This window comes from Tiliqua scincoides, chromosome 8 (genome assembly GCF_035046505.1).
Source record: "Tiliqua scincoides isolate rTilSci1 chromosome 8, rTilSci1.hap2, whole genome shotgun sequence".
NCBI classification, from domain to species: Eukaryota; Metazoa; Chordata; class Lepidosauria; order Squamata; family Scincidae; genus Tiliqua; species Tiliqua scincoides.
Genome location: NC_089828.1, coordinates 16,422,476 through 16,683,198, shown reverse-complemented (window position 1 = coordinate 16,683,198; position 260,723 = coordinate 16,422,476). Strand labels below are relative to the sequence as shown.

General features: G+C 46.0%; 8 protein-coding genes and 1 non-coding gene across 12 annotated transcripts; 5 read left to right on the top strand and 4 right to left on the bottom strand.

The window, feature by feature from the left end:
• Positions 1 to 2,066: 2,066 nt before the first annotated feature.
• Positions 2,067 to 14,443, bottom strand: SHF (Src homology 2 domain containing F). 3 transcript variants are annotated; one of them, XM_066635488.1, is made up of 7 exons: positions 14,050 to 14,443; positions 11,030 to 11,159; positions 9,086 to 9,310; positions 6,979 to 7,185; positions 5,784 to 5,913; positions 4,514 to 4,633; positions 2,067 to 3,523 (listed from the first exon to the last, which is right to left on the bottom strand). In XM_066635488.1, exons 1-7 carry the CDS (start codon positions 14,326 to 14,328, stop codon positions 3,316 to 3,318), a joined length of 1,299 nt encoding a protein of 432 aa, XP_066491585.1. In that variant the 5' UTR covers positions 14,329 to 14,443; the 3' UTR covers positions 2,067 to 3,315. The 3 variants fall into 3 exon arrangements, with proteins under 3 accessions (XP_066491585.1, XP_066491586.1, XP_066491587.1); XM_066635489.1 differs by lacking the exon at positions 14,050 to 14,443 and adding an exon at positions 13,816 to 13,952; XM_066635490.1 differs by lacking the exons at positions 2,067 to 3,523; positions 5,784 to 5,913 and having other exon boundaries at positions 4,520 to 4,633.
• A 9,215-nt stretch (positions 14,444 to 23,658) lies between these two features.
• TRNAH-GUG (transfer RNA histidin (anticodon GUG)) lies at positions 23,659 to 23,730 on the bottom strand. The gene has a single exon. It is a non-coding gene; the product is annotated as a tRNA-His (tRNA).
• A 10,255-nt stretch (positions 23,731 to 33,985) lies between these two features.
• LOC136658657 (sodium/nucleoside cotransporter 2-like) lies at positions 33,986 to 48,967 on the top strand. Its single transcript, XM_066635453.1, has 17 exons — positions 33,986 to 34,054; positions 34,133 to 34,221; positions 34,994 to 35,091; positions 35,263 to 35,452; positions 37,361 to 37,502; positions 38,831 to 38,944; positions 39,655 to 39,732; positions 40,308 to 40,388; positions 40,552 to 40,632; positions 40,966 to 41,091; positions 41,320 to 41,450; positions 41,959 to 42,127; positions 42,471 to 42,668; positions 45,529 to 45,610; positions 46,085 to 46,183; positions 46,512 to 46,626; positions 48,844 to 48,967. Exons 1-17 carry the CDS (start codon positions 33,986 to 33,988, stop codon positions 48,965 to 48,967), a joined length of 1,986 nt encoding a protein of 661 aa, XP_066491550.1.
• ALPK3 (alpha kinase 3) lies at positions 44,569 to 96,095 on the bottom strand. 2 transcript variants are annotated; one of them, XM_066636180.1, is made up of 14 exons: positions 95,838 to 96,095; positions 85,858 to 85,896; positions 82,937 to 83,058; positions 69,539 to 69,656; positions 67,601 to 69,074; positions 60,313 to 62,170; positions 59,601 to 59,748; positions 57,064 to 57,191; positions 55,954 to 55,989; positions 54,919 to 55,193; positions 54,719 to 54,807; positions 54,264 to 54,481; positions 53,001 to 53,049; positions 44,569 to 52,009 (listed from the first exon to the last, which is right to left on the bottom strand). In XM_066636180.1, the coding sequence occupies exons 1-14, from the start codon at positions 95,996 to 95,998 to the stop codon at positions 51,670 to 51,672; spliced, it is 5,055 nt and encodes a 1,684-aa protein (XP_066492277.1). In that variant the 5' UTR covers positions 95,999 to 96,095; the 3' UTR covers positions 44,569 to 51,669. The 2 variants fall into 2 exon arrangements, with proteins under 2 accessions (XP_066492277.1, XP_066492278.1); XM_066636181.1 differs by lacking the exon at positions 85,858 to 85,896.
• A 22,444-nt stretch (positions 96,096 to 118,539) lies between these two features.
• On the top strand, positions 118,540 to 158,832 carry ZNF592 (zinc finger protein 592). Its single transcript, XM_066635284.1, has 9 exons — positions 118,540 to 118,606; positions 133,239 to 135,610; positions 141,851 to 142,029; positions 144,473 to 144,649; positions 146,394 to 146,553; positions 149,027 to 149,290; positions 149,933 to 150,045; positions 153,715 to 153,850; positions 155,561 to 158,832. The coding sequence occupies exons 2-9, from the start codon at positions 133,247 to 133,249 to the stop codon at positions 156,038 to 156,040; spliced, it is 3,873 nt and encodes a 1,290-aa protein (XP_066491381.1). The 5' UTR covers positions 118,540 to 118,606; positions 133,239 to 133,246; the 3' UTR covers positions 156,041 to 158,832.
• A 7,524-nt stretch (positions 158,833 to 166,356) lies between these two features.
• SEC11A (SEC11 homolog A, signal peptidase complex subunit) lies at positions 166,357 to 176,042 on the top strand. The gene is made up of 6 exons (XM_066635202.1): positions 166,357 to 166,453; positions 168,790 to 168,899; positions 170,309 to 170,458; positions 171,891 to 172,010; positions 172,662 to 172,719; positions 175,766 to 176,042. The coding sequence occupies exons 1-6, from the start codon at positions 166,403 to 166,405 to the stop codon at positions 175,814 to 175,816; spliced, it is 540 nt and encodes a 179-aa protein (XP_066491299.1). The 5' UTR covers positions 166,357 to 166,402; the 3' UTR covers positions 175,817 to 176,042.
• A 5,241-nt stretch (positions 176,043 to 181,283) lies between these two features.
• On the top strand, positions 181,284 to 186,831 carry NMB (neuromedin B). Its single transcript, XM_066634755.1, has 3 exons — positions 181,284 to 181,483; positions 185,592 to 185,809; positions 186,750 to 186,831. The coding sequence occupies exons 1-3, from the start codon at positions 181,339 to 181,341 to the stop codon at positions 186,789 to 186,791; spliced, it is 405 nt and encodes a 134-aa protein (XP_066490852.1). The 5' UTR covers positions 181,284 to 181,338; the 3' UTR covers positions 186,792 to 186,831.
• Positions 186,832 to 190,494: 3,663 nt separating this feature from the next.
• Positions 190,495 to 225,328, bottom strand: DUOXA2 (dual oxidase maturation factor 2). Its single transcript, XM_066634820.1, has 8 exons — positions 225,245 to 225,328; positions 224,101 to 224,230; positions 195,933 to 196,094; positions 194,492 to 194,549; positions 193,390 to 193,524; positions 192,276 to 192,489; positions 191,510 to 191,724; positions 190,495 to 190,736 (listed from the first exon to the last, which is right to left on the bottom strand). Exons 3-8 carry the CDS (start codon positions 196,077 to 196,079, stop codon positions 190,534 to 190,536), a joined length of 972 nt encoding a protein of 323 aa, XP_066490917.1. The 5' UTR covers positions 196,080 to 196,094; positions 224,101 to 224,230; positions 225,245 to 225,328; the 3' UTR covers positions 190,495 to 190,533.
• DUOX2 (dual oxidase 2) lies at positions 199,874 to 259,639 on the top strand. The gene is made up of 33 exons (XM_066635448.1): positions 199,874 to 200,015; positions 214,579 to 214,662; positions 217,422 to 217,586; positions 219,137 to 219,324; positions 220,962 to 221,163; positions 223,534 to 223,700; positions 223,810 to 223,870; positions 224,143 to 224,239; positions 224,632 to 224,722; positions 226,313 to 226,415; positions 228,295 to 228,464; positions 230,086 to 230,243; positions 232,048 to 232,166; positions 234,448 to 234,585; positions 236,229 to 236,342; positions 238,040 to 238,242; positions 239,205 to 239,390; positions 241,913 to 242,138; positions 243,330 to 243,423; positions 244,379 to 244,575; positions 245,012 to 245,075; positions 245,318 to 245,413; positions 250,967 to 251,145; positions 252,123 to 252,353; positions 252,554 to 252,653; positions 253,850 to 253,899; positions 254,024 to 254,151; positions 254,819 to 254,972; positions 255,524 to 255,756; positions 256,620 to 256,778; positions 257,113 to 257,268; positions 257,650 to 257,778; positions 259,517 to 259,639. The coding sequence occupies exons 1-33, from the start codon at positions 199,874 to 199,876 to the stop codon at positions 259,637 to 259,639; spliced, it is 4,707 nt and encodes a 1,568-aa protein (XP_066491545.1).
• Positions 259,640 to 260,723: the final 1,084 nt, after the last annotated feature.

The following is a 260,723-nucleotide window of genomic DNA, read 5'->3' as shown; positions in this document are numbered from 1 at the left end:
AAAGGAAGGGGGGAATGGAATGGGAGAGGAAGTGTGAAGGAAAGTAGTGGACTAGAGCATCTCTGACATTACATTTTAAACCCTCTTCCCTCCAAGGATCCCAGGGTGAAGTACCAGGTTATCCCTCTCTAATTTTATTCTCAAAGCAACCCTGCAAAGTTGGTTAGACTGGGAGAGAGTGACTAGCCAAAGGTCATCTTGTCTTCATGGTTTAAGGGAGATCTGAACAGGAGCTTGACATTCTAACCATTACACTATACTAGTTCTCAATTATTATTACTCATGTTGACTCCTTCCAAAATTGGATGCTATGTAACTCCACAACCATCCAACCTAGTATTGTCCCATTTGCTTCTTGTACCAGGGGAAGGAACTTCTTCCTTAATTGGTCACATACAAAACAATTGAGTAAAAACATCTTGGCAGATTTTTGAAACATTCTTCCACCTCCAATTAACAGGGCAACAGATTTTATTGTTGAATCATTTTTAACCACTGCCAATGGAGAGCACCACCTTAAAAGAGGCATTCCTTCCTGGCTGAGAATGGGAAAAACCTCTTCTAAGATGTTACCTGCTGTGACACAAAGAGAAGTATGGCATGCATTGCTCTTCTTTTTTCTTTAAAATTGTTTTCCCCACGTGTAAGCATATGCAGATTAATTAATTAATCATCTAAAGCTCAAGCTCAAGGTGACTGTGGTGGCAATTATCCTAGGCATATATACAAAGAGCCCAAATCTATGCATGTCTACTCAGAAGTAAGTCCCACTATAGTCAATGGGGTTTACTCCCAGGAAAGTGTGGATAGGATTCTATCCTAGGTCCAACTAAAAAAGTGACACTTACTTCTGAGAAAAAATGCATAGGATTGCATTGCACAATTGGGCAACATCCCCCAGTCACACTGAGCCATACTGCTCAGAGCAAGATCCTTCTTCAATCAAATGCTCAGGAACCTGTTCTTACAGAACTGAAGAAAGAGTCTGTGCTGTCAGTTTCTCTGCCAATCCACAAAACGATTCATTGCAAAAATGTCCCCACCGTTTTGTAAGAGGCAATGACAGGCTTCCAAACACTTGCAGCCTTTCCTCAGCCCCCACATACCAATGGGGTAGGCTGTTGATTCGTGACAGATCCTGGAGGCTTGCCTAGAATGCTGTGTTGGTGGGAGTCTCCTTCCAGGACTGTAACCCCCAGTGTGCCTGCAACAGCAAAGTGTCAAGCATTTGATCCTGCTATCTCTCCCAGCCATGAAGTGGGCAAGTAGAAGACCAGTGCAGACTGCAGGGGCCGGATCCCTTGGATGGTGGAGAGCACACACCTTCAATGCACATCTGACCTCTTTCTTGAAAATAAACATATCAGAGATTTCCTAGTGACCATATTGTCATGTCTGCAGATGTCCTGGAATGGCAAAGCAGTCACCTGCCAGGTTTCAGGTACTTTCCAAGGCACAGAGTAGGATTCAGTGAAACACAGGGAGATATCACCAGCTGCAACTCTCCAAAGGGGGATATCTCCAACTCCAACAATATCTTCAGTCCATTTTACTTGGTATTGTCTACACTGATTAGTGACAGGCAGGTTGACAGCAGGGGTTCTTAACTTGCCCTGCCTGGAGATGCTGTGGATTGAATCTGGAACCTTCTGCGTGCATGTGCTCCACGGATGGGGATGCTGGGACCCTGCTGTGTAAGTAACTCAGGAAAAGTCCCACAACCCACACATCTAGCATTTATATCCCAGCAGATGCCTATCTTTTGCAGCAATGCAAACTTTTGTACAAATCTAAAAATGACAAGCTTGCCCATTACACCAGGAAAAAAAAGTTTGGATGTCTATAGAAACTCCCTTGGAAAAAGCAAAAGCAAACTGTCTTTCAACCCTTTTAAAAAAAAAAAGTTGCCCTTCTGCTGAAATGCAAGAAAGATTATTTTGACTCTGTTAAAAGGAAAGGAATAAATACAATCGAGCATGGTCAGAAATAGGATGCAAGGAGGAAAGCTCTATGCAAACATAAACCACAGATTGGTATTAATCAAGAATATAGGCACAATCAGGGTATTCCATTGTAATTTAGCTTTTTATTCATTTGAAGAAGCCAGGAGAAAATACCACCTGACTAGTACCAAATAAGGGTTTCACAATGCATCCTGGGTAAATCCATAATAATGAGGATATTGACACATGCAAACATCCACTTTCTTATAACTGTTTCTTTTCTAAATCCTTTTATTTCCTTTAGTCTTCTTGGTTCATCACATCACTGCCTGGAGGGTAACTGATGGGATTCGCCATGGGCCTCTCTGAAGCTCTTGCTTTCCCATCAGGGGCAGCGAGATTATGATGAGCGGTGATGAGATGAGCAGCTGTTAAGTGTGCAGGCTGCTACACTGGCTCCAGCAGAAGTCTGCCTGAATTTGACACATGCAACAGAGTCATCAGAGGCAGTATAGTCAATTTCATTCCCTCTGGTGAGGAAAGAGTGGATTTGGCAGTGCAGAGGCCAGTCAACACACCTGTCCATATGAAGTCTATGGGGCCATCAGCCAGGACAAAATCCTGTGGAAATTTAAGGCTGCTTAAAGGAGACTGTCAGGATCCCTTGGCCAGAGATGAAACTGCAGCAAATGGAGGTCAAGACAGGCAGTGACAAGAAAACTATAAGCGTAGCTGGATGAGGAAAAGAAAACAAATGTCCAAGACAAGTTGTAAAAATCAAGAGGAGATTGAGAGTCATTTGCACACGTGTTCCCTCTCTTGAAGACACTCAATCGGATACCTCTCTGTTGAAAAGCACTGTGTCCAACTTAACATCAGATGATATGAATTTCAATGCCTTATTCACACATGCTACAGTGAGCATGAGATATTTATGCCTTTTGGAACAGGGCCTGAATAAGCATCTGTCAGAGGACTCAAAATCATACTGTTGCAGAAGGTCAGGAGTCATAACCCTCAAAAGGTGTCAGCCAATTCTGTAACTCCAAACTCCCCAAACTAAGGATTGAGCCTCTCCTACTTTGGGGGCCTCATGTAAATATACCATAGGTTTATGGTACATTATTTGGATGCCCTGGGGTCCAACATGCAAGGTATAGTTGCTCTGCAAAAATACAGAGCAGAAGATAGACATCTCCTAAATCTGAGGTTCTGGATTCTGCTTTGATGGCCCTAGTCATGGGAGGCCCTCCTCCCCTGGTCTATGCAAACAAGCTGCAGTCCAGAGAACCCCAAAGCATTTAATTTCTTGCCTGGTGCTTCAGTGCACTTCCCAGTCCAACTATGCCCATTCCAAGTTTTCCCCTGGAGGTCACTGTTCTGCTGCAAGACAATTGGAGGGCTGTGTGGTGACCGGGTAAAGCAGAGACATGTGCTCTGCACCTTTGATGGGCAGTTTGTGACTGGCGTAGTGGTGGATGATCTCGGGGATATTGTCAAATGGTGGACTGTGCTGGCCCAGAACAAACTTCTTGTCTTCTGTCTGCAAGAGCTTCATGTGTAGGAAGCCTTGACTGCTCCTAGATTGAAGGGACAGAAAGATGATGATCAGTTTATGCAGTGGCTCCTACCCTACCTCTCCCCAAATATGGAAGCTGCCTTCTGCTGCATCACTGGTCCATCTGGATCATTATCTCAAGTGACTAGCAGTGGCTCTTCAAGCTTTCAGATAGGGGTATTTCTCAGCTCTACCTAGATGCCAGGGACTGAACCTGAAACTTCTGCATGTAAAGCAGGTGCTCTCTCACTACATTATTCTGTGATCACTGGTTAAGGTCACTGTGTTTATCTTATATGTCTTTAAGCTTCACAGAATGTACTTTGTACATTTCATGGCCATTTGATCCCACTATTAGCCATTTCTTTTGTCATCTCTACCCAGGTATACACCTGCTAATCGAGGATAACTGTGCTTCTCAAGAAGTGGAGTCCAGTCCTTGAAAGCTTATGTTACAACAAACGTACAGGCGTGCGCTGCTTAACAATGGACCGCATAACGACGGACTGCATATATGAAGATGGTCAAAGCACAGCAAAGAGGTTCTTAATGCGGCAATCAGGTTTCCCACAGCCTGCTGCAGAGTGACTGTTTACACAACAGAGAGGCTCTTAATGCAAAGAAGAGGCAGTCTATCTCCAGTAGCCTGTGCAGCCAGCAAGTGTCTGGCAGGGAGTGTCTGTTTACTCATCAAAGGCACTAGATAGGGTGTGATGTTCGTTTAACAATCTAATCACATAACAATGGGGATCAGAGAATGTATCCCCATCGTTAAGTGACACATACCTGCATTGGTCCTCAAGGTGCCCCAAGACTCTTTGTTGTTTTTACAAGCTCTACATGCCTATCCTAAAGGTTAATAAAATTATTATTCCTGGCATAGTCAATACAATTAAACAGATGCAGGAGGCAAGGCTGCTCTACGATTCTCCTTGCTCAGCATTGATTCACCCAACCTGCTGCCCCAGTGCACCCTTATGCCCCCCAACCTCAGGATGCATGCGGCACTCACTTGAGGGAGAGGGAGAAGCCATCGTGGCTGCTTTCACTGTTCCGCACCAAGTAACTGGCTTCCCTGCAAAGTCGCAGCAGCCCCTCAGCAGCCACCCGGCTCAATGCCCCATGATACCACCTGTAGAGTGGGAAAGGCAATCATTTAGTTGTACACCTATAAGGCCCCCAGCTCAGCCCAATTAGATGACACACCTGAGGCGATGGGGACCTCTGTGTTCAAAATAGCAGCTACACAGGGCCAAATCCAAATCAGGGCCACCCACACAGAGAGAGGCCTCAGTCCTTTGACCTGATCTGGACTTGGGACCCCCACAGCTGCTATGCGGCACAGAAAACAATTCCCATGGGTACCAATGGATCTTTTTGTCCTTGCCAAATAGCAACCACAGGATCCAATCCTGATTGGAAACATGTGTGACCCTATGCATGTTTGCTCAGAAGTAAGTCTTATTTTGTTCAGTACAGCTTACTCCCAGGTAAGCATGTTTAGGATCACAGCCTAAATGTCTTTAGAGTTGCAACCTTGAATTGACCAGAATTTGAGCTAGCATTTATTTTAGGTCATGTTCATCAACTCTAAGACGCTCAGAGCAGCCAAAGTTGTCCCTTTTCTATTTTATCCCCACAGCAGCCCTGCAAAGTAGATAAGACTAAGAGAAAGTACTGGTCATTTCTCCCAGCTTCTTCAAATGAATAAAAAACCACTCTTCGAGCTTCACAGCTGATGATATGGACCTAGTCATCCTGATAAGCTCTAACTACTATACCATACTGCCCCTCAAGCATGGAGAAGCCCTACATGCTTATAACACAACCTGTACACACAGAGTCCCTTTCTCATTTATATCAAATGTGTGAATACAGTAGCATTGGGAGACATGGCCAGCAAGCACAGCGGTGCCTCCCACATTAACGGATCATGTGATCAAGTAAGAATAGAGCTTTAGTGTGGACTATACTTTTGTATTGTTTTTTACCATTCTGATCCAGATAGCGATTCTCAGTTCCTGACACTTTCACTTTCTGGCTACTGCTCTGGAGACCCAACTGCGTCTGAGGTGTTCTAGGGCTAGATGCCACTACCAGCATCCCTACTACCCAGACATGGCGAAAAGAAGACATGGACTCTGGGGAATGTATTCCTGTGATGCGGGACTGGCATCAATGGCATCAATGTATTGAGGGTGCTCTGGGAACCACATGGCCAGGCATGCAGTGGAGGCAGCCAACCATCCCCACCTCCCCGTGCCCACTTCCAAGCTACTCACGCCTGACTCTCCAGTGGCAAACTGGGATTCACACGTTCACCGAAAACTAACTCAGGCTCCAAGCTCAGCCAGCATGTGCTACTCCTCTTCTCCATGCAAGATGGAAGCTGGCTCTTTACTCCTCCCTTGCCTTGGGGGTGAAAGACAACAACATACAGCTGGGTATTAAGGTAGGGATAAGTGACAGTGAGCTCTGGCATGCAGAATGACAGTGTCTTCTTAGAAAGGACAGGCAAGTGGGGGAAGGAGCACAAGACCCTTGGAGCTCTGAATTCAGGTGGGGTGAAGAGACAGTGAAGCAGGGTCAAGAAAGAAGCACCAAACCATGCATTTCAGATGGAACTTGAAGAATTCAGAGCATTAATCAGCACTGTGCTTCAGTGGGAAAGCACCTGTTTTGCATGCAGAAGGTCCTGTGTTCAATCCATAGCATCTCCAAATAGGGCTGGGGAAGACCCCTGCCTAAAGCCCAGGAGAGACAATGCCAGTCAGTGTTGACAATACAGCAGTGGCGTCACTCGGGTAAAGAGGGGCTGTTCTAACCCTTCCCTTGACAACCATTTGTCAAGTCCAAATCGTGCTGCCCCAAGCTCTTTTTCAACCAAAGTGAGAAAAGATACAGAGACCCACACACGATTTTGCCCATGGGACAGAAACCAGCTGGAGGGGGAAATATTTAAACAGACAAGTGGCTGCCAAAGAAAGGGTTAAACAGTCCCTTCTCCCCTTGCCCATTTCTCTGATCATCCTAAAGCCACTTGGAGCTGCTTGGATAAAAAAACCAAACATTGTGGGAGTGGGGACCACACATGAAATGAAAAGTAACATGTAATCTTTAAGCAAGAGATGTAAAACTTCACTGGAGGCTGTCAAGCAGAAGCTGCATAGCCATCTATCAGGGGTGCAAGTGAACAGGGGAGCTGGGCTAGATGACCTCCAAGGTGCCTTCCAACTCTAGTATTCTCTGATTTGGTTCCCAGGTTCTCCTCTACAACTCTACGGACTAGAAGCTTGGTTTAAAATAAATACATTAAACCAGAGGGATTTCTCAGGATCTTGTTTTCTGACAGGACATGGCAAAGTTGCCCCAACTCTAGGCCCTCTGACTATATCATCTCGTACTCCCATCCATACACCATACATACAAAATATTCATACTCCTATCCAAAAGTCTGTGTGGTTTGGGGATACCCACCACTGACATCCAAAGGACTCAACAGAGCTCTGGCATCTGGAGGGCTGGTACTGATGTTTGGGAGACTTGATGGGGTGTCTGCAGACAGGCATCTGGCACTGATACTTTGGAGAGTAGGTGGGCCCTCAGCATCCAAGTGGTGAGCAGTGCTATCAAGCTGTCCAACAGGTGGTGGCCACGGTAACTCCTGGATCCCTTCAATCTCAACTGAACAAGACATCAGAGAGAAAAAGAGAGCACTGGTGGCGGGTTGTCAAGATGCTACCCTGGCTGAACCCACACTCGCAGCAGAATGAGGCCCTCCCTCCCTCGGTGTGGGATGAGAGCAGCCTTGAGGAAAGAAGGGTGTTTTACACAGATGGTGTTTATCTGCCTGCCACATGCAGCCAAGACAACTGGGCAGATTTTAGCTGAACAGGGGAAGCCTACGGGCTAACTTGTTTTGCAGGCAGTGGGAAGGGATAAGTAAGACACAACAGTTGTGTGCTGAGGGCGGGAAGGGGAGGAGAACAGGAATGTCCCCTTGGCGCCTACACTTCTATTTTCTGATTGCAGCCTGCTGGGGGCAGAGACCCTCCAGGGGCTTTATTCCAGGCCATCCCCTTACCAGCACCTCTACAATCAGATGGTCACCAGAGATGCACATTGCCCTCGCTTTGGAGAAGGCAGCACTAGGGAAATGCTGGAAGCATTTGATAAAGAAGTGGGAAGGAAAGCAGATGGATGGATGGACTGCTTCAGCATGTCTCCATGCTGTATTCAGCACCATTCCATGCCCACAGTTTGGAGCATTAGAGCCACTCCAGTGGGGGAAGCAGAATAAGTAGAAAATAGCAAGCTTTAGCCTGGTTCATCAGTTAGACTAATTGATTAAAAATACAGTCCACTTTAAAAGTGCACCCTGATCAATCAGGTGGAAGATTAAAGGACAAAATTATCTATTTTTCAAACAAGTACTTATAGAAACATCAGAATGCAAATGCTGTTTTAGGACCCAATCCTATCTAATTTTCCAGTGCCGATGTAGCTGTGCCAATGAGGTGTGCACTACATCCTGTGGTGGGGAGGCAGTCACAGAGGACTCCTCAAGGTATGGGAACATTTCTTTCCTTATCTCGGGACTGCATTCTGGCTGCACCAGTACTGGAAAGTTGGATAGGATTGGGCCCTTAGAAGAAGCATTCCCTCCTACAAGTGAGAAAGAAGTGGGAATGCCTCTATGATGATGCTTGCTGTGCCACCTGCATGCGTCACCCAAAAACAAAGCAAGTGGCACATATTCCCCATGAGACTGGAGATTAGCACAGTCAAAGCACAGATTGTTTATTGAATGGCAGTTGATACAGACTAACAGTGCAATCTTATGCACGTCTGCGCAAAAGAAAGCTCCATTTATTTCAGTGAGATTTACTCCCAGGTAAGTAGGTACGGGACTGCAGACAAAACCCAGTATGTTAACTGTAAAGAGACTACACAGACGATGAGATAGTTAAAATCAGCAGCACATCTTCAGCATTCAACTCACATTTACTCTGTATTATAATATTATAACTCTAAACATATTGAATTATAAAACAACATACCAGGTAAGGCATCTGGAATTGAGAAGCTAGAAGTTAGGGCAAGCAGCACATTAAGCAGAAGATCCATGATGGAATCGCTCAACACTTTCTTTTTTCCCTCCCAATGTGGGAGGGCTGCCAATTTAATTTAAGCAGTGGTGGGGAGGGGGATTTCACCTTTCCTACCCATGCCTTGTTTCCAATCAAACTCACATCCTTACAAGCCTCCTGTTTGCTCCTAAGGAGGGGAAAAAGACCATTTTGGCTGAGGATATGATGAAAGAGGAAAGGGCTAAACTTCCCCTTCTCCAGTGCTACTGTTCAAATAAATCGGCAGCATCCCCCCCAACTTGCGGCATTTCATTAAAAAATGGAAGGTCTGAGAGATCCAATCATGGTTCTCCTGTGTAATGTGCAAATGGGTCAAGAGTCCTTGGATGAAAAAAATAAAGGAGATATTGTCCTTCTCTCCTACTAGTCTAATTCTCACCTATCCCCTCCCTCCCATAACACCTTTTATGCACTGACGCCTTTCCCCTGCTTACCTGCAAAAACCCTGGAGATCCGCTCCTTTTTCCACTCCCAAGGCTGGTCATATTCCTCCGGTGGCCGCTCATCGTCTTCTGGCAGCCATGAGTAGCGGCACTGGATACAAGGGAGGTGAGAAATGTCTGCATCTGTGCCGTCATCCACTGCATCATAAGGAATATCGTACAAGTGCAGAGGCTTTTGAATGGTGAGCCCTTCCTTAGAACACTTCCCCTGAATCTCTGGTAGCAAAGAAGTAAAAAGTCTGCTTTATCAAATGCTATCAAATGCATTCAAATGACTAACAAATGCAGGTAAAATCCGGCCTGGATTTTAGCCTCGCATTTCTCAGGTTTCAACCAGAAGCTACCCCAAATTCCAAATCCAACTTCTTACAGCACACTAAATACCCTGCTCTGGATTGTTGAAGAGTACTGCGAGAGGCACAGACAGCAACGGCAACAATTAAGACTTATATTTGTAGAATATTTAATCATTTTCTACATTTATATCCCACTTTTCTCCCCAAGGGGCACACAAGGTGGCTGGGAATTTGTGGCCAGGACAATACAAAGAGGAAGAAACTGGGCTAAGCATATTCCTAGGTCTTATTTTTAGGCCTTCAGTGGAAGCCCTGCTTTGCGTTCCCAACCAACGCATCTCATGGTGGATGGGAAATACATTTTCCAGGGACCAGATCACATTCTTTCAGCTCCATCACACTGCATAAACCATAGCTCTTCAACAAGTGGAAGTGGGTTGTGTCTTGACCTCAGGTGGGTCATCAAAGTGTTGCTACCAACATTCTGTTTTGAACCTCAGGCCTACACAATTTGAACAGGGGCAAGGCCAAAGGTCCTAAATTAGATATATCCAACCAGAGGCTTTGGCAAGATTGCTTTTCTTAGGTTCCAATGCTTAGTTCAGTGGGTCCTGTTCAGTCTCCTACCATACCACCCATGCTCCCCTGCTGCAGTACTCCCACTGCTGTCTCCCTTGCCTAACCTCACTTCCTTTTTCTCTCCCTCCAACTTTTAAAACTGAGTGCACACTATCACTATTATACCCTTTGTCCTTCCTCTCCTTCTAATTGGCCTAGAACAGGTCGGCTCAAACCCTGGCCTGGGGGCTGGATCTGGGGTTCAAGTGGATCCATCTGCCTGGTGAGCAGACCTTTCAGTTTCACCTGGGCACTGTGCAAAGTCCTCCTCGTTTGGGGGACAGGAATGCTCAGAGCAGTTGCATCTGCCTGGACATCCTGTTGTGTGGGCTACTACCTGGTGGGAAAATGTCAACTATGATTGCTCAATCGCCCACCCCTCTTGCTCACTGGCTAGCCTACGGGGCTCTGAAGATTCAATACTGCAGGTTATGGTTCAAGGTGGTTCCCAGCTCTTTACTGGTTGAAATTCACTGCTATTAACCACACAGTGCTACTATTTTGGCCTAGAACAGTGCTTCCCAAATGTTTTCAACTCGTGGCTCTCTTGACCTACTGGGCTATTGGCCATGGCTCCCTATTAGGACTACAATACTATACATTATATAAGGCAGTGGGCTTTTTTACGTGGATTCCCCGGTCCCCTGGCTGGTTTCTGCAGCTCCCTGGAGAGCCACAGCTCACAGTTTGGAAACAACTGGCCTACGCTGATGCCCCACACATCTGCACAGCAGAAAAAGAGGACTGCAGGGTCACTGGATGGTACAGTCCACACCATCTTACACCAGAACACTGCCTAAGCTTCTAATTTAACACTGAAGTATCAAATGAGGAGCACAGGAAACCACCGGATAATGAAAGAAAAGTATTTCTGACATGTACTGTGTTAGCAGGAGACCATCAAATGGAAAATGCCTGCATGCTTCATTATGCTCTGATTTCAAAGTCTTAAGTACATTCCAGAGTCTTGTATCAGAGAGCTCTGGAATAGAGAGCATTTCAGACAAAACTGATACCTTACCCTCCAACAACTTCTGAGCCTCGTATGGTTCCATGTAGCCTTCGCTTTTCACCCTTTCCTGCTCGCTTGTTTGACCACTGGCTTCTTGCCTGGTATCAAATGGATTTGCATAGTCCTCCAGAATCATCATCTGACAGTGAGAAGAGAAACCAGTTAGTCAGAGCCATAGGATTTCAGGATGGAGAAATGTACCACTGCTCAGATAAAGGTGATGGAGCGCCTGCACTGAAGCTAAGCCCTTCAGCACCTGCATAGGGACTGCTTGAGGAACCTGTGTACCCTGCCTAGAGTATCATGGAAGAAAAGTGAGACATAGAGGACAGGGGAGACCCAGTTCAAATCAACTTGGCTACAAAGGTCACTGAGTGATTTGGGGCCAGTCACAATCTCTCAGCCTAATCTACCACACAGGGATGAGGTGAATAGGAAATGGAGGGGGGTCTGGTACACTGCCCTGAGCACCTTGCAGAGCTAAGCAGAGCTAGGTTTGGACAACACTTGGATGGATGACCACCTACAAGCTTTATGAACACCACCGATACACACCAGGGGAGAGCCACTAAAATTGACTGGTGGGAAAGTCAGAAGAGTCTGCCTGAATGCCAGATGCAAGGGAGTGGCAACAAGATACAGCTCTCTTGGTGTCTTGTGTGCTCCCTGAGTTATTTGGTGAGCCATTGTGAGAATCAGGAAACTGGAGTAGACGGGCCTTTGGCCTAATCCAGCAGGGCTCTTCTTATGTTCATCTTGAGTTCCACCATGAAGAGAGGCAAGATTAACACATGTTTAAGGAATATGTATATTTCTCCTAAGACTGCCGTCTTTGGCACACCTGCTTACAAGCATATTTCATTGAAACAAAACAAAATAGACAAAAAAGACATTTATGGCACCTTACAGCTAACAAACCCATTGTGGGACAAATGTTCATTGGCTAAGGCTCACCCACAGAGACATGAAGGTTTATTTTGAGCTGGTTGATCTATATGCTCATGGCATTTCTATGCTAAGCCCAAACATAGACCATAGACAAGATGAATACATTGACCATTCACAGCAGCCGTAATTGGTTTTAATAAACTCTTCCTAGCTTTACCATGCTAATTTAAACACTGTAGTAGTGGGTCACAGCACCCTATTGGGTCCTAAACAACTGCCCACCTACTTACTCAACATCTGTGGCCTTGTTCCATGTCTCATTACCAGCTGGGATGCAGGGCTGGGCCTTTTTAATGGCCATGCTCAGATTTTGGAACTCTCTTCCCAATGGAGCTCAGATGGTCCCCTAACTGCTGGCCTTTAGGCAGGTGGTTAGGTCCCACCAGTACAACCTTGCTTTTAATTAATTAATTGTGCTGCCTCTGGATATTTTTGCTAATTACTGTCTCTATGCTTTTCATTTTTTCACTGTTGGTTACTGATAGCTTTAAAATCTTTAAAATCAAGCCACCTTGACAGTCCCTAAGTGGGATCAAAAGGTGAGACAGAAATATTTTAAAATACATTTATTATTTAAATAAACCAATAAATATATAGATGTTTTTAAAACAATGTCTTTCATGTTCCTCTGACCCCCCACTGTTTACAGCGTTTTTGGTATACTACTGTACTTTGCTCTGTGAGGTATCTGGACCTGCCAACTGAAAACCCTTCATGCATCTGGTGAATGAATGAATGGGATTTAGAGCAGTGTTTTTCAACCTTGGGGTCAGGACCCCAATGGGGTCACGAAGCCTCAGTAGTGGGGACATGGCAACTTACAGGAATAAAACGGTTGAAGACCACTGAACTAGAGCACCACCAGGTAAAGGGGGAAGCATCTGGTGTATCCCTTCAGTTACCAGGAGATAAGTGTCCCAGTCCGGCTCAGGTTCTTAGCAATTGTGCTAAAATAGCTTTCACTAGTGCTAGGCTTCATGGCCACTTTTTATGCCCTCTCTAATAAGAATATTTGGTTGCAAATACATGCTGGGAAGGCATTATGGGGGTGGGGAGTGGACAGGGATGGGGTGGTGGATTGGGTCTTGGGAGGGGCATGGGATAAATAGTGGGGTCCCCAGTCTCATACTGCATTTATTTGGGTCATGGCACGAAAAGACTTGAAGACCACTGATCTAGAGGAAAAGTGCGGTATAGATTAGATTAGAATGATACCCTCTGCCATGATCAGCCTAACGCCTTCAAATATAGGAGAAAAGTCACACTGAACAAACTGAGATTTACTCCTGAGTAAACATGCCTAGTGTGGGTCAATCTGTTCCTTCATTGTTAATGTTGTTACTGAAAATCACTAGTGTAACAGCCCAACCCAGCTATATACCCCCGTCCTGTGGGTAAGGAAACAATGGGACTTCTTTCTGAGTCTTCAGGGATAGGGATATATCCCCAATTCAGCTGTATCCAATTGAATGGAAACAATGGGACTTCTTTCTGAGTCTGCTGGGATAGGGGCTGGGGATAGGGGCCAAAATCCAGATGTATGGGGGGGATGGAAACAATGGGACTTCTTCCTGAGACTGCAGTCCTATCCACACTTACCTGGGAGCAAGCCCCATTGACTAGCATGAGTCTTACTTCTAAGTAGACATGCCTAGGCTTGGGCTGTGAGTCTGCTGGGATAGGGGCTGGGGATAGGGGCCAACCCAGCTATATCCCATTGAAAGGAAACAATGGGACTTCTTTCCGGGTCTGCTGCAATAGGGGCCAATATCCAGCTATATGGGGGGAGGGGAGAGAATGGAAACAATGGGACTTCTTCCTGAGGCTGCAGACCTATCCACACTTACCTGGGAGCAAGCCCCATTGACTAGCATGTGTCATACTTCTGAGTAGACACGCCTAGCCTGTGAGCCTGCTGGGATCGGGGCCGGGGATGTCGCCAGAGGTCTGTGCGATGCCCCCAATGGAAAAGACAGTATCTTTCGCAGAGGAAGCCCACCTGCGGCTCTGGCTACAGTACCCCGCAGCCCAGCCCAGCCCACAGCCCAGCCCTACCCAGCGAGGGGAGGGGGCGATCCCACCTTCTCCGGCTGGCCGTGGGGGTCGTCGGCGCGGGGGGCGGCCTCCGGAGCCACCTCCACCCGGATGAGGCGGCGCCTGGGCGAGCGGCAGCGGCGGCCCTGGGCGCCGGGGGGCTCGGCGGGGGCGCCCCCCGCGTAGGGGTCCTCGAAGTCCAGCTCCCTCTGCAGCCGGTAGGCGGCCAGCAGGTCGGGCTGCTCCGGGCCCGGCGTGTAGTCGGGCTGCGGCGGGGCGGGCTTGGCGCTGCGGAAGAGCAGGCGGTCGCGGAGCCAGCGCGCCATGCTGCGCCTCCGGCGTCCGGCCGGGCTGCTGCGGCGGGGAGGCGGCCTCGGCCCCGGGAAGGAGCGGGGGGCGCTGCCCGGCTGCCGGAGCTCCTGCTTGCCGGCTGGCGCCGAGTCCCTGTGCCCGCCCATCTCCCCCGATCCCCCGCCTTCGCCTTCTGGTGGCACCCCGTGCAGGGCTCCGCTCTCCTTGCCAGTGGCGTAGCGGGGGGGGGAAGCACCGCGTTTTGCAGGGAGCCTCCGTTTTGCTCCCCCCAGCCGGAATGTCTCCGAAGTGGAAGGGCCACTTGCACGGCGCGGGGAGGCTCCCTGCAAAACTTAGCACTTTGCCCCCCTCTAGCTACGCCACTGGCAAGGAGACAGCCTGAGCCCCAGGGCCACTTGCAGAGCACAGTGAGACTCCCTGCAAAACTTAGTGCTTTGCCCCCCTCTAGCTACGCCACTGGCAAGGAGACAGCCTGAGCCCCAGGGCCACTTGCAGAGCACAGTGAGGCTCCCTGCAAAACTTAGTGCTTTGCCCCCTCTAGCTATGCCACTGGCAAGGAGACAGCCTGAGCCCCAGGGCCACTTGCAGAGCACAGTGAGACTCCCTGCAAAACTTAGTGCTTTGCCCAGGACCTAGGAGAGGGGGGTAAAGGGGGTAGTTTGGCTCAGAGTCAGAAAGGGGGCCCAGGAGCCAAAGGAGGAGGCCCAGAAATTTCCTGGAGTCTTACATTTTCCAGTCTCGCCCAGACTCACTGCCCACACCAGATGCCAAGGGCGTTACTGTGGGCACATGGCAGCAACTACTGCCACATGCCATGCACACCAGGTGTAGGAATGCATACATTCCTTAACAGTGTAATGTCTAGGAGAAAACTGACCTGCTCCAGTAGCTCTGTAGCTTTGGATTAGTTTACTATGAAGGAGCATAGAGGAGCTCAGCCGAGCAGCTGCTGCAGAAGTCATCCTTAGTGTACACAGGACACTTTCCATTCTAGCGTGAGGCTAAATACAGTGATACTGATTTCGTGCAATGATTTTCTAGATTTGAAAGTTTTTAGGTTTTCCGTATTACTGTAACCCAGGGGTGTCCAAAGTTTTTGGCAGGAGGGCCACATCGTCTCTCTGACACTGTGTCGGGGGCTGGGGGGGGGAAGAATCAATTTACATTTAAAAATTTGAATAAATTTACATAAGTTTACTTAAATGAATACATTAAAGAATGAATGAAGGTCTTGCAATAGCTCAAGGCCTATAAAAGGCCTTGCACAAAGCAAGGCTGGCCTTTCCTTTGCTGCTGCTACTGCATCACAGATGTGAAACAACAAGCAGTGGAGGGAGCCCTCATCCCACAGCTCACGCGAGAGGTCAGACAGTCGCCCTCATGCTGAGAGCAGTTGCATCGGGCCTGTGTGGGCTCCAACAAATCTCTGGAGGGCCAGAGGCTCATTGGAGACTGGGGGCTCCCTGAGGGCCACATTGAGAGGCCTCAAGGGCTGCAAGTGGCCCCAGGGCTGGGGTTTGGGCACCCCTGCTGTAACCAGCTGCAAGCACTGGGCAGGCAGGTGGACCTGAGCTCTGCAGTGGGAAGACTGGTAGACCTGGTTTCCAAGGACTATTTCAGCTGTTGCCACTTCCCCCTGCCTGTTTTCCTCCCAATCCGCCCACCCCCACTGCCACCCCCCACTCTGTTTCACCTCCTACCTCTTTGGGAAGGGCACAAAAGAAATTTTGTACCCCCTGATAAAATTCCTCTCAGAGGCCCTGGCTTCCCCCCCCCCCCAGCACCTTGTACTTGGCTCTCTGTACCAGTCCTCATTGCTGCTGTGCCCACCAGCTTCTTCCCCAGCAGGTGCCACTTGTGCCCTCCTAGAAGCCCCACATCCTCACTCCGTACTCCCCTTCTGCACCGGATGCTGCAAACTGTCACCCATCATGTCCTTCCACCCTTTTTTCCACATCACAAGCAAAGGATCAACTCACAGTCAAAAACAAAATATAAAAATAAATTCATTTTGCATCACTGTATTAAAATTGGTGTACATGGAGAATAAATATTCTCTCTCTAGCCCCATTTTCTGGAGTCTTTCTAAAACCCAATCCTAGGCATGTCTACTCAGAAGTAAGTCCTATTATAATCAATAGGGACTTACTCCCAGGTCAGTGTGTGGATAGGACTGCAGCCTGAGATGGTGTGAGCTGGTTTGGGATGAGGAATCATCTTCAGTTTGTTTCTGACACTGTGCAAACTGCTTTTGTGAACATTTGGTTGAAGAGAGAGAGAGAGAAATATTCTCCCAGCACCATCCTATGCATGCTTACTCAGAGGTAAATCCCATTCGGTTCAGTACAGCCTACTCCTAGGTAAAGTGTGCTTAAGGTCGCACCTTAAGGTTGCTATAATAAAACAGTGCCTCCCTGTGATGGTAGTAGTAGTAGTAGTAACTTTATTGTCATTGTGCTACAGCACAACGAAATTTATGCACCTTTGAGATACAAGCATAAATATATACTACAATTCCAACAATCACACTCTACACACTCACCTGCACATTCTATACAACATGCATCATAATATAAAAACAGTATAACAGACCATAATGCCCAGGAGCATGGCAACAACTATATCGACTTATTCAATGTAATTATGGCTGTGGGATAAAAACTGTTCAGGAATCGTGTGGTGCTGCTCTAATGGTTCTGTATTGTCTACCCAAAGGCAACAGTTCAAAGAACTTATGAGCCGGATGGAAGGGGTCTCTCAGAATACTATGTGACTTCTGCAGACAGAGAGATGTATAGATGTACTCCAAAGCTGGTAGATGAAGGTTGATAAGAACATAAGAGCAGCCCCACTGGATCAGGCCATGGCCCATCTAGTCCAGCTTCCTGTATCTCACAGTGGCCCACCAAATGCCCCAGGGAGCACACCATATAACAAGAGACCTCATCCTGGTGCCCTCCCCTGCATCTGGCATTCTGACATAGCCCATTTCTAAAATCAGACCCGTAATGGATTTTTCCTCCAGAAACTTGTCCAATCCCCTTTTAAAGGCATCCAGGCCAGATGCCATCACCACATCCTGTGGCAAGGAGTTCCACAGACCAACCACACACTGAGCAAAGCAATATTTTCTTTTGTCTATTCTAACTCTCCCAACACTCAATTTTAGTGGATGTCCCCTGGTTCTGGTGTTATGTGAGAGTGTAAAGAGCATCTCTCTATCCACTCTGTCCATCCCCTGCATAATTTTGTATGTCTCAATCATGTCCCCCCCAGGCGCCTCTTTTCTAGGCTGAAGAGGCCCAAATGCCGTAGCCTTTCCTCATAAGGAAGGTGCCCCAGCCCAGTAATCATCTTAGTCGCTCTCTTTTGCACCTTTTCCATTTCCACTATGTCTTTTTTGAGATGCAGTGACCAGAACTGGACACAATATTCCAGGTGTGGCCTTACCATTGATTTGTACCATTGATTTGATGATGTGCTGCATGATCTTAATAATTCTCTGCAGAGCTTTTTTGTCCTCTGCAGAGCAATTTCCGTACCACACCAAGATATCATAGGTTAGGACACTTTCAATGGTGCAATGATAGTAAGACACAAGCAGCTGCTGTGACAAATTTAACCTCCCAAGCTTCCTCAGAAAATATAACCACTTTTGTGCCTTTTTTTAATCAACATGCTGGTGTTAATAGTCCATGAGAGGTCCTCTGTGATGTAAATACCTTGGAATTTGAAACTAGCAACCCTCTCCACCTCCTCACCATTTATGTATAATGGTGTGTGTACATCCCTCTTTTTCTGGAAGTCAGTTATAAGTTCTTTAGTTTTTTTTATGCTAAGTGAGAAATTATTTTCTTTGCACCACAATAACAACTCCTGTACCTCCTTCCTATAAGCAGACTCATCATTCCCGCTCCCACCACTGTAGTATCATCTGCAAATTTTATAATTTCATTGGTGTTATGTGATGGGGTACAATCGTGTATACAGGGAATAGACGAAGGGGCTCAGTACACAGCCTTGAGGAGCTCCTGTATTTAATATTAGAGTGGAAGAATAAGAGCCCATCCTAACTGACTGTGGCCTATTTGTCAAAAAGTCCTTTATCCACAGACAAATGTCTTGCCGTATGCCCAAACTAGTCATTTTAAAAAACAGCCTGCTAGGTAGAATGGTGTTAAAAGCAGAACAAATAACAGCTGTACATATGTACCCCATTGCTCTAAATGACGCAGGACTGTATGTAAAACAATAGAGATGGCATCATCAGTTGACCTATTACTCCTGTATGCAAATTGACAAGGATCCATGCTGGGTGGAAGACCAGACTTAATACATTTCAACACCAGCCTCTCAAAACACTTCATAATTACCTAAGTTAGAGCCACAGGTTGATATTCATTGAGAGAAGCAACTACTGTCTGCTTAGGAACTGGCACTATAATAGACGTCTTCAAGCAAGTAGGGACAGAGCACTGTGACAGAGATAAATTGAAAATATTTGTAAAAACCACAAGCCTATCCAGGTTTACTCAGAAGTACTCGTAAGTCCCATTTGGTTCAGTACAGCTTACTCCTGCGAAACTGTGCTTAAGGTTGCACCTTAAGGTTGTTTTAATAAAATACAACAGTGACTCCCTGTGGTAGAATACCACATTGCACTCACTCTGCCTGTGGGTCTGTGTCTGTCTTGCCTTTAGTCTATGTAAGTGTTTCTCAACCAGTAGTATGGGTACCACCAGTGATACTTGAGGTGGTGTATGGTGGTATTCACGGGACCCCTGAACCCCTACCACCCAACAGCGAGGTCAGGAATGAGACACAACAAACAGTGGAAGGAGACTTGGCTCAGCGGGCAGAGCTCCAAAGCATGCTCTTCCATGCTTGAAAAAGCCCTGCCACCCACCATGAGCCTCTTACTGGTGTTTGCCGCCCACCATGAGCCTCTTACTGGTGTTTGTCACAGCACATCTAGCCCCCCAACTCCAGTGGTAGTTCGAACAGGTGGACCATGTGAAGTGGTGTGGCGGAGAAACACTGGGCCATGTGCATAGCACTTTACCACATGCAGGGGAGAGCAGGACTGCACTCGTCCACTTTACATGCATTCAACTTCCCACATGAATATGGACCATAAGCCAATACAACTGGACACACATAGGACTCTCCGTGTGAACAGGAATCCTGAAAAAGCAGGCACAGAAAGAGCCCCACACATGTCTGCACATAGGATATATATGCACACATTAAGATGCACGCATGGAGGCTTAAACTAGGAATGGCTCACATAATCCTGCAGTCTTTCCATGCATTCAGTGTAACAGCTGAAGCACTGCATGAAAATGCATAAACATAAAACACATGTCATGCTTCCATTCTGTCTCCATATAACTGCCTGTCCTGAGCATAAATGTCACTGGGTTTGAGGAATTTTCTTGGTAAGCTGGCTGGGTTAGTTTTCCTATCTGCAGAGAGTCTGTACATGGGGGGGGGGGGGTAATAAAAATTGTATCCTCACCTGCAGTCTGCAGTGGTACAGTTCATTCTACCACCTCTTCTTACATCTAGTATTGGCAACCTTCAGTCTCGAAAGACTATGGTATCGCGCTCTGAAAGGTGGTTCTGGCACAGCGTCTAGTGTGGCTGAAAAGGCTAATCCGGGAGTGACAATCCCTTCCACACCGGGAGCAAGTGCAGTCTGTCCCTGGTCTGTCTCCCTGGCTATGGGCCTTCCTTCTTTGCCTCTTAGCCTCAGACTGTTGGCAAAGTGTCTCTTCAAACTGAGAAAGGCCATGCTGCACAGCCTGCCTCCAAGCGGGCCGCTCAGAGGCCAGGGTTTCCCACTTGTTGAGGTCCATCCCTAAGGCCTTCAGATCCCTCTTGCAGATGTCCTTGTATCGCAGCTGTGGTCTACCTGTAGGGCGCTTTCCTTGCACGAGTTCTCCATAGAGGAGATCCTTTGGGATCCGGCCATCATCCATTCTCATGACATGACCGAGCCAACGCAGGCGTCTCTGTTTCAGCAGTGAATACATGCTAGGGATTCCAGCACATTCCAGGACTGTGTTGTTTGGAACTTTGTCCTGCCAGGTGATGCCGAGGATGCGTCGGAGGCAGCGCATGTGGAAAGCGCTCAGTTTCCTCTCCTGTTGTGAGCGAAGAGTCCATGACTCGCTGCAGTACAGAAGTGTACTCAGGATGCAAGCTCTGTAGACCTGGATCTTGGTATGTTCCGTCAGCTTCTTGTTGGACCAGACTCTCTTTGTGAGTCTGGAAAACGTGGTAGCTGCTTTACCGATGCACTTGTTTAGCTCGGTATCGAGAGAAAGAGTGTCGGAGATTGTTGAGCCAAGGTACACAAAGTCATGGACAACCTCCAGTTCATGCTCAGAGATTGTAATGCAGGGAGGTGAGTCCACATCCTGAACCATGACCTGTGTTTTCTTCAGGCTGATTGTCAGTCCAAAATCTTAGCAGGCCTTGCTAAAACGATCCATGAGCTGCTGGAGATCTTTGGCAGAGTGGGTAGTGACAGCTGCATCGTCGGCAAAGAGGAAGTCATGCAGACATTTCAGCTGGACTTTGGATTTTGCTCTCAGTCTGGAGAGGCTGAAGAGCTTTCCGTCTGATCTGGTCTGGAGATAGATGCCTTCTGTTGCAGTTCCAAAGGCCTGCTTCAGCAGGACAGCGAAGAAAATCCCAAACAAGGTTGGTGCAAGAACACAGCCCTGCTTCACTCCGCTTCGGATGTCAAAGGGGTCTCATGTGGAGCCATCGAAGACAACAGTGCCCTTCATGTCCTTGTGGAAAGATCTGATGATGCTGAGGAGCCTGGGTGGACATCCGATCTTGGGGAGAATCTTGAAGAGGCCGTCTCTGCTGACCAGGTCGAAAGCCTTTGTGAGATCTATGAAGGCTATAAAGAGTGGCTGTCGTTGTTCCCTGCATTTCTCCTGCAGTTGTCTAAGGGAGAATACCATATCAGTGGTGGACCTGTTGGCTCGGAATCCACACTGCGATTCTGGATAGACGCTCTCTGCAAGTACCTGGAGCCTCTTCAGTGCAACATGGGCAAACAGCTTTCCTACAACGCTAAGGAGAGAGATGCCGCGGTAGTTGTTGCAGTCACCCCTGTCACCTTTGTTCTTGTACAGCGTGATGATGTTTGCATCCCTCATGTCTTGAGGTACTCCACCTTCTCTCCAGCAGAGACAGAGGATTTCATGCAGCTCAGTGACGATGATCTCTTTTCAGCATTTTAGGGCTTCAGCAGGGATGCTGTCTTTTCCAGGTGCCTTGCCAAAGGCAAGGGAGACCAGGGTCACGTGAAGTTCTTCTAGGGTTGGTTCACTGTCAAGCTCTTCCAGCACAGGCAGGCACTCAATGTTGTTCTGCGCTTCTTCGGTGACTACATTTTCTCTGGAATATAGCTCAGAGTAGTGCTGCACCCAGCGTTCCATCTGCTGCGCCCGTTCCATCTGCTGCTCCATCTGCTGCTATATTTCTCTGGAATATAGCTCAGAGTAGTGCTGCACCCAGTGTTCCATCTGCTGCGCATCTTCTTACATCACTCTGAATCTATCATCCATAGACTCAATGGGTGGGGAGGGTTAAGCCTTTCCCATTTGTTGATTCTCCCCTCTCTTGATTCTCCTTGCAAGTATCTGTCCCTGGATAACATGATGCAGAAAAGGACCCCATGTTCCCCTTGCAATGCCTGGTGCTTTCTCTTTTGTGTCCTGCTTTGATCTCCAAGATCCACAGTACTAGCCACCCTCTTGATGATACCATTTAAGCATCAGATCAGTCAAAGTGCTGAGAGAGACATTCTCATGGCTGCCCCCTAATTATAGAAACTTCCTTCCACTGGAGACTCATCAAAGTCTCAGCTTGTGTACTGTTGCAACATTGCACTGTTCAGGCTGGCTTTCAAAGGTTCAGAGTTCAGTAAATAAAAACAAACAAACAAAAACACTGGGAAACTGAAATGAATGTAATTCAGGCTGCAATTCTATTCACACTTACCTGGGAATAAGACTCATTGACTTACTTCTGAGTAGACATGGCTAGGTTTGGGCTCTAAATTACTTTTGTAGCTGTACTGGGCATCCAAGATGGCATAGACCAGCATTTCTCAAACTTTGGGTCTGGACCCACTAGGTGAGTTGCAAGCCAATTTCAGGTGGGTCATTTAGCATCTTGCTCAGCCACCATTGAAAATACAGAGCTGAAAATGCAGGGTACAGAGCTGCTGGGAGAGGCGGATTCCTGGAGGAAGAGAGGCATGGTGCTTTGCCCTGACTAGGTGGGAAGGTGGGATGCTGGAAAGGGGGAGGACTGTGTGGTTGGAGAAGGATCCAAGTCTATGTTCTGCTTTGACTTCCAAGCTGAAATGCTTGAATCCCAAGCTATACATAATAACAGCATGAGCGCACTGTGTGATGGGACCTTTGGTTGATTGCATCTTAGGTTTGAAGCCTAAATTGATGGTATCACTTCCAGCCATGACATCACTTCCATGTTAATGATATCACATCCAGTGGGTCCTGACAGATTGTCATTCTAAAACGTGGGTCTTGGTGCTAAAAAGTTTGAGAACCACTGGCATAGACTATAAACCTGCGATTTTCAACCAGTGTGCCGCAAATGGTCTGCAGGTGTGCTGCAGAAAATTGGGGGAGGGTTATTTATTATTAGGGTCATTGGGGGATGCTAGCCCCACCACCACCAGCAACAGCAGCACAGTGTGTCTTGTCAATTATCAAAAAGCTGTTGGTGTGCCTGGACAATTTTAGCACTTTGTCAGCGTGCCCGAGATGAAAAAGGTTGAAAATCGATGCTATAAACTGAAATTTTAAAAAGTCTTAAAATAGCATAAATGCAGCATGCCAAATAATTTTTTTAAAAAGTAACAACTGGGGGGAGGGAATCATGATTGAGATGCTAGAATTACAAGGGCCCAGAGAGGGGTCACCCCCCCCCTTAAAGTGCAATGGCCCCAGTTATTCTTTTCTATGGTTACAGGGTAGGGAGGCATGATTTAGCTAAATTGTATTGGGTCAGGAGGTGTGGGCTGCATTTAATCAAGGCCCCCCCCTCCCTGCCCTACCATAATTTGAAGACAGGGAAGGGATTAAGGGATTAACCCTTGACCCATGTGGTTCACCAGCACCCAAGCATGTAGATTAGAAATTACAGTGTGCGTACAGTATTTCTTTATTACAGAGAAATAAAGACTCTCAACCTCCCCAGAAACAATAGCACTTCTTGCGCTTAATACAACACTGCACACATTCCTGTGCTTCCTGGAGCCATTCCCAATTAAAAAGTAATCAGTCCTTTTCTGCCGTGACTCGGATTCGAACCGAGGTTGCTGCGGCCACAACGCAGAGTACTAACCACTATACGATCACGGCGAGCTACCGAGGACCTGAGAAACAAGCTTGGCAGTTGGCCTCTTCACTCTCACATTCGATGATGTCATCGGCCCTAAAGCAATGATTGGCTACTCTCTGCTCATGATTTGTTCCCTCCCTCTCCTCCCGAAGCTTCGCCTTCTTCTGCACACGTGACCATCCTCGATGCGGGTTCGCATTGCGCCTGCGCAGTTAGGGGAGCCTGCGCTTTAGGGAGATCAGAGCATCTGCGGGGAAGCTCAATAGCATCCTTGAAGGTGGCAGCAGTGCGCACGCGCAAGAACACTGAGCCCCTCCTTTCGCTTGCCTACTTATTTCATTCATTCATTTGTTCGTTTGAAAGGCTTTCAGCCTAAACTAGTTTATCTTTCACCTACTCAGAATTAAGTCTCATTATAGTCAATGGGGCTTACTCCCAGGTCAGTGTAGATAGGATTTTGCACCCTCAGAGCCCAATCCTAGGCATTACTCAGAAGTAACTTTCATTACAGTCAATGGGCTTACTCCCAGGTAAGTGTGGATAGGAGTCCTCAGAGCCCAGTCCTAGGCATGTCTACTCAGAAGAAAGTCTCATGATAGTTAATGAGCTTACTCCCAGGTATAGGTGTGCAGCCTCACAGCCCAGTCCTAGACATGTCTACTCAGAAGTAAATCTCATTCTAGTCAATGGGGCTTACTCCCAGGTATAGATGTATAGCCTCAGAGCCCAGTCCTAGGCATGTCTACTCAGAAGTAAGTCAAGTAGCAGTCCCTTGCCTGCCACCACTCCAGCTGGACCAGCCTTGCTGTCCCCATTCTCAGGGTGGAACAATAGTGCTTTCAGCATGGAGTGACCCAAGAGCAGCTCTCACTGGAAGTTCAAGCGGTGAACTCCAGGCTTTCCCTTGCGCTGCACTCACTCGTCTCCCATGGGCGGGGCCAGAGCTCGCTCGCTGGGAGGAGGGCGGAGGTGTGTCGAAGCTTCGACTCCTCCCCAGCCCGGAGAGCTTGCGCATGCGTGGTTGAGTTTCGAACGCCGCGTTGCGCCAGGGGGGCAAATGACTGGCGTCAGTCGGTAGCGCGCGCTGCAGACCTTGCTGTGCAGGTGTTGCTACACCTTCGGCACAGAGGCTGGGGTGTGCCCCGCACCCCTTTCAGAGGCACAAGGGTGGGACCCTCAAGCTGTCTTTGCTTGGGGTGGCACAGTCCTCTCTGACACCAGCTTTCATCTCCCATAGCAGTGCTTCCCAAACTTTTTAGCACCAGGACCCACTTTTTAAAATGACACTCCATTGCGACCCACCTGGCTTTACCAGACTCTTTAAGAAAGGAGAAGTAGAAAGAAATATTTATAAATAAATAATAACTGGAAAAAAAACCCTCAGACATTTGTCTCCCTATATTTACACATGCTTGCAAACTGCGGGAGCTGAGCTCTGTGCAGGACAGTCAGCAACTATCTTGCAAACTGCAGGAGCTGAGCTCTGTCCATGGTCATTAGGAGCATCTGATTTTTGAACAGCCTCAGGGCTTGAAGCAATTAGTTATCTGATCTATCCATCATGCTTTGGCAACCCACCAAAAATCAGGTCGTGACCCACCAGTGGGTCCCAACCCACAGACTGTTCACAGAATCCTGTTGTTGATGAGACAGACTCCATCTTGACCCCTAGACAAATTCAGTATGGCAACATTCTCAATTCTGCCTGGAACAAGCTCTGTTTGTGTGAAAATATGCAAGCTAGGTAAAATCAAGGACTACAGAAAGCAGTCAGAACTGGCTAAGATGGGACAAGTGCCAGTTCGAGGGTACTCTCTGAAATTAAGTTGCAAATAGGGTACAACGCTAATTGAACTATATAATGGAACTGCTTATGCTCTCTTATGAGTTCCTCACCCTGTGGGGAGGGGGAACTACCTTTGATCAAAGAATACAGCTTTCCTTGCCAAAGCCACCTTTCAACTCAGCCTTCTTTATTTCCACACATCACTTGTGAATGTAGGCTCAGAAGGGGGGTGGGGAGGAGGGGGCTTCCCTCTTTCTGCTACACTGTGATGGCCAAGCTTTCTTGTTGTTACACTTTGATGTTTGTTTTCCCACACCCTTCCCATGCTGGAACAGATGCCCAAGGCTGCTTAAAGTTTTAGACTTTAAACAAAAACAAATAAACACAAGACCCATAATATAAACAACAATGAAGCAGTAAATAAAAACAAAATAAGGGCATATAGAAACACAGGGGGCAGAGAGATGACACATCACACCAGGGACGTGTGGTGGTAGGGAGGCAGGTGAGGCAAACCCTCCCCATCAGAGTCCTTCGAGAAGCACCACGCGTTCCTGCAACACCTAAGGCTGGCCCTGCTTAGACTGCTACCTCTCAAGGTTGTTGTGAAGAGGTAGGGGGAAATGTGGCAAGCAGGGCAGAGGGTGGGCAGCAATGGGGTAGATCAGGTCCCCGGTGGGGGGAAGGATTGGCAGTGGATTCCCAGTCTTGTACATCAGCTATTTTTTTTTTTTTTGGGGTTGCAGCACGAAAATGGTTGAAGATCACTGCTATAATGTGTAAAGGTACCCAGAGTGATTCCCCAGATGTGGCTTTGTGAGATTGTGTCAACCAACATTGGGTATGTTTTGGGATAGACAGTTGACACCCAGATAACACAGGCCAACACACATTTTGCTTCCTTAAATGTTACACCAATTCCTGGGTATATTTGGGGTGCGGATTCCAAAAATAGCATCCGTTTTGCCCTATCATGTCTAGTTTTGGAGACATGGCATAGCCTCTTTAGTGAATGGTTCAAGCAGCTTCCTCATGAGGAAGCCTACACCATGGCTTCGTCATGAGGAAGCTGCTTGAACCATTCACTAATGAGGCTACACTAAATCTCCAAAACTAGATAGGGCAAAATGGATGCCATTTTTGGAATTGGCACCCCAAACCACCATAAAGTTTGGGTAAAACCTTTCTGACTCTCAATTTTGTAGGCCTGTGTAATCAGCCATAGGGGCTAATTGTCACCACTTTCTACAGTGGGATATTTATTTCCAAGTACAAAATGCACACCTAGTTAAGTGTGAGGGATGCAGGTTTGTAGGATTAGGTGCTGGGGGTAGGAGGAAGGCAGATTTACGGTACTGTATTGTAGTTACCATTACAAGTGTGTTGAAAAAACAAAAAGTCTTGGAATGCAGTGATTTGACAACATCTGTTGGATGTTCCTTTCCAGAATCTGAGCACTGCATGCCTTGATTTGTAGCATAACTTGTGGCCATTAAGATTTCTATACACGTCTAGTACAGTGATCTCTAAACTGTGGATCAGGACCCACCAGTGGGTTGCGAAACCGATAGGGAAAATGTAAAAAGCCCTATGGAAACCAAAATGGAGAGCCATCAGAATGGTCCCAATCCGATGAACATGGAGCTCAACAAATGCTCCAGAAGATGGCTCCTCACTATAGTAACAATTAAAAACAGAGGCTTGAGCATGAAACTGGTGTTGTTTTTTTTAAGTCTCATAAAGCTAGGTGGGTCCCAAAAGAGTATCATTTTAAAAAGTGGGTCCCGGTGTTTCAGAACTGGGAAGTTTAGGAACCAGTATCTAGTAGTTTGGGACCCACTACTAGACAGTTTGGGAACCACTGGTCTAGTAAGTCTAGTCATCAATTACAGGCATGACCCCATATCCATGGAGTTTGCATTCTGGAACCCCCCACAATTAAGTGAAACCACAGATATGGGTGAACGCCTCCCTCCACCCTCCAAAGCCAAGGGGAGCCCTCACCTCCGGAAGATCCTCTGAGCCCAGCAGAGACCACGGAAGGACATCTGCAGCCTCCAGACTCAGATTGAGCCCAAGAGGTAAAAAAACAAACAAACCTCACTTCCATTTTCTCTGTTAAACTGGAAGCAGCATTTTTAATGCCTTGGTTGGTTGGTTGGCAACCTTCAGTCTCGAAGGACTATGGTATAAGCCTACAGCACCCAGTATTCCCAGGCGATCTCCCATCCAAGTACTAACCAGGTCTGACCCTGCTTAGCTTCCAAGATCAGACAAGATTGGGCATGTGCAGGGTAACAGTTAATGCCTTTTAAGACATTAAAAAGTCACTTCTAGTTTCACAGAGAAACCGGAAGTGACTTTTTTAATCCCTAGGGCCAGGGATTTTCTGAGCCCAGCAGAGGCTGCAGACATCCATCCATGGTCTATGCTGGCCTCAGTGGATCCTCCGGAGGTGAGGGGAGCTCTGCTCACGCAGAGGGGGCACGCAGAGGGGGCATGCAGGAGGGGGCACGCAGGGGCATGCAGAGGGCCTGTGGACCCGAACCACGAATAACTGAATAGATGGATACAGAATCTGCATATACCCTGTACTCTGAAGTAGTTGTGTGGACACGATAGTGACCAGCAGATGGCACCCATTCTTTTTAAAATTTTTGATGAGGGACTTAAACCTTTTTAACAATTAAAGATTCAGCAAGCCTATATTTGTGACTTGATGTGGATAGATTGGCTAGGAATGCAAAGCAACCATGATATCGTCAGGTATCTTGTCAGGATAAAAGCACTGCCTAGCAAAATTAGAGAGGGCCTTTCTAATGCTACAAGGAGACAACAGTATTGCTGCTGGGACAGCCTGTCTTTCACAGCACTTTAACTGGAGCCAAGGGGTTGGTTTTTCCTCGAGCACTTGGCAAAGCATGGGTTGAAGCACTTCCAGGGTTTATCTCCAGCAGTGGTGCAGGCACGACCGCAAAGGAATGGGTCAGGGTAACATGCAATGGCATCTCATCGTGACCTCCGCCAAACTCCAAGAGGAGCAGTAAAGCAATAAAGTTGTTTGTATACTAAAACATTGTATACTAAAAACAAAAGTTGTATACTAAAAGACAAAAAGTTGTCTACTAAAAAGTTGTATACTAAAAAAACAACTATAAAGTTGTTTGTATACTAACAGACTGTATTCATAACTCCACACATGTGTAAAATTGCACATGGTTAGTAGGGACAAAATATCTCTTTCAAACACAAAGAGCCAAAGGAGAGGATACCAGCCCTTCTTTAAGGATGCAGAGGTGCGTATAAAACTCCTGATGTGTTTTCCGGTTGCCTGTCCCAGGAAAGCTTGCTCAGTTTCAGGAAGAAACTGGTGGTGGAAACAAGGAATTCACTTATGTTTTGTAATTCATTTGGTACAATTTAACTCAGTTTTAGGAAATTCAATGTAGCAAATATGAAAACGCTGACAACAGCAGCTGATGCTGTGAAGCTTTTTAATAAATATGTTAGATGCCATGGGGAAACATGGGTAAATGAATAATGTTCTGGCATCGTAATTAATATGACTAATGACCTTATCTTCTTAGTGTTTGCACTAAGATAAGATTGGCACAAGGATCACCAGCACGTAGCACAATGGCACCAACAATTCCTGTGTTAGGAATCTGACCCAGTGTGGACATAGTGGCTGGAACTGGCTCTGGTCCTTTACAGCAGTGTTTCTTACACTGTGGGTCAGGACCCACTAGGAGGGTCACGAGCCAATTTCAGGTGGGTCCCCATTCATTTCAATATTTTATTTTTAAGATCGTAGATTTGATGATACCATAGTATATGACTGCATTTGGGGAAATGTTATAGAGCTATACTTTTATCAGGCTATTGTGTTTATGCTTTTAACAATGATGGTAAATGGGACTTATTCCAGGTTAACTGTGGGTAGGATTGCAGCCTAGGAGTGCAAAAAAATTTTCCTGCTTGATGATGTCACTTCCAGTCATGACATCACTTCTGGTGGGTCCTGACAGATTTCCATTCTAAAAAGTGGGTCCCAGTGCTAAACATTTGAGAACCTCTGCTTTACAGCATGACTTTGTAAATGGTCAGCAAAGGTCCATGGTTACATCCCTTTTTGGCAGCCCTGCAGCCATGAGGGCTAGAATGCCAGGCAATGTGATTTACCATTGTTTGGTTAAAGCACAGAGTAGGTAGACAGAGGTCTTCTATGTAGCCCATTTGCTGAAAAAAATACCAGAACCATCCAGCACAGAAAAGCTTCCACTGGTGTAAGGCTATATAACATCATTCATCTCCGAGTGAGGTTTGACTGGTCAATCAACTGGCTCTCCCAAATGTATATTTGGCTCCTTATAATGAAACTGTTCCTTTGGCCAGTTCTTTCCAGACTGAGTGCCATTTTCTTGCCTCCAAGCTCTATTTCTATGCATCATTGTAAAAATGAGTTCCAAATCAGAGTAGTGGTGTTTAAACTTTTTGCTTCAGATTCAAAAATGCCTTCGGTTTGCTCTGCTCCCAAGTCTGTTCCGACTGCTTTTGGGGTGTTCCATGGCTCATGGACCATCCGGTTAGGGAGCTGCTTGAGCAACTGGGATGCAAATTTCTGTTTTTAAGTGGTTTCCTATGGCTTTTGCCTTCTCCTTTGTTCTAAAGTCTCTTTTCTAGAGATAACATTGAAACAGTTGAGAATGAACATGATTGAAATAACTGCACAGTTCAGTATGAACAAGGAAGCTGCTAACTTATCTGTCCCTTCCAAGGTTGTTAAAGCAATTGACTCCACCAGCATGAGAGTAAAATGCGCCAAAAGGACTTTAGCACATTGCTTTTTTCCCTAGGTGACTGTCAAAAGGATTAAAGGTTATTTTCTACTTCTGATGTTGTTAATGTTGTAATTCACAGACCAATGCAAAACATGTCACAAATCACTTGGAAAATCTTGCTGCCTAGGCCTTATTTCAGATTTTTGTTTTGGTGTACATTGATCTTGAGTTCACTCAGGCTATGACACAGTATATGGCCCAACACACATTTCGGTGCCTTCAAAGTTAGGCCTATTGCTATGTATATGTGGGGCACTGATTCAAAAAATGGCATCGGTTTTGCCCTATTAGCTCTATTTTTGGAGATATGGCATAGCCTTGTAAGTGAATGGTTCAGGCAGCTTCCTCAGGAGAAAGTCTATGCCATGGCTTCCTCATGAGGAAGCTGCTTGATCCATTTGCTAACGAGGCTATGCCGTATCTCTGAAACTGAAGCTCCTAGGGTGAAACCGACACCATTTTTTGAATCAACACCCCCTGTATTCTCTGGAATATGTCTAACTTCCAAAGCCCCAGAACCAAACTTTGTTGTTGTTGAACTGTGTTGTGACTGAGAGTGTGCTTCTTTTGCTGGGCTGCTATAAAGGAGGGTGTCCTGATGGCATCATCATCCTGATGCTTAGGAGGAAACAAGCAGGCACCATCCAAAAGAGGCAACACTAAGCAGCATCCATCTGGAAGGGTCTAAGGAAATGAAATATGTTGTCAGGAGAACCTCACCAGCACATAACAAAGAGCTGATGACAAAGGAGGCTGAAGGGCTGAATGTATGCTACAATGATGAGATCACAGCACTCATTTAATAAGGTGGCTAGAGATTAATCAGTCCCCATATCTTTCTTATGGCCTCTTAGCTACTGGTTTTAGATGGTTTTGGGGAGCCATGATTTGATGAAAAATGGGAGGGGGAGTCAAGAGGTGAGGTGTGTGGATTTTGTTAATGGAGCAGAGTTATGGTTATGCGCAGTCCTGGCTAAGAATATGTAGAACCAAAAGGCTGACCAAGTACCAATCTCTGTTCTGTTTCCTGCTCTCTGTCATCTGCTGTTTTGCCTGTTATTTGGTTTAAGCAAGTTTTTACACAGGCATTTCTGAATCCACCCCACCAAACTCCTATAGTGGTTATTCTTGCACGTGTTGAGCAGCTCTATGGCACAATCATGGCAGAGGCAATCAGATACTTCAGCAAAGTGGGGCATCAGTCAAATCATTTGCTGTTTAAACTGAGTTTTTTAAAGAATGCACCCGAAGGCTGCCATTCTGGGCACATTTACAGGTGTTCTCCAGACAGCAGAATAGAACATGCTGAGTAAATATTCAAAGGTTCAGCCCGCAAAGCATCTCACAGGTTTCATTCCCAGAAACGAGTCGATTGTGTGCAATCAGAAACCACCTGCATACAATTTGTGGTGCATTTGTAGAGTACAACGTAATATTACTATGTTACGGTCTGTGACCGTATATAAAGAATGATGATGATGAGTAATATTACTTGGAGAATTTCTTAGGAAAGCATTTATGCCGCAGAGGGCAGGGGTCTGCCACGCCCCTGCACATGGCCCCAAAGCGTACCACAACCGGCCATGCTACTCATGCAGTTTCCCTTCGCCTCTTTACCTTTGCTGACTGAAGTTGCCCATTCAAAGATTGTTTTTAAAGATCCACACTGTACTTACACCACATTACATTAATGGGCTTTGTTAAGTAAAAATGCTTTACATCTCTTTATATAATAAAGCATGTTAAATTCCTAATATTCTTGTGCTGTTGTTGCTGTTCATATTCTTGCCTGCAGGTGCTTACAATCTAAAATAGTGATTGCAAATTCTGAAAGGGAGACAGCAGAGGAAGGGGGGCAGAGATTGGAGATAGAGTAAGTGGAAAGAATATGTTCTTATTTCAGATATACACCTGAGCTCAGTTACAGTAGGATCTACAGACTGACAGCCCAATCCTAGGCATGTCTACTCAGAAGTAAGTCCCATTAGAGTCAATGGGGCTTACTCCCAGGAAAGTGTGCATAGGATTGGGCTGTAATTCATGGAGAAGATGGGTTCTGATGGTTTTAAATCCACTGAAAATCTTCTAACCTCAGTCTTCTCTCTACACCAGTGTGACTGCATCCTTGACATTCAATCTTGTCCGTCTCACCTTTTCTCGCCTTGGGGGAGCAAACCGCTGCATGCACTCTCTGGCTTGAACTTTTGCGCATTTGTAAACATGAAACAACAAGAACGTGCTGCCAGAAGGCACTAGCTCTCCATCACACACACCTTAAGATACTTTATGGTGTCCTTTTTTTAAAAGCTGTGATAATCACTCATTTTGCGGCTAGATAAAGAAGGATTCTAACCCCAGAAGGAATTCAAGTGGGTGCTGCTCTCCCTCCACCCCCATTTGGAGGAATTTGTTACACATCAGGGGAGAAGGTGAACAGCAGATGGTGAAAGGGACTGGAAAAGGAATGTCTCCTGCAGGTGTGTGCAGGGAGGAGCAGGACTTTGCTGGGATGGGAGTTCTGTCTCCAGTTCTTTGGAATGTGTTGTTAATTGATAACTGATCCATTGCCTAGACTGGGGCATGAGCAGATTATGAGGAGGAAGTCTCTGTGACGCTGACGGAGCCAGACAGAACTGCCGAAGATACAGTACACTGATTCCGCTGTGAGTTATTTGCTTGAAAGTTTGAGAAATGGTTGGGCAGCGCTTGGGAAAAAGACCAGGACTGTGCATGGAGCCACTGAGGAGGATTTGAGGGATTGGGAGCAGGGATCTCTACTAATGGACCAGAGGCGAGGGACTGGAGGCGACCAGGTATATTGAGATTATTTCCCTGCTTTGAAAGCATTTTTTTGGAGGAAATAGCATGAACCCAGGCATAGATGGTCAAAATGGAGAGTCTCTTTTCTTTGCAGGAGGTATACTGACAGTGTCAAGGGCCCCAGAAGGCTGCATCCTGCTTGTCCACATGTGCCTAGTCCTTCATACACATAACAACCTCCAAATTAAGGTGTTAACTCCCAGTTTCTTTCTCTGGCTTTGGGAAAAGGCTTCAGCTCTGTGGCTGAGCCTGTGCTTTGCATTTAGAAATTCCCAGGTTCAATCCCTGGCAGCCTCAGGTAGAAAAGCCCATCTGAAACCATGGAGAGATGCTCCGTGCGGGGAATATTGAGCTAGTTGGACCAATGGTCTGACTCTGTAGATGGCAGCTTCCGATATACTTTGTTACTCCATAACATCTGCACTCAAGTGGAAAACAAAGAAGATGAAAGCACAGTACAAGAGATGAGAAATCATGAAACTGGTTTGGAGATAGGGAGGTGATCAAGCTTCTTCTTCCTCTTCCTCTTTTTCTTCTTCTTCTTCTAACTATAATATTTTTGCACAATCAGGTAGGTGTTATTGACTTATTTTTTAAATAATCCAGACATCGAGTCCTTCCCAATGATCTAGGATGCCTGTTTCTTATCCTATTAATAATAATAATAATAATAATAATAATAATAATAATAATATACTGCTTTTCAGCCAGAAAAAAGTTCACAAAGCGGCTTATACAGCAAAATAAATAGCCATTCCTTCCCAGACTAACTGTATGCTGTGTCTTCCAATTCATCCCAAGGTTTGGTAGCTGCACTGCACCCGGGAGATGGGAGACGTCCGGATTCCCCTTGAGAAACATGACTGTGGCTTGGAGAACCCAGCATTAGAGCTTGCGGTAAATCTCTCTTGCTCTCATTAGTTATGCCCCTTGCATTTTCTCAAAAGGCAACAACTATATCTGTTCCTTTGGCAGGAGTCAGAGGGAACTCCTGAAACAGCAGAGAAAGGTCAGACGTCCACATTCAGGGAAGAAGAAAATGTACCACGTGCTCCTTTGTCAAGGTACAGAAAAGTATGCCTGTAAATAAAAGTATATCATAGAGGGAAAGTCTGCACTATTCTAGACCAAATTGTTGCAATGGGAAGGGGGGGGAGTGTAGATTGGTGGGAAGGGAAAGTGCAGATTATAGGTGTGGCTCAACCAAACAGATGACATCACCCTAGCAAAAACTGTCAAGTGTCAGAGAATTAGGGCCATCTCCATCTCTGCTGCCAGTGTTGGGTCCTCATGTGGCTAAGATGTCCTAAGCAGTATTATTGAACAACCGAGGAGCTGTCCACAAAGTAGCTAAGTATGCAAGAAAAAGTGGGCAGGACAGAGGTGCCAGCATCTCCCAGGAGGCAACTGGTGGTTCTATAAATTGACCTTGCAACCACATCCTTTCTTGTTCATTAGTGGAGAAGGCTCCAGGAAGCATGGCTCCTCAGGAGCAGAGCTTAGTGAAGGGATATCCCTTGCTGCTGGAAGAGTGTGCCATCTTCTCATGGTTGCCAGGGTTCATCAAGATCTTGGTTGTTGGGGTTCAGAACTTAATCACAGAGATTCCTGTAGAATCGGCCCAGGAATGTGACAAAGAGGATATGTCCAAATTCTTGGTTTTGGTGAGATTTAAGGGTGGAGTGCCCATAGTGGCTGCTATGGAATCCCCATAAGGGAGAGCCAGCTCCTCCTGGTCCTAACAGGCTGTGGGGGACTCCCCATCATCTTCCCAGGAGCGCCTATCCAACTTGTGCTCTAGAAGCTGGCAAGTCCTGACTTTATAATTCTCCCCAGGATGCAAAGAGTGACTCAGCCCTTCTCCAAAGCAACAGCGTTTTGCAAGGCTCATGTCAAGACATTCCACAAGATCTTCTTGGTCATCTTGTGTGCAGGTAGGACTCTGAGTGCTTTTGCAGGAGCTGAAGAAGGAGGGAGGGAGGCTGAGATTCCTAAGAACTTGGCTTTCTTCTCCTTCTCCAAAGGATGAGAAATGGCTAAACTTGGAAATGGAATCCTTTTACTCTATAGAGATAATGAATGGCCTTTGTGTCTTCTCTCTCTAGCCTACCTGGCATACTTCATTGCAGCCTGTTGGCTGGACTTCCAGCGTGCCTTGGCTCTGGTCATTTTAACTTGCTTGGGGGTCGCTCTTGTGGCCTATAGCATGATAAAGAAATGGTGGGGGTCAAAGATTGTCCAGTTGCTGAGTCCTGTTGGGAAGTGCTGTCAAAGTTCTTGGCGCTGGTTGAAATGGTGAGTCAGGGATCTGTTTGCTGCTTCATGGCTCTCACTGATGGACCTGAACTTTGTTTGCTCGTAGCTACTATGATCTATCTCTACTCTGCCACAACGATTCGATTCAGCCATCTTGACAAATCATGTTTTATACTAACCACAAGAGAATTATTAGCATTGACAATGCTCATGCATTGTATACTCTCATTTCAGTTCCCTTTGATATATTTATAACATCCCCTCCCAAACCTGCACTCCATTCACTAACAATGTATACAATTAACAAATCAGGTGACAGGTATGGTCTATGTATGGTCTATAACTCTGGGAAGGAACAGACATAAAAAGCAGATGTCAACTCAGTCACCATACCTGGACGATGCCTGTTTTATCCTTGTTCCTTGCTCACCTTTATTTCTTCATAGTCTTCAAATATATCCACAAACATTACTCAGCTGGCCTTCTGTTTCCCCTCTTCCTGTTCCCAAACACCACTATTTCACTTGCAGAATTGGACTATAGAATTGGCTAAAGGTATAGGTCTCTGTATCCAATCTCTTTGCTCTAGCATTAAATCTAGATCCTGGGGCACATAAGCAAATACCTGATGGATCAAGCTAAATGCCTATCTAGACCAGCATCCTATTTCCCACAATGGTTAACCTTTGGGTAGCCCACAAGCTGGAGACAAAGATAACTGCCCTTTTCCACCATTGCTCTGCTGCAGCTGGTGTTTAGCTACGCACTGCATCTGAACTTGGAGGTAGCACATGACCATCATGACTGGTAGCCATTGATAGCCTTGTCCTCTGTGACTTTGTCTAGTCCCCTTTGAAGGCTCTAAGCTAATGGCCATCATCAGATCTTATAGTAACAAATTCCATAAAGTGGAGTATCTTCTTTTGTCCTTCCTAAATCTCCCACCAGTCAGTCAGGGGTACCACTGGCTGGAATTCTCAACGCAGAACCAATCTGTAGAACTGCATTCAAACTCTTATCTACTTCTTCCAGAAGCATCTAAGCACATTAAAATCCCAGCACAGTCCAGTGAGGACCAGTACGTCCTGCACTGAAATGCTTTGAATTAGTCTGAATACAAGATCAATGGATGACTGTACTTTTTCCCTTAAGGCTGCTTTTCATTAATGTGGGAATATTCTCAGTGACGCACCTTTGAGCTTTTGTGATTCATCTTCTTCAGCATGCCAGTGATGTACTTTTCAGCATTTCCTTAATGCTTGCTTGTTGCCAACGGAAAGGGTAGAAACCTAATGCTGATTGACTGGCACCCATCTCTTTACTCTCTGCTTAATTCTTTTAACTCAGTAAACTGGGAATAAATAGGGAAATGGTAGCATTCACTGTCACCACCCAAAGCTAGAGAGCCCAGACAAAATGAGGCAATCCTGGTTAAGAGGGAGCCCCAGTAGTGGAGCATGGGCATTTTAGGAGATCTAGCAGAGACTTCCAGCACACCAACATCATCCTGAGTGTTCTCATATATACTGGTAGGATTCCAGCAGTGCATTCTGGATAAGTCCCTGAAATTACAGGCTCTGCAGCATCCTGCAGCAATGTCCCCTAGATGGTAGTGAAGTTCTTGGGTTGTCTTGCGGTGACATTTTCTTAGTGCTATCTTCCTTCCCACAGTATTTCTATGGCTTTGATCTTTATGATCCTGCCAAGGTCATGTGCTTCTAGCTCCCTAATCTTCAGTGCTCATTTGGAAGCAATACTCATTGATTTGCAGGATGATGATGATGATGGTGGACTTAATTTCTAGCTAAATGTGTTTAGGATGGTATTCTACATGTGTCTCCATTGTGTTCCTCTGCAATCATAGCTTCTGTAGGGTATCCTTATGAGTCTGATGGTCACCTCTGTCTAGCTGTTTCTGTACTGATTGATGTATTGCTTTCTTTGTAGGGTGCTGTGTGTGATCATCCTGATTGCTTTGATTGCATGGCTTGTTCTTGACATGTCCCAGAGGCAGGAGCAGTTGGTGTCTTTGGGTGGCTTCTGTGTGTTGGTGCTGATACTCTTTGCTTGCTCCAAACACCACAGAGCTGTAAGTAGCTGCATTTCTTTGGACTTGGACCCTTTGGTGCATACAGAACTGAAAGTAACAAACCATATGGACTTTTCCTATCACCTCCCCCCATCAAAAAAATACCTCTGCATTCTGTTGGAACTCAATAATTGGGTTCTAAATAAAGACTATGCAATGGATATGACGTTTGTCTAGCAGCAGTCCAATACTATTCAGGATTGGGCTGTTGTGTGGAAGGGGTTAAGTCAGCAGAACAGAGTTCCACTGTCATAAAATGGCTGCCTATGGAGCATGCAGCACCCACTGGACCAGGTCAGGCAGTTGTAAGGGTGGGGTGAGTGGGGAGGGGGCGAATTGGGCAGGGAGGGAAAGGAATGGGGGCAGGATGGCAGTGGGAGAGGTGGATCCAGTGGCAGTGGCTCATGCTGGATCCTCTTCTCTCTCAGTTTGCAGGGTCACTGCCTCTTTCTTCTTCTTGTACTAGTGCCAGCTAAGGACCAGGAAGGGTAAGGGGAAATAGTCCTCTTTCCCCTTCCAAGCCTCCCACCCCCACTGGATACAGTGCACTCCTTTTTGTCATGGCTACATCAGCATGGGGGGGAAGTATAGGGTTGGGCTCTAAATTCAGTCGAGGGAGGGGCACCCCAAAGACATTTTATTTACTGAGTAAATTAACAGACCATTTCCCATAAAACACTCAAAGCAATATGGCATAATATTAAAAACAGTGGACCATATGGGGCTGCTTTTACTGAGGACTGTGGCCAGATCTGCCTTTGAGTTCCCCTATTGTTTTTTGTTTTTTTTTTACTCTGAGATCAACAGCCTGATCTACCTAGTTGACCATTGCTGCATCCTTTGCCAGTAGTTGTTCAGGGCCAACTGAAGCCCTGTCATAGGCCGAGCCAATGTGCCACATACCACCCTTTCTTACCTGATGACTTTGACACCTCTTCTCCTCCTCCCACTCTCTGGATTTATAAAGGAAGAGGGGAAGGGAGCAGAAGAGGAAGTCTGGAGGAGAGGAGAGTGCTGGACTAGAGCATCCCAATGTTCTAGCTCACCACTCTCCTCTCTTCCAGTTCTGCCCCCCTTCTCTTCTTCCTTTAAGAACCTAGGAAAAATGGGGTGGTGGAAGCAGACAGATGATGGCAGGCATACTCTTCCCCCTGCCTCCTCTGCCTGAGGCATCCACCTTATCCTCATGAGCCCTGACTATGTTAACCCTGAACTGGCCAGATCTTTGATCCTGGGCTACTTCTTCCTCTAACAGAAGAAGTATTCCTCTTCTTCCTCTGGTTTCTTGTACTCACAGAGCTTTCTCTTATGTGTGTGTTGGATTGCAGGTGTCCTGGAGAGCTGTGTTCTGGGGGCTTGGCCTGCAGTTTATCCTTGGTATTTTTATCATTCGGACAGACCCTGGATTTCAGGCTTTCCAGTGGCTTGGTGCACAGGTCCAGGTAGGGAGCATAATTGGAAGAGCCCATGTCTCAATGGTAGAGCACAGGCTTTGCAGGTTCAATTCTTGCTGTCTTGAAGGGATTTCAGGTAGCAGGTAGGGGAAGGCACCTGTTTACAGAGTTGGTGCCAGTACTGAGCTAGAGAGACTAGCAGTGATTTTCAACCTTTTTCGTCTCATGGCACACTGACAAGGTACTAAAATTGTCAAGGCACGCCATCGGTTTTTTGACAATTGACAAGGCACGCCATGCTGTTCGTTGGGGGTTCACATCCCCCAATGGCCCTACTCCCCCAAACTCCCCCAATGATCCTCCCCCAAACTCCCATGGCACACCTGCAGACCATTCACAGCACACCAGTGTGCCATGGCACAGTGGTTGAAAATGGCTGGACTCAAGGTTTAAGGCCACATCGTATGTGCACATCATCACCTGTCAGGCATCCTGGTTCAAAGGGATGTCAAAATCTCTTATTGGGACAGGAAGGAGTTCCAGAGGTGAGAAATAGAGACACATTCACGAGGACAAATGGGGTGGCATTCTCAATGTTTCACTAATGTTTCCTTGTAGTCTTGTAAAGAGTCAATTGGGTTTGATCTGGAATATATTCAAAATATATTTGAATCTATTTGATCTTCAAAATATTCTGTTCTTAGTGAATCAGGACAAGACCCATGCAAACTTCTTCAACAACCTACTTTCCCTTGCAGACATTCCTGAACTACACCATCGCTGGCTCCAGCTTTGTCTTTGGGGACAGACTGATCCAAGAAGCCTTTGCTTTTCAGGTAACTTCTGGAGACATTTGACAGAAACTTCTCTTTGGTCCCATCTTTACCTTCAGTGCAACTAAGTTCTTGAAATAAGTGATTGCTTTTCATGCTATGCTTGAGACTTGCTTGAGCCTGTGAAATGCAGTCTGAACATCTCAAGGTGGCCTGGATCCCTCTCAAAGTGTTTCAGAACAGGCCGAGTCGTGGGTGTTTGGCTATTGTCCACCTGCATGGAGATTTGGCATTCTGTCTTGTGCCAGTTCAGGCTACTGGTTCTCTGCTTATTGTACTCACTACTTCCATCTGAATTTGCCCTGACATCCTTGCCACACTACATGGCAGAAGTAGCAATTTATTTTATTTATATCCCACCTTTCTTCCTTGCGAAACACAAGATGGCATACAAGGGGTTCCCAGGTGGTCCCAATGCCTCCCCATAGGAAAATGGCCAGGTCTAGACCTGCTTTGCTCTACCAAGGTGGTTGTATCATGTGCCCTAAGACTACATCCTAGGAATTGTATGTTTTGTTGTGCTACCAGACTTGGCTAACACTAAAAAACTGACACGGGCTGTTCCATTCTGTCTCCAGGCTTTACCCATCATTGTCTTCTTCAGCTGTGTGATGTCAGTTCTCTACTACCTGGGAGTTATGCAGTGGGTGATCCTGAAGGTATTGTTAGGCTCTGGGTACTGGGGGAGATACTTTTGAGCCTTCTGTGAGTGTGCAAGGTTAAAAGAATAATATGCATTTAAGGACCTCTTTACTGGGTCCTACAGGCTGGGTGATGGGGAAACAGTACCCCTGCCTGACAATCTCTGGCTCCTTCCTGCAGCTATCCTGGATCCTACAAATCACCATGGGCACTGCAGCCACAGAATCTCTCAGTGTTGTTGGAAATATATTTGTGGGAATGGTAAGCAGTATTTCTTTTTAATTGAGTGCCCTTGGGACCCCAAGCCTCCCTGATGTGAGCAATCTGCAAAATATTCACAAGGTATCTGCAAAAACAGATGAGAAGGAGGTCCACCTAGACCAGCATCCTATTTCCCATAATGACCAACCAGATGCCTCTAATACATTCCCATTTGGGACCTGAAAACCCTCCCTCAGATTTGCTCTCCAGCTATGTAATATGGAGCTTCTATAATCATGACTCATAGCCATTGATGGATCTCCGTGATGAGGGCAGATTCTGCTCTTCCAGAGCATCCTATTTCTTGTGCACAAAAGTTCTTCTGTCCTGCAGACAGAGGCACCACTGCTCATCCGACCCTACCTGCCGGATATGACGAGGTCAGAAGTCCATGCTGTGATGACTGGTGGCTTTGCCACCATTGCTGGCAGTGTGATGGGAGCCTACATTTCATTTGGGGTGAGTACACCATGCAGGAACTATCAAGAACTGGCGCAGAGTGTCTCAGGGAAAACCTTCTACTGCATGTGTTTATCTGTTGCATGGTTGCCCCCCAAAGCTTTGGTTGGAGCCAGAGTGTGTCTGCTTTCCCAGCATTACACAGAGCTCTGGCACAATGAAGAGCCCTGCTGTGAGACACAGAACAAAACTGCCCTCCAATTCATTCTTCTCTGCATCCTAATTCAGATTGACGCCTCATCCTTGATTGCAGCTTCAGTGATGGCAGCACCTTGTGCTTTGGCTATGGCCAAACTTGTTTACCCAGAAGTGGAGGAGTCCAAGTTCCGGAGCAGGGAGGGTGTGAAGATTGCCTGTGGGTGAGTGCAATGCAGGAGTATCTGCAAATCATGAACTGCTTAGAGGATCCTAGAAGGGATGCAGGCTTAGATGAGGAGAAAAGTATAGGAGCTGCTGGAGCAGGGAGCAAAGCCTGGTTGGGACACAGAACTGGGGAAGCCAACATTTGGCAGCATGAGATGGTCTACTCAACTTCCCCATCAGAATAAGCTATGGAAATTTTAAAAATGTGAAGAACATCTGTATGATGTTCAAATTTGTAAATACAGTATTATGAATTTTTTCCCACTTGAAAGGTGAGACTTGAAAGGATTCAGGTGCTGGCATGATGAGTGTGTAAGGGACAGTCTAGGCAAAGTACAAAATCATGTCCATGTACAAGATTTCAGGTGGATCTTAGATAGTGAAGTGCAGAATTGCTCTATCAAAAATGAAAATTCTAGTGGGACACTTGGGGAATCAGTGATGCTACTGCCTTGCTGAAGCCTGGGCCTCTTGATTTTCTTCTTACTTGGTATATTCTCACAGGGAAGAGCAGAATGTTCTGGAAGCTGCTGGCAATGGTGCTGCAGTCTCTGTGGGGCTGGTGGCCAACATTGCAGCCAACCTCATAGCCTTCCTGGCAGTGCTAGCGTTCATCAACGCCATCCTTGCCTGGCTGGGGGGCATGGTCAACGTGCCAGAACTCTCTTTCCAGGTACCACTTGCAAGAAAACCTACCTGATTATGTGTGTACCAGGCTAATTAAAGGATGCTAAAGGGCAGTCTAGGGCCTTCTACAGAGTCCATTTCTCCCTGTCCTCTTTTTCCCTCTATGCTATAATTACGATGGGTTTACTCTATATTGCTGGCAGACTTGGGAAGGGAAACATGGGAGGAGCACAGATGGCACGCGAGTTTGCATAGAACAGCTAATGATGGTCATGGGTGATAGGAAGCCAGAGGGAGCGGATGGGAAGGGTGACTGAGATGGCAAGAGTGGGCAGGTGGCTAGTTAGTTGGCCACTGACTGTATTACAAACCCTATTTCTGGCTTCCAGATGATCTGCTCCTATGTATTGGTGCCTGTGGCATTCTTGTTAGGGGCCAGCTGGGAAGATGCACCCCTTGTAGCTGAGATGCTGGGAATCAAGATCTTCTTAAATGAGTTTGTGGCATATCAACAGTTGTCAACCTACAAAGAGCGAAGACTGGCAGGCCTACCTGAGTGGGATGGGACACACAAGCAATGGATTTCGGTAGGTGAACCAGTACTGTAATGGCACTCTGGGGCTGAGAAGTGAACGCGGAGGAGGAAAAAATTTACCCTGCTGACATACACATATATCTGTCACATAGAAGTGTCCTAAGCCAATAATTGCAATAGCATCTTTAGGCTGCTGCACAGAGGACACAGGAGCATGGAACAACTCAGGCTGCAATCCTATCCATACTTTCCTGGAAGTCCCATTGACTATAATGGAATTTACTTCTGAGTAGACATGCATAGGATGCATGCATCAGCATGCATCCTCTGTGCAACAGGCCAATGCAATTTCCTGAATAAAGGCACAAGCTTGGCAGGCTGTGGTATAGGAAACAAGTACAGGAATACTCAACACCTCCGCAAGCTCACTGCAACATTTTATATGGGTAATATGCAGCTGCCTTATACAAAGTCAGACCAATGGCCAATCTAGCCCAGTACCACTGTCTAATCCAGGGGTGTCAAACATAAGGCCGCGGGCCAGATGCAGCTCGCGGAAGCTTTTTATCTGGCCCTCAGGCTCTCAGCTACTGAGCAGCGCTGAGATGTTACTGCTAAAACAGCAGCCCACATGAAAATTGGGCTCTCCCATATCTTGAAGTATTATCAAGATTTGCATATTTTCTCTTCTGTCATTTGCAGTTAATGAGAACAAAGTGCTAACTTCTGGTCATCAGTTGCTTAATGATGTCACTTTCTGGTTAACGACATCACTTCCTCAGCAGGCATCCTGAATGCTAACTTCGGCCCTCTGTATGAAACAGGTTTGACACCCCTGGTCTAATCTGACTGGTAGCAACAGCTTTCAGAGTTCTCTGGTGGGGGACTTTTCTCCACTGTCCTTTTCACTAGGGAGAATGAAAGTGAGACCTTCTACATGAAAAGAACCATGCTTTGCCCCTTATAGTGCAATTGTAATCATATCCACTCAAAATTCAGTGGGAACTTGCTCCAAGGTAAGTCCCAGGTAATTTCCCAGCTAGGGATCTCCCAGGTAATTTCTTTGGGTATCATAGATTAACATTGAAATGATACCCAAAGAAATTACCTGAGTGCCAGGATTTCCTAGCTGGGAGCTGGGAAATTACCTGGGACTTACCACGGAGCAAGTTCCCACTGAATTTTGAGTGGATATGATTACAATTGCACTATAAGGGGCAAAGCATGGTTCTTATAGATTAAGGAGACTTTGAGGGGGAAGGATCATAGTTCATCAATACAGCCACCTCTTTTCTACCCAGAGGGTCTCAAGTTCAATCCCTGGCATCTACAGGTAGGACTGGGAACACCCACCTGGAGCCCTGGAGAGCTGGTGCCCATCAGTGTTGTCAATACTGAGCTAGACAGATCAACGGTTTCTGTATACAGCAGCTGCATTAATTCATCATCTAATTATATACAGCTGGGAAACTGGGTCTCTGTTATCTTTCCCTCCCCTTCCAAGGGCTGATCGTCAAAGTTCAGCTCCCATCTCCAGAAGGTTCCCTTGTGATATTGCAACATGGTCTCTGAAATCAGAAGGCATTGCTTGGTCAGTCCTCAATGGAGTTTCTACATTAGAAAAGACATCTAGACATCCACTAAACATCCATATTCCTCCACTGGTTGTTCCTAGGTCTCAGCTTGTCCAGGTCCTGGTTCTCCCCCTGGCTCCCAGAATAATGTGCACCAGTCATCCCAATTACTGTTGCCCAACATTAGCACAAAAGCCTCACTAGAACTCTCTTGGGCATTGCCCACACCCCAACACCATTGTCATCTTTGTGATCTACCTTTGTGATCTCCAGACTGTATACATTCCTAGATCCAACGGCTCCATCAAGTCAATATACCTGCAGTTAGTTATTCTCCATTCTGAAACTGCGGTTCTTGATAAATAGCCCTGAGTCCAATTTATAGTAAAACAAGCATGACATTTTATTCAGAAAAGAAATGTAGGTTGGGTGAGGTTTGAGAGAAACTCAAATGGCTGTACAGAAACAAAAACAAAATTAAAAAGCAGCTTCCATGGTAGCGCTTAGATTTCTATCTTCAACTCTTGCATGAAGAAACAGCAGTCAATTTGAAGAACGTGAAAATTCTTCCTTTGCCAGTTTTGTATGGATTCCTTGCCAGTAGTCCCTCCTAGGGCAGGGGATGTTTTTATGACCCACCTGCTGCACGTTTGCTTGGGTTCCAGTCCAGTTATCAAGGACCCTTCCTTGAAGCAGGTCCAAAGCTCATCCATCTATGCTATTTCATCAGTAACAAACAGGCCTCCATACTTCCTGTATTTTTGTATTTCCTGTGCAATTATAGGCCTCCCTGCCACACAAAATACATCTGAGATTCAGAGCAGTGATATCTCCCCTGTTTCAGGAAGGGACCCATTTGTGCTGAGCAATCTGTTAGGAGGTAGACTGAGTGAGTGAGACAATGAAGGGGTGATGTTGATTAAAGCTGTAAAATACTTATTTTCTACAAATGAAATATGCTGCTAGCCAGACTGAGATGAGATGGCCCACTTACACCTAGACATAGATGGAAGAGTTCCACTTCCCTCAATGAACTGGGCTGATACCCAGGATCACTGGGCATCTGATGTCACATCTCAGAGAAAAAGCCAAGTTCAACAGTATGAGCTAGTGATGAGTCATGCTAGCAAACAAACCACCAGAACCCAGCCCACTGGTACAGTGAATGAAAATGGAACAAAAAGCTGCAAGGGGATGCTTAGAGCTCAGATCATTTCAACTCTGTACACCGTAGCCTGGAAGAAAGCAGCTGTTGACTTTGAGTGGAACAGGTGGGTGATGGGGCCATTCATCCTGTTGTCACTGCACTGACCACATTACCTTCTTTTTTCCCCCCAGGTGAGAGCTGAAATCATCACAACCTATGCTCTCTGTGGATTTGCCAACCTGAGCTCTGTTGGGATCATGCTGGGTGGTCTGAGTGAGTTGGCAGCTTACTGTGCAATGTAGAGGTACTGAGGCTGGGAGGAGGAAATTAACATAGGAAGCTGCAGTCTGGCAAGGCAGACCTTCTTTCCAACTAGTTCAGTATCATCGGCACTGACTGGTGGTGACAGGGTTCTTTCCCAGCCCTTCCTGGAGATATAAAGGGTGAACCTGAGACCTCCTGCATGTAAGACATGTGTACTACCACTGAGCTATAGCCCTTGAGTTCAGGGGAGCTCTCCAAGCCTTAAGGTCTTAAGCTAACCTTGCAAAAACACCCAGGCCCATAGCTACGACACCTGCTGCCGTAGTTTCCTGGTACTGCCTGCCATGGCCACAACTATCCTGGACATTGCAGATTCTTGGGACTGTGACCTAACAGGTACATACAAGAAAAAAAAAAAAACAGGGTGTGCCTTTGACACAGTCCACCCCACTCATCCAGCTCTGTTCTTCTTTTTGTGTCAAGCATCCATGGCACCACAACGCAAAGGTGAATTTTCCAGCATTGTAGTGCGGGCTTTGTTCACTGGTGCTTGTGTCTCCATGCTCAACGCATGCCTTGCAGGTATTGTCTGGATGTTTGGAGGGCAGCAACAGCCTTGGGGATTAGGGAAGGGGGCATTTGGGGGGGGGTGTTAGGTTCAAGACCAGGAGCAATGTAAAAGAAACACTTGGGACAAAGGATAGAGGAAAAGTAACTGGTACTGCTCATGGATAACAGACTGGATTTGCCAATAGAAGGGAGAGATCAAGCTGTATGTAAGAGATGGAAGCCTACTGGTCAGGTGTCCCTGGCGGGGGGGGGGGGTCCCTGAGCCTGCACTGCAGCCATCCATCTCCATGCCTTCAAAAGAGGGTGTGAGGCCCTCTCATGGTCCCTGCATCCCTCACAGGTATCCTACATGTGCCCAGAGGAGAAGTGACTGATTGCCCAGGCTTTTTCAACACAAGCAACCTCAGCTCTCCCAGCTACTCAGTCTATGTTTGCTGCACTGACTTGTTTGCCGGGTGAGAAAATTCATTATTGCCTCTTGCAACTCAGATGCACAATGCCATTCATGGCTAGTAGGGGTGGTGGTGGTGGAGTTCAAGGGGATAGGATAGAAGAAAGCCACAGAGCAGAGCTGGCACAGAGTATTAATATGTGAAGAGACAACCACATAGGGTGACATTGTGCATGTTTGCAACTTGACCAGCATTAGCCCATCCTGACTGGATGCAGCACTACTGGACCAATTTATTTTTCTGTTTAAAAGTCAAAGCAGACCTTTAAAATGAACGTATCTTTATGGAGCCTTTAAAACATACATCTATTTAAATGAATTCACTCCTGTAAATGCATTTTTTTCCTGCCACTGTTGGAGTATGCCAGCATGGCACCTACCTATTCTTTTGCTTAAACCCTGTGGCACTCAACCTCAACACAAGACATTTCCCTAGAAAAAGCCAACGCTTTAGGAGGCCATCATCAGCTGTGGAGTTACACGGGTCTCTCAGCCAATAAAGATAAAGAACTGGCCCCTGGTACTGAAAGCAAGCCCCAGACCTCAATCATGATAATGCCTCTTCTCATAGCAGAAGAGGTGGGCGCAATCATAACTATGGGTGCAATCCTAACCAACTTTCCAGCACAAAGGTAAGGCCAATGCAGCTCCGAGGTAAGGGAACAAACATTGCCTTACCTTGAGGGGGCCTCCACGACTGCCCCTCAACTGCAAGATGCAGCACGTGCCCCACTGGCACAGCTATGCCAGTGCCGGAAAGTTGGTTAGGAATTGTGCCCTATGTTACCCAGCCTAAACTAAGCCCTGCACACTTATGGATAATGGGATTAGGTGTGCTGCATAAAAGTGCTCGTCACTGAAGTGCTGATTAAGTCCTCTAAAAGAGGGAGCAACCCTAGCATGAATGCTGGTGTGTGATTGGAGAGATACACAATGTTAATCTTTCTGAATGTGTCGACTTATATATTTGAGACAGCCAGACTTGCTGCCACTGAATAATGGGAATCCAGTGGACCTCATGGCTTTTACAGACTTTTGGCAAACTGCAGGCAATAATGCTGAAACTGTTATGGTCGCCAAATTCTCTGGTCAACCTATTTGAACTGAATTAACATCCATTGCAAAAGTAACTACTAAAACTATGGGGGTGCAGGAGTTACTTGCTTGTATCCATCCATTCAAGTAGGGATGGCTCATCTATGAGGGATGGCTCATCTATGAGGCCAACTGAGGTGGCTGCCTCAGGCAGCAAACTGGTATGGGGGGGTGTTCCCATCACTGTCTTATCTACTTGCTTGCATTGCTCTTCCTTTTACTTCCATTCCCTGGATTGAAAAAGGAAGAGGGTGATAGACAGAAAATACAAAAGCGAGGAGTGTGCTGAGCTAGAACACTGGAGAGTGGGAGAAGCAGGGGCTGGCACATCATTGGGTAAAGGGGGGTAGCATTTGGCATGCCACCTCAGACACTGGGAGATTTTGGGTTGGCCCTAGCTTCATGTGCTGCAGAACTGGCCCCTGGTACTGAAAGCAAGCCCCAGGCCTCAATCATGATGCCTCTTCTCATAGCAGAAGAGGTCTCATGGTCCAATTACTGGAAGTATCTGCCTTTGTCTGCAACTATGAGCAGAGCTCTACAAGGCAATGACCAGCAGATGGCACTCTTTATCCTCTAAAAATATTTAATGGGAGTCCTAAACCTGCCAATTGCTTTAAAAGAATTGGCCAGCTAACAGTAGGTTGTTCATTTTCCAAAAAGAAACTCTGCACTGTGATCTGCCTGGAACTGCACAAGGATGCCACCAATACGGCTTTCTGGACAATGCATCACAGAATCCTCTCCTTTGGAAATGTTCCTTTTTTCTTTTTCTTTTTCCTTTCCAGCATGATTTAATTATTCCCCACAAATTGGGAAGTGGCAACAAGTGTTTCCAAGTTACATTATTTGAACAATTCCAGCAGGTAGAGGAATTTGCAACTTAAAAAAAAAAGTGATATTCCTATTTAAAACTTCCCCATAAACAGCAACCAATTGATCCATGCAAGCACTGGGCACATGTAAGAAAGTCCATGATCCTCTGGTGACTTGGTGTGGATGGATGGGCCAGGGAAGCAATGTCACTTTCCTGCTGCCAAGATGAATGCCCTGCCCAGGAACATTAGAGGGCCATCCTGAAAGCAACTCTCTGCTGGCACCTTCTGACCTTTTCTCTCTTTCACAGCACCTCAACTGGAGCCAACGGGTCGTTTTCTTTCTCCGGCACTTGGCAAGGTGTGGGTGTCAACACTTCCACAATGTATCTCCAGCAGTGCTGTGGCCACTATAATGCCACAGTCTGTCCCTAGTCATAACTGTCAGGGCAGCATAAGAGGGCATCTCATAGTGACCCCCACCCCAAATGAAACAAAAGGAGCAGGTCTCGCATCCCAAGCAATAAAGCTATTTTTATACAGAAAACCTGTATCTGTATGTATGACTACATGCATGTGAAAAAGTCCAGGGCAGTCCTTTCGCTACTGGGCACAAAATACCTCTTCCAAAGGGGGAGGGTGGCAGCCCTTCTGTAAGGATGCAGAAGTGCAGGTAACATTCCTGACATCTTTCAGGCTGCACAGTGCAAGACTAGTTCCAATGTGGGAAAAGCTATGGGGACGACGACGCAGAGATAATTGGCATAACAACTTTACACAGACAGCTCAGCCAAAAATCTTCTCTCCTCTTAGGTCAGTCAGAAAGGCACATGTATATTTTTGTGGCTTTGGTCTTCATGCTTTCAAGCTTGCTCTTTCATTAGCAACTTCTGCTGCAATCCTTTACACACTTACTAAGGAGTATGTCCCACCAGGAGTATGTCCCACATCAATCAGACGTGTGTAAACATTCATTGGATAGCACAGTAAGACTACCCAGAAGTTAAAAAATTCAGCTGAAAAAATTCAGTTTCCACAGGGGAATCAACTTCTCGCTCTCCATCTTGGGCTAACATTGCTTGGGCCACAAAACTAGGCTACCTGCTCTTTGTGGTCCCAGAAGATGCATCTCATTCAGCTCTTCTCCCTACAAAGAATCCACCAGTCCTCCAAGCCAATGACAAGCAAGTGGATGCACAGGGTGGGAAGCTCTCACAAGAAAGAGCATTGTGCTCAGCATTTGGCCCATCACTGCCAAGATGTCATGGCCTCAGCAGCAGTTCTGATGGGTGTTGTGAAATTGTGAAGTTCTACCCTATTGATCCATGACCTGATGGGCCAGAGTCTTCTTTTCATCTTGAACTAGCCCTATTCTTTTGCTTCTGCAACCACTAAGACTTAAAAAACACTTATACTCACAATCTCAGGCTGGGCAGGAAAATTTGTTCCAAACCGTTAGCAAAAAATAAAGTAAAATGCAGCAAAGAAAGAGGAGGTGGTGACACAGAAGAGCTGTGGATCAATGGTAGACACAGAAGATCAGATTCTATCCCTGGTATCTCCAGGTAGAGCTGGAGAAGACCCTTGTCCAATACTCTGGAGAGCCACTGTCAATCAGCATAGACAAGACTGAACTAATGGACCAATTACCTGATCCAGCCTAAGACAGCTCTGTATGTTGATAATTGCCTCTGCTAAGTTTCATCATGTTGTCCTGGGGCTTCTGACTAATTTCAAAACAAGAGTCTAGGATTATCATTACAATGGGAAGGCAAAGGGTTTGTGTTTACTGGTGTGGCCATCAAAATAAAAAAGAATTGAAGCCTATTGCACTGCCTGACTCCATTAATTGATTCCAGGTTATGGCAAAAGGTAAGCTTGTGGCACCTGGATTCAAATTAGTGGTGACTGTTTTGTGGTTGCTGCTTCAATGTGTCCTTCCTGAATTACCCCCCCCCCCGCCCCGCTTGCTGCACTGGATTCAGAAGCAGCTGCACGGCACACACGAAAAAGGGGTGATTATAGGGGAGTGCTACTTGACATACTGGTCAACTGGTACAAGACTGTGCTACAAGAGAGCCCCAGTTGTGGGTAGAGTGCTGCAAGAGTGACAGTCTGTCATGGGCATGCAAGGTAAGGGGAATTCTGGTAGCAGACACGCAATCGTGTGGGGAGGAGATCAACAGAATGCAGGGAACAGACATTTCTATCTAATAGGCAGATTAACAGCACACAGGGTGTCAATGATGGGGTGGAGAGTAGCTTGGATCATTAACAGACAGAGGTGCTTTGGGAGGGGAGAAAGAGTGCAGAGAGTAAGAAGGACCTCAGGTACATCATACAATGTATACCCAGCTCTGCACCCTGCCCTCTTTCTAACATGTCTTCTAAATGCATCCGTCATGAAACTGCTTGACATTTTAATTGCCCTGAGTGCTGAGGCCAGCAGACACCACCACATCCAACTCAGGTCTAGCCTTGTCCAGAAAGCATATTATCCTCTCTTTTCTCCCCCGTTCTCTGAAGTGACAGCAGGATGGGCAGAGTGGATGAGGTGAGGAAGGCTCAAAGGCCATTGCAGTCAGGGTCCACACAATAATGGGGAAAAACAGTGATGGGGGGGGAAGAGTGCTCATTGCTGGAGCCAACGGAATGCTGCCCTGCCTGCCATCCCTATCAGAGATCCAGGTACAAAGTATCTAGCACCTGTGGTTGCTTTCATCCTACGAGGGTGAAAAAGCAACAGCCCTTGTGCTGCCAGTAAAATTCTTTACATCTACCACACACACATACACACAGAGGAGGTGCGGCAAAGCCACACAGGACACAGCAGGGCTCTGGGATCCTGCCCTATGTGTGGGCATTGTGGCCATGAGGATTCCCCTCTGCATAAGGCTGGCAGGGACCAAACTGCTGCATTCACACTCCTCCTGTTCTTCCCTGAGCTCTTCCAAAGCCACCCAGAGAGGTACACAGACAGGGCCTCTCCCAGGCACAGAGTGGCTCCCTCTCTCAAACACCGCACACAGGCCTCACTCACTATAGAGAAGGAACCATGGGTGGGCATGGCAGTGGCGGCAGTGCCCCCTCCCCCAGGCACATGCAATGCACATTGTTGAAGGCCCTCTTGCCCGCTGTCACTTCAGCTGGCCAGCCTTACCATTGTCCCCTGCTCTGGGCCTCGCTGATGGCTGTGTCTCAGTCACTTCAGGGCATTTTCGGGCACTCTTAGGGCTCACAGAACCTTTCCTTGGAGCCTGGGGGCTAGCCAGACCTTTCTTCTGGAGTTGAGGGCTAGACTGGGCAGAGGAGGCCTTCCTGCCTGTTACAGGGCTCCGAGAGCCCTTGGTTTTGGTTGGAGGCTGAGGAACTTCAAGGGTCTTCAAAGCCAGGAGTTTGCAGTAGTCGTTACACTGGTGAGAGGCCACAAAGTGTTCCAGCAGGCCAGGATAGCAGCTTTCCTTCAGGCCTTGGTACCTGGCAGCAGAGATTGAATTACTCACCAGGATAATCTTTCCCCTTTCTTGTATCCCCATAACCCACCTGAGCTCATGGATACCCTCTGTCCTCCCATTCTACGGACAACTGGACACTCCTATGAGCACACACACTCCTATGAGCAATTAAGTCACTCTGCCATCATGGCTCCTGCACTGTGCCCAAAATACAGACCCACATGCACCATTGAGAGCCTGTGTAAGTCAGGTCTACCCTCTGCAACCAGTCTCTAGCATCTCATGTCCTGTGCCACCCACATCTTGACCCTTCAGCAAGATACTCTGGAGAACAAATGCTCTCTAGGAGATAATGCCAGGGTACATGTAGTAAACAGAAACTAATTGGTTAGAAGCACTTTGCTCTGGCAGCTGTACAGTTGCCATTTTCCCCATTGTTTATCTCCCATATGTTTGTGACAGAAAGTTTGTGTTGTGTTCCTTTCACTATTGGCTGCCACAGAACACCAGGAACTGGAGTAGCAGACTGGAATGGGACAGGGCACTCCCAGCTGACTGTGGTGGAGGCCCTGTCTTGTGCATCTTTCATCTTCTCCCAGGACCCTCAAACTCCTTCAAAAGGGACTGTAGTACCTTCCACCCACAGCCCATGATCCAAAGTGACCATGAAAACAGTCTACTACACCAAGGAGCAAAACGAAAGTGTCTTAGAACCCTTGAAGAAGGTCTTTTCTCCCCCCCCCAAAAAACCTATAAGAAAATTGTATTTTGTTGCCAGTTACGAAATGAGCTCCACCTTGAGCTTCCAGCCAACATGCACAGAATGGGAACAGTACCTGAGCAAAAAACGTGGCATAACTGGGGTGTGCATGAAGCACCAACATCCAACATCCCCGCCTGCTGTGCCATCTTTAAATGAATTTAGAGTACTCCAGTAGCCTGGATGTCCACGTGAAGGACCTGGACCCAGACATAAGTACCGAACCACTGATTGTTGATGGCTGATCACTTACCCCTTTGTTTTGGTAGCGATCCTCACATTGGTGATCTTCCATCCAACACCTGAAAAAAGACAACCAGCCCAGGGTTATGGAACAAATCAGCAGAGGGGTGGGCTGTCCCTTTCCTTTGCTGAGCAAATACAGCCAAAGGCTCCATCCTCTATAACATGACAATTCCAGACATGCCATCCCAGCTCATCCCAGAGGTGAATGCAACCCATTCACCTCTAACACACAAGCCCCAGATCCCTGAACGACTGAGAGTTCTGCCATAAGACACGTTCAAATGAAGCCCACTGTCAACAGAAGAGTTTCTCTGAGGTCCTTCTCCTGGGGACCCTGCCTGTGGACATGAGGTGGGTGACTGCTGGAGACAGGGTCTTTTCCTGTGGCACAATTCCTTCCTTTATTGTCTTTCAGACACTAGGCTAAGACTTTCCAGCTTGCCAGAGCTCTTCAATAGCAATTAACATTGATCTCCTGTAATTGCTATTATCTACACTTGCTTTGCTGCTTGTCTGTTGAGTTGTAATTTCTTTTAAGAGGCTATTTTAATTATTCAGTCATTGATATTTTCTAGTGTGTTAATTGAGTTTGCAAGCAGCCTTAAAGGCCATGCACTGGAGAAGCAAGATACCGAAAAGGAAAATTATTCAGGCTTGGCTGTCTCCCTCTCAGGGGTGGCTGGTCAGAAGGGTGGCTGTACATAAGAAGAGCCCCGCTGGATTAGGCCAAAGGTCCATCTAGTCCAGCAACCATTGCCCATATTCAGCAACCAGATTGGAGGGAGCACAATGACTCCCATCATGACTAGCAGCCATTGATAGGCCTGTCCTTCATGAATTTGTCTAATCCCTTTTTAAAGCCACCAAAATGTCTCACAAGGGCAATTTTCACAGATTAGTGATGCATGAGGTTAGTGCATTAGTGCTAGAGCTACAGTGTGCTGGAGCCAGGACAGACCAGGCCAGATCTATCTAGGCCAGGATAGACCTTTTTGTCTATCCTGAATCTCCCACCAATCACTTTCATTAGATGACCCCTGATTTTAGTTTTGTGAGAGATGGAGAAAACTGTTTCTATGCCATACATAATTACACAAGTTTCAATCATGTTCCCTCTTAGTTGCCTTTTTTCACCACCAAAACTCGTGGTGGTGGCAAATTTCTAGATTAAACTTTCAATGGGATCAACACGGCGAGTCCCTCCTTGGGGCATTTCCTAGAAAGCTAGGGGATGAGGGCACCTCTCTTATCTATTGACAGAGATCCTCACCTTCCAAGTCCGTCACCAGGAAGTTGCCATTTGTCCACTGGTACAACCAGTGCTGGAAAGTGCAACACTTGTGCCCAACTTCAGAGGTGCTGGCTGGAGCCAGGCCACCATCTCGCACTCGCCCACAGTAATGCTCAAACTGGCCAGGCAGATCCTCTTCCATGGTTGCATATGGAATATTGTTAGCCGGACGGTAGATCAAGTAAAGAGGGATTATTCTGTGCAAAAGAAGATTCCCACCTCTGTTACAGCAGTGTCTCCCATTCTGACATTCCCATATGACATTTTTTCCTCTACTCGGGCATTAAGGCAGAACTTGTATCAAACAGTGGATGAAACTGAGAACACAAAGGGACAGTCTACCACCATCACCACGGATCAAGCTCTGCATGTGTCTCTCTGCTCTCTTACTACAAATGCACTGCATCCTCCACTGGACAAGAAGCACAACTTACTCAGGTACCAGCCCAAAAGCAGGGATGGCACGGGCCTCCGCAGCAAAGATCTTGCAGTACTCCCGGCTGGAATTCTGGATTTTGCACTCCTGTAGGGAGTAAAGAAAGAAGAATGACTCTCCTCCTTGAACATGGAAGTATACTTTGTGTACACTGCCTTATGTTCCAGCATGGAAGATACATAAAACAAAATAGCCCACCTGGATAGTGATGTCATAGTTCCGCTCGATCAATGTGCTCTCACTGCGTCCACCAAAGGCGATGAGGTTGCGAACCTTGATAATGCCTGTGTGCCCAGACTCAAAGACTGGCTCGAGGCCATAGATGGCACGGGCACGGCACGCCTTGTGTAGGAAACCAGGGCCCACCTCCAGCTCCTCCATCATGATCCGGCCAAAGAGTTTATCTCCCCAGAAGCCAGAATCAGCCAGGCCTTTGGCAAACACCATGGGTGTCATCTCAATCTCTTCACCAGCTACAAGACAGGGAAAAGACATGGGCAAGAAGGGCAAGATGAAGTGTTACCAAGAGGGATGCTGGGGAAAGGGATCTTAACTTCATGGGGTTCAATTGTCTTTATTGGGAAAGGGGAGGAAGAGCTATTCTGTGATACAGGGAGACTTTTGATGTAGCAGTGAAGAAAATGACTCTCTTTCCAGAGCTCCACTGGTGCATTTGCAGAGGAAAGAGACGGGAGGACCAATGGTATGGGGAGACCAGGAAGAGCTAGACTGAGGACCAATCAGAGATGGCAGGGATTAAGATTAGGGACCCAAGAATAGACCAATGGGTAAATCAGCAGCATGCAGTTCAGGATTCTGGGACAGCACAGGGAAAAAGGCTGAGAGGGCACGATGGAAGCCCAAGCAAAGAATGTGGTGTGGGTATGGGATACATCAGAAATGGGAATTCTGTTGGGACCGGGTAGATTGGATGAACAAAGGCTGCCTGGAGTCGGAGAGGGAAATAAAAACAGAGGGCAGGAGGTTTGGCTCCAAACAGATTATAAGAACCCAGAGTGTCATCCTCTTCCCTAATCTCTGGCTCAGCATGACAGAGAAATCCACCTCACTGGTCTCTCTAACCCACTTCTTGATAGGCCAGAGGTATCAGCCACACAGGATAAACAAGGTATCAGCCACACACGAGGAACAGGTGGGGTCCATATGTGGGATGGGCACCATGTTACCTGGAGGGCCACAGACTCACCACGCCATCTCCTGGGCACACTTTACCTTCTATTTCTTCTTTGGAGATAAATCCTGACATCACTGAGGAGAGAGACACAGAGAGATCATGGCTGCAGACCCTCCATGAAAAAGAGGAGGTCTTCACCCATTTTGCCCCCAAACTCAGGAACACGTTCTCTTCTCTGGCTGGAATGTCCCAACACAAGCCCAGCTTGAACATAGGAAGCTGCTCACACTAAGTAAGGTCATCCATCTACCTCAATATTATCTGCATCTCTCCAAGGTTTCAGATGGGGCTTTTGCCCAGCCCTACCTGGAGAAGCCAGAGTTTGAGCCTGAGACTTCCATATGCGAAGCTGGTGCTCTACCATTAAGCTCCAGACTTTTGCCATAGAGAATGGGACAAAGAGAAGCTAACAAGCTTCTCTGCCACCAGCCTCTGAAGCACAAGTGCCATGGCACACCCAGACAGTTCCACCTTTGCAACTAGAGACTTCATGCATTGCATTCCTTTGCTACTTACAGGTGTAATCTATGTTGCACCTCCTTGCCATGCAGGGACTTACTACCCAATTGCACACATTCATGTGTGAAAGCACAGCATGCACCCCACTTCATTTTTCTAACACAGTGTTTCTCAACCAGTGGTACAGGTACCACCAGTGACACTTGAGGTGGCACCTGGTAGTACTCGTGACCCCCCTGGACACCTGTCACCCAGCAGCAAAACCAAGAACACAACACCACAAACAGCAGTAGGAGATGCCAAAGCATGCTTTTCCATGCTCAGAAAAGTCTTCCCACCCAGCCTGAACCTCTTACTGTTGTTTGTTGTGTAGCATCTGGCCTCCCAACCCAGAAGTAACTGGCAATGATGTCATCACCAGTTACTTCCACTGGTACTCTGAATAGGTGGACCACGTGAAGTGGAACGGCAGAGGACAAACACGGAGAAGCAATGGTCTAACAAGCTCCCTACAGAACCGTTAGCTGTTGCGAGCAAGCATAAAATGAACACATTTCAAAGGAGGTTGCTTGACAGACTTGTGCTAGTGGGGTAAATCCAGGCTTCTAGTATCCTCTCCATGCAAGGTATTCCACCTTTCCATTTTGCTGGATAAGCATATTTTCAAGGAGCACCAGGGCCAGGCTCACCTTCAGAACTCAGCAGAAAGTCAGTGGAATCAGTGCCATATTCGTTCTGGATGGTGCACTGGTAGACACCACAGTCCTTAAGGGATGCCTGCACAATAGCCAAGGCTGCCTGTCCTTCGTCTCCACAGCTGGAAGAGAATTCATGAAGAGACGCTCAGTGAGAGAGAAAGAGAAACACACACACACACACACACACACACACACACACACACACACACACACACACAGAGCCCACACACATAGCGCCCAGCAAAGGCAAGTGTTCATGCTGTCATGAAGGGTCTGCTCCCTTGGCAAGATACTACCTGGTGGAACTTCCTCAGGTGGTCTCCCTGGCCAACAGCTAGCCATGTTAGCACTCTAATAACCACATCACACTAGTCTGTTTCTATATGGCTACAGTTCCTGGGTAGCCCACTGATACCCTATGAGTAGAGGTGGGAGAAAACTTGTTTTCAGTGTTTTCCAAAAGTAAGAAGTGCAGAAAGTGGTGTCATATTTGTTTTTATTCAAAATTGACATTATTATAATAAATTATAATCATATTAACAGTGTACTAGATAGGTAATATAGGTGGTACAGTGTCACCAGATGCAGCCACAGTCATCACCCATGCAGCTCCCCCCCCCCCAAATAAATGATAAATAAAAACCAAATAAAGCACTTCTTTTGCAGATTTTGGGTGTGTGTGTTTTAAAAAAATGAGAAGTGCAAAATGCAATGTTATGTGCTTTTATTTCATTATCACAATTTTCCCCCACCTCTACCTATGGGGGGGTCTCCAGTGGAGGATGATTATCTGCTTTAGTGGATAGGATTCTTTTTTGTTTTTAAAAAGAATTTTAGAAAAAGAATCCAGTTGTTCACTCAGGGGGGAGGGGCTCCCCATCCAGGTGCTGACCTGACTTAGACCTACTTAGCTTCTATCAGGTGTGTGTATCATGTGGCTTCAGGTCCTAGCTTGGCTCCAGAATCACTGCCTGTCCTGCAAACCTTTCAGTGTTTCATCTGTATATATAACATACACCATTTTTCAGAGAGTCTGTAATAACATCCTCCTCTTTCCATTGCCTTTACCCAAATCTTTTAATATCTCCGTTGCCTCTTATGGCCACTGTTGCTTTGCAACCCACCCAGCCCAGAAAGAGCTTCCATACATAATTTTGGTTACAATGCTATGTGTGTGCAGATATGGAGATGAATACAGAGACATGAAATAGCATAGATGGCATTCTTTGAATGAAAAAGTGTACCAAATGAACATTCCCACTGTACCCCTCCCTTTAGCCAAGAAGTGAAGAGCAGCATGCCCTTCTTGAAGGTCACCATGTCACCAGCCAAAACAGCCCTGAGCCAGCAACAGTTGTACTTCCTTGGCTTCCACTCCAGCCTTAGGGTTCGGTGACCTCAAGCAGACATAGGCTACTTGATTCACTGGATTTCTCATGCTCTCTCAGAGCTTTTGACATGATCACAGAGTCCTATTACAAATACACAGAATGCTGTGCTTGGATATGTGGTGGAAAATTAATTCTCACTGCCATATTGCATATCGGTTTACCTTTCAAGAACAGATTGTTATCAGTGCTGGGAAATCAAGTGCTTTGCTGCAGCACAAGCTGCCTTCCCACATATGCCGGCAGATCTTGGAAGGCCCACCAGAACAGGTAAGCCCTGCACAGGGAATTGAACGGGGCAGGGGAAGGAACAATGCGGGGGGGGGGAGGGTGGAACAGGAAGGAGATGTGAGGGAAGTGGGCAGACTGGGCCCAGGAGGGGGGCAGGATCAGTGGCAGCAGACACCGAATCCAAACCCCCTTCCCGGGCCTGATCCACCTTTACGGAGCAATGCGGGCTCCAGCCGGCAATTAAACTGGCACAGATCCAAACTTCTCCATAGCTTCTGCTGGATCGTATCCCAGGGCAAGGGGACAAATGTCCCTTTACCCTGAGGAGACCTCCAGCAGCCAAAAATCCCCCTATGAGAATCAGCAGAAGCCATGCTAGCGCCACTGTATCACCACAAGGGGATTAAGGTAGGATTGGACTGGAAATGTCATAAAAACCATCAGCAATACCTAAAAATATAAAACATATTACTGTACTCTGTATTGTTTATTTATACTAGAATTTCTGTTCCTTGTTTAAATTCAATTTCTTACTATTTAAATAAAGTATTTCCCTTTGTGAGCCCATAAAATGATTTCATTTCTTCTGGCTTTAGCGGCACCTTATGTAGAATTTGTCAACTATGATATCAATTGTGCTGGAGATACTCTTAACACGGTCTGGTTTCAAACAAGTAATCAGCTGGTGCGCAGTCAACACTTAGCGCTGTGTAGTTATGACCAATGGCGGAACAATAACACTGAACTGCTCTGAATTTTTGCTGCCTAAAGTGAAGAAAGGCAAGAAAAGAGTCATGGGCTCACCAGTAAAGGCACAAGGGAACAAGGAACTCCACTGAGCAAAGAAACCCTTTCCTGATAACCAAAAACCCCACCACCAGCCCCAGGGACATTTGGGACCCTACTAACCTCCTTCCAACAGTCGTCACAGGAATCTCATCCTTATACCAGGTCAGCTTTGAGTCACTCAAAATATTGAAGAACTGGCACCAGAGTTTCAAGTTCCCAGAAGCATCCGAGAACTGCTCCGCTCGGATCTTGCGAATTACCTGTGGAGCTACAAAATGATGGTGGTTGATCATTCAGACTGGGAACTGTCTGCACAGAGCTTTGAGCTCTGCTAGATCTCTGGAGCTATGAGACTTGGGACTGCACAGGTGTGCATCTGACAGATACAACATTCCCAAACATGTCTCTATGCAGCTCGGCCACCACCATATTCACCCAGTCCAAAGTTCATCACTTCTGCCACAAACTCAGCAGGTAGCCTTAGGTGGGCTGCTCCCTCTTAGCTTCAGTGCAATATGGTGATGATAATACTTCCCTTACAGGGTTGTTGCAAGAGTTTACATCAGGATAATATGTGTGAAGTACTTCACCACCTGAAAGCACCCTGTGTTCTGGGAATGAGGAGATGTTGTAACTCTGTGAAAAAGCACCCGCCTTACATGCTGAGGATGCTAGCTCCAATCCCTGGGAACTCCAGGTAGGCCAGGGAATGACTCCCATCTGAAATGCTGCAGAGCCCCTGCCAGACAGTGGACAATACTGAGCTAAACAGACCAATGGTCAGACTCAGTAGAAGGCAGCCTCATAGGGTAAGAGCAACCATCTTTCTCACCTTTAAATGGGTCGTTTGCTTTCCGGGGCTCTCCTACTTGCTCTACTGGCCCACTTCCTTGCACTCCCTGGGAACCATCAGCCACAGTCTTGCTTTCTTCTACAGGTTCCTCATATAACTTGGGCACCTCCAATGTTGCCATCCTCCTGGCAGTGGCTGGGGAGCGCCTCTCCACAGGTGGGGATGGAGCTGGGGAAGGTGTCTGCAGGAGAGTCGCATTCTTGCGGCTCTGCTGTGGAGAGACAGAGGGACTGTCCCTTTTGGGGCGTGCCTGGCTCTCTGGGGCAACTTCTTCCATCTCATCCGCCTGCTTGGCTTTGGGCAGGTATATTTTCCGCCGTGCTCCAGATGCTAACTCCTGAGGGGTAGCGCTAGGCAGCGCTGCTGGTGCCTCGCTACTAACCTCTGAAGGTAGATCTGGCAGCCCTACTGGCTCCCCAGAGACACTCCCTACCACAATTGAGGGCACACAAGGCAGAGGGGGCAGCTCTGGTTCCATCGCCAGGTTCTCTTTGCAGGTGCGCAGCTCTTGGTTGATCATTCCAGTGATCCTCCGGGAAGTTTTGGGAGTCAGTAGCAGACTTTCTGCACTTTGGAAGAGCTGGTTGGTTTCCACTCGCTCAAAGATCTTTCTTGAAGTCCTGGGGGTTAACCCAGCAATACCCATGTCTGATACATGCTTTGGAACAGCAGACAGCGAACTCCTTTCCTCCACAGCCTTCAATTCCTGCTCTGTTCTGCCCTTGCTTTTATCTGTCTCTGTGGTCATCTTTAACAGCAGAAGCAAATAATTTTTCAGAGAACTCACTAAATTTTTGTGCTGTTCCTTATCTGGGACTTGATCTTCCTCCATTGCAGTCTCTGTCTGGGGCAAGTCCTGTACTGAGGGTACAGCTGAGATTGTTCTTTCCCTACCTTGAGCCTCAAGTTTCTTGCCAATTGTCAACACCCCCTGCTCATTTTCTTCATCCCTCAAAGGAGCTGAAGGCTCTTCCCTGACAAGCGACTCCTCCACAGCCATTCTGTGGACCTGCTGCTTAGGTTCTGAAGCTGCAGGCTCAGCAGATTGCCACGTGCCAATTTCCTTCCTCACATCCATCAACAACTGCCCTACAGGTTCCTTCTCTTCAGCAAGGTCTTCACTGACTGCAGAAAGTGGAGGTGGCCCTTGGGATTCATGGAGAACTTGAGGCAAACCCATTGTGGGAATTTGACGCCGCTTTCTTGGGTAAGGAATTGGAGCTTCTACAGCAACTTCTGGCAGCAGCAATGGTCTTGCAGTTACAGCAGGTGTTCTCTCAGTTTCCAACCCCAAATCTACCTTCTGGCTAGGTCTACTGTCTCTCAACTGCTCTTCAAGTGTTTCTTCTGGCTTTTCTTCTATCTCTGCTTCTGTCTGAGGGGCATTTTGGTCTGAATGTCTAGTCTCATAATTGATTATCTGGGATGGTAAGCCAGGAGTGACCATCTCTACACTCCCTGGACTTAGAGCTTGTCCATGATGGATTTCATCACCACCAAACCTTGTGGAAATCTTCCCAGCATCATCTGTCAAAAGAAGACGCTCTTCCCCAACTGGCTGTGTGATGCCTAAGGAGACAGTTGGAGAACTCTCAGAAGTTGATGGGGTATACTGATTATCTCCATGGCTCACCACCATGCTTGACTCCTGAGTCTCTGGACTCGGAGATCTCTCCTTGGACCACTTGGTCTCTATCTCTTCGGAGGCATCTTCCCAAATTGTGTGGTAGTCAGCATCCTGGTTAGTCTCTTCTCTAAATTCCCAATCTGGAGGTTTCAGGATATTGTGGCCAGTGGACAAACTTTCAGGATGTTGCAGCTTCACCTTTTCTGGGGCCTAGGAACAAAGAACATAGGGTTACTGTAGCACTGGGTAAACACTCCTTAGCTTGATGCAGAATTGGCTCAGTATTTACAAGCTTTCTCTGCCTGCCTGTTTTCCTAGAGCTTCTCTCCTTGCTGGTATTACTGGGGCAGTCTTTTTAATTTTGTTATCACTTGTGCTATTGTTCAATATTATTGAACCTAGCTTTCCAGTGAGTTTTTAATTGTATTGCAAAACTTCACCTATTTTTCATTCAAATCTGGGTCACTAATCACAGTTCAAACAAAGTTGTGATCAAACCTTATTATGTTCTGCATACAGAAAAAGGTTTTCCAAGCATGCCATATTTCACAAGAAGGAAATTTCACAAGAAGCACCAGACCTCCTGGTGCCTTTGCAGCATGCCAAGTTCTGTCACCCTTACCTGGTGAAGCACAGGCTCTCCTCCTCCCACTCCCTGGACTGGAAAAGAAAGTGGGACAAAACAGAAGAGGAAGTGCGGGGGACAGCATCTAGAACACCATTCTCCTCTACTTCACACTTCCGTTTTGTACCCTTCCCTTCCTCAGTAGTGTAGCTAAGGAGGGAGCAGGGGGTACAATGCCCTGGGTACCACACCTTGAGGTGCTGCCAACTAATGGCAGATTTAAGGTATCTGGCAAAAAAGTAGCCTTTTGAGGCTTGGGAAGGCCACGCACTGCCTCCTCAAGTCTCAGAAGGCCTCCTGGAGGCCTTAGAAAGGCATTTCCAGTTTCCTGCAAAAACCAGAAGTACCTTTCTAAGGCCTTCTGAGGCCTGGGGGGGGGGCAGTAAAGAAATTTTAAATAAATAAAGAGTAAGAAATTTTGTGCCCCCAGATGCCAGGTGGCTTAGCTACACCACTCTCTTCTTTTTCTAATTGAGGGAGAGGGGGAAGGAGGAAGAGGAGTGGTGAAGGTGAGTTGGTAGGTAGAAGTGGGTATCTCCCCAAAATCTATTGCCTCAGCCTCAGCCAGCCACATGGATGGACCAGCCACAGTGTGATGGACACAAAATAGGTACTTTACTACCAAGCTGTGGCCCAACTCCCTTATTTAAAGAGAAAAAAAAGTTGTAGACCTCATATTTGCACACAGATGTCTCAACATGAACTATGTATACCCAAAGCCCAGAAACCCCAAGAAAAAAAAACAACCCTAAAAAAAACCAGGGAACTTTCTGTGGCCAAGAGGCAATTTCCTGCCTCTTTTCATAACTCTTAATCTCTGTATTCTACTCAATTCCCAGCTCCTTCAACAGTTCAGCAATTAATCCCTCTCTCCAAACAAAAAAATGTTCAAAACTGTAAACAGAATAAATTATGCAAATGAGGCTCATTATTAAGTATAAGTTGCAGAATATTGACTTAAAAAAACAGAATAGCATTTGGACGACTTCCAACACGGCAAATAATACTGAGGTCCCTTACAAAGTGCAAGGAGCAGACAATCCCTCTGTTCCAGGGCTGGTGCAATCACACCAGGAATAGCAATTTCGAGCATGGGCATCATCAGAACAACACTGACAGACTGAAGGGAGCAACAAGATCAGGTGGCTGGAAGGGGTGACGTCTGAAGAAGATTAAAAGAGCTATATCAGTCTAGCTTGGCTAAGCAATGGCGGGGGGTGGGGGGAGAAGAGGGATCCAGCCTTCTGGATGTGTTGCAAAGAGTAAAGAAATAAAAAGTCAGAAAGATGTGTGCGAAGCGTCAGGATGTTCCAGTTAACACAATGGAACTTACTCCCTGGAAAGTACGCTCAGCATTACAGCTTTCTTGGGACAACATTAGTGGTGAAGCTGGTGACCCCAAGCACAGGACAGAAGAGAGTGCGCTATGGAGAGGACATGTTTGTGGCCCCAGTAACAAAGGGGCACTTGACCTTGTTCAGCTTCTCTGTCCCCAGAAGTAAAAAAGGAAATGCAGGAGTCCCCCTGCATGCTGATGCTCCAGCCAGAGATTTCTTGATTAGAGTACACAAAGATGTGAAGAAAGTCTCAGTGGCCCAAGGGCTGCTGGCAGTTGTCACAGAACTGGAGGGGGGATGGAGGGACACACAGAGCATTCCTGTGGAACCCAGACCTTTCACTGCCTCCACCAACCACAGACAGCAGGGGCTGGTGCAACTCTTGTAGCTTGCACAGCACAGAGATCAAGTGCTGCAGGAACCACTTCCCTTCCTTTATCTTTTGTCAAAGCAGCTGAAGCTGTGGGTATGAATGTTCTTTGAAAATAGGAGGGAAAGGGAACCTATTGGAAGTCTAAGGGGCCACCCACAAGCACCCTAACCTCACAGACCACACATCCCAACAGGCACATCAATTTGGGTACATTGCATGTTGATGCCCCCAGTTTCAAGCCTTGGCATCTCCAGAGAGGCTGGGAAAGAGCCATCTCTGAAATTCTGTAAAGACACTATCTTGCCATTGATCAGGTCTGCAGCTGGTACCTGGGAACTGGCCTTGGGGATTCATGCATCGCTGTCCAAGGGACTTCCAACAAATGAAAGGACATAAGATATTGCATTGCTTCTTTTCCTGTCTATATTATAACATCTAACAAACCACCAGCAATTGAACACTTTTGTCTCGGTGCATTGCTGCTCCACCTGAATCCAGAAAGAACCCTTGCCCAAGGCAAGACAGACGCTCCATAAAAAGCAAGTGGCACCATTCAGGGGACAGGAGAGGTATAGAAGAAATGCTGGTGTAAGTTCAGTAAAGTGTGAATAGACTGTGGATTCTACTCAATGGAGAAGGATTGGTCTTAGACAGCCTTCTGTTTCTTCAAACTGGATGGTTCCCCGAAGACTTGAGGAAAGTTGTCTCTTTCTCTGTTGCTCTCTCACCACACAACATTTGTGTTGGAAAAGGACTGTGCATGGAAAGGGTTGCAAGAAAGCACCTGCAGAACTTTGCAAGTGAACAGCTGCTTCCAAGCCCCCAGGTAAATGTTCAGCTCCAGCTGCCCCATGCTAGATGTTGGAAGTGTCAAAACATCCCTGAGACATATCAAATGTGGCCTGGGAGGAGTGAGTCACAACTCTGACACATCTCTAAGAGGTTACTACCATCCACACAAGGCTTTGGGGAGGGGCGACAGTTCAGTGACAGAGCACCTATTTTACATGTAGTTCTCCGATTCCAACTCCGGTATCTCCAGGTAAGTTTGGAGAGGAAAATCCAAAGAGTAACTAAAAACTTTCCTAAAAACCAAGAGTTCTGTCTACATACAGTAACTGAAGTACATGGACCAATGGCCTGACTCATGTATCATATTCAGGTCCCTTATTATTAACAGTATTTATATACCGCTTTTCAACTGAAAGTTCACAAAGCGGTTTACAGAGAAAAATCAAATAACTAAATGGCTCCCTGTCCCAAAAGGGCTCACAATCTAAAAAGATGCAAAAGAATACCAGCAGACAGCCACTAGAACAGACACTGCTGGGGTGAGGTGGGCCAGTTACTCTCCCCCTGCTAAAAATAAGGAGCACCCACTTGAAAAAGTGCCTCTTACCCAATTAGCAGGGGTTATGTCACACCACACTATCTTCAGTGCATGAACACAGACTGGGCAATGCTATACTCCAAGATGAATGCTGCCACTTTCAACAGGAATCTCTGCATGTGCTGCATGGCACAACTACATCAGAGTTACTGGCACGTCATGCTGCAATTTTCCATGCGCAACTCCCCGCCACCCTTTCACCTTTTGGCTTGCGGGCAGAACAAGAGACTTTGAAGATCCATCCTAACTATTGGGAAACATGTGAACTACGAGTGAGAAGCAGCTCAAGGGCTGCAACTGCAAAACACCACAATCAATCATGTGGCTGCATTTGGAAAATGGTGTATATTTTTAATTGTCTCATCTCAAAAAGGATGAGAAAGTGCAGAAAAGAGCTGCTTACATAATGTGGTTGGAGCCCTGTCCCTAGATGGAGAGATTTGGAAATTTTTAAGTGGACAGATTTAAGAGGACAATGATTCTCAACCACTGTGCTGCAGCACATTAGTGTTCCACAAATGGTCTGCAGGTGTACCACAAAATTTTGGAGCAGTTCAAAACTGCTAAAAAACTCTTCCAGGTTCTACAGCTATGTTCCTAGGGCAACTATATAGCAATTATAATGAATCATGATAACAAATCCCTCTTCCTCCACCAGACGCTAAACCAGTGGCGCCCAAACTTATGACCACTGTCTGACAAAAATGTGGTCCCCAGCCGGACCGCAGCTTTTTGTTCCGCATCCGCCTGGCTTATCCTTTTGGTAGGCCTGGGCACCAGGATGCTCTCAGTAGTCACGTCTGTTGCCTGGAGTTCCAGAAGGCTGCGCAACAGGATGTCTGGACAGACACAACTGTCCAGAGCATTCTGGTGCCCAGGTCTACCAAAAGGATGAGCCGTGCAGAGGCGGAATAGTAAGGTCCACTCACTGGGCAGATGGGTTCATCCGAACCCCAGATCCGGCCCCTGGGCCAGGATTTGAGCAGCCCTGCTCTAAACAAAACAGAGGTCTTCACAGTTGAGCTACTCTCTCAACGCAGGCCATATTTTGCAGTAGTATGCATCAAGGCAGTCATAGATATGACTAGAATCCCAGGCTGTATCCCATGTATGCTAGCCTAATTGGTACAATCAGAACAGACCAAGTTTGAGCTACTGGCCAATGGACCAATTCATTATAAAACAGTCCGCATTCTCAAATGCTGCCACAACCCCCTCCATCCCCAGGGAAGGGAGTCCTGCATCCACTGGAAAGATGAACCAGAATCCACTTGCAGCTGCTTGTGCTAGGAGGCCAGCTTCACGTCTTTGGTCCACAAAAATCTTGTGCTGTGATATCCACCCATGCACACCCACGCACCCTCTCCTTAGGCAGATTGCTCAGATGCCAATCCCGTTAAGAGCACAAATGAATCTTCAAGCACAAGTACCCCGAATTAGGAAACCTGCTAATGAAGTGCATGGTCTCCTTCCTCACGCCAAATTACATGGAAAACACTTCAGAATCAGTGACAAAAATAGACACCAACTGAATCGGACCAGTGAGTGTCAGAGACAGCTGGGCCATCAGCTTCAGGCAACACAATGATGTCTCCTGAAAGGCAGTGGCAGAATTAGTGTGTGAGTTGAGGAACCAACTACACTGTCCCACTGCAAACAAACTCACAAGCTTGCCTGCTGCAGTTGACCCATCTCACTCATTTGTTTCCTGGATGCAAAAACACCAAACCAGCTAATGCAATTTGTTAAAGCCAGGGGTCAGTGCTAGCCTGAAGCCACCCTATTTATTGCTGGTCATGCACATCTCGCATTCCCGGCTATAAATAGCAAGCAGAGTTTCAGCAGTTGCTGCTTAACTGATTTGGAAACATTTTGCATGAGGTCAGCCTAACCAAAAAAATAGAACTTACAGTACCTCACCAGGCCCTTCAGGGTGCAGCTGCTCTCCCAAGGAGGCTGGTAGCAACTCTTCCGTTGCCTCCTGCGAACGTAAAGATGCATTGACACATGGTCTCCCAAGGTTCTGGGAAGGGCTCTGGGGCTGCTCTGGGGCTGGCTCGACATCAGTGGGGAGAGAGTCCAGCAAGGCTGTTTCTCGAATGTTTGTGTGATACGGCTCCCTTTCGTTTTCCTTTGAAAAGGAAGGTTGCATCCCAACACCCGCTTCTGAGGCCCAGCTGGGAGGCTGAAAATCTGTCTCTAAGGTGCTTTTGTTGGGAATCTCTGTTGTATTTCCCATCTGAAGACTATGCTGAACCTCTTTCGTAGGTTCTGCGTCCCTGTTAGGAGACTGGAATAATGGTGTGCTAAAATCCCCAGCTGTTTCAGTGCTCTTTGTCCCCATGGCATCATTTCCCTCTACTTCTTGTTCGGTGTAAGGTTCATTTTGCACTTCCTCTGGCTGAACCACCCCAGTTGCCCGAGGAGTCTTTTCCAGTCTGGGAGCAGCCACCCCTGGACAACCCAGATCAGCTCCTTCTGTACTTTCTTCAGGGGATTTCACTTCAGTTTCAGGTTTTGCTCCAATATCAAAATACATGTCTTTTAGAGAAAAGTACACATCTGCTTTGGAAGGCGTGAAATGAGATGGGGATGCAGGCTTTTCTACAACCTGGCTTGTAAGTTCTCTGAACTCTGCTTCCATCAGCTCCCCATTTGTTGCAGGCAACTGCATCCTTTCAGCTGAGATGACAGGCACAGCATCTTTCTGCACTACAGTTTTTGTCCTCTGCTTCGTCCCATCCTCTTGTTGGGAAATGTCTTGGTTTGCATTTGGCAGGGCAGTAATATTCTCCTCTTTCTTCTTCTTTTTTGCAGAAAACTCCTTGGTGGCAGGTTTATTTTTCATAATCTCCACGGTCTCATAGATATACGTAAGAAAGCCATTACCATTTTCTTCCCCGTTTTCCTCCGCACTCTCCAGAGAAGAGTCCCCGTTGGTGGTGACTTCAGCCTCCAGGCGTCCATTGATGAAGTTATTTGAGAAGAGGGCTGCTGCGTTTCGCGGTGGCTCCTTGCTCTTGGCATGATCAACATCCTCGTTAAATCTCGGTTTCCCATCTGGAATATGTACCTTGGCCACCTCCTCCTTGTCCCAGAGGGAGGTACCAGAGTGCATGCCAATCTCCCCCGTCAGCCGGCGCTTCCTCTGGAACCGGTCTGGGCTCACTCTCCTCAGCTGTTCCAGTTCCACATTCTCCTTCCCTCGCTTCCTGCTCTGCTCAATCTCACGCAGTTTGGCTTCGGCCTTTCGCTTCAGCTTGGCAAACCACCTCTGGTGAATTTTATACTCCGTCATGGTTCCAACCTCCAAGACACCCGAACAGGACACGATGCCCTTGCTGTTACAAGCTGAGGCCTGATAAATGGCTGCATCTTCCTCGCTGCACCTGAGGACAAAGAACATCCATGCTATAAGAAATTGTGGGGGAGAATGGCTACTCTGAACTTCAGCAAGTTCATTCTGCTTCCCCAGCAGAAAATGAAGCCATATTTCCATGAACAGATTCCATAAACAAACACATCACATGAGCAAGAGCTACACTCACTGTTACATTGGTCTGACCCAGTAGGGCTCTTCTTAGGTTCTTTTCCAGTATGAAACTCATAGATTTTAATTGACTGCAAAGTCATCAGTGCATCCAGAAAAGGTGATTACATATCACAATATTATTAATACTGCACATGAACACAAGTACTCTGGGCACAGGACAAAGTACCCCTTGTCGAGCTTTGCTGGCTGTGGATTTCAGAAAGGTGGAATTCCAGGCTTCGATGAACAACATCTGGAGCTCTTCCTCATCCAGTCCAATACAAGTAACCCTGAGACACAGACATTCCCCTCTTTCCTTACTTGTACAACTGCAGAGTGTGTCGGTTTCCATGACGGAAGATCTGGTACTTCGGCAAGCCACAGTATCTGTCCATTTCTTCATCATCTTTATACCAGGTCACTTCTGGTTGCGGGTAACCTGATAAGGACATTACACATCAACAGTCATTGGGGTTGCTAGTGTCAAAGCATGTGCATTTCCAAGATGAAAACAATTCTAGACCACAAGCCAAAATCTCAACGTTCTCCTACTGGCTTTATTTATGCAAGTTTGCCTGCATAAATTCTTTCAGCTACAAAACTGAAGTCGATTCAGGTTGCAGGATTTAGAACTTATTGCTCTGTTTTTACAGGGTCTGGGAAAGAGTGACCAGGGCATAAGCACAAACAAATGGGACCACAGGCTGGGCCATGCACAGATGCTCCCATCCTATGCCCCAACCCCTGAAAGCTGGGACCAGTCCAAGCAAGAGACCCCAGAACCACGTGGAGCTCACACATGCAACTATCCTCTATGTGTTTATGGGCAGGCCCAGATGCTCTTCAGACAGCTTGTAATAACACAATCATAATAAAGTGGTTAGGTCTGTCCTCTCTCACAAAGAAATATCACTGCCTTGCGCAGAAAAGAGGATGAAAATAAGGAAAAGCAAACATCCTGAATAGTCACCATTGTCACATCCACTGACTCTTCAAGCTGAATTGTGTTTCTCCCCACACCGAGAAACACCAACTGCCCTGTGAGGAGGAGAAGTCAGAGAAGCCTTTACTTTTGTATTCTACCCTCAGCCGCCTGCAAGCTGCATCAGTAGCAGATTGCAAAGGATCCAGGGTCATGGCAGATTTGGGGTGCTCTTCACCCCAAGTCTGCTGCCATCACCACCTCCATTCAACCAGCCATTGATGGATGCAGCAATGATCTGCTTCCCACTTGCTCAAACAAGAAGCAGATCATTTACCTTACTGCAGATCTTACTGGATTCCACATGCACCGTTGTCAAACCCTGAAGTGAGGGAGTTCCAGTTTTATTTACAGGGACAGTGTGTCCATGCATGGACAAGGAACACAGTAAGGATTTGGGAGTAGGGTTGTAGTGCAGAGGTAATGGACCCAAGATAGTATCAGGCAGTGTTCTTGGTCATGCCACACCTGTTTCTAACATAAAGCAGAATACCATAATTCACTATGGGCACCTGCTGTTGGGGAAGGGAAAGGCAGGAAAAATATGTTAAATAAAATGCACAGAAACTGCAGTAATGGAATCAGTAGTTGGCAACCTTCAGTCTCGAAAGACTATGGTATCATGCTCTGAATGGTGGTTCTGGAACAGCGTCTAGTGTGGCTGAAAAGGCCAATTCGGGAGTGACAATCCCTTCCACACTGGGAGCAAGTGCAGTCTGTCCCTGGTCTGTCTCCCTGGCTATAGGCCTTCCTTCTTTGCCTCTTTGCCTCCGTCTGTTGGCCAAGCGTCTCTTCAAACTGAAAGAGGCCATGCTGCACAGCCTGTCTCCAAGCAGGCCGCTCAGAGGCCAGGTTTCCCACCTGTTGAGGTCCATTAGTAAGACCTTCAGATCCCTCTTGCAGATGTCCTTGTATCGCAGCTGTGGTCTATCTGTAGGGCGCTTTCCCTGCACGAGTTCTCCATAGAGGAGATCCTTTATGAGTTCTCCATAGAGAAGATAAAATGCACAGAAACTGCAGTAATGGAATCAATGCATAGCACTTGCCAATGCTCAAGATGTTTTGCTTGTACCAGCTTCTAAAGGTGAATGTTGCTATCTCCTACGTTGCAGCGGGAGACTGAAGTTCAGGGAGAACAGCTGGTCAAGAGTCACTGACTGAGTTTATGGCAGAAGTGGGATTCAAACTGGGGACTTCCCCGATCTGCAGCTCAGTCTCTGATCCACCAGGCTACACCAGCTGTCACCAGCTTGTTACAACAAGGGCTAAAGTCATGCTAGCTTACACCAGAAACACTATACCACCATAGCCATCACCATGTAATGGAAGAAGCCAGGGACATTTTGCTGGGGGAGGGAAGCTGTGGGGGTGCATTTTGGGATAAGGGCTCCAGCACCAAAGAATTTGAGGACACGGCGTATGGGGAGGAAGGTAAAACAAAGTTACTGAAGTAGAAAAGTATTTTTTAATATTTCCAAAGAGCACAGATAGAGAAAGGATTGACAGGATGAGAAGAAACTTCCAGTAATGTCACAGTCTGGGAGGGGATTTATCCATTCCATGGAGCATCTCTGGAGGGCGCTGCAACCCCCTACCCCAGCCCATACCGGAGGCCTCCCAAGCTCACAGGGCAGGCACATCCTCAGCTTCAGCCAAAGCCGCCAGTCCATCAGACAACAGTCAACATAATTGAGCCCTGAGAGCAACGGGCCCCAGGACTCATGAGGGTGCATAAAACATCATCCAATAATTGCTCCATGACCAGAACTACAATACAGACAACAGCCATTACTGCAATAGTAATGGCAGCAAGGGAGAAATTCACTTTTTTTCTTAATAGCAAAACATGGTGTTTTCAGTACAGAGAAAAGGCAATTTCCCAGAAACTGATGTGCTGGCTAAAGGGTTATCATCTGCATTTCATCCTATGCCCAACTTACTGGTGCAAAGGTGGGTTCCAATGCAATTCCTGGGACGGTCCAAAGCCAAACACAAGCTGAGTGCCTCGAGTATTTTGGAAAGTTGTTATTGACAGGTGTCTTGCCCACAGAGCTTACAATCCAAAATTTACCACAGAACAGACAATAGAAGAGGGGTAAATGGTAAGAATAAGCATTTATTTCAACTACATATAACTGAGCTATAGCTTGTCTTGTAAGCTTCATCAAGAATCCAGATGGCAAATTACCCACATTCTAAAATATCTTCCAAAAGTTGGTAAAGCAGGAAATGGCAAACTGATGTAGACGACCATCCAACAACTCAGAAACCTGATTCATCAAAACACCAGCAAGCCTTGGAAAAGTGAAGTTGTGCTTGACTTCAATGTATTTTAAGGAAACTGTACCATGTACCTGGCTGATGAGCGAAGGAGAATTGTATCTGTTAACTGAGGACACAATCCTAACCTATGCTGGAACAGGCAGGCCAACTGGCCTGTGCTGTATCCAGCACAGGGTAGGAGCAGGCTAGGGTGCAACTCAGAGTAAGGGAATTTAAGTCCCCTTACCCGAATAATGCAACAGGCAGCCCTATGGGGCTACTCAGATCTGTGTCTGTGATTATGCTGGTGCAAATCTGAGTGGCCTGATTAATACTGCTTGGCCAGGGGACAGGGGTTGCACCTGCATCACTATGGCTGTCCCCACCCCTCTACTGGGCCCAATCCGCCCCCCCCCCGGGCCACTCTCCCTTGCCCTGAAATGCCCCTTCCCTGCCGCTGGCCCCACCCCTCTACTGGGCCCAATCCGCCCCCCCGGGCCACCCTCCCTTGCCCTGAAATGCCCCTTCCCTGCCTCTGTTCTTTGCTCCCTCCACCCTCTCCCACCCTTTGTGCCAGCCTGCCCAAGCAGGCCAGCACAAACTCATCCTTTCCCGGGGACGCTCTAGCTTCAGGGGCCAGCGCATGTCCATGTGCTGGCCCAGCCTGCTCCCAAGTAGCCACAAACATGCTTTACAGAACATTCACAACACTCAAGAGGTGAGGGTAAGACTGCACTGCCTGTAGCACATCTCTTTACTGTTTTGCACCAGCAGGAAAAGCAGATGTTTGTAAAGCATAATTTTGGTAGAGTAGGGCACATCAGGGCAGATCTTTTCTAGGTACATTTTGACATAGGTAGGAGATGAGAACATCCTCACTGTTCCAGGAAGTAGGTCTGCTTTGGTGCTCTGAAGCCTAAGGTTAAAAAACAGACACTTAAAAGAGGGCCAGAGGCTCCATGGAGAACCAAGCATCACACTCTGTAAACTGAACCCAAAGTTTCCATTGGACACTGGACAGAAGCAACAGCAGTTGCATCACAGCCCACTTGTGTCCTCCAAATGCCTCTGGACAACAGATGCCTCCTGCCGTTTCAGGACAATTACATCATGACATGTGTGACTGGTTGCTCCTGAGCCAAACAGGGTATATTCTTATGAAGATCAGCATGCTTAATGGGGAGAGGGGAAAACCTGGGCTGGGGGTGGTATTGCCAGTGTTCAAAGCTGCCTCCAAGGACAACAAAGTTTCTGGCTGGCCTTCCAAAGCACCTTCTGCCAGTCTTAAATCATTCTTGCCACCCTGAAATGTAGAGTCAGTGTCTCCAGATGCTGCGTTTGCCCACAAGGCCTCTTTCAAACGTAAAAGGCAAATTCCAAAGGTTTTCAGTATGTTATGTACAAAGTTAGACACGCCTTTGAACCAAATGGTATTGATTAGAGATGTCACTGACACTTGTATTTCCATGCTTGGAAATACAAGTCTCAAGGGCTCATAATGCTCACTAAGATGATTTGCAATTCCTGAATTCTTCTTTGGCTCAGAACTTAATCTGAGCCACAGAAGAATTCCAATCTTTCCCTGCATCCGCAAAGCCATCCCCCTCCCACCATTGCTCATACTTCAGTAAGAAAAAGGAATGTTTCATCTACCCCCTGGAGTGTGCTGCTATGCAATAAGCTAGTCTCAAGTAGCCCATGGGAAATGGAGATCTCCCAAGGGCTAATGTGATAGGAACAAGTGAAGCTGCCTTCTACTGAGAAAGACCATTGGTCCATCTACCTCAGGACTGTCTATACCAAATGGCAGCAGCTCTCCAAGTGGGGGGATCTTTCCCAGCTATTCCTGGATATGCTAGGGACTGAATCAGAGACCTTCTGCAAGCAAAGCATGTTATAGTGCCTACCACTGGGTTACAACACCTCCCTATCAAATATGATGGGGGTTAGCTGGCAGACTTGGTTTGGGTGGTGGGTGGGAGTGGGCTCAGAAGTGAATCTGGATAGGCTCAGATGAGCCAATAAGAAATTGGGGGAGGGAAGGTCTCTTGGTTTATTCTGGGCATATCTCAATTCAGAAGTAAGGGCAGATTCAAGAAAAATTAGTGAAGTTTCCCATATTTGCACTATGCAGGCCTTGCTTTCAAAACTCTTTCCAGTGATTAAAAGATAGAAACATTCTCTGTCACTGAATTTCTGGAAAGTTGCTGGGGCTTCTTTTATCTTTCATCCAAAAATACTTCATCTCCAGACAGTGTGGTCACTAAATGGCCCTTGAACAGCACAATTCTGGCAACTCTACAAAGGCTCAAATCGTATTCTTGTGTCTCTTTACAGCTTTAGGGGTGTTTGCATAGTGACTGTTACAGCTTTGGGGGACAATCCTAACCAGGTCTACTTAGAAGTAAGCCCTATTTTGTTCAAGGGGCTTACTCTCAGGAAACTGTGGTTAGGATTGCAGCCTTAAGCTAAGTGACTCATCTCCTAAAGCCACTCCTATTGATTTCCACTCTATCATGCTCCACAAGCAAAGTATCCGGAGAACAGCTTGTTTTTCTATTAGCTCCATACTGCCCCTTCTCTAAGCCTTCCCAAGTTACCTCTGCCAGAGAAAGGGAATAATTAATATTCAGCCAAAAACATACACCAACAACAATATCCTTTAAGAAGAGCAAAGACGTAATACATAATTGTTTGAAATTGTCACAGGAACTGGCTTTGGAACAATAGTGACTGTCAAGAGAGGTTTAAGATTTCATCTCTGGAGTAACCAAGAAGACTAGCAGATACTAGTGACACAAGGTCCAAATCATTAGATAATGACGATTATGTATCGGTGGGGTGGCCCATCTATCAGGCAGACAGAGGCAGTTGCCTTAAGCAGAAGATTGCAGGGGGTGGGATCCCACTTTTGTTTGTCCACTCACCACCATTGTTCCATCTCCTCTTCCTCCATCTCTCTGGATTGGAAAAAAAAGAGAAGGACGGAGCAGAAGTACAAGCGTGAAAGAGTAGTGGGCTAGAGTGGTCTCCTACAACTCTCTTTCCCTCCACATTTCCTCATTTGCTCTGTTCCCCCTTCCAACCCACACAGTGGGAGAAACATGCACAGAATTCCAAATTCTCTCTCTCTCTCTCTCTCTCTCTCTCTCTCACACACACACACACACACACACACACAAAACAAAATCCCTCTCAAAAGAAACTCTATTTGTTAAACAAAGTAACACATTAATAATGCACTCCAGTTTCATCGTTTATTTCATTTACATCTTCCTTTAACCACTGGATTTCAGAGCCTCTGCAGAACAGGACTGAGTCTGAACTTGAAAGCGGGGCCAGGCTCATAAAGGCTCAGTGAGGGACAATTTGGTGAACAGAATGATGGACTTGGCCCAAAAAGAGGTGGATTCAAATTCCTCCTCAGCCACGGAAGCTCAATGAATGATTTGGGGGGCAATCACTCTTCTTAGCTGACTACACCTCACTGGAACATTTAATCTTAAATGTTGAGAGAAGAGACTCATGCACCCCATCCTGAGCTCTTTGGAGGAAGGGATAGGCACAAATGTAATAAACAAATGCAAACAACATCCTAACTAAATCCTGCCCTTTATCTCTTCTCCAGAAGTGCCTTCCTCTCCTACCCATTTCTAAAACCAGCCTCTCCCGACAGTCTCCCCTCCCATCTTTCCAGTGCTGCAGCCAAGGTCACCTCCAGCTACTCTCAACCCCTCCCCTGCTTGGTTCTCTGCACTTGGGTGAAGTTCAAGTTATCTCACCTCACAGGCACCCACCACCTTGCAGCAGCCAACACCTGGCCTCACTACATCCTCCTCCTCCTGCCTGTCTAGCTCCTCTTGACAGTTCCTCTGGCTCCTTCACCCAGCTAATGTTTGCTTAACCCATGTTCCCTTACACTTGAAAGCCTTGTATGAACTGAAAGGGCAGGGGAGGGGGCCATGATTCAGTGGCAGAGAACATACCTTGCAAGTAGCAGGTTTTAAGCTCAATTCCTGGCATTTTCAACTAAGAAGGGCACAGGGAGCATCCTGGAGAGCTGCTCCCCACACCAGGAAATCCCCAAGAACAGCAGACATCTGGAAGTTGACCTCATCACAAAATATTTGGCAAATCCATTCAGATGGGGATCAGATACTGTCAGCTTCCTGGCTAAATATTGCCTTCCACCTATCAGGACTCCCCTTTCAAACTTTTTGCAAGGAAGGAAACACACAAATACAAAAAGCAAAGAAGGGACAGGGAGAGACAGGAGCCCTTGGTAAACTTTCCTTTTGTTTGTGTAATAGGATGTGGGGTTGTGGTTTTCTGTTTAACATTCAGTCCAAAGAAGTCTTCTAGCAAACTCAAAAACTCACTCCTTTGTGAGATTTCAATGGGTACCAACAGCCCTTGGTGCCAACATTCAGTTGGTATGACATCACTATTGCCTTGGACTTTTATTTTGTCTAATGGACCAGCATGGCTACTTGCAATGTCTGTCTTCCTTTGCATGATATTTTTACAATTACAAATGAGGCAGAAAATACTATTGGTGGGGATGCTGCATTCCCTACAGTGCTCTTATTTAGAAACTGTCATTTCAACTGCAACAACCTTGAGTTGGTCTTGAATAAATATTGAAAAACAAGAGAGTTTACATCTACATAGACATGCAAGAAGTACTGGACTTAAAAAAAAAATAAAATACTTGGCTTAAGCCCAATCCTAGCCAACTTTCCAGCACTTATGCAGCCACAATGTAGCCAGTGGCGGGCCGGGGGGGGGGGGAAGCCTCAGGTGCCGTGTCTGCAGGTGCCATGTCCATCGACCCTATGGGGGTAGCACCCTTGCGCCCGTCGTAGCGCTGCCTCCACCCACACACCGCTGCTGCCACCTCCACTCACCCTCCAGAGCAGTTCCAGGGGCAGGGGAAGTCCAGCGCAACCTTCTCCTCAGCACTCCAAAAGCCATCTGGGGCTTCTGGACCATTCTTAACAATACTTCAAGTTTTCCATCAGAAAATCGGAAGCCTCAGATGGCTTTGGGAGCACCGAGGGGAAGGTCACGCAAGGCTTCATGTGGCCAGGTATGTATGGGAGGAGGGTGGCAGTTCCGGGGAAGGTGGCATGTCAAAGACATGGTATTCAGGCCAGGTCTGTAACTACTAAATGCAGTCCCGAGGTAAGGGAATAATTGTTACCTTGAGTAGGCCTCTGTGACTGCCCTCCCCGGGATGCAGCACACACCCAGTTGGCATGGCTGCATCAGCATTGGAAAGTTGGATAGGATTGGCCCAGATTTTCTCAACCTTTGGCATTTGATAGTTCTCCTTCCCTTTAACCTTAGCGGACATTTTCTAATTTGGATGAAAGCCAGAAGACTTGGCTATCAGAGCAGGTGTAACACAACTTCATGTATATTACCTCTCATCTGTCTAAGAGACTGCCCTGATTTCAGGGTCACTGAGAGGTCTATACTTAGAAAAACCAATTCTCAGGATGTGCTACATAAGAAAGCTGTAGGAAAGCTTATACTGAATCAGACCACCTGTACCTCTAAGTCAACACTGATTGGCAGCAGCTCTCCAGCTCTACCTGGAAACACTTGACCAAACTTGGGACCATTCTACACGCAAAGCAGGGGTTCTACCACTGAGCTACGCTACAAGGTCTCTTCTGCAACCCCCAAAACCAGCTTCTATGACTGATGCTCTTTATTCAAAACATTTCCGAAATCTAATAAATGGTAAAGTCGTGTGTGTGTCCCCAAAATATACCTTGCTTCTTCTCCCCACAACACATTTTTCCACTGCCATGACTCTGACAGGGTCCAGTTCCATTTCAGATCCTACATTAAAACATTCTCAAAGATATAATGAATAGCTTGACTTGCCCCACAAGGATCACATGGCAGCTTGCAAAGACACTGTAGCTATAGCAGGGAGGGCTGCAGCTCCATGACAGAGCACTTGCTTTGTATGCAGAAAGCCCCCAGTTCAATCCCTGGCCTCTTCAGTTATGCCTGGGATAGCTCCATCTGAAACCCTGAAGAGTTGCTATCAGTTAGTTAATGTAGCCAGTATTGCACCAGGTGGACCAAAGTTATGTACATAACACAGCAAAGAGGCCAGAGTGAAAGGAAGTGCCAGCCAGGTCACCACTTCTGCCCCTTCAGCAATTATCCTGGCCAAGGATCACAGGAGTGACGTGGATGAAGTCTGTAACAGGAGCTGCTTTTCTCTCACCCTGCCCCCAGCAGCATATGGAAGAACTGTCCAAGAACTTGGTTAGCCCCTTTCCCTCCATGGGCTCCAGTTACATCTCTCAGACACATCACCCATAGTCACAGGTGTTGCTGAGGGCAGCTGGAATTTGCTGGCATTAATGGTACCATGTGCTGCTGAAGCAAATTCACACACACACACACACACACACACACACACACACACACACACACACACACACACACCATAGAGATTCCCAGAGTCCTGTGAATCTGTGGCATTCCCAGAGGGGGACATAGCCCTAAGTTCTGCAGGGCACCTTAATGCACCATGTAAGCTACCCCTCCTCCTTGCCACTGGAGCCATTCTGGGTGGCTAGAGCAATGCAAAGGCATCTTCTCTACTTTGCTCTCGCCACCCAGAATGGCTCCGGAATGGCACCAACAACATTTCAAAAAGGGGAGATTCAAATATAATCTCAAGGTTCCTCTGAAGGAGAAACATCTGAGAATTTCAAGGGTTTTCATTCATTCATTTGCAAATGAGTTTTGGCAACACAGAGATGGTGTGGCTTTGTGTTCTTAAATTTCAGCATGGTTGTCTATTTCCCATATCAATATGGGCAGGGGACAGTGAAGATTCTAGTCATCATGTTTATCATTGCTGTCACCTTGCCTTGCCTAATGCCCCTTGAAGAGAGCAGAGCAGAACATGTTACCTTCGTTTCAGAAAATGATGCAGGCAGTAACTGAAATAGTTGGAGCAACTGCCAGCATGATAACCATTCCTCCCAAAAGGAAGGAAAGACATTAGGTGGAAGGAGTGCGGGGACTATAAATTGTTGGAATATGTAGGAAAATCCAGACATGTGTTTGGGAGCTGCTATATTTACTTGGCTGTAGAGATAATTTAGGAGCTTGAAATAACAGCCATTCGGGAACAGGGTGGACGAAGACAGAGAGGGGATCCTGCAGTGCCACCAGTCAAAAGGTAGCCCAAGCACAACAGGAGGCAAAGGAAAGGGCAGAAACACAGAGGAGAGCACTATGTGGAAGGGTGACACCAGAAACTCCCACAGTCCAGAGATGGGTTGTAATAAAATCAAATTACAGAGAAGGCTATTTGCACTCAGTGCCAAAAAGCATTTTAAAAGTGCATACAGTACACTGCAATTCAGTACCAAAGACAATCCAGTGTTGCCATCTGATCAAATGATGCAGGAGTAAGATTTTAAAAGGATTTAGCTTTATATTCTTTTTTTCTAAATAGATGTGCAGCTAATTGTGACATTAACAACAGAGGAAGTGGCCTTTCACTGCTTCCTTCTAGCTCTGATTAGTCAACACTGACTGACAGTGGCTCTCTAGGAATTCCTTCCTGTCTGACCAGGAGATGTCGAAGAAAGAAAAGGGGACCTTCTGCATGCAAAGTATGCGCCCTACCACTGAGCAATTATCTCTCCCTGAAAGTGCCTCAACTAAAAACAGACACAGGGCCCTATTCTATCCAGTTTTCCAGCACAGATGCAGTTGTGCCAATGAGGCATGCACTATAACCTGCGGTTGGGGTAGTTTACCTCTCCTTCCCTGTGCTCCGAGGTTCTGATTTGAACCTACCATCTCCTCATAGGGGGGAAAAAAACAAACAAACTGGAGGGCTGGAAAGACAATGGGGTTGGGATTTATTAGGTGGGCAGAATGAGAAAATCATAGTCCAGATGATCTGATCTTTGCTTAGCTATGAAGCTCTCTGGTTGACCTTGGACCAGTCATATTTGATCAGGTTAACCCATCTCACAGGGCTGTTGTAAAAGTAAACTGCGAGGGGGGAAGAACTATGTATACTGTCCTGAGCTCCCTGTACAATGAGTGGGATATAAATGTAGGAACAATAAGAGGGACCTGCAACAAAATGTTGCATCTCCCCAATCCTATTGCCCATGGCTCAAGCAGGACCAATTTCCTCCTCTACACCCCTTTATTCTGCTGTTTCTTTTTTTCCAATTGACATGACTTCTGAGGATCACTAAGCACACCAGATCCACATCAGATGTCTTTTGTAAATTAAAAGAAAATGGGAAAAAACTAACAATAATGAACTTATGAGCATCTGCATATCCATATATTGAGAGTCCCCCAACTGTGTAAATACCAGTACTTCATCTCTGGGTAGCCCTGTTTCATGTACCAACTGGAACACACTCAAGTACTTGAGTTCATTATTAACATAATATTACAGGTATTAATGAGGAGGAGTGGGGTATAATAAGCATATGGCATAATAGTTTAGGGCTATGCCTTGAAATCTTGCTCAAGCACTAGTTCAAGAATTCAACCCAAAGGGTTAACTTGTGGGGGGGGGGGAGAGAACCCTCTTGTGAATTCCAAGAGGGAGAGGCTGTCACCAGCACTCAGAGCCAGGTTGTTATCACAAGGAATGGCTCCAGCCTACAACCATTTATCTTGCTCTGTCAAAGGAAAAAGAAAAAACACCTCCAAGAGCTATTTTGTCAGGATGTCTGGGAGTCAAAAGTGTGAAATAGAGAGAATGGGCTATTAGCTAGTCCTGAATTAAAACTAGGAAATGGACTGTAATTAGATGTCAGCATAAACTCTGAGACAAGCCACTGGACGATTAGTAGGATAATTATCTACATAAGTGTATTTGAGTCTGTCTCACATACACACCCTTCTTCCTTTAAAGAAATCTTTGACAGCTTTTTGCCTGCAGCGAATCTCCCTTCCTATCCCCCACCTGGAAGGAAGACTTACTAACACTCTAGTCTAGACAAATGCATTTGTGGATCTGAGAAAGTAGAAAATGTTTTCCATTACATATGTACAGGTTTAGCAGAAGTAAATTGGAGGCCTTGAGGATGCACATTTTCCATCATCAGTAGCCTCTCTTTTAATATACAGTATATAAATTCTAACTTATCTGCAGTTGTCTTGGATACCTGTTGTCAAGAAGAAAGGCAGAATTAAATAAATTCATTATTAAGTTGTCCTCAATATAATCACCCAATGCATATACTTTTTGCCAGTATCTTACAGTTCTTTGTTCAATTGCCTATTCTGAAGCAATGTTTTTTTCTGCAGACTTTGAATACTACACTGAAAATTGCATGTAATCACAACTGCACAAAATCTGAGTGCAGCACATAGGTGATCTCTGATCACCTCTGATACTTAAAACTCAAAATGTCTCTAAAAATAAACATGTGTTGTTTAAAAAAATTAAGTGCCCAACCAACATTTGAGCTGATAAACACAAGGCTCCCAACACCCCCCCCACACACACCCAAGGCAAACCCTCACCATTGCTTCCCCTTATTTTCACATGTCGACTTTGCTCCACTCCGACCCTACTGCTGCATCATCCTGTTAGAGTAAGCTGTTTGAAAAGCATTACAAGGCGAGTGGAAGTGCATGGGCAAAGAGAGTGATTGCCTACATTGAGGATCTTCATCCTTTCTATCTACACACTTCCTCTTCCTGCTTTTCAAAATAGCTCACTAAGGGAAAAGGAGGAGGTGGTGACAGTGGGCAGGAAAAGAGTTGAGATAGCCAATGGTGGTGAGTACGGGATGTGTGCAGGGCACTCCATACCACCCTTTCCCAATCTGGCACCTGATGCTGCCATTTTATGCACCCTCATTAGCAGGCTGCCTGTCGATAAACATACAATATGCTTGAAAACGTGAACCAGGTGGATAGCCTGCTATAGCATGAGGAGAGGAGCAAACAAGAAAAGACACCCAGAATTTGTTCCACAGGCTGTCTGTGTGTTATTAAAGGATCAAAGGCGGTGGAGGGGGAAGCAGATCTCACTCCACAACACCTGTGCTCCTTCTTTTTCCAGACATGAATGTCTTTTTCTGTATGAGTCCCTAGATCCCTGTTATTCCAAAACTGGTAATCTGAAGCAGGAAGATTTTAATTTCTTTACAACTTTTCAGTCCTTTAAGTCCACAGACACAATGCATAAGGAATGTCAGGCTGTTTCTTCTTCTCTTTTAAAAAAAAATACCCACAATGGTTCAGTAAGGGTCAAACTATGAAGGTTGCAAAATGCATCAGCATGTAGTTATAGGCTTCAGTTTACTCTTGAGTGGTAGCTGCATCAGGCCACAATATGGATCAGGACTGCAGAGCAGAGGTAGAGGTTATTTTAATTCCTTCCCTCCACCAAAAATTGCCTCTGGAGGTATTTAACTCTAAAAAGTGCCATTTGCTACAAAGCTAATTACCTGTCACGATGCACGTGAATTTAGCATCTGCGTCCTCAGACACAGCGAATGATTTGAGCGTGGTTTCGAAAAGGGGCTGTGTTTCTTCGGTCAGCTGAGCAATGATTGCACAGAAGTTGCTCCTGGAAATAATTCAAGAAGCAATATTAGGACCTGGGCAAGGTGACTAAAGAAATGTGAAAGAAGCCCTCCACCCACACCACACTTCCTCCCTTCTTACCACTCACAAGGATCAAGCTTACCTGGCAGGCTCATTTCCCATTTGATTTCCCATTACTCGAAAGCCCTCTGATGACTTATGTTAGTGCCAGCCCAAGACCTCCTGCCACTACAGCAGAGTTTCCCAATGGCACCCTGGCCATCTTCATCACTCCTCCTCCTCCTGTCACTCCCTTAATTCGAAAAGAAAGAGGGGAACAGAAGCGGATTTGGAGGGAGAGTGTTGAGCCAGAACGACTATCCTAGCACTCTCCTCCACACTTCCTCTTCCACTCCCCTCCCTTCTTCCTTTTTGAATCCAGGGAGTGGGAATAGCAGACAACCACCTCAGGTGGCTGGCCTTGAGTTAAGAGGCAATGCTCTGCAATAACCAATCCTGAAACACATTCATGATAGCAGTTCCAGGGTTATCGAGCGATTACAAGAATACTAGAATGTGTGGAAATAATCCTCCATTGAGCACTGCCAAGAAATACGGCTAATGCAGCCTCTTGCAAATCTGACCCCAGCAGAAAGTGGCAGAATGAACCAGATGTGTATCCTTGCTACTTTCCATGGCTGCTCTCCTTCTTTCCATGGCTGCTCTCCTTCAAATTTACCCCACCAAATGTCTGATCAAATGAACGTGCTCGCTCATTCTACCACCCACACCAATTCCTCCACGATTTAAAACTCAACACATCACCTTATAGTCCCTGGACAACTGTTGTGTTTCAGAGTCCCAAGAAAACATGCAGATGTTTCTGCGCTGAAAGACCACATGAAGCATCTCATGCGAAGACACTGTCAAATTAACCTGGACTCATGATCACACAGTGGGCAAAGATCCATGGATACACTTCTAAACAGTAAAAGTTGGGTCCTGCCTATAAATTGTTACTGCCTGTCTAGTGAAAAGAGAAATAATCTGGATTGGGCCCCTGGCAGGTGCTATCATCCCAATCCAGACTGGGTGACCCTGAATATGTTGTTTTCCCAGAATAAAAGTTCCACTGGCTTCAAGTTAATGCCCCCCCCATAACCAAGGTTAGAAAAAAAAATCCTAGGATCCAAGAAACTTGATGCTAGTGCCTAGGATTTTGAAATATTTTTTCTAGTCCTGGTTTTAATATTTAAGAGGTGAAAAAGTAGAGGCTCCCAGGGATCCAAATTTCTCACCAGATACTGGACGTCTCACAATTTTTGGTATGCATAGAAATGTAGATATGAACAGTGTTGCCCACTTAAATCAAGGAGCAGCCCTGGAGTGCACCCAGACTAGCACTGTTGCTGCATTCCATTTTATTTCACGTGTGCACCTCATGCTCCTGGTTCGAATCCACGCATTTCCCATAAATACACACTTCCTCCTGACTTGCAGCCTAGTGCTTGGAACAAATCATAGGATGCAAGGGGAAGCCCAAGGTGGTGGGACCATCAAGAATCTGGGTTCTGAGACTGTAAAAATATGAGAAGTGTAGGCTTCACTTCTGTTAAAAATTAACAAGGTGCCTTGGAGCAAATCCAGGCGAACTGGTGCAAATGCATTGTGGTGAAGAAGGCTGGATAACAGAGAGGAAGTGGGATATGGAAAAGCATCTGTCCAGATCAACCGACCAAAAGCTTATACCTCTTTAATGAGGCACAGGCTTTTGTGCAAATGCACACAGACAGACAGAAGTGGAGCGCAAACAGTTACATGAAACAGATATCTAATAAGATGTTGTAAATGGACTGCAGAAATTCAATTTTTTGGTAGAAGACTGCATAAAACATTACTTGTCTGAAACACACACAGCTGCAGAGCCACATACAGTTTGACTCTTGCTTGGCCATGCTAACACATCTCTCCTGCTCCTGATAAGATTCATGACAATCTGGAGGAGACAGGTTACTCACAAAGATCCTGTGGATGAAACATTGCTCACAACCCTGAACATTAAACTCACTGCCATTCTACACCTCTCCTCAATGCCCTTGCCTTCCTCTTTCACTTCTTCTTCCATTGCTCCTGATGCGGTGGCAGCACAAGACTATTCCACCCTCCTCCCACGCTTGTGCATTTGAAAAGGAAGAGGATGGAGTGGATGTGCAAGAGAGAAGAGCAGTGGCCTAGAGTGACTCACAGAGACACTCTAGCCCACCATTCTCTCTTCTACACTTCCTGTCTCCCTCTTACTTTTGAAATGCAGAAAACACAAGAAGAGCAGGAGCGGTGTTGTACAAAGAGGAGGCAAAGATATATGACAGTGCTGTCTGCACCCTCCCATTAATACACCACCTGAGGCAACTGCCTCAGCTCTCCTTCACTCCAAAAGCTTTGTAGGACTATTCAGGAGATCTGGTCTCTGCCCCTCAACAACAGGAAACAGACTGGCAAAGTTACACAGGTCTCACAAATTTCTGTCCCATACAAGTGGTTTCTTGTCATAAGGATATCCTGTGGAAATAAATAAGTTATTCAGAAGTGACTAGATAGCGTTTTTCATCCTGAAGTGAGGACAGTTGTGTGTTCCATACACTTCAAAGTGATACTACTACTGTCTACAACAACAACTAAGATACTACTACTATCAATAAAAGCAAGCATTCACATGCAGCATCAAGATCAAAGCAGCTCTGTCAGTGCAGTTAGTATCCCTGAACAATAGGCAAGTGACACAGGAGTCTTGACACCAGAAATGTGCAGTCAGAAAAGACAAATACTGTACAATTTGTTTTACCTTCCAAAGTTGGAGGGAGATAATCGGTTGGTTGGTAAGCTAAGCAGAGACAGCAAACAAAAGAATTAGGATTTTTCTTTTTCCCCCAAAGCACCAAAGGGAGCTTAAACAACAGTTATTGGGATGTATTAAATGAGTTGTCTTGTGCAGGTCCGAGTTTCTATTAATATAATCCAGCTGCCTGAGACCGCCTGCCAGCATAAGCAAACTATGTTGTAAATTGTAACCAAAGGCTGTGAATGAAAACAGTCATTAACAGCAGGGGACAAATGTTAGGAGTGTTACATACAGATCATGGGTTACATTTCCCCCCGAACGTCACTTGAACATGTTTTTTGCAAGCGGCCGGGGGGCGCAAAGCAACAATGGCCAGTAGAGTACTTTGAGTCAGTTGGGAATGTACGAGCATGCACTCCACTGCGCTCCACCCAGCAAGGTCAAACAGAAAGGTGTGCAGCACTGGCTGACCAACTTCAGGTACGATTCCCTCCATATCCTCAAAAGAACCTGATGCACAAGAGAGCCACAAGGAGTTATATGCCCGCTGGAACATGTGACCTCTGTGCTAATCAATCCATAGGTGCCAACTTACCTCTTGGGGAAACCAGAGAACTGTTTTAATAGTATTTGGTAGAAGCTCCCCTTGGAACACTGCATTCCAGAGAACGGAGATATAAATAGCCCCCATCCAGCTCTTTCGCAACCAGCCGTTCATTTTCTCTTCCTCTAATAGCAATATCTGTGAGACTTTCCAGACAATAATCTTGTTGCAGTAAATGTTACTCGTTTGCTGGGAAAATCTTTTCTCCAGAGATGAGTGGCTGAAGTGCCAGACTGTGATCTGGGAGATCTGGGTTCAAATCCCTGCACAATCCCAATATTTACTGGGTGACCCTAAGCCAGTCTCTCTCTCAATCAACCTGACAGGGTTGTTGTGATGATAAGGGGGAAGGGAGAACTATGCATGCTGTTCCACGCTCCCTAGAGGAAGGGTGAGATAAACATGTAATATATAAATATGAAACAGCCTTATATAGAGTCAGACCATTGGTCTATCTAACCCTGGATTGTCTACTATTACTGGCAGTGGCTCTTTAAAGTGACAAGCAGATTCTTTCCTAGTACCAGCATCCTGATTGCCTTTCAATTTGACACACCTGAAGTTGAACCTGGAATCTTCTGCAAGCAAAGCATATGTTTTACCTTTCCCCAATGTTTCTGCTGCATTTTCCTGCAATTCTTCCCCTCAGTCACTTATTATTATGTATACTGTGCAGGGTGTGGTTGATGTCATGAAAAGCCCTAGCTCAAATCTCAATTTGCACAGAAGGGCATGCTCCTAGCCTGAGCCACTGGTTGATACAATCATCGCAATCTGATCATTGGAAGGCCAACAGAGATGTGAAGTGCATAAGGAAAGCACAGTGTTAATCCTGCTCATCATTGTTCTAGGATTGCGCTTGTAACATCAGCACTGAGGAGCAACGCAATGACCCACATCATTCTGTGAAATGTTTCATTTAAAGCAGGGGTTTCCAAACTTTTCAGCCAGAGGGCCTCATCAAATATCTGGCACGGTGTCAAGGGTCGGAAAAATAAAAAAAAAAATTAAATATAAAATTTAAATAAATACATTAGAGATGGAACTTAGATGAATGAATAAATGAATGGGCTCTGAGTTCCAGAATTTCTCCAAGCATCAACAGACACCACAGTAATAAACACCACATTCAAATGGAATCCCATTCCCACACCCACAGCTTACTTACATGTACAAGAGTAAATAACTCTGAACCAACACATCACAGGAAATACCCAAACCTCTCTGACCCTCAGAAAGCCTAAGGCCCAACCCTCAGAACACCTTCCAGATGTGACTGGAGCACAGCTCTGTTCACATTTGGTCAAGTGGGCCAGAGGCTTGCAGGGGACCAGAGAGGCTTGTTGTGTGCCAGGCAGAGGCTCACCACGGGCCACATCTGGCCCCAAGGCTGGGGTTTGGAGTCCCCTGATTTAAAGGATAGTTGGTGGAAGGGACAAAGAATTTTTAAGCCTGAATATTCTCCTGTGAGCCACTGATGTGGGGGAGAATTCACCTAGCTCTTTGACACATACAAAGTAGCAAACAGTAAGAGTACCACCATCTCCCTAATACAATGGCCTGCCAATTTATTTGCTTCTGTGCTCCACTTTCCTTCTCCAGCATTAGAGTATACAGGTCCCCTTTGGAAAAGTGGTGAAAGAACCTCACATCAGGGGCCAGAGCAAAATGCTAACTGTGGTCACTGAATCAGGCCTAGTGTGAGCGAAGTGTTTAAAGAATACCTCATAATTGTCTGAAAAAAAAACTCAGAAGCTAGTCTCCACCAAAGAAGTAGGAGAAGTTCACCTCCTAGAATAACCACCTACAAGATAGCAGATTTTAGATGGAAGTTTGCTGATCTCTTACTTAGAACAGTCTTGTTACTGTAGTTATTTCCATCAAAGTTAGCACAACCTGTTCTGGAAAGTGCAGAATGAGCAGCTTGTGTAGTTTACATCTAAGCCTATATCCCTGCTCCCATTTTTATTTTTTGGAAGGACACAAGTAACTCAAAACAGACTGAACACCTCACAATGAGGTATCTCAGCCCAGTATTAAAATGTAAAGCATTAAGGGACTCATATTAAGCTGGGACTCTGGGCAAGAGGATCCACAAACTTTGCTACCTTTAGCTTCCTCCTTTAGAAGAAGGAACTGCAGGCCTGGCCTCTCTTGCATCAGCACCACCATCTCAGATGGCCAGAGGATGCATTGCAGTTACTGGTTCAGTGGAAGAGGGTTCAGGTGATACAAGGAGCCAAGAGAGTTTCAACTGATCCTATAGGCAGCTGTGGCCTACCTCTGCAGTCTGAGCTGTTTGTTGCTCAGGTACAGAGCTGTTCTTAGACAGCTAGTCCTCACTTGCTCTTTTCCACAGCCAGCCAACTCACTGTGGCTGAAGCTATCATTCAAGGCTGCAAATTAGTGGAGGATATCTCACTCACTACTCCTCTTCCTGCTCCCCGATTCGAAAACGAAGAAAGGAACCAAGTTGAAGTTAAGTGTGGAGGAGAGTGGTGGGCTGGAACATCAGAGACCCTATTCTCTTGTACCCTATCCCAGGTTCCCCTTTCACATTCATGGAGGTTGAAGAGAAGAAGAAACAACAGAGTTGGCAACTGGTGCACTGCTGGGTAAGGAGGGGTGGCATTTGGTGTGCTACTCAGGGCACAATCCTACCCTGCACTGGAACAGCGCAAGCCAGGAGGCTTGTGCTGTATCCAGAGCAGGATAGGGGCCAAAAGCAGCTCAGCCAGAGGCAAGGGGAAACTTTCCCCCTTACCCCTTGGTAAAGCGCCTTGTCCCCTATGGGTCTCCTCAGAATTGTACCTCTTGAGGTGGCACAAGTCTGAGGAGAGTGGCGTCGCTTCAAGTCGCTCCAATCTCCCTAGGAAAGGGGGTTGGGATCCAGCATAACTGCCAGATTCCAGCCCCGCGCTCCCCCGATCAGGAACACCCTCCTCCCACCTCATCCCTGGCCCCTCCCCGCCTACCTCAGAGCCTTGCATCAGCCCAACCAGGCCAACACAAGCCTTGGTGCCTCGGTCAGCACAGAGGCCTCTGTGCACCAGCCTAGCCAACTCCTGAGGAGGCGTAAACAGTGCCTTATGGCATGTTTGCGACCCTCCTAGGCCAGCGCAAGGGGCTTGCACGTAGCACACACTTGCTCTGGCCCAAGTCAAGGGCCGGATTGCGCCCTCAGGCAGCAGGAGTTCTTGGATCCTGCCTTTTCCACGGATCAACTACCTGCCTGCCTCCAAAATGACAGCAGGCAGACCAGTGTTTCTCAAACTATGGATTGGGACCCACTAAGTGGGTCGCGAGCCAATTTCAGGTGGGTCCCCATTCATTTCAATATTTTATTTTTAATATATTAGACTTGGTGCTGCCACAGTATGTGACTGCATTTGGGGAAATGTTACAAACAGGCTACTATGTATATTCTTTTAACAATGATAGTCAATGGGACTTACTCCTGGGTAAGTCTGGGTAGGATTACAGCCTAGGATTGTTAAAAATTTTCCTGCTTGATGATGTCACTTCCAGTCATGACACCTCTTCCGATGGGTCCTGACAGATTCTCATTCTAAAAAGTGGGTCCCGGTACTAGAAGTGTGAGAACCATTGATGCAGACAAATGCTCAGAGCCACTGTCCTTTTTTCTCTCTTCTCTTTTATAAGAGAAGAGAGAAAGGGCATTTTATAAAATATTGTAAGTCATATGTGGGCAAATTTCAGGCTAATAGGATCTATTTGGATTTTATTTATTAGAACCCCACTAGCTGGAGCCAGGTGCTCAGGGGAGCACACATACACTTAAGGTCAGGATGCTGCCCTAAGTGCATGCTCAGCCCAGGACACTGCTTTCAGAACAAGAACTGAACTCAGACTCCTTTCCACATTAAAAAGTGCTCCTATTTCTCTCCCTCCCCCTACACTCAAGCTCTCTTTTTTCAGCAGCCTAATTTAGAGAAGGAAAAAGGTTTTCTATTGTTCCTACTGTTAACACACCTGGGAGTCAGAAAAACTTGCTAATCCTCTGCAAGTTGCCTAGAGATCTACCTATAAATAATAGAATCTGATCTACCTTTTCTTCTTTTGATCTCCCTTTTGATCTACCAGCATAGGCAATTGCACTGCTCCTCACCAGTCACAATGCAGGCAAGATCCAGTAATGTAACGCATAGTTTTTATATAGTGCTTTTCTTATACTCACTCATACTAACTTTGCAATCAGACTAGCCAAAATGGGACTCCAGGGGCAGCCTTGTCAAGGGCTGAAAGCCAGGGTGATGACGCAAAAGAAATTCTACAGGAGCCCAGAACACCATCATGCACACAAGAAGGCTTAAAGTGGTTCTCATTCAATCAGTTTGCAATGCAAATGGAAAAACAAAATCTACGTTGGCCAAGTCTGCATTACAAGTGCTCCTCCTCCAGAGTAATCTAACCTACAGCTCTCCTCTACTTCACACTTTCTTCTCTCCTCTGTTCCCCTCTTTCTTTTGAAATCCAGCACATGGGAGAAGGAGGTGTGGTAGAAGTGGATAGCACTGTGGGTTTAGCATACCTACTCAGGTGTGAGGAGGGCTTGCCCTGCATGGGTCCCTCCATTCCTCCACACAGAACCAACCCTAGGGTGGGGCAAATGTGATCGCCCTGAATGCTACACTTTGGGGAGGCCCCATGCTTCCTAGCTGCTGCTGCTACCTAAAAACACACTTAGAAAATCCCAAGTTGAAGTTTTTCTAGATTTTTCTTTCCATATATGCAACTCACACATAGATTTTCTGAACTGTACCATTAGGCTACACAGTAAGCAATAGGAATCTCCCCCCCCCCCAAGTGCTGAAAAGCTCCTGGGAAATCCCCATATTGACCATTTCCCCTTCTCTACATTCCCTAAAGCAAAGGTTCTCATTCCTTTAGCGCAGGGACCCACTTTTTAGTATGAGAATCTGTCATGACCCACCAGAAGTTATGTCATGATTGGAAGTGACATCACCAAGCAGGAAAATTTTTGACAATCCTAGGTTGAAATCCCACTCACACTTACCCAGAAGTATGTCCCATTTACTATCATTGTTAAAAGCATCTTCACAGTAACCTATTAAAAGTACAGATCAGTGACTTTTCCCCAAATGCAGTCACATAGCTTTGTAGCATTGTCAAATATATTAAAAATAAAATATTGAAATGAAGGGTGACCACCTAAAATTGGCTCGCAAACCCACCTAGTGTGTCCTGATGCACAGTTTGAGAAACCCGCCCTAAAGGATAATGGGATCAGCCTCCTAGCCAGCAGGATCTTCAGGTGGAAACATTCCAGGGCAGGAAGGGTAAGAATGCTCTGCCTCTCCAGCAGAGCTCCAGGCCCCAAAGGGAGGTAGGACAAGGCAAGGTGAGGGGGCAGAGCACGCACAAGTCGACACACACAGGAAAAAAGTGGATGCGGAACACATGGAGACCATGCAGTTTGATTCTGATCCAGACCCATAGGAACAGCCCTGCATCTACATTTCCTTCTCTGCTCCCCTCCTCCTTTTTGAGTTCAGAAAGTGACAGGAGAAGTGGCAGAGATGGGGGAGTAGAGGCAACTATCCCTCCCTACCTGAACCAACCACCAAAGTCTGCCTCATGGACAAGACAGCTCTGGAAGGAGACTTAAACCCACCACTTTTCCCCACCAAACGGTTTTGTCAGAGTGTGTTATGTTACAAAATTCACACATAAAAGGAGTTCTATAAAGGAATTATCACAAAGCACTGTGTACTTCTGTTTTATTCCACCCTTTCCACCACAGTTTTATTTTACCCTTTCACTTATAAGCTCAGAGCAACATATATGCCCCCCCCCCCCACTTTTGCCTTCTCAACAGTTCTTCAAGTTAGGATTGACCAAAATACATTTTGAGACTGGCCCAATGTCACCCAGTTAGCTTCACTGACAAGTGAAGACCTGAACCCAGATCTCTTTCCGCTCCACCACCCATAATTGGCCCATTCACACATTACACTCAACACATATTCAATTTGTATGCAGTGTACCTTATTGTTGATCTCCATGAGCATAGAATTCATCTGTTATACACAATGCATTTACAAGAGCATGCATGAACTGTATGCCGTACATTTATAAGAAGCCCAGTCCCCGTGTCACCTTTTAAAATGAACATTAAAATTCAAACAAAAATGTGTATGCATATAAATGGAACATGTGAAATAGTCTTAACCCAACATGTGAAATAGTCCTAACCCAAAATATTCATGTGGGCCACGATGGGCACAGGAATTAGGTTTGCGCAGTAACAGACAGCAGGTGAAATTTTATAACCAAGATTTTGCAACACAAAGTAGTCCTCAGTCACTTCCTGGGAGATGTCCACATGCATCTTAGTCCTTTGAATGGATCAATAAATGTTCAGGTCACATGTCAGCTCACGTTTGGAACACGGGGTGCCTGCAATCTGAACCTGAATCACAAGACTGGGATGTCCATGAATATTAGTCATGAAAGAGCTAGAAAAAAATGTCACCCAGTGGTATAAAAAATAGATATAATCTATATCAAGGAAATGTAAAGAATAAAATTCACCTTTATGACTATAATCATCGTGTGAACTAAGCTTTTGTTCCACCTCTTCCCCTCCCACCCCACTAAATCTGACAGTGATACCCAGGCCCTTATTATGAAAGGGTGTCCAAGAACCAAACCTCCTTTTCATATTATCTATCAGGGGTTCTCAAACTTTTGGCACCAGAATCCACTTTTCAGAATGAGAATCTGTCAGGACCTGCTAGGAGTGATCTCATGACTGGAAGTGATGTCATCAAGCAGGAAAATGTTTAACAATCCTAGGCTGCAATGCTACCCACATTTACCCAGGAGTAAGTCCCATTTACTATCATTGTTAATATACATAGTAGCCTGTTAAAAGTACAAATCTGTAACATTTCCCCAATGCAGTTATATACTATGGTAGCATCAAGTCTAATATATTAAAAATAAAATACTGAAATGAATGGGGACCCACCTGAAATTGGCTCGCAACCCACCCAGTGTGTCCCAACTCACAGTTTGAGAAACACTGATCTAACTAATCTACAGCATGCTGTTTCCAAGGTTATGAACCTTGTAAATGCTTAGAAATGTTGTTCCGTCAATGCCCGCCAAGCAATTGTGGCCACTGGCCAGCACCAACTTTCATAATCTTGAAGACTCAAGAAGTGCCCCCCTGTTGCTTCAAATCCACAGCTGCAACTGGCTCACTCACACATGAGGCTTACTTGCTTATGCTGGGAATGAATGGTTGGTGAGCAGGAGAACCTGATGCCCAAACCCACCCTTTCACTTCTCCCTTCACAGGAGTACATAAAGCCCCTCATGAAATCTAATAACCACAATGCTGCTGGGAAATCTCTGATTCATATCTTCTGCCCAGAGAAACATCTGTCATTGCAAGCCTCTACTTGCCCTACTGCTACACCTTCTGCTGCAGGCTCCATAAAGGATCTTTTCTCCTTTTGTAGGAATCCCTCAAGGACAGGGAGGGTGCCAAATGCATCCCATTCCACCCCTGCAAACAATCTTCTTGCCAGCAGTAGGAATGCACAGATCTTCTAGGAAATCACTCTAACGAACAACATCCTCCTCCTTTCAGGCCAATGGCCGGGGAAGCTGGCCAAGTTCACTGCCTCACACATAAGCCCATGAAAGTACCTTGTCTCACTCATCCCCCTGGCCCCTATCCAAAGAGCCGCCCAGTCAGTGAAGCCAAGCCTGCCTGAAAGTCACAGGAACTATGATCAAACCAATGCTCCCCAAAAGGTGCAGGCTTCATTGTGGCCAACTGAGCAAACAAAAGGCCAGGAGTTCTGCACATGTTCCAAGTCACTCTCTCCTTTGCAATACTTCCCTCCTGCAGGGCTGAACCAAGGGAACAAAACCTTGGTCCAGGAGCAAGATCCAGGCTCAAGTTAAGTAGTCCTGGCTTCAAAAGAACATAAGGAAAATCCTGCCACCAGATCAGGCCAGAGGTCCCTCTAATTCAACCATTTTCGACCACTGTGCCATGGCACACTGGTGTGCCTCGAATGGTCCCCAGGTGCGCTGCGGGAATTTGGGAGAGGGTCATTTATCAATGGGATCATTGGGGGATGTGAGCCCCATTGACAGCACAGTGTGCCTTTTCAATTTATCAAAAAGCTGATGGTGTGCCTTGAACATTTTAGTGCCTTGCCAGTGCGCCGTGAGATGAAAAAGGTTGGAAATCACTGCTCTAATTCACCACCCTGCAGCCCACAGTACTAGCTAACCAAAAGTCCACAGGCATGAAGGAAGAAGAAGTGCCATAAGAAGCAGAGCCCTGCCGGATCAGGCCCAGTGTCAATTTAGTGCAGCTTCCTGTACCTCACAGCAGCCCACCAGATACCTGCATCTCGCTGCGACTTCCCTGCATCTGGCATTCTATTTATCCTCATACACCCCAATGGAGACACCAGACTGGGTTTAACTTGGGCCACAATATTAAATACACTGTCCCTCCCTCACCAGTCTGGGGTAGGCGAAAAAGCTGCCATCCACAGAAAATTTGGATGGCAGAGAAAAATTCCTACCCAGTCCTCAGGATGAGTGACCAGCTAATCTCAAACTGTACATACCCATTAAGGTTGGTAACCTGTGACAGAGTTTTGTCCAGTTGGGGCCAGTGAATTCCATTCCACACTGTGTGAAGACAGAAGGCCTTTTTTAGGCCTTTTTTAGGGCTGTCCTTGAGCTCTCCTGCCAGTCAAGGAGCAACCCCACTGTAGTTAAGCAGCATGGCTTGGAGGAAAGTCACCCCAGCATGGTGCCACACCACCTGACACACTCTCTACACTGACTCCAAGGAGCTTTGGAGCAATAGCCCAATCCTAACCAACTTCCAGTGCTGGGCAGCCATGCCAATGGAGTGCACATGCAGTAGGTGGGGAGGTAGATGAGGTAGGTGAGGCAGAGCTTCCCCACCAGAGTCCTTCAAAAAGCACCACCATTGTGGCAGGTAGGGAGGCAAGTGAGGCACAGCCTCCCCACCAGAGTCCTTCAAAAAGCATGGTGGTGGCGTTTTTTGAAGGACTCCAGTGGGGAGGCTCTGCCTCCCCACCCACCACACATCCCTGGTGGGGAAGCAGTCATGGAGGCCTCCTCAAGAGAAGGGATGGTTTGTTCCCTTATCTCAGGGCTGCATTGGCTCTGAAAAGCTGGCTAGCATTGGGCTGCAAAGCACTTCCTGACCCTCGCCAGGCCAGGCAACGCGCCTCCTATCCACACTTACTTCAGAGTAAGTCCCTTTGACTCTAATGGGACTTACTTCTGAGCAGCCAGGACTGGGCTGCGCGCGCGCCCCGACGGCGCCTACCTGTACTCCGGGCGCACGCTGAGCAAGTAGCTGCGCCTCTCGGGCCGGTTCTCCACCAGCGGGCCGTTGTCCTCGCCGTCGCTGCCCTGCCCGGGGCTGTACACCGAGAAGCGGCCATTGCCCGAGTAGGAGCGGCCCATGGACCTCCGCCTGGAGCCCATCTGCCCGCAGCGCAGCCCTGGTCTCCCGACGCGCGAGTGGGGAGCTGGCGGGGCGCGGGGGTCCCGGGGCGGCTCCCAGTCCGCTTCCCCGCGGCGCAGCAGCCGTCAATCACCCCGGCCGGGCAGCCACCTCCCTATTTATAGGTGGCCGCACATGGAGCCGTCACTCAGGCCCGGCGGGCGGACCCTCGTCCGAGCGGCTGCTGCGCCCCCCACCCGGCCTCCCTTTGCGGTCGGAGAGGTCAGCTGCGCGCGCCAAGGCTGCATGCACTCCCAGCCACGCAGTGGGGACCAGGCTTACCTGGGAGTAAGCCCCACTGAACCTAATGGCACCTACTTCTGAGTAGACTTGGGAAGCCACCGGGGAAACTGAGGAGCAGGGTTCCTTCCTCCTCCAGGAGTGGCATTGAGGCTGCAATCCTATCCATACTTGCCTGAGGGTAAGCCCCATTGACTAGAATGGGACTTACTTCTGAGAAGATAGGCATAGGGTTGGGCACTAGGAGCCCAATCTATGCATGTCTACTCAGAAGTAAGTCCCAATACAGTCAATGGGGCTTACCCTCAGGTAAGTGTGGATAGGACTGAGCTCTAAGAGCCAAATCCTAGGCATGTCTACTTAGAAGTAAGTTCCAATACAGTCAATGGGGCTTACCCTCAGGTAAGTGTGGATAGGACTGAGCTCTAAGAGCCAAATCCTAGGCATGGCTACTCAAAAGTATGCTCCATTGTAGTTAATGGGGCTTGCTCCCAGGTAAGTGTGGATAGGATTGAAGCTTAAGGGCCCAGTCCTATCCAACTTTCCAGTGCTGGTGCAGCTGCAGTGCAGTCCGGAGGAAAGGGAACAAACATCCCCTTCTGGAGGAGGCCTCAACGGCTGTTCCCCTACCACAGGGTGCCCCTTTGGCATGGCTGCACCGGTGCTGGAAAGTTGGATAGGACTGGGCCCTAACACCACTGCTTTCAGCATCTGGACCAGTTCCCTGTTCCTTTCAAGGCTGCCACTCATCTACACAGTTTTAGAAACAACCTTCTCAAACTGTTCTGTCATGAAGTTTAGGAACATCTTTCCTTTGGAAAGTTGGTACATTTCAGTCCTGAACACACTTTTGTCAGGACTGGATTTTAGTAGCTAGAATTAAAACTATATGGTGCAATTTTAATCTTGACAGCATCTTTCAGAGTAACATGTATTGCTGTTGTTATACATTTCTGTACAAGTCACTTTTCAATGTAAAAGTTCACAAAAAAGGTTAACATAGAAAATAGTTGACCATGGTGTTACTGTCCTAAAAGGCTCACAACTGTATAACATCCTTCCACCAAGGAGCTCAGGGCAGCATACTTGGGTATTCTCGCCCCCCCCCCCCATTTTATTCTCCCAACAACCCTCTGAGGTAGGTTAGGCTGCAAAATACCATGATTGGCCCAAGGTCACCAGGTGATTTAAATGACAGAGTGGAAATTTCAGTCTAGGTTTTCCCAGTTTTGGTCTGACACAAGTCTGGCTCATCCATGAGGCCAATTGAAGCACTTGCCTCAGGTAGCAGATTAGTGGGGGAGGGTGCCCATCTCTGTCTGCCTACTTGCCTCCACTGTGCATGAAAGTGAGGGGTTGGGGTGCTTTGGGAGGGTCTCTGACAGATCTGCCCACATAGTGGCATGGAGTAAAAAGCTTTCTGATCATTCCTTGGTTCATGCAGCAGATACATGATGAGAGAGCCCCTTGAAACTGGAGGTCATGCTAGGAAGGAGAGAATGAAATAAGCCCTAAGCCCACCCTTCCAGAAGAACCCACCAGTTTGCAGATGATAGAACTAGCAGATGCTGACCTCAGGTGGTGGTTGTGAGCATGGCAACCTGTCTTGCAAGCAGAGGCTAGTTCTTGGTGCTAGCTTCTTGTTTTCCCTGCAAGATAGCAATGCTCCCAGGATGCTTAGAGTTGAAAATAGATCCCAAACTAGCTACACTAATAATAATAATAATAATAACTTTATTTTTATCCCGCCTTTCTCCCCAAAGGGACTCAAGGCAGCTTACAACATATAAAAACAGAATTTAAAAACAAATAAAAACATATTAACACATCATAAAAAACAGCAGTCAGAGTAAAAAATAGGTAAAAAGAGCATAGAGCAGCAGCAAGTCATAAAAGAAACAGGCCTGTAAAAATATTAAAAGATGTTAAAAAGATGTTAAAAGGCCGAGAACTCAGAAGGCCTGTTTAAACAGAAGGGTCTTCAGGCCTTGCCGAAAGGTCTCAAGAGAGGGAGCCATTCTTAAGTCAGGGGGAAGGGAGTTCCATAGTGTTGGTGCCACTACTGAGAAGGCCCTATTTCTTGCAGCCGCCCCACGTACCTCCCTAGGTGGCGGCACTTGTAAAAAGGCCTTCTCTGATGACCTAAGAGGACGAGCCGGATTGTACGGGAGCAGGCGATCTCTAAGATACCCTGGTCCAGAGCAGTATAGGGCTTTAAAGGTCAATACCAGCACCTTGAATTGGGCCCAGAAACGAATGGGCAGCCAATGCAGCCGCTGGAGAAGCGGACTGACAGAGTCGAACCGCCTACCTCCAGTAACCACACGGGCTGCCGCATTCTGCACTAGTTGCAGTTTCCGAACCGTCTTCAAGGGCAGCCCCACATAGAGCATGTTACAGTAATCTAATCTCGATGTCACAGAGGCATGGATCACCGTGGCCAGGTCTGCACGATCCAAGTACGGCCGCAGCTGGCGCACCAGCCGAAGCTGAGCGAAGGCCCCCCTAGCCACAGCCGCCACCTGGGAATCCAGGAGCAGCTGCAAGTCCAGGTGGACCCCCAAGCTGCAGACCTGCTCCTTCAGAGGGAGTGCAACCCCATTCAGCGCAAGCCGATAGTCCAGCACCTGCATCGAGGATTTCCGAACCAGGAGAGCCTCTGTCTTATCCGGATTTAATTTCAGCTTGTTAGCCCCATCCAGATCCTCACTGCCTCCAGACAGCGCTCCAGGCCCTACACTACCCTTTACTCCATGTGACAATTTATGCCAATGGGGCATGTGCAGTTAGGTGGCACTCATAGAGACCTCCCCAAAGTAAGGGAATATTTGTTCCCTTACCTTGGAGCTGCATTGTCCTTATGTCAGTGCTGGAAAGTGGGTTAGGATTGTGCCTTTACTTACAACAGTCACAGACTACTATACTGTATACATCTTGCATGTCCTACACCCTACAATGCCACTGTTTACATTTTTCTCTAAAGCCAAAATTCTATCCACCCTTTCCTGGGAGTAAGTCCCACTGAACACAAAAAGACTTAATTCTGAGTAGACAAGCATAGGATTGTGCCCTAAATCTATATACCCCAGGTGCATATATATATACACACATGCACGCACACACTTATGCCAACTGAGCTGCACCTGATCAAAGTTACGGTTAAGGCCACAACATTTAATGCTTAAAATACATTTGTTAGACTTTTAAGTTGACCCAAGATTCTTGGTTATCTTTCCTGCAACAGACTAACAGCACAAGCCTATGCATGTCTACTCAGAAGTAAGTCCCACTGTATTCAATGGGGCTTACTCTCAGCAAAACATGTAGGACTGCAGCCTAACATAGCCACCTCTCTTGAAGCAATTTATTGTAACCGTAAGTCAGCAGCAAAACTTTACAATATGCTTGTTCAACAAATAAAACATGCAAATGTCAATAACCACCATCAGACTTAACAGGTACAATATACACAGTAGATTTTTTAAAAAGCTGGATCTAGGCCAGATTGTTCTATGAGCTGCTAATTTGTATTCCTTACATGAGTCTTCCTAACTGCAGAAAATCACATTTATATTGACAAAATTCCCTGCAAACCTGTATACAACTGCAAACAAAGCTGTTTTCTAAAGTTACTTTGCTCACACTGAACAAGAATTTAATCTGATATGGATAGTTACAAGGCAATAAGTAGGGGACAGAAAATCTAAGAACATCTCTTTCTTATATTAATATGCAGATGACATAAGAGTAGGTCATGGAAAAGATCACTGAAGACAGTCCCAAAATCTAACATATACGTAATCCCAGATTGCCTCTTTGCAGAGACCATGATGGGCACTGAGTGCATACAAAGTGCAATAAATGATTTGCTAGGTTTTCCATTAATTTAATATTTATATTATTTATAGATACCATGAAATGGGGATATATTAGAATGAACCACCTGAATTAAGCCATTTGGTGTATCACTATCATTAGAGTTCAATATACTGTATTAGAATGAACCAATTAATTAAGCCATTTGGGATGTCAATATCATTGAACAAGATATGGTGTCTATATAAATAATATCCAGTATAATGAAGTGCCATAAGGCACTTCTGCGCCACTGGGTGACTTGGGAGGTCGGCCTCCGGAGGCCAAATGCAGTTACAGCAGTGCCGGCGGAGGGTGAGTTTGTGCCAGCAGGGGGCTGCCAGCACAGGGGTCTGGGGAGGGTGAGAGGAGGCATTGTGAGGGCATTCTGGGGCAGAGGGAGGTGGGTGGGCCCATGAGCAGACCTGGCTCAGGAGGGGATGTGGTGCCAGGATCCAGCACTTAGGCCGGAGTCTAACCCCCCTCACAGACCACCCAGCCTAGTGCTGGGCTATTCAGATCTGCACCGCCTCTTTAGGTGGCACAGATCCAAGTGGCCCCATTCAGGCCACTATCACATTACCCAGGGGAAGGGGAGTCAATTCCCCTTGCCCTGGATTGCACCGCTTTCAGACCCAACAGCCAGGTGGCCTGCATGTTCCAGCACAGGATAGGATTGGTCTGTCCGTCAATTAACTTTGCATAGTCAGAAAGACTGTTTTAATGATTTGCTAGGTTAATTTGCTAGGGTTTGCCAGTTAATTTAATACTTTTTCATACTGGATATTGTTTATAGACACCATAACAAGGGGATATATTAGAATGAATCAGCTGAATTAATCCATTTGGGATGTCAACATTATCTGATTTGCTTTTGAGCTAAACTTGCCAGGGCTGAGCTACATGTGAAAGCCAGAGGGGAGCCAGGAGCTGTACCAGGGGAGAGCTGAGGGACCAAATTGCAACATCCAGGGGGCAGTATTAGAGGTTACGACATCAGGCACCGGCTGATAATGGAATGATGCACATAGGAAGCCTTGCCATGGACTGCCTTGAGAGCCTAGCAGAGCTTGGTGACCTGACCCAATACCCCCCCCCCCAACATCCGCTCTTAGGAACACACAGAGACATACTACAGACAAGAAGACCATTGCTGCTTAAGCAAAGTGCCACCCCAAACAGAACACCACTTATAGCTCTCCCTGTCTAGCAAGATCCAATAGCCATCCAGGGGTGTGGCAACCAGAACCTGAGAACACTGTCTTGGAAGATGTCACGCCTGAAGTTCTGGTGGTTTACCAAACAGGTGTCAGGGCCCAGACAGACTCTGGCCCCTGAGCAAGCCTCCTTCAGTCAGGAAGAAAACGGACCCCTGCAGGGGCCAATGGCTCTGAACATGGGTTAGTAGACACTGCAGGCCTGGAGGATGAGGCATAACTAGCACCACAAGGAGAAGAGAATGCAAGCGTGCCTAGTTTTGGCCCTGATAAGTCCTGGCAGCACTTAGCCTGGGAGAACTGACTGGATTCAAGTATGATTCTGAAAAATCATTTTGAGAAATCCAGTCACTGATCTTTGGGAGCTGCAGGTAGCTCCCAAAGTAGAAAGATCCTTTCTATGGAACTGATGGAAGCTGTACTGGGCCTTGAGCATGTTGATGCAAGAATAAAGGCCTGAGATCCCTAGGGCCCTTCAGCTATTAACAAGCAAGGTAACAGTGGCCAAAAACACACTCTTCTGCATTACCTCCCTTTCCACCCTCAAGCTGATATCACTGCCGTTTAGAATTAATGTTGTTTTTCTACCGCATTAGCCGCTCTGAAACATTGAAAGCCACCCTCTTTTTGAGATCAAGGCAGCATCTGCATCATCACTGAGGCTTTCAAATATAAAGGGCCTTCCAACGTCTTCATGAGGAGTCAAGAAATTGTCTTTTAGAGGAGTCAAGTTATTGACCAGGCTTTGAGCAACACACAAGTGCAGAGCTAAGATCACAGATGGCAATTAAAAACTAGAATCCTTTTGATCATCCTGGCTTCACTGTGATTCATTCTTGTGTCTCAGTGTCAAACTGATGAAACATACAAGCTATTAAATCTTACAAGAAACAGGGATGGCGTAAGTATGCCAGAAAATTCAGCTATCACATTTTCATATCAAGCATTAAAAAAAAAAATCTAATGGCCTGCACTTCCAGCTTACAAAAGAGAAAAATAAACCTTTAGACAACTGCTGTGCTACTATGGAATGTAGCACGTACTCATGATTTTTTTCCCATTCTCAAATTATTATGAGGGCAATGAGTTCATTTTCTAGAGCAGGGGTCTCCAAACTTTTCTGTCAAAGGGCCACATCAAATATCTGGCACGGTGTTGAGGGCCGGAAAAAAAAAATGAAATATACACTTTAAATAAATACATTAGAGATGGAACTTTGATGAATGACTGAAATGAATGAATGGGCTCAAATGCCCAGGATTTCTTCAAGCACCTACACAGCCCAAGAAATAAAGCACACACACTTAAATGGACCCCAATTCCCCCACCCCACAAGCACAACTCTGGTTGTGTTTGGTCAGCTGGGCCAGAGGCTCTCAGGGGATCAGAGACTGGCCACGGGCTGGATAGAGGCTCTCTGCAGGCAGCATCTGGCCCCCGGGCCGGAGTTTGGAGACCCCTGTTCTAGAGCATCCCTTCCCAAACTGTGGGTTGTGACCCACTGGTGGGTCATGGGCTGGGCCGTCCACCCTGACCTTGGGCCCAAATGGCTCCAAATATGAGCCATTCTGGATAAATTCAGTGACTATAGAGGCTTCTTCTGTATTGCATTGGACCAACGACCCACTCTACTTGCCTCCATGGGCCTAAGAATGGTCTGCAGAAGTTTCTGAAAGCCACTTCTGATTTTCAGAGACAGCTTCCAGTTTGCCTCCGAAAACCGGAAGTGCTTTCAGAGGCTTCTACAAGTCATCCTGAGGCCCACAGAGCAAGTAGAATGGGTTGCCAGCCCAGCACAACCCAGAAGAGGCCTATCCAGCACCACCAGGAGCATCATGACCCACCGCAGAGGATGAGGTGGGTTGTGACACCGATAAGATTGGGAACTGATGCTCTATAAGGTGAAATAGGTCATGCAACTACTTAAGTACATAGTTATCTCAAACCTTGTCAGTTATTTTCCAAAGAAAACACATAGAAGACGTTGGCAGTGAATAGAAGAAAACTGGGCTGGCCCATCCATGAGGCTGACTGAGGTGCTCACCTCTGGTGACAGATTGGCAGTGGGTATATGCTTCCATGTGCCTACTTGTCTCTACTACTCATCTTCTTCCTGCTCCCTGGATCTGAAAAAGAAGAACAAAGGGGAAGAGGAAGTGTAAGGAAAGGGAATGATGGGCTAGAGCAGGGGCTTCCAGCAGGCCAGCTCAAGTGCACCAGAATATTCATTCCAGGTGTTGTGCTGTGGTGGCAAAGCATTACTGTTCCAAGTCACAGCCACCGTCCGTCGCACCTGATCTTTGCAAAGCCTCATGCCGGGCAGCCACTTTCCGCAAGGAAATTGGCGTGCAGAGCCTTCTGGGGTGACATCCAGCAGAAGCAGCTGCCCGGTGCAAGGCTCTGCAAAGATCAGGCATGATGAACAGTGACTGCAGCACAGAACAGAAAGGCTTCACCACCACCGCGACTGGAACAATAATCACAGTATATACCGGGGGCTGTTTTGGAGGTCCCAGGGGTAAAGAGTCCTCTCCACACTCCCTCTTCTTCTCAGTTCCTCTTTCTTTTCAAATCCAGGGAACAGGAGGAGGAAGAGCAACACCAGGAATGGGGACTGTGGCTCTTATTCTTCCTAGTAAGGGGACTAGCATCTGACATGCTATCTCAGGTACTGAGATGTCTTGGACCCACCCTGAAAAGTGGAGTTTACCAGGAACAGCTCCCCATTGTTTGAAACAATTTGATGATCCCAAGATGGACAAATTCTACAATCAGGAAGATGGCAGGTATCTGGATCTGGACCACCACCAACCCATGTTTTATGAACCATAAACAAACCATAATGTAAGGTTATGCACACAAAAGAAAGGCAATGGGAATATAAGTGCACATCCACCATCAAAACTTGTTCATGTAAATTCTCCATTGAGTTCTGCCATCTATGCCAGCCTGTCCGGGAGCTGGACTTGAAAGACTTTTGCACAAAAGAGGCATTTTGGGACCTTGAGATCTATGAAGGGAGGGGACATCTTGTTGGATCATGTGATGAAGCTGCCACTGATTACATCCCCCATACAGAGATTTGCACTGATGGAAATAGAGGATACCCAGGGCCTGTGTCTCTCCTATTTCCTTCTGCTGAGGTTTCCCTGTCAACATCTGAGATACTCTCAACACTCTAGGACCTTCAGATACCAATAATCCTTTCACCATCACATAAGGCCTAGAAGCAGTAGAAGATACCAGTTTTGCTAGTGCTCATATCTCCAAAATTAAGCACTGCTCCTTTAACAAGAGCTGATCTCCTCCAGAGAAGCAAGTCCCAGAACACAAATCTCCCAGCATCAGTATTTCAGCCCTGAGTAGTTACCAGCAAATGCTGAAGCAATACTCCCTCCAGTCTAGATCTTGTTGGCTAGCTTTAGCTTTGTATCTCCTCCAAGGGTTTTAGTTACAAACAGGGATGGTGCAAAACCAAACATGAACCTATTCATTACTGAAAGCAGTGGCTTTGACATCCTCATTTACTTTTGGCTTTTGGCACAACTTTTGGTCTTTGTCTCTGTCACCTATGTATGCATCTGGACTGGACTGCAGTCCACAAAAACTTAGACAGAAATAAATGGGCAAGCCTTTAAGCTGCTACAAGCCTCTTTGTTGGTTGCAACAGACTAGACAGGGTTACTCCCTCTGGAAGTTGCTGTTTATTGTATTGATCACAAAGCAAATTGGCGACTCAGACATGCTTTCTACCCTGGAGGATCATGCACCTGCCAGGCACTTATTAAGGTCCACTATACCTTCTCCAAAACTATTGATAACTTAGGCAGATGCCTGAAGTGAGATGCTTGAGGAGTAAAGACATCAAGAATGCATGCGTATGCTCTTCCTGGAGACAAAAGAAGTCATTAACAAAGGGCATCACCACTGTGTCAATGTGCCTCTCCTCTGAAATGAACAAAATAACCTTTTACATAATCCCATTAGCATTTTCAGTTAAAATGGTGGCATTTGAACAGACAATAAAGAAAACTTATTTTTTTCCCTTTCTCGGCAGAAAGGCCAAAGGTATTTATCTGATTTCATATTTTATAATTGATATTAAACAATACAGGAGAACATGCAATGCGCTGTGAGTCAACTACAGCCTATCGGACTTTTGCAAGGTGTTCCATTTGTTAGAGGTGCAGCATGCAACTACCCTGAAAAAGAGAAAAGGGGCCATTCACTTCTGAGCCCTCAAGACATATGTTGCTCCTTGTAGCTCTGGAAGAACATAAATACCTACAGCATCAGCATCTCACATTTGTCTATCTCAGGGCACAATCCTAACTAGCCCTGGAAGCAGGCAGGTCAGAGGACCTGGGCTGCATCCAGCACAAGTCTGGGGCCAAAAGCAGCACAGCACAAGGCAAGGGGAAACCTTTCCACTTACGCCATGTTGTGCTGCAGTGGCCCCAATGGGTCTGCTCGGATCTGCACCATCTGATGAGATGCCACAGATCCGAGCAGCCCAGAGCCACGCCGTGCTGCCTGGAACAGGGTCAGGATCCGGCATAACCGGTATTATTCAATGCATTATGGGAGGGAGCAGGAGCAATATAGAGGGTCCAGTGCCAGACTTTGTCCCAGGGTCACCAGCAACCAGTTGTAAACACTGGATAGGAGTGTCTAAGGCACTTAGTGAATCTATTCTTGAAAGAAAGTTTGAGTCTTGAATTTCTCAAATCACAACTCATTCTTCAGTTTCAATCTTCAACACCATTCATATGAAACTTTCCCTCTAAGATAGCAAATTCTGAACTGTGGGTTTCATTATTCTAGGAACAAGGTCATTTATGAAGCTAGCCTGTTCCTTTCCCTCTCTGCCCCCCCCCTTTTAAACAAGATTTAGGGCTCAATCGTATTCCCCCACCAGCTTGCATGATGCAGCGGTGCTGACTGAGCCGATGCTGCATTTTACTGGAGGGGAGGGGGTGACCAGACAGCTCGGGAGAGGTAACTAAAAATCTTATTTGTAAGCCACCTGATCTCCAATGGGTCTTCTTGGATCTACACCAGCTATTTAGCTAACGTAAGTCTGAGATCAGGGGGTGTTTTGGGCTATGAAAAAGGGGATAGAATCTTGGTGTGAACTGCCACAGCTGAGATCTTCCCCTTCCAGCCCCAGTTCTGCCTACTCCTTGCCCCAAACAACCCACAATCCTCCCCCTTCTAACAACCATTGACTTACTGATGGTAGTATGGGATGGAGGAAGTTCATCAGGTCACTGTTGAACATGGGCCTCCAGTCATTTGCTCTGGCAACCAGCAGGGTAGCTGGAAGGAGTGTAGCTGGAAAACACACCTTCCAGGGCCACACCCTCCGAACACAACTGGAGCATGTTCTGTCTGGCAGGAAGGCCTTGGGAAGGCATGTTCGGAAGGGTGGGAGACCTTCTGAGGCCTTCTGAGGGCCAAAAACCACCACTTCTGGTCCTCAGAACACCTACCAGAAGTGACCAGAGTACAGATCTGGTCGCACTCCAAGAGGGCACAGGGGTGAGCGAGGGGGATAGGAACCCCACAGCCGCAGCAGGATGAACTTGGGGTCCTGTGATTCCTGTAAACTCCTCCCCCATTTACACTAGTGCTGACAGCCACAACCTGCAGAACAACTTATGCTGAAAGATCATGAGATCCCTCAGTGTAAGCACTGCACTGCCCATTTCAAGTCCATCACAGTTGCAGAGATTAAATGTGAAAACAAGGAGACAAATTTCTCTCTCTCCACCTCCCATGCCTGCTGCCCATAGAAGCTACAAAGTAAAACAAGCACAGTTATAAGCAAATATCAGTACCTTGTGAGACCATACCAGTCCCCTACCTCTTCTTACACCTGTTTGCTTGAGTACAACCACCCATTCTGACTAGCAAATTGTTGCTATGCTTCCTATGCTGCTACTTCAAAACTTTGCCTAGACCAGGGGTCTTCAAAGGTTTTGGCCAAAGGGTTGCATCAAATATCTGGCATAGTGTTGAGGGCTGGAAAAAAAATTTAAATATAAAATTCAAATAAATACATTAGAGATGGAACTTAGATGAATGAATAAATTGGCTCAAATTTCCAGGATTTCTCCAAGCACCAACACCTATCACAGAAAAAAAGCACACACTTAAATAGACCCCCATTCCCCCACTCCATAAGCACAGCTCCAGTCGTGTTTGGTCATCTGGTCCAGAAGCTCTCAGGGGACCAGAGGTTGGCCACAGGCCAGATAGAGGCTCACATTCGGGCCACATTTGGCCCCTTGCCCAGGGTTTGGAGACACCTGGCCTAGACGCTGACTGGCTCTTACTTCAGATTAAGATATTGTACATGCGTGTTCGGGGGCCTTTGAGCATTTTTCCAGCATTCAGAGAACTACAATGCATTGCTGACATTTGAAGGGGGGAGCATTACTACAGCACTGAATGGAGTAAAAGTAATTATTACTAATTGTTATGCTGAAAAGTCAAGGAGAAGAAAACAGGAAAACAGGAATCTAAGTTTGGAGGGGCCCTGGCAGTGGCATAGCTAAGGGGGTGCAGGGGGTAGCAGTTGCACTGGGCATCAAGCTTTAGGGGGGGCAACAAGCTGAGTTTGACACTAGTGACCAAATGAAAACACAATCGCCTCGTAGAACAAAAAGTGGATTTCCTTAACTCAAAACTGACCTATGAGACTGATTGTTGTTCAAGAGGTGCCCCTCTTATATTTAGCAAGAGAAGAATAACCATCCCTCTTCACCCCAATATAGTGTCTTGAATCTATCAGGAGCACACTTTTTATTTATTTATTTACTTAATTTGATTTTGTCTGGGGGTGGGGGGGCTACAAATCTTCTTTGACCCCAGATAGCAGATAGATGCCTTTTCACTTTTGAAAAAGTCCAGGTGTGATGTCACTTCCAGTTGTGACATTATTTCCGGGGCAACATTTTGAGCTTGGTACCTGGCTACACAATCATTAGCTACACCACTGGGCCCTGGGCAATGATTGCCTTGTGTAACAAGCCTGGAAACAAATGGCCAGGAATAAACGCAGAGGCAAGCAACAACCAGTGAAGCCATTGCGTGGATTCACAAATAAATAACTGCAATCTAACAGGGATTTAGAAAAGTAAGAACATTTTCTCCATGATTTGACACCAAAGACACAAGCTTTGCTTGCTATGCAAAGATTCACACGTAACCAGGTGATTTTTCCATATACATTCCTACCTTTCCGTGCTAGCATCTTCCTTCTCAAAGAATAACACAGTTGGAAAGAAGCTCAAGCAACATCAAGTCCAACCCTTTGCCCACTCACTTACACTAGGAGCAGCATCCAGTACTCACCAGTGGGGTACAAAGAGAGTGGTTGCAGGGGCCAGCCCCAGTTGCCAAGCTGCATGAGAGCCTGGAGAGCTGAGAGGCCACACCAAGGTGGCAGTGGCCGGGGTGACCCTGGATACAGCACGATTTGGTTAGCACAGGCTGCAGCCGCCTGCAAGAGAAGCATGTCAATTTGTACATTTATAAGTACAAAGTTATATATGACTATACAAATATAAATATACAAACTTACAAAGTTAGTGTACACACACACACTAAAAGAAAATGTTCACTGTCTGTACTTCTTCTCTGGCCATAATTGTTATTCATGACTATTTACTGAAAATAATTTTGTTATGGGGGTGCCAAAAATTTATGGGCCCAGGGCACCAAATGACTTTGGTATGTGGCTGATCCCCACACCTTTGGGATGTGGATCTGTGGGTGCACATTGATGAATCAGACATGACTTGCAAAACCTTCAGTTTGGAAGCACCCAAAGACAGATCTAAAAACAAAAAAACCAGCAAGGAAAAACTCTCTGGTCAATCCTTAGCACTTCCACACACACCCCACCAGACATTGCTGGGGAAGGGATGTAGGTCAGCAGTGGTGCACCTGTATTATGTTCAAGAAGTTACAAACCCAATGCCTAGCATCTTCCACAAGGGCAAAAGACCCCGTCTTAAGTGAGAATTGGTGTCCACCAGAGCAAATACTGATCTTGAGGGATTCAATAAATGGAAGCTTCATATGTTCCTATAGTCACAAGTTTGCTATCCTGAATGCTGGTTAGTCATTACTTTACTAGCTAATCATTCAAGAGAACAGTTGAAGCCTCTTAGGGTCCAAGCATCTAACTGCTCAATGGGGAGGGCAGTTTTATGTACATAGCAAGTGCCAGCAAAACTTGGCAAAACCATGGTGGGAGATGGGGGGGAACAACCTTAGTACTGTGCCACCACCCTTGGTTTTGATCCTGATCAGAGCCCCCTCATGCTATTTTTAGTAGGAAAAAATTTCCATTGGCTTTCAGTTTATGGTTTTCTGCCATCTAAAAACAGCAGGTGCAGGGGCCCTCTGCTATTTGCATCTAAACAGCAGGGAGGGAGTCCTAAAGACACCCCACTTACCACATTTCACACTCCTGCATGGGAGAAGATCCATCATGGGGGTGACACACTGGTCTCCTGCACCGGGAGATGCACCGTGATGCAAACCCTACTGATGACACTGCCAAGGCTGCAATCTTATATCATACACTTTTCTAGGAGTAAGCCCCATCGAATACATTGGGACTAACTTCTAAGTAGATAGGATTGTGCTGTTAGTCTCCTCATACCCAGCAGAGATGAGGCACACAGAGTATTTATGTGCCTCAACTGTTTTCAATAGGTGAGCAATATACAGTCTTCTAATATCTACAGTCATATGATTTTTGAACCTGTTCTTGCAAATCCACATATTTATTTCTAATATTAAACCAAATGAGTTCAGACTTTTAAAAAAAAAAAAACACCCTGTTTTAAAAATACAAAACAGCTCAGAAGACAAAAGAATAATAGCATCATAAAGCCAGGGGAAAATACAAAATGGCTGCTGTGAAAACTCACTGAAAACAGCAGATTTGAAAAAGCTTTCTGGAATAGAAAAGACACTCCAACTTTCCCTGTTTACCAGGGACTGCCGCCTTCAGTTTCTGGTATCTATTCCCAGGAAAATCACTGCCCCTACATTTGCCGTTTTGAGAATGCCTTATTAAAATGTAAATAGTGTAAACTGCTAGCATTATCATTCTCCAGAGCTTCAGCTCCTTCACTAGGGTCTCTAGGAGTTACATTCCTCAGTAACTGGGATGATGCATCTCACCTATTACTGCACAGACACACAAATGAATAATTAGGTATCGTGCCGCGCACAGCCTACCTTTTAAAATCCTGCAGCTGCCAAGGTACAGTTTCGAACAGTTGAGAATATATTCAATGTATTGGAAACTAAAACTGGTACAAAACACTGCATCATGAGTTCGAACTAGAAACCCAGTCCCTATTCTGTACCATCTGCATTGGTGATCAGTTTGCTTCCAAGATTAGTTAAAGGTTATAACATTTAAAGCCCTTAGTGGTCTGGGACCAGGTTACCTGGAGGAAGCACCCGTTTCTTCCCCCTATGCCCAGCCACTGTGCTCAACATCTACTCAGCGGTCCCACTCCTGAGATTCAGGGGGGAGAACACATCAAAGATTATAGCCCCTACGCTCTGGAATTCCCTCCCACTAGAGGCTCACTGGCGTCCTCATGGGTTTGAATGAACATTCACTTAATTAGTACCCCCATGTGCCATGTTGTTTTTTGGTTGGTGGTTGGCAACCTTCAGTCTCGAAAGACTATGGTATAAGCCTACAGCACCCGGTATTCCCAGGCTTATGTTCCTCTCAAAATTATACTGACTTCTCAATTCAGTTATTCATTCAAGGGGTTGGATTTTAAGTTGGGAGTTTTATTATTGTACAGCACAGGGGAGCATGCTCCCTGAAAGTCAAGCACTACATGCTATTGGAGACCCCATTGATTTAATAAGCAGGAAACAAGTGCTAGCTGGCCCAAAATGCACTGTTCCCATTGAGTAGAAAGGGTATCAATCTTGTTGGCATCCTTCAGTCTTGGAAGACTATGGTATCGTGCTCTGAATAGTGGTCCTGGAACAGAGTGCCCTCTCCAGTGTGCGAAACCTGGGTAAAGTAGATATGGAGGATAGACTGTTACCCATGCAGCAAATCCCCCCTTTCCATGTCACTGAAATGGTCCAATGGAAAAGCCAATACAGTTGGTTCCAGTGGTGTCGCAGGAGTTGCTAGAACATGACTGTGCTTAGCCATGAACTGCCTCAGGGACTCCGACTCCTGAAGCCTTTTCCATAACTGGATGTAGCCACAAGGCAGTGGAGGTTTGGGATCAGAGTTTTCCTTCTCTCAGATGAGCTGCCTTCCCAGGCTAATGAGTCCCATCTACCCGGCTGTTTAGTCGCCTCTTAGGACAAGTACAGCTAAACTAAGGGCCTATTCTTATCCCCCAGCCCCCAGGGGTTGGGTATCAATCACACTGGGACAAAGAGTGCTGAAACAAACTGATGCTAGAGGAAGCTGTGCTATCTGAGGTGTGGTTGTATTCATACGCAGTATATTTTAATTATTGTAAGCAGCTTCGTGGGCCACTTAAGAAATGGAAAAGCAAGATAGAAATCCTGCAATAAATTTTGGGGAATACACAATATGTTTTCAGGTATAAACCAAGAGAACAATCCTCCTTTTAGTTTTTAAATCAGTGGAGGGCTGTGAATGGTAGAATAAATGAGTATGGCCTATACAAGCAAGCAGTGAATAGCCTTTAAAAGTCACTTCTACCCAACGTTGTATATATGCAACAGGGATCAAAAACGTACACCTGTGGGCTGGGCAGAAATGGGTTAACAAGATCACTATAGAATGACTGATCTTGCAAAATGATCCTTGGAATGAGAATAAGTGTGTGACCAACTTTTTCCAATTTTCATCTATGGAATGTCAGAGTATGAAATCATCATAGTCCTTGTGAATGAAAGATGTAGGGTCGTTCTATCAGTGAGGCCAACTGAGGGGATTTCCTCAGGCAGCAGATAGGCAGGCAAGGTCCACCTCTATTCTTCTGGCCGCTTCTACTGCTCTTCCTACTTCCTGGATTTGAGAAGTGGGGAGCAGAACAAAGAAGGAGGTGTTGTAGAGGAGACATTCTAGGTCCCCCACTTTAATCCCCTCTATACTTCCTCTTCTACTCCAGTCCCTTCCTTTTTTGAATCCAGGGAGAAAAGAGCAGTGGCATGCATGTCACTGGGTAAGGGGAACAGCACTCAGCACACTGCCTGAAGTGCTAGGAGGATGGCTCTAGAACAGGGGTGCCCAAACCCCAGCCAGGAGGCCACTTGCAGCCCTCGGGGACTCCTAATCAGGCCTGTGGGGAGCCCCCAGTCTCCAATGAGTCTCTGGCCCTCTGGAGTCTTGCTGGAGCTTGTGCGGGCCCAGTGCAACTGCTCTCAGCATAAGGACGACTGTTTGCTCTCTCACGTGAGCTGTGGGACAAGGGCTCCCTCCACTACTTTCTGTTTCACATCTGTGATGCAGCAGTGGCAGTGAAGGAAAGGCTGGCCTTGCTTTGTGCAAGGCCTTTTATAGGCCTTGAGCTATTGCAAGACCTTCATTCATTCATATAAGTTCCATCTCTAATATATTCATTTTTGTAAATTTATTCAAATTTTAGATGTAAATTAATTCTTCTCTCCCCCCCCCAGCTCCTGACACAGTGTCAGAGAGATGATGTGGCCCTCCAGCCAAAATGTTTGCACACCCCTGCTCTAGAATCATGCATGTGAATTAGGGCCCAATCCTATTCAACTTTCCAGTGCTGATGAAGCTGTAAATAAGCCCCAGGTAAGGGAACATTTGTTCCCTTACCTTGAGGAGGCCTCTGTGACTTCCTCTCCACTATTGGATGCAGCCACACCCTCTTGGCATAGCTACATCAGTGCTGAAAAGTTGGATAGAATTGGGCCCCAAGTCAGGAATCACATCCAATTCTGCTCAACCACAACCTGCACTTGGAGTGCGCTATGGCAACTTTGTGCTTCATCCAGTCTCTTCGAAGCCGTACATAAGAAAGAAAAACAAAGCATGCTGTCAGACTAGCCAAACAGTTGTTGCAGCCCCATGTTCCTGCCTATTTCTCTTTCCTGCTTCTTATTTTGCACTGCTTTGCCTGGACTTTGACTTTGCTCATGGACCTTGGGTTTAGATTATTGATTACTTATTTTTATGAAAGATTTTGGAGCAGCCTCCGGGCTATCTCCAGAGTGCATGGAGGCTGCTTAAAACAACAGTAATAGAGGCCCAGCAGAGGTGTATACCGCAAAGAAAGAAGGGTTCCACTAAATCCAGGAGGGTGCCCGCATGGCTAACCAGCCAAGTTAGAGAGGCTGTGAAGGGTAAGGAAGCTTCCTTCCGTAAATGGAAGTCTTGCCCTAATGAGGAGAATAAAAAGGAACATAAACTGTGGCAAAAGAAATGTAAGAAGGTGATACTGGAGGCCAAGCGAGACTATGAGGAACGCATGGCCAGCAACATTAAGGGGAATAATAAAAGCTTCTTCAAATATGTTAGAAGCAGGAAACCCGCCAGAGAAGCGGTTGGCCCTCTGGATGGTGAGGGAGGGAAAGGGGAGATAAAAGGAGACTTAGAGATGGCAGAGAAATTAAATGAGTTCTTTGCATCTGTCTTCACGGCAGAAGACCTCGGGCAGATACCGCTGCCCGAACGGCCCCTCCTGACCGAGGAGTTAAGTCAGATAGAGGTTAAAAGAGAAGATGTTTCAGACCTCATTGATAAATTAAAGATCAATAAGTCACCGGGCCCTGATGGCATCCACCCAAGAGTTATTAAGGAATTGAAGAATGAAGTTGCAGACCTCTTGACTAAGGTATGCAACTTGTCCCTCAAAACGGCCACGGTGCCAGAAGATTGGAGGATAGCAAATGTCACGCCTATTTTTAAAAAGGGAAAGAGGGGGGACCCGGGAAACTATAGGCCGGTCAGCCTAACATCCATACCGGGTAAGATGGTGGAATGCCTCATCAAAGATAGGATCTCAAAACACATAGACGAACAGGCCTTGCTGAGGGAGAGTCAGCATGGCTTCTGTAAGGGTAAATCTTGCCTCACGAACCTTATATAATTCTTTGAAAAGGTCAACAGGCATGTGGATGTGGGACAACCCGTGGACATTATATATCTGGACTTTCAGAAGGCGTTTGACACGGTCCCTCACCAAAGGCTACTGAAAAAACTCCACAGTCAGGGAATTAGAGGACAGGTCCTCTTGTGGATTGAGAACTGGTTGGAGGCCAGGAAGCAGAGAGTGGGTGTCAATGGGCAATTTTCACAATGGAGAGAGGTGAAAAGCGGTGTGCCCCAAGGATCTGTCCTGGGACCGGTGCTTTTCAACCTCTTCATAAATGACCTGGAGACAGGGTTGAGCAGTGAAGTGGCTAAGTTTGCAGACGACACCAAACTTTTCCGAGTGGTAAAGACCAGAAGTGATTGTGAGGAGCTCCAGAAGGATCTCTCCAGACTGGCAGAATGGGCAGCAAAATGGCAGATGCGCTTCAATGTCAGTAAGTGTAAAGTCATGCACATTGGGGCAAAAAATCAAAACTTTAGATACAGGCTGATGGGTTCTGAGCTGTCTGTGACAGTTCAGGAGAGAGATCTTGGGGTGGTGGTGGAGAGGTCGATGAAGGTGTCGACCCAATGTGCGGCGGCAGTGAAGAAGGCCAATTCTATGCTTGGGATCATTAGGAAGGGTATTGAGAACAAAACGGCTAGTATTATAATGCCGTTGTACAAATCTATGGTAAGGCCACACCTGGAGTATTGTGTCCAGTTCTGGTCGCCGCATCTCAAAAAAGACATAGTGGAAATGGAAAAGGTGCAAAAGAGAGCGACTAAGATGATTTCGGGGCTGGGGCACCTTCCTTATGAGGAAAGGCTACGGCGTTTAGGCCTCTTCAGCCTAGAAAAGAGACGCCTGAGGGGGGACATGATGGAGACATACAAAATTATGCAGGGGATGGACAGAGTGGATAGGGAGATGCTCTTTACACTCTCACATAATACCAGAACCAGGGGACATCCACTAAAATTGAGTGTTGGGCGGGTTAGGACAGACAAAAGAAAATTTTTCTTTACTCAGCGCGTGGTCGGTCTGTGGAACTCCTTGCCACAGGATGTGGTGCTGGCGTCTAGCCTAGACGCCTTTAAAAGGGGATTGGACAAGTTTCTGGAGGAAAAATCCATTATGGGGTACAAGCCATGATGTGTATGCGCAACCTCCTGATTTTAGAAATGGGTTATGTCAGAATGCCAGATGCAAGGGAGGGCACCAGGATGAGGTCTCTTGTTATCTGGTGTGCTCCCTGGGGCATTTGGTGGGCCGCTGTGAGATACAGGAAGCTGGACTAGATGGGCCTATGGCCTGATCCAGTGGGGCTGTTCTTATGTTCTTATCTCTTTGCATGCCTAGACCCAGCTCCTGACTGGTAACTGAGTATCCAGATTCTGCAGAGAGGTAACCCCTCTTATTAGGGCATTAATCTGACAAGGGAGTATATGAGTGATCTGGTGGTGAACAGTGAGAATACATATCTGTGAACAAAGTTATATCAGACTTGGCAAAGCAATACTGAATTGGTGAGAGATTTTGAGCCCAATCCCATGCATGCCTACTCAGAAGTAAGTCCCATTTTAGTCAATGGGGCTTACTCCCAGGAAAGTGTGCATAGGATTGCAGCCTGTGAAGCATAGTAGATAAGTTGTGAATCAAGGCTTCTCTGATTTGAATCTTGCCATGAACTGACTAGATGGCCTTTGGCAAACATTTCCCTTTCAGCCTCTAACGCAACTGTTTGCAGTAATTGTACTTCTTTGCAATATGGAGATAACAGCTCACAGGGTTGTTTTGAAGAACTTTGCACATTCAGACAGCACTGTACAAATATTAAGTATTTTGACGTGTGGATACGCTCAACAATGAAATGGCAGCTGCATCAGCTTGCAAATGTCATCATATAATGTACAACCAGTCTCCATGCTTCACTAATTTAATTGGTTATTATTATTATGAAGTATTTTTATCAGCTGGCAATTTGATCAGTTAAAAGATGTCCTAAATGTAAATAAAAGGTGTCCTTTTGACTTGGATTTATTTTGACTTGGATGAGTAGCTACTTTGTAAGCACTACTGTATTTGAGTTGTAGTTAGCATATAGTACGAAATTTATACAACTTGACCAGCTACCAACATAATTGACAAGGGATATTAGACCTGCTTTTTGGGTTTCAGCTTCCAAAGACTGACAGCCCAATCCTATTTGAGCTTTTTCCCTGCAGTACAGCAACACCGAAACAGCTGCTGCTGTATTTTGCAGGACCAAGAAAACCACCAGAGGTTTCCTTGGGGCAAGGGAACTGGTTCCCCTACCCTTTGTAGGGCCCCAGCAGCCCCTATGGGTCCACCCAGATCTGTGCCAGCTATTTAGCTGGTACAGAACTGAAAAGACCTGCGTTGGGCTCGGAGGCCCAAGAGGGGGATAGAATCCAGTGGCAGGTTCTGCCTTCCCTGCCCCCCTCCTGGGCCTAAGCCGCCCCCCCCAACCCTCTCCCTGCCCTGTTCTACCCCCTTCCCTCAGCAGCCCTCCCCTCTCCCAGGAATGCCTCCCCACAGTTTGGAGGGGAACTTACCACAGACAACCCTCTGACCAGCGCTGACATCCAGCATCGACTGGTGCTGGCCTCTCTGCCTGCTCCTTTCCCCTCCCGGCAGCTGCATTGAACCTTATGGATGTTGCTGGAGCAGCGTGCAGGCCGCTGGCACTGCCCAGCATTAGGAATGGGCTACCCCTAAAGTTAACCAATCTTTGGGCCCAATTCTATCCAACTTTCCAGCATCAATGCAGCCTTGCCAATGGGGTATATGCTGCATCTGTGGTGGGGGGCAGTCACGGAGGGGTGCCTCCTCAAGGTAAAGGAACATTTCATTCCTTACCTTGGAGCTGTATTGCAACTGCATTGGTGCTGGAAAATTGGATAGGATTGGGATTAGGTCCTGAGTCCTCTCCATTGAGCTCTGCCTCCATGTTCCAAGCAAAACCAAACATTCTCTTATTCTCCAATTTCCATATTTACAACTGGTTTGCAGGCAAATTCCTATTACATACCCATAGTTTTAATATATTTATACCTCAAATTTTTCCCCATAATGTGGTCACCCAAGGCGACCAACAAAAACTATAATACACAAGCAGCACAAACCTACCCATGTCTACTCAGAAGTAAGTCCCACTGTGTTCAGTGGCAACTATTCTAGGGCCCAATTCTATCCAACTTTCCAGCACCAATGCAGCTGTGCCAACTGGGCATGCACTGCACCTTGCTGTAGGGGAGCAGTCATGGAGGCATCCCTAAGGTAAGGGAATGTATGTTCCCTTTCCTACTGGCTGCATTGTGGCTGCTCTGGCTTTGAAAAGTTGGATAGGATTGGGCCCTTAGGCTGCAATCCTATGCACACTTTCCTGGAAGTAAGCCCCATTGAACACAATGGGACTTACCTCTTGAGTAGACATCCATAGGATTGTACTGTAACCTCCCCCAGGAAACCATCTGTACAGGATTGTAGCCAAAGTCATCCTAATAAACGTTAAGTGCCTGCTGGGTGTTTTGTTACCAAGTTTTTGATTTTAAGAAAGGTGAAGCTGTTGTGTGTGTGTGTGTTGTTTTGTTGCTGCTATGTGTTGTGTTGTCATTGTGTGTTCTTGTGCTGTGTAGTGTGTGCTGTTGCTGTGTGTACTTGTGCTGTGTTTTTGTTGCCTCGGTCTGTTTTGTGTTGTTGCTGTGCTGTGTGTTGTGTTGTGCTGTGAGTTATGCTACAAGCTCTGTTCTTGTTGCTGTGTGTTGTACTGCATGTTGTGATTCGCTGCGTGTTGTGTTCTTGTGTGTTGTTGCTGCTGTGTGTTGTTGTTGCTGCTGGACTGCGGGGGAGGGTCCCAAGGGCCCCCTGGCGACTGAATACCAGGCTGGGGGGCCTGAGGGGAAAGGGCCGCGGTGGGGGGCCAGGGCCAGTCTCCCTCCCCTTCCTGCCCCGCAGCCCTGAGGGCGCCTGCGGGCCACCCCCGCCCGTCCCTCCCTTAGTGTCGAAGGCCGCCGCCAGGCTCCCAGCCAGGCCTCGCAGTCCCCGCCCCGTCCTCGCCCCGCCCGCAGCCCGCGCCGCCATGTTGAGGCGGTCGCTGCCCGGCGCTGGGTGAGGCCTGTGCGGGCCCGGGCGGCGACGGAGCCCGTGGTGAGGGCGGCAGCAGCCTGGGTCGGTAAGTGCGGCCGCGGAGGGAGGGGCGGGTGAGGGCCCTCCCCGGGGCCGAGCCCTCCCCTCAGCGCTGGGCCCGGGGCAGGCACCGGCTTCCTTGCCTGGCACGGGCCCGGGGAAGAGCCCAGACGGGCTGGCAGAGCCCGGGGTCCCTCCCCCCTCCCCTGCCAGGGACTGTCTCACCCCCCCAGACGGTGGCCCCCTGGGCAGACCAGCCAGACAGCGCAGCCCTGCCCGCCGCCACCCCCGTGGGCCGGGGCAGAGGGAGGCGGGTCAGCCCGGCGGTGCCAGCCAGAGACCACCTCCCTGCGCTCCCCAGAGCCCTCCCCGCCCACTAGGCATGCCCGCCTCCCCTCACACACACCCTCACAGCAGGGCAGAGACGGGGGTGCCCTGCACAGGGCAAGGCGGGCAGCAGTGCCCACCCAGCTCCCTCCCTGCTGGGGCACAAGGACCCCCCCAAGGCATGCTGAAGAAGGGGGCAATGCTGCACAGGGGAGCAAGCAGACTTGTCCTTTCACTGACAGATGCCCCCCCCCCCAGAGGGGCAACTCTGGAGCAGTTGCCCAGCCAGGGCATGGATGCTGGCAACAAATGTTGCCTTGCAGAGGCATAATGTGGGTGGGAAGATTGGTGAGACAGCCTCCCCACTGGAGTCCGTGTGCGTGGGTTGAGGGTGCTGAGCACCTCACACGGCAGTGGCACTTTTCAAAGGACTTCGGTGGGGAGGCGCTGCCTCACCTGTCTTCCCACCCACCACACATCCCTGCTGCCTTGTCCTCCAGGTAGCCAGAATCCCATTCTCACAGTCCAATCCTATGCCTGTCTACTCAGAAGTAAGTCCCATTATAGTCACTGAAGCCTACTCCCAGGAAAGTGTGTTTAAGATTGCAGCCTCCTTTCTTTGTGGGCCCACTTGATGATGTGGGGGGTATCCTTGGTCACTTGGTTCCTCCCTGCTGGACAGAACTGAAGCTGCTTTCAAGATTATGTAGCAACAACACACAAATGTGATTGCTGCTGCTATATGTGTGTGCATATTTTATATGTGTGTGTATAATACGCACACACAGAGAGATGGGACTTGTGTGTGTGTATAATATGCACACCCAACCCCCCCTTCACACACACAGAGGTGGGACCTGTGTGTATATATGTGTGTGTAGGTGTGTGTGTGTGTGTATAATATGCACACCCAACCCCCCCTTCACACACACAGAGGTGGGACCTGTGTGTATGTGTGTGTATAATATGCACACCCAAAGCACGTGTGTGTGTGTGTGTGTGTGTGTGTGTGTGTGTGTGTGTGTGTACACATACAGGTGGAACTTCTGTATCCATGGATTTGGTATCCACTGATTTGACTCACCACTGATACCAAGGTCCACCTTTAAATGCTTTTTAACAAGGAAAAAAGCACCGAAATCCCATTTCCTACCTTCACACTGTTAAATTATAATTTCATTCCATTAGATTCTTCACCCCATCTAATAGCTGAATGCAGTATAGTGTCTATACCAATGCATTCTGGGGCGACAGTAGAGGAGCAAGAAACCTGGAAGTGGGTCTTTAAAGTTCTTTTCTGATTTTGTTTAATCCACTGGGGGTTCTGGAACAGAACCCCCCTCCCCCGTGGATAATGAGACATGACCTGTGTGTGTGTTGCAGTTGGCATCCTTCAGTCTTGGAAGACTATGGTGTCACGCTCTGAATGGTGGTTCTGGAACAGAGTGTCCTCTCCAGTGCGTGAAGCCTGGGTAAAGTAGGTATGGAGGATAGGCTGTTACCCATGCAGCAAATCCCCACTCTCCACGTCGCTGAAATGGTCCAATGGAAAGGCAGAGGCCAATATGGTTGGTTCCAGCGGCGTTGCAGGAGTTGCCAGAATGTGACTGCGTTCAGCCATGAACTGTCTCAGGGACTCCGGCTCCAGATTTTGCCTCGAGGTTGACTCCTGAAGCCTTTTCCATAACTGGATGTAGCATGTGTGTGTAAATAATATGCACACGCATAGTGGGGTGTCACGGTCAATCCTGGCATGCATACTTGTATACAATACATGCATTTGCAAATACACAGTTGTTCTTTGCATGCATTTTATGCACACATTAAGATAAATCACCTAATTTGTAGAGGAGAGCTGCTATAGAGCTTGCAGAGATTGGTCAGAGTTCAGCAAAGGATTCTAGTTGTGACCCTGAATTCTATATCTATAAACAGAACTGCCTGATGTAGCGATCATCTTCATTTTCTCCTTCCTCTATCTCAACTTGTTCCCTTCCATCTTTTGCTCATGTTTGAGTTTTCTAACCTTCTTCCCCCACTTGTAACATTCACAGGCACGCACCACAGGAATAGAGGTCATGTCATAGTGAGTCCTTCTGCCAGGGACATGATCAAGCAAACTCATTAAGGGATCACCCCCATTTATGTGGCCTGCACACTTGCATTAGCAGGCAGAAAATTTTCCTGAGGGATATTAACCCTTGCAGCGACTGTAGCATGTAATGCAGTGTTCATACTTCGGAAACAGACCTGTTGGCTCTTGTGAAATATTTGCAATTCAGTACTAAAGAGTCCAGTTGATTTTATTGGGAGCTCAGAATTTTTCACATACAATCTATATCATCCATATTGTAGCCCTGTAAGACAGGTCAGTAATACTTCCATACCTCAGGGTCCAGTACAGTCTGAACCATATAGTCAAACAGGCCAAGACTTACATTCCAGTATGGGCCAATGAGAATCCAAAGGATGTGGTCAATAGCAGACTGGGTTTTACAAAGATCAGAGGCATATAACATGGTTAACAACAGGCTGATAGCCTCAGAAGTTAGTCTTCTTAGCATCTCCTCTTATAAACAAGGAGTTCTAAGTAGGGAGCACAAAAGACAGTTCTTATATAGGGCCTGCACGAATCCTGTTGGCTCTCTAGGCCATGTGATTCCTCAAGAGTGATTGGCTGTGATTTCTCAGCCTTCCACTGTCAGAGGGGGTGCTGTGGAGCACCAAGGCTTGTAAGGTCCCTTGGGCCTTTTCTCTGTAACTCATGTAGGCTGTAGTCCTGCACCCACTTACTTGGGAGTAAGTCTTCTGTATAGACATTATAGGATTGCACTGTTAGTAATGCAGCAAATCGGTGGTCTGAGCCCTGTACCAAGAGTCCCTGGTTTTAGATACCTGGTGCTTTACATCATCTTACAGATGGGGGCTGAGGCTGAGAAATAATGTCTTGTTTCAAGACAACATCTGGCTGAACTGAGTATAGCACTGGTTCTCAAACTCTCCGGGAGTTCGAGAAGCAGGGTAAGTCTTTGTGGGTGGGTTGGACAGCAGTGATGTGATCCCCAGGATTGCACTGCTGTGGGGAAAAAGGGGTTGTTTTTTACAAAACTTACTTGCTGCTGGGGTGCGGGGAGTCCCATGGAGCCCACTGTAGGGCTCCCCACAGCTTGTAGAATGTTAAGAAAAGATTGCAACCCGCTACCAGGTTATGATTGCTAAACCAGAAGTGGGTTGCAATCTTTTTTGAACATTCTGCAAGCTGCAGGGGCCCTAAAGAGGGCTCCGTGGGGCTCCCCGCACTTCCCAGACCCCGGCAGCAAGTAGCTTATAAAAACAGCCCCCCTTCCTCCGCAGTGGCACAATCCTGGGGATCGCGCCACTGCTTTCCTCCTGGGAAAAGTGCAGGGGTTCTCAGGCTGGTGATCGCAACCCACCAGTTTGAGAATCACTGGAGCACAGTTTTGAACTGGGAACTTTTGATTTTGGCAACCACACTGCACTTGCTCACCTGCATTAGGCTGCAATCCTAAACACATTTACTTGAAAGTAAGCCCCACATAACTTTTTTCTTCCTTAAATGCAACTTTAATTGAAATACTAAAATACATAAACAAACATATAAATGGGAAGATATTTCACACATACAGTACAGGAATGTACCTTTGAGTACCAGAACCAGAACACCAGAACCAGGGGACAGCCACTAAAAGTGAGTGTTGGGAAGGTTAGGACAGACAAAAGAAAATATTTCTTTACTCAGCGTGTGGTCGGTCTGTGGAACTCCTTGCCGCACGATGTGGTGATGGCATCTGGCCTGGATGCCTTTAAAAGGGGATTGGACAAGTTTCTGGAAGAAAAATCCATTATGGGTTACAAGCCACGATGTGTATGTGCAACCTCCTGATTTTAGAAATAGGCTATGTCAGAATGCCAGATGCAAGGGAGGGCACCAGGATGCAGGTCTCTTGTTATCTGGTGTGCTCCCTGGGGCATTTGGTGGGCCGCTGTGAGATACAGGAAGCTGGACTAGGTGGGCCTATGGCCTGATCCAATGGGGCTGTTCTTATGTGTCAATATGCATAGGATTGTGCTGTTTATTCTTACATACCATTTTTCTTCCATCATGGAACTCAAGGCAGTGTGCATGGGGTTCTCAAGTGGTCTCCTATCCAGACATAGACGAGACCCAGTCCTGCTTAATTCAGCAAGACTGTTACATTATATTCTTTTAGACCATAGCCTGTATGTGAAAATGAACCTAGAATAACTGCCATAAAGAATAATAACTCCAACCTAAAACACAATTGCCCAGAAGTAAATCCTGGTGAAATTAGCAGGATTTATTGGCATATGAAATGTTTGGAATCAGGGTACACATTTTAAGGGCATTGCCATCTCCTGATAAAATGTTATCATATCATATTGGATATGGTGTGGCAATTTTCCTTTCTTTTTTTCCCCTATGATCAGTTCATCTTTATGGTGCAACTGAAACATTGTCTTAAAGTAGTTTATTGGTCAATCAGTTTGGTAGGAGCAGAAAAGGAATGTTTCACGTCAGTAGCAATAATGTCTGAAAATGATATTGACTGTAATCCTATACACACTTTCCTGGGAGTAATCTCCACTGAACACAGTGGGACTTACTTCTGAGTAGACATGCATAGGACTTGCCTCACTGTAAACTTTTAATTCCTTGACAGCCCAATCCTATGCATGTCTGCTCAGAAGTAAATCCCTTTATGGTCAATGAGTCCCAGGAAAGTGTGAATAGGATTGGGCTCTGAGTCAAGCATAGTTTCTCCAACAGGAGGGGTGAACAACAATACTCTAGGACTTGGTCAAGGAATGTGCATGTGCGCACTCTTTTGGACAGTGTGCATGTTTTTTTTGCAATAGGCTGAGGAAGGCTCAGCAGTTCAGAAAGTGTGTGATGTTTCTTTTCAGGAATTGCTCAAAAGGAGGAGATGAATCTGTGCACTTGGATGCCCAATTACATTTGGCTGCAGAAGATATGGTATGGAGAGGGGTCCTGTTGGAGCAGGAAAGGGGGAGAAGGTGGTGTAGGAGCTGAGCAGGTATACCCATTCAGGCTTTTAGGAAAAGGGATTCAAAGATCTTAAAACAAAGGTTGTGTGATTTTGTAAATTGAGAGATGGTGATGTCAGGAGGTCCCTGCCTCAAGGTATTTACATTCTGCAGTTGCACTTAGGATATGTGACAGGGAGGAGAGGAAAACTGAGGCAAAAGAGAAAGAATATGCCTTCTGTTCCATTACTCACTCTTGTACATACTTACCTGAGAGTATGCCCCCCCCTTTAATTCAGTGGAGCTTACTTCTAGGTTGACATAGATTGGATTGTGCTGTTAGGATAGTAATTACTTATGAGTTTAGATTTTAAAATAGATAGGAAGTACTTTAGGCGGGGGAGAGTGGATTCAAATACTTGTCCAGCCAGTATCTGTATTCTTTGGATTGTTTTAAACTTGCGCAAACTTTTGCTGGTGGAGTATGTGCATACTTAATCAGCAAAATACAGCCCTTCATTTGGTGGTTTTTTTAGCATCTTTGGCATACCCTCTAGACACATTTTGCTACTACCCTGTACTATTCTTCTGACCATCTTAGTTTCTGATGGCAAAAATTTGCAGACTGTGTGTGCAAGTGGAGATGGCTGCAGCTGGAGTAAAAGTTGTCACAGTGTCTCCACATCACCTGGAGCCCAGATACTTTTCTTCTACCTGTGCTTTGGCTGCAATCCTATACATATTTGGGGGGGGGGGGAACCCACTGAAATAAATTGAACTTCTCGGTAGACATGCATAAGGTTGTGCTGTTAAGGGTACTGTTTTTCAGTAGCATTAAGATGCCTTTAATGCAGACAGCATCATAGGCAAACAGGTGGTTAAGGGCACAATCCTAACTGGTCTACTCAGAAGTAAGTCCTATTTTGTTCAGTGGGGGTTATTCTCAGGAAAGTGTGGTTAGGATTGCAGCCTATGTCTGTAAGATAAATTATTAGATGGGTTCTTCAGAATGAACATATATGCCTAAAATTGTTTTCGTTTTGGGGGGCTTTGCGGGAGGGTGTTTACATCTGACCTTAGTGGACTTTGCAGGATATTTATGATTATATTGTTAATGTTATAAGCCGAATATCTCATTCAGCTTCATAGCAGCCTCCTGAGATTACTACCATTTTCATTTTGGAAATTGGCATGTTTGATCATGGCAAAATGCAAAAATGAACCCATTTCAGCCCTCATCCACTGATTAGATTATGTTAACTCAGGTTGTGCAACAAATCCTGAAAAGCCCAAGATATAACCAGCATTGGCAATTATCATGCCCCAGATGGCTGTATGAAATTGTCTTATTATTTATATAATTTGAACCTGCAAGGAAAATGCTGGATAATAATAGCTGGGTGTGCATCTCATCTTGACTACCATTTGTGCAGCTTTCCAAATGAAGTCTAGAAAGGGCAGTTCTTAGCAGTTTTTGGAATGTTTTCAAGTGACTGCTGGGCCACTTCAGTTTTCACATAGGTGATAAATGCTCAATGCTACTCAGAAATGAGTGCATTGTTATAAATGGTTTGCCAGAGGCAGAAGTTATCTTAAATGTGTACAGTTCTAGATTTGCATATTTTATGCACATTTGCATGAATAGCTTATTAGTTCAAAAATAAAATTCATTGTTAAATCTTTTGGAGAGGATGGGCAGTATAACTTGGCATGAAGCAGGAGATGTGAGATCAAGATCTACCACATGCTTTGGTGTTTTTTTTAAAAGTTAATAACAGGCTCCAAATCAGATTGGGATTGCACACAGAGGAGGAGGTTAGGTCTTCTCCACTACTATTCTCCGAGTTAAAATCCACACATATTACCCAGCTGCTAATTACGTCATAGGGTACAAGATATACTCATATGGTTGAACTCATATGGTTCTTTGGGGTATGTCTGTTTTTCTTCTCTCTTTTACATTCTCATTGTTTTGATGCAAACCTGCAGTAGTGAGAGTGCCATTTCGAAATACAAAGTACAGGTGCAGCCTATTTATCCACGGATTTTTTTATCTGCAGATTTGTCTCAACACGAATGGGGTGCGGGTGCTGAAAGTCACATGCCTTTGCCTCCTTTGCCCTGGCACTGGCATCTTGCTCTGTTTCCAGGCAACCCAAAACACTGCCGAAAGGCTCTGCCTCACCCAGGGAAATAGCCCTGGAAGAGGTTCCCCTTGCAAGGAACAGTAACATTCCTGGAGCACCTGAGCCAGCAAAGAGGCTGAAGAGGGGCAGAAAATTTCTGTAGCCAGAACACATGCAGCAAGGTGGAGATCTCTCTCTCTCTCTCTCTCTCTCTCTCTCTCACACACACACACACACACACACACACACACAAACAAACAAACATGGGCAGGTGTGGTAGCAACAGAGGGGATTGCTTTAAAAAACCCAGGAAGTGTTTGCCAAATTCCCCCCCCCCCATTGTGCAGGCAATCACTGACACAAGCAACCCCACACCCCACTGAGATGGTGTAGGCTATCCGAGCAAGCAAAGCATGTGATTTAGCCTACAGTCCTCTCCACACTTTCCTGGGAGTAAGCCCCATTGACTACAATGGGGCTTACTTCTGAGTAGAAACACATAAGGCTAGACTCTTAAAAGCTCAGTGGGACAGCTGGCAATGGGGAGGGCTGAGTACGGAGGGGATTGATAACAGCTGCCTTAGTTTCCTTCCACCTGGAAGTGTCTGGCTGCAGTGTATTTGCGTAACTCTATGGAATTTAGCACAACGCGTTTTTGTTAATCACACCGAGTCACGGAATGGAACTAATGCAGCTAAATAGGCTCCACCTGTAGCCAAAAAAGGCACAGGGAACATAGGAAACAGTTAATCTGCACACTCCATTTTTCTGTGGATTTAGTGCTGCAACCATGCGATACATTTCAAATAAATGGTGAATTGAGAATGATAAGGTGTGCTTTTTCCTGTTCAAAGATACCCCAAGATTTGATTCACAAATCTTGATTTGATTCACAAATCAAAAGATTCACAAATCTTTTGCTGGCAGGCATTGGTCATGTCTGTCAATCAGGCCCAGTGGAAAGGAAGCAAAGGAGCCAGCAGTGGAAGCAGATGGGATGGAGGAAGGTCACTGAACTACTTTTAGAAACTGGGGAATGGCACACATCATTTGCTGTTTTGAAAAATATGCCATTTTAAAAATACATTTGGAAATAGAAGAATAACAAGAAAAACAGGTTTAGGCTCAAGGTACTAGGTTAGAAGTCTTATTCTGGAGCCCTAGGAGGTTATTTGATTTTTCAATAAGTGTTTCATGCGCAAGGAACAATTGCTGGTGTGTTTGAAAAGACAGCAAATCTGTCACCCTGTTGTCTCCCTTGAGTACTTACAGCTCTGTTTTATGAATGTTTAAATAGACTGAAACGACTAAGTGATGTCTGAAACTTCTGATAAACCTCTGATAAATTCAGTATTTCTGTTTGGAGTGGCTGTTGTGATCCTCATACTTCAGCAAGGACCTACACAGGCCTACAAAATTGAGGGTCAGAAAAGTTTTCCCCAAACTTTATGGTGGTTTGATATGAATTTGGGGTGCTGATTCCAAAAATGGCATCCTTTTGCCCTATTATGTCTAGTTTTGGAGATATAGTATAGCCTCATTAGTGAATGGTTCAAGTAGCTTCCTTATGAGGAAGCCATGGTGTAGCTTTCCTCATGAGGAAGCTGCTTGAACCATTCACTTAAGAGGCTACGTCATGTCTCCAAAACTAGACATAATAGGGCAAAACGGATGCCATTTTTGGAATCAGCACCCCAAATATACCCAGGAATTGGTGTAATGTTTAAGGAAGCAAAATGTGTGTTGGCCTGTGATATTACTAGGGAGCCAGGGGTTAGATGCAGAACAGCCTATAAGAAAGGCTTTGTTTAAGTAATCTATATGGAAGCTTATCATATGCTGTATAAATTTCTCTTGTGGCCACATTTGGAAACCTATGTAAAGTTCTGTCTCATAGTATAGTAGCTATGGAGACAGAAGATTCAAGACGTGCAAAAAGAACTACCAGAGTATGGCCTGAGGTCCATATTATCATGGTGTTAATAAAGTTGTGTAGGTCTCAGCCAGACCAGTAACTCAATGGCTGACTTCATAGGATCCCCATATCAGTTGCTCTGATTTATTAGATTAATCAATGGGGATACAGCACAATGCAAGATGACCTTGTGGAATTTATTGTTACAAGATGGGGTGACTGTCATAAATGTCATTAAAGCGGCATTAAGCAGATTCATGGAGGATATGTCATCATTAGCCTAATCATCATAAGCCATGGATGGCAAATGGACTCACCATATTTAGGGTTCATACATTTCTCGGATGCTGGGGGAGAAACAGCAATGAGTGGTCCTCACCATAATGCCCTTGCCTCTGAAGTGTCTGTTTGTATTTCCAAGAGGTATCTGGTTATCTCTTGTCAGAAATCAAAGGCTGGCTGGAACTTGAGTCTGATTCAGAAAATGCTTAAAAAAATTACAGCAATATTCAAGTACATTAAAGGCACATTGTTACATAGACAGGCAGCCCAATCCTATCCAGGGCTTATGTTGACGAATCGTGAGATCTGTCAGCATTAGCTCCAGGACAATGGCATGAAAGATGCGCTGTCATTCTGCAGGCCACGGCCAATAGAACAAATGGTGGGAGGCCACATATGGGTGACAGCAGCCCGCTGAACCTCCTCCACTGTGTAGTACCACTAGTAAGTCAGCGAAGGAGGGGAAAGAATGGAGGGTTTGTGATCAGTTTGGGGCAAGGAACAGACTGAGCAGGGGACAGGAGGGGGGATCTTGGTGGCAGCTGTGCATACCAAGATTCTATCCCCCCTTCTTGGCCCATACCAGCCCCTAGAAGTCTCTTTGCCCTGACATAAGTCCAAGAAGACCTGTTGAAGGCAAGGTGGTTTACAGGGAGTTCAGATTGAATTTACCTCCCTTGGCTGTCTGGTCCCCATCACCACCATAGCATGCAGCTTGCACTCCATTGGCTGTAGGCAGGCGTGGGATATGGTTGGGAGTTCAGTCCTGTCCAAAATTCTCTTTTACACTCAACTTTGCTTTCACCTCTCTGCGTAGGGCTAACCATAATTTGCTGCAATGTGCAAATGATCAAATTTTGGTTTATGCTTGTTCTCAAAAGCACAATTGAATTAGGGTAGTTGTCAAGAGCAAGGGGTGCCCCTGCAGCCTCTCCTGGACCCCCAGGACCCCTCCTGGTGTAAGTTGCCACAGCTCAAAACTTGCAGCTTCTGCAGTAACCAGTTGCTTCCTGCTTTGCAGCAAGGGACTGGAGGATTAGGCCTGTTATTTTCTGGGTAGTCACACTTGAAAGCTTCAGAGAGACTGAGGTAACAGCTGGACCTGCTCCTCTCCTCCTCTATGCAATTTAGAGGCCCTGGCCTCCTTAGCCTCGTGTGCCACTGAAAAGAAGAGCCATCACCTCATGCCTTTCTATTAGTGGGACAGGATTGCTTCAGAACCTATTGGCAATGATTGTATCATTCCCACTGGCTGTAGACCATCTCTTAATAACCACTGTATACTATACTTACCAGTAGTTCTTTCCCTCTTTGGTTTGCCCCAAATTATTGCCAGGAACTGAGTAAAAAAAGAAGGGCAGCATTCAACACACACAAATCCAAGGTTGTGAGAAATAATAGGTGGCTTATTATAAATCTATCATGAAGTGTCACAGTGCATCCCCAGACCCAAACAGGATTGCTCTTCTTCAGAATACCAGCCAGGTTGGAACATCACGGGGAGGGGAGTTTTCAGGAGTGGGAAAGGAAAAAGGACACTTCTCTTTCCCACCAACCTGAAACCTTTCCCCTGCCATCCAATAAGTGTGAATAGTGCCCAGTTTGGAGCTGGCTGCCAGCCTAAACTCAGATGCTTCATTTTTATTTGTTGAGAGGGAAAGGAAGCTCCTGGACATGTGGAATGAAAAAGTCACCCATATCCTTTTCTCTTCCACCTTCATGAAACTTGCCTATGTATCCTGGGGAGGAGATTTTAACCTCATCATCTTCATCCCTCCAAACCCATGTCCTGCCCTCTAAGTTTCTTCAGTTGTGAAGGCCTCAAGCAGATCAATTTTCTCACCTTTTCTTCCCAACTCCTACCTGACACTCTTGGCATTCTGTGATTTCTGGAGACCACTCAGCATGCTTAGTCTTTGACAGGCTGTTTTGGGTTTCTCCTCCCCTCTTATTTCTCTTTGCCTTGCAAAAATATATTTCAACATCCCTGCACAGTCCATTGAGTATGCAGAAAGCACCATCTTGTCTGTGGGTGGCCCTGATTCTCTGCCAGTCTGATAGGCACAAGACCACCACATTTGCTGTTAAGTGGAATTATGATGAACAGCTTCATGTTTCCTGCATCTGAGAATTTTCATTCTTTTTGTCTCTAATTGCCAAGTTCTTGGCTTTGATTCTTATCAGCAGGTAAATTCCAAACTGAAAATCTGCAGGTTTTGTTCCTGCATTGCAGCTGTATGCATGGGATGTAGAAGATGGCAAACTATGTGTCTAGCACAGGGGTCAGCAACCTTAAACACTCAAAGAGCCATTTGGACCCATTTTCTGGAGGAAAAAAAACCTCAGGAGCCACAAAACCCTTTTGACATCTAAAATGAAGATAATACTGCATATATAGTTTTTTTTTTTCACCTTTATGCTCTTATAGGTCCCATTTTTATAATGTAGCCCCCTCTTGTAGCTTTTAGTTAGTTTTGTCATACATCCTTGTCCTGTGTTTTCAGACACCTGGTCCTCTATGGTGTTTTGCCTGATTCCAAGGCCATTCTCTGCCTGGAGAATTAGGCCCACTTTAAGCAAATTAGCTCCCCTTCTTTCCCCCAACAAATGACCCTGGTTCTGTCCTGTAGTCCTGCTGGACCCCACCTCTAGGGTAGCTCGCCTGTTCAACTTGCAGAGGTCCTCTCTCCTGCCAGCAGCCTCCCACTACAGCAGACCCTGGGTCCTCAGCAGGTCTTGGGCACAGCAGCCACACTTCAAACTCCAGTGTCTCTAGCAGTCCATTAGTCACAAAGTCAATCAGAGCATCCAGGGCAGAGTCCAAAGTCAATAAGCCAAGTCACAGCCCAAGATCAGATTCCAAAGTAAGTCAGTCAAATCAGTCAGAGTATCCAAGTCAAAGTTGGCCAGGCCAGCCTCCTCTCCTACCTCCAACCTGCACTCCTTCTACAACCCACACCCCCTTCCTCAGGTGCTCCTTATATCCTTGAGGGCCCTATTGCCTTCAAGTGGCTGCATCTGTGCAGCACACTCTGCTGGATGCCCAGGCCTTACCCTTAAAGGGGCCACTGCTGACACCACATCTACCTCCTCACCAGATCTTCCAGGATTCCAATACATATGGCAGTTATGACATCTGCTTATCTTACATGGATACTAAAGAACTGCCCCCACCTTCCAGAGGCACCCTCCTGGAAGGAAAAAAGGACACAGACTCCAGAGGTGGGGAAGAGAAGAAGCCAGAGCTGGGGGAAACCACAGGCCAGCTTCTGCCCTGCCTGCCCGCCGTCCCTCACTCAGGCTGCAACCCTCTCCACAGTATCCTGGGAGTAAGCCCCATTGGCTACAATGGGACTTATGAGCAGACAACTTGGTTGGAGCTCTCAGGCTGCAGTCCTCTCCACACCTTCCTGGGAGGAAGCCCCACTGACTACAGTGGGGCTTACTTGTGAGTAGACCTGCACAGGAGGAGGCTGAGGATACAGCCCTCCACACCTTCCTGGGAGTAGCCCAGGGACTACATTGGGGCTTACTCTGGAACAGACCTTCGCCGGCTCCCACTCACCCGTCCTTGTGCTTGGCCTTGAGCAGGCTTCAAGGCTGCCATCCCAGGCACCCTTTCCTGGGAGTAAGCTTCATCCTCTGTAATGGGGCTTACAACTGAGTAGACATGCATAGGAGCAGGTGCCAAGGCTGCAATCCCAGGCACCCTTTCCTGGGAGCAAGCTTCATCCACTGTAATGGGGCTTACTACTGAGTAGACACACAGGATGTCTCCTCTGCTGTGGAGGAAAAGCCTCTCCTTGCACTGAGTGGGGACCTGCTCAGGGAAAGGCGGGCTGCAAGGGCTTGCAATGGCTGAGGAGGAGGGCGGCTCAGGATTGGCTGGTGGTGTCAGCCAGTGAAGGGCCCTGAGCCATTCCAACAGAAAAAGCCAGGAGCCTGCTGGATGCTGATTGGCTGAGCCTGCTGGAGAGTTGGGGAAGGGAAAAACAGGGACCTTAAGCCTGCAGAGCGGGCAAAATTGAAAAAGGAAACCAATGCAGGGCAGGTGGGGGTGAACGGAGAGGAGGGCAGCGAGCTCAGGGGGCGGAGGGAAGCAGCCTGCACTCCCAACACAGGTGCCTCCTGTTAACCCCTTTGCCACTTCACCTGGAGGAGCCGCAGCAGACAGCTGAAAGAGCCACATGCGGCTCTAGAGCCACAGGTTGCCGACCCCTGGTCTAGCAGATGGGCAGTCCAATCCTAACCTTCGTTGGAATAGGCTGGCCAACTGGCCTGCATTGTATTTAGTTCAGATTAGGAAGTGGCAGCCATACAACTTGGAGTAAGGGGATGTTTATTTCCTGACTCCGTGTCATGTGCCAGCCACCCCATGGGGCTACTTGGATCTGTGCCAGCAACATCTCTGGCATAGATCCAAGCAGCTCTGTGTAACAGCAGACTGGCCAGGAGGGGAATTAGAATCTGACCTGAGTTCCAGATTCTGGTTCCCTCCCCTCCTGGAACCTCTCTGCCCACTGGCCCTCCCTTCTCCTGCTCCCAAACACCGTGCATTCTGCTACCCTCACCTGGCACAAACTTACCCTTTCCTGGTGGGGATCTGGCTTGCAGAGGCTGGCATGTGTCCTTGCGCCGGCCTCCCCAACTCCAGAGTAGTCGCAAACATGCCTCACCTCACATTTGAACAAGGCTGGCACAAGGGAATTGCGCCAGCCGAGCACATTGTTAAGATTGTGCTCTGATTCATCACCTTTGAAAGGGGTCCATTACTACCTTTGTAAAGATGATGTTTAGCTCTCCTGGTAGAAAATATTGGTGTTAATCTGACTGAAAACCATCTTAAGTCTTATAGAATAGGAATTACTTACATGGCAATATGTATTATCTCTTCTCTCCCTAGTTTCCCTGCAGTTGCTAGAACCCATGACTGTAGAAAGGGAGGTAATTAACAGTCACAAAGATGATATTTTTGACAAGTGTGTTTTCCTTTGTTGTAGTTTTCATCATGGGGGACATGAAAACTCCAGATTTTGACGACCTGCTGGCTGCTTTTGACATTCCCGATCCAACCAGCCTTGATGCCAAGGAAGCCATTCAGACAGCTGGTGAGGAGAACGAAAACCATCTAAAGCAATCAGGGATTTGCATGGATGAAAACACTTCCTTGTCTCACACGGCACCAGCTTCTGATGTACCAGTTGTGAGTGTCATTGTGAAGAACACATGTCGTCAAGAATCATTTGAGGCAGAAAAGGAAGGCAACCACCTTGGGCCTAGCTTGTTGCACAATGGATTCCGCGGGTCTGATATGCCCCTAGAGACTCACAATTATGGGAAGTTTGATTCTGCATTCATCAATGGGGATGGCTTAAGGAACTATCCAGAAAAGTTGGAGCAGTCAAAGGCAGAACCATTGCCAACGTTCAGTCAGTTCAGCCCCATCTCCAGCCCTGAGCCAGAGGATGCACTCAAAGAGAACAGTATTGTAGATAAACCTAAACATGCCCAAACTCCCTACTTCCCACCGCATCCCATGTATATTCCTTCTGGGTCATCTGTGCTAGATCTGCTTAGCAGGACCTTACCAGAAACAGAGTTCAGCAGATTTATATCAACTGGGCCGTCGCTATTAGATCTGCTTAGTAAGAAGCTACCAGAACCAGAGTTAAGTATGTTTGATCAATACTGTAAAAGAGATCCAAAAATAGAAGTTCATGGGCTACAGGAAAGTCGTCTGGATGCAAGCAGGAGAGAGCGCGACAAGAGCCCTGAGAAACGTGAAGCATCCAGCAAGGATCCTGCAGACACGAGCAGCTTCCTTGGTGAAGGGTTGCCCCTTGCCAGCTTCCATAGCAACAGTGTGGGAGAAAGTAAAGGGTCTGTTCCCGAGGTGAACTTCTCTTCATCAGTCCCACCACGCCAGCGCATCAAACCTGCTCACTCCAAACTATCATCTTGCGTCGCTGCGCTTGTAGCCCTTCAGGCCAAAAAAGTTGCAGGTATTTCTAAGGATGATCAGGCAAATGTAGTGAAAGATCCACCTGGACCCTTTAAGGATGGTGTTAAGGGAAGCCCCAAAATGCCAAAGTCACCAAAGAGTCCAAAAAGCCCTCTTGAGATGGTGAGAAAGACCAGCAAGCAGCCTGAGTCCCCTCGCAGTGTGTGCAGTGACAGCAGTAGCAAAGGCTCTCCTTCAGTAACGGCTGGCTCCCCTCCAGCAATCCCCAAAGTCAGAATCAAGACTATTAAAACCTCTTCTGGTGAAATTAAAAGAACAGTAACGAGGATCTTGCCAGACATAGATGACCTGGGCAGATCTCCCCAAGAATCACCTGCAGAGGGTTCAGCAACTGAAGAATTTGTAAAATCTCCAGAACCAAATGCACCCCTGGAAACTGAGTCATGCAAGGGTTTTACTAAAGCCACCGCTCAAGAGGGAAGCCTAGCAAGTCCCCAAGTAGACGGTATAATTGCAGACATTCCTGTCAGCAGCACCCCCGGTGCATCTCTGCTGGCCAACAGCAGCAGTGGGACAACAAAAGTTGTGGGGCAGCAGTCAAGCAAGAAGCAGCAACAGGGCCTGGCAGCTCAGCCCTGTAACTCGGCCAGCCTCCTTCCGAAAGCAGTGCACCTAGCAAACCTCAACTTAGTTCCCCACAGTGTTGCTGCATCTGTGGCAGCAAAATCTTCCGTGCAACGCCGCGGTCAGTCCCAGCTGACGCAGATGTCAGTGCCGCTCGTGCATCAAGTCAAGAAAGCTGCTCCTCTCGTCGTCGAGGCGTTTAACAAAGTGTTGCATGGTGCCAATCCTGTGCCAATATATACTCCAAACCTCAGCCCTCCCATCGACAGCAGTATTCACTTGCCCACATCTGGGTATTGTTGCCTGGAATGCGGCGACTCGTTTGCCTTAGAAAAAAGCCTCACGCAACATTACAGTCGGAGAAGCGTCCACATTGAAGTCATGTGCACTCAGTGTTCAGCCACACTGCTTTTCTTTAACAAGTGTAGCTTGCTCAAGCATGCAAGAGATCACAAGAGCAAAGGCTTTATCATGCAGTGTTCTCAGCTGTTCATGAAACCCATTTCCTTAGACCAAATGTTTTCACCTTCTCCAACGAGCTCATCAGCGTCTTCAACGCCTCAGACATCATCATCGCGCTTGCCCCCTCTTTCACACAAGTCTTGTGTGACCGTGGGAAGTGGGACTGGGAGCTCGGCAAACTCTCAGCCAGCCTTGCCTCTGTATGCAGACCCGTTGAGACTCATTCGTCACACTTTAAAGTGTTTTGAATGTAATAAGCAGGCACAGGACTATATCGCCCTAGCAGCACATTATCAGAGAACCTCTGAAGATAATGAGGGACTGGTAAGTCACTGCTGTGGAGCTGTGCTCCCTTCTTTTGGGCATACGTTGAAAGAAACAAGGCAAACAAAGAGAAGAACCTCAAAGCTATATTAAGTCAGGCACAAGAGATTAGTTGTTGAACCATCTCGTGTTCTCGTGTACCTTATGTCAAGTTTATGTAGAGCAGAGGGCAGTATTTGAAAAGAGCATGGAGATACCAATCCCCCTGCGTCATTTATGGTGACTGATTCTGAAGCATGACCACCATTCAAAGCTGTTCTGTGTCAGAAATATATGACAACATTACTGTGGGCCTATTTGGATGATACTAACTTATTTTCTTTTCACGTTTGCAGGGTGAGTGCACCATGAATGTGTGTGTGCTCCTCATGCTTTCCAGCACCCCAGAGCTTTGTCGCTCAGTCACATTGGGGGTGGGAGGTGTGCGTTTACCTGAATCATAATACTACTTTTAAAAGGAAGAGTGCATTTGTGCAAATGATGAAGAAATATTTCTGTAACATCCAAACCGGCCTATTGATGCTTCATTTTCCCCAGTTGTTGGTGGAGAGGAGGAGCACTTGAAGTATACCAAAGCATTGTTCTTTGGCTGCAACCATCTGTGCATCTTGGCACATAAAAGATGACAAAGATGGTGCTAGCTGAGCATCCTCAAGAGGGAATACCATAAATTGGGTCTTTTCTAGCATAGCGCCTATCTCCAGTGACCACCTGCCTAACCTTTGAAGGCAAGGTTCTATTATGAAGCTGTTGTTAGGCAAGTTTGTATGGGAGTAGATAGACAATCTTCAAATGATGTTCAGGAAGATCAGAACTTTGGATACCCTAGACCTACGTAGCGTGTAAGGCTTTAGAGACAAGGGCCCACAATTTTGGCTTTGCCCTTTTTTCCCTGCCAAGGAAGGCCCTGCTCTTCTCCTCCCACATGCACTTTCTGTTCCTGCCCTCAAGCAAGAATAGAAGATGTTCAGGGGCGTGGTCCATTTGGCAACCAAGGTGCTCTTGGAGATGTGGCCAAGCAACAAGTTCTACTGCCCCCCTCAGTACCAGATAAGGAATGTGCAGGGCTTGCTCCTTTGGCTTTGCATGTCCTAGGTGCTCCAGAGGCTAAACAACCCCTACTCTGCCTTCCAGCATCAGAGCTGGGGAAGGGATTGCCATGCAACCATCAAGAAGATCCCTGCTCTGAGGTTGGGAGGAAGGCTGGGTCATGTCATGCTCGCCGGATGGCACCACAGTTACTATGGCATGTGTCAATTTAGAAAGTTAAAAACCAACACTTTGAATTGTACACAGAAACAAACTTGGAACCAAAAAGGGTTTTTAAGGGTCCAGTCCTAACCAACTTTCCAGCACTGATGCAGCCACATAGCAGCCCATTGGTAAGGGTACAAAAATTCCCTGACCTTGAGGAGGCCTCTGTGATTGTCCCCCCATCACAGGATGCAGTGCACGCCCCATTGACACAGTTGCATCAGCACTGGCAAATTGGTTGGGATTGTGCCCTAAATCCAAGTAAGATATGCATATTACACCAAGTCCTAGTTAACAACCTATAAAACTTCCATTGTCTCTGTTAATAATCTTCCTGTCATGTGCAGAACAGATAAAACAAGGCATGAAAAATGTTAGCATTTGATTCAATAAGAGTCTTGCTGTCTTTAAAAGCGCTTACTATATTTTGGGCGCAATCCTAATCCACTTTCCATCACCAACATAAGGGCAATACAGCTCCGAGGTAAGGAAACAAACATTCCCTTACTTTGAGGAGGGCTCCATGAGTGCCGCCTAACTACAGGATGAAGCACACGTCCCATTGGAACAGCTATGCCAGTGCTGGAAAGTTGGTTAGGATTTGGGTGTTTGTGATAAATAAATGCATGAATGAATGAATAAGCAAGCTCAATGGCTCCTCAGTGTGTGTTTGCTAGTGAGCAATGCAGTCACATGCTGTTCATGTCATTTTCTGACAGGTAGTTTATCCTTAAACAGGTCACCTTCCTTCTCATTGGCAAAGATCTTGCTTTAATTAAAAAGAAAAAAAAAAAGCAACACTCCAAAAGTCATCCAGAGATGACTGTTGAAGCAGATGACTGTTTTCCCCTAGAAGTGCAATCAGAACACGTAGACATATTAAAATTTCTTAAGAATATAAATAGAGGGAGTAAAGGAAACAATGATTTCATTTATTTTCTACAGAAGTGTAACGATTCAGAATCTTTCTTGCCAGGACTGGAGCTTTCCCATCTTAAGACCCTGACATTTTCTGCTTTATTACTCCACAACAGGTTGAATGGGTATTGTGCAACTAAGCCTTAACTATACAAGTTGGGGTTACCTGAGGCAGGCAGTTCAGAGATTAATGTACAGCTGTACAAATGGAAATGTAATTTCAACAGGTAATGCAAAAAAAAAAAAAAAGTCTTGCATCACTACCAATTGGCAGGATTCTTGTATACCAGTTGCAGGAGCAGTGATGGCATTGGGCTATCCATGCCCCATTTGTGAGCTTCTGAGTGATACCTGGTGGGCCACTATGTGAAAGAGAATGCAGGACTAGGTTGACGGGATCCAGCAGGGCTGCTCTTGTGCTCTTATGGTATTTTGTTGCATTCTCCAGGAAGTTACTGTATGTGTGTGTCCTGTTGTACACATCCCAATTTCTACTTGTATGTGAACCAAAGTCAAATACTCATGTATATGCTTCTGCAATAGCACAGTTTTCTTGGATGAGGTAAAAAGTGGTACAGACAACCATTGCATGACTGTTTTTCCTGGCCCTGCATTTCTGGATTTCCAGCTGCCTAGGAGGGAGCCTTTATTGGAAAAAGGGAGAAACTTTGCTTTTGAAATCTGGGACTTTGTTCATTGAGCACACATTACTTTCATTTTTTAACCACACAGTCAGCCCATTTAATGTTCCCAGTACAGCAAGTAGTACTGAATTTTGGCTGAGGATTTCTGTCACTTTCCTTTTCTTTCTGCAGTATTATAGTACTGCCACTTTCAAGATTGCTAAGTATTTTTTAGTCTTTTTTGGCAGAGGGAGATTTGGGTGATGATTGGGAACTGGTGAAACTGTTGTTTACCAATATGCTGCCTTAAAGGAACATGCCTGCCCTGCCTGAAATCTCACAGGATGCTTAAGAGATTTGAAACTGTGCAGGCCATCTTAGCTAAAGAACTGTAAACAACACACAACCTTGAATTCTGCTTCCTGTGGTTTGGGGCTAGGATAGCTATGTCCTAAAGATCACCCCAGCTGCTTGCCTGCACGGAACTGCATTTTTCTTTGTTGTTGTTGTTTTTTTTGCTTCACTGTCCTAGCACATCCCAAAATAATTTGAAATATGTGCTCAAAAAATTGCCATCAAAATCCGAACTAATTAACCAAGGAGTAGAAAGTGTATACAGTATTCTTGGTGCAAAATGTTATGACGTTTATGTGCACTGTATAGCCAGACCTAGATGCCCACGTTGTTCCAGTGCAGATCAGCAGCTGTATGCCATTGAATATCAGTTGCTGGGGAGCAAGCAGGGAGGGAGGCAGATGCCTTCATGCTCTGCTTGTGGGCTTGTCGGAAGCATCTGGCTGACCACTGTCAGAAGCAGGATACTGGATTAGATAGCTCTTCGGAATGATCCAGTGGGGCTGTTTCTGTATTCTTATGGATTATATTTTCATGTGTCTTCATTTCTCAGAAAAGGTCTTTCTGGGAAGGTGAATGCATTAAGAGGGGAAGGATTAAATTAATGGCTGTTGTACTGCTTCCCCTTTTCCCTGTTGACACAGTCTCTTGAGAGTTTTCAGACAGGTTTATTCCCTCTCTTCTCTGTGTGAAGATGCTGGGGACTGAACCGAGGACCTCCTCCACACAAAGCAGGCACACTACCACTGAGCTGCAGCCCTTCCCCAAAACTGTTAGGTTGATACCGTTACATAAACATGTGTCAGCATAAATAGATCAGTGATGAGAGGGGTATGGAGTGCTGAAGTGCAGCATCTGGAGACGAGCCAATGCCCAGTCCAAGATGTCTGCCGTGGCATCAAGCCATGGCTGGTAGGTGGCAGGAAACTGGAGTTTGGAAGTGCTGAAAGCTTAAAAGCACATGACAGAAAGATATTCAAGGTTGAATCCAAGTACAGAATGCCCAGGAAGCAAACCATTGGCAGCTTGCCTTGTTGTGTAGACCAGGGGTGAGTTGACTTTAGTCGTACAGTGAGTCACTAGTGTGCGTTAAAAATTACAAAGCAAGAGTGCATATTTGAGATCTCTTAACAATTAAGGCATAACTAATCTGAGTCCTGTGGTCTGTGTGCTCTGGCAGGATGGAGCAATGTCCATGTAGCAAAATACTTCGCAAGAATCCCAGTGACCAGCAGGTACTAGGTAGTTCTCTACAAATTGGCCAGTGGTCCGCTGATGGACCACAGTCTACCCTCTGACCACCCATGGTACAGAACAGGTGAAGCAATGCCCCAGAGGGTGCAGGAATCGGTGCCAGCCAATCAGTGCAGCTTGGGAGTGGATTTGGGAGCATAAGACACTGCCTTAAACAGAGTCTGACCATTAGTCCATCTAGTTCTTTATTATTGGCACTGATTGGCAGTGGCTCTCCAGGGATTCAGACAGGAATTTTTGTCTGTCCTCCATGGAGGTACTGGGCATTGAACCTGGAACTTTCTGGATGTAAGACATGTGCTTTACCAATGAGCTATGACTCATCCACAAACCGAAGTCTGTGGTCAGTTGCAGTGCATTCCTAGATGTTTGGCAGGTCTGACCTTGATAGTCCTCTGGATAACTCTGTGGATAGGGCAATTGCCCCAGAGCCTGCGGGTCCAAACTGTAATCTTTCTTTACCCTTTGCTCCTGATTAGAAATGCCTTAGCAACTTTAGATGCCCCTTGGGGCTCTCCAGCTTTGGAAAAAAAATATTTGATGGGTTTACAGCTCTGAAAATCAAGACTTCTGAGCCTAATTTATTTGCCAAAAAATTATTGTAGTACCACAGCTTTTTGGGGAACACCTCATAATAGTTAACTTATCTTGCGACTGGGCAAAGAGGCACTTTTTCAGATGGTTCTTCTCTTGAATGTAGCAGGGGGCACATTCCAGCGCAGTGTCTTTTCCTGTGACTGTTTGCTGGCATTTCATCTGCATCTTTTCCAATTGTGAGCCCTTCTGGAACAAGGAGCCATATAGTTATTTGATTTTCTCTGTAGAACACTTTGTGAACTATTTTTGTTGAAAAGTGGTGTATAAATATTCTTAATAATAATAATAGCAGCTAGATGGGCCTTTATTTCAAATTGTACTTCGAAGGCAACACTGTCTCACCACATTCCTGCCCAAGCCATAGCCCAAAAGTGGGTTTTTATGCTGTTGCTATTGCTATACATGAAGGTCCAGCCAACTGCTTTGATGGTTCCTGGTGTCTGTTTGCCACGTGCTTTGCTGCTTTTGCCTGTTGATCCCAGACAGCTATGTGAGTGGTGGGTCAGTGGTGGACAGGGGGTCTTCTTGCTAAGGATCTGAATAAGGCACTGAAATTCTTTTGCCCAAGAGCCAGAAAACATGACACTGAGATATCTTAGAACAAAAGCCAGTTGCCTAGCCTGGCTTCTTCCTAAAACACTTTGGATAAGGGTACAGTCCTAACCCACTTTCCAGCATTGGCATAAGGGCAATGCAGCTTCGAGGTAGGGGAACTGACATTTCCTTGCTTTGAGGAGGCCTCCTTGACTACTTCCCACCTGCAGGATGAAGCACATGTCCCACTGGCACAGCTATGCCAGTGCTGGAAAGTTGGTTGGGATTTGGACCTGTGTGTGTTAAATATGTGTTTTGGAATGACATATTTTACACAAGAAGCTCGACACCTGTCTTTGTGACAAGGTATGAATGCCCTAGTGTTTGGGGAGTAGAGTAAGAACTGAACTACAGATATATATTTTAATCCGAGATATTTTGGCCACAGAAAGCAGATCTTTTGTATACATTTCTACTGCTTAACACTACTATCGGCAGGGTTTGAGGCATGGTACAGAAGCCATGGAATGGAGTCCAGGGGATCTTAGATTATGGTGGGAGCAGCAAAGAGACAGAAGGAGAACAGGACTAGATAAAGAGTAGAGGGGCAAGGGAAATTAATTTTTAACAGAAAGTGCAAAAGGTCTGCTAGAGATATGGGAGATCTAAGATGTGAGTGGCTAATTGTGATCTTTTCTTCTTTTAGACTTGTAAAGTGTGCCAGATGCTGTTGCCTAACAAGTGCAGTTATTGTGCTCATCAAAGAATCCATGCTCACAAATCCCCTTATTGCTGCCCGGAGTGTGGCGCCATTTGCCGGTCAGCATATTTCCAAACCCATGTCAAGGAGAATTGCCTGCATTACTCGCGCAAAGTTGGCTACAGGTTTGTGCTAATTGTGGGTAACAAGGAAAATGTGTCACAAGTTTTGATCAGAAGGAAAAGAGCTTCAAATACTCCTGCATTAAATTTGCAGCAGATTCGTGATGCAGATTAGCTGGTGATTTCAAAGTTACTTTCAAATTCTTTTTTTTTTCCTCATCATACCTTCAGGAGATACACATTTAGGAGATGGGCATTCTCTGCTTAGAATAATCAATGTCCAAACTTGCATGGTAGTAGTTTAAGATGGAGGCATATTGTAGGTACCTGAATTTTCTAGGTCTCTCTTATACTGTATTTAGTGATTGTGGACTGATTCTGACATAATTGCTTTCCTTCTCAGAACAGTGTTGATATAAAAAGAAACTGAATGTGCTCAAGCTCTGGTATTTCTGTGGTTTAACTGAAAAGAAAGGGATGTGATAATGATTCTAGAGCAGGGGTCTCCAAACTTTTGGGCCAGAGAGTTGCCTCAAGTATCTGGCATGGTGTTGAGGGCCAGGAAAAAGATTTAAAATTTAAATAAATAAGTTAGAGATGGAACTTAGATGCGTGAATAAATGAATGAATGGGCTAATTCATTCAACCTCTCTCACCCTCAGAACACCCTCCAGATACAACCAGAGCACAGCTCTGGTCGTGTTCAGTCATGTTCAGTTGAGTGGGCCAGAGGCTTTCAAGGGACAAGAGCCTGGCTGAGGGCCAGATAGAGGCTTGCTGCGGGCCGCATGTGGCCCCCAGGCTGGGGTTTGGAGACCCCTGCTCTACAGCAAGAGCACCAATAGCCTGGATACACTTTTCCTTTGCTGATAGCCAAGGCAGAACAATGCAGAATGAATGAAGGACTTCTTATGCAACTTTGGAAAGAGCCTGAAAGCCAGAGTTAATGCAGGCAATAGAGAATAATGAGGCTTGGTCATGTGCTTAACTATTATTGCTGCTAACAGTAATTATGTTTTGATTTGAATGCACATTAAATTAGATAAACCCTGCTTGATGTTGTCAGGAAAAAGGCACTCCCAGGAGGAGGCTGGATGACGAAGGGGAGTAGCATGTCATGGTTAGCACACACCTCTTCCTATTCCCCACTTCCCCTTTACTAGACCAGCAGCTGAACAGGGGAAAAACTTTGGCAGTTTGAGTCTGCTGCCACCATCCCAGGCTGCAGAGGCCAGGCAGATCTACACTGGAACATGAACCTGATTCTGAATCTCATTCAGAAAATGTTAGCTTCCTGAACTAAAGACTGTCTGTGAAGTTATGAAAGGTAGAGATTGGATTTCTCAGGACTCAGTTGAGTCAATTGCTGCACAAAAGAACAGGCATTTGCTTCTGTAGTTCTCTGGCCCATAAGCTTTTATTACAGGAACTGTAAGTACAAACAGAACTCTCTAGGCCAAGCACTGTCACTGTCATCTGGAAAAATGACAAGCAGTCCATGTGACCAGGAACAAATAAGTGTCTGATGTGCAACCATGCTTTCCTTGGCAGTGTTTCTCAGAGAAAAGGGAATCTCTCTGTGGGTAGGTGATGTGTAATAAAAAGTTCAATAAAAGTTTCAGACCACCAAGCTTTTCACATACAGAAAAAAGTATGAACTAATCTGTGGAAGCTCAGCACAATCCTATGCACATTTACTGAGAAGTAAGTCCAATTTTGTTCAATTGGACTGACTTCCAGATAAGTCTGTATAGGATTGCAACCTGAATGTATTAGTCCAGTGGTTCTCAAACTGGTGGGTCACGACCCACCAGCTTGTGTAAAACTTCCCTGTCCCTTTAAAGGGCAATGGAAGGGAGGAGGTAGTGATGCTGTCCCCAGGATCAACAGGGGTTAAAGGGGGCCATTTTTACTTACTGAGGGCTGCTGGCAGCTGCAGGAGTTGCGGGGAGCTTCGAGCTAAGTCAAGAATGTTGACTTAGAATTTTGAGAAAAACCAGTTGCCAAGCAACCAGGAAGAGCTTAACTACCATTTTTTTTCAACCTTCTAACATTCTAAGTCAATGTTCTAAGCATTGGGGAACCCTGTGGAGGGCTGCTCAGGGCTTTCTGCAATTCCTGCAACTGCCAGCAGCCCTCAGTAAGTAAAAATAGCCTCTTTTCAACCCCATTAGCAGCACAATCCTGGGGATTGCATTGCTTTCCTAGCCCCTCCGCCTCATACACTTACTTAGGGAGTAAAACTCTCCCTAAGTTTGAGAACCACTACATTAGTCCTTCAGGTGCCACAAACTCTGTATTGTTTTTATTGCAACAGACTGACATGGCCATTGCTCTGGAAGTTGTTGAAATAAATAAAGCTACTCTGCAGTTCACTAACAAAGGATCCAATTAAAATCCAGCTGGGTGATTCCTTGTTTCCTAACACTTCTGATAAATCTTTCCTGTCATTAGGTAGCTCTTACTGCTTAAGGTGCTCAGTTTAACTGCTTTTTTTTTCCTCCAGATGCACTCACTGTGGGGTTGTCTTCATGTCACAAGCTATGCTAAAAGTGCACATTCATGAGAAACACTGTGAAGTCTTCCACAAGTGTTCATTCTGCCCCATGGCCTTCAAGTCTGCAGACAGCACCACTGCCCACATTACTACCCAACACCCTGCAGAACCTCACAAGACCTCTCAGTAAGTGCTTTCCTGTGTAAATCCATCACCCTTAATGGTTCTGGAACTGCCTTCTCTCACCAGGGTCCTTCCTAAATGTGCTTCTTTGTCCAAGGTCTTTCTGTCTTCTCTTCATTTGTGCATTGGACTGGTTCCATTCCTTAAGAACTTGACCCTCAGAAACATTAGTTATAGAATTTGCAAACCCTTATTCTTTGAAAAACATACAAATGTTAGTTTTGGAATGTTTTTTTTTTTTATCTTATGCACACATATGATCTTATGCACACTTACTTGACAGAATATGCCATTGAACTCAGTGGAGTTTACTTCCAAGTAAACAGGGATTGCTCTGGTAACTGTGTGGCACAACCGGAGACATTGCCTCAGGTCAGCCACTCCTGCTGCTGCTGTATTTTAAAAAGCCTCTTATGTGTTTCAAAAAGCTCCATTGTGCAGTTTATGCAAGCCAGGGTGTGTGGGATATCTTCTTTTATTTAAAGGGACCTTCCTTTGCACAATCCCTTTAAATAAAACCAGAAGTCGCACACTTTCTGGTTTGGGAAAACTGGGCACAGTAAGGAAGCAGATCAATGTGGCTCATGTCCACAGCAAGCTGGAGGGAGGTGGGGGTAAACTGAGGCTAAAGGGCACACCAAATCCACCACCCCTTTGCTCACAGTGATTGATGCAAGCTGCATCAGCTTGTTTCATGACTGGGTCCACCAGTTCCTTAGTCTGTGCTAACATTGGCACATGAGGAAGAAGCTGTTCATTCTCAGCTGTTAATGTATAACCATCCCCTGTGCCCTGCATGGTACTATGTGACTTGGTTGTGTACTGGCTGCATGTTGGTAGCAATGTGCTATCCAGCCACAGAATCCTAAGAGCAACCACTGCTGGTGCCCTCTGTGTTCCAATGGTGTGCATGGCATCTTAAGAAACTGCATTTGTAGTGCATTCTTTGCACTGTCTCGTCCCTGGTCTGTGGGGTATGGAGTACATCACAAACCATCATGCTGCACTGGAGCAATGGAATGTGTAAGTAGGGTCTTTGACTCAGAGAGAGTACAGGGGGACCACCATATTCATAGATCCTGTATCTGCACCCCTTGCCTCCAGAGGCTCTTATACCTTTGAAAGGCATAAAAATGCTGCTTCTAATTTTATGAAAAAACCAGAAGTGATGTTTTTCGGCTTAAACAGCCATTCTGAGTTCCACAGAGGCTGTGGGAGGACAAATGTGGCCTCTGTGGGGCTCAGAAGAGCCTCTGGAGGGTGGGGGGTGTCCCCAATATCCATGGGGGGTTCCAGAACAGAACCCCGAGGATATTGGGGCACGCCTATAACTTTGTTTTAATATTAATTCAATCCAGCAAGAGGTAAAGCATAATCCATACTTGCTTTCCTTGTGTTACAACTACAGGCAAGTGATAGCACAAGCCCTTGCATGTCTACTCACAAGCCCATTGTGTTCAGTGTTCAGCTTATTCCCAGGTTCAGCTTATTCCCAGGTGCATAGGATTGCAACCTGAGACTCATTCAATTCTTTTTTAGGAGCACTTGCCTATACTTTAGTCCTCTCTACCACTTTTAAACTAATTCAAGTTTTCAGGGTTCCAGAGGACCATGTTGCATGCATACATAGGCAGTGTTAAGTGAGTTATTTCAAAGGCAATTGTGCTGAAGTAGGGCGCTGTTCTTTCATAAATACATTTTGGAAAACTGACGCCCCGTTGACAATTTCACTTTTAAATGGTTCCAGGGTCATCTACAAATGCTCTTGCGAGACTGTCTTTAACAAGAAGAGACTTCTGCAGGAGCACTTCCAGCAGAATGCCAACAGACTGATGGTGGGAGTGTTTAAGTGTCCACATTGTCAGCTGGTGTATATGCAGAAACTGCAGTTAATGCAGCATGTCAAGGTGAGTGGCTGAAGATGACTCAGTGCCTACACAGAACCCCTCGTCCCTTGCATATTTTAGACTTCCCTGCATGAGATGTACCTTCTGCTTTTCTCTTAGTTCTGCTGACATATAGAGATTCAGGCATTCAAAAAAAGCATGTCACATGCTCTTCTGAGGAACGTTAACACTTTAGAATGCGAGATTATATGTGTGAATTTTGTCTCTCCTTGAAAACTCTCTGCACATGTAAAACAAGCATGTCAAGCAAGACCAGGAGAAACCTAGTCTATAGTCTTTTGTTCCTGATGCTATATAGGTTTTCAAACAGAGAATATTTACATGGGAAGCATTCATATACAGATGTTCCCCAGTATCCATGGATCCAGTTCTCCACGTCTCTCGTGCCCCCCCATGCCCATTCACTTTGTTTTTATTCTTATTGGTAGTGCCAAGAATGAATGTCTCTTGCTTTTACAGGATGCTATAAGCATGAAGCTTATAGATGACAAGTAGGCAGGCAACCTGCACGCTTGAGGGGATGACTCAGAAAATGTTAGCAGGAAGCAGGAACTTAGTAGGCACAGGGGGTGCAGAGATAGTATTCCCCAGTATCCATTGTTTCTATATCTGCGAGGGGGGAGCCTGGAACATATCCTCTGAGGTTACGGGGCAGGGGGTGCCTGAATGCAGTCCTGTGTCTGCTTCCTAAAAGTGGTTTAGTCCCAAGACTTCTGGTTGGCTACTGTGTGAAGCAGGCTGCTTGACTTTGATGGACTTTGACTGACTCAACAGGGTTGATTTTATGTACTGTATTTGTATGAAATCCTATCTGTTTGAACTGCTGCCAGATTCAATCAAAGCCTTGATCTACACAGTAGCAGGTTATTGTGTTGCAGAAAAACTATTTCTGTCTCTTACTTCTGGTGCAACAACTGCCTTATACCATCATATGCTGTCTTTTGTGGGTTGTTTCGTAGTGGTTCATTTTTATTCCCCCCCAATCCTTTGAAGTTGGAGTTCTTCTCAACCATAGGTGATTTCATCTTATTTGCAAGCCACTGGCACATAAAGGCAAAACAAATATTCGGTTCACATTGGCCATTTTCAGCATGAGGAGAATTTGACAAAAGGTGGTTCACCATAAAATTGAAAACAGCACATGCAATTTCCCCCAACAATCCAAGCAGCATATAAGTGCATCATGCAGGATGATTTTCGCCCCTTAATCTTGAAAAGGAATGATGGCCCATGATGTTTATTGGACAATACAACCTGAAAAGGAACCAGAAACTTGGACACTTCTTGAGTAATTTCCTAAACCCACATCTGACTTGGACCAGGGAGCTAATTTGGAGGAACTATATCCAATATGAACCTACTCAAAACATTTAGAAAATAAACCATGGGCTTTTTTGCACATTCAAATTATGTTGTGGTACTTCTTGCTCAGAGGATGATCTAAGAGAAAGTACTCCTCCTTGAGTTGACAGAGCTCTTCAGAAAGTCATATTTTCTGCTTCCAGCAGCAGCGCAATCCTGGCGATTGCATAGCTGCCTTAGCCCCACCCCCACACTTACTTAGGTGGTTCCCAACTCCCTTGTAGGAGTTTGGGAACCAGTATCTTAGACAGTGTGATATGAAACAGAAGAATGGTCTAGCTCAGGGCTGTCAAACTTGTTTCATACAGAAGGCCGAAGTTAGCATTCAGGGCTCCAGCTGAGGGCCGGAAGTGATGTCATTACTCAGAAAGTGACATCATTAAGCAGCTAATGGCCAGAAATCAGCCTCTGTTCTCATATAGAAACCCATTAACTGCAAATGACAAAAGAGAAAGTATGCAAATCTGGAACATATTTCAAGATTTGGGAAAGCCCAATTTTCGTGTGGGCTGCCATTTCAGCTGTAACACCTTAGCAACTGAGAGCCTGAGGGCCAGATAAAAAGCTTCTGGGGGCCACATCCAGCCCCCAGGCCTTATGTTTGACACCTCTGGTCTAGCTGAATCATTCAGTTCCAAATTTCCCCTTGATTTTCTTTCTTAAAGTGACAACGTTGTCTTGTCAGTGATCTGCAAGTTTGTTCTCTGAGAAGAGTCTTCATTCCATTAGTTTCAGAAATGCCATCAGCAGTCACGGAAAGGAATTGTCACAGAATTCACGTTCTGCTACCTTATGTGTTTGCAAGCTGTCTTTACAATTAGTATACTTGAGAGAGAACAACCACATCCATTTTAACTAGAACTGCCTCTTGGTTAAGTCAACAAAAATGATTCTCTTGATAAGTACAGATTCAATTATTACTTGGTAAGCTTCTCACTATGGTAGCAGCAGCTAAGATGCAGAAGGACTATATAACAAAAGTTGCAGTCCTATACATACTTATTGGAAGTAAGTTCCATTGAATTCAGTGGGATTTACTTCCACATAGTCGTATGTAGGATTGCGCTAACTGTGATAGCTGTTGCTTTCATGTTTGACTTTTGTTCATTAGAGCGTCCATGGGGTCCCTGAAAATCCTGAGGATCTTACTAGCTCCCGGCAGAAGGCGGAGACAGCAAGTGGCAGTGGTGTTCCACCAGCATCAAAGGAGCTGATGGTTATCAATGGTACTTCCCAGACCTCTTTGTCTGCAAAAGACCCAAGCCCAGAATCAAAGTCCAGGCCAAAACCTTGCAGTTGGACTTGTCGAGAGTGTTCACAGTGGCTCCCTGACCGTGAAACCTACGTGTCTCATATGAAGAAAAGCCATGGAAAGGTAAGAATCTATACGAAACTTGAGAATTCCATCTCCATAGGATTCATTTAAAATGCTAATAGCTCTGCGCCTCCAGAATATGCAAGCATGGATAGAAACAAGATTTGTACTGGCTTTTGCCTGTTGCAGGCTTGTGTGAAAGTGCTTTCAGAAGTCAGAGATATCCTTCAAAGTATCATTCTGCTTCTCTTTCCTTGAGAGTGGTCTCCTTTAAGTCTGCAGTTTGGAACCGAAGAGACTGGTTTCTTCTTCACAACAGCTTCCTGAGATTGGGTCATGAGTCTTCCCAGCTGGGGAAATGAGATTGAGGAACTGTGAATGTCTCAAGGCAAATAGGTGTTGATGGCCATGAATTGCTTCATGCCATGAGAAAGTGACATGTTAGCACTATCTGCAATATACCTCCACAGCAACATTGGAAGGATAGAATTTTGTGTGTCAGCACTGGGGGAAACATATACCTGAGAGCCACAACTGCTGTGTATTTACCATCCCTCCAGTGGGGGATGAATAGCAACTACATCTTATGCCTGCTGTGTGAAGTGGTCATCTGCTAGAACGTGCAGATCCAAGACTCACTGCTGTGGACCATGCTGTGGATGTTCTTCCCATCAAAACTAATTCTTCTATTGCTTTCTTTAGAATGTGAAGAGATATCCCTGTCGGCAGTGTGACCAGTCATTCAGCATCTCCAATTCTCTGCGCAGACATGTTCGTAATAATCATGACACAGCAAAGAAAGTTTACACCTGCTGGTAAATGCACAATATTTTCCCCCCCTGAATTTTTCATGGCTGAACCTGCCTTCTAGGCTAAAAAGTACTTTGAATAGGTCATACCTGCTGTTGCTTCCTGGTTCAGGGCATCATGTGCTGTTTGTGGCAGATCTTTAGGTTTCCTGGCCAGATTTCCTGATAAGACTGTAACATGTTAGGCATTAAAATTGTAACTGAAATAACAGCATATGCTTCCCCTGTTTACTCCTTTGTCCACCAGTCTTCTCCTGCTCCACTGACTCCCTTGTGTCAGAATCTAGATTGTTGACCTCTCAGGGCAGGGGCTCGTCTTTTCACGCTTTATAAAGCACCATGCTCATTTTTATTTCTCTGTTTATATTTATCTGAGTATTTGCATGTTGTCTTTCCACCCCCTAAGAGACCCTAAATGTGGTTCATGTTTGGTTAAAAACACTGTTCCTTCCTTCCTTGGAGGCAGTTGGTGTTTCTCTGGGGGAGGATAGGGGCACAATTGAGCATTTACACTGATGGTGCTACGTAAATAAACAAATAGTTTAGATGTATGTAAATTTAGTGGCAAGCTCCCTATGGAAGCGCACTTATTGTGACAGGTGCATATGCTTCCCTTCAGGATCTTGATGAAGAGTCTTTCGCTCTCTTGTTTGGGAGAAACCTGGAATTGGACAGTGCTGGCAGTACTTCTTGAGTATGTGGCTGTACACAGAAAGCCCCCCCCCCCCAGCTGATTTCAGAGTGCAAAAAGAAGCAGAGCAGAGGGGATTTGTATTATTTAATACAAATAACTAAAAAGCAACCTTACAGTCAATCATACCAGGCACTTGGAAGGGAAGCCCCTCCCCAGGGTCTCTTGCCTGCAATATGGGGGAGGGGACAACAATTAGCTAGGTAATGTAGAGGAGTGAAAGCAAGGGGAAGCTAAATGCTCTCCTCACCAGAAATTATCCTTGCACCATTCTTGTTGCTATGATCATCTGTGTGTAGCTTTAGGGCCCAATCCTATCCAACTTTCCAACACCAATGCAGCTGCAATGCAGCTTTGAGACAAGAGAACAAACATTCCCTAACCTTGTGGAGGCCTCCATAACTACCCTCCTACCACAGGATGCAGCGCACACCCCATTGGCATAGTTATACCAGGATTGGAAAGTTGGATAGGATTTGACCCTTACTTGCCAAACTCAGAGGCATTTGATGCTCCTTTCTACACTGACAGTAGAGCTGCACGGAAAGCAGTGAAAGTAGCTGACTGCAGAATGACCTGAAAATACTCAAATGAGATAATGTAATTGTTGGGGCTTCTAATGTCCATGTTGTGATTTGACATTTTTTCCTAAAGGAAAAGAAGAGTGAGTCCTTATCACTCTTAAGATGAAGTAGAAACATTGGCCAAAGAGGCTGGATAATTCTGTGCTAGAAGGCAACTTTCATTGTTTTGCAGCCCAGATAATATATAATGTATCTGGTATCTTGAGGGTTTCAGCTCCTGCATTTTGTGGTCTCTAGAATTCCTGCTTCACTTGCAGTTCCACGAAGACATAGACAAAACAGGTCCCTGCAACACCCTTCCAGAGCAAACCTTTTCCTTTTCTCTAGAATGAGAAGCAGTTCTTATCCTCTCCACATTACAGATAAGGTTATGGGATCTGCAAGGAGGGTGAAGGTCACCTCTGGTATAGCTGTGAATAGAAAGCTCAATTCTAAGGCTCTTCTGATGGAATGTTTGCCTTCTTATTTGGCTCTTGGCAAACAGTCCTATGGCTGTAAGTGCTTAGCAGGGAAATGTGGCATTGGGAATGGATCAGTGGCCCACATTGCTTGAAGATTATCTCACGATCCAACTGTTTCCTGGAGTCCATCCTTTGCTTGCGAGTTTGTTTTTGAGCAAATTGCATGCGCTAAGTGAAAACGTACTCAAAGGTGCGCATTAGAACTGGCCTTAAAATATTCCATGTACCAGATTCTTTAAGCAGACACAGAATCTAAACCTAACAGAGTCCAAGTGTTCTCTAAAGTCTTCTCTGTGTCATCTTTGTAAAGCTGTGGTTTCTGCCTGTCTTTGCTAGCAATTATCTTCATAGTGCTTCTTTCAAGTCTAGTGTGATTTATAAACATTGGATGACCTGGAACTGGCACTCCCATTTCACAATGGGTCTGTGAACGTCTTAAATGTTCTTTGGAAGGGGAGAGGTTAAATGTACTTAGGATGAAGACTTTTATTAACACACCTACCCAGTGTTTTCAGTAATTCTGTTAAGACCCAAGATTGTAATACAGGAACATTTTAATTATTAAAAGCCTGTCTGAGAAGCTTGTCTCACCCAAAGGAATAGCAAATCTGTTTTTCAGAACTTCATTTTATAATTTTCACGATCATTATTCTTTTCCATTTTTATTTCATATTTATTGTAAAAGAAAACGAAAAAGCATGAAGCTAGTGATACAGAACATTCTTTCTAAAAAATCTCACCTATCCAGTTCTCAGTTGCGAGATGTCACTTTCTTCACAAAGGGTGCAATCCTACCCTGCGCTGGAACAGGCGAGCCAAGAGGCTTGTGCTGTATCCAGCACAGGATGGGGCCCAAACTATTCCCCTTACCTCTGGGTAAGGCACCCTGGACTTGTGCCTTACATCAGTCACCTTGGACTTGTGCCACCTCCGAAAGTGGCACAAGTTCGAGGAGCACGGAGCAACTTGAAACCACTCCAAACTCCCCAGGATCAGGGGCTGGGATCCGACATAACTGCTGGCTCCCAGCCCCATCTCCCACTCCCCACTCACCTGCCCCTGGGCTCGCCAACCGCCCACCCTCCCCCTGCCCCGGAACGCCTCCCCACCCACCCCAGAGTCTTGCATTGGCCCAGCTGGACAACGCAAGGCTTGCTGTGTAAGCTGCCATGGAGGCTGGATTCAGCCTCCATGTGCCAGTTCACCGCCATGCGCTGGCACAGCTTGCTCATAAGAAGGCGCAAACGTGCTTTACAGCACATATGCAACCCTCCTGGGCCAGCACAAGGGACTTGTGCTGGCCCAAGTTCTTCTCTAGATTGCACCCAAAGTGTATTTGAATCCAAAAACAGCAAAGGCAAACCATAGTTTGGGGGATCAGAAACAACCCACAGACTCTGTTGCTCTGCTTGTTTCTGCAGCTTTGCTTTCAGTTTAGCAGTAACCAGACTTTGCCCTGATATCCAAATGGGCAAACTGTATCTAGTGCTTGCTGTGCTTTCCAGTTGTGATTCACAGGGCATGCACAAATTCAGTTTGCTCATTCAAACATTATGGTAATTCTGATTTAATGTTAGACTGCAAACCAGGAGCAAAACTATGTGCAAAGGGGGGAATGGAGGGAGTGCACCAGTTCGTGGTTTGTTTCCAATTCCCTCCTCCAAGCTAGAATTAGGAGCATCATCTGAATTGAGCCAGAGAGTCCTGAGGGGCACCTGTTTTGTGGGGGGAAACTTCACTTCATCGTATTTAACTTGAATTCAGACAATATACCGGTTAGAGTATGTTAGACAGAATTTACACTTTGCTATTCCATATGTTCCATCAGTGGTTCTTCATAGTGTATTAAAAATGACCAGTGTTTGTAAGATAGCACATTATGAGGGATGATGAGCAAACTCCTAGCATTAATGCTGTTGTCTTTCTTTGTCTTTCTAAGGTACTGCACAGATGAAGTTCAGACATTTCCTCAACTGTCTATACTAGAGAACCACATCAGCCTCATGCATGGCATCAAAAATCCAGACCTTTCCCAAATATCCAAAGCTAAAGTTTCAGCAGAAGACTTGACAAAAGTAATCCACAGTTCTTTATTTAAGATAGCATACTTGCTGTGTGTCTTGCATCTTTTGTCTTGTGACCTCTTCAGGCACTGTCCATTTTGTTCTGTATGTGGCTATGGGAGTTGATTTTCACCTCCAATAGATGATGATGATTTAATTATAAATTTTAAGAAAGGATTATAATTTTTTTTTAAAAATATTGAAATAAAACTTGAGTTTCATGGGGCTTTTTTTGGAAACTGCCAGATTTCCCATTTAATTTTCCATTTCCCTTGGATGGTGATAGAAATTTCAGGCATCCAGTTCCTAGATCCTCTGGATATATGGCTGCTGTAAAACTAATTCTGGCCTTTACATGAATTAACTTGCATTGAAACTTTCAACCAAAGGCAGTTTCCATGGACATCCTAAGACTTTCTATCCCAAAAGTTTCTGCCGGAAACAAATCTGTTTCAACAGATGAGTTGTCCATTTCAGGATTACCAATTATGGGAGCTTCCTGGTTAAATTTAGTATCCTAGATCAGCAAGCACCAAACCCTGACCTGCAGGCTGTATCCAGTGCCCATGAAAACCCCTCCCCCGCGTGAACTGAGCCTGCTATCTTCCTCTCCTATCTCCCCCAAACTTTGTGCCTGCACAGAAAACCAAGTGCAGAGCCTGCTGGAGCGACAGGATGTAGAAACGGCTGGCCGGTACAATATTTGGGAAATATCGGAGAGGAAGATAGCAGGCTCTGTTCACTTTTGGGAGAGATTGGAGAGGAAGATAGCAGGCTCTCCTGCAGAATGGTGGGCTCTGGTTGCTCTACAGAGGGTTTTTTCAGCATACATCAGTCTCAAGTTTGGAGACCATTGTCCTAGATATTGGTACACCCATGCATGAAAGCTGAAGAAAACAGGTTAAGCCATTTCTGCCTAACGTTGCCTATATGCAACAGGGACCAAATGTGTACATCTGTGGGCCAGGCAAAAATGGGTTAATTTTTACAGTACAGTGGAAGATCACCAGACAGATTATGAACAGAGAAGGAGGCTTCTGAGATGCTGGTAATAAGTCTTTCTGGACATCTTTGGGGTTGTGAAATCATCAGCTTGGAATGCTACAAAAAATGTGTAAAAGTGAAAAATAATGAAAATATAAATGGGGCAATGAATGCAGTTGGTGCTATTCAAAAAGAGCACCGCCTTTAGCACATTAGTTGCTTTTCTAACAAAGCACCAGAGACCGCAGTTGTACTACAGTTTTGTTTCCTTCTCCAAACTGCTGCTCCATTTTGTTTTGTATAGAGTAAATCAGATTTAGCGTTTGGACTCTGTCTAGTCCACCATAGGTACTCTGCCCTTGCTTGGAGAGATTCACACAGAGCAAAACAGAGCCCTGTTCTTCTGTTGTTTCCAGTGCAGCTACACCAGTACATGTCCAGATCCTGTGGCAAGCTGCCACTAGCTAAACACTTTCCTTGTGGAGGGGAAAGTAGCAGCTGGATGGATACAGGAGGCATGGTCAGATTGTGCACTTTTCTCTCCCCCCTCCCACTGCCTAATGTACTATGTGATCATGGGCATGCATTGTGCCATAGGAAGATGGAAGGAGGGTATGGGGTTATGCCTGAGGGAATCCTTCTTCGTGTTAAGTAGTGTGCCCGAGATAGCTTGAATCAAATATTTACTGTGCAGAGTGTACATTAAATCCATGATCACTTTTCCATCCTTTTTGGTAGGCAAAATCTCCAAAGAGGGTATCTGCAGATGGCTTGGAGAAAATGGAAATTACAGCAGCAGGATCTGAGGATCCCCCAGCAAAAAAACTGAAGGTACATTGGAAATGTGCAAAATGTGGATTCACCACAGCCACTGAGACTGAATTTCAGGAACACATACCTCGGCACAAGACAGACAGCTCCACTTACCAGTGCCTGCTCTGTGGTTTGTGTTATACGTCTCACATCTCTCTGAATAGGCACCTCTTCATTGTTCATAAAGTAAAAGATCCGGAGGAAGAGGAGGAACAAGAACAAGAAAAAGAGTGTCGAGAAATGGAGTCGAATGAGAACGGACTTGTAGAGCCTAATGGCGAGATGAACGTTGCAGGAGAGGAAGGAGACGGTTCAGACAGCAAAGCGCTTGAGAGCGATCCCATGTCCCGTGACACAGAGAAGCCCCACTCTCAGAACAAACATTCGAAGTCTCAAAATATTTGAGTGTATTTTTGCTTCCTCCTAAGATGTTGACTGGAGGGGGGGGGACACATTTCTTAATGCTGTTTTTTTTTTTTCCCCATGGAATGGGCTCTGCATTCCATTCACTTTAATTAGTATGCAAAATGGAAAAATGACTGCCACCATCTCTGTAGCACTGAATATGTAATGGATGTAAGAGGAGGGGGAAGGGAATGTATGATTGAGGATGTCCAGCTGAACCATGTCTGAACCTTCAGGGTAAGGAGCACTTTTTTGCCTTTCCACCCCTTTTTTCTCCCCACACCCTGGAACAAAAGGAGCTGTTGTGCATCACTTTGTGGTCCCTGCCAGTAGCTCAGCAGGTTTTTTTCATTTTCTATCAAGAGTATTATCTTTAGGCATTTTTTTTCCTTGTCCATTTACACCAAATACTCATGTCAGGACTTCAGCCTTTCTTCCCAAATCGTGAATCTACAGAGGCTCCCTGCCATGGAATCATGCCACCCTCACCTTTTAGTTACTCCATAAATAAGACCCAATGAGTTTGAAGTTTGCGTGCGTGTGTGTGTGTGTTTAATTTGGCTCGGTTTTTCAGAGAGGTCCTTTCAGTATCAGTAAATCAGCAAGAACGTTTTGCACAAATAGAATTTCATGTTCTTGTTTGTGTATACAGGTGGGACCTTAGAATCCACTGATTTGACTCACCACTGATACCAGGGCCCAAAATCCCATTTCCTACCTTTGCGCTGTTAAACCATACTGGTTGCAAGCTTCTCGGAGTTAAACATAGCTTTAAAGACCCACTTCCGGGTTTCTTGCTCCTGCATTGTTGCCCCAGAATGTATTTGTATAGATGCTATACCACAGTGTTTCTCAGCGTTTGTCCTCTGCTGTACCACTTCACGTGGTCCACCTATTCAAAGTACCACTGGAAGTGATTTGTGATGACATCATCACCAGTTACTTCTGGGTTAGAAGGCCAGATGCAATGCGACAGACACTAGTAAGAGGCTCAGGATGGCAAAAGGGCTTTTTTGAACACAGAAGGAGTTCTGCCTACCAAGCCGAGCCGCCTACTGCTGTTTGTTGTGTTATGTTCCTGGTCTCACTGCCAAGCGGCAGGTATCCGGGGTCCCACGGGTACTGTCAGACACAACCTCAAGTACTACTGGTGGTACCTATACCACTAGTTGAGAAACACTGCTATACCACAGTTAGCCATTAGATGGCTGAATGTGAATAATGGAATCTAATTGAAACTAATGGAATTATTCACCCGATCCAGTGGCTGAATGTGGTATAGCATCTATACCTTGTTACAAAGCATTTAAATGTGAACCCTGGTATCCACAGGTTTCAGTACCCACTGAGGGTTCTGGAAAAGAACCCAAGTGCATACTCCTCGTTGTCAGGACTACAACCTTCTTTCCTCTCGCGTCACAAATCTACAGAGGCTCCCTGCTATGGAATCATGCCATCCTCACCTTTTAGTTACTCCATAAATAAGATCCAGTGAGTTTGGGGTTTGTGTGTGTGTTTAATTTGGCTCAGTTTTTCAGGCAGATCCTTTCAGAATCAGTAAATCAACAAGAATGTTTTGCACAACTAGAATTTTATGTTCTTGTTTGTGTGTATAGTCAAATCACAATGTTAGCCCTTAGGATAGCTGCACCCTTGCAGCCAGAGCCCAGTTGAGGCCTCCCTGCATTCAGAACACAACTGGGCTGCACATTGCAAGCTAAAGCAGAAGTTCATCTGCTTGAATAGTTGCCGCTACATCATGACCTGGGAACGTTGGTTATATATTTCCAATGGACTGCAGGAGTAAGCCTCAGGCACATCGTACCTTTCCCCACTTGCGCATCTAGCCTTTTAATGAGAATCAAGGCACACACGTATTAAAAGTCTAAACAAGTAAGTGTCTACACTACAGAAGAAGAAAAAAAAACAGGGGAGGGCTTGTTCCCATGGCTGCTGCATGTTTAAGTTGCATTCCCAGGCTGTGCATGATTTAGTCCCTACAAAGGCTCAGGATTCTCCCTCTTGTAGGCTGGCATATTAGCCTGCCTGTGGCAATTCCTTCTCTTGCTGTGTCAGCTGGAGCAGAATCACCCTATAAGGCCTGCAATCATGTGAAAAGGTGCTGAAGAAGAAACAGTATTCTGGGAAAAAAAGCATCTCTCTCTCTTGACAGCGCTCCCCCTCCCTCCATGGCTCAATCTATCTTCCATGGTTGATTCAGCCTGGAGCATTCCAGACCCGCAGTGAGGCGCAGAGGAGAGAGTGGTCAGTACCAAGAATGCTTTCCTCACTTCCCCGTCCTCTTCAAGTGCTCCAGCCCCCTTTCAATAGCACATCGCTCCTCTTGTACTCAATTGGCTGAAACGATTCTGGAGACTTGTTTCCCGTACAGTCACATTGACTCTTCCCCCAATCTGTGCCGTTTTATCTTATGCGTGCTTTTTCTCTCATGCTTTGTGTAATATTACTTTTTATACGGTTTTTATGTTTTGAGTCAGAATCTTGCTCATTGTTTACTATAAATAATTTAAAGAAAAAACCTATTTATCTTTTATTGCATTTGAATTGCTCACTTTTCTTGTCTGTGTTTTTTGATAAAAACCCTTTGTATTTTTTTGATACTGTGTACATTTAGTCTAGGGAATGTTTTCCAAGGTAGCCTAGCTAAAGTAACAATAGGGTGGGGGGATCACTCCCAGGCCATCACATAATCTATTTAATCTGCAGTGGCATCTGTGCCTTGCTATAATGTTTACTTCAAAGTATTTCAAATAAAACCATCTAACAATGTATAGCTCCTGGGCTCCATTCTCTGAGACTGTGATTCTGCCAGGTGCTTCTCTAAGGAAGCTGCAACTCTGTCCTGATCCCTTATTCCACATTCTGGGGGTCATACATGGGATCACAGGCAGGCATATCATCTTTTTCTCTCACTTAGACTAAACAATTCATCTTACATGTTGAGACAAGTATTGCAGAAGGCAAATATTTCCTAAGCTCTGTTATTTTTTTCCTCGTGGGCATCTTTTTTTTTTTTTTCCTTAAGGACCCCTCCATAAGTAAGGGCATACCTTGCACTTTCACCTGGGTAGGATCCAGAGCATAGATGAATGATCTGTTCAAAAATGGATCAACATGGATGAATGTCAAAGCACCACCTTTTTTAGCTTGCAAATTTATTTTGGCTGGTGAAAATCATAAGTATCTAACAATATAACAAGTGCAAATACATGTGAAGCCTAAATAAACAGGAATGAAAGAAAAATAAACATAACGTTGACGAATGTCATGGAAGGTTGGAAGAAATTAGATTAAATTAGAAAGGATGTGAACAAAAAATGTAGTTATAATTGAAAGCAGTTGAAACAAATCTATGAAAGTCAGGTGAATATAATTCAAGATAAGTCTATAGCTTTGAAGAATACTATAGGTCTGGACGACCTGCCTCTCCTTCCTCCAGGGCATCTCCAGCTGCCTTAAACGCAGTAGAATGAAGTGGCCAAATAGAATGAGGTGGCCACTTCAGACTGCAGGTGGGGGAGGAGTTGTCTCATTTTTGAATGCTCCCTTGCTCCCTCCTACAGCTTTCTTAAGAAGCATAATCCTATACGCATGTTTACTTGAGAGAACATTTTGTTGTATTTACTAGACCTTAATTCACAGGTCAGTATGCGTAGGATTGCAGGCTGACTTCCAAAATCAACACTTGGGAAGCCCCATCTACAAAGCAGCCTGCGTCAGCGTCAAATTAGAAAGAAAGCAAGTGTCCTGTTGCCAGAAGCCGCACCTAAGTGTATGCTTCTCATGAATATTGTGTGAGAATGACCTAGAGTCAGCATAGGCTTCGAATGTGACAGAGAGTGTGCACCAGTGCTGGAGATTGTATGGCCTTCTGGATGTTGTGCCTTGATCTGCTCCCCTAGATACTAGGGAGATGGATTTCAGTACTCCGGATGAGTACTTCCATATGCCCTCTCCAAAAACACAGTGCTTCTAATTATGAGTCAAGCTGGTCATGCTCTCCAATATAATTTTGAGATTGGTAGCTCTCCTTAAGACTTGTGTCACCTTGAAGATTAACAGATTTACAGCCCAATCCTAACCCACACTGGAACAGGGAGGGCAATTGTATCCAGAACAGGATTGGGGCTGGTTGCAGCTCAGCCCAGTAAAGCCACAGCCACAGCTTACCCTGCGTAAAGCCACAGCAACCCCAATGGGACCTAAAGAAGTGGTGCAGATTAGAGCAGCCCAGAGCTGCTCCAGGCTGCCCAGGACCAAGGTTAGGATCCGACACAATTGCTGGATCCTGGCCCCATCCCCCACCTGCTGCCCGCCCTCCTCCATCTTGAAAACACCTCCTTTCGCCCTCTCCACGTCCCCCCAGACTTCTGCACCGCCCTGACTCAGCCAGCACAGGCTTACCTTCGCACTGGCCCAACAGGGCTTAGGCCGGCCTCCCTGCTCCCCTGGTGGCATGAAAGTGCTTTATGGCACTTTTGTGACACTGTTGGGCTGGCACAAGCCGGCACATATGCTGCTAAGGGTTGCACCCTTATTGTAGTTCATGCCATGATACATCTATCAACCTTTCAGATGCCATAAGATTCTTCTTTGTGTTTGCTAAAAAATGTGTATTTTACAAACCTAACTGTGATTTCGGCCCAGTCAGAAGTTAGCAAATTGTGCTTTGTAGAAAATCCCTTTAAATTCAGTATTTGTATGTACTATTGGCAACCTTCAGTCTCGAAAGACTATGGTATCGCGCTCTGAAAGGTGGTTCTGGCACAGCGTCTAGTGTGGCTGAAAAGGCCAATCCGGGAGTGACAATCCCTTCCACACCGGGAGCAAGTGCAGTCTGTCCCTGGTCTGTCTCCCTGGCTATGGGCCTTCCTTCTTTGCCTCTTAGCCTCAGACTGTTGGCCAAGTGCCTCTTCAAACTGGGAAAGGCCATGCTGCACAGCCTGCCTCCAAGCGGGCCGCTCAGAGGCCAGGGTTTCCCACTTGTTGAGGTCCATCCCTAAGGCCTTCAGATCCCTCTTGCAGATGTCCTTGTATCGTAGCTGTGGTCTACCTGTAGGGCGCTTTCCTTGCACGAGTTCTCCATAGAGGAGATCCTTTGGGATCCGGCCATCATCCATTCTCACGACATGACCAAGCCAACGCAGGCGTTTACATTTGTATGTAAACCTAGCATAATTTGTATAGACTGCAATCCCATCACATGGTAGTTCTCAGGACTGAGCTCCTTGAACTGATCTCATTCCACCACTGTGAAGTTTCTTATTACTGGTTTATCAGGGGTAATAACTGCTAGTTATTTCCAGGCCAAATGCTATTGAGCAGTAGTGGTACGACCTGGAAGGCTGCCTGGGGTCCACCACCTCTGCATTTTTTTTATTTTTGAAAGTCACTTGCTGTGCCCTTCACACAGTTGCTTCAATTGGAGGACTTCTGGTTTGATTTAAAGTGACCACACAAATGAAAGAACTCCTTTGCTTACTGCACTTTCATGTTTGAAATAACTACACAAGGAGCAAGACACGGGGCAGGTGATCCACCTTGCACTCGCATTTAGGGGATACAATGTAGACCAGTGTGGCGTCCCTGGCAGGCAATAGTGGTGACAGACTGAGAGTGTAGGGCACTCCTCAATCCACTCACCTCTTCCCCCCCCCCCCGCAATCTGCTGCTTGCGTTGCCTAGTGAATCATCTTGCCTAATGAAAAGCCCTTCATCTGTATGTTATTTAAGTGTGCAAATACATGACTGTATTTTGAGCTAATGTGAAAGAAAAAGATGGTCCGGTACAAAGCCTCCCAGAACATTCCAAGCAGTATGAACTAAGGAATTATCAACTCATTGATTTCAGTCATAAGAACATCAGTAGAGCCTCACTGAATCAAGCCAAAGACCCATTTAGTCCAGCTTCCTGTATCTTACAGTGGCCCACCAGATGCCTCAGGGAGGACACAAGACAACAAGACACCTGCATCCTAGTGCCACTCCCTCCCATCTGACATTCTGAAGTAGCCTACTTCTACAACCAGGAAGTTGCATGTGCCCATCATGGCTTGTAATCTGTGATGGACTTTTTCTCCAGAAATCTGTCCTAATGAATCACCAATTCCCTTTTAAAAGCATCTAGGTCAGAAGCCATCACCACATCCTGTGGCAGACTAAGGACACACTAGGTAAAAAAAAAAAATTTCTTTTGTCTGTTCTAACTCTCCAGACACTCAAATTTAGTGGATGTGCCCCAGCTGTGGTGTTGTGTGAGAGGGAAAAGAACATCCCTCTATCCACCCCCCTACATAATTATCTAACCATTTTAACACAACACAGCACCTGTGCCAAAGAGCAAAAGCATTTTGCCCCCTTCCTTCTCTACGACCTGGGGTCACACTTTCTAGTCACACACCCCAGGTCATAGAGAAGGAAGGGGGAAAATAAAGAGAATAACTTTGATGTCTAAATATAATTAGCAGAATAATAACTACAAGTACAGTAGTGTGCTAACATCAGAACTCTTTCACATTTGGATTTGTGGATACAAATTAGGAATAGGAACAGATAATAAACCTGCTGTGTACAAGGGAAGATACAACAGGAGCATACATCACATTGTAACAAGAGCCAAGTGGGAGTGCAATCTATAGCCGCTGCACTGCAACTGCATTAATTACAATTAAGGAAGGGGGAAAATAAAGAGAATAACTTTGACGTCTAAATATAATTAGCAGAATAATAACTACAAGTACAGTAGTGTGCTAACATCAGAACTCTTTCACATTTGGATTTGTGGATACAAATTAGGAATAGGAACAGATAATAAACCTGCTGTATACAAGGGAAGATACAACAGGAGCATACATCACATTGTAACAAGAGCCAAGTGGGAGTGCAATCTACACCCGCTGCATTGCAACTGCATTAATTATAATTAACTTAGCAGTTAATTCAATTGCTAAATGGCATGCAATTGAATTAATCCATTGCAATGCGATCTCTAGAATTGCAATTTGCAATCCAGGAATTGCATGGACTTGTGTGCAATGCAATCCTAAAAATATGACTCAGCTGGTCCCCAAGCAGAAGGGAGGCGGAATTCACACTCCTTATGCAAGTTCCAGTTTCCCAGTAGGGCCTTCTCATCACTCTGGAGGCTGCAGACAGGAGCCACACTAGACAGGGTGTCCTCTTGGCGAGCCAAAGGACACACGTGATCATGGGAAGGAGCAGAACCTAAATCAGAGGCATAAGAGCATCCCAGAGATCCCAGAGTGTCCCATCTCAGGGCCTTTATGGGGAACTTCTGGTTTATATAGGAAAGAATTTTCTGTTTGCCTGGAGCAACGTAGAAATCAGTGCAGAAATTCAGTTTTTTGATGACTGATGATGTAACTATGTACATTTGTAACTATGATGTAACATTGGAAATAGCAAATACTGGAGTTTGTATGCCTCCTAACACAGGCTGTGATCCTGCCCACACTTTCCTGAGAGTAAGCCCCAATGAACACAATAGAACTTCTGAGTAGATATCATAGGATTGTGCCCTCATAGTTTTTTTCTTTTAAAAATATGTTTTAACATATTTGATACAGGTCATGGAAGCCGTTATGCCATGCTCATAAACAGACATATTATAGTTTATTAGCAGTTTAATAGAGAAAATGTTCAAATGTTTACTCATGTTAATGAACCAAAATGTTAATAATGTTTATTCTATGTTATGGGTGTTTATAGTCATTTAGTTTAAAACAAATAATGTTAAGAAATAAGGAAAATGTTATGTTCAGTACCAGAGAGCATTATTCTGGTCCTTTGTCTCTAGTCTGAAGCAGCAGGCAAGCTGTAAATCAAGGAATGTTTTTTAACTAAAGCTGTCAAAGGTTCAAGCTTCAAAGCACTAAGGAGCTGGAATTTCCAGCTGTCAAGTTTAATTGGTAAAATGATAAATGAAGACTAAACTGAACAGAGAATACACTTGGAAAAAGGCTTTTTAGACACTAGAGCATCACAGAAATGCCAATAGTTCTTTAATGCATTAATAATTATAGAGATTGTTTTTAAATGTAAATTAATGTTAGTAGCAATATATTGTGGCATCAGAAGTGAATTTTGGCTATCATAATAGTTTGGTCAGAGCATGAATACACAGAATAGTAAAAAGCCATTAAATTAAGAGGCTTAGAGCCACAGGTTTGAAAATGTAATTCAGAATGCAACCTTGAAGAGGCAGATGTAGCAAAGTTAATTAGAAGAATCTAACAAGGAGGAATGTGGTACAAAGTTACTCCTTACAGATAAAGTTCTTGTCTTAAGAAAAGCATTCCTAACTTGTATGTCCCGCCTGTCACTTTTAATGAGAACCAGAGAATTACAACTCAAAAGGAGATTAAACTACAGATTTACAACATACAGGGAGTAGCCAGCAGGATGCACTTGCACCCACTAATTGGAAGAACATATCTCTTGACAACATAAATCAGGGTATGAAGCTAAGAAAGCACCCAATTAGGAACATTTTAATGAGAAAGTCTTAGTAATGCAACTTCTTATCTCGTTTGACAAATGAAGGCAGCTGGACAGGAACAAGATAATGAAGTTGTCTATGAGAAAGCCCCTAATTAGCAAAACATTCCTGAGAATATCTGTCAGAGCCTCTAAGCTGACAGATTTAACTAAAATAAAGAGAAAAGTCTCTTAAGTTCTTTATTTACAATAAGGAATTAGTTTGTCTTGTATTAAATATATGTTTACACATAGAAGACACTACTATACATCACAAATAGAGAATCACACATAGAATAAAGGGAAAACCAAAAGCTTGATTTAAACATAGGTTAGCAGAAGACTCACAGTGATTAATGAGCCCAGACACAAAGAATGTTGAATAGATAAGCAGGTGGATCTTGTGAAGGTCAGGGGATAATTGCAAGAGACATATCAAAAACTAGTACTGTAATAAATGAGTAAAGAGTGCCATCTAGTGATTGTTAAATTATATGTCTCAAATGTAAATTTTGACTTGTAATTTGAAACTGACCAATCCTGAGAAAGCCTCCATCTCTGATGTCATAACCCCAGCCAATGACAGTGTGAGATTCTCAGACAAAGGAGCCAGAATTGAATATAAGCAAGTGGCACACACTGGAACATTGCTTTTCTCTGAGAGTTCCCACATGGCTTCCATTGCTCTCTCTTTTTGGACAGGAGTCCCTGAGAAGCCCGTTGCTGGCAACGAATAAAGCTTGCAAACGATCACCACTCTTGCCTACTGAGTTTGCTTTTGAATTTTGCTGCTGACCTTGCAACATATTAACTTCAAAAATTTACTTTAAAAACCCCAGCTTATCTACAATTGTTGCAAAGCTTGCAACAATTCTATTCATGCTAGTCTCTTGGGGGGGTAACCCCACTGAATTCACTGGGACTTCCGCCTAGGCATGCGTAAGATTGCACTGTACTCTATTAGACATCCTATACATGACTACTCAGATGAAAATGTAGGTGTGGTTTAGGTGACTTTGGTCCAATCCCACCAAAAGTGGACCAGTGCCACTGAAAGCTTGCATGATGGTGGTGTGTAGGGGACAAAAATGTGATTACAACTACCAGGCCGGCCCATTCCCTGAGGCCAACTGAAGCGGTTGCCTCAGGGTCCAATCCTATCCAGTTTTCCAGCACTGATGTAGCTGTGACTGTACTAATGAGGCATGTGCTGCATCCTATGGTGGAGAGGCTTCCTCAAGGTAAGGGAATGTTTGTTCCCTTCATTAATGGGCTGCATCAGCACTGGAAAGTTGGATAGGATTGGGCCCTCAGGCAGCAGATTGGTGGGTGGTGCCCATTTACCTCTCTTGCCACCACTGCTTCTCCTTCTCCTTCAGGAGCCATTCATTCTCTGCTTCTCCCACTCTTCTGGGTTCTAAATCAGCACTTCCCATTTCCTCTTCCAGTCCTGGAAGTCCAGATATTCCAGTCCAGATGAGTCCAGATATTCTCATCTGTGGGATGACAAGTTGCACCTGCTGAAATTCTCTCTTCTATACACTTGTTAAAGGTCTAACATCCCTAAAGTTGAAAGTTTGAGCACCCCTGCTCCAGAGCCCTGCAGTGTCTCAGACTCCCCCTCCCTTCCTACCCCCACAGAGGGGCTCTTCATGAGAACCGGAAGTGGGAGCCTCGCCTGCTTGCCGTACCTCTTTGGCTTAGGGAAGCGGGCAGGAGGTCCGGGCGACTCTATGGTTAGGAGTGAGGGCGAGAGAGGCCGAGCGACCGACCAGACTGGAAGTCCTTCTAGGCGGGCGGAAGTGCGGAGCTTGTCTGCTGCCGGCGCCAGCGCCTTCCTTGGGGATGTTGTCCCTCGATTTCTTGGACGATGTTCGGCGGATGAACAAGCGGCAGGTGGGCGGGGGGGGGCAGTGAGGGGGCGCCTCCTTGCTCTGCAGCTTGTGGCCCCCCCAGCCCAAGGGGGCCAGGGGGTCCTGGGGCTGCTTCAGGCGGACGGGGTTGCTGTGGGGGGAGGGAGGTTGAGGGGTCCTCAAGTGGGCTTGGGGGGCGCTGTGCCAGGGGTCTGAAGCCCTTTTCATGCCATGACCCCAGTCAATACAGTGTGAGACTGGGGCCCCCATCAATCCTGCCCCCCTGCCAGGACCCTACCCCCCGCACTTGTTGCCCCTGTGGCCCCCCACACTTGTTGCCCCCACACTTGTAGCCCTGTTACATCTCCCCAGCACTGTGACCAAATATTATATAAATAAATAAAGTATGAAGTTGAGAATCCACCATCTGTTCTGCCCCCTCTCCAGGACCCTATGCCCCCACTTCTGCCCCCCACTTCCCTTGTAGCCCCCCATCCAGCCCCAAGGGTGCGAGGGGGCCCGGGGGCTGCTTCCCCCCACTCCCTTAATGCCCTTCCCCCCCCCCTTAATGCCTCCCCAGTCCTCTTCACTGTAACTAGATATTAGAGAGGACAGAAAAACTTTACCATGAAGCCTGGCACTAGTCAAAACTATTTTTGCAGAATTGCTAAGAACCTGAGCAGGCCTGGAACATAAGCACCTGGTACCTGAAGGGTACCAGATGCCTCCCCATTTACTTGGTAGTGCTCTAGTCCAATGGTCTTCAGTCTTTTTCATGCCATGACCCTAATCAATCACTTGATCATACAGTATAAGACTGGGAACCCCCCCCATCAATCCGGCCCCCCGGGACCCTTTCCCCCACTTCTGCCTGCATTGTTGTCAACCCCCTTAATGCCCTCCCAGCCCTGTAACCAAATATTCTTTTTAGAGAGAGCAGAAAAAATTACCATGAAGCCTGGCACCAGTGAAAGCTATTTTAGCACAATTGCCAAGGACCTGAGCAGGACTGGGACACAGTGGTCTTCAACTGATTTCTTTCCTGTAAGTTGCTGCAACCGCACAACTTGAGGTCTTGCGACCCCATTGGGATCCCACCCCAAGGTTGAAGAACACTGTGGTAGAATTCGTGAAATTGGCCCCTTAGCCTGCTCTGGTACTTGGGGGAATGTCGGCAGCAGATATGTGGTTGAAAAAAGTGGCAAAAGTAGCTGCTGCCACTTGCCAAGTACTAAGGGAGGGTGGCAATAATGTGATAAAATATGTGGTGAAATGGCTGTTTCATCTTGCCAAGCAATAAGGAGGATTTTTGCCAGATGCCTCCCCTGTACATGGTGGTGCTTTTGTCCAGTTGTCTTCAACCCTCTTCATTCCCATAAGTTGCCACAACACCACCAATGAGGCTTCAGGAGACCATTGGGGTCCCAGCCTTATTTTTGAAGAACACTGCTCTAAGCCTCTCAACTTTGCTGAGATTCCTCTGCAAGAAGAGCTCTTGCAGGGGAACAAGAGGAACCAAGGTTAGGGTCTCTGAAAGCCACTGTCTGTGCCTGAGTTGAGATGTCCGAATCTCAGTCCCTACTGTAATGGTTCTCAAACGTTTTAGCACTGGGACCCACTTGTTAGAATGACAATCTGTTGGGACCCAGTGGAAATGATGTCATTAACCTGAAAGTAATGTCATGGCCAGTGACATCACCAAGCAGGGAAAATTTTTAATATCTCGCATATAATGAAATCAAATTAAGTAAATTAAACATTTATATTAAGTATGAGTTTAAAATAAAGAACCACCCTCCTAAACCTCCCAAACAGTTTCTGATTTAAAAAAAAATCCCCAAACATTCCAAAGGCTGCAATCCTTTCCACACTTACCCAAGAGTAAGCCTCATTGACTATTATTATTAAAGGGATATACGTAGTAGCCTGTTAAAAGTACAGATCTGTAACATTTCCCAAATTAAGTCTAATAGATTAAAAATAAAATACACATTGGAATGAATGGGAACCTACCTGAAATTGACTCTTGCCCCACCTCGTGGGTCCTGACCCACAGACGGAGAAACACTGGTCTAGTGTGTTGAGGGCTGGTGTACAGCACAGTGGCTCAGAGATTAAGTTGTAACTTGGCACTGGCTCAGTCTGAAATTCGCCTCTGCCACAAACTCATCAGGTTGCCTGAGGCAAGCTACTGCCCCTCAGCCGCATCTGCAATAAGGAAATAATAGTACTAGGGCTGCTGGAAAGAAGATTGTCCTTGGGGATGTTTATGTCAGAGGGAAGGAGCCATGCATGCATCTGTGATGAAGGGGACTGCTGTGTTCCCAGCGCCTTGCTCATTCCTGCTCATTTCTCTTATCTTCCCCCAACCCCCTCCAGCTGTATTACCAGGTGCTGAACTTTGGAATGATCGTTTCCTCAGCGTTGATGATCTGGAAAGGGCTGATGGTGCTAACAGGCAGTGAGAGCCCCATCGTGGTTGTGCTTAGGTAAAACTGTGTTGTGGACCTATGGACCGAACCGGATCTGAGGTCTGGAACCTCAAAGAGAGTTGCAGCCCAAATAACCTGGAGCAGGTCTTCACTCCAGTTGCCTTCCAGACATGGCCCATTCAGTTGCTTAAATATTTTCACTATTACTATATTTCTTACATTATCACTGCGCTAATTTCATTTTTGGGCTTGTCTTTGACCGTATTAAAGTCTTACCTATGGCCCAGGTCTAGGCCAACCCGGCACAAATACTATACACTGCACTAGCTTGATGGGAGTGGACATAGGCTCAGACCTACCTCATTTGGTATGTAGACTGTGGTATTTCTGAGAAGAACCATGTAGACCAATGGTTCCCAAACATTTTAGCATCAAGACCCACTTTTAAAAATTATACTCTTTTCTGTCCCACCCAGATTCACGAGACTTTTTAAACATAAGAACCCGTGGCACTAGCAGCTCCTGTGTCTCCAGAGAGAAAAGTTTTCCTTTTGAGTCTTAGCTCCTCAGTTCTGGGAAATACACAGTTGCTAGTGGTACTGTTAAAAACAGTTTTCATGGCTGAAATTGGTAAGTAGACAGAGCTTTGAGTCCTGCCTTGCCAGCCTTTTCCCCTGTCAAAGTTTTATTATTAAGGGCACTCTGAAATCTAAGCTTGTATCTCATATCACTGATGGCTCGTGCAACATGCATGTCTCCTTGGAAGAGCTTGAAATGAGAGGCTAGAAGGCTCTCTTCCTCTCTCTGCCTTTCCCCTCCTGATTGGAACATCAGACTTACCTTCTGTCTGCAGGCATAACACAAATGCATCATAAAGTTTGTCACCTCTGTAAATCAACAATTTTCAACCAATGAGCCATGGCACATTAGTCTGCCATAAATGGTCCACAGGTGTGCCATGGGAGATTGGGGGAGGGTCATTTATTAATAGGGCCATTGGGGGATGTGAGCCTCCCACTCACTGGCAGTGTGGTGTGCCTTGTCAATTGTTTAAACAAACAAACAAACTCATGGTGTGCCTTGACAATTTTAGCACCTTCCATGGAATGAAAACGGTTGAAAACCACTGCTGTAAATGAATCGTTAAAACATTCAGGGGTTAAGGATGTAGGACAGTTTTGCTGTTTCCCATATGTAGTTAAAGGACTAGCTGTGCCTGGGATTAGGAAGGCTGGTAATGGCAAGTCCTTAGAGGAGCACATGAGAAACTGGCATCCTGAGAGTATTCTGTGTGTACTCATGACAATTCTGGCTATATCTACCTTCTTCAAGGTGATTGCTGGTGCAGCATGGGTAGTCCTTCTTCCCCATTCCTTTTAATCTGAGAAAACCAGCCTGGCTGACATCATCTCAGAGCCAAATGCAATCTTCAGTCTTCCTATTAATAGATGTGTCTTTCCCTTCAGTGGCAGCATGGAACCTGCATTTCACAGAGGAGATCTCCTGTTCTTAACCAATCGTATTGAAGAGCCAATCAGAGTGGGTGAAATCGTGGTCTTTAGGATAGAAGGACGAGAAATTCCAATAGTGCATCGAGTTTTGAAAATCCATGAAAAGTAAGTTTCAAATGCAGGAATGGCTTGTCCCTGTGTTAGTTTACATTGGGACTCCTTTGCAGACAGGCTGGCTTGCGACTAATGTGGGGATTGGAACTGTCTTAGCAGTATTTCCCTGCTGCATGTGGGCTGGTGGGAGGCTGTTCTCTATATCGGTTTTTCAGATCTTTACCATTGTCAGGTAGACTCTATACCAGGTGTTACAATATTGGTGGCTGATATTTTTAAACTTTGGTGCTTTCAATCAATCATGCTGTCCAGGTCAGGGGTGTCAAACATCAGGATGTGGCCCGTGGAATCTTTTTATCTGGCCTTCAGGCTCTCATCTGCTGAGCAGTGCTGAGGTGTTACTTCTGAAAGGGCAGCCCACATGAAAATTGGGCTCTCCCATATCTTGAAATATGATCAAGATTTGCATATTTTCTCTTCTGTCATTTGCAGCTAATGAGTCCTAAGTGAGAAAAAGTGCTTATTTTTGGTTATGACCTGTTTAATTACATCATTTCCTGCCTAATGACATCACTTCCAACCCTCAGCAAGCATCATAAATGCTATTCAGGCCTTGGTTTGAAATGAGTTTGACACCCCTGGTCTAGGTCTTTTACAGGTTTAACTTCCTGCTCAACACAGAAAGTTGGCTGGTACAGGGATGTCATACACACCACTGGGAACTGATGGGTTGCTACCCTGTTGGAGGACAGACACTAACAGTGCACTCCTATACATGTGTTCTCAGAAGTAAGCCCCATAGAGTTTAATGGAACTTACTCCCAGGTAAATGTGCATAGGGTTGCAACCTAAGTCCTCTTGTTTCATTTCTCAGCAAGGTATCTATACCCAAATTTGATGGCACTAGTTTTCAGGTGTATATATGTCCCATTTCTTGACTTGCTCCTTCAGCTTGTCTCTACTGTGCCTCAGACCCAGCCCAAGATCTCCTGGTACCTCAAGTAGTTTGCCATATTCCACATATCCTCTTACTTGGTAGAGCCCCTGTTGCTGCTACTCCTGCTCCCTAGATTTGAAAAGGAAGAAAATAAGCAGAAGCAAAAGTGTAGAGCGGAGGGGTGGGCTAGCTAGAGCATTCAGGAAGAGCAGCAGCAGGTGGATGCAGGCAAGCCACCCACCCATCTGCCATTTGAAGGACCACCCTAACTAGCCTCATGGATGGTTGGCCAGCAAATGTGGCAGAGTTTCACCTCTGCCACGAACTCATAGGCAGTCTTAGAAAGATGGTGCACAGATCCTAGCATTGCTTTTGGAGTTTTGCCCTACTTGTCTCTTCTCTCTGAGATGGACATTTTGATTACAGTTCAGCTTTTGCACAGTTCTGTAGCCAAGTAGTACAACAACTGTATGTCTTCTTTAAAATTGTATTCGGCCTTGACTGTCCTTGAGTAACTGATCAGACTTTTTTATTTTTCTCCACCAGGCACAATGGAGACATCAAGTTTTTGACAAAGGGCGACAATAATGCTGTTGATGACAGAGGTTTGTACAAGCAGGGACAGCACTGGCTGGAGAAGAAAGATGTGGTGGGCCGAGCAAGAGGGTAAGAAATTAGATACAGGGTTGTAAAAACTTTTTAGCCCAAATTAGGCTACTTCCAGGTTAATAAACAACCTGTGAAGTCTCTCTTCAGAGCTGATGCCTGATACCAAAGGAGACTCACCTGGCTCCATCTGAAATAAGATTCATGTGGCAGGTTAAGTCACTATTATTATCTCAGAGGACATTTAAGACTACAAAAAATTAGTTGCCCCATGGCTTGGTTGTGTATTCTTTGCTTCTGATGTCATTTTTTAAAAAGACTTTCTTGCCATAAGCCTCCTTATAGACCATAAAGACTGAAAGGTGTAGTATAATTCAATAAATACTGTTTTTACTGTCTCTACTAAGCATCTTTGAAGTGGCGATGGCTCCACACAGTAACTACAACAGCATGGGTTTGGGTTGTATTGGGGTTTCTGTTCTGAATCCACGCCTTGCCAATATTTACTGGGACTTGGTGGGCTACAGTGTGTGGGTCTTGCTGCAAAAACTGGTTTTAGTGCTGTTGTCCAGTGTGGGGTGGCTTTCAGGTCTGCCAGAATCCATCTCTGACAAAATATAGTAGTTGTCTTCCAGTCCAACAGAGACATGCTCAGGGTCAGCTAAAATTGTATCTAAAACAGCAACTTTGTTTTCTAACTTTTTCTTTTAGATTTGTGCCGTACATTGGAATAGTGACCATCTTAATGAATGATTATCCTAAATTTAAGGTGAGACCTTTTGTTCATTTCACCACCTGGAACATTATCTCCTTCCTTTAGAGGAAACATTTTACATAAACTGTGGTTGCTTAGGGAGTCAGAGGGCAGGTGTCTCTGCCGTTCTTCACCAAAAAAAGATCATCCCAAATTTTGCAGGTGAATTCTTTTAAAGAGGCTCAGCTTTTGAAGCTGCATATGGTGATTTGAATGTCAGGCTTTGAGTTCCTGCAGAACTTAGAATGTTGTCCAGTGTTTTTGACATAGCCAGCGAGGGAGCAAGCACCAATTGGGGCGTACAAGCACCCTTCTTGTACGTACCTTGGACGTACAAGGAACGTACCCTTCTCTCATGGAGATTTCTTCACAGCTTTTAGCCATGATGGCTATATGGAACTTCCATGTACAGTGGCAGTATGTCTTTGAATACCATTTGCTGGGAAGGGAAGAGCAGAAGGCTGTTGTCCTGCTTATGGACTTCCCAAAGGCATCTGATTTGGCTACTGTGAAAGACAGGGTGCTGGACTAGACAGATCCTTGGTCTGATCCTGCAGGGATTTTATTGCATCATTCTCCTGGATTCTAGACTTTTAAAAGACATTTAGTTTCTTTTCAAGTAGTATTGGCAACCTTCAGTCTCGAAAGACTATGGTATCGCGCTCTGAAAGGTGGTTCTGGCACAGCGTCTAGTGTGGCTGAAAAGGCCAATCCGGGAGTGACAATCACTTCCACACCGGGAGCAAGTGCAGTCTGTCCCTGGTCTGTCTCCCTGGCTATGGGCCTTCCTTCTTTGCCTCTTAGCCTCAGACTGTTGGCAAAGTGTCTCTTCAAACTGGGAAAGGCCATGCTGCACAGCCTGCCTCCAAGCGGGCCGCTCAGAGGCCAGGGTTTCCCACTTGTTGAGGTCCATCCCTAAGGCCTTCAGATCCCTCTTGCAGATGTCCTTGTATCGCAGCTGTGGTCTACCTGTAGGGCGCTTTCCTTGCACGAGTTCTCCATAGAGGAGATCCTTTGGGATCCGGCCATCATCCATTCTCACGACATGACCGAGCCAATGCAGGCGTCTCTGTTTCAGCAGTGAATACATGCTAGGGATTCCAGCACGTTCCAGGACTGTGTTATTTGGAACTTTGTCCTGCCAGGTGATGCCGAGGATGCGTCGGAGGCAGCGCATGTGGAAAGCGTTCAGTTTCCTCTCCTGTTGTGAGCGAAGAGTCCATGACTCGCTGCAGTACAGAAGTGTACTCAGGACGCAAGCTCTGTAGACCTGGATCTTGGTATGTTCCGTCAGCTTCTTGTTGGACCAGACTCTCTTTGTGAGTCTGGAAAACGTGGTAGCTGCTTTACCGATGCGCTTGTTTAGCTCGGTATCGAGAGAATGTGTGTTGGAGATCGTTGAGCCAAGGTACACAAAGTCATGGACAACCTCCAGTTCATGCTCAGAGATTGTAATGCAGGGAGGTGAGTCCACATCCTGAACCATGACCTGTGTTTTCTTCAGGCTGATTGTCAGTCCAAAATCTTGGCAGGCCTTGCTAAAACGATCCATGAGCTGCTGGAGATCTTTGGCAGAGTGGGTAGTGACAGCTGCATCGTCGGCAAAGAGGAAGTCACGCAGACATTTCAGCTGGACTTTGGATTTTGCTCTCAGTCTGGAGAGATTGAAGAGCTTTCCGTCTGATCTGGTCCAGAGATAGATGCCTTCTGTTGCAGTTCCAAAGGCCTGCTTCAGCAGGACAGCGAAGAAAATCCCAAACAAGGTTGGTGCAAGAACACAGCCCTGCTTCACTCCGCTTCGGATGTCAAAAGGGTCTGATGTGGAGCCATCGAAGACAACAGTGCCCTTCATGTCCTTGTGGAAAGATCTGATGATGCTGAGGAGCCTGGGTGGACATCCAATCTTGGGGAGAATCTTGAAGAGGCCGTCTCTGCTGACCAGGTCGAAAGCCTTTGTGAGATCTATGAAGGCTATAAAGAGTGGCTGTCGTTGTTCCCTGCATTTCTCCTGCAGTTGTCTAAGGGAGAATACCATATCAGTGGTGGACCTGTTGGCTCGGAATCCACACTGCGATTCTGGATAGACGCTCTCTGCAAGTACCTGGAGCCTCTTTAGTACAACTCGGGCAAACAGCTTTCCTACAACGCTAAGGAGAGAGATGCCGCGGTAGTTGTTGCAGTCACCCCTGTCACCTTTGTTCTTGTACAGCGTGATGATGTTTGCATCCCTCATGTCTTGAGGTACTCCACCTTCTCTCCAGCAGAGACAGAGGATTTCATGCAGCTCAGTGACGATGATCTCTTTGCAGCATTTTAGGACTTCAGCAGGGATGCTGTCTTTTCCAGGTGCCTTGCCAAAGGCAAGGGAGTCCAGGGCCACGTGAAGTTCTTCTAGGGTTGGTTCACTGTCAAGCTCTTCCAGCACAGGCAGGCACTCAATGTTGTTCAGTGCTTCTTCGGTGACTACATTTTCTCTGGAATATAGCTCAGAGTAGTGCTGCACCCAGCGTTCCATCTGCTGCGCCCGATCCTGGATGACCTCGCCTGTGGCAGACTTCAGAGGGGCAATTTTCTTCTGTGTTCTTCTGTCTTTTCAAGTATATCCATTGTATCTCTTGGGCCCAGTTCTTACTGAGGTGCTACATCTTTTGACTCTAGTGTTTCAGCCTGCAGTTGGGGGTTTGCATAATTTAAATGTTTCTCTGTACAGAAATGCTTCCTGCCAGCCCACAAAACCCACCTCTCCTAGTTCTTCTATGTGCAGGGGAACATTTTGGTAGGATCCCACCTTGTGAGTCCCCACCTGCAATCTGTTGAAACACAACTCAGACACAGATTTGCCACCTTACTGAAAACTAGTACAGGAATTTGGGGTGGTGGGAGTGGCAGGTGGTTGAAGCTGAGTTCTTGGGCTTCTGCAAGAACTTCAGATTTTTTATTGCAGTTCATGTTCCATGATGCAAACCATGGTTGTGCAGTCCTGTAACTTGGCTGTAAGCTTATTTGTACAGTTCCAAGTATTACACATCTGTTCTAACCCTCCTTTTGTTTCTTTCAACAGTACACCGTCCTCTTTCTACTGGGCTTGTTTGTGCTGGTCCATCGAGAGTAGCCTGCTACCAAAAAGACCAGGCGGAGATGCCAGGTTCTCTGATGCTAGACAGTGGGGTGTGATGTGTGTACATTTCACTGCTTAACCGAGTTGGGTTTGCCTCTTTTGGTTTTCTTTTTTACTGCTGTGTAACAGGACGGTTGATCCCAGTATTTTGAAGAGTATGTCGCATTTTAGCATTTTTGTACATCAGTGAATTTTTTATATTAAAACTTTTAAGTCAAAAGCATTCAGTGTCCGTCTATGCACTCTGTTCTTTCCCCTGCTGTTATTGCATTATGCTCCAAGGAAACCAGACTCCGGTTAGCAGCTTAATTGTGCCAGGTCACAGGACAAGTGGTCTTATCAAGGTACATTAGGTGCTGATCATACCCTACTATGAATTTTGATCTTTAAAATCTGTAGGCATGCAGATGCCACAGGGGTCTCATTTGAGAGTTCCAGGGAACAGCAGCAAGTGCTGGATTTAGCAATTGATTAATATTGTCTGTTTAATGCAGTCAGATAGTCTCCACTGCAGCCTGTCTATGCGTCTATTTTTAAGGACACACCTAACCAGCATTGTGTTTTTCTGAACATTAAAATGTATTGTTATTTTTAAAGCTCTTAAAATCACTCATCAGTGTACAAAGGGGAATTTCATGCCTTGTTTCACCCTCAAGTACTGCTTGTGTAGCTTTGCAGAGGTGTCTGTGCATGATCTTTCTTGCTGTGATTTTAAACATTGAATGAAACACCCATAAGGAAGACAGACCATGCCTTCTCATTAGTAGCCTGGCTCTTTCAACAACTGCATCACACCTCCTTGGAGCAGGCCACAGGACCTAAATTTGTGTTTAGCACAGTCACCTCATCGTGCTAACGAGTGAGTTCCTTCTGCAGTTTCTATCAGTTTGCTGCCAGTCTTTGGTACACATCACCAGCTAATATCCTCACGTCTGTCGAGTGCATATATTGTGCATCAGAACAGGGACCGCCAGACTTGTGACCTGCATGATCTATTTTTTTAAAATGTATTTAAACCAGAACCTTGAGATTTACCTATCTGAGCAAGACCCAAAGTGGCGACCAGGGGACAGAGCTGATCAACTCAACCTCGTTTGAAATGAGCAACCTCTGTGTGATGGCCATCCCTAACTGCAACTTGGAAGCTACCAGGGCATTTGGAGAAGCCAACTGATCGGGGATATGCATACTCTAGCAACATGTCCTTCAGTGTTATTGGAAGTTCATGCAATTTGATTGGTTTGCGTAAGTGTACACACCCGAGAGAATTCAACTGATTTTTTTAAACTCAGTCTGCACATGCTGTTCAAACCAAGCAAGTTTGCATAATCTTCTGGACATGTTGAGATGAAAGAAATTATGGAAGACAAAACTTCTTTTTCCCAAATGAAGAAATTCTGTTGAGCGCCTCCCCTCCCCAGTGGTCCCCTTTGCTGAGTTTTCACAAGAATTGCTTACATGCTTTCAGGCAAGCCTCCCTCTGAAAGTCTTAAGGGCCAGAGGCTTTCTTTTGAAAGAAATAAAATTGAGGTTTTCAGAAGACCATCCCAATACCAGTTTGTTCTGTTTGCAGCTGTACATTAAGTTAAATACCTCGCATCGTTTAAAGCAGCCAGAAACTGAACAGAAAATGAAATTAGCCATAATTGAAGTGATGACAGAGGTATCTAAATCTGGTTGGTCCATCATGTCATGATGACTGAGCCTTAACCATTAAAGCTGTGGCAGTGGATGCATCTGAACAAAAATAAGCAGGGGAGGGGAGATTTCAATTATAAACTTTTAAAGTAGAAAATAGTTATTTAATGGAGTTCGTTTAAAAAAAAGACTTGGAACTTAATCCTGACTGATTTTGTGAGTCAGGATTTATTTTTGGCAGCTCAACTGTTGGTAATTTTTGAGTTTATCTGGTGATTTCTTTCAGTTTATGGTTCTGACTAGTTTTAATTTTAATTTAATAAAATTTAATTTAATAAAATTTAATTTTATTCATAGCACTTTTGTTTCTGTTTCTTCTATATTAGCCACTTTGGGGCTTTACTGAGCTGAAAGGCAGGGCACAGACGTCTTCTGTCAATTCATTTATTCATTCAATTAGGAAATGACACCCCTCCCCCTGGCATTGGGCCCTGCAGAGGCTGCCTCCCTCCCTTTTGAAGCACCAGAGGTGTGACATCATCACCCACCCACCCCCCGGTTCTTTCTTTGTTTCAAGAGGAAAAAGTTGCTAATCAACACCTTGTTCCACTGCATGCAAATGTTGATATTCTACATGCTGTGAAGAAAGGTGCTACCCACAAATATTGCCACTTTTTTGGTAATGGATGTTTTCCATAACTGAATTGAGAAGCCCAGAGCAGATGCTGCAGGAAATGAACAGGATCTGGGTGGGGTAGAGTGATCTGTAAGTTATTGGATCTGCCAGTCGTCTTAAAGGAGTCCAGGGTCTGCTGGAGACTCTTTTCACATATGCTGTTCTATGAGAACTCTTAGAACTCTTCATTTCTCCAGAGGTTTCTCTTTTTACAGTGTGGTCATCTTCCTGGCTGCATAGTTCTCATAGTCCACAGGCAGTAGCCACAAAGCAAGTCCAAGCAGGTTCTTAAACTGTTATCCTTTCTTGCCAGCTGACTTCTCCACCTTCTGCCCTTTCTCACAATGGCTTGTCAACTCTGTTCTTTCACAATGGCCTTGTCAGCAACTTTTGGTCTTCCATCAAAGACACAACCTGAGCAAATCCCACTTAGCTTCTTCAGGTGGGGCAACAGCTCAAAAGCAGCGAGTGCTTACAGGATGGGAGAAAGCTAGCAGGCTATCAGGCTGGGCTTCTGCAGCCCAGCTGGGAGGAAGGGGCAAAGATGCTTCATATAACCCCAGCCACAACCTTCTCTGGCTCCAGCAGCAACCTCTTGTGACACCCCAACATCGGTTGCCCCAGGGGTAGCTGTCTTTCCCCTGATCTCACCAATGTGTACTACGTGCATACTTCTGTGTGGCTATGTTCCAGTGGCATCTTTGAACAAGTTTTTTTTTTTAAATCATGTGAAAGGATAGGAACAGTGCAGTAACACGCTCCAATCTGTACAGTCTGCTTGCTCAACCACAGGTTGGACAACCCGCTCTCTGAACTGCCTGGCCTAAAGACCAGCTCCTCTCCATCCCACTCCAAACCTAACTCTGACGTCAGCCTCAAGGGTCTGCTTAAAGCAGCATTCAAGCAAATCTGCCCAGTGTTTGCATTGTATATGGTGTACCAATTTCTCACTGCTCCCTAGTGTAAGAGGGTCTCTTGTTTTCTTCCCAGGTAATCCCACTGAGGCCTCCTGCATCACATCAGACATGCTTTGATGCCTCCAGTAATTGCTCCTGGGAACATGAGGTTCTTGCTTCCTTTGGCTGCCCTGTAATTGGCACCAGTTAATTCCAGTCTACACAGTATTCACTGTAATCCTTCAGCCCCTTCTGCTCTGGCTCAATGACCAAATCAAAACAAGCTACCTGGGGAATCCGCTGTAGGTGCTGAGTACTGGTCTGTACTCTGCACAACCCCAGATCTCAGAGCTTAAACATTAAAAACTGACAATCCATTGCCTGCACAATGAATTGGGAAAGGTGCAGTCTCTGTCTCTAGGGCTTTGCACAGTGCAACAATTTCTATGGCCATGCGAATTCCATAGGGCTATTTCATTTACCACAAGGGACAACTCCTGAATTTAGCTATCTGAAATCTTAGTTTGCTTAAGGCTAAGCAATCTGAGTTTCTAGCCTTCTGTTTCTGTGCACATTTTAGTGTTGTAAGGTCTGGTCAATAAATGATCAGATTAATGTGTTAGGCTGCAATCCTAACTACACTTTCCTGAGAGTAACCCCCATTGAACAAAATAGGACTTACTTCTGAGTAGACCTGGTTAGGCTTGTGCCCTTAATCAATTAAAAAAGTGTTCCTGTTTAATTGGATGGCAGATGTTTATTTTTTATTATTTTAGTGGAAGTACTGTGAAAAATTGCAAGTAGCAAATACTGTCTAGAAAAAGGCATTCCCTTGTGTGGGAGAGAATGGGGAATGCCCCTTCAAAATTGCTTAAGTACCTGCTACAACATATGTGCACACCATCTCTAAATAAAATACTTTTTTTTCCCTGTGACACTGTATTTTCTCATCCAAGCTGGTAGCTTCTAGTGAAGGAAGGGGCAGCAATCCCTTCTGCCCCCCTTGACTTTTACATACCCATGTAGCATATGCTGAAATTTGTTCACCTTTGATACACCTGGAAAATGGGAAACCTTCTCCAAGAAGACTTTCACTTCAAGGAAAGTTCACACCTTGTTAGTGAATGAAAAATCCACTATCCAAAGTGGGGGGATTTTGTTTGTTTGTTTTGGACTAAACAAAAGATAGCAGAGTCTCAAACAGCTGACTTCCAAGTCCTATAGAAGTCTTGATTAGGTGTTGTGGTGTGCACCAAGAGTGGGGAAGGAGCGGATGTGTCGTAAGAACCCAACAACTTAAAGTTTGCAAGCCCTAAAGATGGTGTTCAACTTGCTTGTTTTGCAGATTTGGACCAGCCTCTGAAGGGGGTGAGATGGTTTCCTTGCACACTGAAGGGATGCGCTAAAATGCATGATCGAGAATGCCCTTTGAAATGCATTGATTCCATCCATCCGAATGACCATACTAGGCCATAGCCTTACCCCAGGGCTGCCAACCTCCAGCTCTGTGAAGAACAGTGTTTCTAAACTCTGCCATGGTCCTAGAAATATCCTTAAGGAGATTTACAGCACAGTCTTAACCCACTAGAGCAGTGCTTCTCAAGACTCGTCCTCTGCCATACTTTGTGCAGAAGGAATTTTGGCAGGAGTGACAAGTCTGGTCCTACTAGTAGGTCTTGCTAGTGGGTCTTTCCATTCCCACCTCCCTTGGCCAATGGCACAAGATAACCTTGGGTTCTGGCTTGCTAGCATCTAGGTTCCAGATTCTCTCTCTCTCTCTCTCTCTGGGACTACCACCAGTGCCCTTTCTAGCAGCAAAGCCCTGTTGGCAGAGTGGCCCCGTGAGCCTGCTGGCGGCTCACTTTGTTTGGGCCAGCCGTTTTCAACTACTGTGCCATGACACACTGGTGTGCCATGAACGGTTTGCAGGTGTGCCACATGAATTTGGGGAGGGCCATGTATTAGTAGGGCCATTGGGGGATGTGAAACCCCCCCCCCCACCAGCAGTGTGGTGTGCCTTGTCAACGGTTAAAAAAAAAACTGATGGTGTGCCTTGATGACTTTCTTACTTTCTCGGTGTGCCATGAGATTGAAAAGGTTGAAAATCACTGACTTGGGCGATGCTGGTGTCAGTCTCCGCCCCACCAGCTGGGCTATTTAAACCGAGGAGAGCCGGACGGTAGGGAGAGACTGCAGCGGAGCAGAAGGGGGGAGCTGCGCCACCTAGTGGCCAGACCAGGCAAAGGGAAAAAGGAATCTCCGCTCTCTCCAGTCCGTCGGGGAGACTGTGAGCTCAGCGCAGAGCCATGGCCGCAAGAGGGCTGGCCAGCAGGGTCCTAGTGGTGGGGGCCTTGGCTTACCTGCTCCTCTTCTTCACCATCTCCGTCTCGCCCGCCTTTGGAGACAAGAGGAACGGACCCTTCCGGCTCAGGGAAAACCTCTGGGCTACAGGTACTGGGTGCTTTGGAGGAGGGAGTGTTCTGCAAGGGGGGGCACATGCCCTGAGCATTGGCAAGTTGCAGGGGGCTGGTTTGGGGGTCGTTGGAGAAAAACTTGTGGGGGGGGCAGGAGAGGCTACACTTAAGCTCCTTATCTGGCTCCCATGAACTTTGTCTATTGTTCAAGTGGGGGGGGGGATTTGCCTCTGCTGTTAACTCACCCACGCCTGAGTATTTGAATACTCCTTTGGCTTTCCAAGAAAGTACATCTAGGGATTTGTGGAAATTGGGAAAAGACAGGCAGGAAGTCCAAGCAGAGGTTATTTTGCAAACATCCCACTAAGGCTGAGCAGGTGAGAAATATTGCTGCCCAGTGTGCCTACTGTCTAATGTGCCAACCCCAATGAGAGCAACATGAAAAAAAACAGTGACCACATCACATTCTTTCAGATCATACCCTTGTTCTTCCCACTGGTGGTTGTGCTCCTTGCTAGAAATCCTAGCATGGGGGTGGGTATGTGGGGGGGGGGTCACCTTTTTCCTTTGGTTTTGTCTTCTTTGGTAGTCTGCAGCTTGACTTGCTTACTAGAGCCACCTGCATGACTACTTACTAAACTGCTCCAAGTTGTATTGTGTATGCTCCAGTAGTGTAAGACACTTGGGAACCCCTCCACCCAACTGCTAAGATGACTGTGAGTTGGTTTGTGGGAAGGGACGAGGAGCAAAGAATATTCTTGAACCGGCTCAGATGTGCAGGTCCTTTTCAGCCTTGGCAGATTGCTTAATAGCCCATAGTATTTATTTTAGTGACTTATTCAAATGTCATATCAGCTAACTAAAAGACAAATAAAAGCACTCAAAAAATTGTCTTAAATTGTGTACAGGTTGTCATGAGTAATGTCTTCAGCACCAGAGGTGTGAACAGCTCCAAAACCCCTTTGTCCATAATAAATAAATGAAGTGACCTTCTTTTTTTATGGCTGGGGATGTGCAGACTGAAACTGCGAGGGCTGTCTCAGGAGTCATGCAGTCCAAATTCATTACTGATATTTAAATTACCCTGAGAGAGGCCTGTTTACTCTTACCTCGAAAACCTGCATCCTGGGATGGTGATATCCCAGTCTCCCTGTGTGGCTGGCCAACACATTCATGAAGGATTAGAAATTCTTCTTTAGGCAGGTCTAGTTCCTTCTCTTTTTTAAATGTATTTTATAAATTTTAGGCAGGCTAGTTAGAGCAATAGCAGTCTTTCCTATAATGACATATGCGCATGAGGGTGGGACAATAAAAATGGCTGACCAAAGAATTGATGCTTTAGACTTGTGGTCCTGTAGAAAATCGTTATATGTACCATGGACAGCCAGAGTAACCACTGTTGGACCGTATACAAGCAGATCCAGCATTAGAAGCCAAAATTGCAAGACTCGGTCTGATTTACTTTGGCCATGTCATGCGTGCAAATGCTCTAGAGAAGGCAATGATGTTAGGAATGGTTAGTGGAACAGGAAGAACATGCTGGCTTGATCCTATCAGAACAGATACAAAGATGAAGATGCAACAATTTAAAACGCCTTGCTTGACAGGGTAGCATGGAGAGCTCTTACCTATAAAATCACCAAGAGTGATTTTATACATGGATGACTGAATGGATAAAATACCCACACAAATTTTAGTACTTATTTGAATATTGGATCTACAAGGGTTAGTGGAGAGAGAACTAACCATGGTGTTATTGCAGGGGTGCCCAAACCCTGGTCCTGGGGCCACATGTGGCCCTCGAGGCCTCTCAATGCGGCCCTCAGGGAGCCCCCAGTTTCCTATGAGCCTCTGGCCCTCCTGAGATTTGTTGGAGCCCGTACTGGCCCAATGCAACGGCTCTCAGCGTGAGGGCGACTGTTTGACCTCTCAAATGAGCTGTGGGATGAGCTGTGGGATGAAGGCTCCCTCCACTGCTTGTTGTTTCACAGCTGTGATGCAGTGGTAGCAGCAAAGGAAAGGCCAGCCTTGCTTTGTGCAAGGCCTTTCATAGGCCTTGAGCTATTGCAAGACCTTCATTCATTCATATAAGTTCATCTTTAATATATTCATTTATGTAAACTTATGTAAATGTATTCAAATTCTAAATGTAAATTAATTCTTTTTTTCCCTGGCCCCTGACACAGTGTCAGAGAGACGATGTGGCCCTCCTGCCAAAAACTTTGGACACCCCTGTGTTATTGTATTGAATTTTGCAAGTTAGTACTAAACCAGTGGTTCCCAAACTTTTTACCACCAGGACCTGCTTTTTAAAATGATCAGGACCCACCTGGGTTTACCAGACTCTTAAAAAGGGAGATCTGGAAAGAAAATATTTTTTTGCTTTTTTGTTTCTGAGTAATAACCAAAAAACAATCTCCCTATTTACACATGCTTACAAACTGTAGGAGCTGAGCAAATTGCAGGGCAGTTGGTAGCCATCTTGCTCACTGCAGGAACTGAGCTTTTTCCAGGCTAATTGGCAGCTATAGTATCTGATTTTTGAATAGGGCTTGAGGCAATATCTGATCTTTCTATCACCCTTTGGCGACCCACCAAAAATCAGGTCACGACCCACCAGTGGGTCCCAAACCACAGTTTTGGAACCATTGTACTAAACATTTTTGCCTTAATTCATCAACAAGATTAATGATCTACTCACAAACAATGAGTAATGATTTTCAGAGGATTATATATTAAACAATGTCCATGTATTACATAGATGGCAACTACCTTTCATAATATTCAATCATGGTTCAGGAATGTGCATGAGGTCTTGCTAGTACAATGTGGTTGATTTTTCCACCCACGCAGGGATCATGCACATATACTCCCTCCAAATAACCCAGATAGGAAGCAAGGTAGCACATAACTCCTTTTTTGGTTACAGAACATCTGATGAGCGAAACGCCCATCCTATCCAACCACCCATCCTCTCCAACCTGAATAAATTGATTCTGTTCAATTCTATTTCATGCCCAAATGTATCGCTGGTGAATTGGAATAATGGCATCTTGGACAGGAGCTTACAGTTATATTCCACAACAAAATATAGCCCTTTAAAAGCATTAATGGTCCACTTCTGTGGCAGATTCTAAAACCAAACCCTATATTATTTTTTTTTTTTTCAGAAATGCCCATTTATGTCATTTTGTTGGTGTTATGTATACAATTTGTAACAATTGGTCATTTGAATGCAGCAATGGGTCCTGCACAAAACAAGTTTTTGGTTTCTGCTGTTATGAAACATGTTACTTAGTCCTTCATTTCAAACATCCATTTCTAGCTAATAGGAGACCACTGCAGTCAGTGTGTTTGGAGGAGACAGGGATGGGTAGAGGGACTGATCTGTACACCCATCAGATGTGTGTGACCATGAGATTGCTGCAAAGGTGGGGTTGCAGTTTTTTGCAAGCCACTGTAAGCAATCCTAAATGTCCATTTGCAAAGGCATGCAAGCTACACAATCACAGGTGTGGCAACAGCATCACACAAATGGTGGACGGTGGGCAACTATCTCAAGCAACCCACACAAACCCAGTGGTTATGTGAGTCAATGGGCAGAGTGAATGCGAGGGAGAAAAGTAGTATTCAGCAGAATATGAGGTGAGCCTCAGAAATAGTACTATGTCCATTTGTCTGATAATGACTTAGCATTTGAACAGCATTGAACAGGCCTTTTTGAGCAAAGTGCTTCGTGTGGATTATCCTGATGTGGCCCTGAAAACAACTCTGTAAGGTACTCTTATTCCCATACTGCTGTAAGTACTCTTATACCCCATATTTCCCCCCAGATGGGGAAGACTGAGGCTGGGAGTGAGCGACTACCTTAATGCCACCTCATGAGTCCATAGCAGAGGCTAAAATCCACACTGAAACAGAAAGAAACCAGGGAAATCCTGATTTGCAACTCAGGCTGCAGTCCTGAGTCCACACTTTCCTGAGAGTAAGCCCCATTGAACAAAATAGGATTTACTTCTGAGTAGACCTGGTTAGGCTTTTGCCCTCAGTCTCTTTGCTGCTGGCTTCACATCAGCTCACTGGCTTAAGACTGCAGTACTGCATAGCTCCTTCTTACCATGTCTATGTGCGCAATGTCACTGCAGGACATTTTATGGGGAAGAAGAGCTCTCCAGTGTCTTCTCACGTACAGTCTTCATCCCCTGAAAGAGCAGACACGAACAACATTCCTGAGGGTTTCAGCCCAGTGCTCACAGGTGTCTTGGAGGACATGAAGGACCTGTTGATGAGAGAGCTTCTTAAAATCCTCCTTCAAGAGAAGCTATTAGAGGAGAACCAAAGGAAACAGGACCTGAAGGACCAGGTGAGATCCCCCCCCCCCACTATTCTGAAGATGTTGAGCACAGGCTTCCACATGCACAGTTGGTTGGCTGTGCATGCAATATACCTTTGTCTCTCCTCTGGATCACACGGTCTCTGCACCTTTTCACATTTCACTTGTCTGGCAAGGATCTCACTTCCCAGTACACCAGCTGTTCCCTTCCCTTAGATAGCTGATCCATTGCACTGTGAGCGCAGTGTGAGATATGGCTAGGCAAAAGTTGCAAGGTTCCTGCTGGATGCCACACTTGATATAACTGAGGCATTACAATGATTGAATAGGAATTTATAGGGGCAATGTCAATCACAGACTAGGGATTGGTAGGGGTGCCCACCTCCATTGCTCATGCTTTTCCTGCTCTCTGCTTTAGAAAAGGAAGAGAAATGGCACAGAAGAGGAAGATGAGTGGCCTAGAGGCTCCACCATAGCATTTACAACCAATCCCTGTTCCAGCCAGGTGCAGCAAAGTATCATAATAATCAACCCTTATTTGTAGATCTCAAGAGCTTGGGTGAACCCAACCACTTGAGGACAGAAGAGTGGTTAACAGCCTCCTTCAAACCAGCTGTTTTGTAAAAAGATTTTTGGTCCGAGAATGGGGAGTCTTTCCATATGTGCAGTGAGACCTACAGGCCCCAGCTAAGGGGAAGACCTTGCTGGGGTGTGTGGGTGTAAATAGAATGCTAGATGTAGGGAGGTGGCAGCAAGATGCAAGTGTCTTGTGTGTGCTCCCTGAGGTATCTGGTGGGCCACTGTGAGATACAGGAAGCTGGACTAGATGGGCCCTGGGCCTGATCCTGCAGAGATGTGCTGACGGAGATGGGGAAACCAATTTCTGCTGATCAGGGAGGCAGTGGGGAGGATATTCCTCTCTCATCAACAGCATCCTTTTTTCTTAACTAATCTGTGTGTTTTATTACAGGAAACTCCTTCATTAATGAACATGCTAGTAAAGTACATTTAAAGGGAGGAAAAGGTCATGGATTTTTGGATAAAGGGAAACTCCTGAAAACCTTTCCAATGAAAGGATCAAGAATGCCAGAAATGTTGTTTACATGATCACATTTATATTATTATAATCCTAATATTGATCAACTTTATGAAGAGCTAAATATTTGCTGCATAGAGAATTCCTGCAGATTTCCAATGGAAGAGGCATTGTCAATAAATGTTCCTCTTTGCACAACTGAGAATAATCTTTCCTTTGAGTGACACTGAGCAAGGCAAACAAATGGGAGGAGACTGGAAGCAGCCACAAAGGTTTAACATAGACAAGGTGATGCTTTATAGCGGGTTTCTGTGCCAGTCTGCTCAGAGGGCCAGACTACATATTTTGTTAAACATTTTTATTAAGAAACAGGCTTTAAAAAGGAAATGCTGCTTTTTAAATTAAAAACAGGACAGACCTGCTCCACATCAGAACTGTAACATGTGCAGAGATGTGTTAACCCTTTCAACCCATCAGGGTGGTATAATTGGCTGAAGGACCATGCCCATCAGAGGGTGTACTTGATCAGACCAACCCTTCAACCGTCAGTGGCAGTGTCCAATACACCATCAGGGGACAAGTGAGGAGGTGACACAGGAATCCAGCAACATGCTGCCAGCACTGCCCCCATGACATTTTTCTGCTAATCTCCCCCTCTCATGAATGTTTGTCCATGGAGCAGTTGTTGGGAAGATGGCCCAGGGGAAACCATTAGCCATATTCCTCCCCTGGATCGTCCTCCCCTTAGCTGCCTTTTGACAAAAGGGAGGCAGATCCTGCTTTAAATCCACCTCTTAATGCTGCATTTAATGTAAGCTGTATTGCAGTCCCCAATTATTGGCTGTTAGATGATGAAAGTGTGTAGGAAACAAGGGCCCACAAGGACTGTGTAACATGTTGATATACTTTTTTCACCACTGTGAACAGATTCAAGATGTTTTTCATGTAACAGGCATATTTCAACTGCTCATAAGCACTGCCAAATGTACCTTTATATAGGCTCCAGCTGTTTTGCACTGTGTGGTGGCTTATGGAACGTACAATAAAGCCCTGGGTTCAAAAAGGAAGCTGGAAATGGAGCAAAACAGGAAGGGCGAAGGAGAAGGATGGGCTAAAATGCTCCTCTACACTTCCTCTTCTGCTCTGTTCTCCATGTCCTTTTTGAATCTAAGGAGGGGGGTTAGGAGAAGAGACAGGCAGATGTGAGCAGCAGGAATCCCTGCCAATTCACCACCTGAGGCAGTTGCCTCAGGCAGCCTCATAGATGGACTGGTCCTGGTTTTCCATCCAAGTCAGAGCAGGGGAAGGCAGTGGTATTGTGCTGTTCTGCTACACAAGAGCAACTCATTTCAAGGGACTGTTGTGATACCCAGGATATAACAATGGACACCAGACTGGCTTTTAGAGCTTTATTAACAAATCATATTACAATTAAATACAAAACATCAACTAGATACAAACGACCACTTTCTAGCTCACTGGTTCTGAAATGCCATTAAAGGAACTCTCCACTCAAGGAGAACCAAGCCCAGAGCAGCAACATACAAGGCTCACCCAGCCAGTTCTGACATTCTGCTTTGTGGACTGTGTCTACCAGTGCAAATATTGCACGCCTCCTGTACACCAATTCAGGCACACTTTGCATGTGATCCCAAACAGGAGTTACACTCTCAAATCCACAATCTCAGTATTTTCTGGTTTGTTGCTAAAGTATGCAACTAGCAGCAGCAGAAATCCCAGCTTAGGTTGATGCAACTTAAGCAAATGGGCTCCTGTCTTTTTTTTCTTCAAGGCTATGATGAGTGCTAAACATATATTAAACTAAACAGGCAAAACATCTAAACCTTGTAACATGCTAGCCCCTGTACATTCTGTTCTGTTTGTTGTGGTAATGACTACAATGCCTAAAAAAAAAAGTTTATCTTCATTCCTGGAACTTGTGCTCTTGCACACATTTTCTGTGATGCCCCCAAACACTGCATACTTTTGACTCTTTGCAGGCTTAAGGACTAGAAACTTCAAACAAAAATTGAAAGTGCAGTGCTTCTTCCATAGGGCAAAATACTGTAAACACAGTACTGAAACCTATAAGGTAAAGCTACCTGTACATGATTGATCAACATACAGTATATCACTATATAGCATCCTCCAGCAGGAAGCAGCCAAAGTAAAGAGAACAGATTGCCAATTGCTAGGTGCTGTTCAGAGGTCTACATATTTCCAACCTTACTCCATGCATTACTGCTTCACCCAGAAGGAAGCTAGCATTGCTGGAAGGATGCCACTAGGAAGGGGTTATAGCTCAAAAGTGGAGCACATGCTCGGCCTACAGAAGGTCAGGAGAAGGTCAAAGTAAGGGCAATTGAGCAGTGGAACAGATTGCCCAGGGAGGGGGTGGACTCTCCCTCACTGGAAATCTTCAAGCAGAGGCTTGACAAGCACCTACTGGAGATAGTCTAGGAGGATTTCTTGCTATGGGCAGGGGGTTGGACTAGATGACCTATTCGATCCTTTCCAACTCTATGATTCTATGGGTTCAATTTCCAGGTGCAGGGGAAGAACCCCCACAAATACCTACATAAGCCATGGGTCTAAATTAGTACAAGGCAGTTTCATATATGCTCACTAGTAACACATTCCAACGTCAGTGTCAGGCACATACAGTAATATCTCCCCTTCCACAAACCAGCCAAATGTGGAGACAGTAAACATAACTGGGCTTGATACTAACTGAGATCTAAAGAGCATGAGTGCAAGTGAACATACAGTGATACTAAACATTTGTATAGCATTTTCTATGTGCAAAGCCCACCACATGTATTATCTTGTTGTACCCTTTGCAACCACCTTGGAAGGTAAGCTAAGTGAGCATTATTATGCCCATATTGCAGATGGAGAAGACTGAGGCTGAGAGGGAATGGCTCACCTAAGGCGACCTAGCAAGTTCATGGCAGAGCTGAGATTCAAAACAGGATGTCCTGGTTGGCAACTCAGTTCCTTAGCCACTATGCATCCCAACCCTTGTATTCAACAGATAGCAACCTTCCAGTGTTACTGATGCAGATGCACCCCCTGCATCAGTGCTGTAGGGAGAGGAAGGGAAAGAGGAATTTACCAAGTAACTGGCAAGTAGCCCCCAACACTGGAGGATGGAGTTGCCAGAAGCTTGAGATTGCTTCTTGAGGTCCAGAGTGCCCCCACAAAGAAAGGTTTTCCAGAACGTAGAGTCAATTTACATTGACAAAGAATGGAGTAGTGTACATTTTTTCCCCCTGGACCAGTAGTCTTGAGCAATCAAACAGGTTCCCATAAACGCCCCAAGTCTATGGGGCTCACAACACTCTAAACTGGCTTAGCAGAACCTTCTTCAGACACAAAATGCGGCTTCCATCAAGCATTAACTCTTGTTAGCACTAAACTAAGGTAGCCCTTCCTTTGCAGGCTCCAATTGGCCCCTGTCTGTACCATCATCATCCCCTTCCAGTTTCTCATAGCACTACTATAGACAGGAGGAAATGCTTTCCAGTTGCTCTCCTGGCTGAAAGTTGGTGCAACTGTTGAAGGCTGTGGTGGCATAAAAGCCAGGTTCAGGGCACCCTTTCCAAGGCCAGTGTGTGGACAGTGCCAGGCCTGCCCCCTCGCTCACTTGGCCAGGGTACCTTGCAGTCAATATCCTTGCAGAAAAAAACAGGCAACAGTTCACATGCAATGTTTCACTCTAGCTGTTCTTGACAGTCAGTCTGAAATTGGGTGGGGAAGAAATTGTCTTAATCTGGGGAATGTGAGGGTTGATATACACTTCGCCCAGCAGCCCCTCGTCTTCCTCTTCATCCTCGCACAGGTCAAAGAAGGCTTTCAGGAGGGCAGGGCGGACACCATGCAACAGGATGACCAGAGCCCCGATCAGGAAGCAGAGCAACCCTGAAACACACACACAGGCCGGCTGTTTGGAACTTTGTTCATGGGCAACAACAGAGAACATGTTGATGAGGCATCTCAGCGATCCCTTTCACACATTTACAGCAGGGAGACTGCACTCAACTCACTGGCAAAAAAGAACCAATGCAACACTCTTCCCCTCCCCCCGTATATGCATGCTTCTTCATCCAGAAATATTTGTGATTAATCTTCATAAAGTTATGTGAACATTTCCTTTCCTGTCTATCCCCAGCCTCTGTGGAGGTGCTGGCGGTGAATGCAGTTCATTATTTTGATTGGTCCTTTGAGCCTAGTGCAGTGGTTCCCAAACTGTGAGCCACGGCTCCATGGGTAACCATGGAAACTAGCTGGGGAACCACGGAATCCTTGCAAATAAACTGCTGCCCTATACAATGTATATGATTATAGCCCTAATGGGGAGCCACAGCCAATGGCTACATAGGTCAAGGGAGTTGCTGGTCAAAAAAGTTTGGGAACCACTGGTGTTGTGACGGCACCACTAGGCTCATAGGGCCAAGCAAAATAGTGAACTGGATGTGGCCTGTGGGTCATAGTTTGCAGAGGTTGGATGTAAAGCAAGCATTATCCTCATACTGTAGATGGTGCCCTGTGGCTAAGGCCACTCAACAAGCTCACAACAAAGAGAAGATTAAAATTGTGCATTTCCTGTTTTGTAACCCAGTTTCTTAGTTGCTCTGCCACATTGGTTCTCTTTTTTCCCAACCATCCCCACAAAAGCACTTCAAGGTTCTCACCTGTAGCCAGCGTAAGCCAGAAAGATGCTCCAAAGTCATAATACAACATGGTGGGGCCAAACTGGAGGCGACACGGGGAATCATGCCTCCCTGTGTAGAAGGAGAGCAGTCCAAAGATCATGAAGGCACCTGTGACTAGGAACATGTAGCCACCATACACGGGGACAGGCATGGAGAAAAGCATATTGGAGACCAGCCATGCACAGAAGGCAACCCTGCAGGAGAAAAGGAGTGTCACCAATTAGCATCACCAGCCCACACAGCTGCAGTAGCTGGGCCCCAGCACTGCCCCTTCCCCTGGGTTACAGTCCTCAGGGTCACACAGGCAGCCACAACATTGCAACACACTGTCATGAGAATACTGTGTCTGGGGGACAGACGAGGTCCTGATGTTGGCTTCCTCCAAGAGATAGCTGAAGAGACTACTTGTAGGATATTCAGGGAGTACAGTTGAAGAAAATTCTTGTGGGACCTCTATGATTTTTTCTTTTAATTAAAGAAACTTAAAGGGATGGAGTTTCAAAACCTGAACCTTCCAAATGGGGGATGATCCAGGCCACACTCACACCCACACACAGGGGAGGAGTTCTGCAAACACATAGGCACACCATTTCCCTTGCAAGAAAAAAGTCATGCAGAGTGACTCTCTCAGTCTAGCAACCATGAGGGAGGGGCAAGTAGGGACCCATGTGTATCACTCTGAAGACCCCTTGCCACCCCAGTATCTATTTGGCCCTATGCTTGGCAAAACAAGGCACCCACTTACCACAAGGTAGCAGATGCATAGTGCCCTGCTATCCTATACTGGGCATGCAAGTCACAGGGGCTGAATTCACTGAACTTCTCTGCCACGTAGAGGATGGGGTTGGGCAGCCCTCTCTCCAAGCCTCCACTGAACTCCTCATTGTAGTCTGCCCCAAACCACCAGGGAAAGTACTCGTTGTAGTTGATGGTTTCGTTCAGCTGATCCACTGGCTTTCCTGTGGGGAGAAGACCACCTAGTTACTCTCTGAAGGGAAGCAGCATTTAGGAAGAGGAGCAGGCAAAGAGGAGCCCAAGGAAAGGAGAGAGAGAGAAATAACCCAGTTATCCAAACCTGAGCATTGATGTTCTTGGGCCTTCTTCCCAGCATATCTTGCTGGGTATAAATTTCACACCACTTCAAAGAGCATAAAATCCTTCCTGTAAGTCCATAAGCAATTTAGGCCCAAACCCTAACCAATTTTCCAGCTCTGACATAGCTCTGGGCATGTGCTGCATCCTGCAGTTGGGGGGCAGCCATGAAGGCCTCCTTCAGGTAAGGGAATGTTTGTTCCCTTATCTCAGAGCTGCATTGCCCTTAGGTCAGTACTGGAAAGTTGACTAGGACTGTGCCCTTAGTAACTAGGCAAAGAGGCAAATTCCCCAAGAGGTGGTTCTCTTACATTCAGCAGGGGAAAGGCAACTACCCCTATTTATGGAAGCATAACATCTCCCTGTTCTGAACATTTGGGGGGGGGGAGCATGTTTGTATAGTATCAAGTTTGCTTCCCCCCCTCAAGAATGGTTAGCAACTGCACCATGTGAGTGGAGGAGAGAGTCTGTATTGAGAAGCTACAGAAAGAAACCACCAGATCCACATGTTGTCTTGAACCTTGTGGCTTTGGAAACCTGCCAGGACTTTGAAAAAGATGTTGCGATCATTTGATCAGCTGAGCTATTGCAAGGGCAATTTCACCCATCAATGCATCTGATTTGCACTCTTGTGAACTGCTTTGAGAAAGGAGCATAAAAATACTTTACACAAAACAAGATTCGGAAGCCAGCAGACAGAAAGGTACAGAGCACAGACTGAGCCTTGCTACTGCTCATCACATCTCACATCAGCACTGCAAACTTACCAACTAGTGTGATATTGATCCCCGACAAGCCGATGTGCACCCCGATATCTGCATGCACCTGAGCAGAGCTGAAGGACTTGTAGGAAGTGTCGACTGTCACCTGACCGTTCTCCCAGTCAGAGGTGAATTGAACAGCTGGAACATGTGGAAAACTCAGTGAGAACCGGGCATGGGCAAGCTTGCAAGGCCTCCATCTGAAGGAGGTCACTTCAGTTTAAATGCAACAGACAACTTTTCCAGAATGTCATCAAAACACGTAGCTTCCAACAACTAATTTCCAAACTCAGTGTATGCCAGCAAAGTCTTTCAGTCCAGCAACAAAGCAAGGAATCTGAAACATGTTGTAACAATTAAGTAGTGGATAAATGCTCCTGCATTTTTTACTCATCACTAATTTGTACAGATATGGAGAAAGCAGTTGTTGTACATATTTGGTAGATACAGCTGAAAAGATATAGCCCTAGATCCTATGGGGTTCTGGATCTGCTATTTCTATGCTGTAGAAATGGCTCATATTCAAGGCTGGTCTCATGAGGCCAACTAAGAAAGTAGCCTCAGGCACCAGATTAGCAGGGAGATCTGCCTGCCTACCAATCTCCACCACTCCTTCCCCTTCCATTCCCTGGATTCAAAAGAAGGGAATGGAGAGGAAGAGGAAACCTGGAGGAAAAAGGAGTGGTGGGTAGAGTGTCAAGTTACTCTAGCCTTCCATTCTCCTGTTCGCCACACTTCCTCTTTTGCTCCATTCCCTTTTTGAATCCCAGGAGCTGGAGAAGGAGCTGGTGTGTTGCCAGGTAAGAGGTAGCATTTGGCACGCCGGCTCTGGTGCCAGGCAGCCTTGAGCTGACCCAATTTGTGTTGCTCAGATCTGACTGCAGTGGTGCAGTTTTGTGGTTGCAGCTGCATGGTGGAGCTCCAGGCTGGATCAGGGCCAGCATAACATGAGCCAGGTAGGCACAGCCATACCATCCAGCCTGAAGGAGCTGTGCTAGTTGCCAAGTCACAATAGGCTTGTTCAGGTCGAAGTAAGAAGGGGGTCATGGCATGCTCCTGGTCTGAAAACAAGGGCAGAGGCAGGCAGGAATGGAGAGGGGCCACTTACCAACAATCACAGCTCCAATGAAAAGGCTTAGGATGACTCGGAGGAGCCAGTACAGCCTCTGTGAACCAAAGAGAAGAGACAGTCACAGCTAGAGAAAGGGCCCAGCACTGGCCTCAGGGTTCCCCCACTTTGAGCAGGAGTGCAGATAACCCAGCTGAAGCCCTGTTTAGAAGAGCAACTATTTTCAATTCCATTAATAAAGAAGCCAGGCTTGTAGCAGCTTCAAAGAAGGGGCGTGGAGGAATGAATTCAGATCCAGAAAATGGTACAGATGAAGAGGTTAAACATCCCCCCCCCCCGCAAATGCTTTTGCTCCAATCAAATTGCAAGCTCAGCCCACACATTTGTATGAAGGTGAAAAGTAGTGTTGAGATTGCCAGGCAAATCTCCCATGTCACTTATGGTTTGGCCCTAAACAGGAGCACTTAATGACTTGTTGCCTATACATGAACACACAGCATAACAAAGGGACTGTCTCCCTCTAGTGGTCAAGCTATTGTTACTACACCAGCCAGATGCAAAATGGGGCCCTGTTTACAGGCCAGTGCTCACCACCTTTCTCTACCCATTATGGCAGTGGTACTCAAACTTTTCTGGCCAGTGGCTCCCTTGACCCCCGTGGCTGTTGGCCATGACTCCCCATCATGTTCCTGAGGGCTGGAAGTGACATCATTAAACAGGAAGTGGCCAGAAATATTAACTATATTAAATATAATAATATATTTATTATAATATAATATAAAATATTAAATATATATTAACTATATTAGTATTAATTATATTAATCACAATTTGGTCACTGCAGGCTGGTTGGGTTGGACTAATGCATGGGTAATTACTGTGCTTGCACCTGCTGACACTATACCACCTATATCACCTACCTAGTACACTTTTCAAATGATTATAATTTATCATTATAATTTATAAAAATGTGCCCTTGGAATAAAAACACATAGCACCACTTTCTGCACTTCTCATTTTTGTCAAAAAACAAAATCTCTTAAAAAAAAAATCACACCTCTAGTTATTAATTACAATGATTTATCATTTAAGTCATAACTGAATATAAATGTAGTGTCTCCATGTGAACATTGCTTTTGTGTTCACGTGAAGCCACTTTTTCATATCGGCCTCAGGAAATGAAGTTAGGCATTAGGAGAAGGCATGCTTCATCTTTTCCCTGTTGGCCAGTTTCTGCTCAAAATCACACACAGCCATCTGCCCTCACCTCCCCCAAGATATGGGTACACATCTAGAACCTGGGGGGGGCCACAAGAGTGGGACAATTTTGAGCAGAAAAACTGGTGGTAGGAAAGGATTAAGTACCCCTTCTCCCTGCCAAACCTTTGCTCACTAGCCTTTAACAAGCCACTAGGGCTTCATTAACACACATTTGTAATGTGCCCCCCCCTTAGGACAAAAGGGGCTAAGCTGTACTCACCGCTCTGCCACGAATTCCAGGCAGAATAAGCAGAAAGCTTAATGCAATGACCAAGAAAACAATAATGACAATGATGGAATCGACATCAAACACAAAGGTCTTCCTGGGCTGGGGGTAGAAGGGGAAGACTCCATTGAAGAGCGTCATTCTGGAGCAGAACACCTGCAAGACAGAGATTACTCATGAGTAAGAGGCTCTACCATATTGCCCCTTCTGGCCTTGCTGCCATCTTTGTTGTTATTGCAATCCTATCTGCCAGGCACTCAATGACAATACTGGAACCTTTCAAATTGTTTGGGGGACTAGGATTGGCTACAAGTGTCCATGTGTCCTGAAGTGACGTGTTTGCACAGTGTTAGAAAAAAGAGGAGCATCACCAGCACTGTGCAAAGGCCACAACTGGCCTGTGTGTATGTGCGTAGGAAAAGCACATAGTGAGAAGCACCTCAAGCTTTCACATTACTTCATCATAGCAGTTGTACAAAACTCAGAAAATTGCCATTTACTGCCTGTGAAGAGTTTGAAATCCCCAAAATGTTAAAGTTATGTGCTGCCAAAAATTGTGTAATAGCCATTAGGCCAGCGATTTTCAACCTTTTTCATCTCACGGCACACTGACAAGGCACTAAAATTGTCAAGGCACACCCATCAGGTTTTTGATAATTGCCAAGGCACACCATGCCTTGCTGTCAGTGGGGGCCTCATAACCCTATTGGCCCTACTAATAAATGACCTTCCCTCAAATTCATGTGGCACACCTGTGGACCATTTGCGGCACACCAGTGTGCCATGGCACAGTGGTTGAAAATGCACAGGCTGCATTAGGCGTTTCAACACACCTGTCCAATGCTGAATATGTTGCTTTATAATCCACCGGCATTCTGCATCAAGACACTTCTTTAGTCTAAACCTGGATTCGCTTTGTACCCACTTGTGGTAAGCAGTGAAATGCTTGCATGACTTTTCAGGCTGTTTCAAGTGTTTACAGTCACTGGACCAGCACAGCCAAGCAAAGAGTTAGCAGTGGCACTGCCTGGAAACCTTTTTGCAGCAGAAGCAAAACAAAACCTTTTTGGGGCTTTTAGAATAGATAAGCCGACCACCACTCAGCCTCTTTTTGCTGCCTAAAACTCTTCCAGCAAACATTTGTTGACAAATGAATTTTGATTTCATCTGGAGCAAAAGTCATATCCTTGGTTTCATTTGGCCCTTTGGAAACATCGATATCTACAAATGCAAGCTGCAATATCTGTGGCCACAATGCAGGATCAGAGGCACTCTTGCTAGATATGATGTGTAGTACGGGTTCCTCCCTCTGCTCCACTAGGGCTCTCATCAGAAGACTGGCTTCTTGCTGACTCCTAAATTCATGGAAACTGGATCACCAAGTGCTTGTGTCCATCACAGGTTGAAGAGACCACTATTTCAGCAGGCCAGAGAAACTCCTGCAGTTGAGTCTGTTGCTCAGCTTTACACGTTCTGTTTTGCTTTTTAGAAGGTATTTTCACAACTATGTCAAGTCAAGCTATGAAAGAAAACTAGCAACACAGCAATCTTCAAAAACACCCTGGAGTCAGCTGGGCTTCTACTGTAGACAGGGCTAATTACATTTTCCAACAGACATCTCTTCCTCAGCTTGGGCCTCTGGGATGCAGGGCTGCTAACCCTGATGGAAGCTACCTAGAGGGTCATTCCCCATCCCCGGTAATATTGGAAATTCCTAGAGAAGTTTGCTTTTAGTACTCTCCTGGAGAACAATTCTTATTCTTGGAGATTGGCAAGCCCACCAGGAAGGGTGGAACCAGCTTAAAAAAAGGAGTAATGAAAGGAAAAACATGGAGAGAAGGAAAAAGAAGATATAGCCAAGAAGGTTCCAGAACTGAAGCAGGGAGCCACTGGAGAAAAACAGCAAATGCAGGCAATTCATTCTGGACTTTTTTCACAGGGGTTGGTGGAAAAGTGTGGCAGCTATAGGGCCTGCTACACTGCTAGGCAGAGTTGGGGGGGGCAGGCAATCGCCCCACACATAGTTAGCATGAGATGATCAGCTAAGCATTTTATATATGCAGATCTAGCTTTTTTTTTTTTTTTAGCTATGAAACACACTGTACATTAAGAGAGGGTGCAAACAAAACATGTGTTGGAGGGAGGCCCATAGGGTTAACACTCGGCCTTCAAGGTTCCCCGAGTTTCAAAAGGCCCTATTGCCAAGTTTTGCCATCTTGTACAAGCCACACAATTTGGAGGGGGACCAAACTCGCATAACCTGTGAAGCACACCAAAGGCGTTCCTTGCCCAGAGTGCTGTTAATCCCAGGGCTTGCCTTGCCATACTGCATCTGGGTCTGGATCTCCGCCAAGAGAGCAAAGCCATCTCTGTGACTCAAACGTTGGAGAAACAGACGGACAGGACAAGCAGAGACAGGCAGAGGAGGGCAGAAGTTTGAGCCCCCTCACCCTAAGAAAAGAGGGAGGGAGTCCTCCTATTGGAAACTGTTAGGTGGTTGAACCTCCCCTCCCCCAGCACTGTTCTGTTTTGGTTCAAACGCACTTTGGGGGCAGCTATGAATCCCGCTTGGACCCTCTACATCCCATGAGTGCAAACTAACACAACCTTGTGCAGTCTCCAACTCTCCAATAGAGGAGGGTTCCCCTCCCCCATCTTCCTCCTCCCAACTGCATCATTGCAAGAGTGGGGAGAGGAAGGAAAACTATTTCTGGAAGGGGCAGCATTGGGGTGGGAGGGGATCCCAGAGGGCATCCAGTCTGACTCGGAGCCCAGCTATTCCTGGCCTGGCAGGGACATGGAGTTGCCATGTTCCAGGCATTTCAAAGGCTCCATAACACTGTCAAGGTCTGCTGCCCTCCAAGAGGCAGGTTTTTCTGCCCCCCCCCCCCAGAAGCCATCAGCTTGGCAGGGAGGGTATCCACGGGAACGCCAGCCAGCCACGGGTCCGCCGAGCACTCGCTGACAGGCTCTCCATCCTCATCCACCTCCTTCCCATAACTTCAAGCACAGCTCTTTGTGGGCGCTGCCCCGACGTGTGCCAACCAACCAAGCCACCCCGCAGCACCAAGCGAGCATCCTCTCCCGAGGAGAAGCCTCATTTCTAAAAAGAAAAGACTCCGGAGGTCAAACACAAGGCACCCTCTGCGACTTCCCCATCTCTAACGGCATCGGAGAGACAGCACTCTGCACACGCTCAGGAACACGCGCTACGCTCTCCCCATCTCTAACGGTATGGGGTGCGACCACTCTGCACACGCTCAGAGACACGCGCCGCGCCCTCTCCATCTCTAACGGCAAGCTTGGGGGTGCGACCACTCTGCACACGCTCAGAGACACGCGCCGCGCCCTCCTCATCTCTAACGGTATGGGGGGGCGAGAGCCCTCTGCACACGCTCAGAGACATGCGCTGCGCCCTCCCCATCTCTAGCGGCATGGGGGGAGAGCATCATCCCTCCCCATCTCTAACGGCGTGAGCGTGAGAGCCCTCTGCACACGCTCAGAGACGGGCTGCGCCCTCCCGAACTCTAACGGTATGGGGGGGGCGAGAGCCCTCTGCACACGCTCAGAGACACGCGCTGCTGCTCCCATGGAGGTTTGACGCGCTGCAGGGCTGAGGCTGTCACCCAGAGAGGTTCAGGGGAATCTGCTTGGAAGGAGCCCCGTCGGGGGAGCGGGGAGACTGAAGTGCTGGGGGTGCTTCTGCCCAGCTCAGCCTCCCCTTCCCCTCTGAGTCCAGCCTGGCTCTCTCCCCCAGAGCTTGGAGGAGGCACGGAGGACGCCCCTTCCAGCCCGCGCAGGAGCCACAGCGGCAAGGCACTTACCCGCGAGGCTTGAGAAGAGCAGCTCCGCTGAACTGGAGCAAGGCAGGACTGGGCAGCCCGTCGAGGGCTGAGCCCTTATATAGCCGCGAGGGGTCGCGTGCGGGGACCATTATGCAAATGAGGTGCCTTGGCCCCGCCCCGACCTCTTCTTCCTGGGCCGGCTGCGACGGGACGGACGGCACACTGGGCAGACGTGCGGGCGGCAGCGAGGACGGTGGAAGGGCTGGAGCACAGCAGAGCACAGCGCAGCAAGGTAAGGGGGAAGAGGTGCTTGCAAAGGAGGGCTTGCCTTCCCTCTGGGGAGGACTGCAGGTGCAGCGACTGTCCATGGGACAAGGCAGTGGGGCGTGTGTGTGTATCAATGTCAGTGCCAGTGCCAATCTTTTCTCTGCCCTGCCCAACATCAGCTCTGTGCATGAGAGAGCGAGAGATGGTAACGATCCTAAGAAGCCATGCGCAGGAGCCACTAGATCTACCAGTCCTGGAATATCTCACAAACCCCCTAAGGATGCCCATGGACCTGGCTCAGATCTCCCCCCACAAAAAAGCATGCAGCCATTCAGACATGGCTTGCAGTCTAGAATGATAGCAGCTCCCATGCATTGCCTTTTTAATCCAGCTATCCTCATTTCAGAAACAGAGAGAGCTTATTAACATTTAACATTTATTTTTCCTCCTTATTGCATGGAGATGGAATTCCCCCCCCCCCCCGAAATAATTCTGTAGCCTGCTGCTATTGTCCCATCTGCACCCATGCAGAGAATGTTATGTGGCTGGCTGGTCCATAGTTCATTCTCACCTCTCAGTCATGCTGCTTTACCTGTTTCAAAAGCTATGCTGGTTTCCCCTTCCCCACCACAGGTTCATCATATATAGCATGAAGGGCAAAGACTTGTTCCTGAACATGCAGGAACCGTGACCCAGTAGGACTCAAACCCAGGTGTTCTTCAAATTACACTTGAAGATTTTTTGAAGTGTCATATGCCCCCTTATCGAGCAGGTGTATTGTAAGGGGGAGCCAGGATTGACTGCTGGTGCCTGTCGACAAAAGTACAGTCGCAACCCAAGTTGCCACCCTTGACATGGCCCCAAGTTTCACCACCACTCCTAACTCAGCTTTCCTAACCCACCAGTGGATTTCTGTAGCTCCCCAACCCATTCACTTGGGCTCACAACCAGAGGCTGACTTCAAAAGAATGTTCTGAATTTGTTATTTTTTTTTTTGTTTCAACACTTGTAAATATGCACACACCTCAGTGTGACTCAGACAGGTTGACTCTTTCAAAATGTCTTTATCCAGTATAAATAGAGTCGCTCAAGCTTTTTTCTTTTCGTTATCTACACCCTTTCAGATTCATATGTGGAGCCTGTGACTTGAGGGTGTGACCTTTGACAAACTCGGTCAGCATTTTGTGAAAGAGTTATGATGACAGAAGTGCATGGTTTTTGCTAAGTGCTGTGACAGTCACTAATAGCATTTGTCCCTGTTGATACTTATTGAGGAATAAGGATGGGATATGCGGAGGGATCTCCTGGCAGGCCAGAATTATGTTAAGATCTACATGCCAACATAGTTTTGCTAGAGAGAAGAAAGAAAGGGATTAAAGCAGTGTTCCCAAACTGTGGGTTGGGAAACACCTGTGGGGTCACAAACTGATTTTTGGTGGGTTTCGAAAAGTTTTTGAAACATTTAAAAAAGCACCTCTCAAGCACCCTTGCCTGGTTTGCAGAAGAAAATTGTTAGCTGGAATATTACCTGTGGTGGTATGATGTAATCATCACACCTCCAAATTAAAATCTCACTGTTTCCACTTTTCTCTAGTAATTGGTATGCCATAGATCAGTGGTTCTCCAACTTTTAGCACTGGGACCCACTTTTTAGAATGAGAATCTGTCAGGACCCACCAGAAGTGGTGTCATGACTGGAAGTGACATCATCAAGCAAGAAAATTGCTTGATGGGCCCAATCCTAACCAACTTTCCAACCCCAGTGCAGCTGCAGTGCAGACCCTAGGTGAGGGAGCAAATGTTCCCTTACCTTGTGGACATCTCCATAATTACCCTCCCACCACAGGATGCAGTGCAAACCCCATTGGCATGGCTACACCATAACTGGAAAGTTGGATAGGATTGGGCCCTTAGGCTGCAATCCTACCCACGCTTACCCAGGAGTAAGCCCATTTATTATCATTGTTAAAAGCATATATATAGTAGCCTGTTAAAAGTACAGATGTTATACATCTGTTTTCCTAAATGCAGTCACATACCACAGTAGCATCAAGTCTAATATATTACAAATAAAATATTGAAATGAATGGAGAGCCACCTGAAATAGGCTCATGATCCACCTAGTGAGTCCCAACCCATAGTTTGAGAAACACTGCCGTAGATCATGTGTGAACCCAGTTTCAGCCTTCTGTGTGACATGGAAGTCTCTAACTGTACATCTTGCTTTCCAGTTAAGCCTTCTGGATAACCTAGAATAACTGAAGGGGGAACAGTCCTTGAACTCAATTTCTAGGGAGAGTCTCTAGCAAACGTCTACACACACATACTATTTGTAAGGTCCTTAGCAGCCTTGGGAGTACAGGACCCTGATTATTATTAATTAATAATTTATTTATTATTTTTAATACTCAAAGTATTATTTCTTCCTAGATCTCTTTTTTTGTCAGTGGTCATTTTTAAAAGTGGGTTCAGATGCTAAAAAGTTTGGGATGCACTAGGTTAAAGTAATGGCCAAACAGCTTCTATGCCTACAGCCTTCTTCAGAACCTATGGAACTCACTGATGCAGGATACTAAGCATTTATTCTTTCTAAAAAAAAAATAAATGTTTTGCTAAATATAAGGAGGATAGGTAAGTTTGAGCTGACAGTGACATCAGTGAATGAGAAGGGCAACTTCATCAAGACTCCTCCTGTGAGGGGCAACTATCCAAACAGTCCTACTATCTGGTAACTAACTTAAATACGTCCGCACGAAACATTCACAGATCCTTACCCAGTTTATTGTTGCTTCCACTTCCTTTCCCTTCCATGTTGCCTCCAAGCACTGATTTTCAACTGTGATCTTCTTGGGGCAGGAACTTCTTGTTGCTTGTAAACTGTCATGTACATCAGTGATGCAATAATGAATAAGAGGTCTGTGGGCAGCTGCAAGCCGTTGTTGCCAGCAAGTGCAACCTTTGGGTCCAAAGGGAAAACACACACTGAGAGCCTCTGCTAGTTGAAAGGAGACAATGGAGGCGGCCTGGTGGAAAGATTACAAGTGAGTGACCAAGAGCACAATCCTATGCTTGTCTACTCAGAAGTAAGTCCCATGGACTTCAGTGGGGCTTACTGTCAGGAAGTGCACAGAGGGTTGCAGCCCAAGTTTGCGCCCAAAAGCAAAGGAGATCATTTTGAAGAAGTAACAGGGTTTTCAATTAGAGGGGGAAGGCTGGTGGCCCCTTAATGAAATCACAACCCTCATCTGTCGCTCACAGTTATAGCCAAAGCTGGACTCTTGTACCTCCCTCTCCTTGTCATTTGACCTTTCTTGTTGACTGTTGGCAACCTTCAGTCTCGAAAGACTATGGTATCGCTCTCTGAATGGTGGTTCTGGAACAGCGTCTAGTGTGGCTGAAAAGGCCGATTTGGGAGTGACAATCCCTTCCACACTGGGAGCAAGTGCAGTCTGTCCCTGGTCTGTCTCCCTGGCTCTGGGCCTTCCTTCTTTGCCTCTTTGCTTCAGACTGTTGGCCAAGTGTCTCCTCAAACTGGGAGGGGCCATGCTGCACAGCCTGCCTCCTAGTGGGACGCTCAGAGGCCAAGGTTTCCCATCTGCTGAGGTCCAATCCTAAGGCCTTCAGATCCCTCTTGCAGATATCCTTGTATCGCAGCTGTGGTCTACCTGTAGGGCTCTTTCCCTGCATGAGTTCTCCATAGAGGAGATCCTTTGGGATCCGGCCATCATCCATTCTCACGACATGACCAAGCCATAATTTCTGGTGTTCTTCTGAGAACTGTAGTAACCACTGAAGATGTATGGAATGCAAGTTACTCTTGCAAAAGGAAATCCAAGGATGCAGTACAGGAATCTCTGGGTAGGGCAAGTATACTGGAATCTTTGGGTAGGGCAAGCTTACACTGAAAACACAGTGTAGGAGTTCATCAGTTAACTTGGTGCCCTGGAGAGGAATTAAAGGAATGAGGTATAATTGTTCCGTTCCGAGCAGGGTGACCAGAAGCAATGGAGGACAGAGTGCCTATACCTTTAACCATTGTATAGAAGAGGGAATTTTGGAAGGTACAGCTTTTAAAGCCTTTCCTTATTGAGCTGCACCTGTCAAAATTTCCTCTTCTATACAATGATTAAAAGTATAGGCACTCTGTCCTCCATTGTTTCTGGTCACCTGGTTCCAAGGCACCAGACAACATCCTCATGTCAGATCTCACGTAGATGTGCTTAATCAATGGGTAGCCAACCTGTTACACGAGAGCTGCAGGTGACATGGGCAGCGAAGCATTGCAGCACACCTAGGTAGAAGCAAGAAGACTCATTAGCCTGGCTATGGCACAGTGCCAAGGTTATATTCCCATGCTGCTGCCAGCATTCCTTCACGACAGGCAGATTAACACCACCATTGGCAGATTAACCAATCACCATTGCCAATCACCATTGCCAATCATAGGCAGATTCACACCACCATTGGTAGATTAACCAATCACTATTGCCAATCACAGATTGCCAATCACCATTGGCAGATTAACACCATGCCATGTCTATTTACTGCTGCATTTCTATCCCACCTTTTGTTCCCCATACCTCAAGATAGCTTCCTTGGGGCTGCTAGGCAGTCACCCATCCAGGCACTGACCCCACCTAAACCTCCATAGCATCATCAAGGTGGCTGGATCATAGACCTTCAGACCATAGCCTAGGTCCTTATTAATGTATGCATTTAATGATGTTCAGCTCTCTCTTGACCTAAAGGTTGGCCACCTTTGACTAAAGTACTGGAGTATTTGAGGAACACAGATTTGAAAAAGAAAATTTGTGTACCCTATACAGAACATATATGCGTACAACATAACGTGTGTATTTTTTTTTTGTGAATGAATGATACCTTAAAGCCACACTGTTTCTGCTGCACAGGGAAAAACAGAAGCATTATTTTCTGACCTAAAATATCCAAAGTCAATCCTGGCTACATTCCCAAATGGTTGATTCTAATTCTGTTTTGGTAGCACAATACACTTAATCCATAATTGCTACTTGGAGGATGAGATTAAATAGGTTCTGCACAAATTCCACATGACTGCTATGTAGCATAGATTTTGACAACAATTTGGGTCTCTGAGGTTCCACTCCTCTTCTTAGCGGGCCTGCACAGTGCAGCACTCCTGATGCAGCCCCACTGCATGTCTCCCATGTGCCGGCTGGTCTCCCATGTGCCAGCTGGAGACCAGGCTACCAGGGAGAGGTTAGTAATTTTTTACTTACCTCCTCTGCTGCTTCCTGGCCCCCGGTGGGTCTACTCAGATTTCACCGGCTTTATTGCTAGCATAGATCTGTTAGGCCAAATGGGGTATGCCTGGCCTGGGGAAGGCTGCTGCCAAGACCCACCCCCCTGACCTGCCCACCACTGCAGGGCATACCTGCACCTGTGTCATCAGCAACAAGCTGCATGCTGCAGAGCAACTTGTGCAATGGGGGCCTATGCAATGTGATGGTGGATTATGAGATCTGCTAACACATCGCCAAGATAGGATTGGGCCATAAGAAACTCATCTTCCATGACTGTAGAAGATGTTTAAAGAAAGTAGCTATCCCTCATGGTTACATATTTTTTTAAAAAATTCCACCTTGAATCTGTACTCGTTTCTGACCCATGTGAAATTTGAGAGTATCGTTGAGGAAATACATAGTTTGCCTTTCCATCACCCCTGACTAATTCTAGTTCCCTTTGGAGAGGAAATAAATGCTTCCTTCCCAAAAGAGGCCAGGCAGTAAACTGGGACGTGACTTCCTGGTGTTTCATCACTGCCCAGGCTTGTAAACAACAGTACGTAAAAATCAGCTCTCAAGGAAAACTGGATAGGTATCTGTGGGCAGGTGGGCTATACAGATTTTCTGGGGGCTTATAACACGTTTGGCTTTATTTGTGACAGGCTGTCTGCTGTCCCAAGATTTTCCCAATCTAGTGGAAATGGGAACCCAGAGGATAGGATTCTGTTGTCTTTTTTCTCATTGCGGCTTAGTACAGTATAGCTCTTTCTTACCACACACAGGATGAGGTGTCTTCAAGGAACTGCATTGACCATTTCCTTATAGCTTGAACCTTAGTGCTGGTGATTACTCAAGGCTATTGCCCTTCGCTTAGGAACTCCAGGATGCCCTCCTCTTCATGGCCCAGTGTCTCATGGATGATCTCTGCATCCAAAGCAAACAATGAGCGTTGCCCATGTTTCCAGTAGACCAAGGAAAATCCCTGCTTGTATCTTGCTATCTCCTCCTGCCTGCACTAAGACAGACCAGTTTTTCTTCTTCTTCCCGCAGATCTATTGCACCATCCCCTTAATGTGGCGAATCATTCTCAGGGATTGTTGATTGCTTCTAATTCCCACATTTCAGCAGCCTGCCTTTCCGCAGCTTTGCAGAATATAGTGTCCCATCAGCTTAGCATGTGTCACATCATTCACAAGACCAGTTCAGAATCTGCTGGGGGGAGGGGTATCTCTTGCACCAATTCACTAGGTTAAAAACTGGTGAGTAAATAGCTTAGGCAAAACAGCTTATGATGAAAGAACATAGTGAATTTGCTATTTTCTTTACTGGATGAAGTTCTGCCTTGCAGATGGAGGGGTTGCCCACCATCCACCTCTGCCTGCCTGTTTCCATTGGGCCTCCTCCCCCTCCCAGAATGTGAAAGGTTAGAGGGGAATGGAGTGGAGGAGGAAGTGTGAAAAAAAAGAGAGAGTGGTGAGCTAGAGAGCTTCGGAGACTCCCTATTTAACCCCTGCTAATTAACCCCTGCTAATTGGGTAGGAGGCACTTTTTCAAGTGGGTGCTCCTTTTTTAGCAGGGGGAGAGTAACTGGCCCATCTCACCACAGCAGTGTCTGTTGTAGTGGCTGTCTGCTGGTGTTCTTTTTGCATCTTTTTAGATTGTGAGCCCTTTTGGGACAGGGAGCCATTTAGTTATTTGATTTTTCTCTGTAAACCGCTTTGTGAACTTTTAGTTGAAAAGCGGTATATAAATAATAATAATAATAATAATAATAATAATACTTCTGCTCTGTTGTCCTTTTCCTTTTGTAATCTAGGGAGGAGAAGGAGGCAGTGAGTGCCACATGCCTGGAGGGGCACATTTGACACACTGCATCAAGTGCTGAGAAGCCTGTGGCTGGCTTTGTTAGTATTTATTACCTGCGCATCTCACACTTTCTCAATATAGAATATATAAACTAATATAAATACGTTTTTTTAAAAAAGTTGGACCAGTCTTGGCCATTTTGGTACAGTACTACGCAATTTTCAGATGTCACCTGCCACTCCTCAGGTATCCCATGAGGCTTTGTGGATCATCATGCCGCAATTAGGCTTCCTCCATCCCCCCATAAATGAATATAAAGCATCACATTGTAACTTTCCATAATGACCACCATATTTGGAGAATATCTTTCTCAAGACTGTATAGTAAATTTCAGAATTCAGATGGCCATAGGAAGGCTCCAGGTTAGGTTCAGTTGTGACCCCACTCCAGCTGAAACATGCATTTCAACTTTTGGAATGTGAAACAAAGTAAGGCCCCAATCCTATCCAATTTTCCAGTGCCAGTGGGGTGTGCACTACATAAGAACATAAGAACAGCCCCACTGGATCAGGCCATAGGCCCATCTAGTCCAGCTTCCTGTATCTCACAGCGGCCCACCAAATGCCCCAGGGAGCACACCAGATAACAAGAGACCTCATCCTGGTGCCCTCCCTTGCATCTGGCATTCTGACATAACCCATTTCTAAAATCAGGAGGCTGCGCATACACATCATGGCTTGTACCCCATAATGGATTTTTCCTCCAGAAACTTGTCCAATCCCCTTTTAAAGGCATCTAGGCTAGACGCCAGCACCACATCCTGTGGCAAGGAGTTCCACAGACCGACCACACCCTGAGTAAAGAAATATTTTCTTTTGTCTGTCCTAACCCGCCCAACACTCAATTTTAGTGGATGTCCCCTGGTTCTGGTATTATGTGAGAGTGTAAAGAGCATCTCCCTATCCACTCTGTCCATCCCCTGCATAACTTTGTATGTCTCAATCATGTCCCCCCTCAGGCGTCTCTTTTCTAGGCTGAAGAGGCCCAAACTGCATCTTGTGATGGAGGGGCAGTCCCTGGGGCCTTTCCAGGTATGGGATCTTGTGTTTCCTTACTACGGGGCTGCATTGTGGCTACACCAGAGCTGGAAAGTTGGATAGGACTGGGCCCTAAATCTGGCAAATTCTAGAGAACCTGTCTGCTTTTCCTCCAAAGTAATCCCAATCATTTCATAAGCTGTTTTTCTCCTCTCATATGTGCCCCTTTCCTTTCCCCATACTTCCCCCCCCCCCGAATGCCGGGTTTGCTTTAAGCCAATTGGACCAACTGGTTCCCGCACCTAAGGGCACCCTCCCACACTAGAGTAATCTAGTCTTGTATGCAGTTATATATTAAAGTGTGCTTAGATTCATGCATTAACTCTCATGCATTTTTAAAGTGCACATTTTGATTGTTATCCGTTCTACTATAGAGATATAAATTTTATTTATGTCTCTAAGATTCTACAAACCTTAGCTGTGAACCTGGAACCCTGCAAAAAATTAGGCCCCGTAGATCCTAAGGCTGTCCCCAGTAGCATAGCTACAGGCGGAGCACAGCACTAAGTTTTGGAGTGCACCTCAATGCGCAGTGTAAGCTGACACCCCCTTTGCCATTGGAGCCATTCCTGGCTGTGAGAGCAAAGTGGAGGAGACACCTTCACTTTGCTCTCGCCTTTGGGAATGATGGCGAGGGACAGCTTATACAGCGCACCGAGACACCCTGCAAAACATAGCGCTGTGACTCCCCGGAGGTATGCTACTGGGTGGCCCTGTTCAAATGCATACATTTTCTTTAAATTAAAGCAAGCAGCAAATTGACCATTCCGCACTGCAGCTTGGTTATCTCAGTTTAATCCTCCAGAGATGATCCCACACTCCAGATTTGATCTTCCCCTTAAACCACACCACTGCCACCACATCAAGCTGCTTGGCAAGGGAAGCCTCCCAGCTCCCATTCCACTCCTGCCAGCTTGCATTCTGAAGTATCCTCAAAAACCTGCAACTGGAAATGCCTCTTTTTCTGGACTCACAGGAAGATGCCTTAGCTACTTGAGTTAGATCCTTGACCCATTTAGCTGTGCATTGCCAACAATGACTGGCAGTAGGTTTCCAAAGATCAGTGGCATTGCTAGAAGGTTGTGGGCCACACCAAGTGACATATGGGGGGGGTGACATCACTACTCATCAAAATTTTTAAAGTTTTGGTATTTTCAAATAATGCCATCATGTTATATATCAATCGGTGCGTAATTTCATGCAGAATGCAATGAAATAAACTGTGTTGAAATATCTATATTCAATCAAAAGTTGTAGTCAAGAAACCAACAGATGATATATCACCATGCCCACCACCCGGGGCGTTTGGGAGGAGGTCCTTCACAGAGACGATGCGGTGGCTTCCCACACCGGGTGACGCAAACCGTAGTGGCGCCACTGCCAAGGATTCAGACAAGAATTTTTCTCTCCTCTTCCTGGATACACTGAGAATTTAAGTGGGATTTTCTGCATGCAATGCAAATGCACTACCACTGAACTACAGCCCCTCCTTGAACTGTAATTTCTTGACTTTGTGGATAGCTGCACCCAGCGCAACGTCTTAGGCCCAGAGATCATGTAGTAAGACATATACTGTAGATGCCTCTTGCTGTCATTCATACTTACAGTTAATTATAGGAGGCTAGTCCCATGTATAATTATTTGCAGAGGCAAAACAGAGCTGTCAAAATTCAACCTTACACTGGATCCTTTTTAAAGAAACAGAGAGGTCTTCATTGCAATTGCATTATTTCTGCTACCTGGAAGGTATTCATTCAAGCAGCAGGTTTAGAATATCCATAATCCAGTTTAATTAGATTTTTTTTCTTCTCAAATGTATCCATCCAATTCATGGATGGTGATCTTTGTATAGCACAAGTAAAATTTCAGTGCCATCCATATTTACAGCTTGGTTGTGCAAACTATATTCTGAGATTCATCAGGTTCTGTGCAAATTCTACATGACTGCCACACTGCATAGAGTTTGGTAAAGATTTGGATTTTGGGGAATTCCCTCTTTCAAGTGTGTCTGTGTGTGTTTAAAGCAAGTAACTAGTCCTCATGGTCACAGTGAAAAACATGGCCAAAAAAATTGTATTGTTGAACCCTCAGGAAAAGCAGGGAACTTAGACTGTCCTGCCCTGAATAATTCCTTGACTGTCCCCACAGCTTCTAGAAGTCCTTTATCCCTAAGCAGCCCACGTCTCTTTTTCTTCTGATTTTTTTGCTGAGATATTCCAAATTCTGTGGAAGCCTAAATACTGCCACCCTAATAAAACTGCAAATTAGGCAAAATTATAAAATGTTTTGTAATCTTAATTGGAGCTCATAAATTGGATTCTCTTCGGGCAACATTTAAATATTTGGGATTCCCCTTCAGCTCTGCAACTTGCAGGCCAGGTGGAAAATTAGTGCATGAGTCAAGACAACAGGCAGCTACTCTTACTGTTGTTGTTGTTCTGTCGTCATCGCCAAGCTACAAAGGGATGAGCTGACATGCCCAGATATGAAATCGCTGTCAATGTGGCTGACATAATTAGTCCCCAAATAGAAGCATCCCTCATTGGGCAGCCAATATTACCCCACCACCCTCTATTGAAGATCCACATGGGTCACTTCACAGTGTGATGCAGTGAGAGGGTGGCGGAAGCACCCGTGCTGTTCAAGGACCCAACAATCCTGATGCTTGTTGCAAGCCCTTGAGTAGGCCATCACATTTTTACCCCCAAACTATACTTGAAACAGGCCTGATTCACACATCGAAGCTGCCATGTGGGTGGCCCTTGAAATGCAGTGAAATGCATCCATGTGGAGGATGCGGTGTCAGTAGGGGCTGCATGCTTTAAATGCCTGAGCTTTCCTCTGCAAAGCAGCAGTGGGAGGAATCAAAAGGAAGCAGAATAATGGTGGCAGGAGAGGATACTTCACCCTTCCCCACTGACAACTTTTCTGCTGCAGCTCTTGACTTTATGCCACTTCCACCCTACAGGATGTTCTACACCCATGCTTGCAATCTGAAATGTATATTATTATTATTTATTAGATTTTTTCACAGTCTGGTATTTTGGCTGGTTTATTTATCCAGACATCGAGTCCTTCCCAAGGACCTGGGATGCCTAGTTTTTATCCTATAAATACCGTCGCCAAATGTAAGCTGTTCCCAGTAACGCTGTTTTTTGCAGTTGATTGATGGTAATTTCTGTGGCCCCGATGCTGTTCAGGTACTCTTCAAGGTGTTTTGGAATAGCACCGAGGGCACCAATCATCACTGGGATCACTTTGGTCTTCTTCTGCCACAGCTTCTCAATTCCAATTTGTAAATCTTTGTATTTTGTTATTTTTTTCCTGCTCTTTTTCTTCCACTCTGCTCTCCCCTGATATTGCTAAATCGATGGTTTTGACTTGTTTTTCTTTCTCCTCAACTACAGTCATGTCTGCTGTATTGTGCGATAGATATTTGTCTATCTGTAGTTGGAAATTCCATAATATTTTGGCATCTTCACTTTCAGTGACTTTTTCAGTTTTATAATCCCACCAGTTTCTGGCTGCAGGTAGCTTGTATTTTTTACAGATGTTCCAGTGTATCTTTGTTGCTACCTTGCCATGCCTTTGTTTGTAGTCCGTGTGATCTTTTTACAGCAACTAATTAGGTGGTCCTCTATTTCACCTTTCTCTTTACAGCACTTGCTGTTTGCTGTTTTTTTTTTCCTACTTTTGCTTTTATTGCATTTGTTCTTAATGCAGCCATTATTAGACCCTTGGTTTCTTTCTTCAGGTCGCCTTTTTTGAGCCACTGCCAGGTCTTGGTGATGTTTGTTTTTCCAGTAATGCCTCGTAAATATTGTCCACGCAGTGGCTTATTTTCCTACTTTTTGCTCGGTTCTTTATTTGTTTTTTATAAGCCTGCTTTGTTTCATTGATATTTAATAATTTCTCATTGTTAATCATTTTAAGTGCATCCTCTTGGTCATGCTTTATATTCTTCTGCCTCTACCTCTGTATTCTTCTACCTCTTATATTCTTCTACCTCTACCCTTTCTTCCTCTATTGTTTGATGGACTTGCAACATTCCTCTTCCACCTGAGCTGCGAGGGAGATACAGTTTGTCCATATCACTGTGAGGGTGGAGAGCATGGTTGATGGTCATTATTTTCCTGGTCTTATGGTCTATTGTCTCTAGCCCTCCCTGTATCCAGTCTACTGTTCCTACAGTGTATCTAATGACGGGTATAGCCCAGGTGTTCATGGTTTGTATAGTGTTCCCACAGTTAAGTTTGGACTTTAGAATTTTAACTTCAGTATGTATTTGCCTGACATATGCCCAGATATTTATAATGTTCTTTGTCATCCAAGTCTTAGTATTGTTTCCATTGGGCAATTCTATTCTTTCAGTTTTTATTATTTTCCCTCTATTCATTATTAAGGCAGCACACATATCTAGTTCAAACTCCACTGCAATATCATTACTATATATATGAAAGGTGTTTATTAATGATTCTATTTCAGATTGGGACTTTCCATATAACTTCAAATCGTCCATGTAGAGCAGATGATTTATTTTATTTGATGTTTGCTGTCTGAGGCCTGTTTTATTTAATATTTGTGAAAGTGGAGTCATAGCAAAAACAAACAGCAGAGGTGACAGTGAGTCCTCCTGGACAATGCCTCTCCTGATGTTCACTTGACCAAGAGTCTCACCATTGATTGTTAACTGTGTACTCCACATGCTCATTGCCTTGTTTACAAATGCCTGAATATTTTTGCTGACACCTTCTATTTCTAAACAGTTTAATATCCATGCATGAGACAACAAGTCAAAGGCCTTCTTGTAATCAATCCATGCAACACGTAGATTTGTTTTTCTCTTTTTGGTATTTTGTAAAATCATTTTGTCAATCACCTGTTGATTTTGTAAAATCATTTTGTCAATCAATTGTGCCTCTGGTGTTTGAGCAATTTCCCTTCTGCTCAGATGGGAGCTGCTTATTAACAGGTGTTACTTCATCTGCTATTATACAAGTTCATAATTTAAACATGGTTGGCAGGCAGATTTATTGGTCTAGAATTATTTGGAACTGCACCTTTTGCTTTCATTATGAGGTGAATTTTGCCAGTTGTTAACCATTGTTCAATATTACCTCCTTGCAAAATATGATTAAACTGTTTTGCTACGTGCTTATGGAAATTTGCTAGATGTTTAAGCCAAAAGCCATGCAGTTCATCACCATCTGGTGCAATCCAGGTGATAATAATTGTCGTTGCAGTCCAATATTGCAGTCGGATTACTGGTGCAGCCCATGTGATTTATTATTATTATTATGAGATTTTTGCACAGTCAGGTTTCTTTTATTGACTGGTTTGTTTTATCCAGACATCAAGTCCTTCCCTAAGACCTAGGATGCCTGTTTTTTTTTTCTATTTTGCTATTATAAATACCTTCGCAAGATGTAAGCTGTACCCAGTAAAGCTGCTATTATTATTATTATTATTATTATTATTATTATTATTATTATTATTATTATACCACTTTTCAGCAGAAAGTTCACAAAGTGGTTTATATAGCACAATAAATCAAGAAATGGTTCCCAAAGGGCTCACAATCTAAAACAAGATGCAGAAGAGACACTAGCAACAGCCACTGGGAAAGCCACGATGCTGGTGTGAAGAGGGGGCAGTTGCTCTCCCCCTGCTAAATATAAGAGGACACCACTTTAAAAGGTGCTTCTTTGCCCACTTAGCAGGGGATATACGGAGCCCGTTGGAAGGGAGTACATGGGAAAAGGAACTGGCATGGAAAGGGTTTAAAGCTCTCTCCCTTACCACCTCTCCACTCCAAACAATTCCCTCCCACCCAACACCATTTTGCAGTAAGAAATGGGTTGCCAGGCTTGTTTAAACTGTATATGTGTTAAATAGTGACACCCATGATCTCTAAACAATCTGAACAAATGTTTCGGTTTCTTCAGCGAATGAGGGCTTGCCTGGTTGAAAATTGCTAGAATTGCACAGATATTCTGAATTTACTTATTATAACCTGCAATGACCCTTTCTTGACTTTCAGGAAACAGTTCCTGAGAAATGTCCCTCACAGGCAATCCTGAGTTTGGAACTAAAATCTGGCATCCTGGTTTGCTTTGGCTTGTCCTGGCTGGCTTATGGCACGCCACTGGTAAGTAAATTTAATTTCCACAAGCAGTTAGAACAGAATGCTTCTGATACCTGCTAATCCGCAAAGAAAGTGACAAAATTAATTGTGGTCCTGGGCTCAGTTAGAGATGGCTGTCACATGTTCTGGCCACTGTGTGGAGCCATTATCATAGAGTCATGTTATCAACAGTTTCCACATGCCAGCATTGGTGGGGGAATCTGTCCTTTTCCTCTTTGTGATAATCCAAATGGTTTTGGTTTCCTTAATGGCTGTTTCTGGCTTATTTGTTCTCAGGTGCCCAACAGAATATCCACTGGGAAACTGAGCGATATGATGGCTGGTATAACAACCTCATGTATCATACACACAATGCGGCAGGTGAGAGCTGAGATGAGACTTTGAGACCTGTGATGGTGTTGCAGATGTTAGGAGCATGCTGGACCCAGCCTGTCTGTGAGTCCATCCAAGGCAGTTGTGTCAGGTGATGGATTGGCATGGTGGTACCCACCTCCACCGGTCTTCTTCCTTCTGCTCCCTGGATTCCAAAGGGTGCTGGAGAGGAGACGGGTGGGCTAGAGTGTCTCCAAAAACAACCACAGTCAGGGGTGGCCAACCTGTGTCATGGGTACCACTAGTGGCATGCGGACCCTAAGTGGCACACGCAAAGTTGCCTTTCATGGCTGCAGCAGCTGATGCAGGGCTCCATGGCTATGAGTGCACAGCACTTCTCCCAGCATGAAGCCCAGAAAGGGAGCAATGAGGCCTGGGGCTGTGCGAAGATAGCTGAACAACAATAATACAAAATAATAATAACAGAGACTCAATAGATCGCATTGGGCCAGCGAAACCACCCAAGCAGGTCTGGAGAGGGCCAAAATTAGGCAAAGTGGCACATTCAAGATTCTGTACATTAAAAATGACACATGGCGTGCTGCAGGTTGGCTACCCCTGTTCTAGATAATTGAGTCTCCCAGTGTGCCCAGGTGTCTCACACCTGACTGGGGGCCCAATCCTATCCAAATTTCCAGCACCGATGCAGCCACGATGCAGCCCGGAGGTAAGAGAACAAATGTTCCCATACCTTGAGGAGGCCTCCAAGACTGCCTCCCTAACACAGAAAACAGTGCATACCCCATAGGCGCAGCAGCACTGGCTCTGAAAAATTGGATAGGATTGGGCCCTAATTGAGTCTCAGGAAAAGCTGCAGAATGGACAGATTTGAGTGGTTTAAACTGGCTAGAGCAATGGTTCTCAAACATTTTAGCACTGAGACTCACTTTTTACAATGTCGAGACCCAGCGGAAGTGATGTCATTAACCTGGAAGTGATGTCATGGCCAGAAGTGACATCATCGAGCAGGAAAATTTTTAACACCTCCATGCAGCAAAATCAAATTCAATTAAGTAAATTAAAAGTTTACAATAAGTATATATTAATGCATTTATTTAGAATAAAGAAGAACCCTCCTAACCCTCCCAAGCAGTTGCTGATTTGTTTAAAAAAAAATCCCCAAACATCCCCAAGGCTGCAATCCTATCCATACTTACCCAGGAGGAAGGCCCATTGACTCTCATTGTTAAAAGCATATACAAAGTAGGGTGCAATCCAAACCCACTTTCCTACACCAACATAAGAGCAATGCAGCTCTGAGATAAGGGAGCAAACATTCCCTTACTTTGAGGAGGCCTCTGTGAGTGCTACCAACTGCAGGATGCTGCACACATCCCATTGACACAGCTATGCCAGTGCTGGAAAGTTGGTTAGGATTTGGGCCACAGCCTGTTAAAATTACAGATCTGTCATATTTCCCCAAATGCAGTCACATATCATGGTATCATCAAGTCTGCTATATTAAACATAAAATAGACATTGAATGGGGACCTGTCTGAAATTGGCTCAGGACCCACCTAGGGGGTCCCTACCCACAGTTTGAGAAGCACTGGGCTAGAGCTTTGAGATTAAGATCTTTGGCTTTCATTTTTTCACACCTTTGACTTTGCTTTAGAGTTGTGTTGATTGTTCTGTGTGTGCTTTCTTTTCTAATTGTGAGCAGTGCATCAAGATTTTTTTTTTTTAACATAAGCACATTTTAATAAATAAAGGCAGTGTTTGGCCCTTGTGCTTTCCTCCATCCCTGCAGTGCTATGATGGGAACATCTCTGAAACTACTCCATCCCCCAGGTTTATTAGGCCAGAGATAGTCATTAGTAGAAAAATAAGTGGGTGCAAATAGCAGTCTTCTTCCTTTCAATATGTTGGATCCTCCCCTTTAAGCTTCTGGTAGGATGTAAAAGTTTCTCTGGTGCTTTCTGTTTCTTAAGGCTGCTATTATTATTATTATTATTATTATTATTATTATTATTATTATTATTATTATTATTATTATTATTAATAAACAGTATTTATATACCGCTTTTCAACTAAAAGTTCACAAAACGGTTTACAGAGAAAAATCAAATAACTAAATGGCTCCCTGTCCCAAAAGGGCTCACAATCTAAAAAGATGCAAAAAGAACACCAGCAGACAGCCACTAGAAAAGACACTGCTGGGGTGAGGTGGGCCAGTTACTCTCCCCCTGCTAAAAAGAGGAGCACCCACTTGAAAAAGTGCCTCTTACCCAATCAGCAGGGGTTATTCTGTTTGTTTGTTCGTTTAGCAGTTGGATTAGGGCAAAGAGTGGCTTTCTGATTGACAGAAAAGCCAGCTCTCTGCACAGCCATGCTTTTTGAGGGCAAGGAGGTTGCTTTATGGCTGCACATCTGGATTTTCAAATGTAAAAATAATTTCCGCCTAAACTCAGTCTTAGCCAGAACACTATAGATGTGTCACAACTGCGTCGGGTATGCTTCCACAGCAGACGTGTCTCTCTTTGTCTCTAACCTTAAAGGAGCAGCATCCCTGTCTCAGGGATGGTACATGAGAAGTGATGGCTACACTTTCATGAAGGCCCTTTTCTTGTTTCTCAAGAGCCTTCCAGCATGCTTGCCATGCCCAGGACCTCACTGCAACTTGACATGTCGATTTGACAAGGTGATAAGTGATAGGGGGACTCAAGATGGCACGCCAGGCTGCATTTTTAGTGCCTGGCCTCTCTTAGGTCCCTGCACAACTTGACAAGTTGATTTCATTCTATCAGGATCCCGGATGTCGCGACTGCTTCCTGCAAACTTTGCAGATGGTGTCTACCAGGCCCTGAAGGAACCGCAGGTCCCCAATGCACGTGAACTCAGCAACCTGGTGGCAAAAGGGAATTCGGGACTGCCCTCCGAGAGGAATATCACTGTGCTGGGCGTCTTCTTTGGTAAGCTGACAACTCTATATAGGGTCCTAGCTAAGGGACAGAGCATCTGCTTGGCATGTAGAAGGTGCCGGGTTCAATCCCTGATAATTCCAGATAAGACTGGGAAAGGCCCTGTTCTGGGCCTGATCTGAACCCTGGAGAGCAGCTTCCAATCTGTGTAGACAATATTGAGCTACAAAAGCCAAAGGTCTGATTCAGTATAAACAGCTGTGTATGTTGATATGCTGTGTAGCATGGAGACTGTAATTCATGTGATCCTGTTAATCATGCACCTGGATTATTGGGCCGTCCCCAAGGAAACTACCAGCCCCTTGGGCTACAGGACTTGGTGTCTTCTCTTGATAGAGTTGTTGTGTCTGCTCCCTCTTAAAGGTTTTCAGCTCCAAAACTCAGATTGATTTGGCCACTTAGTCCAGTTTTCCCCAGGTTAACTGATTGCATTTCCTAATATGAGCTTAGTCAGATATTTCTTTCTGCTTTTGCCTGAGGCATTCTTGGAGCTCAATCCCTCCCCCAGCAGGCTGTGGGTTTCTCAGTGGTCATCACTTCATTCTGGCTAGGGAGCAGGAAGAAGAAAGAGGAAATCATTAAGATGATTATTTCCTTCTTAATTGGCACTCATTCAGAACCACCTGCACCAGGCTGGAGGAAATCCTCAGGTCTAAATGTGGATCGTTAGAGTTAGGTACAAAGATTACACACAGATTATTCAGCATGACTAAAATAGATACACAGAATATGATCTCTTCTTACATCATGTGCTGCTAAGAGATTGCCTGCGGGGATAAGTAACTATATACTGTAACTAGGCTTAAGTAAACATACATGAAATAATTGCACATTTCCCGCGGTCTTTCTTTGTACCTACTTCCCTGTCCTTTCTCTTTTGTGTCTCTCTTTCAGCCTTTAGGAATGGGAACCTGCCTTTTCATTCTAGTATATGCATTGATAGTGCTGTTGTTGTTGTTGTTTGTTGTAAGAGCCCACTGAGGCTAGGGTTGGTCCAAGATCTCCCAGTCCTTGAGGTAGCCAAATGTTGCATCTCTTACACAGTGGCTTGCCAGCTGTCTCTGCTCCCCCCCCCCCCGCCTTGGTCCCTGGATTCAAAAAGGAAGAGGGGAACCACGTGAAAGAGGAAATGCAGAGGAGAAGAGAGTGGTGAGCTAGAGTAGCCATCTCCAGACTGCTGTATCCTGGAAAAACCATTCCTGTCCTGACCGGTGCTTACCATCCTGCCACAGCACTGTGTCTTTTCCCGCTCCATTACTGTACAGGGACGCTCTGGGCAGTCACATCTATTGCCCAGTGTCCCAGCAGGATGTCCAGGCAGACACGAATGCCCAGAGCATCCCTGTACAGCAGTTGAGTGAGAAAAGACACAACGCTGCGGCAGAACGGTAAATGCCTCTCATGGGGGAGGGGAATTAGGCAAGGCGCCAGATCCAGCCCACACCGCCGCTCTGAGTTTGTTGAACTGAATTTCAAAAGTATTGTGGCTGGGCGTGCCAGTGTGTAACCCACCCTGTTGTTTTCCTTTGGATGTCTGGCAGGTTTCCATCTGCTCTCGGAGGTCTTGGAGACCCACACAATTGGCTGCCCTACCGAATTCCTAAACATACCCATTCCTCAAGGGGATCCCGTGTTTGACCCATCTGGGTCAGGTGATGTCATCTTGCCCTTCCAACGTATGCAGTGGGCTTTCGGAACAGGCCAAAGTCCCAACAGTCCACGGGAGCAGGTACTTAGCCGTGCAGTGTCAAAGGATTTCACTCCTCACATGTTAGAGCGCTATAGAGTATATCACAGAATGCAGGATGTGAGTCAGAGGATTAATGCAGCTTTAATGTGCTCAGGAGAGGGACCTCATGAAATCAGTAAGGATGGTTGGGATATGGGAGAACAACAGCATGTAACAACCTCTTCTTAATAACTCAACTGCTTATTTCACTATCCACTCACACGGGATTCTGCCGCAAGAACCCGATGTGCTCCGTCTCTCATGTGACCTTCTTCAAATGGTTACCTTCTTAGGCTGCCCCTTAAAGAGGCACTGCATGACAGCATCTGCTTCCCCAGTCAGCGTTATGACATGGTTTGCTCAGATTTTCAAAGCAAAGATGCCCCTTGAATAGGGGAGATACTGGAACAAATGACACAGAACGGCTGTTTTAATGTACTAAGAACATAAGAACAGCCCCACTGGATCAGGCCATAGGCCCATCTAGTCCAGCTTCCTGTATCTCACAGCGGCCCACCAAATGCCCCAGGGAGCACACCAGATAACAAGAGACCTCATCCTGGTGCCCTCCCTTGTAATGTACTGTACTGTAATGTACTGTACTGATTTACTCTGAGTCGGAAAGAGCCAATGCATCCCAGTGGCCATTATGTGCCATTTGGTTTAGTCTACTCCAAGTGCTCCACATACAGGGCTTGAATAAGGCCATTACCTTTTCGAAAAATGCTTGGAATCCCCAGGACTACCTTCATACTGCAGACAAAACAACTCACCCTCTTGCACTTAAACATCAGCAGCCTTCAAAGGAGACATTATTTTAATCATGATCTTTGCAAGTACTGGCATTAAAAAATGCTAAGTAGAAGCAAGATCAGGCTCCCCAGTGTATCAGAACCATGTTGAGCGGGGCTTTACCCCACTCCTCACTATGGTCCTGATCAGGATTGGGCTTCTCATATCGGCTGTTTTTCAAAGGGAAAATGTTTCCATTGGTACTAATGGGAACTTTTTCCCCTGGAGAAAAAGTGAGTGGTATGGGTTAAAGCTTCTTTCCCCCCCCTTGCAGTCCCAATACACAGGGGGCCTTACCGAGCTGCTCTTTAGCATTAAAAAAAATAAAATAAAACAAGTGCATGGTTGCCACGATTTTATGCTTAAAATCAATTATGTAATCCTATGTGCACTTCAAAAGAAATCCCATTTGGAACAATGAGGATTATTCCCAGGTACGTGTGCAAAGGATTTTCAGATCTAATAACTTTTTTCTGTTGTTAAACAGAAGTATTTTGTATAAGAAAGATTTGTTGAAATGAATGGGATCTGCACAAGGAGATTTGCCAGGTTGTCCTCCTGGCAAGTTCAAATCTCCTGGCCATTAACTGTTATTAGTATTAATATTTATGTACCGCCTTTCAACAAAAAGTTCACAAAGCAGTTTACAGGTTAAATAAAATAAGTAAATGACTCTCTGTCTCAAAAGGGCTCAAAATCTAAAAAAAAATTTTTTGTAGAGTCACTATCTTTGAAAATCTGTTCTACTGGTCATCTGCTGCGTCTCTCACTAACCCACCTGCACCAATTCTCTACCATTCTCTCTCTCTCTCTCTCTCTCTCTCTCTCTCTCTCTCTCTCATCAGATAAATGGAGTGACAGGTTGGCTGGATGGCAGTGCCATCTATGGCTCATCGCATTCGTGGAGCGATTCTCTGAGAAGTTTCTCGGGAGGGTTGTTGCTTTCTGGAACACAACCGAACGTCCCCAAGCAGACCGAAGCAAGCAGTTTAATGTGGAAGGCTTTGGACCCATCCACACAACGGGGTGGACCACAAGGGATCTTAAGTAAGAAAGCATTTAATTAACTGCACTTGCTCTTTGCAGTCATGATTTTCTTTTTACAGTGAGGTAGAGGTATGGACTTTGTTTTTACACTAGATAGCATTCAAGAATGTGATTCTCCAATTACAATCTGAAGTTGATGCAGAATACTCTATCCCCTCCTGGTGCTGTGTGTGTACACAGGCCAGTCCGTGGACTTCTTGGAACTCCTTTCAGTCTGTACAGAGGCTAAACCCTGGGGCTGCCCCAGGAAATGGTAAAAGTGCCTTCAGTATTTTGTTAATCACAGTAGGTGACACCACCCAACTACCAACCTGGGCATTTCTGACTCAGATTGAGTCCAAAGGGAAAGTTAAACAATGGGCAAGAATCTTTTCCACTGTTTTTCTGGTGAATGAGGAAGGCGCACCCTTTGCCAAACCACAGATTTTATGATCTGAAGAGGGCTGTAAAGTTTAATGTCCAATTTTCAGTACAGGATTTGCATATGAGTTTGACAAGAGTCTTCCTCATGTCTATTGCTTCTGACATTATGACAGTGATATTGTTTCCCATGCCCTTATGGCACCTTACCTGTTTTCTTTGGAAGAACCAAACAAGATGTGGTTTTTATCACGTCTTCGTATCCCACGCTTGGAAGCAATTCTTGTTTTCAATCAAGTACTGTCATGGGTGGCCATAAAAACATAAGAAAAGCCCTGCTGGATCAGGCCAAGGGCCCATCTAGTCCAGCTTCCTGTGTATCACAGTACCCTGCCAGATGCCTCTAGGAGCACATAAGGCAACAAGACACCTGCATCCCAGTGGTTCCTAAACTTTGTTGACTTGTGGCCCCCTTGACCTGCTGGGTCACATTGATCAGGCAGGGAGCACAGATGCATGTGGTTGGAAACAAGACATGGAGAATCCCAAGCATGAGATTCAAAGACATGTTGTAAATCATCATGTCTAGTTTTTACTATATGGTGTTATGCACATTCCCCATTTCCTCATGTATGAGAAGTTCTAGGGTACCACTAACTGGATTTTGGCTTAATTTGGTGAAGAGATCCCTGGGGAGATCCCTTACAAAGTCTTTGTAATGTTTGCTTCATTAACAAAGAAACAGGTTGGGCATTGGATGGAGATAAATAGTAGAGCACACCTGCAAGCGTCAGCAGGTAATGTCAGATCCTCAGAGAGCAGTCCTAAAATGTACTCTAGCCTCTGGCACAATGTGCTCAGTCTCCTTCAGCTTCCATGCCATCCTCTGACGTTATCTTTCTCACGTATTCAGAAGCAGCCAGAAACCACAACTTCTTTTGCACTGACTACACACCAGGAGAGGAGGAATGAGTCACCTTACACACTAATATCAACCTCTCCCGTCATGCCAAGATACGTGCCCAGTTACAAGGTTCTTTTTGGCCTCCTCTGCACAAAATACTTTAGAGCCATTAAAACGTCATTCAGAGACATCTACTGGCCTTCTAGGGCATCCATCAGTCATTTGATTGGCCAACTGGTAGCCTTTGCTTAATCCTGTAACAATACTGTAAAACATAAAAAACAAAACCCTGCTTACATAAAGACAGATATAAATCACAGTTGGAGACATCACTTTAATCTGCCCATAAGTCGTTCTGTCTGTTTAAATAAAGTGCAACTAATGTTAATGTTTTGTAAGAAGCCTCACCTTGCTGTGAAAGCAGCCCTTCCATTTTGCTCTAGGGGCCTGGAATGGCTGGGGGGGAGGGGCTGCTTGCAAGGTGCGAGTGAGGCTCCCTGCAAAATTTAGTGTTTCGCACCCCCTCTAGCTTAGCCACTGGTGCATACCACTTTCTTCGGACTGTTCATTCTGCAGGTGGGGGGCACATGTTTGAGTGCTGTTTGGAAAAAAAAAAAATGAAAAATTTCCTGAACATAAGCAACTAGTGTATTAGGGAGAAGGCAAGAGTAAATACTCTTTTCCCTGACATGCTAACTTTCCACAAACAAGGAACTTTTGACCTAGAGGAGCTTTCATGGAAACAGAATTCTAGAGTTGGAAGACCTTCAAGTCCATCTTGTTCAACCCCTTATTTGGAGCAGGAAAAGTTATAGGATTTTCCCACCCCACCCCACCCCCGCAACCTGCAATCGGCAATGGCATACAGTAGTTTCAAGCGTTTTAGTGCCTGTCTTTCAGCTCTGTACTACAGGATTTGGCTGAGTTGTGGATTCCGGCACAGCAGTAGCAGCCCTCTAGCATTTGGTGGGATACACAGACACTCACACACACACACACACACACACACACACCCCCCAAAAAAATCACCTTCAGTTTAGACATCAGCCCGCAGGAATACCTCACATTCTCACCCTCTCACACCTGTATTGTCTTACTTCTTCCAGACTTTGGAAGTGCCATAGGAAATGAAAACCTGTTTCTACAAGCACTAAGCATTGTTTGGTTCCGCTACCACAACGACTGGGCAAGAAAGCTTGCTGAAGAGCATCCTGACTGGACAGATGAGGACCTTTTCCAACACGCACGCAAATGGGTCATTGCCACTTATCAGGTGAGGTGTCCTGGGGTGGGGAGGGTCTTCCTTGAGAAACTGCTCGGCCCCAGGCTGCTCAACTGTATTTTTGGATCCTGTCTCATAAACCTTCTTGTTGATTTTCTAGAACATTGTGCTGTATGAATGGCTGCCAACCTTTCTAGGAGACAACAGTACACTTTATACAGGTGAGGAGGGGATTACACAAGGGATGGCAGTAGCCCTTTCAGATACATATGCCTGGCTGCCCAAAATGAGGGGAGGGATTCATAGCTGAGTGGTAGCAGGGCCGGCCCATCCATGAAGCCAACTGAAACGGTCGCTTCAGGCAGCAAATTGGCAGGGACACCTGCCTGCTCTCTCATCTTCACTGCTGCTCTCAATACATAGGGATACGTATTCATCACTGCCACACTACCTTTTGAGAACTGGAGCTCAGCCATAGCAATCTGTCTTGCAGGTTACAAGCAGCATGTGGATGCCAGGCTCTCTCCCGAATTTGTGGTGTCTTCAGCTGTCTTCTTAGGTACCATGGTCCCGCCTGGAGCCTACATGAGGTAAGGAGAGAACATGCCTTACTTTCAACCATTGTGTTCATTGGCCAAGTTGGTCAGGAGAATGAAGTGTCCACTAGAACATCGTTTTATTTATTTATACAACATACTGCAGTAGCTACTGATCGCCCATTTCTTTGTGAGGGAGGTTATGAGTAAGAGTCCTGGATGCCTGCGTTAATGTCCCATAATGGCCAGTCAGTGCCTCTAACACTGAGAGCAAATGGTTGGGAGAGATCCATCTTTCAGAACATTCAGAATAAGGAAGCCAGCAGAGCTTGTGAGATGACATACGACCCCCTCCCCAATTGGATTTGTGTGTGTGGAGGGGTGCGCATGCATGTGTATGGGCACATGTGTGACTGCCCTGAACAATCTGCCCTCTTTTCTTTCAGGAACGAGAATTGTGATTTCCGAAAAGTGATCAACACAGATGGCAGCACCTCTTCAGCACTCCGACTCTGTAATAGTTACTGGGGCCGAGAGGTAAGGACTGTCTGGGAGCAGCTAAATACATGTTCTAAGGGAGAGGGTGCATGGTCCAGCAGCTTGATCGATGGAAATAGACAAATGTCTTGGTTGGTTGCATTATTGGTTCATATTTGGCCAAACATGCCCTTTCTTTCTTTCTTTCTTTCTTTCTTTCTTTCTTTCTTTCTTTCTTTCTTTCTTTCTTTCTTTCTTTCTTTCTTTCTTTCTTTCTTTCTTTCTTTCTTTCTTTCTTTCTTTCTTTCTTTCTTTCTTTCTTTCTTTCTTTCTTTCTTTCTTTCTTTCTTTCTTTCTTTCTTTCTTTCTTTCTTTCTTTCTTTCTTTCTTTCTTTCTTTCTTTCTTTGAGTAGACATGATCTTAAGCCTGTTATAATCCTGCTGATGGGCTTAACTTTTCTTTTAAAAATAGCAGCTAGATGAGGCCTCTGTGGATTGGGACCATGTCAGAGAGTAGGGGACTTTAACCCTACCTCCAAGCACAATCCTGATTTAGACCCTCTCCCCACGATCCATCCATACCTGCTATTTTGGCAAAGAAAAAGACTCCCATTGCTGCCAAAGACTCCTTTCTGAGACCTTGGAAAGCCACCACTTTCCAGATGGGTTACGTGCACCAGCAGTCTGGCTCCTTCCTGTGTTCCACATCCGGTTTAGAGATAAAAATGGCACGAATGGCTTTCGCCCAAGTCTTTAACATTTGACACCAGCAGTATGCCAGTTGGAACCAGATCACATGTTCCCTAGGACCTCACTGGCTGCTATCAGCTGTGAGCCTGGCTGCTGTCGGCTGTCGCTGTGTAACGTATAGAGGTGGAAGAGAATGGCGATTACGAAATAAAAACACCTAGTACCGCTTTCTGCATTTCTCATTTTTGTAACGAAACAAAACATAAAATCTGTGAAAAAATAAAACTGTTTTATTTTGTTTTATAATGGGGGGGTGCATGGGTGATGACTGTGTTTGCATCCACTGACACCATGGGTGCAGTCCTAACCAATTTTCCAGTGCTGACATAAGGGCAATGCAACTCCAAGGTAAGGGAACAAATATTGCCTTAATCTGAGGAGGCCTCCATGACTGCCCCTCAACTGCAGGATGCAGCACATGCCCCACTGGCACAGCTATTCCAGTGCTGGAAAGTTGGGGTGCAATCCCAACCCACTTTCTAGCACTGACATAAGGGCAATGTAGCTCCAAGGTAAGGGAATAAACATTCCCTTACTTTGAGGGGCCTTCCGTGAGTGCCACCCAACTGCAGGATGCAGCACATGCCCCATTGGCACCACTATGCCAGTGCTGGAAAGTTGGTTAGGATTTGGGCCTTGGTTAGGATTGGGCCCTATACCATCTATATCACCTACCTAGTGCACTATTAAAGTGACTGTAAATATAAATTGCTTTGTAAATTACAAAACAATTATAAATTATAATTCTAAATATAATGTAAAATGTGAATAAAAACACTTTCTGCACTTATAACTTTGGGAAACACCAAAATCTGTGAAAAAATAAAACTGTTTTAAAACCCACCTCTAGTATTTGCGCTTTGTGCTCAGCCTTTGCATCCTTCTTTCTGTCCTGTTCAGAATCCCAACCTTCAAAAACCTGAGGATACGGATGAGCTTGTGCTGGGGATGAGTTCGCAAGTCGCCGAGAAAGAAGACAGCATTGTGGTTGAAGATCTCAGAGGTAGGGCTTTTTTTCTTCCTTGACATGGCTTCCCAGCATTTATCCGGATGTCAGTTTCACATTCACAATTACAAGCAGTGATGTCTTTCTCACCGCAAACTCAGAAAGGGTAGTACAAAGAGAGTTTTCTCTAGGGTTGCTCAGTTGCTCCAGGATGGAACACTATCAGCACTTCAATCTATTTTAGCCTTAGTCCCATTGGTGTGCTGACAAGAGCTGGTCAGAATCAACCCACAACTTCCTGGCACTTGAGGTAATGTGACCAATACTGCCCCACCGCCTCACCTAGCAGTGCACAAGCCTCCCATTTCCCAATCCTCTTCCTTCCGTCACAATCAGAAGAAGTGTGAAGGTGAGGAGACTGGTGGACTGGTGTCAGTTTTGGTTCGTTGCTCTAGAGCAGGGGTGTCCAAAGTTTTTGGCAGGAGGGCCACATCGTCTCTCTGACACTGTGTAGGGGGCCGGGGGAAAAAAGAATTAATTTACTTTTAAAATTTGAATAAATTTACTTAAGTTTACATAAATGAATATATTAAAGGTGAACTTATATGAATGAATGAAGGTCTTGCAATATCCCAAGGCCTATAAAAGGCCTTGCACAAAGCAAGGCTGGCCTTTCCTTTGCTGCCACTACTACATCACAGACGTGAAACAGCAAGCAGTGGAAGGGAACCCTCATCCCACAGCTCATGCAAGAGGTCAAACAGTTGCCTTCATGCTGAGAGCAGTTGCATCAGGCCAGTGTGGGCTCCCACAAATCTCTTGAGGGCCAGAGGCTCACTGGAGACTGGAGGCTCCCTGAGGGCCGCATTGAGAGGCCTTGAGGGCCGCAAGTGGCCCCAGGGCCGGGGTTTGGGCACCCCTGCTCTAGAGCCCATCATCACTCCTCTCTCCTTTGCACTTCCTCTTCTTCTTCATCCTTCTCAAATACAAAGAGCAGTAGGAAAAGGATGGGATGGAGACGGGCACCCATTGCCAATCCGCCACCTAAGGCAACCACCTCAGTCAGTCTCATGTCAGCCAGCCTGACTGCCAACATGCCATGAGAAATAAATGACTTAGGACCCAATCCTATGCAGTGCATGCCGACTCACTGCCAGCATGCACTGTCACAAAGGTGCCATAAGGCACGTTTGCTGGGTTAGCGCTGGCCCAGCACCAGAGCTAGCCCAGCACAAGCCTGCGCGGGGACAGCACCAGTCAGAGGCCAGCGATCTGCCACTAGGAGAGGTAAGTTAGGGCATGAGGGTAGGCGGGGAGGAGGCTTTCTGAGGCATGGCGGAGGAGGGAGTGGGGCAGGAGGGGGTGGGTGGAACCGGCAGAGTTCAGCTCTGCCAGATCCAGAGCCCCGTGTTGGGCCTTGTGGCACAACACAAGGCATGTTGATTCTGCACCGGCTAAATAGCTGCCACAGTGTCAAGTGGCCCCATTTCAGGGCTACTTTCCTTTCCCAGGGGAAGGGGACAAATGAGGAGATCATTTGCATCAGAATGCCAGATGCAAGGGAGGGCACCAGGATGCAGGTCTCTTGTTATCTGGTGTGCTCCTTGGGGCATTTAGTGGGCCGCTGTGAGATACAGGAAGCTGAACTAGATGGGCCTATGGCCTGATCCAGTGGGGCTGTTCTTATGTTCTTATGAGGAGCTGCTGGTGGCTGCCTGGCAAGTCAGGATGCCATGGCAGCCGTTTTTGGTGCCTTAGCAGCCCCGCGCACCCCGCTCAGGATTGTTCTCTCAACCATTCAAGCCTCATTTGAATTCACAAGCTGTGGCCTTGTGAATTCAAGCACCCAAGGCAAAGGCCATGACTATTCTGGGCTGAGATAGTTTCTTCTGTGCTGCTCTAACATGCATCTTCCTGGTTGTTGTTTGTTTGTTAGATTACTGGTATGGGACAGTGAAATACTCCCGCGCTGATTTTTTGGCTAGCTGGATCCACCGTGGACGGGACGTTGGATTACCTACCTATAATAAAGCCAGGGAGTTCTTCCTGCTGGAACGTGTTGATTGGCAGAACATCACAATGAATCTCTCTGAACAGAGCAAGATGGTACTGTCCATGAGCTGTGGGGAAGGGTGGAACTCAGGTGGTGAGGGCTTCCTTTCTCCCCCTGTGAACTTCACCTTTATGGAGCTGAAGGGTTTGTGTAAGGCAGGAAGTAGTGTTTAAGATGCAGGAAAGAAGCCACCCACCATTTTCATGTATTTTTTAGGTATATCCCATATTATTACCTCTCCTATTTTGAAATACCCTTGTGTAATTTCTTAAAGAACTTTGGTTAAGCCAGATATTAAAGGGGTTGTTACAATCTTTTACACAACACTTTTGGAATTGGAAAAGTTGGCCAATCGTTCATTTCTAATTAACATCCCAGTCCTATGCATGTTGACTCAGAAGTAATTTCCACTTAGTTTAATGGGGCTTATTCCCAATAAAGTGTGCATAGGATTGCTGTCTAAGTGGGTGAAGGATCTGGGCTTTGCAACACCTGAAGACATTTGAAATGGATGCTGGAAGAATGTTCTGTTAAAACTATTATTATATGGAGCTTTGAAAGAAAATACCAAACACCGTCCCCATATAGAGGAGGGCGGTCCCTGCTCTCCAGTGGGCACAATTTCACTTAATTTTGTCTTTCCCCAAGTTTGGTGGGGAACCAAGCCTTCTTCCATGTTTGCCACTATTTGGTCCCCAGAATCCCACCACTGTATTAAATGGGACAAAACTAGTAGCGGACCTCCCCAGCCCCACACTCCAGGTCAAAGGTCCACGATGGCACCCCCGCAGGATGCTGCAACCCCCCCACGCACAAATCCAACCCCCCCTCCACTTACCTGGAGCATACAGAGCTTGCACAACTTCAGTTCACGTCAGGGAAGCCTCCTGAAGCTTCCTTGATGCTTTAAACTGTGCTTCCGGCAAACTGGAAGCACAGTTTCCAACCATGTTGGGATCCTTAGGGAGGCTTCCGCACGGTCCTAAAGGCGTGCAAGGCTCCATGCCTGGGACATTTGCCCTGTTCATGTAATGGCAGGTTGACCACTGGATAAAACCCTCTGTTTACTCCCTGCTCTCTCCCTAACTCATCAGGAAGACTGGCATGTCTCCATTAATCCTATGTCTTCCTTTGAGGTCCACTAGTCTGATGATGGTGATTGTGCCCTCCATGGGGACATGAGGACAACAATTTATGTATTGTGTGAATCCTTTGGGACAGCAACCCATCTTCTTTCTCTCTGTAAAGACAAATCGTTGCTTCAAAGGACTCACAATCGAAAAGGAGCACAAGGGACACAGCAGAAAAAAAGAGGGAGGTGAAATCAGGCAAGGTTTATGCAGTTGTTTCACGTGCATGTACTAAGCTTACAATGTAAGCAACTTTCATGAACACAATGTCCATGTTAGTGAATTGCAGCAGAAAAAAGGAAGAGTCTCAAGGCACCTTACAAGACGAACCAATTTGTTACATTGAAAAGCTCAGTCTAGTTTCATGCATCTGATGAAGTGGACGGCAGTTCACAAAAGCTTATGTAGAAATAAATAGGTTTGTCTTTAAGGCGCTCCAAGAATCTTTACTGTTTATGCGTAGGTGTTATTGTGCAGTATAGTGTGATGCCAGGAGGTTGGGCCAAAGCTTCATGGAAAATGGTTTGTTATGTTTTGTCTCTAGGCTTTGGCATCTATGTATCAAAATGAGACAGACCGCCTGGAGTTGCTGCTGGGGGGTCTGTTAGAGAGTGACAGAGCTCTTTTCAAGTCCATCATCGTTGACCAATTTGTTCGCTTGCGAGATGGAGACCGGTTCTGGTTTGAAAACACAAAGAATGGGTAAGAGTCAATCAACTAGTTTGATGAGAATGTTGACGGGGCCAGCCTATCCATGAAGCCAACGGGCAGCCCAATCCAGGCTTGGCGGCACTGAGAAGGGCTGCTGCGGGATCCTGCGCGTCCCGGGCCACCACAGGAGGCACCTCGGGAGAAGGGGACTTTTGTCCCCTCCTCCCAGGTAAGGTAAGCAGCCCCGCAATGGGGCTACTCACTTTACCGCCGACCAAAAGGTTGGCAGTAAAGTAAAGGCGCTTGTGTAGGGCACAGAGCACTCCATGAGTGCCTTGGATCCTGCGAAGTGGAGCTCCGCAGACCCACCTCCCTCCCTCTCCCCGGCATGCCTCCCTCCTTCCCTCCAGCATGCCTCTCCCCACCCTCTCTCCGCCCCCCAGCGGCCTCCCCCTGCCCCAGAACACCTCCTCCCCGCCCCTGCCCACACTTACCGTACTGTGGCTCGGTGGTCCAGGAGACTGCCAAGCCGCGGAAGCTGGGTGACCGCCCTGCGCTAGCCCAACACTGGCTGGCGCTGGGCTAGCACAGGCAGGAGCCCAGCAGTGAGGCTAGCAAACGTGCCTTACAGCACGTTTGCAGTAGTGCTCGGCGGCACAGGATTGGGCTCTGAGGAAGTTCCTGAGGCAGAAAATTGACGGGAGTGGTCACTTCCACTTGCACACTCACTGCCACTGTTCCTTCTCTATCTTTTACTTCCTGAATTAAAGAAGAGAAAGAGGAGAGAACAGAAGAGGAACCATAGAGGAGAGTGGTAGGCTAGAGTGTCATTTTCTTGCCTACCACTTTCCTGTCCTCCATGTTTACTCTTCTTCTCCATCCTCCTATTTTTTTTTCCATTCTAGGAAATGGGAGAAACACAGGTTAACATATTGCCCAGATAAGAGAGGTCAGCATTTGGCATGTTGCCTCAGGCACCAGCAGGTCTTGAATATTCACAGGAATGTGGTAGCAGATCAGCTAGCAGAGACGGGACAGGATTCTGTGACAAAGGCTTCAAAGCTTTAAAAAAAATTCCTTTGAACGTATTTTTAATTACCTTTGAAACTGACAAGATCTTGTTTTGATCAGAGCAGTTGCATGGGGTGGGAGGCATGGGGGTCACCCACCCCTCACAGTCTTCTTTCCTCCCTGAAACTGCTCTTAGTCCCATTAGGAAAAAAGGCAGGCACAACAGAGGTACCTGTTTAACCCACCCTAAACAGGGTTTATAGGAGCTTAAAGGGTGGGGGGATTATGACTGATTAAACAGTGGAGGGGAAGGGTTAAGACCCCCTCCCCCCATGCTGTTGATCCAGTCAGAATTACCAGCTTCCATGGCTGTGCTAACAGATCAAAAACAATGCTGGGAAATGTGATTGTTTCCTTATTGCGGTCTTCATGCACTGCAATAAAATAAAATAAATGTCCATTGCACAATCACAAAAATGATCACAACCCACATTTTGGTTTCATGTCTGCTTGTTTTGCTTTATATTGCTGTGTGCTGAACAGAAAGTTGTGGGGGGCAATGAGAAGGGAGGGGCATGTGCTTTTCAAGCAAAAGGCACCAGGTTGATACCTTTACACCACCACCACCACCCCATTAAAGGAACAGGTGCTGGGAAAACACCCCTGCCTGTGAAACTAGAGGACCATTGCTCATTGCACTCAACCACTAGGCTAGATGGAGTAGTGGCTTAACTGGGTATAAAGCAGGTTCATAACACAGGCATGTGCTGGGCAGACTAGTTTGAAAGACTCAGTGTACCAGGATCTCCCCAACTTCCTTTTTTGGTTTTCTTTCCCTCCTCAGGTTATTCACCAAGGATGAGATTGACATCATCAGGAAAACCAAATTCCGGGATGTTCTTGTTGCAGCTATCCCCTATGCAAATGCAACAATCCAGGAGAGTGTGTTTGTCTTGAGTAATGGTGAGTGTTTGCTTTTCTGTGCTACTGAAATTGGTGCTTGGCACAGGGGGGCAGTACTAGGTAGCATTCATAAAGAATCCACTTCCATTTCCCACTTCAAGAGAGGTGAGGGAACCAAGATGTGTACGTCTTGAAACTTGTTGCTAAGCCTGCTCATTTGGACTGGCTTTCGGTTAAATTGTCAGGGAACTGGGAACCAGTATTAATAGTGTTACAATCTGCTGGAACTTTATTCTCTTTCCATTATATTGTTGTGCTTTTACATTCCTTCAAACTTTATGAAAGGGTAGGGACAGGTTACGTTCAGCTTGGAGGAAGCTTGAATGGAAGACATGGTCAACAAAGCTTGGAAACGGTAGCATAGAGAAGGAAAACACAACTGCCTTATGGGACAAAATGTGGATTTTTAAAAACTCAAAACTGACTTATGAGACTGATTGTTCTGAGAGCCAATGTGATGTTATTATGATACAACATGGAACCAGTAAGGTTCCATGAGTCAGATCTCATTTCTATGTATCATAATACAGTTACCCCTGCTAACTGGGTGAAGAGGTACTTTTTCAAGTGGTGCTCCTGTTATATTTGCAGGGGGAAAATAACCATCCCTAGAGATGGTCACTAACCAATAAAGGTTACTTATTGTTACTTAAATAAGTCACTTTTTTATTTAAATTTGATTTTTTTTTTTTATGGAGGGGGGCTACAAAATCTTTTTTGACCCTGAGTAGCAGATGAATGCCTTAGCTATACCACTGGCTGGGGATAGGGCAGCAGAGCAAGTGGGTGGTGAGCTGCTGGGTGGTGAAAGCAGGTTTTTCCTCGATTTTCACTTTTTTAAAAGCCTGGGCATGACGTCACCTCTGGTTGTGATGTCACTTCCGGGGTATAATTTTGAGCTTGTTACCTGGCTGCACGATCATTAGCTGTGCCACTGCTTGGTGCTCCTGGGTTGCACCGCTGCTTGGTGCTCCTGGGCCGGTTATTCTTCATACCCTGCCTGAGATGTTTTCAGATGGGAGCATTTTTACAACATTCCTGTCATTATGGTGCAAGGGATGTTTACTGATTTTGGTACTGAATGTCAGCGTCTCCCCAGTCCGTTGTTGCCTTGTGGAGTTATTTCCAGAATTGCAACACTCCATCCACTCTGCGCACCAGTCACTGTAAATTCAGATCAGCTGAGATGCTATCTCTCTTCTATAGAGGAAGAAATAAGGCAGCAAACTGCTGATGTCCAAGCTCCATCTCTGTGGCCAGAGCACTTAGAGCAGACTCAGTGAGAGTAGAGATCAGATTGAGTCATTAACAAAGAGGTGCATTTGGGTGCATGGTGCAACTCCGGGGGGAGCAAATGTTTGCTGGCTTGTACTTTAGAGCAGCATTTCTCAAAATGCATTCCTGGAAGCCCTAGAACCCCTTGGGGCTCCACAAGCACACCATAAGTGGTTGCCATCTGCCCCCTGCTTGGTTTGCTCATCTGTCCCTTTCACCTTCCCTGTTCGTGGCTGTCTTTCATTCCCCTCCTGTTCCAGCTCTTCATCACAGTTCAACATGGTGCTCAGTACTGTACAACTTCACACATGCACCAGCACTCTGGGTCTTCCCGGGTCTCTGAGCATGTGCCAGAGGGGCTCCCCAAGTCTCCTTTCAGGAGTGTGAAGTGCTCCAGAGACCAAAATATTTGAGAAACGCTGCTGTGGAGGACCTCATCTGAGGCCACCGGAGCAGGGCCAGCCTAAGAATTCTTAGCACCTGAGGCAGCATGCCCAATGTCAACTTCCTTATCCGGAGGTGTGCCAGCCATTGCTTTCACTGCTCTTCCTCTCTTCCAGTTCCCTGGATTTGAAAGAAAGAGGGGATTGAAGCAGAAGGGGAAGTGTAGAACAGAGGAGAGTATGGGCTAGACAGTGTCAGAAGGAGGATTGGGGCGGGGGGTGCTTTTGTCCTTCTGCCTCCACTGTTTTTCCCCATTCTCCTCCCAGGATTTGAAATGGTAGAAGGAAAAGGGGGTAGAAGTGTAAGTGGGAGGGAGAGGAGAGTATTGGTGGTGCTCCAATCCAGCACCCTCTTCTCCTCCACCCTTTCTCTTCCACTCTCTCCCTCTTCCTTTTCAAATCCAGGCAGCAGGAAGAGGAAGAATGGGGTGGACAGGCAGAGGTGGGCCACCCCCACCAACTGCTCATCTGAAGTGACTGCTTCAATTGGATTCATGGACAGCCTGACCCCACGCAGGAGATAAGGTGGCACTGACACTTCCCCATCTTGTCTTTCTTCCCAGAAGATCCATGCCTCCAGCCTGGGCAGCTGACTGCAGTGGAGCTGCCCCCCTGTGCCCCCCTAACTGTCCTGGATTACTTCAAAGGGAGTGCAGCTGGATTTGGAATTATCATCGTCGCTCTCTTCTTCTTGCCTCTAGGTTTATACCGGTTTATGTTTTATTTGCTATTTGCATCTGGAAGAGTCGGATTGGGGTTATGTCCTTAAGCTCACTGAACACCTGTGTAAAGTGTCTGAACTGATTGCAAGTCAGTCCTGCAATAAGTTGATACAGTCAGCAACGGACTTAGGGCCCAGTCCTATCCAATTTTCCAGTGCTGATGCTGCTGTGCCAATGGGGCAGGGGCTGCAACCTGTGTTGAGGAGGCAGTCACAGAGGCCTCCTCGAGGTATGGGAACATTTGTTCCCTTACCTCAGGGCTGCATTGTGGCTGCACCGGTGCTGGAAGTTTGGACTGGGCCTCTGAGCCCCATCCTAGGCCTTTCTATTCAGAAGCAAATCCCATTATAGTCAATGGAGTTTATTCCCAGGAAAGTGTGGATAGGATTGTAGCCTCAATCAGCTAATAGGCAAATTGCTGTGGGCACCAAACCCTAGGCACACAGTTCAAGCTGCTCAGCTTTTACAAACAAGTTCCCATTGTAACGTAACACATGTGATCGTAATCACATGCAATGGACTGTCTAGTCCAGCCATTTTCAACCACTGTGCCATGGCACACCGGTGTGCCACAAGTGGTCCACAGGTGTGCCACTGGAATTTGGGGGAAGGTCATTTATTAGTAGGGCCAATGCGAGCCCCCCCCCCCCCAAACTGGCAGCATGGTGTGCCTTGTCAATGGTAAAAAACCTGATGGTGTGCCTTGACAATTTTAGTGCCTTGTCAGTGTGCCATGAGATGAAAAGGGTTGAAAATCACTGGTCTAGTCTTACCTTGTACTTGCTTTGCAATGGGTTGTCAGTCTGCATTAGGTTATGGGTACTTAATTCTCACTAGTGTAGCATACTTATTAATTTATGGTATCAGAAGGTGTAGTAATGGCTTCCAGTTTATCGAAGGCCTTTAGAGGGGTTTAGACGTTTTCTTGGAGAAGAAGAGGACTATTAATGGCTATTCAGTGGTCAATCCAATATCAGCTCAGCCATGAACTGGCTTTGACAACCTGCCAAAAGGAAGAGGGGAATGGAGCAGAAGAGGAAGTGTGGAGGAAGAGAGAGCAGTGGGATAGAGTGTCAGAGATTTTCTAGCCCACTACTCTCCTCTCTTCCATACTTGGTCTTCCACTTTATTCCTTACATCCTTTTCCAATTCAGGGAGTGGGACAAGCAGCAGATGTGGTTGGAGGCAAGAAAATGGATGGGGTCAGGTGACTGGCACCTATCCACATGTTTCTCAGCCTCAGTTGAACGCATCAATACACCAGCCCTTTAAAATGTGTGAAAAAATTAAAATAAAGATATAGAGCTCTCAGCTGATAGGCCAGCATCCTCCCTGTTTTTTAAAGTTCTGCTGAGATTGTTCAAATCCAAGCTCATGGTTAATGTATCGGATTCATTTGTTATTAGCACACTAACTGTTAGCCCATATGAAAGGGGCTTGCAGTGATGTTCAAAATGGTGCCAGAACTATGATGCAATTTGGGCAGAGAAAACAAAAGTGCACGCGTGTGTAATCTGAGCCATCATAAACTGTTCCAAAACAGAAATGGAAACTGTAACAACCTTTAGCCGATAAGCCTTAACCTGCTGCCGTCAAGATTTGTTTCCTTGCTGTCTCCCCAGTGAGTTTGTTTATTGCTTGGGTTGTCGCTGTGTTCCGGAGGAGGGATTTCAAAAAGCTGCAGAAGAAGCAGAATCCCAGCGACCGCACAGAAGTGTCTGCAGATGGAATACAAGGTGAGGCACATCTCAAAGTTTTGCGTGCAACATCTCTGTCTCTTCCAAATTGCCTCCTGCTCACGTAACAAAGCATTTGTCTGAAGCACCCATTCAGGTGGCCATCCACAGATATTAAGAAATACATGAACATTCACCAGTCAAATCCTGACTCTGTTCAAGCATTGCTTTAAGGACCAAACGAGGCACTCCAGAACGTGGTTTGAAGGTGCATGATGCAGCCACCTTGTTGAAGCTAAACAGGTCTAAGACCACAATCCTATGCACCAGGGAGTAAGTCCCTTTGGATTCACTGATACTTCTGAGTAGACATGCATAGGATTGTGCTGTAAGTCTGGTCGGTGCCTGGGTGGGAAGGCACCTGGGACCCCCATCCATGCCTGTCTGATCTCCATGAAGAGAGAAAGGATATATAGATATAGCTACAGATATAAAAATACCCCTGTGTGTTTGTTGAATTGCAGCCACAACTGGCTTCTGAACCAGGTCAGGGGCAAAATATTTAATTCCCTGATTAACCATGTTGTCGTCCCATCTGGATTGGCCACTCACGGTACCAATTCAGCTAAAGAAAAACAAACTAGGGAGGACAAGGTGGCTCGTTTGACCCTAACATGAAACCAAAGTGATGGACACATGCACAATAATCAAACAGCAATTTGACATGACTACCCTCCTTTCCAAGGAAGCAAGAATAAATTGACTGCTTAATCAGAAATTAAAACATGCATGATTCATCCTTAGCTATGTGCAGCATCCAGTACAAGGGGATTTCTGCCTGCCTATACACACTTTTTCAGTTTCCTATTAAGAGAGTGGAAGTCTGTGTTTCCTTCTTTACCCAAAGTTTTTGTCACACTGCCATGTACTCATTCATTTATATGAAGATACCTCCTTCAAGGTCCCAATTTTCTTTTTGTTGATTACAAGTTAGTTTCATCAACCTAGTAAGCTCCCACCCCTCGCACTTTTCCTATTTTCCAAGATCCTGTGGTTTCACTAACACGGTTGGGGATAAGGTTGCAAGGATTATATCAACAGCTGCATCATTCATCCAAATACGGCACACATCTTAGCAGGAGCAAACCGTTGTAAAGAGATATCGCATTGATCCGTCAGAAAAAAAAAATTCCAAAGCCATAGTTTAGTGCAGCCATTTTCAACCACTGTGTCGTGGCACACTGGTGTGCCACGGATGGTCTGCAGGTGTGCCTTGGGACTTTGGGGAGGGTCATTAATTAGTAGGGCAGTTGGGGAATTTGAGGCCCCTACCAGCAGAATGGTGTGCCTTGTCAATAGTCAAAATATTGATGGTGTGCCTTGACAATTTTAGCACCTTGTCAGTGTGCCATGAGATGAAAAAGGTTGAAAATGGCTGGTTTAGTGAGATCTTTATTGGAAGCAATGATGAAGCTCCCAAGGTGAGCTCTCCCTGCCCCCCCCCCTGCATTTTTGCTTTTCTTATCATCCAACCAGTTGAAGAACTCAAAAGCTAACTGTAAATGGTTTTGTGCCATTGTGGTTGAATTACTGGAATGTGGCTTTTGGAGTGGAGATGGTTGTTACAGACCGACACATCTACTAACAATTTTTATGAACTAAACGACCTTTTCTCTCGGGTGTCTTAATCCTTCGGGTGCAAACAGCCTTCCTTAACTTGATGGAAATATTGGGCTAATTGAATTCCTTCCTCCTAGCCTTCGAATGGCACGACCCCAAGACTGCCAGCTCTGTCGTCTACCTGCAGCTTCACGAAGACAAGGTGATCAAAGTGCTTGACAGCAAGCTGGCTGTACTCCGAAGCATCAGTCTGAAAACCCAGCAGCAGGTGGAGACTATTTTGTCCAACAACAAAGGCAACAAAACTATGCTCCTGAAGATCCCCAAAGAGTATGACCTGGTAGGCACCTTGTGTAAGGGTTTCCAGTTTCCAAAGTGGGATGGCAGGGAACTTGCAATAGGGCACAGCAGCAGCAGACACTAAACTTAAAGGAGCATAGAAGCAAACTTCCGTGGCAGAATCTGTAAGCTGGAGCTAGTCTGCAGAGCCACCTTACAAAAATATGTATTGTTTATTAAGCATGTTGCTCAGATGAGAAAAGGTAAAACACAACTGGACCACAAGGATTACAATCTACATAAGAATGTATGAGAAGCCCTGCTGTAGCAAGTCTATTGAAGATCTGGCTCAGGTCCACAGACCCATTGAGTCCAGCACCCCGTATCTTACCATAGCCATCAGATCCTCTGGGAAGTTCACAAGCAAAGAAGTCAATTGCCCTCCCGGTAGCTCTTATTCACGGGCATACTATCTCTGACCATTCATTTAGCCAACATAGCGCCCAATCCTATCCAACTTTCCAATGCCAGTGCAGCCACAACGCAGCCCTGAGGAAAGGGAACAAGTAATCCCTTACCTGGAGGAGGCCTGCGTGAAAGCCTCCCTACTGTAGGATGCAGCGCATGCCTTGTTGGCATGGCTGCACCAGCTCTGGAAAACTGGATAGGATTTGACCCTGAGTCTAGGACCACTAATAGACTTTTCTTCCATGAATTTGTTTAATTCCCTTTCAAAGCCAATGGCCATCACCACATCTTGTAGCAATGATGTCCATATATTAATGGCTGGCCGCCCTCTCTAGTTTAGCAAAGAGGGAGAAAACCTATTATTCATTTTTTCTTTACACTGTGCTTAATTTATAAACCTCTACCATGTCCCCCATTTAGTCATTTTTTTTAAAGGAAGCCCAAATGCATTAACATTTTCCCATAGGGAAGTTCTCCATCCTTTTTGAACCTTGTACAGTCGCACTACAGCCATTCTTGTCTGAACTAAGAGCATCCAATCTCATTGTCTTGCAGGTTTTGCAGTTTAATGATGAGGAAGAGCTCAGCGACTTTCTCAGGCAGCTCAGGGTTTATCTGGAGAAATACCAACTGAGCCTCCATGTCTCTGAGATGAAGGAACAGCAGCTGCTGAAGAAGGCTGTGACCAAGGAGCAGAGGAAGGACATTCTGGAGATTTTCTTCAGGCACTTATTTGCCCAGGTACGGGGAAGGAGAAAGATTGTTCTCTTTTATGCAAAAGCGTATGCATGCTGACTGAGCATGAAGCGGTACACCCATTAAGTGTTTTTGCTGCAAATGAACCGTGCAGGAGGAACATGGTTGCCAGACTTTTGAACATTAAAGCAACTTGAGATGTTCCAGGGGCAACAATGCCAAACTTATTTTCCGTTGGGCAAGAGAGCACTGGAAGAGCCTTTTGTAATATTTGCTTTAGTTACAGATATATAAAAACAACATAAGTGGCGGCAATCAGGTCTGCAAATCCTATATACCATTACCTAGGAGTAAGCCCCGTTGAACACGGTGGAACCCATTTCCTTGAAAATATGTAGACAAGAGGTCAAGAAATAAGCTGTACTGGAAAGCATTCTTCAGTTGGTGTTTTTTTTTTCCTCCTAAAAGATAAATACGAGTATATATGCAAATAAAGAATGGCTTCCAAATGACTCACCAGCAAAGCATGCAGAAGAGGGCAAACAAGATAAGTCTACAATGCTAAAGTAGAGTGAATAATCAAATCGACAATTAGGGGAACTCAGTTATGTACCAGACTCATCAAAAAGGCAGCAGCACAGCTTGTAAAAGAAAGCAGGGGACTTTATGCGTGAAAGTGGAAGTATCAACTTTTAATGAATGTTGAAAGCTCACTCTACATCAGTGGTTCCCAACCTTTGGGAGTGCCCGGCTCACTTGAGTAGAAATTGGAATCTTCGTGGACCGCATACAACCCCCCCACCCCCACACAAAACACAATTACGTTTGTAATGGTTAGAGAAAAATTATTAGAGATTTATTATTTATAGAAAAGGTTTAGGAGTTGCTGCTTTTGTTAATGGCTGTGGGTGGTCCGTTCTCCGTCCTCTCTTGATAGTCCGTGGTGAAGCACTCGCTCAGTAGATGCTGGAAGTGATTGAAGGTGATCTTTTTTCTCTTGAGACCTCGCAGACCACTTCTCAGGGCCTTGCGGACCACTGTGGTCCATGGACCATGGGTTGGGAACCAGTGCACTAAGTGGAATGGGACATGTGTAATAAATGGGCTTCTTTTCAAAGGACTAGGCTCCTGCTGAAGAGGAATCCAAAAGGGAGACTCTGGATCAGTTCTGCTCATCTGGGAGAATTTATACACAACCCAGGTGACCAGGCAAGTGGTAATAGGCAAAATTGTCTTATGGTGCGGTCCTATAGATGTCTATCAGAACAGCACCCCATTGAGTTTAATGTGACTTAAGTTCAGATAAGTGTGCATAGCATTGCAACTTTGGAGCATATTCATGCATGTAATTTTAAAAAACCTATGAGCCTCTCTCATACTGTTTATACTTAAGGAAATTACAGGTGGGGGGGAACATTCCTTGCTGTAACTAAGTTTAAATCTCAATCCTATCTAACACCGCCCCCCCACCTTGCATGATGCAGCCGTGCCACTGGGACACACACTGCATCTTGCGGGGGGGGGGTCTCCTCCAGGTAAGGGAAAATTTGTTCCCTTGCCTGGGGGTAAGCTTCTATGGAACTATTTGGACCTGCAGCAGCAATTTTGTTGACACAAGTCTGAGTGGACATGGGATGATGAATTGAGGCTGGGAAGCGGAAGAGGGTATCAGCAGAGCTGTTGCCATTGATGCTGTCCTCTTCCCAGAGAACATTATCTTGTTCCTTGTGAGCAAGAGAATGTGAATGAGTGGGAATAGTGGTGAAGATATGAGGGATAATTAAGGCATTTTTCCAGGCAGGCATGGAAAAGATTTTGAAGCGAACACCAGATAAATGGGCAAACAGCTTCAACTCCTTTTCCACTTCTCATCCTTCACTCTGTTAAGGATTTCTGTTTGGGTTTCTTGAATCTGTAAACCCTTCTGGCTGCCCACCAATATTCATGAGACTTCATGTTATCCTAGGAGTAGCATGCATTTGGATTCCGCTCTTCCTCCAAGGAGTTCAGGAAGTAGCACACACAATTCTTCCCCCTTTCATGCTCACAGCAATTCTGTGACATAGGCAAGGCCAAAAATATGTAACTGATCTGAGGTCCTTCAGTGAGTGACATGATAAGGTGGGAACTAGAACCTGGCCTTTCTTCATATGTCACTGTAACCAGGGCACCAGGACTGACTCACTGACATGAGTGACGCATGAAAGGCTCCCTCAACAAAACGGTGATCAAGAGTCTTGTCAAAATGACATGAGAGAACTTGCACCTCGGCAAGCCATTGCTTTCACTTCTTTAGGGAGTTGGATGCCAATTGCAGGAAGTGGGATGGTTGCTTTTGTTTGTTGAAGATCCCTTGTTGAATATCAAACTGAGACAGTTGTTTAGTACTTCAGTGATTCCTTAAATGTTCTGAACTAATGAGGTCAACCACTGATCTTTCGCTAAGGAGTAATTTCTAACAACTGTTTGCAAGAAAGGGAGGGGTGTCTTTGTTTAGCTTGGCTGTGTTGTAGGAATAACTGAGGAGTGCCATTCTTAGGATCAAACCTTTGATCTTGCCTTTTCAGGTCCTAGATATTGACAGATTAGATGCTGGAGAGTTCAGCTTGGAAACATCCCAGAAGGTGAAGGAAGCACTGAAGTGTGAACTGAGCAGAGCTGAGTTTGCTGATGCACTGGGGCTTAAGCCCCAGTCCGTATTTGTTGACTCCATGTTCTCTCTTGCTGACAAAGATGGCAATGGATATCTCTCCTTCAGGGAGTTTCTGGACATCTCGGCGATCTTAATGAAAGGTAAAATTTGCTATGGAGCTGAAAATGAACACCTCCTTTTACCAAGACAGAACATTGGTCATCTGGACAAGCATCATCAATTTTACGCTGACTAGCAGAGGCTTTCCAAGGAAATGAACCAGGGACCTGTGACATACGAAGCTAGTGGTCTACCACTGAGTTACAGCCAGCTGCAGAAGTGCTGGGATGCAGTTGCCCCTGAGCAGTTTTAAAGAAGGGACACAATGGGGAGGAGATGGGGTGGGGATGGGTGGATCAGGCCCAGGAGGGGGCAGGTTCAGTGGCAATGGCACCCACCAAATCTAAACCCCCTTCCTGGGCCTGATGTGCCAGTGTGGGTCAACACAGACTTGCGCTAGCAATACTGTTGCAGATCTGAGTTGATTCACAGTGGCTGCTGAAGCTTACCCTGGGGCAAGGGGACAAATGTCTCCTTTCCTCAAGGAGAGGGCTGCCTGCCCATCTGTGACAGTTCTGGATGTTGATTCCAAAAGCTTGCTACTGGGATCCAATGTGCATACTCTTATGTATCCGTTCATACACCTTTAAAATGCCTTAATGCAGGAAGAGCAGAGTAAGAGCTGGTGGGGATTCTCTACCCTTGCAAACAGAGGAGAATCAGAACCTCCTGCCTCCTTCCCCAAAAACCCAATACTGTCACCAGTGAAAGTTTTGAGTAGTCCACTCCTTTTCTTTACTCTCAAGAAACATCTCTAGTTGGCAGTGCTGTATAGGTTCAAATACACTGTACAGTGTTGGTGTCAGGTTGCTGGGGGGGCTTGGGGCACAGCCCTATACTGGTTTTCCCAGGGTATTTTTGGTCTTGCACTCCCCACACCTTACTGGCAAAAGTGGGTGGTAGCCGGAAATACTGATCCCTAACAACACCTGCCTGGGTATAGAAGAAGTGAGATAATTATGTTGGCTGATCAGGAAGTGACCACAGATGTGATCAGCACCACTTCCAATAGACCTGACAGCAGGGGTGTCCCTGAAATCATGTATTCCAACAGTTCCCTTGAGCCCAAGTCTCTCCCCACAATGATCAGTTCAGGAATTGGCTGAACCCCTCTTCTCCTCTGAAGTGATCACAGATTGGGGGAGAGGAGAATTGGACTGTAAGGAAATCTCTGGTTCACTGGTTCTCAATGGGTGATGATTGATATTGTTTCCCCCTCTATCTCCAACCAGGCTCTCCCCAAGAGAAGTCCAAACTGATGTTCACAATGTATGACATTGATGGGAATGGCTTCCTTTCCAAAGAAGAGTTCTTCAGGATGTTACGGTACCTCGCTGTGCCTACTGCCATAGCTTCATGGGTGGCTCCTTATTTGGGAGGGGGGAATGCAGAGATCCTGGAGGGAACCTTAGATGTGGGGAAGCATTATCCTGGACTCCAAACTTTTTTCTTCTGCTGATATTTGGGTTCCATTTTGCTGAAACCTCCATGCTCCTTCTCACTGTTACTGCCATAGGAGAATCTACACTATCTAAGTTGCCAGCCAGGGATTGTCCAAAACCTTCATGCTCCTGAGATGTCAACATGCTGAGATGTCAACATGCTGGCTTCTCTTCCCCGCTGGTGCACCAGCCACTGCAACTTATCATCCTCTCATTCACTGGATTTAAAAAGAACAGGGAAACTGAAAAAAGGAAGTGCGGAGGTGTTCTAGCCCAACATTCTCTACTCCTCTAGACTTCTTCCACATCTTCCCCCTTCCCTTTCAGATCCAAGTAATCCAAGAGGGTGAAGAGCAGTGTGGAGGGGAGCACCCCACACCAACCTGCTGTGGCAACCACCTCAGTCAGTCCTCTGGACTGGCCTCGCCCAGTTGTCAGCCGCCAAAGGATCCAAACTATCCATTCATTATCACCACAATCCACTTTATTATAACTGCTCATTCTAACTGAGAAAACATGATCCATTCAGAGGGCTCCCTGCGGGCCATATTGGGGTTCCCCGAGGGCCACAAATGGCAGGTTTGGGCACCCCCACTCTAGCCAAACACTCTCTTCTGCTCCACAGTTCTTCTTCCACTCTGTTCTTTTTTTTCCTTTCAAATCTAGGGAATGCGTGGGTAGAGGGGGAGCAATGGCAGTGACTGGCATGCTACCAAGCACTGGGGACAGTCTTTAATGGACCCCCTCGGATATCAGGAGTTCTTGGACTGGCCCCAGACTCGTCAGAGCATTTCTGATATTATCTCTGATACGGAGCATGTTTTCCTCTCCTGCCACAGGTCCTTCATCGAGATCTCTAACAACTGCCTCTCACGAGATCAGACCGAGCAGGTCATTGAGTCCATGTTCAGGGAATCTGGGTTCGTAGATAAAGAGGAGCTCACCTGGGAGGATTTCCACTATATGCTGCGGGACCACGACAATGAACTCCGCCTCACTCAGCTTTGCATTAAAGGTCAGCCAGTGGGGAGCCCAGGCAAAGGCTTGGTGGGTGTGAAGACTATGGTCAGTGCTGCTGTAACAATGCTCTGCTGTGGCTGCTGGAATTTGGGCAATCATGAGATTCCCAACCTCATCTTTGTCTTGTAACACTAATGCAGGATTGGGAAGATTTGCATGGGAGAAAGGCAGAGTATTTTAATAAATAAATATTCTTAGTGATGGCAGTCCAACCAAGCAGAGGACCACCTGTAGTCCATCAGAGTTCTGTGTGACTCACAAGGCGTTTTGTTTACTGTTGCCCACACACAGGATTGCCAGATTTCCCATGATATTCATGGGGTCATGGTTAATGTGCATGCCTGATTTCAGTTTGGCAGCCCACTGAGATGAAAGAAGGACCATTCATGAGACCTCCTCACTAATCTTGCTTGCCCATCACTGGTCTCACCTTCCTTTTTTGTCTCTCAAAGGTGTTCCTGATGGATTCAGGCAAAATATGAATAATCGAGTCTCCTTCATAAAAAAGGACAAGAAGTAAGCCATCTTCCCAGCAACTAATTCTCTAGCACTCCTGTAACTTGCAGTTGACATCTGCTTGGGTTAACCTCAAAGCACCATTTAACACACATTTCAAGTGCTTTTAAATTGTAGATGAATAGTAGTACAGAAATACTTCTAATATTTTAAAACGAATAACTACTTTTTAAAAGCAATCTCCCAAGTAAAACAATAACCACACCTGCTATATGTAGTATAATCACTTACTCCTCTTGCAGCTTGATCTTAAACCAAGAACAGCACCAGGTGTCAGGCGGAGTGGCACCATCTGTGGAATACGTGGGGCAAGAACTGAGGAAGAGGTCAGGCAAAAAGTAAGTGTCTAAAGAGATATGAACTTAATTGTCACTGCACCACAGGTTAAGGTAGCGTAATGCTTACAGCCCAATCCAATCCCCCTCCCCCAACAGCGCAGCTAGCGTTGCATTGGCAGAAGCTGCTTTACAGCAATCACAGAGTAGCCTCCACCAGTAGCTCTTCTCCACCAGAGAAGCCTCCACCTTCTTCTCCACCAGAGAAGCCTCCACCTTCTGCATTGGCAGAAGCTGCTTTACAGCAATCACAGAGTAGCCTCCACCAGTAGCTCTTCTCCACCAGAGAAGCCTCCACCTTCTTCTCCACCAGAGAAGCCTCCACCTTCTGCATTGGCAGAAGCTGCTTTACAGCAATCACAGAGTAGCCTCCACCAGCCTCCACTGTGTGTGCTCCACCACAGCAGATCCACTGGCAGGGAGGCCAAAGCAACCTCCTGTGTGCCCTTGGATACATGAAGATCCACCAGAGCAGGAAAGCTCACATAGGGGGTTGGAGGGAGGTGGGTAGGGGGTTGAACAGGGCAGGGGTGGGAGGAACAGGGGAGGGAATGGGCTGAACAGGGCCATGATGGGATCGAAGAGGAGGGTGCATCAGAACTTGGGGGAGGGGGTTTGGTTGTGGTGGTGCATTCTGAATCCCAACCCCCTTCCTCGGCCTGATCCACTTTCCTGGGTCAATGCAGGCTTGCACCAGCAATCAAACACAATCCTATGCATATCTACTCAGAAGTAAATCCCATTGGGTTCAGTGGGGTTTATTCCCATGACAGTGCATATAAGATTGCAGCCCTAGGCTTTTCAAAGTTATGGTTTGCAGCTGCCCTTTTTAAGGGCTTGTTTTACCTGTTTTATTATTCACTTTACTAGTTGTGATTAGTGTTGCGTGTTTGATTTGCAAACCGTCTTGGGAAATTTTATTTGATTGGAAATGAAGAAATACTCTGAAATAAACAGAGAAATAAATAGTATCTTTTATTTTATACACGGAAGAGGAAACAAAATAAATATGTGAATGACGTATCTCCTGCTCCAATCCAGGAAGGAAAGAACAAGCCCCAGGGTTAAAAAAAAATCTGGTAGCCACAGAGTTTATTGCATTGCCTGGTGATTTGTCTCTGGAATGCCCAAACCTTGAATTCACTCAGAGTTGCAATGAATTCTTGTCTCATTGCATAGGTCTTTGGTCCTACCCTCCCTCTCTGCCTTTGATTCAAAATTACAAGGAAGCCCCTTATCAGTTTTTGCCCTGATTCAACTTTCACTTGCAATGTATACACTATTCACTGTTGCTGTTATCACTGACTGTTTGCTTTGATTCAAAATTACAAGGAAGCTCCTTATCAGTTTTTGCCCTTGTCAGGTTTTTGGCATCCCAGGCTTGAGATTGTTATTAGCCAGGACGTGGCAGTTGGTCCTGATATCTGGGTCTGGTGTGAAACAATCAGCAAGGCAGCTCAGCTGATGCAACCAACTGTGCCTGCTGCAGGTGGGAGTCACATGACTCTGGGAAGATTTTAATGGATGTCTAGGTGTTTTGCCAAATCCCAATCCACTGGGCCTTGTAAACCAGTCCAATCAGAGTTGCCAATAAGCCAAGTTCCAGTCCAATGGTCAGGTTCCAGGTAGGTCAGTCCAATCCGTCAGGGTATCCAAATCAAAGTCCAAAGCCAAAGTCCAATCACAATCCAGTCTTTCCCAATTCCATAAACCAAGTCAGTCAGTCAGTCTCCTCTCCTACCTCCAACCTGCACTCCTATCACCCACCAACCCTTTCTGCCTCAGGTGCTCCTTATATCCCTGAGGGCCTTATTACCTTCCAGTGGCTCCAGCTGTGCAGCACACTCTGCTGGATGCCCAGGTCTTACCCTTAAAGGGGCCACTGCTGACACCACAACTACCTCCTCGCCAGTTCTTCCGCAATTCCAATACATTCCACCCCTTGGTGTCACAGTGGTCCCCTTTATCAATTGTCCATTGATTTCTTTCTTGGGCCATCCACCCCTTGGTCTGCCTCATCTTTTCCATGCTGGTTGCTGAAGCTCCCATATAGTCAAGTCCCATTCTATCCATCTCTGATCCCAATCTGTCCAGGTCATGCCCCATCCCAGAGGGGAGCTTATCAATTCCAGTGGTCCTGCAGTTAAGTCCAGAGGCCATCCTATTAATTGCAGGCATGCTGGCTCCTCCACCTCCATCTGTTTCTCTCTCTAGGGCATCCCCAAAACTATGAAGCATTCCCATTCCATTTCTTGGGGAGTCTCTTTCAAACCCACCTCCAGTGGCAAAGCCCATTTTATTCATCCTGCCAAGCCCCATTCTAGGAGGATAATGGCCCAAACTCTCCATGCCATGGAAAGGGCCTTCCATTCCTCCCATTTTATTCATCCTAAAATCCAAGCCTTCTATACCCATTGTTCCAGGTCCCAAGTTGCCTATCCCCAGGCCCTTGGTCAAGTGGTTTGCATTAATAGGTATCCCTCCTGGTCCCAGCCCCATACCAATGCCCCCAAGTCCATGAGGAAGCTGCTGGGGTTGCTTTGGAGGGGAGCAGTCTCTGTTTGGTAAGGCTCGTACATCCATCTTCACCTGCATCGGTCTACCAAACAGCAACTGTCCATTGAACATGGAGATGGCCTGGACAGCTTCAATTACTTGCTCAAAAGTCACAGTGCCGATCCCTCGACTTCTGCCATCTTTGTCTTTAAAAATGTCCACACGGACAACCACACCTGCCATGCTGAACACATCCTTCAGTTTCTTCCAGCCAACTTTGTACTTCAAATTGGCCACAAACACAGTGCTTCCCAATCTGCCAGCCTGAAAGGAGTCAAAGAGGCCTTCTTTGCTGCTCCTGCAGCCCCACCCCTTTATCTCTAGTCCAGACCGGCACTTCAGTTCAACCAGGCGTCCTGCTTGTGCGTTATACAGGCTCTCTGCGGCCTTTATATCTTTCTGGGCATTTGCAAAGGCCTTCACATATGTGAGATTCTTCTCTCTTTCAATGCAAATTAGCCCTTTTAACTTGGCAACTTCCTCCCTCAGAATTCTCTTTTCCACATCCTCCCCACCTGACCCCCTGAGCCTTTTCAGGGAAAGGATGCCATATTTAATGAGTCCACCCATATACTGCACCATCTGGAAAATGGTCCAAAGAATGCTCAAAGTAGCCCAGACATTCCATAATAGGGCAGGAGCATTTGCTTGCCATACAGCAAGGTCCAGGGCCTCCCAGATCTGCCAGAGATCCATTTGCTTGCTCTCTTGTTACACAAGGGGATACTACTTGCCTTGGGCTTGTGCCCCACTTCTGGTACCAATTGTTTTGCCAAATCCCAATCCACTGGGCCTTGTAAACCAGTCCAATCAGAGTTGCCAATAAGCCAAGTTCCAGTCCAATGGTCAGGTTCCAGGTAGGTCAGTCCAATCCGTCAGGGTATCCAAATCAAAGTCCAAAGCCAAAGTCCAATCACAATCCAGTCTTTCCCAATTCCATAAACCAAGTCAGTCAGTCAGTCTCCTCTCCTACCTCCAACCTGCACTCCTATCACCCACCAACCCTTTCTGCCTCAGGTGCTCCTTATATCCCTGAGGGCCTTATTACCTTCCAGTGGCTCCAGCTGTGCAGCACACTCTGCTGGATGCCCAGGTCTTACCCTTAAAGGGGCCACTGCTGACACCACAACTACCTCCTCGCCAGTTCTTCCGCAATTCCAATACACTAGGCTATGGAGGAATGGCGCAATGCACCACTGGACAGCCAATCAGAGTGGGTCACAAGACTGTCTTGTGACTATGAGGTCACCCTACTCTGATTGGCTGGCCCCAGTATATATGGGGCAAGCACAGACACCAAGGTGTGGTGGAGTTCCTGCGTGCCGTGCTGCTGGTTTGTGTACTGATTTTGGACTGCCTTCTCGTGACTGTGACCTGCTGTATCCCTGACTTCTGGACCATTTCACTATTAGTAGACACTATTAGTAGACACTATTCACTATTGCTGTTATCACTGACTGTTTGCTTTGTGATCAACCTATGGGCCACAAGCAGGGTAGGTCCCAGGAGACAGTCCCAATATTTGTCTCTGAAGTGGCAAAGTCAATTAAAGCTTTGAACAGCAGGAATTGTTGTGCATCTCACAGGTGTGTGGCATAAGCCCTGTGCAGGCATTCAGAGGGGGATTAGGTGTGTGCTGGCTAACATGTGCCTCCTGTGCTGATGCTCTGTTTGGCCACATCTCTTGCTTTGCCCATGTTCAATGCTAGAGGCAAGTGCTAAACTCTAGTAGAGTTTTGTCCTATGTTCTAGAACAGGGGTCTCCAAACCCCAGCCCGGGGGCCAGATGCAGCCCACAGCAAGCCTCTTTCCGGCCCGCGGCCAACCTCTTGTCCCCTGAAAGCCTCTGGCCCACTCAACTGAACATGACCAGAACTGTGCTCTGGTTGTGTCTGGAGGGTGTTCTGAGGGCCAGAGAGGTTGAATGAATGAGCCCATTCATTTATTTATTCACTCATCTAAGTTCCATCCCTAATTTATTTTATTGAAATTTCATATTGAAATTTTTTTTCCAGCCCTCCACACCACACCAGATATTTGATGTGGCCCTCTGGCCAAAAGGTTTGGAGACCCCTGTTTTAGAATGTGGCTGAGTGCAGCAGCAGGGAGACAGGGTTAGACAGTGTGCACTCATTTCCGTTCTCCTTGGCTACAAGCTGAATGCCCAAGCAGGCTTATAGAGGGAACTGATAACAGATAAAGGGGCAAGCAGTTAAGGTTCCACAATGGGTGTTGTTCAATAGGTAAGAAAAGGCCCACCTAGATGTGACGAAACAGTCACATAAAATGCAGAGTGGAGAGCATTTTGCAGAGCCAGCCCAAGACCTCCTGACACCTGAGGCAGCATGTCAAATGCTTACCTGATGATCTGCCAACTTCTTCTACTCTCAGCATTCTCCTCTCCTCCCAGATTTCCCTTCCTCTCTGTTGTATACTGTCTTGGCCAAGGCAAGAAGATGTACAGGCATCCCCTTGTATCCTGTTCTGTTCTGGGGGGATCCACAGATATGGAAACCATGGATACGGGGGAAGTCTATGCACATATCAGCTCCCAGGGACAGCATGTCCATCATCATCGTTTTTGTGTAGTAGTGCTTGAAGCATGGGTGTTTCTTGCTTATCAGAGCAAAATTCTTCTCCATTGAAGAACATGACATGCAGGCAACCAACCAGCATGCATGCTACAAGGAGGAGACTAACAGAATGTTAACAGGAAGCAAGACAGTTCCTGCTTCCTGTTAACGTTCCATTAGTCTCCCTCTTGCATGCAACTGAACATAAGAACATAAGAACAGCCCCACTGGATCAGGCCATAGGCCCATCTAGTCCAGCTTCCTGTATCTCACAGCGGCCCACCAAATGCCCCAGGGTGGGCGGATACCAGATCTGTGAATGGGGGTAGGTGGGAAATGTCTGTATACAACTGCAACAAAGAATAAAAATAATAATATCTTTGTGTCCCTGTTAATTCTCATATGGGCCATCATTCCCCTCTCACAGAGCATCCTTGAATCAGCCTCATCTCTACACCGAAGCAAGGAGGGAGAGGTACCAGAGAAGCAAAGTCCACCAGAAGATCCAGCAGTTCAAACGCTTCATCGAGAATTTCCGTCGCCACATCATCTGTGTGGTGATATTCTCAGCCATCACGGCTGGCGTCTTTGCGGAGAGGGCATACTGTGAGTTACCAGTCTATGTAACTGTGCGGAGCCAGCTGCTGCTGGACCCAAGTCCTAGGGTGGCCAGTCAAGGCCAGAACTCCACATCCTCACAAGCTGAGGAAGGAGAGATCCCTGTCTCCATCGGAGGCAGAGAGTGGCAGCCACAGCCAAGAATATCACGTATGTACCTGCTTGTGGCACAAACGTCCTAGTAGACACTAGACCTGCCTGCAAGTAGAGCTTATTAATTGTTAACTAGGGAAGGTTGCCACCAAACTTCCTGGTCCTGCTTTAGTGGCTGCTTTTAATGATTCCAGGTCAACAAAGACTGGGTCATAGCTCAACTAGTGTGCTCTGAGGCTGTTCCTGCCCAAATGTAGTTGGTTGCTGACAAACAAAGATGCTGGATATAACCCACTATAACCCAACCCCTGCTCCGTCCCTTTTAGCACACAGTGGGGACCTGGCAGCCAGCAGTCAAACTTTGTAGATAGCTGTATATTGCCGCTTTGCACAATTTAAAAGTATTTTGCATTTCCTTGTTGCTGCTGCGGGCACAGTAAAGTGTACTAAAGGCATGCAAGCATGTTTTCATCTGCGCAAGTGGAAACATGTAACAGCCGCAGTGTTCTCAGGGCTGGCCCAGGACTCCCAGTGCCTGAGGTGGTATACTAAATGCTGCCCCCCCTTGTTTGGCAGCTGAGCAGTTGTCACTGCCACTCCGCCTTGGATTCAAAAAGGAAGAGGGGAACAGAGCAAAAGAGGAAGTGTGGCAGAAAGAAGAGAGGTCAGAGACACTCTAGCCCACTACTCTCTTCTTCACACTTCCATTCCATTCCCCTCTTCCTTTTCAGATCCAGAGAGCATGAGGAGGAATGGTGGAGATAGTAGCTGGAGGCAGGCATCCCCTGCCAAGTGACCACCTCAGTCCTCTTGGACAGGCCAGCCTTGAGTGTTCTGGCTTCTGTGAGCAACTCATTCTGTTGTGTTTGCAGACTATGGATTTGCGTCGCCACCCACGGGAATTGCAGACACCACTTTTGTGGGCATCCTCATCTCTCGGGGGGCAGGAGCCAGCATCTCCTTCATGTACTCATTCATCCTGCTCACGATGTGCCGAAACTTCATCACCTTCCTGCGGGAAACATTTTTCAACCACTACATCCCCTTTGATTCTGCCGTGGATTTCCACCGTTGGATCGCCACAGGAGCCCTGATCTTTTCAGGTAGACTTTGGGATGCAGGAACAGTGTGTGAACCTATTCCCCTAAGGCTGGCTATGAGCAGCACCTTCTGTAGGCATGTAGGGTGCAAATTACTCATATTTCTATCTCAGCTCCTTCACAGCACTACATTCCCCAAGTGTGTTGTACATACTCATTTTTTCCTCTCTCTCTCTCTCTTTTTTTTTTTTTGCCTTTTATAGTTCTGCACACTCTGGGCCATGTCGTGAACGTCTACATCTTCTCAGTCACCCCCCTCAGCGTTCTGTCTTGCCTGTTCTCCCACATGTTTGTGAATGATGGGTGAGTGCCTTCTGCCCCTGAATGTAAGAGGTTAAAGATTCAGTGTAGAAAGCTGAATTGGGCTGGATAACATCTGTAGCGCTCAGAATACTGTATTCCCTTTGAACAAACATACCATTTACCACTGCCCTTTTCTTTTATATCCTTTCTTTTCTGGAAGCTCTTTACCTATTTTTTTTTTTGTATATTTGTCAACAAAAAACGAAGTGTAACTTTGCATAGGTTCTTTCACCTATCTCCATGGTTCCCAACTTTTTTGTGATCCACCTTGTTCTCCAGGCCCACAACCCACTCCATTGGCCTCCGCGGGCCCCAGAATGCTTTGAGGAAGGAAACCAGAAATTGTGGCCGCAAACTGGATTTTGCTTCAGGTCTCCTCCATGGAGCGTTTTTGGGCCTTTGGAGGCCAACGGAGTGGGTTGTGAGCCCAGTGCAACCTGGAAGTGGCTTCTGGAGGCTCCCAGTTATGCTTTGCAGTACAACAGAGAGCATCTGGTGTGGAGAGCAGTGTTGCAGTGCAACAGAGAGCAACGGGAGGTCTGGTCTAGAGGGTAGAGCCTCCGTTAGCCCGAAGATAACATCAGAAGGTCACCAGTTCGAGGCCATTGGCAGCCCCGTGAATAGCGAGACCTTGAAGCAGCTGACAAGCCGAGCTGAGTTATTCCATCTGCTCTTTGGTGTGAGCGAAGAAGCATCTTGGCTACCCTTCATGTGAGAGATGAAGGAGCTGCTTGTCAGCCTGTGTGGGAGGCAGCCGAAGGCCAGAAGTGAGACCAGACCAAGAAAGATCCATCTGAAATGTTGTGTGGTTCTTGAAAGAGAGAACCTTCTGTGATTGCAAAAATCCCCTCGAGGGATTTAGAAGGAGCCTGTCTATGTAAACTGCCTTGAATAAAGTCAGAGGAATAATCCGATGACCAGAAAAGGCGGTATATAAATACCCAGTTGTTGTTATTGTTATCGCCACCACATCGGGACCCTCCACACATCAAGTTGCGACCCTATCTTATTTCAGAAGGAGATACATCAGAATTGGAAAATAATTTGATCAAAGGTGACCAATAAACAGTTCCAATACTTGGAGATTACAAAACACAATGTAAACATTTTGGCCTGGTATTTTTTCTTGAACAGGTGAGGTTAAAGGGAGTAATTTCTAAAAAAACTAAAGGCCTTTTTTTTTTCCCTCTTTCCAGGTCACAATTTCCCCGCAAGTATTACTGGTGGTTTTTTGAGACAGTCCCAGGTAAGGGTGGATGGTGATGAGGGGACTGGGTGTACAGGAGTTGTGGAGCAAGACCATACATGCAGGTCCTAGACCTCAGCATGTGTTTCCCTTAACACTCTTCTTGCCCTTTCCTGTCTCACAGGCATGACCGGAGTGCTGCTCTTGGTAGTCCTTGCCATCATGTATGTCTTTGCAACCCATTATTTTCGACGAATTAGCTTCCAGGGGTTCTGGATCACCCATCATCTCTATGTGGTTCTCTATATCCTGGTAACTCATTCCTGAGCTTTGTTTCTTTCCAAGTATAACTGTAACAATGTGAACAAGGCACGCACAGACTCTGCAATAAGAAAACACAGTCTCCACCTGGAATCACCTGCTCGTGGCTATTTGTTCTTGCTGCAAAGTGTGTGTTTTGTGTGTCCAGAAACCTCCACCACCCTCACATAGAAGAGGGTATAAAATTTGAAACTGTTGTTCAGCTTTTTTCATCAGGGATAGGGGTACAGAATGACAGGGCTTGTGGAACATTGTGGGCCAGAGGGACATAGAGACAGGGTACAGTAGCAGGAAGTGATGGAGGGGAGGCCAAAAACTGGTTAACTGCTGATCTGAGTGTATATGATGCAGCTGCCCTGCAGCTGTCTAGATATGATCAGTGCCTGCATGGGTGACTATTTGGGAATCTCATCACACCTTTGAGTTTATAAAGCGACATGGGTGGGATATGGATGAGATCCTTCACCATTTTGCTCATTGATTTCAGAATCCATAAGGCAGCTTCATAAGGCAATTCATTGGATGGTAGAGGCCTCTAGGCAGAAATATGTGAAACAAGGGAGGTGCTTTTGTGTATCCAACTCAGCATATTCATGGAAGAAGACATTTTCTTTCCTGCACAGCGTAATAACTGAAGTGTTGGGTGATGTGTCCTCAGGTTATCATCCACGGCAGCTACGCCCTAATCCAGCAGCCCCGCTTCCATATCTATTTCATTGTCCCAGCTCTCATCTATGGAGTAGACAAGCTCATCAGCCTGAGCAGGAAGAAAGTGGAAATCAGTGTGGTGAAGGCCGAACTCCTCCCATCAGGTACTAACATAGCTGACTCTTGGCCATTCCTACTAAACGGCCACCAGGGATTGGTTCTTGGTCAAATGGTACTGACATCACTATACCTGGGAATTTCAAGTTGTTCCTGGATTGCCCCTGAGAGGTATTCCCCAAGTCTGTTACCTTAAGTTATGATTGCCACTTGTATAATAGACTTTATCCGTGCTGAGTCTTCTAAAGAAACTGAGAGCCAGTCTACGCATATAGCCATATGAAGTGGTAGTAACCTGATGGAGTAGAATGGATTGTGCCATTCAAACTACAGGGTTGTATGTTTATTCCATCCATTGGAAAGGTGAAAGCTCCTTTCAGGACTCTTCTTTGCCCCTTGCCTTTGATCCATCACTGCAGGGAATGCTTACAGAATATCTAAGGTGCTCCAGACCTTCTTTTGTCTCAAATGCAATATAGGTCCCGTGCTAAGCTGTCATATATTTGATTGGCCAGTACAGGAGCAGTCATTTTAAACAATGTGTCTGGTTTGTGCCTTAATGGTAGACACTGAGAACAACCTCTCTTTTTTGGATCAGATGTCACTCATCTCGAATTCCAGAAGCCCCCGGACTTTGATTACAGATCTGGGCAATGGGTGCGGATTGCTTGTCTGTCTCTGGGGACCAATGAGTACCACCCCTTCACTCTGACCTCTGCCCCTCATGAGGACACGCTGAGTCTGCACATCCGAGCAGCCGGACCCTGGACAACCCGACTGCGGGAACTCTACTCCCCGGAAAGCATAGCGGATATTGGCAAATATCCCAAGGTGAGTCTCCCCTCCCCCACCATTCACACACACAGGTTTTAGTTGCAAGAAACCATTTGGTACATACTATGTACATGCTTTAGATATATGCTGTTTCCCCCGTCCCCCAAGGTTTACTAGTATTTTAGAATTGCAGCCTTTTTCCTGACATGCAAGTTTTCAGTGTGTGGGGAATGTGTGCATGAGGGAATATTCAGCCTTGTGTGCCCCTCTACCTGTTGTCTGGACTACCACAGACCAGTGAGAGGTTTATCCCCGCAGTGAGGAGCCAGGCCCCCCTGCCTGTAAGGACAGACTCAGCCAGATTGAAACTGCAGAAACCTTAATGCTGGCCTGTGTGCTTCTAGTCCCTGTAACAGCTTCTCCTTCCCCACCAGCTACCACAGTTCAACACATAAATCACCCTCCCCACTTCAGGTCAATATCTACACAAAACCATTAGCTGCATGTTAATAGCACAGTGCCTCAGGCTGCAATCCTATATTTACTTACCAGGGAGTAAGTCCCATTGACTTTTGAAACAATAGGGCTTACAATGGAACTGAGTAGACATGCATAGGATTGTGTTTTCTGTCAGGGGGAATAGGATTGGGCTAAGTACATGTACCTAAAGCAGTTGCATATTCTTCCCTGGCTTATCCTGCCTCCATTTCCCTCCCCTGCCTCTGTTGTCTTCCTTGTGACAATATCACTCTAAACTGTATGTTCTTTGGGGCAGCCTTTGCACTCTTCATAAGGCACCATGTACACAGATGGCACTATATAAATTATATTAATATCCTTTATGACCAGGCTCACTATGAGACAATTAAGCCCATCACCTGAATTAAGAAGCAAGTCAGGTTTTCTCTTCCTTTCTGCAGCTGTACCTAGATGGACCTTTTGGAGAGGGGCACCAGGAATGGAACAAGTTTGAAGTGTCTGTGCTGGTGGGAGGAGGCATTGGGGTGACGCCCTTTGCTTCCATTCTCAAAGATCTGGTCTTCAAGTCCTCTGTCGGCTCCAAGATCCTGTGTAAGAAGGTGAGATTGAAAGGGTAGAAGAGGCAGCTGAGTTCTGGTACTCCTCACCAGGCTGGGAAAGAGTAGAGACCCTTTGGAGAACCACTGCCAGTGAGTGTAGACAATATTAACCCCAGATGGACCAATGGTTTGACTCAATATAAAGCAGCTGCATATGTTCAAAGCTGGACGTGTGTGCCCTCCAAAGAGGGCACAAGCAGTTGCTAGAGGGGATATGGACTCTGCTCTGAGACTTGCAGCTCTTACTCCTGTTTTTTCTTTCGAGAACCAAATGCAAACTGGTTTCAAAAGCTTCTGGAAGTGTGACCTTGTCTAATTTCCTCTTCATTCCCAGATCTATTTCATTTGGGTGACACGGACGCAGCGGCAGTTTGAGTGGGTTGCTGACATAATCCGCGAGGTGGAGGAGAATGACAAGTGCGACCTGGTCTCTGTGCACATCTATATCACTCAGCTGGCCGAGAAGTTTGACCTGCGCACCACCATGCTGGTGAGTCTTTACATGCAGGAAGCTTAGTTGGTGGGGACACTGGTTGCCCTCCTGGAGATGGGCAAAGGCTGCTTTTCACTCTCTCTTGCAGACCATGCTGAGAACAAGCCTTGGTTCTACATTGGCATCTATCAGGGCATGGTCAAGGGGCATACAGTGCAGCTGCCTTGCTGCAGTGAAACAGATCTAGATCTGGCCTGTACCTAGATGGGAGACTGCCTGATTGCAGTTCCATGCAGGCCACTTTGACTTCCATGATGGAACAGAGGCAGAATCTACATAATGTTATGGTTGGTGGTACTTGTAGCAGATTCCCAGGAGGACAACCACTTCTCTCTTTAGCTATGCTCTGATAGTCTGCTGTCTTCTCTTTCTTCCTAGTACATCTGTGAACGGCATTTCCAAAAGGTGCTCAACCAGAGCTTGTTCACAGGCCTGCGCTCTGTAACCCACTTTGGGCGTCCACCGTTTGTCCCCTTCTTCTGTTCGCTGCAGGAGGTCCATCCTGAGGTCAGTGCCAGGGAAAGACGAAGGGATACTGTACACAGTCAATGCATGGAGGGTGGGGTTTGCGATTTCTCTTACAGGTAAAAGAAAAGGATTTATGTGGGACATGCCAGGCTGGTGTCAAGTGCGCTTGTTGTGAGGACTGGAAGCAGATCTGGCCCATTCATGAGGTCAACTGAGGCACTTGTCTCAGGCAGCAGACTAGTGGAGAATGCCCAGCTCCATCTCCCTGCTTGCTGGATTTGTGCTGGACACTAAGAGAGAGAGAGAGAGAGAGAGAGAGAGAGAGGGCAGAGATGTTGTATAATAGCATCTCTGATACTTTAGCTCACAATCTACCTTCTCCTCCCACTCCCTAGATTGGAAAAGGAAGAAGGGGAAGGAGCAGAAGAGGAAATGTGGAGAAGAGGAGGGTGGAGGGCTAGAGTGTTAGAGTTGCCATTGTCCCATACCTCTTCCCTCCCTTAAGAGGCATGAAGAGTGCATGCATGCATGAGAGAGAGAGCACTGTTGATGTTGTGTTGGAGTTTCAGAGGACATTCTAAGTGCAGATTGCCTTTAAGGCAGATTGCCTCTTTAAGGGCAATCTGCACCTACGAGAATAACCCTTCCTCACCAATGCACTCCATTGGTACATGATGTAAACAATTACTCATCACCACAATAAAAATTTCCAAGAGGATCGTGCACAGCAGCAGCTACAGTCATCGTGTGAACATGTGGTCATGCGAATCCAAACTCAATTTTCTGATAACAAGCATTGTAGATCTTCCCTTATTTGCATAGAGAGGGTTTATTAAATCTGAGTTGAACAATGCGGAAAACATAACCGCATTGGCACCCATAGCGAGATAGCCTCCTTTAGTATTTATTTTTAACTGCCTCACGTCAGTGCCTTTGATAGCAGCCTAGCCCAAAGAAATTAGGCAAATTTGAAGCTTGGCTTTTTCCTAGCCTGGAGATAAAAAATACAGGAAAAACTGCAGCTGTTTGATTTCTGTTCTTAAAGGCACAGAAGCAGGGCCCATAAAAAGAGGTGGCCAGCCTCGCTCTGCATTTGTGGTGAAGGACCACTGGAGTGGGAATCTATAACCTGTACTTAGGAGATGACAATGTTGGTTATTTCCATTATAGTTTAGGATCAGGATACCTTAAGGGCCACTTTCTTTCATGTGAATCTACCTGTCCACTAAGATTTTAGAAGGAGTTTTGCATTTTTTTAAAACATGGAGGCGCATTCAGAAATGCCATATACTCACTTCCTTCCAGGCAATCTACCACTCTGGTATGCTATCTTTTACTAACAGGGAGTTGTTCGTGGATTGTTTGGTGTGTTGTTGTTTTACACACAGGGGCATTCAAAAATGACACACATGCAGCCTAAAGTAGTACAGTTCACATTGTTGCCTCATTCTATTGTATGTGCAGACAAGGGCTTTGTTGTGAGTATATTTTAGGCATAACTCAACGTTTAGGGCATGAGCTAGAGAAGGGTAAGAGCTTATGCATCTGCAGGTCCCAGGGCATGTGAAACAGTCACTTTGCTGAAACTAGGCAGGGTGCTTGATCACATGAGAACCCAATGTACACTACCCTGAATTCCATCAAGGAAGAAAGAGGTGCTGTGATCCTCATGTTGTAGCTCTGTTAATTTGCCTGGCCCACAGGTGTACACATTTGGTCCCTATATATAACATTGGGCAGAAATGACTTAAAACAAGCTTTGGTTTGTTCCTTTCAGGTTAAGAAGATCGGTGTGTTCAGCTGTGGTCCTCCAGGAATGACTAAGAATGTGGAGAAGGCATGCCAGAAGATCAACAAGCGCGATCAGACTCATTTCATCCATCACTATGAGAACTTCTAGCTCTTTTGTAGGCGCTGCTGTATTTTCTTGGGGTGGGGTCAGAGACAAGTGGCGTCCGCTCTCTTCTTCCATTGAGGCTCTTGGGTGAAGACTGCCTGTCCTACTTCCCCTGAGAATTGTTAGTTCATATCCTTACCTTCAGCAACCTGAGAACAGATACGGTAGAACCTCTTTAAGTTGACCATCCAAGGGACTGGAAGAATTGGTCAACATAGAGAGGTGGTCAACATACAGAAAAAAAGGCTCTAGAAAATTAGGTCAACTTAAGGAGGTGGTCATTATAGAGAGGTGGTCAGCTTTGGAGGTTCTACTGTAGACAGTACTTTTGTCCTTGCTGATGCTACTATCTGCAAAATTCTGAACAGATAGCAATGCTGATGCATACTGGGAACATTTTTACTTGGACCGTGTGAATTTGTGACGGCTTGATTTGTAAAGTATTGTTTTCCACTGACTTCATAGTTTGTATTTAGTATCAGATGTATATGTTTATTATAATAAAGATTGTCAATTAGACTGACTCTGCACATTCTATTAGATCAGTGCTTTTCAACCAGTGGTATTAAGCACCAATAATGGTTCTTAATTATTGAAAAACATTTTTACCCTTCTTTTCCCCTCTAAATAGAGTTATCAAAGGTAACTGACACATGAGCCATAAAACAGGATATAAAAACATCCTAAAACCAGACTCCTGCAACTCTCACCAACCCTTCACAGTATGACAACTGATAACTTGACCCCACTGCCAAGGTACCCACCTGGCATTGCCTTGCCTGGCCCAGCCCCGGTGGGTAGTAATGTACAAACAGACAAGCTGTGGATCTATACAGGTGCCTGGCCCTTTGAAAGAGGTCCGGTTTGAGAAAGAAGGATGCAGAGCAAAACCCCAAGTGTGTGACAAGCTAGCCACTCCTGTGCACAGCTGTTGTCTCTGGTAGCATTTGGAAAAATAGCACTTACAAAGAGTTGAACAGTCCTGTATCAGATCAATTTTTTGTTTAAAGAGTATGAAGTTTCTGGCTTGCACCTCTATTTTGTAGAGCCTTTATTGTGTAGGAACTTCTTATATACCAACTAGGAG

Excerpts from the sequence above, each read along its gene's own strand:
- SHF (XM_066635488.1), bottom strand. The coding sequence starts at position 14,328 with ATGGCGCGCTGGCTCCGCGACCGCCTGCTCTTCCGCAGCGCCAAGCCC. Across the intron at positions 9,311-11,029 it reads GGCTCAGAAGTTGTTGGAGG|AGATTCAGGGGAAGTGTTCT; the intron begins GTAAGGTATCAG and ends CTTTGCTACCAG. Across the intron at positions 5,914-6,978 it reads GAGTCCTTTGGATGTCAGTG|GCAAGGGAGGAGTAAAGAGC; the intron begins GTGGGTATCCCC and ends TTCACCCCCAAG.
- SEC11A (XM_066635202.1), top strand. The coding sequence starts at position 166,403 with ATGTTGTCCCTCGATTTCTTGGACGATGTTCGGCGGATGAACAAGCGG. Across the intron at positions 166,454-168,789 it reads GGCGGATGAACAAGCGGCAG|CTGTATTACCAGGTGCTGAA; the intron begins GTGGGCGGGGGG and ends AACCCCCTCCAG. Across the intron at positions 170,459-171,890 it reads GTTTTGAAAATCCATGAAAA|GCACAATGGAGACATCAAGT; the intron begins GTAAGTTTCAAA and ends TTTCTCCACCAG.
- ZNF592 (XM_066635284.1), top strand. The coding sequence starts at position 133,247 with ATGGGGGACATGAAAACTCCAGATTTTGACGACCTGCTGGCTGCTTTT. Across the intron at positions 135,611-141,850 it reads CTGAAGATAATGAGGGACTG|ACTTGTAAAGTGTGCCAGAT; the intron begins GTAAGTCACTGC and ends TTCTTCTTTTAG. Across the intron at positions 153,851-155,560 it reads CAGCAGAAGACTTGACAAAA|GCAAAATCTCCAAAGAGGGT; the intron begins GTAATCCACAGT and ends CCTTTTTGGTAG.
- DUOX2 (XM_066635448.1), top strand. The coding sequence starts at position 199,874 with ATGCAAATGAGGTGCCTTGGCCCCGCCCCGACCTCTTCTTCCTGGGCC. Across the intron at positions 243,424-244,378 it reads GAGTTCTTCAGGATGTTACG|GTCCTTCATCGAGATCTCTA; the intron begins GTACCTCGCTGT and ends CTCCTGCCACAG. Across the intron at positions 253,900-254,023 it reads GTTTTTTGAGACAGTCCCAG|GCATGACCGGAGTGCTGCTC; the intron begins GTAAGGGTGGAT and ends CCTGTCTCACAG.
- NMB (XM_066634755.1), top strand. The coding sequence starts at position 181,339 with ATGGCCGCAAGAGGGCTGGCCAGCAGGGTCCTAGTGGTGGGGGCCTTG. Across the intron at positions 181,484-185,591 it reads GGAAAACCTCTGGGCTACAG|GACATTTTATGGGGAAGAAG; the intron begins GTACTGGGTGCT and ends ATGTCACTGCAG. Across the intron at positions 185,810-186,749 it reads AACAGGACCTGAAGGACCAG|GAAACTCCTTCATTAATGAA; the intron begins GTGAGATCCCCC and ends GTTTTATTACAG.
- ALPK3 (XM_066636180.1), bottom strand. The coding sequence starts at position 95,998 with ATGGGCTCCAGGCGGAGGTCCATGGGCCGCTCCTACTCGGGCAATGGC. Across the intron at positions 55,990-57,063 it reads CTTTCTGCTGAGTTCTGAAG|TGATGTCAGGATTTATCTCC; the intron begins GTGAGCCTGGCC and ends CTCTCTCCTCAG. Across the intron at positions 54,482-54,718 it reads GCTTTTGGGCTGGTACCTGA|AATAATCCCTCTTTACTTGA; the intron begins GTAAGTTGTGCT and ends TCTTTTGCACAG.
- LOC136658657 (XM_066635453.1), top strand. The coding sequence starts at position 33,986 with ATGGGAGACGTCCGGATTCCCCTTGAGAAACATGACTGTGGCTTGGAG. Across the intron at positions 35,453-37,360 it reads TCTTGGCGCTGGTTGAAATG|GGTGCTGTGTGTGATCATCC; the intron begins GTGAGTCAGGGA and ends CTTTCTTTGTAG. Across the intron at positions 39,733-40,307 it reads AAGAAGCCTTTGCTTTTCAG|GCTTTACCCATCATTGTCTT; the intron begins GTAACTTCTGGA and ends TTCTGTCTCCAG.
- DUOXA2 (XM_066634820.1), bottom strand. The coding sequence starts at position 196,079 with ATGACGCTCTTCAATGGAGTCTTCCCCTTCTACCCCCAGCCCAGGAAG. Across the intron at positions 193,525-194,491 it reads CATTGGAGCTGTGATTGTTG|CTGTTCAATTCACCTCTGAC; the intron begins GTAAGTGGCCCC and ends CACATGTTCCAG. Across the intron at positions 190,737-191,509 it reads CTGGCTTACGCTGGCTACAG|GGTTGCTCTGCTTCCTGATC; the intron begins GTGAGAACCTTG and ends TGTGTGTTTCAG.